The sequence below is a fragment of the Oncorhynchus mykiss genome, chromosome 17 (assembly GCF_057628025.1).
Source record: "Oncorhynchus mykiss isolate SJ-2025 chromosome 17, ASM5762802v1, whole genome shotgun sequence".
NCBI classification, from domain to species: Eukaryota; Metazoa; Chordata; class Actinopteri; order Salmoniformes; family Salmonidae; genus Oncorhynchus; species Oncorhynchus mykiss.
In genome coordinates, this window is record NC_143038.1 from 52,574,267 (window position 1) to 52,862,624 (window position 288,358).

Here is a 288,358-nt window from a genome sequence, read left to right on the forward strand (position 1 = left end):
CTGCTGTCCTACTGCTGCCCTGCTTGCTGCTGCTGTCCTACTGCTGCCCTGCTTGCTGCTGCTGTCCTACTACTGCCCTGCTTGCTGCTGCTGTCCTACTTGCTGCCATGCTTGCTGCTGCCCTGCTTGCTGTCCTACTACTGTCCTGTTTGCTGCTGCTGTCCTGCACCAGTAGCCTTGTTGTGTGCTTCGTGGGGCTTTCTCGCTTTTTCTCTCAAGATTTATGTCATTGTTGATTGCTGAGATTGTGTCACTCCCTGACATCTTTCAGAATTTCAAACTAGATTGTAAAAGCTGATGTATGATGTCTACAGACCCAATGGAAGAAACAACTAAAAATAAAAAAAGAAGGAAAACACTAGTTAGAATGATAAAGGCATATGGATTTGGTTGAATAAGAACTCATTTTAATGAACTCCCTGCAAAGCACAGTTGCCTGTCGTACATTCTAAAACCAAATAACATAACACCAGTAAGCCATTTGGAGGGCAGAGAGAGAGAGAGAGAGAGAGAAACCCAAGGAATGGATGGTTCTTTACTAGATTCACCCAAGCATGGGGATGGCTTCCGGGCCTCTGGGAATTACAGGATTTGCATAACTGTGGCCTTGATGACATGCCGATGTTGTAATTGCTATCAGGAGGGAGACGTGTTGTTAATTAATGCAACCCATTTAATGTGAATGATATACAGTAAACGAGGCTAGAGATGGCTAGAGGTATTCTCCTCCCCTTCCAGGTGTCATACCTCTGTGATTCCTGTGACTGACTCTCTTCGATAACAAATCCTAAGCATCTGTCAAGGATCTAACACATATATCTTAGAGAGGAGAGGTAGGCATAGTACGGTCTGTTATCAAAGAGACTCTTTACAGTTTAGTTTTTTTCCTGGCAAATTATAATAATTCCTCTGATTCCTCTGAATCATTGGATATCAAACGGAGAATGTCAAATTTAGCTGACATGGTTGGTCAGAGCTGTCTGTTGGGCTGAGAGTCAAACTGTGGGTTTCATTTGAATTTCAACCTCATGTAACTGCATGTGATTTCAAGTGCACATTAGAAAGTATAATGTATTTGAACACATCCAATCTTGTTCAGAGAAACAATAATATGAGTCATCATGGTAGTACATTTTCTTCAGATGAGGAAATTATAGAACACTGTAGACTGCAGAGAGAAGCATGCATGCACGTATACGCACACCGACACACATACACGCGTAACAGAGTTCAGAACGTACCGTAAACTCACTCCACAGCTAGCTTGAAATGTCGCAGATGGAACCTTTTTGGGTGGCTCAAACCTTTGGAAGGTTGTCAAGGAGGGCAGTAACGTGTGTTAGCAAAGCAGAGGTCCCGAATTCCAGCCAGGTATGAGTCGAATCAGGGGGAAGTGATACTCGCTAAGCAAGCAACGCAACGTCGGGTACACACACACACACAATGCACCCTATTTTGAGATTACTCTGGTTGCTGTCACACCTTTATACAGTATAGGTCACTATACAACTCAAACAGATTTACATCAGCATCATCTGTGAGTGTTTAATTGAAATATGATCCAACTTCCGTGTTCAGCATTATATTGTGATACATCATTTTTCCATGAATCAGGTAAAAATATACAGCGGTCATTCATGTGGCTGCAGGCAGCGGGCCAGTGGGGAGCATCTCTCATGGCATGACAGGGGGTGCACAGGAATGGCATGATCACCAGGGGCACGAGCTAATGAACACACCACAGGAGCAATAACAATAACAAAAACAATGGGAGGGCACAGCTACAGGACTCTAAACAGGGGAGAATAGGATTATGTATATTTGTGGTGTGTGTATGTGTGTGTGCGCGTGTACATGCGTGTGTGATATGTATATGTATTTGTGCTTCACTGCAAGGGCCGTATTCTGACCTTGACTTATTTCCCTAACAATTCCACCACCTTTACACGTGAGGAAGACATGAATAAGTTCTAGTGAACCTACCAATTCCAAGTGGAAAAAGCATCTACTTAATTTTTTCCGATAGAAATAATACTATTTTCCATGCAATGTAATTTACAACTTGTTAAGAGATATTGATAAGATCTAGGTAAATGAGTAATATGTTTGGCTAAGGGAATTGTAAATATAAAATTACACTTGTTTTAGATCTATTTTACCTTATAATCGCAGGAGACAAATGTGAAACCAGTCATATGGCAGCAAACAGGAGCATATCAACTTTCCAACAGTAAAGTTTATGAAATATTGTGCCTTTAAGCAGATTTTAAATTGTATGGCTTTTTAACTTGCAGGGATGGAATAGTGGACCAAAGCGCAGCGTGATAAGTGTTCATGATTTTATTCATCAAAGAAACACTCAAACAAAAATAACAAAACGAAAAGCGAAACCTGGACCTATAGGGGAGGGTCTGGGTGGGCATTTCTCTGCGGTGGCAGCTCTGGTGAGGGACGTAGCCTGGTGCGTGGGGCTGCCACAGGGCCCACCAGGAGGAGGCCTGGTGCGTGGAGGAGGCACCAGATGAACCGGGCTGTGGGGGAGCACTGGAGCTCTGGTGCGCAGCCTTGGCACCACTCCTCCAGGCTGAATGCCCACTTTAGCCCGGCCCCTCCAGAGTGCAGGCACAGGTCGAACCGGGCTGTGGGGGAGCACTGGAGATCTGGTGCTTACCACTCGCACCTCTCCCTTAAGCTCAATGCCCACTTTCGCCCGGCAAGCATAGGGCGAACTGAACCCTCCCAGCTCTCCGGAGACACAGTACACAGAGCCGGCAGGATACCCTGGGCCGAAACGGCGCACCGGAGACCAAACGCGCTGAGCTGGCACAATCCGCCCTGGCTGGATGCCCACTCTCGCATGGCACTTGCGGGGGACTGGCATGTAGCGCTACGGGCTATGAGCGTGCACTGGAGACACCGTGCGCTTCACCGCATAACACGGTGCCTGACCAGTACCACGCTGCTTCCGGTAAGCACGGGGAGATGGCTCAGGTCTCTCGCCTGACTCCGCCAATCTCCCCGTGTGCCCCCCTCAAAATAAATTGGGGGCTACCTCTCGTGCCTGCTGCGCTGCCTTGCCTCATATCGCCTGTCCGTCCAATATCTCCTCCCGTGTCCAGGAGTCCTGAACCCTCTGCTCCCTGTTACCATGCTGCTTGGTACGTTTGTGGTGGGTAGTTCTGTAACACTCGTCGTCGTAAGGAATAGTGGACCAAAGCACAGCGTGATAAGTGTTCATGATTTTATTCATCAAAGAAACACTCAAATAAAAATAACAAAATGAAAAGCGAACAGTTCCGTCAGGTAACAGAGACTAAACAGAAAATAGCTACCCACAAAACCCATGTGGGAAAAAGCTACCTAAGTATGGTTCCCAATCAGAGACAACAATAGACAGCTGTTCCTGATTGAGAACCATACCCGGCCAAAACAAAGAAATACAAACACATAGAAAAAGGACATAGAATGCCCACCCAAATCACACCCTGACCAAACCAAAATAGAGACATAAAACAGGGCGTGACACTCTGTTTCCTATTTGTATCATTAAATACTAGCAACTAGCATTATCGACCGTCAGTAGGCCTAATAAACAAAAATGTTCAACTGCCAATTTAGTTCCCTTCAGTTTGTATAGCTGACATTATCACTCATTGTTTTGTTCACCTTCATTTGCTTCCTCTGTAAACGGCATTACATCCGTGTGGTTGTTGCTGGGCATCATTAGTGGTTGTTGCTGAGGATCATTAGTGGTTGTTGCTGGGCATCATTAGTGGTTGTTGCTGAGGATCATTAGTGGTTGTTGCTGGGCATCATTAGTGGTTGTTGCTGAGGATCATTAGTGGTTGTTGCTGGGCATCATTAGTGGTTGTTGCTGAGGATCATTAGTGGTTGTTGCTGAGGATCATTAGTGGTTGTTGCTGAGGATCATTAGTGGTTGTTGCTGAGGATCATTAGTGGTTGTTGCTGAGGATCATTAGTGGTTGTTGCTGAGGATCATTAGTGGTTGTTGCTGAGGATCATTAGTGGTTGTTGCTGAGGATCATTAGTGGTTGTTGCTGAGGATCATTAGTGGTTGTTGCTGAGGATCATTAGTGGTTGTTGCTGAGGATCATTAGTGGTTGTTGCTGGGCATCATTAGTAACAGTTGATAACATAAAAAAATATATGTAGGCTAATTAAATCGTTATGGAGCAGAGAGCAGACCAAGCTGTAACAATTTGAACCTGACCCTTGCTGCAATACTTAGCCCTGTCATTACAGTTCCATTGTTAGTGCAGGCAATAGATGAGGGTATAGCCTATTATTGTACACTATTCTCCCTATTATAATTATATGTACACTGTGTGGCAATTTTAAGAATTAATCAAACTACCGTTTTATTTCTTTCGTGCATAAAGGCTATCCAAACTTGTTTTTTTTATGATTCATAAATACTTTCCTAATATATTTAGATGGCTTTCTTTCATTGATCCCTAATATTCTGAAGATGTTCTCTCGATATATTCTAGTGAGACTTGACAAAATTTAAATTAAAGGTACACCCTGTTTAAAGGGATGGCTTAAGATAAATGTACTGAAACTCCTATTGAATGAAAACTCCTTAAGAAAATCTGTTGGCCAGCAAGCGGGAGGGTTTTCGGCAGTTAAATTAAATGTATTCAGCGTTTGCAAGGGAACCACGCATGTAAAGCCCATAACGCACCTGCATAAGGTAAGTCTGAATACCAACTACTGAGAAGTGCGTAGGAAAGCCGTGCGTAGGAAACGTTTACATTTCCTAAGTCTGAACCGGCCCCCTAGTGAATTACTCCCATATTTATTTTTTTCACCAGGTAGGCTAGTTGAGAACAAGTTCTCATTTACAACTGCGACCTGGCCAAGATAAAGCAAAGCAGTTCGACACATACAACAACACAGAGTTACACATGGAATAAACAAACATACAGTCAATAATACAGTAGGAAAAAAGTATGTATATATACAGTGTGTGCAGATGAGGTAAGATAAGGGAGGTAAAGACAATAAAATAGGCCATAGTGGCGAGGTAATTACGATATGGCAATTAAACACTGGAGTGATAGATGCGCAGAAGATGAATGTGCAAGTAGACATACTGGGGTGCAAAGGAGCAAAATAAAGAAATAAATACAGTATGGAGATGAGGTAGTTGGATGGGCTGTTTACAGATGGGCTATGTACAGGTGCAATGATCTGTGAGCTGCTCTGACAGCTGGTGCTTGAAGTTAGTGAGGGAGATAAGAGTCTCCAGCTTCAGCGATTTTTGCAGTTTGTTCTTGTCATTGACAGCAGAGAACTGGAAGGAAAAGCGGCCAAAGGAGGAATTGGCTTTGGGGGTGACCAGTGAAATATACCTGCTGGAGCGCATGCTGCGGGTGGTTGTTGCTACGGTGACCAGTGAACTGAGATAAGGCGGGGCTTTTACCTAGCAAAGACTTAAAGATGACCTGGAGCCAGTGGGTTTGGCGACGAGTATGAAGCGAGGGCCAGCCAACGAGAGCATACAGGTCGCAGTGGTGGGTAGTATATGGAGCTTTGGTGACAAAACGGATGGCACTGTAATAGACTGCATCCAATTTGTTGAGAAGAGTGTTGGAGGCTATTTTGTAAATGACATCGCCGAAGTCGAGGATTGGTAGGAAGGTCAGTTTTACGAGGGTATGTTTGGCAGCATGAGTGAAGGATGCTGTTGCGAAATAGGAAGCCAATCTAGATTTAATTTTGGATTGTAGATGTTTAATGTCGGTCTGGAAGGAGAGTTTACAGTCTAACCAGACACCTAGGTGTTTGTAGTTGTCCACATATTCTAGGTCAGAACCGCCCAAAGAAGTGGACGGGCGGGCGGGTGCGGGCAGCAATCGGTTGAAGAGCATGCATTTAGATTTACTTGCATTTAAGAGCAGTTGGAGGCCACGGAAGGAGAGTTGTATGGCATTGAAGCTCGTCTGGAGGTTAGTTAGCACAGTGTCCAAAGAAGGGCCAGAGGTATACAGAATGGTGTTGTCTGCGTAGAGGTGGATCAGAGAATCACCAGCAGCAGGAGCGACATCATTAATGTATACAGAGAAGAGAGTCGGCCCGAGATTTGAACCCTGTGGCAGCCCAATAGAGACTGCCAGAGGTCCGGACAACAGGCCCTCCGATTTGACACACTGAACTCTATCAGAGAAGTAGTTGGTGAACCAGGCAAATCAGTCATTTGAGAAACCAAGGCTGTTGAGTCTGCCGATAAGAATGTGGTGATTGACAGAGTCGAAAGCCTTGGCCAAGTCGATGAATACGGCTGCATATTATTGTCTCTTATCGATGGCAGTTATTATATTGTTTAGGACCTTGAGCGTGGCTGAGGTGCACCCATGACCAGCTCAGAAGCCAGATTGCATAGCGGAGAAGGTACGGTGGGATTCAAAATGGTCGGTCATCTGTTTGTTAACTTGGCTTTCGAAGACCTTATAAAGGCAGGGTAGGATAGATATACTGTAGGTCTGTAGCAGTTTGGGTCTAGAATGTCTCCCCTTTGAAGAGGGGGATGACCGCGGCAGCTTTCCAATCTTTGGGGATTGAGGTTGAACAGGCTAGTAATAGGGATTGCAACAATTTCGGCAGATCATTTTAGAAAGAGAAGGTCCAGATTGTCTAGCCTGGCTGATTTGTAGGGGTCCAGATTTTGCAGCTCTTTCAGAACATCAGCTGTCTGGATTTGGGTGAAGGAGAAATGGGGAGGCTTGGGTGAGTTGCTGTGGGGGGGTGCAGGGCAATTGACCGGGGTAGGGGTAGCCAGGGGAAAGCATGGCCAGCTGTAGAAAAATGCTTATTGAAATTCTCAATTATCGTAGATGTATTGGCGGTGACAGTGTTTCCTAGCCTCAGTGCAGTGGGCAGCTGGGAGGAGATGCTCTTATTCTCCATGGACTTTACAGTGTCCCAGAACTTTGAGTTTGTGCTACAGGATGCAAATTTCTGTTTGAATAAGCTAGACTTAGCTTTCCTAACTGCTTGTGTATATTGGTTCTTAACTTCCCTGAAAAGTTCCATATCATGGGGGCTATTTGATGCTAATGCAGTACGCCACAGGATGTTTTTGTGCTGGTCAAGGGCAGTCAGGTCTGGAGAGAACCAAGGTCTATATCTGTTCCTGGTTCTAAATGTTTTGAATGGGGCATGCTTATTTAAAATGGTGGGGAAGGCACTTTTAAAGAATAACCAGGCATCCTCTGCTGATGGGATAAGTTCAATATCCTTCCAGGATACCTGAGCCCGGTAGATTAGAAAGGCGTTTGACAGTGATGAGGGGTGGTCGTTTGACCGCAGACCCATTACGGATGCAGGCAATGAGGCAGTGAATACAGCAGAGGTGTATTTGAAGGGCAAGTTGGTTAGGATGATATCTATGAGGGTGCCCGTGTTTACGGATTTGGGATTGTACCTGGTAGGTTCATTGATAATTTGTGTGAGATTGAGGGCATCAAGCTTTAGATTGTAGGATGGCCGGGGTGTTAAGCATGTTCCAGCTTAGATCACCTAGCAGCACGAGCTCTGAAGATAGATGGGGGGCAATTAATTCACCAATGGTGTCCAGGGCACAGCTGAGGGCAGAGGGTGGTCTATATCAACCATAGTACTGTAGGCTACACAGATACAAAGGTGTATCATTGGTCGACCTTGTGTTTATGTAAATACGTCCCAGCTTCAAACACCATGCTGGAAAGTGCATGAGTTTGTAGCTACAATAGAGAAACATGGCAGCTGGAATAGGCTTGCCTCCAATCTACAAATGATCTACACAGTATGTTGGGGGACATGATGCGCAGTGCTACAGATATCAAAACATCCCATGAAAAATGTAAGCCCAAGGACAATTTTCACCATCCCAAATCATGTGGAATATCTCAAGACGGGAGATACAAGGAAGATTCTCTCTCTCTCTCTGGCTGACATTACGATTTGGCAGTAAGGTGGAAATATCATACTTTCTGTAGGTGTTTCAGTGGCCTATGAAGCAAATTTGAGCCCTCTACCTTAACCTTCAGCTGTGTTACCTAGTAAGATCTCAGCTATTGATTAACAGCTAACTCCAGCTCATACAAATCTATCATCATCTCCATTACCTATGTGAGGTTATGTGGAGGATGATATTGACATAGTCCATGCAGTTATGTAGTGGACAAAAGATGATTGAGACCTATGAATACCCAAATATCAAAGGGGATATGCATTAATTGTATCTATAAATTGACCTTTACAGTACAACACACATTTTTTTTAAGTAAATAGGAATGACCCAATGTGTGATTGGGGTTGGGATGAATTTCATGTTGTACAAGGTATGAATAACAAATCCTAGCTGGAGCACTGAGAAGAGGAGGCCGTGCCAACAACCATTAGGCCTGCCTGGAAAAGGAGACAATCTATGGCAGATGCAGCCTGTTAATAGAGGTCAATTGATATTTTCCCTCTCTCTGTGAGCTGCATGCCCCTCTTCTCTCCACACACCAATCAATAACAGCATAGGCCTATCGGCATCCCATTTGCATTTAATGCCAAACGTGCCTTTGAGCTAGTTAATCTTATACATGTTAGGAAACCCTTTGTGCTTTATGTAACTGTGTGTGTGTGTGTGGGGGGGGGGGGTCAGCCTCAGTGTTTGAGATGGCTGACATGCGGCCATACCGTGGAGGATGGGTCTATCTCAGTGTGAGATGAGACCATGTACCCTGAGTGTACAAAACACCTGCTCTTTCTATGACATAGACTGACCGGGTGAATCCAGGTGAAAGCTAGGATCCCTTATTGATGGCACTTGTTAAATCCACTTCAGTCAGCGTAGATGATTTGAGACATATATTGTGTATATGTGCTATTCAGAGGGTGAATGGGCAAGACAAAGTATTTAAGTGCTTTTGAATGGGGTATGCTGCTTGCTTGGTGGTGCCCCTTGCTTAGTGATGTTGCAGACTCAGTTGAAGTCAGAAGTTTACATACACCTTAGCCAAATACATTTACTCAGTTTTTCACAATTCCTGACATTTAATCCCAGTAAAAATTCCCTGTTTTAGCTCAATTAGGATCACCACTTTATTTTAAGAATGTGAAATGTCAGAATAATAGTAGAGAGAATGATTTATTTCAGCTTTTATTTGTTCCATCACATTCCCAGTGGGAATTAGGATTTGGTAGCATTGCCTTTAAATTGATTAACTTGGTTCAAATGTTTTGGGTAGCCTTCCACAAGCTTCCCACAATAAGTTGGGTTGAATTTTGGTCCATTCCTCCTGACAGATCTGGTGTAACTGAGTCAGGCTTGTAGGCCTCCTTGCCCACACATGCTTTTTCAGTTCTGCCCACAGATTTTCTATTGGATTGAGGTCAGGGCTTTGTGACGGCCACTCCAATACCTTGACTTTGTTGTCCTGAAGCCATTGTGCCACAACTTTGGAAGTATGCTTAAGTCATTGTCCATTTGGAAGACCTATTTGGGACCAAGCTTTAACTTCCTGACTGATGTATTGAGATGTTGCTTCAATATATCCACATAATTTTCCATCCTCATGATGCCATCTATTTTGTGAAGTGCACCAGTCCCTCCTGCAGCAAAGCACCCCCACAACATGATGCTGCCACCCCCGTGCTTCACGGTTGGGATGGTGTTCTTCGGCTTGCAAGCCTCCCCCTTTTTCCTCCAAATATAACGATGGTCATTATGGCCAAACAGTTCTATTTTTGTTTGATCAGACCAAAGGACATTTCTCCAAAAAGTACAATCTTTGTCCCCATGTGCAGTTTGCAAACCGTAGTCTGGCTTTTTTATGGCGGTTTTGGAGCAGTGGCTTCTTCCTTGCTGAGCGGCCTTTCAGGTTATGTCGATATAGGACTCGTTTTACTGTGGATAGAGATACTTTTGTGCCTGTTTCCTCCAGCATCTTCACAAGGTCCTTTGCTGTTGTTCTGGGATTGACTTGCACTTTTCGCACCAAAGTGCGTTCATCTCTAGGAGACAGAGCGCGTCTCCTTCATGAGCGGTATGACAGCTGCGTGGTCCCATTGTAACGGGATTCTTCTGTTGAAGGAGAGGCGGACCAAAACGCAGCGTGGTTATTGTGATACATCTTTAATAAAGATGAAAATAGAACAATATACAAAAACGTCAAAAACCGAAAACAGCCCAACTGGTGTAACAAACAAAGACAGGAACAATCACCCACAAACCCCAACACCAAACAGGCTACCTAAATATGGTTCCCAATCAGAGACAATGACTAACACCTGCCTCTGATTGAGAACCATATCAGGCCAAACACAGAAACAGACAAACTAGACACACAACATAGAATGCCCACTCAGATCACACCCTGACCAAACAAAACATAGAAACATACAAAGCAAACTATGGTCAGGGTGTGAAACCCATGGTGTTTATACTTGCGTACTATTGTTTGTACAGATGAGCGTGGTACCTTCAGGCATTTGGAAATTGCTCCCAAGGATGAACCAGACTTGTGGAGGTCTACAATTTGTTTTCTGAGGTCTTGGCTGATTTATTTTTGATTTTCCCATGATGTCAAGCAAAGAGGCACTGAGTTTGAAGGTAGGCCTTGAAATACATCCACAGGTACACCTCCAATTGACTCAAATGATGTCAATTAGCCTATCAGAAGCTTCTAAAGCCATGACATAATTTTCTGGAATTTTCCAAGCTGTTTAAAGGCACAGTCAACTTAGTCTATGTAAACGTCTGACCCACTGGAATTGTGATACAGTGAATTACAAACAATTTTTGGAAAAATTACTTGTGTCATGCACACAGTAGATGTCCTAACTGACTTGCCAAAACTATAGTTTGTTAACAAGAAATTTGTAGAGTGGTTGAAAAATGAGTTTTAATGACTCCAACCTGCGTGTATGTAAACTTCTGACTTCAACTGTATATATATATACTGAGATCATGTGACAGATCATGTGACACTTAGATTGCACACAGGTGGATTTTATTGAACTAATTATGTGACTTCTGAAGGTAATTGGTTGCACCAGATCTTATTTTGGGGTGAATACATACGCACGCACGCATCAATTTTCCATTTTATATTTTTTCAATTTTTTGAAACAAGTCATTGTTTTCATTTCACTTCACCAATATGGACTATTTTGTGTATGTCCATTACATTAAATCCAAATAAAAATCTATTTAAATTACAGGTTGTAATGCAACAAAATAGGAAAAACGCCAAGGGGGATGAATACTTTGCAAAGCACTGTATCAGATAAAAAGGTGCACTGAACGTTTCAAATCCAGTCCCAATCGTATGGTCAGTGAATTCATCGGTTAGATAGGGGTCATTCAGAGTATACTGGCTTGTGTGGTCCCCATGAGAGAGAGAGAGAGAGAGAGAGAGAGAGAGACAGAGAGACAGGAAAGGGGGGGGGGGGGGGGGGGGGGGGCAGCAGCCCGGGGAGAGAGCTGGTCTTGGGGGGAGAGAATTTGGGTTCAATTGTCCTGGGATCAGACTATCTCTGACCTTGTGATCTTCAAAGTTTCCTTTGACGCAGGGAGAACCACCTCATCTGGCCACTTACCCAGACATACACACTCACTGATGCAAATTCACGCTCACACACACATGCGTACGCACACACGTCTACAATTTAATAGAAAGATACATTTTTGTTTCCCTGGCAACAGAATGGTGGCATTTATAAATCAGTAAGGCATCCTCTCCTACAAAGCTTATAAAATATTATACAAGGCGTATGTCTAATTTTGGATTTGATTGGTTAAAACTGCATTCCAGCCGGAGTCTATTCCACAAGTTACCACCGGCTAAATCTATGATGGTTAGATGAAATGCCTATTCACTCTGTTCCAGCTGACTGCGCAATCCACTGCCTCATCAGCCCAGCCAGGCAAATCAATTATTAGAAAAGTAGAAGGCGTTTAGAGCATCTGCAGTCATTGAGTACAATCTGAAATGAATTGTTGTGAAAATAAGACACCCAGCTAATTGACGTTTTCCTGTATGCTTGTTTTATTGAGTCAAACATCCAACCACACATCTTACAAAAGAAAATAAAACCATCAGGAGATTGACACCATGGCACACTGTTTTACAGAAGATCATTCTGTTAGAGGTTTATTTTCACCCAACATACAAACATGCGCTTTTACAAAAATTAAATGCATACTGTTTACTAAAATGTGTAGAAAATAAAAACAACACTAATAAATTAGGCATCTAATAAATAGTATATATCTTTCAATGGTTCATGTACAAAGCTGAAGTAAGATTGTGTTAATAGTTATCTCATACGATATTTCTTCAGACAGGAAATCAGACAAAATAAAGGCAGGTGTGTAGATGCACAACTACCGAAACTAGTCATATTCCTCTATAAGTAGTAACATATTTTATACATTTGGGTCCTTTACTATTTGTTGTATTTACATTATAAGTATTGTGGCCTTTTTAGACAATTATTCTTCGCAGTGATGGATTTCTACAACTCTTTTATGCATATATTCTGTGTTAATAAATGTGTTTATAAAATGCCCAAATATAATTGTCAAACTATACACACAAAGTATACTGCATTTGATTTCAGTCCGTAAGTGCATCTTTTGCTCTCCATCACAAGGTTGGAGTTCAATCAGGCATATCTAAAGGACAGTCAAGTCTTGGTGCCTACATTGATCCTGCCATTTGATGACTTAGGGAGACTTACAGTCAATGAGTTTGCGGTGTCTTAACCGACACATTGTTGGTGGAGAAGAGAAAGAGTCCCATATAATTTAAAAGACACAAACTATATATTTGCATGGATTTGAACACACAAACTCAGCATGGAATGACTACAATGGATATTGCTTGTGGAGTTCTGTTCGGGTCAAGGTGCATTACTAAAACTATTTAGACCACTTCAAAAACGTATTCAACTGGCCAGATTAGCTTATATTTGATTATAAAACATATTCTACCAACCTTATGACCTCAAATAACATAGATCTGTGAATGTAGAGATGTACTAGTTAAACAACAACAATGATATCATGTAATCCAACAGTAGCTCTTCAGTTTCTTATCAGTAACATAAGGTTCCATATTTGGTAAAAACATTTTGAGCCAAGCTCCAACTACAATTACGGAAGATTTTCAGTAACAAAACAGCCAATATTGGGATGATAAAGTGCTGCTAAAAAGAAAACTTTCCTCAAAAATGTTTTATTAGAGAATAGAAAACTTCTTACAGTGGCACAGCAGTCAAAGACAGGAGCCGCCTACATCAATAGATGCTGTTGGCTATATCAGCTGACTATACAGGATTGTCAGCTATGCGTCACAAAACTAAGTTGAACAAGGAAGCAGCAGTGCTGAACTATGCCAAAGGCATTGTGGAGTTACAATAATGAAAAGCACCCAAAAAGAAAGTCACCACTTTTCAAGGAACATGGAGCATTAGCTGGGAGTTTGACCCCGAAGGGTCTAAAAGCACTTTCAGGATGAAGCAGACCTTGGTAAGGCTGGAAGCCACATTACATTTGGTTACTGTTTGAAAGGCAGCCTCCTTTTCTGTCAAAGGCACAAGATCAGAGAACAACGTACAGTCTTGTGAACTGCTAGAAGGCTCTACTGGGAGTGTATTCCTTGTATGATTTTGGACCAGGCGTTTAAACTCAAAGTTGTGAGGGACTTCAGTTACGTTTTAGAGGTGGGGGGGTTGTAAGTCAGATTTGGGTATATTTTACATCTATATTAGTCTGCAGTGAAATGGGCTGATGTTGCTTTTCAACTGAGTATAGTTTGCTATACAAAAAAGAGTAGAAATGTCTCAAATAGTCCCATGATTTCATAGTGTAAAATTCATGCTCATGGGTATTGCTTGGGAATTAAATATAAAATGTATGCATACAGTAACTTATAACAGCTGGCTCATTTGTAACTGTGTCTTTTAACTAAGACATAAACATACAAAATTATCTTTATGATTTTATTTATTTTTCCTTAAGAAATCCATTTGTAAAAAATAATTAAAAGCCTATCCGGACAGAGATTAAAAGTGAGTTGGTAAAAACATATTTCCATGGCATGCAATTTCTTGAGGGTATTCAATGAAAATAATTGAGACCTGCATAAGAGGCAGAAGCATGGATATCAAAACCGACAAAATTAGAAAGATAACAGACAAAGGAAGAAAAATAAAGTAAAAGTAACACAGGATTTTACTGTTTTCTGATATAAAATTTGAAGTTAATTGAAAAGACCACCTTTTCCTTCTATCTACCATGCCAACCCACCCCCTTACACCCAGGTTCCTGCCCCCACCAAGTTTTTGTTGTGATGAGAAGAGAAGGAGCGCTTGAAACTTTGAGACAGAGGATCGAGCAAGAGGTGAGGGGCATCTGTTCTCTGTTTGGTGAACATACCTGAAATGTGATGGCAGCCAGTGTGTCAGTTTAGTAGTCAGTTTGCACACATCAGTGAGTGGGCTACTCTGGTCCCCTCATGTTGGGGTGGTGAAGGAGGGTTCATAGCCAGGCCTCAGCAGGGGGTGTGGGACGAGAGGAGAGGGGAGGGACAGGTGCTTAGAGCTGAGAGTCAGCCCCCAGGCTGTTGAGCTCCTCCGGTGAGTGCTTCTCTCCCCCAGTGCCAGCTGACTGGCGGAACCCGGCAGAGATCTCATCAAACGTCCGGCCCTTGGTCTCAGGCACCTTGAAGTAGGTGAAGATGAAGAAGCTGAGCAGCAGTATGGTGAATATGACAAAGACATAAGGGCCACACAACTCCTGTAGGGCGAGACGGAGAAAAGAAGGAGAGAGAACATTGAAGATCATGTTCATTAAGCAGTGGGCTCCAAACAAACACGTCTTCAAACTAACAGTTCACATACAGTACATCAAGATTAGGGTTGCAAAGAGTGGGTATATTACTGGAAACTTTCTAAGTTTACCAGTAAACTACTAGAATGTTGGTATCTTTCAAGGATTTTATGTAATCTATCACAAGACATCTAGCGGCCCTTTTGGGCACTTTAGATTTTTACAGGTGTCTGTAATTATCCCTGGCCCTTGGTGCGACCTTATCATATGTAAATATGTATGAAATAATTCAATAAGATGATTTTAAAATAAACATTAGAATGACAAAGCTGTAAAACATGATCCTAAATTATCTTCAACTTAGTGAATACCATTGATGTTTAATATGAGGGTTTCAGCAAATATCCTTTATTAATTCTTAACACACTTCTATTTATTTTACTAAGTCAACATTTATTAGTTTTCAGTGTTTTGGCATCAAACTGGTGGCAGCTGTGAACAGAATAAATGTTTGGAAGAGTTGCAGAGTTAATGGAAAATAATGCCAATGTTGATTAGATGCTTTTTTCCTTAATTAGGTTATGTTCTCTTGAACCATATGGTTTATGGACAATATGGACACAGATATAACAAATTCATACTATATAGGATTTTTAAATATTTTATTATTAAAGTATAAATTACTAAATGTACGATATATTGCCATACATTTTCTGTTAATTACCAAAATTAATGAAGATTCCAGTAACTTTCGTAAAATACCAGTAGCTTTGCAACCCTAATCGAGATGAGTATGCAGACAACATCTACCATGATGAGCATCAGTGACTAACAAGGCTGTGCTCAGTGCTTACCTCTACATACTGGAAGGCCATGCCCACTATGAAGTTGGCGGTCCAGTTAGAGAAGCCAGCCACAGCGAAGGCCGAGGGCCGGGGTCCTTGGGAGAACAGCTCAGCCACGATGAACCAGGGGATGGGACCCGGGCCAATCTCAAAGAATGCCACAAAGGCAAAGATGGCCACGATGCTCACGTAGGACATCCACGGCAGCTGTTCCTGATGGAGGACAAACAGACAGCAGGGGGTTAAACTACTGGTATTCATTCAACATATTATATTTACAAGGACGTGTATCAATAAACCAAGTGTCATTCCGTATGAGAGCTGCTAGCCTTATGTGAAGTGTGCTGTAGTTAGTCTACGTACCAGCAGAGCCAGAGCGACGGTCATCAGAACGGCAGCGCCTGCCATTCCTATCAGCCCCAGCAAGTGGAGAGACCTGCGTCCGGCGCGCTCCACCACAAACAACTGAGAGGAGAGAGGGTTGAGTTACACTGTCCAACCCCTAATGTGGTACACCATGTGCACCATAAATGACACATACACATCTGCCACAGTTACTCACCGACACCACAGTGAAGGCTGTGTTGACCACACCGGCACCAATTGTAGCATAAACAGGCTGAGCAACTCCGGCCTTCTCAAAGATACGGGTAGAGTAGTAGAAAACCTGCAGGACACCAACAGCACAGTTTAGAATTGCAAAATAGGTAGTATACTGTATGTCAGGGATCATCAACTAGATTCAGCCGAGGGCCATTTCTTCTTGAGCAGATGGTCGGTGGGCTGGAACAAAATTACAAATAATTTGTAGACTACAAATTGACTTTTTTAAAACATTTTTTTATTTATCCGTTATTTTACCAGGTAAGTTGACTGAGAACACGTTCTCATTTGCAGCAATGACCTGGGGAATAGTTACAGGGGAGAGGAGGGGGATGAATGAGCCAATTGTAAACTGGGGATTATTAGGTGACCGTGATGGTTTGAGGGTCAGATTGGGAATTTAGCCAGGACACCGGGGTTAACACCCCTACTCTTACGATAAGTGCCATGGGATCTTTAATGACCTCAGAGAGTCAGGACACCCGTTTGACGTCCCATCCGAGAGACGGCACCCTACACAGGGCAGTGTCTCCAATCACTGCCCTGGGGCATTGGGATATTTTTTAGACCAGTGGAAAGAGTGCCTCCTACTGGCCCTCCAACACCACTTCCAGCAGCATCTGGTCTCCCATCCAAGGACTGACCAGGACCAACCCTGCTTAGCTTCAGAAGCAAGCCAGCAGTGGTACACAGGGTGGTATGCTGCTGGCAAGAAGACCAAACAGATATAATATTTGACAAAAACATAATCACTTCAAACCAGTTGTATACGATCACGTGTCTCTCTATTATTCGCGGGAATACTTGGGAACAAACTTGGAGCTGATTTCCTGGTGTTATTGTAGTCTTCTATGTTGAACAATAACAAATAAAAAACCTGGGGGGCTAAATAAAACCACCAAATCAGGGGAACCCTGCTGTATGTGTTTGGGGTGAGAAGTGTGTATGAGAGGTGACTCACAGCGTTGATGCCAGACAGCTGCTGGGAGAGCTGAAGCATGATAGCGATGAAGATGGGCTGGCGGTAGAGTGGCGAACGGAACAGCTCTAGGATGGTCACCTTCTTCTCCCTCATCATCTGCCTGGCCTCCTCCTTCATCTCCTGCATGTCTGCACTCACGTCTGTGGTCCCACGCAGCTTCTTCAGGACTGACAGAAACAGAGCGAGAATGGAGGTTACATTACAGTCTGCTAGGGCTGGGTCACTCCATACCAGATCAATTCAGGCAATTCGAGGGATACATTTAAATTAAACACATTTATTGAAACATGGCCCTTATTTTAGATAATTTTCAACTCATTCAAACTGACAGAACTGACATTGGCTGAACTGATGACATCAAGTGTATGAATGTGTGTTTGTGTATAAATGTACTCTGCTCACCAGTCTTGGCCTTGTTCTCCTCGTTACGGTTGATGAGGAGGAAGCGGGGGCTCTCGGGGCAGAAGGGCAGCAGTGCACACTGCACTAGGGCTGGGATGAAAGTGAAGCCCAGCAGGAAGGGCCACAGAGATGCGTTCCCCATTAAGGCCTCCATGCCAAACACCTGAACCACAACACATAGTTAGACCACCATCAGAATATCATATAGAACAGCTCTCAAAGAGATTCCTTTGGAAAAGCATACAACTCATCCATTATTCACCATCCAAAATATCCCTGTGCCCATTGGCACTGACCTGTGCCATCAGGATGCCTGTGACGATGCCTAGCTGGTGGAGGGTGCCCAGGGCTCCTCGGAGGGCAGTGGGGGCCACCTCACCCACGTACATCGGCACAAAGCCAGTGGAGAGGCCGGAGTAGAGGCCCACCACGAAGCGCCCGATGATCAGCATCTCCCAGGAGCCACCCATCTTAGAGAAGCCCATGAGAGCAGCGGAGACAAAGGCCAGCACGTTGGCCATGAGCATGGAGTTCCTCCTGTAGACACCACAGAAATAGTCATGTCAATTATAGTCCACTTACTTACAGACATTTACATATCACACATGTAATATCATCTCACATAACACAGTTGTAAATAAACATTGTGAAGTGTCGTATTTACCTGCCAAAGCGGTTAACGAACAGGCCCACGGAGAAGGAGCCGAAGATGCCGCCGACAGAGAAGATGGCGACGGAGATGGACCACAGGGTGGTGAGGGAGGTCTTGGTGATGGGCTCCTGGTACCGGTGTGACCATGTTTCGTTGAGGAACCTCTCAATAACCTAGCAGAGCAGGAGAGAAAACAACACAAGCTCACAACACTGCCATAGACAGAAATCCCAGTCAAATGTACCATAGACATACAGTAATGTAAGAGACAGTAAAAAAAGGTGTTTCCTTGTCCTCATTGCCATTGGCCAGGTGGCTGCTGTTTGATGTATGGCCAGTAGATGGAGGTAGAGGATTGTATTTCAGGTTTTCCAGCAACAAGGTCGTTTGTAGGAGAGCGAGGTTTCAGGTTTCAGCCCCTTCCCCACAGTGACTCAGTGTTGATAAACATACATATGTCTGATCAGCTTGTGCTGGAAGTTAAGTGGTACAGGCTGGGAGGAATGTCCCCCTCCCCCCATGTCTCTGCCGTGGCACACTGACAACTGTCATATGTCTAGGACTCCCTCTACCTCTATCTAGCACTTCTAGTACTCAGCACTGAGCCCTGCCCCCTCCTGTCCTCCTCTCCCAAATATCACTGCTGGCTCCTGTCATGTGCTTTACTGATAGATTATACAATATACCCTTTACCAATACTTATATAATGCTGAGTGATTGATATAGAACTGTTAATGTATTTTATAGGGCAGGAGAGGTAAGCTGGGTATGCTCTTCAAGATATGGTATAGCCCAACACTGTCAATATAGTTCCATAAAATAAACATTCTTACAGATAGAGAATGGCAAGTCTACCTTATTATTATTTCTTATTCTTGATTTCTCTGAATAGGCTTGTGTCTGACTCAAAACCTAGCACGCACCTGGCCACAATGAAAAAAGCTGTCCATTCATGACCGGTGACCCTGTACTGATTAAAGCATTACTGTCTCTGTGGACTCCTGGCCTGGCAATGCGGAGGCATTCAGGTCTGTCTGTCTATGCTACAAGGGGCCCAATTTGGAGCCGGCAGGCAGGGTGGAGAAGCAAACCAGGGCACTTGAGAGACACCTAATCTAATCAGTGCTACAGTCTTTAGAGCGGAAGGGCTGCATCACATCGGAGAGAGAGATGGAGATTTGGGCTGGGGGTTATTAAGGGTCTCCATATACACGGAGTGTACAAAACATTAGGAACACCTGCTCTTTCCATGACATAGACTAAACAGGTGAATCCAAGTGAAAGCTATGATCCCTTATTCAGTCAGTCTAGATCAGTGGTCACCAACCTTTTCTGAGTCAAGATCACTTTCGCAGTCAAAAAGCAAGCTGAGATCTACTGCTCAGATTTTTTTTTTTTTATACATTAACCTCACACAAACAGTTTTGTAGGAATGATGTTTGGGAAGTAGGCCTAACACATTATCACAGCATATTGGCTATATCATTGGCCTGCCAATATTATTAATCAGACCATATCATATTTTAAAACTCAAGCTTTGATAACAAAATAGATCAGTTGGTTTAGCACTTGTGAGGCACTGTGGAGCATGAATTGAAATAATTCGCTTTTTTATTTTACTGGACTGATGGTCAACGAGGTCAAATTACGACATCAGGGATCTTCAGGTCGAAAAGTCAGAGCTCTAGAAAGATGCCCGAGTTTCCAACTGACTTGGAATTCCGAGTTGGATGACCGTTCAAAACTATTTTTCCCAACCACCTCTCACGGTCCCTGCTCTCTCATTCCTTTCTTCTATTGAGACTGACCAGAGAGAGGGGACACCGTCTTCCATCTGATCGCGAAACTCGAGTCGCACCGCATCTGCCTCATGCACAAATTCATGCTGTTCCTATGACCAGAGAAAGTTAAATATTCCTTCAAATTAAAATTGACACGACAAGCTGCTAATAATAATAAAACGCAGGGCTATCAATACTTGGCTACTCATTCATTGCAGCTGCAGCCCGAGCGGAAGTACGGAGAAGCGCGTTTTGTAATAGTGTAGAATAGTGACATCAGCTGTCAGAGCAGCTTACTGATCATTGCACCTGTACACAGCCCATCTATAAATAGCCCACCCAACTACCTCATCCCCATATTGTTTTTTTTTCTTTTTCTCCTTTGCACTCCAGTATCTCTACTTGCATCATCTTCTGCACATCTATTACCCCAGTGTTAATGCTAAATTGTAATTATTTCACCACTATGGCCTATTTGTTGCCTTACCTCCCTAATCTTACTACATTTGCACACACTGTATATAGATTTTTATATTGTGTTATTGACTGTATGTTTGTTTATCCCATGTGTAACTCTGTGTTGTTGTTTGTGTCGCACTGCTTTGCTTTATCTTGGCCAGGTCGCAGTTGTAAATGAGAACTTGTTCTCAACTGGCCTACCTGGTTAAATAAAAGGTCAAATAAAAAAACAGTGACAGTGCTGAATATAAACTTAAACATGAACTCACTCATAAAAACAGCATCTCTTTGCCGTATTCGTTGACAGTCTCTCTGTGGTCATGGTTTTAAAAATGATTAAATCTAAAGTAGGCTAGCAGCCTATTAAACTTGGCTGTGGCCAGGGTCATGGAAGCTCTGTAGCCACGGTGATTTGAGCTATCCGATTGGGCAGTGCAGTAGGTGCACTCGATTTAGTAACAGATTTGCCAGTCCGCCGGGTAGTCGGAGTTTGTCTCATGGGAACACTTTGCTTACCCAGTGCGGCAACAGCTCAACATGACTTTAAAAAAGGAGTGCAAGCCTTTATTGTTCGTTGGCTTTTCTACAGAAATATTTGGTGATCGACTAGGAATGCCTTGAAGATCGACAATTGGCGACCACTGGTCTAGATGAAGAGGAGGCAGGTTAAAGAAGGATTTTTAAGCCTTAAGACACTTGAAACATGGATTGTGTATGTGTGCCATTCAGAGGGTAAATGGGCAAGACAAAATATTTAAGGGCCTTTGAAAAGTGTATGGTAGCAGTGTGTCTAGAACTGCAACGCTGCTGGGTTGTTCACGCTCAACAGTTTCCCGTGTGTACCAAGAATGGTCCACCACCCAAAGGACATTCAGCCAACTTGACACAACTGTGGGAAGCATTGGAGTCAACACTTTTGACACCTTGTAGAGTCCATGCCCTGACGAATTGAGGCTGTTCTGAGGGCAAAAGGGGGTGCAACTCAATATTAGGAAGGTGTTCCTAATGTTTTATACACTCAGTAATTAGTCATGCTGTATCATATTTATCATGGATCTCAAATCAAATGAAAGTTTATTGGTCATGTGCACAGGATACAGGGTGTAAATGGTACAGTGAAATGTTCTGGGTGTGTCTCTATGTTCAGCAATACTACTATTTCTGTGAATACTTCCCTGCACTCTGTATGTTGATTCTAAACAGCTGTGGCATTGTGTGGTATTACTGAGCATGTGTCAGTGTGCTTATGTGTGTGTATATACGTAACTGGGACCTCAGCTGAGACTGAGGAGGGGAAAGGAGGGCAGGTTTACACTGGCCCAGTGTCTGAATGACAGCAAACCTCTACATATCCATGTCCTCTACATGTATGTTTGTTTTACTCCATGTGTTGTTGTATGTGTCGAACTGCTTTGCTTTATCTTGGCCAGGTCGCAATTGTAAATGAGAACTTGTTCTCAACTTGCCTACCTGGTTAAATAAAGGTGAAATAAAAATCTAATAAATAAAAATATCCACTCCCTTCTCACTACTGCCCCCCTTGACCACTCTTACAGGAGGGCACCCCACCTCTACACCTCAGCTAGGCTTATACTTAGAACTAGATCATCTGGTCCTACAATCACATTTGAATTATTCACCGCTGGGGGGTTTAACCAATCAGAATGTCTACCGGTCTGTAATAAACAGGTATCAAAGTATTATTTTCTTCCCTATTGTGTACAGATGTAGGATCTTAATTTGATCACTCTTTTGTTGCTGAGAATTTTCCTGAACATCAGGAATTGCACACTTTTTTAAAATTTTGAGTTTTAAAAAGGCTTCTAAAGTTTGTCTTTGTCACCTTGAAATTTCAGACTTGATTTGCCTTAACAAAAAATATATAAATTCCTACAAAAATGTCCATTATAATCCACATAATAATTCACATTTCCTGTTACTGTAGGATTATTTTTCTGCTGTAGCAAACTTGGCTCAAATTAAGATCCTACATCTGTAGCCTACTATTCTATTCACAAAACAGTGCTGGCTCCCAAACATCAATTGAAGCACTTGGTAGGTATGACAGGTAGGTACTGACAACCAAATGAGTGTGTGTGATGGAGCAATAAGTGGTCTCCTGAGAAAGGAACATCAGGACAGGAGACAGCTGGGACTGTAGATCACACAGAGCCCCTCATATATCAAAAGTAATGGAGAGGGCAGGTGTCCCATGTATTCAGGCAACAAAGCACCTGGAACTATGAGCCCAGCTGCCAAAAGGCTTGTTCAGACAAAGACCAATACTGTGTGGATTAGCCCTTTCACCTAAATAACAAATAACACTGAAGCATGCATGAGAGCACCAGCTGTACCGGAAGACTGTGTGATCACGCTCTCCGCAGCTGATGTAAGATCTTTAGACAGGTCAACATTCACAAGGCCGCAGATGGATTACCAGGACGTGTGCTGCGAGCATGCGCTGACCAACTAGCAAGTGTCTTCACTGACATTCTCAACCTCTCCCTGTCCGAGTCTGTAATACCAACATGTTTTAAGCAGACCACCATAGTGCCTGTGCCAAAGAACAGTAAGGTAACCTGCCTAAATGACTACCGACCCGTAGCACTCACGTCTGTAGCCAGGAAGTGCTTTGAAAGGCTGGTCATGGCTCACATCAACACCATTATCCCAGAAACCCTAGACCCACTCCAATTTGCATAATGCCCGAACAGATCCACAGACGATGGAATTTCTTTTGCACTCCACACTGCCTTTTTCCAACACAGGGGCCCCTCAGGGGTGCATGTTCAGCCCCCTCCTGTACCTCCTGTTCACTCATGACTGCACAGCCAGGCACGACTCCAACACCATCATTCAATTTGCAGATGATACAACAGTGGTAGGCCTGATCACCGACAACAACAAGACAGCCTATAGGGAGGAGGTCAGAGACCTGGCCGTGTGGTGCCAGGACAACAACCTCTCCCTCAGCGTGATCAAGACAAAGGAGATGATTGTGGACTACAGGAAAAAGAGGACCGAGCACGCCCCCATCTCATCGACGGGGCTGCAGTGGAGCAGGTTGAGAGCTTCAAGTTCCTTGGTGTCCACATCCCCAACAAACTAACATGGTCCAAGCACACCATGACAGTTGTGAAGCGGGCACAACAAAATCTATTCCCCCTCAAGAGACTGAAAAGATTTGGCATGGGTCCTCAGATCCTCAAAAGGTTCTACAGCTGCACCATCGAGAGCATTGGTTGCATCACTGCCTGGTATGGCAACTGCTCGGCCTCTGACCGCAAGGCACTACAGAGGGTAGTGAAAACGGCCCTGTACATCACTAAGGCCAAGCTTTCTGTCATCCAGGACCTCTATACCAGGCAGTGTCAGAGGAAGCCCCCCCCCCCCCCCCCCCCCCCACCACCACCACTCTCTGTTGTCATCTACGCATAGTAACTTTAATTAACTCTATCTACATGTACATATTACCTCAACTAACCGGTGCCCCCGCACATTGACTCTGTACCAGCACCCACCTGTAGATATTGTTATTTTTTACTGCTGCTCTTTAATTACTTGTTACTTTTATCTCTTATTCTTATCCGTATTTTTTGAAACTGCACTGTCGGTTAGGGGCTGGTAAGTAAGCATTTCACTGCAAGGTCTACTACACCTGTTGTATTCGGCGCATGTGACTAATCAAATTGTATTTTATTTGAAACTGAAAGATTATTATGACCCACAAGACCTAATATCCCCTGGATATTGTGAGCTTTCAGTAAACAAAACCATTTTGTAGATTTAGCAGCTACAGTACAAAACTGTTCACGGGATCCAATTTAACGAGAAATGTGAAGGAGTAGGGTCAAAGAAACACATTTTGTTTAAGTAAATGGAAAATAACTTATTTCCATTTTTGGAGACACGTCTCACTGAGAGCTCCTAAATGATGTTCCCTTTAGCGGAGTGAGTAGCGCTCTCCTGGCTGTCACCTCACTTACAATCTGAGCCCCTTCGGGGCATGAAAACAGTGCTTTGCACATCACAGAGGCCCTTTAATGGAGAGTGCCTTGGACGAGATACTTGAGATATTATTAGCTCCCCTTTTTTCACGTGTTGCAGGGAACATCTTGACTGGCCAAGGCAGACACAGCGGCAGTCTCATCTGGGAAAAGGTGTTGGGGAAGATTCGAGCACGGTGTCACTTGGATAAATATAGATAAGCCTTTCCCATCCAATTCCCATAAGACACATCAGCCCCACCTCCCCACCCAATCTCGTTCCCGTGGACTCACCTTCTGAGGGGCGTTGATGACACCCGTGTTGTAACCAAACTGCAGCGAGCCAATCACTGCTGTTCCCACCGTCAGCATCAACTGGAAGGTCACTTGCTGCATATAGACAGGAGAGAAAGTCTGTTAGAAATCCCCTCTCTCCAAATGTCTGTACTGTATCAGAGCATGAAAAGAGCAGCTTGGAGGTACTTGGAGTTGATAGACTTATTGTCTTAAGAATACAAATCTCTAGGCTAAGCTATCCTGTTGCTGCCATTCCATATAGCCTAGGCCTAGGCTAGACAGGCCTTAAGGCATATTTTGGTGAGAACCTCCTTGGCACACTGTACTGTAAAGGTTAATCAATTTAGTTGTACAATATCCATTGACTTTATCTTGTTCAACTCGTTTGACAAGTAACCACTATCAACACCCTGAAGACGGCATACAAAACATATTGATTGTCCCGTCATGACTCATGTCATTTGTGTGGATCTCCTGTGTTGTTGATTAACTACAAACCAATCTAAGGATTTTGGGCCTGGTAATGCTTTAGTTTCTACATTTTTTTTTTCCTCCCCCGAAATGTAAAAGAACTTGCCTAACTTGAGCTGCAGTTTCTATAGAACGGGCTAGTGTCCTACATTGCGCAATAGGTGATTGTACTGCCCCAAATGTGTGTGGTAGTGACATAACTTGCAAGAAGGCAACCTAGCCTCAGGCCAAGCACAGAGAATGGGGAATTCATCCTAAATCTGTCCACCTCAGGTGGTTGATTGTAGGCCTAAATATTTGTGCATTAGGACCACGTGTCCACACCCAGCCCTCTCAGGAGAGGGGGGATCTAGCCTCAGTCATTGTCTGTGTTCCTGTTATTTCTAAAATGGTTTGATTGGCATAATCCCAGTGGAGCCACAAGGAAGGCAGATATTTTCCTCTTGCCATCAAGTTAACACACTAGGCGAGCCATTATGCAGTGTGTCTGTGGCGTATTGTCTGTATTGTAGGCATATTGGGATTTCGTTTTTTGTTGGTTACAATTGTGTGGAGAAGAGGTATGTGGGCTACTGGTACTGGGCGTTTTCCTCTGTTTAGGAGTTGTCTGTATCTGTGGTGATGTTTTGATAGTGACATGGCTGTTCTGACATAAGATTTAGCCTTAATGCTTTACACCAGTTGCTATGGAAGCTGAGATCCTCTTTCGTACTCATGTTGTGACTGATTCTAATCTTAAAGCCAGTGTAGTTATGACAAGGTCCTAAATGTCTGTAAAATGTGAGGGAAAATGAACCATCCCAAAATGCATTTCTGCAAGGGTAAATATACAGTAGGCTCTGACACATTGTCACAAAAAGCACTCAACTAGATAAACTTGCATGATAGCCTATATGTGCTTCCTATTCATGAGATAAACTAGGCCCCCCAGGAAGATCAAATCAAATCAAAGTTTATTTGTCACGTGCGCTGAATACAACCTTACAGTGAAATGCTTACTTACAGGCTCTAACCAATAGTCCACCCCAAAAAGGCTATATACAGACACCTGTTAGTCAGGCTTATAGAGGTAGTATGTACATGTAGGTATCGTTAAAGTGACTGTGCATATATGATGAACAGAGAGTAGCAGAAGCGTAAAAGACTATCTACATTTTAGTACTTCAGCAGACGCTCTTATGCAGAGCAACTTAAGTTAGGCTCCCGAGTGGCGCACTGCATCTCAGTGCTAGAAGTGTCATTACAGACCCTGGTTTGATCGCAGTATCACAACCGGCCGTGATCGGGAGTCCCATAAGGTGGCTCACAATTGGCCCAGCGTCGTCCAGGTTGGGGGAGGGTTTGGCTGGGGTAGGCCGTCATTGTAAAAAATGAATTTGTTCTTAACTGACTTGCCAGGTTAAATAAAATAGTGAGCATACATTTTCATACTTTTTTCATACTGGTCCCTCGTGGGAATCAAACCCACAACACTGCAAGAGCCATGCTCTACTGTACCAACTGAGTTACACAGCCATATCTGACATGGGATTATCTGACAGGGAAATTGTATTTATTTAAGGATCCTCTTTTTTAAAAATGCTGCTTTAAAGGGCACTAATGAACTAGGCCTACCTCACCTAAAATATCTGTTGAGAACAAGTGCTCAAGGCTATTCTAAACAAAAGGGAAGGCATTCCATTTCTGTTCATTCTGAGATTCTTGAAGAGGGTGGGAGCTACAAAGTGGGCTGTGTTTGGAAACACTCACTACACAGTAAGCTTAGTATAGCTCAGTAATAGAGACCTAAACAAGGGCAGGTCTGAAAGTGAGGTGGGGTAAGTGTAAGTCTGAAAAAGTAGCAGCTTAACCAATAAAGTTCCACACAAGCAATGAGTCGCAGGGGTTCAACAACTCCATGGCTGGGTTGTTATAACCAGCCCTAGCACAGGATGTAAACACACGCCATCAGGGTAGATCTTGTGTTGTATGGTTTGCTATCAGAAAACGATGAAGTCACGCCCTCCAGCTCTGAGATGGTTATCACAGCCTTAAAGACTACACTGGCCCTTTAAACAAACACCATTGTTATAAAACAGCTGCTGCCACCAGCCAAGTTTACATTCCTCCCAAAGATAAACTTCCATGCAAATCAATCTCCTCCTTCTCAGGAGTGAGTCTGTAAATTTTAGCCCAGTCACAGTGAGTGGGCTGTAGTATTGGTGACGGTTGCTTTAGGCCTAGTTAGCGCAAAGGGGCTTATTTCTCACTATTTAAATTAGTACTAACACAAAAAGATAAATGTCTCAAATGTAGCCTATAATTTTAGTCACATCTACCTCGGATCAATAAAAATGTAATATTCAGATGTAAAATGGAACAAAAAAACAACAACAATCTCTCTCCAAATATATGATTATAGTGAATTTTTACGTTTCAGACCTGCCTCATCTAGCTAAATGCATTAACAGTAAAATCTCTTTACATTGATGTATGAGATAGTCTGGGCTTGAGCAAACATCTAATGTGATCATAAGGCCTGTTCCTTGAGCAACAGTTTACTCAACACAGTTCATGGGTTATATTGGAGGCCGTTAGGTCAATTAAAATCGACTTTATGTGATCAACAAGCAGTCCAACAAGGAAACATGGTATACTGCCCTGACGAATGACGATGGTGAGCAGGGATGGGCCAGAGTTGTATAACAGAGGTATGTGGAATTGTGAGAGTCAATTCCAAGTAGGTACAATGTAAGACGGAACCCTTTTTCACATCATATCAGCACTTTGTCAGGTGACCAAAGCCTTAAAACTGACCTCACTGGTTTTGGGAGGATGTCTGATGAAACATAATTACTTCCTGCTGTGAAATGTTTACAGCCACATCTTCCCTGTAAGTGACACCTATAGTATAATGCATTAGTCATCCAGTTCCAGTGTACTGTATAACCTTTCTCTAGTCCCCCTCTTCAAACACCTCAGCCTCTGCTAAAAGTACCGCTGGGAAACACTGTATCATATTGATTAGCAAGGCCATGCTACAGTGACAGTCTGTAAGTGACAACAGTACATATAGATGTAATGTGAATCACCCTCAGGTGCTGTAAGGTTAAGGGCCTTCTCTAATCTAAACATCTGAGGTTTACGATAGGCCTAGTTCTGTTCAGAAAGCAGAAGCCATGGCTGGCTGTGCCACAGCTCCCAGTTCCCCACATACTCACCTCGCCTATGGCTCTCAATGATGGCTATGCCGCCAGCCTCACGTCCCTGCAAACGTCACCTCCTTGACAGCCTCGGGTTTCACAGGGGAACCTAATATCACTCCCTCATCCTCCTCCCTAACCTGACTCACAGCACAGGACAGCACAGAGCCCCTCCTGTGTATCCTGACTGCCTCCCTTAGTCATTCACTGAGTGAAGAGTTCACAGGAACAAGTCTATGGTCCATAACATGGTCTAAAACAAAGAGGTCAATGGATCGACTGCAGTTGAAAATTAGGGGGATGGCAAAAACTGGCACATTTACAGTAATGTGGATGAATTAATATGCACTGTACCTGTCAAACTAAATGTAATAAAGTAAAGACTGTCAGATACAAACAAAACGTTTCCATACATGTGTATTTCTGATCCGTCGAATTTCCCACTGATATCTGGTGCAAGTGTTTGTTCAAACCTGACACAATCTCAGATACAGTATAGCTTTATGGAGAACAAGCGAATGAGCCTGTACAGTACACTACAGCTTTACAGATTTAACCAAACTATCCTTCACATGAAAAGCGATTAGCAGAGGTCAGTACAGTGTGCACAATGCCTTCCACTTTTTCTGAGGAAATGAATTAGGCCCTACGTTTCTGCCTGTTTCAATTACAGCATTCACAGATCTCTTAATCCCATCTTTTATATAAAAAGTATTTAGGCCTCATTAGAACACACTGACACTTATATTGAAAGGGCATACTGAAGGGGCAGTCATGCAGAGGGAAATAAAGTGAGTGGAGGAAGCCAGTGGATTGAGTGGAATTAAGTTTTTAGAAGGAAGGAACTGAATGCCGGCTTTGGGTTTAATCAAAAGCCAGAACTGTCCACTCAGTTAAAAATCTAATTTCTTCTTAGAGTTATTCCACCCACCACAGACCAGGTCAACTGTACGCTTGCCCCAATTACCTTGTTTCTTACCCAAGAGAAAAAGAGGCTTCCACTGAACTAAAACAAAGCATTTTGTTCAGTCGAGCTTTAAAGGGACTTACAACTTGTGCCCAAACTGCCCATAAATCGGAAGGCTTTGTGTCAGAGGGAAATGCTTGTTATCCAGTCTATAATAGGACCTAAGAGGTTAGAAAGTATTTTGTTTTGGAGAGAGGTTGGGAGAAGTTATTTAGCAACGGTGCTGGTCCCAGATTTGTGACAACATAGTCTTAACCGGTATATTTTCGACCTAGCTTTTACTTTTTGCTTTTACTTCCTGCTTTTCTACCATGGTTACACTCACGATGGCCACCAGCCAACTCATTATGCCATCATTGATTTGAATGAGGATTCCTGTTCTTCTATTCAAATATTTTTTTTATGGCAGCACATGTAGTCAGGAGTGGAGGAAAGGAGAAAATGTGCTATTTGAATGGTTATTACGGAGACCACGGTCATTTGGTTGGCCAAATACAGTCATCCAAAATTCCATGAACGTCACAGCCATATGTAAAATGCAATACAATGATTTCCTTGGAAAGCTCTAGACTGGCAATGAGGACATTTATCCTAGAGCCAAAACGTAGCCTGCTTTACCTTGCAGACATACAGTATGAACCAGAATATAATTGACAAATGCTTATTACAATGTTATGCACACAGGACTGAACCATGGCTGGGGACAGCTCATTGGTATTTTGGCTTTTGACATATAGCCAGATACCCGCCACACCCTATGTCACCAACCCCTGGTTCTACCCACACGCTGACTGCCCCCTCCCTGTCCAGCTGTGCTGCACACACTCAGGGATCATAAGCACAAGCCAGAGTGCGATGCCCAACCACGAGATGCTGATTATAAACCAGTAGACATGCTCAGTGCGGTGTTAGCCTGGACACATGCTCAAAGCTCAAGCTGTCTGACAAAAGCTAAACACTGGCCTAATGGGAATGAATGGAAAGGGGTAATTTTAATTGTGTTCCAGCTGAGCGCCAGGAAATCAAACGTCTATGCCTAACCATAAAAGGGGTTACAGACAAATAACAATAAACATGTTTACCATTTCAACCAGAAGTAAACTCTAAGTGAGGGCTGGGGGAAGTGACTTTAAAGTTGTCAGGGGGGTAGCTAACCACACAGCATCAGCAGTCAGTGGTAAGTCAGCCATATCAGAGACCAGATGAGTCACGTCTCACTCTCTTCCTTTTACTATTGTAAAACAACAATAAGCAAATGTTACATCAAATGCAATGTGAAAATGAACAAAAATGATGTGAAGACCTCATATGCTGTGATAAAACAGATAATATTTAATCATCTTTAGACTTTAATGTGCTGCATTCCTGTGAGTAATGCCATCATGCTCTTCATTGAGCTAATTTTAATCCCACTACTTTATAAATGGATTACTACACCAGATACAGTCATGTTGTCAACAGAGGGGATAGGGTTTACAATTGGCCAAGACGCAGGTAGTTTGTAATGTATGGAGGGGGATTATGAATAGCCAATTAGCGGCCATGAACGTAGTAGGTCTACCCCACGACCTGACTTGCGATCGCGCGTGTGCTGCATTTTCCCCAGCAGCCGCATATCCGACTGCGTCCAAAGACAATGGTGAGCAGCACAGCACACACGTTTTACGTTTCAATTGAATAAAACAATTACATGATGGGCTAGCTAGTGTAACTTCTTTAAAAAATACTTAGTATTCGGAATCCATTGACATTAACACAGCTAGGCAGTTTGAGAGTCTCAAGCTAACCTAATCAGTTTTCAATATTACTGGGAAGCTAGCTTCCCTCTATCTCTCTTAGCCTCTCTCTATCTCTCTCTTTCTCTCAGAGAGACACAAACACATACACAGTTTTGTATATTGGTTTCTACGAATACTGCCAACTAGTCGTTAGCCTCACTCATACAATTAGCCTACCTTGCTGCCTGAATCCATTGCCGCAGTATGGCTTGTCGATATTATTGCTGGCAATCTTGAAATGTCGAGAATATAGTTTGGGTAACTTCCGCGGCAATTTTTTTTACTCAGACGAGGTGTCTCATTTTTAAGATGATAATGATACAATATGTCATAAACAATAGTATCTTCTTTGTTCTTCTTCTTTATTTTCAGCGTAATTATTTGATTCCAAATTATCCTCAGTTTATCGTGTTTATTCCACTAGTGTAATTTCTGTCATGAGCTCAAAACTTCAGATTCATCATGCCTCAAAGTTTTCTTGGGTTGTTGAAGTAGTTCGTTCTTCGAGTACAGACTGTCTACTCTTTGGGGAAATAAACCGGTGAATATATTTCCTACAGCCCGTCTAGAGTGATTGGCTGACGCAAGAGTTTAGTTCGGCCTCAATGTGAGTTGAGTTCAGCCTCAATTTGTAAGGAGGAGGCCCGTTTCTATCTCTGAGCTTCTATTGGTTTATACTTGCACCCCTATGACGACGTTAAGACATGTAACTCTGAAAAGTGTCACTTCGTTTTGTTGAAGTACTAGGTCGGATAGTTATGTGTTAAGCACATCGTCCTCGATGTATTTAATTGAAATGATACATTTTGATTACAATTTGGTGGAGGCGTGAGCAAAGTATTATATTGTAATAACATGGTTATATAGCCTACTGATCAGACGCTTGCAGCAGGGGGCGCTAATGTACTCACCATTGCTAATAGTTTGAGGTCATGGCAGGAAATGACACTGGCATGCACCACCTTTTCATCCCACTTGCAACCCCCACGTAGGCTATAAGTAAGCAATAACGTGACCTTGCCTACCACGGGTAGAATTTCTATACTTCATAGGTCTACTTGCTCCTAGTACTTTATCCCAACAATACTAAAAGAGAAGAGGTAGTAGTAGCCTAGTAATACATTTGAATGATCCATGACAACACTCATTTTTAGGCACACACAAAAAAACATCCAGTCTAGAGGTCGACCGATTAATTAGGGCTGATTTAAAGTTTTCATAACAATCAGTAATCAGACTTTTTATTTCAAACTAAATAGATTTTATTTATGTATTATATGAAGTTAAAATAAATGGGTTCATTGTTCATTCAGTATTGTTGTATTGTTCATTCAGTATTGTCATTATTACAAATATATGTAATAATCGGCTGATTAATCAGTATCTACTTTTTTTGGTCCTCCAATAATCAGTATCGGCGTTAAAAAAATCATAATCGGTCGACCTCTAATCCAGTCAGTCATCCTTTATTTCTCAGCACCTTACTGTATCCATGCGTGCTCAGTCCTTCATAAACAATGTTTCAAACATCCAACATCTGTGATCTTTGACCAAAGCTGGTAATGTGACATTGGTACCCTCTATTCAAAACCATAAATTGTGATGGAGATGTTTGTTATTAAAGGTGTGTAAAAACAAATATTTTAATGTAAATTAATGAAACTGCGTAATACCTTTTGTTTGAGATGGCGGGGAAGGGTCCGGTCAGAGTGCATGCAAAAAAATTAGGAAAATAATCATTACTACAGAAAGGAAAATGTGTGTGTTTATACAGTGCAAATGAAAGAGTCGGGAACAGGAGAACAAACATATAAAAATTGAAGAAATGTGTTCCCTTTTTATATAATCTATTCCCTTTGAAACCATGGGAAAACAATAACAGGCAAATACTGAGACAAAGGCCGGTGAGTGTGCCATATGTACTGACCTGGCCTAAAGCAACAGGCTGAGGAACAGAGGTAGAGGAAGACCAACATGGTATTTCACATTGTCTGTGGGTTTGTCATGTCTGAATAATCATGAGGCAATGTAAGGTTTATTTGTAAGATTGAAAATTGTCACTCAAAACTAGTTCAACTGGTTACACAAAAAATGGACTAGTTCTTTGCTGACAAACACTTTGTGATGTAAACATCAGTAGTTACCAAGCAATGTTGTAGGAATGACTGATGAATGAAAAAATCATCAAAGCTTGTCAAAAGGTGTGATACACTTTCAGGGGTTATAATGCAGTTCTAGAACACCTGACTGTTGCTTGTTGCTGTTGAATGTCTTTGCATAGTCTTACCTATGATTGATTGACCTGGCTGACCATGTGTTCTCAGTCAACTTACTATGTAAAAGAAATACATTAAAGAAAAATGTATATTCTTGAATCCAACAGACAATGCCATGTCTAGTTACGCTTGCCAGATTCATGGCTCTCCACAGCGGTTGTGGGAGGAGACTATGTAATGTCTTATTTATGAGGCTTGCAATAATTTCTGACCTAAAAAGTAATGCCTTTAGTATGCTAGTGTTCAGGTCATGTTAGACTATAGTTGACCTTGTAAACAAGCATTGAGACATCAAAGTGTCTTCCCTCTGTTATTCTCTGAGCCTCATGGTCCACAGCACCCAGATACAGGATGAGGGGAGGAGGGAAAACGTGTAGAGTCACTTCATTACAACATACACGATGCACCTATATCTTTTGTTAGAGATGGCGGGGCACATTTAAATTAGAAAGAAAATAGAGCAGACGGGAAAAGGAAGGGAGACTGGGAAGGACTGACACATTTTAGGAACTGTGTTCTTTTCTGTCCTTTATGAAATTCCTTTGAAATCTAATGAAAACAATAACAAACAAAGAGGGGGTGTATACTCTGAGCGGGCCTGTATTGTGCACTAAATCAAAAGTAGAACATTACGGCATGGGATACATTATAATAACATGGTAAGAGTATGCTAACACATTCCAATATTACTTTCCCAGGTATCCTTTATTGAATTGTTGCTATTTCATTTTTGATCATGGTACCTGCAGTAACAATGTGTGAAACTCCTGACCTGATGCATAGCTTATTGGGTGAAATAAATCAATACAGTTACATATCGGGATATTATTTTTGATGATATATCATATTGTATAGTTTTGACAATATTTCAATATTATTTTTGCAGTAGTTAGCTGTACCTGCACCAAAACAGTATTTTTCCTTCATAGCTTGTTCCCTACATAGGGAGCCAATTTGTTCTCAGCACTTTTATATCCATAATTGATCAAAACTAATTTTCTCATGTCTCTTTCTTGTCCCTCTGCTGTAGACATAACGTGAGCAATGTTTGGAACATCAAATCGTATTACATATAGAATCGTAAGACTCGCAATGCATATCGTATCGGCACCTAACTATCATGATAATATTGTGAGGTCACTGGCAATTCCCAGCCCGAATAGCTTAGCTTGCCCCTACCTCATCCATAGGTTATCACAGCTTATAGCTTTGCGTTTCCCCAGAACACAAATCTGGAGGGATAATTTACAGATGAGCCAAATCCAATTACTCCATTTACTACTAGGCCATAAAATACCGGGCCTGTGGGCTCATGCATGTACTTCTGAGCCTCATTCATCAGCTTCTTTGTCTCAGTAATGCTTTGGTCCTTGCTATTTGGAATCCTTGGGATGTCCAACACAGACGTCACCCCATTGAAGTTGACATTTAAAATGGTTAAGGTAACGGTTAAGGTTACGGTTAGGTAAGGGTTATGGTGAAGGTTATGGTAAGGGTAAAGGTAAAGGTAAGGGTTAGGGTTTGGGGTAGGAAAGTCCCAAGAACCTGGATTGCACTAACCCTAATGATTTGATCAATAGTTGCTCTCATCAAAGATTATTTCATTGAGTGTTCTTTAAATGGCCTTCTCGTCATTGAGCAATGCTCTTAAGCTCAATCCTATTCCATCACTATTTTCTTAAAAACGAGGACGCCTAGAATTGTGGTTACATTTTGCATAAATTCCCAGCACATTTTGGACCTAATCCAAGGAAAGACCTGGAAGGCGAATCATGGTCATCCATCCCCATGCACATGAGCACTGGATAAGAAGTAGCCTATTAGTTACCTGAAGCAGGCTGTCAAAAATGAAGGCCACACAATGTCTAGAACCTTTGAGTGTTTGTTCGCCCTTTCTTTCCATGTCTAGTCCATGTCCTATTAAAAGGCCCATCTACAGTTGTTGTAACATCTCACCTTTATTCATTGACTGGAATGGAATATTTTTATGTTACAATTCAAATGGAGCTCATTCAGATGATTCACTGTTTTCCTCAGGGAGAAGGAGGGCTACTGAGAGCTAGTTTTGATTCGAGAATTTGTATCAGCGGAAATATGACAATAGAAAGCATCTTACGCCTTCAATCCATGACAGACAAAGAAGCGCACCTTGCATCTTTGCTGGGTCTTTTCCTCCAACTGAGCAGGCAGACGCTGTCTGGAGACATGCATGAGCTTGGGCTTGGGCCTGGGGAACACAAACACTTCAAACGGCCTCTTTCTTTATGGAGCCACAATGCTCTACGTCAGTGGCACCTTCATTTCCGTCCACTGCCTGGGTGTCTGTCTGCACATACTGTCAGACCCTGAGCCGCCCTCAAGATCTGCACCCATTGGCCCTGTTTTCTTTCTGTCCAGGAGAGCCTTCACATATTTTTCCTGTGTGACTGCAAATTCTGAATGCAACCATGGATGTCCTTTTCTCAAAAGGGGCGTGACTCTGTGGCTTCTCGAAGTGTATGCAACGTTTGGCTTGGCTTTCTTTTATATTTTCATCTAAACAACATTTTAAAATGTGTACATGATACTGCAAAGCATTTCCCCCAAGGGGACAATAAAGTCAGTAAACTAATGCTTGGAAGTCTGCTGCAAGTTAACAAATTGGTTGGCAGGAGTGAGAGAAGAGAGACCCAAAACTTGAGCGTGAGACTGTAGTAGAGGACACAGACCCTTTTAGAAGATTACTGACCTTCTATTAGACATTGGTTTATGTCACTGGTGGGATAGTAACATACCTGTTCTGTAGTTGAATGGGCTCATTTGGCTCAGTAACACAATGTTTGGTGTGCCAAGGCCACTCACTGAACTGCCATCCATCTTTTTAGTCACTTAGATGGTACTTGGCCAGCTGGCACCCTCGCCAAAGCCCGCCAATGATCATCCACTTCATTGCACATTACTGTCTGGTCACAGTCTTTTTGGAAACGTCTATCACTCAAGCCAGTATCATGTGGGCCACCCTCACTGCCCAGAACTGACTTGTCATCTCTTTAGGCTCCCTCGCCACACCATTTCTTTCCCAATCAATGGGACTGTACTGGTCAGCTGGTGCCCTTTGCTAAGCATTGCCCGCATGTTACTCTGAAACAACCCACTGGGCACAGACGTCAGTTCAACATCTAGTTTTTATTGACATTCGGTTGAGTTGTCAACTAATGTGAATTCAACGTGAAATATACAAAACATGTCACCATGTAATTGGATTTAGGTTAAAAGTTGGGTGATTTAAAAAAAAAAAAACATATCTTACAGTGATTACTTTTTTCAAATCTAATCAGTTTTCCACGTTGATTCAAAGTCTTTACATTTTATCTTTTGGTTGAAATGAAGTGGAAACAACGTTAATTCAACCAGTGTTTGCCCAGTGGGATATCTTTTCCATTCACTCACTTTTTCTTTGTAAACTCCTCATTTGCAAGAAACTGATGAAGGCCCATAATAACTCCCATTCTGTCTGCTGAATCTGGGCCCCCACTATTATCTTTGCTAAATTTCACAACCTCCTATGCACGACAGCAGTGACAAAGATAGCGATGTCCTCTAGACAGAAGAGCTTGAGCATCTCATTATGCAGACTGCTTTATTGGGCCACTAACCTTTCTTAGCAAGGAATGTGTCAAAGGTGTTTCTGAAAACCAGACAGGACCGCTCCTGCTTAGAAACCTATCCTACAATCTGGCATCAATATTCAAGCCTTCTATAGAGAAAGATTACCTAACTCAGAAGTTGTACTTCACTGAGAGAGTTTGGTTCACAAAATCTGTGTAGCAACATTTGTCATGTAAAGAGAAAATAGAGAATGTTCAATTGACCAAGGAAGTGGCCAAACAATTAACGGCCTGTTGTTGTAGAAGAGAGTATCTACGATGGATCAAATAGGTTAGTACAGTATGTATCAATTTAATCAATAGTTATTCACCATTTGCCCAGTGACCCCTTGAACCCTGCCTTAGCTGACAATGTTTTCATGTTTTCACAGCTTTTAGCATACACTGTATAAATTAAAACACACCTCCCCAATGGCTTTGCTAGCCTTAAGTATCTGGTCTTCTCAGCAGCACCATACAATTGGGCCTCTGTTATTAAGGCTAAAGCCGTGGCATGTTAATCTAGTGCCATGGAGATTGTTGGCCCTCCAATACTTAGAACTGTGGCCCACTTCCAACAATTATTTCCCAGCTAATGAGCTAATGCTGGATAGCATTGTAAATTCCCAATTAGGGGATAGGGGGATACCTAGCCAGTTGTACAACTGAATGCCTTCAACTGAAATGTGTCTTCTGCATTTAACCAAGCCCCTCTGAATCAGAGAGGTGTGGGGGGCTGCCTTAATTGACATCTACGTCTTCGGCGCCCGGGAACAGTGGGTTAACTGTTATGGCTTCTATGAATGGTGGGTGGAGGAGTCAAGCGCAGAGAGCAGGTTAGTTCCGTACGTGGATCTTTATTCCAATGACAGCGAAAAACGGACATGCAAAACACAAGGGCGCATGAAACAACCTGTCCAAACAAACAGGACTAAAACTGTCCGGAAAAATAGAGACCACAAATTAAACCAACATCATAAAACAGAGAACAAGCCCGCACAAGAGCCAGCGGGCCTAGTGCCCTTAAATAGCCTACAAACAAAACTAAACTCAAAACAGGTGTAACCAATTAGACCAAACTAACAGAAACAAAAGGAAAGGGAATCGATGGCAGCTAGTAGGCCGGCGACGACGACCGCCGAGCGCCGCCCGAACAGCAAGAGGCACCATCTTCGGCAGGATTTGTGACATTAACTGCCTTGCTTGGGGGCAGAACAACAGATTTTTACTTTGTCAGCTAGGGGATTTGACCCAGCAACCTTTCTGTTACTGGCCCAATGGTCTAACCACTAGGCTTATTAGCTCAATGGTTGCATGTTTGAGTTATTTTAGAATGATGAGGAATTATTCAATTGTTATCCTCCTCTGTATGATGAAACTGGTCTGTAAGGACATCCCTTTGTTAAGATGGTAACACACCACCAGCTTTAAGGGGAACTATACTGAAGGAATCTCCACTCTTCATTGGTAGGTAATGGACATTGCAAACTCGTTTAGGCTAATTGGTTTTCGTGACTACTTACATCTAAGTCCTATGTTAGCCCTGTGTTGGCAACTTCCCAAGATAGTGAATCTGACCTACAAAAAAGTATGACTGTATTTGTAATTGAAGTAATGCAGTGCAGTCTATGAGAAGAGATCAGGGAGAAAGCTTGTGCATTATAAAACACCATGAAATTTTTTTCACTTTGATCATTAGTGCCAAGGCAATGGGTTATGACGTAATAGACCTGATCCTGTTCCTTGTCAACACTCTCTCATTTGAGACGGGAAATGCAATGTCTTCCTCATGGTACTCTGTTAGGATCAAAGGTGTGCACTTGATTGTTTGCTGAACAACGTGATGTTAAGTGATATTTTCACAGAAGAAGGAAATTATGCAGACAACTGCAATAAAAGGAGGAGGGTGTGCATTTTTTATGAGTGCCTTTTGCGTCCTTAATAATAAAAGTATACATTTTATTTTGGGAATTTTTCTGGTGTTTTGTGGTGGAAAACTGAACAGTCATTTTAATTTAACCTCTTCAGATTGGAAAACATATTTTTAAATATGTGCTCTTTATGACAGAATGTTACATTTTTTACCAAATGACACTTCTAAAAAGGTGCAGACTTGGTGAAACAACCTATTTGGGAGTTCACTGGAAGTTAATCTTATTGTGTAGATACTGTACAGTTAATCACCAGTGCCATGGGCTCTGGCACAACCTAGGCTAATGTCTGTTTGCATCAATTAATATATTATTACCTTATAAAGCAGTGAAAGAGGTCCAAGAATGCAGGACTATCATGCTAAAATATTTACTCAACTATGACAATATACAGCTGACCTTCCATTACCACCAATCTAATGACGTAGTTACTACAGAACAAAAGAAAGCTGGACACTAACACTAACTAAAATACTGAAGGCTAGTAAGAACATTATACACAACACTAACCCAGTGGCGTTGCTCAATTTGACACATTCTGATGTTTTATTGCTAATCTCATGCTGTTTTACACATTTTGCCATGAGACGGAGAGAAAATGTTGCTGTTACACATTTTGCCATGAGACGGAGAGAAAATGTTGCTCTTACACATTTTGCCATGAGACGGAGAGAAAATGTTGCTCTTACACATTTTGCCATGGGGTAGAGAGAAATATGTAGTTGTATAGTTAATCTCATTCTATTCTACACGTTTTGCCACGAGACGGAGAGAAAATGTTGCTGTTACACATTTTGCCATGAGACGGAGAGAAAATGTTGCTCTTACACATTTTGCCATGAGACGGAGAGAAAATGTTGCTGTTACACATTTTGCCATGAGACGGAGAGAAAATGTTGCTCTTACACATTTTGCCATGAGACGGAGAGAAAATGTTGCTCTTACACATTTTGCCATGAGACGGAGAGAAAATGTTGCTGTTACACATTTTGCCATGGGGTAGAGAGAAATATGTAGTTGTATAGTTAATCTCATTCTATTCTACACGTTTTGCCACGAGACGGAGAGAAAATGTTGCTGTTACACATTTGTCCATGGGGTAGAGAGAAATATGTAGTTGTATAGTTAATCTCATTCTATTCTACACGTTTTGCCATGAGACTGAGAGAAAATGTTGCATTTTTAAGATAATTTCCTGCTATTCTACACATTTTTCCATGATGTGAGAGAATCTAATTTCACATAATTTGGAGAAAAAAAATGTCCATACAACTGCATATGATGCTATCTGGGGAATGGGGGGGCCAACAACCAACGCAGAGTAATTGGCTCAGGTAAAAGAACATTGCATAGATAATCTGCCGATGAATTGTGCCATTTTCCTTCACGCTGAAAAAGTTCTGCTGGTGCGCGATGATTGACAGTGAACATGATTTGAACTGCTTGACACTGTGTTCTTCACTGTGTTTTTTTTCGATGGTCTGGGGGTCAAAGTATCAATGGAATATCAATGAAAATCGATCTACCTAAAAATAGTATTATTTATTAGGGAACATGTTGGTGCTCGTTTTAAAGGCCAACGTCTTGGCTGCATCCAAAGGTTTGAATCATGCTACCCAACTACATAATGGATTTTAGTCAATGGAGTAAGATAAAGGTTTCTCTCTGATAGATGTGTCTATTAATGTCATGGGTGTGTAGTGAATGAATAAAGCAGTTGTATCTGGGTCGATGTCTGCTACAGTAATCTGAGCTCATGCCAGCTCCATCACAGCGGTTATAGAAGGGGAACTGTAGCCTTCAGTGACCCTTACAAATGGCCATTCTTTCTGAGGGTTTAATAAGCAGCTTAGCAACCTTAGGACTTGTCTAAAAATGTGTAGAGGGACAAATGCTATTATCCTGTGACTGATATGTAGGTTATAAAGAATGGTGCACAGTTTCACTTTACATAATCTTATATTGTTTTTCTGTGTTCTCTTATAGACCTTAAGGGCTTACTAAACTTGGTGCCAGTCAGGTTATATGAATAAGGACAAAGGATTTGTTGGTCCACTCTTGTTCCTGGCACTTCGAGTTTGAGCTGGTGTGGACCAGAGAGGACCAGTAACTGACTGGTGTAAGCATGGTATAAGGACCAATCCCCTCAGGACTTACCCACTGTCACCTTCTCACTCCACTATCTTCTTTCCTTCTCTCACTTCTCCCTCCCCTATCCCTATCTCAGTTCCTTTCTGCCCATTTAGCTGGCACTGCCACTATGACCATTTATGTGGGTGGCCATGAGACAGCCATAGCTCTCCCTCCCAAAGTGCTGACATTCTGCTTTCCTTTCTCCGCAGGGCCTCTGGTCTCTGTGCCCTTAGTGCCACAGTGCCCCTAAACCCATTAAGGTGCCCGACCTGTGTGGAGGGGGAAGGGATTTGGGGAGCACTAAATGTGTTTAATCCCACAGTAATTAAACAGTAAGAAACAGAGGTTGAAAAATATGGGGGTTTATTGTAAATGTTCACCAGCATAACTTTCCCAGGCCCACCTCCTGCCATTTTTAGAAATAGCCTCCTACTTATCTTGCTATAGTAGTCTGTGGTCGATGACATTCTTTCCCTCCATTCTGTACGTGTTGGTCACTGTTTCTAGGCTTGGTATCGGTGCAGTTAGTATAGAATACTTTATCAGTGCCTGGAAACAAAGACACTTTGCAGAGCCCCTTTAATTACATTTTTTTTTAATATCAAAAGGAATGGTGTCAGTTTAATGTATGGGGTCAGTACTATAGTGTGCACTTACGCATGCAGGTTTCCATGGAGTTTTGTGGGGCTCGGTGTATACAAACCCATTAAAAAAAAATACCCTGAATACTGAAAGCAGCAAAAAATATATATATTTTCTCAGATTGTTCTGGCAATTCTCACATACAGTGTATTCAGAAAGTATTCATGCCCCTTGACTTATTCCACAGTTTGTTGTGTTACATCCTTAATTCAAAATTGATTAAATATATTTATTTCTCACCCATCTACACACAATATCCCATAATGTCAAAGTGGAAGCATGTTTTTTGACATTTTAGAATTTAAAAATAAAATAAAATACAGAAATATCAAATTTACATAAGTATTCACACCCCTGAGTCAATACATGTTAGATTCACCTTTGGGAGCTGTGAGTCTGTGTAAGTCTCTAAGAGCTTTGCAGAAGTTTACATACAAGTCAGAAGTTTACATACACCTTAGCCAAATACATTTAAACTCAGTTCACAACTCCTGACATTTAATCCTAATAAAAATTCCCTGTTTTAGGTCAGTTAGGATCACCACTTTATTTTAAGAATGTGAAATGTCAGAATAATAGTAGAGAGAATTATTTATTTTTGCTTTTATTTCTTTGATCACATTCCCAGTGGGTCAGAAGTTTAAATACACTCAATTGGTATTTCGTAGCATTGCCTTTAAGTTGTTTAACTTGGGTCAAACGTTTTGGGTAGCCTTCCACAACCTTTTCACAGTAAGTTGGGTGAATTTTGGCCCATTCCTCCTGACAGAGCTGGTGTAGCTGAATCAGGTTTGTAGGCCTCCTTGCTTGCACGCGCTTTTTCAGTTCTGCCCCAAATTGTTCTATAGGATTGAGGTCAGAGCTTTGTGATGGCCACTCGAAATCCTTGACTTTGTTGTCCTTAAGCCATTTTTCCACAACTTTGGAAGTATGCTTGGGGTCATTGTCCATTTGGAAGACCCATTTGCGACCAAGCTTTAACTTCCTGACTGATGTCTTGAGATTTTGCTTCAATATATCCACATAATTTTCCTATCTCATGATGCCATCTATTTTATGAAGTGCACCAGTCCCTCCTGCAGCAAAGCACACGCACAACATGGTGCTGTCACCCCCGTGCTTCACGGTTGGGAGGGTGTTCTTCGGCTTGCAAGCCTCCCCCTTTTTCCTCCAAACATAACAATGGTCATTAAGGCCAAACAGTTCGATTTTTGTTTCATCAGATTCCAAAAAGTACGATCTTTGTCCCCATGTGCAGTGGCTTTTTATGGCGGTTTTGGAGCAGTGGCTTCTTCCTTGCTGAATGGCCTTTCAGGTTATGTCGATATAGGACTTATTTTACTGTGGATATAGATACTTTCGTACCTGTTTCCTCCTGCATCTTCACAAGGTCCTTTGCTGTTGTCCTGGGAATTATTTGCACTTTTCGCACCAAAGTACGTTCATCTCTAGGAGACAGAACGCGTACCCTTCTTGAGCGGTATGATGTCTGTGTGGTCCCATGGTGTTTATTCTTGCGTACTATTGTTTGTAGATATGAAAGTGGTACCTTCAGGCGTTTGGAAATTGCTCCAAAGGTTGAACCAGACTTGTGGTCTACAATTTTTTTTCTGAGGTCTTGGCTAATTTCTTTTGATTTTCCCATGATGTCAAGCAAAGAGGCACTGAGTTTGAAGGCAGGCCTTTAAATACATCCACAGGTACACCTCCAATTGACTCAAATGATGTCAATTAGCCTATCAGAAGCTTCAAAAGCCATGACATCATTTTCTGGAATTTTCCAAGCTGTTTAAAGGCACAGTCAACTTAGTTTATGTAAACTTCTGACCCACTGGAATTGTGATACAGTGAATTATAAGTGAAATAATCTGTCTGTAAACAATTGTTAGAAAAATTTCATGCACAACGTAGATATCCTAACCGACTTGCCAAAACTATAGTTTGTTAACAAGACATTTGTGGAGTAGTTGAAAAACGAGTTTTAATGACTCCAAACTAAGTGTATGTAAATTTCCGACTTCAACTGTAAATTGTAAAATATTTGCACATTTTTATTTTTTTAAATTCTTCAAGCTCAGTAAAGTTGGTTGTTGATCATTGCTAGACAGTCATTTTCAAGTCTTACCATAGATGTATGTCTTGGTAAGCAACTCCAGTGTACACTGAGCATATCAAACATTAGGAATACCTTTCTAGAATTTAGTTACAACCCATCCACAGTGGCCCATGTTGACTGCAATGCTTCCCACAGTTATGTAAACCTGGCTGGATATCTTTTGGGTGGTGGCCCATTCTTGATACACACAGGAAACTGTTGTGCCTGAAAAACCCAGAAGCGTTGCAGTTCTTGACACAAACCAATGTGTCCTGGCACCTACTACCATACCCTTTTTAAATTAATTTAAATATGGTGTCTTTCCCATTCACCCTCTGAATGGCACACATATACAATCATCTCTCAATTGTAAAATTCCTTCTTGAACCTGTCTCCTCTCCTTCATCTACAATGATTAAAGTGGATTTAACAAGTGACTAGGTGTATTGATACACCATCCAAAGTGGAATTAATATGCTAAATGGGATATTCAATATCTGCTATTTTTTTTTGACTGAGGGACCTTACAGATAATTGACATTACGTTCTTACTTAATCATCTTTGTGCCTTGAGGCGCATAAGGCATACACAAGAGAGCATCACTGCTTCCGGATACGGTTGGGCGGTTTCTGTTACGCCCTGATATGTTTCACCTGACTCCACCCCCTCCAGGTGTCGCTTATTTTCCCCGGTGTATTTACCCCTGTGTTTCCTGCCTCTCTTTGCCTGTCCGTCTTGTATGTTCAAGTCAACCAGCGTGTTTTCCCCGTGCGCCTTCTTTTTCTATTCTCTTTTTGCTAGTCCTCCAGGTTTTGACCCTTTCCTGTTTCTGGACTCTGTACCTGTCTGCCTGACCATTCTGCCTGCCTTGACCTCAAGCCTGTCTGCCACTCTGTACCTCCTGGTCTCTGAACTGGTTTTGACCTTTTGCCTGTCCACGACCATTCTCTTGCCTTGATTATAATAAATATCAACGACTCAAGCCATCTGCCTCCCGTGTCTGCATCTGGGTCTCGCCTTGTGCCTTTATAGGCTTCTAGATTTTCATATCGTCATACTGGCCTTCTCTCATCCCGGGATTTCCGATATTATAGTTTTAGTACACAGGGGGGTGCTAAAAATGCAAAAAAAAAGACAGCTGGACACGAGCTCCCGCTTTCTCCCATTGTGCTATTTACAAAACAAATACATGACTGGCTCAACTGTTCTGGGGAACTACATAAAGCTTCATAATGTAAAATAATGTGACAGGTGAAATGAAGAACGCAATCTGCTTATATTTCACAAGTTGACTGTAGGAATTAACTTAAAAAGTAACTAAAATATTCAAATTTATTGAACATTTATATACAAAAATTGTTTGGACGGTATTGACGGTATTGAAAAACCATCCTATGGCAATTTCCAAATACCCCATGCATTATATATGGTATAACCTGGCCAAACCTTCTTGGCTGAGGTGCGTCCATGACCAGCTCGGAAGCCAGATTGCATAGTGGTTGAAGGTACGGTAGGATTCGAAATGGTCGGTAATCTGTTTGTTAACTTGGCTTTCAGAGTGTCTCCACCTTTGAAGAGGGAGATGACCTGCAGCTATTTCAGAACATCAGCTGTCTGAATTTGGGCGAAGGAGAAGCAAGGGGGGGGATTGGGCAAGTTTCTGCGGGGGGTGTAGAGCTGTTGGCCGGGGTAGGGGTAGCCAGGTGGAAAGCATGGCCAGCCGTAGAGAAATGCTTATTGAAATTACCGTTTAACGTAGATTTATCCGCGGTGACAGTGTTTCCTAGCCTCAGTGCAGTGGACAGTTGGGAGGAGGTGCTCTTATTCTCCATGAACTTTACAGTGTCTCATTACTTTTTGGAATGAGTGCTACAGGATTCACATTTCTGTTTGAAAAAGCTAGCCTTAGCTTTCCGAACTGACTGTGTATATTGGTTCCTGACTTCCCTGAAAAGTTGCATATCGCAGGGGCTATTCGATGCTAATGCAGTACGCCACAGGATGTTTTTGTGCTGGTCAAGGGCAGTCAAGTCTGGGATGAACTGAGCGCTATATCTGTTCTTAGTTCTAAATCTTTTGAATGGGGCATGCTTATTTAAGACGGTGAGGAAAGCACTTTTAAAGTGCAACCAGTCGTCTTCTGCTGACGGGATGAGGTCAATATCCTTCCAGGATACCCTGGCCAGGTCGATTAGAAAGGCCTGCTCGCTGAAGTGTTTAAGGGAGCATTTGACATCGATGAGGGGTGGTCTTTGACCGCAGACTCATTACAGACGCAGACAATGAGGCAGTGATCGCTGAGATCCTTGTTGAAGACAGCAGAGGGCAAGTTGGTCAGGATGATATCTATGAGGGTGCCCATGGTTTTGGATTTAGGGTTGTTCCTGGTAGGTTCCTTGACAATTTGTATGAGATTGAGGGCATCTAGCTTAGATTGTAGGACGGCCAGGGTTTTAAGCATATCCCAGTTTAGGTCACCTAACCGTACGAACTCTGAAGATAGATGGGGGGCAATCAATTCACATATGGTGTCCAGGGCACAGCTGGGGGCTGGGGGGTCTATAACAAGCAGCAACGGTGAGATAATCACTTCTGGAAAGGTGGATTTTTAAAAGTAGAATCTTGAATTGTTTGGGCACAGACCTAGGTAGTATGACAGAACTCTGCAGGTTATTGCTGCAGTACATTGCATCTCCGCCCTCTATGGCAGTTCTATCCTTTCGGGAAAATGTTGTAGTTGGGGATGGTAATTTCAGAATTTTTGGTGACCTTCCTAAGCCAGGATTCAGACACGGCTTGGACATCCGGGTTGGTGGAGTGTGTTAAAGTAGTGAATAAAACAAACTTCTGAGGCTTCTGATGTTAAAATGCATTAAGCCAAGACTTTTACGGTTGCAGAAGTCAACAAATGAGAGCACTTTAGAAATAGATGTGGTTCTGGGGGCTACAGAGCCTGGGTTAACCTCTACATCACCAGAGGAACAGATGAGGATTAGGAGGAGGGTACTGCTAAAGGCTATAAGAACTGGTCGTCTAGTACGTCGGGGACAGAGAATAAAAGGAGCAGATTTCTGGGTGGGGTAGAATAGATTCAGGGCATAATGTACAGACAAGTGTATGGTAGGATGTGAGTACAGTGGAGGTAAACCTAGGCATTGAGTGACTATGAGAGCGGTTCTGTCTCTGGAGGCACCAGTTTTAAGCCAGATGAGGTCTCCGCATGTTTGGAGGGTGCGACAAAAGAGCTGGGGGCTCTATAGTCACGCCCTGACCTGAGATATCTCTGTTTTCTTTATATTTTGGTTAGGTCAGGGTGTGACTAGGGTGGGTACGCTAGTTTTTTTATTGTCTAGTGTTTTTTGTATTGTCTAGGGTTTTTGTAGGTCTAGCTGATTTGTATGTCTATGGTGGCCTAATATGGTTCCCAATCAGAGGCAGCTGTTTATCGTTGTCTCTGATTGGGGATCATATTTAGGTAGACATTTTCCCTTTGTTGTTTGTGGGATCTTGTTCTATGTTTAGTTGCCTGTCTGCACTATTCGTATAGCTTCACGTTTCGTTTTGTTATTTTGTTGGTTTATTCGGTGTTCATTCTTTAAATAAAAAAGAATGTACGCATACACGCTGCGCCTTGGTCCTATCTTTATGACGAACGTGACAAAAGTCAAAATCCAATTGTCATACTTGAGTAAAAGTAAAAAAATAAATAAAAAAGCGTAATAGAAAATGACTCAAGTAAAAGTGAAAGTCACCCAGTAAAATACTACTTGAGTAAAAGTCTAAAAGTATTTGCTTTTAAATTTACTTAAGGTTCAAAAGTAAATGAAATTGCTAAAATATACTTAAGTATAAAAACTAAAAGTAAAATGTATTACATTAAGCAAACCAGACTGGGGCACGCTCCAACTCTCAGACATTCAGAAGCATGTTCAGGGATGTTCTCTTGTATGTTAATTACACCATTTTCCTGTCCTGCTAAGCATTCAAAATGTAACAAGTACTTTTGGACACCAGGGAAAATGTATGGAGTAAAAAGTACATAATTTTCTTTAGGAATGTAGTGTAAGTAAAAGTAGTCAAAAATATAATATTAAAGTACAGATACCCCCAAAAAACTACTTAAGTAGTACTTACAAGTATTTTTACTTAAGTACTTTACACCATTGATATTGTCATGTCATGAGGTATCGAAGTAGTTTTAAAAGATGCCCTTGCCTTAAAGTTGAACCTCGGGTAGATCTTTAGTATACCAAAGCTGATTAAATCGGAGTCATGTGAATAATGATAAGGATGATAATGGTACAGCCTAACCCTTTAATCATAGGCCATTGTTACTTTGTGTCTCCAAAATCACAACGCTTACATTACTGTAGTCATCTTTTTTAATTGAAACGTTGAAGTGTCTACCCTTTACCAGAATTTTTTTGGCATGGAATGTTCTATTTTCATAACTGATCAAAATTATAGATGATATTCTGGCCATATGAACACATTTATTTTAGGCCATATAAAGAACAGCTAGCTATTCAATGAAAAGCCATAAATTAATAAAAAAAACTCAGGCAAAAGGCTATGAAGCTGGCTTCACAGTTTCCCAGCCAAATAGCCCGCCTACAAGGAAAATCGACATATCTCAACAACGTTGAGTGTGCAAGAGTGTCTGTGAGCTGTGTTGTACCTTCCACAAAGTTTTTCTCTTCAAAAAGACATGTAAGCAGTCAGGCCACACCCCATGTTCTTTTCAAACGTCGTTCTCCATATCTCTTTTGGGAAACCTGGCTTTCTCTTGCCGTCTAGTGTCCAGCGTAGAGCAATCGTAGGGTGTTGATCTGATGGTAATTTGCATACATGTCCCAGCCATCCTTCGGAGTGCTTTATTTTGAAATGTTTTCAGTTTGTGTGCTATTGCTGCAAGGATTTTTTGAAGATGTGGATTTTGAGTGATTGGCAGATGTTCTTGGCTGTCCATACTGGTCTTAACATGGCAAAGGCCTGGTTCCCTTTAGTGAACCTGGTGTTCACATCGCTCATGGAATCGCCAACCTTGGTCATCTTGCTCCCAAGATAAATATACAAATTCACCCCTTCCAAAGCAGTGTTGTTGATGTTGATTCTTGTGTTGATTTTTGTGTTAATCCTGATGGATTTTGTCTTTTGAATGTTGATGTCGAGGCCTGCCATTTGTGAGATATTTACTATCTTTGGAGTTTTTCCCAGCATGTCCTGATGTCGACTTGCAAAAAGAGTTAGATCGCCTGCGGAGGCCAGGGCACCGTTGCATAAAACACTAAGTTCATTTTCCCTTCAAGTTTCCAGATCTTTAAGTAATTTGCACAAAACATTTTAAGTGGAATTTCCCCCTTAAATTAAGTGAAAAAGTTAAGGGTGCCCCTGAGGTCCCTTAACAACTGCTTCATTCAGTTTGGATATCAACATACTGCAAACAGCATTTGTGGAGGTTAATGTTGCTTTCATCTGCTCTGGTTACAAAAGGAAAACATCAACCAGCTAACGTAAACTCACTCACTTTTGTCCATCGCCTTGGTCCGTACAATTTACCTTATTTTAGCACCCCAAAAGCGTAATACTTCCAGATCAACTGTAATGTCAATACCATTGTAAAGCACAATTTCTCCCCTTTCCAACAGAATCAGTTACATGAGCTCCACTCTGCCCGTTTCTGCATGATTCAAGAAGGCAATGAGCTTCGTTTGGTCTTTTTAAAAATGGTGGGTGGGGAAGCGAAACTAATGCGTGATAGTGAGAAAGAGAGATGTCATGTGGGAAAACTGCTTTTTTTTCACTCGATCTGACCAACTTATCACCTTATCGCCTCTAAAATGTAAATAAAACACTATAATGAGTTTATATAATGTGTCTTTACATACCTATTTGAAGGTTTGTGTCGAATTTGAATCGGGTTTTTAGGACGGTGCTAAAGTGATCTTCAGAAGTAAACACTGTATACTGGCCCTTCTTTGGACACTGTATTAACTAGCCTCCAGACGAGCTTCAATGCCATGCGACTCTCCTTCCTTGGCCTCCAACTGCTCTTAAACACAAATAAAACTAAATGCATGCTATTCAACCGATCATTGCACGCACCTGCCCACCCATCCAGCATCACTACTCTGGACGGCTCTGACTTAGAATACGTGGATAACTACAAATACCTAGGCGTCTGGTTAGACTGTAAACTCTCCTTCCAGACTCACATTAAGCATCTCCAATCAAAAATTAAATCTAGAATTTCCTATTTCGCAACAAAGCATCCTTCACTCATGTTGCTAAACATACCCTCGTAAAACTGACCATCCTTGACTTCGGCGATGTCATCTATAAAATAGCCTCCAACACTCTACTCAGCAAACTGGATGTAGTCTATCACAGTGCCATCCGTTTTGTCACCAAAGCCCCATATACTACCCACCACTGCGACCTGTACGCTCTCGTTGGCTGGCCCTCGCTTCATACTCGTCGCCAAACCCACTGGCTACAGGTTATCTACAAGTCTCTGCTAGGTAAAGCCCCGCCCTATCTCAGCTCGCTGGTCACCATAGCAGCACCCACCCGTAGCACACGCTCCAGCAGGTATATCTCACTGGTCACCCCCAAAGCCAATTCCTCCTTTGGTCACCTTTCCTTCCAGTTCTCTGCTGCCACTGACAGGAACGAACTGCAAAAATCACTGAAGCTGGAGATTCCCATCTCCCTCACTAGCTTTAAGAACCAGCTGTCAGAGCAGCTCACTGATCACTGCACCTGTTCATAGCCCATCTGTATACAGCCCATCTATCTACCTCATTCCCATACTGTATTTATTTATTTTGCTTCTTTTGCACCACAGTATCTCCACTTGCACATCCATCTTTTGCACATCTACCATTCCAGTGTTTAATTGCCATATTGTAATTACTTCACCACCATGGCCTATTTATTGCCTTAACTCCCTTATTTGACCTATTTTGCACTCACTGTATATAAACTTTTTAAAATTGTATTTCTACTGTATTATTGACTGTATGTTTTGTTCATTCCATGTGTAACTCTGTGTTGTATGTGTCGAACTGCTATGCTTTATCTTGGCCAGGTCGCAGTTGCAAATGAGAACTTGTTCTCAACTAGCTTAACTGGTTAAATAAAGGTGGTGATGACGCAAAAAATGACTAGGTATCCCACCTTACCCCCGTCACTGTCCATTTCTTGTACACCTGGTGGAGAGAGATTGTAAGACAGAAATAGTTGCTTTATGCGTGCTGTACGTTACGACATGACACGTCACGATGTAACGGAGGGTCAGTTTTTTCAACTTTTCTCCAATACTATAGAGCCATTGCCATCTCGACCCATGCTTGAATAGAAACGTAGTTCACACCCCAGATTTTGAAGTCAACACAGTCGCTACAGTCCCATTAGTTTTCTTTGCAACCTCGTTTGAATGTCGTGATTGCGCACATTTGTACGGAATGGGGTAAGTTTACGTTAGCTACTTAGCTAAACAATGAAAGGTGCACAATCCATGGGTACAAGCTAGCTGGATAGTTAGCTATGGCTAGTTAGCTAGCTTGACGTACTAGAAGGTAACAAACAAGTTCTGAAGCAATTTGGTTATCCTGTCATGATTGTAGAAGTTCTATTTTGCTATCTCACATAAATGAAAGCGATCTCTTTGACGAGATGTTCAGTCAGTGAATCAGGCCTTCTCCATGGTAACCAGATACTCTTTCTACCATACATGCCTTCAAACTACTGTAAAACCCCTTAAGTATGCACTTAAATATTTGAGAGGCTCTATGCAATGCAATCACATTAAGTAAAGGGAAAATTATTCCTTAAAGGAAACACTTAAGATGTTTTATGTAACAGAGCCAAGATCCTCAAGCACTGAGTCAAATGATCTCATGTTTTCCATCTTTTGTAGTTTCCTCCATCAGCCAGTTAACTGCCAGGACAATATGGTGACCATATGCATCCCAGTCTGTCTCCTGTGTTAACTGTAAAGCTGTTTGTGAGGTGGTTGTTACAGATGACCTTGCATTCAACATCAAAATAGAGAGCCTTAGTGATGTTGACAATCTTGTTTGGGAGGCCATAAAGCCACAGGATTTTCCAGAGTAATTCTCTATGAAGACTGTCAAAGGCATTCTCAAAGTCAACGTAGAGTGGCAAGAAAAAGTATGTGAACCCTTTGGAATTACCTGGATTTCTGCATAAATTGGTCATCAAATTTGATCTGATCTTCATCTAAATCACAACAATAGACAAACATAGTGTGCTTAAACTAATAACACCCAAATTATTGTATTTTTCTTTTCTATATTGGAATACATAATTTAAACATTGACAGTGCAGGTTGGAAAAAGTATGTGAACCCCTAGGCTAATGACTTCTCCAAAAGCTAATTGGAGTCAGGAGTAAGCTAACCTGGAGTCTAAACAATGAGACGAGATTGGAGATGTTGTTTTGAGCTGCCTTCCCTATAAATAACACTCACAAAATTTGAGTTTGCTATTCACAAGAAGCATTGCCTGATGTGAACAATGCCTCGAACAAAAGAGATCTCAGAAGACCTAAGATTAAGAATTGTTGACTTGCATAAATCTGGAAAGGGTTACAGAAGTATCTCTAAAAGGCCTATAAGGCCTTGGAGAAAGTTCAGCCCTGTGGCTACTCTCCCTACGAGTGGCCATCCTGCAAGGATGACTGCTAGAGCACAGCGCAGAATGCTCAATGAGGTTAAGAAGAATCCTAGAGTGTCAGCTAAAGACTAAAGACTTGGAACATGCTAACATCTCTGTTGACGAGTCTACGATACGTAAAACACTAAACAAGAATGGTGTTCATGGGAGGACACCACGGAAGAAGGCACTGCTATCCCCCCAAAAGATTTCTGCACGTCTGAAGTTTGCAAAGGTGCACCAGGATATTCCGGAGCACTACTGGCAACATATTATGTGAACAGATGAAACTACAGTTGAGTTGTTTGGAAGGAATACACAACACTGTGTGTGGAGGAAAAAGGCACAGCACACCAACATCAAAACATCATCCCAACTGTAAAGCATAGTGGAGGGAGCATCATGGTTTGGGGCAGCTTGCTATCATCAACGGAAAAATGAATTCTCAAGTTTATCAAGACATTTTGGAGGAGAATGTTAGGCTATCTGTCCGCCAATTGAAGCTTAACAGAAGTTGGGTGATGCTACAGGACAATGACCCAGAACACAGAAGTAAATCAACAACAAAATGGCTTCTACAGAAGAAAATACGCCTTCTGGAGTGGCCCAGTCAGAGTCCTGACCTCAACCTGATTGAGATGCTATGGCATGACCTCAAGAGAGCAGTTCACAGCAGACATCCCAAGAATATTGCTGAACTGAAACAGTTTTGTAAAGTGGAATGGTCCAGAATTTCTCCTGACCGTTGTGCTGGTCTGATCCGCAACTACAGGAAAACATTTGGTTGAAGTTATTGCTGCCAAAGGAGGGTCAACCACTTATTAAATCCAAGGGTTCACATACTTTTCCCACACTGCACTGTGAATGTTTACACAGTGTGTTCAATAAAGACATGAAAACGTATACAGTTGACGTTGGAAGTTGACATACACCTTAGCTAAATACATTTAAACTCAGTTTTTCACAATTCCTGACATTTAATCCCAGTCAAAATTCCCAGTCTTAGCTCAGTTAGGATCACCACTTTATTTTAAGAATGTGAAATGTCAGAATAATAGCAGAGAGAATGATTTCTTTCAGCTTTTATTTCTTTCATCACATTCCCAGTGGGTCAGATGATTACATACACTCAATTAGTATTTGGTAGCATTGCCTTTAAATTGTTTAACTTGGTTCAAATGTTTTGGGTAGCCTTCCACATGCTTCCCACAATAAGTTGGGTTGAATTTTGGCCCATTCCTCCTGACAGAGCTGGTGTAACTGAGTCAGGTTTGTAGGCCTCCTTGCTAGAACACACTTTTTCAGTTATGCCCACCAATTTTCTATGGGATTGAGGTCAGGGCTTTGTGATTGCCACTCCAATACCTTGACTTTGTTGTCCTTAAGCCATTTTGCTACAACTTTGGAAGTATGCTTGGGGTCATTGTCCATTTGGAAGACCCATTTGCGACCAAGCTTTAACTTCCTGACTGATGTCTTGAGATGTTGCTTCAATATATCCACGTAATTTTCCTTTCTCATGATGCCATCTATTTTGTGAAGTGCACCAGTCCCTCCTGCAGAAAAGCATCCCCACAACATGATGCTGCCACCCTTATGCTTCACGGTTGGGACTGTGTTCTTCGGCTTGCAAGCCTCATCCCTTTTTCCTCCAAACATAACGATGGTCATTATGACCAAACAGTTATTTTTGTTTCAACCAGACCAGAGAACATTTCTCCTAAAAGTACGATCTTTGTCCCCATGTGCAGTTGCAAACCGTAGTCTGGCTTTGGAGCAGTGGCTTCTTCCTTGCTGAGCGGCCTTTCAGGTTATGTCGATATAGGATTTGTTTTACTGTGGATATAGATACTTTAAATATTAATATTTATATATTGCCGTGGAATATTTCTGATTCAAAGGAAAGAGATTTCTTCAAACATTGATCTTTATTTAATATTGATTAATTATTGCAACAATGAAGCTGGTCGATCCCACACTCTGAAATGTGATGCAGAGAGCTCCACTAGCAGAACCGAGCCACATTATTTTATAGTTAAGACACATCCTCCTGAATACATGACAAATAACAGATGTCTGGAATAGGTTAAAAAAAAGTTAGGATTTGTATGTGAGAAAGGAGTATCCCCATGCCAGATAGCATTTACTGTGAAGACTGTTCCAATTCTATAGAAACCAGGATTTGGCCCCTAAGACAATGTTCCCCCATCAGCCGGCCACACCAGAGACATCTACTCCCTGGTACCTCACAGTATTCAAACACCAACTCATTCTATGGAATGCAGGCTGTAGATTTTTATCACCAATCCATCATAAATCAATTGCTAGCGCCAAGGCCCAGATGTCCAACTCAGTCCCACAGACACAGATGAGAGTACTCATCAAACCTTGTTTGATGCATAAACAGTATTATAACATAATCTTGTAATTTTTCTACCATATTCTCCTGGTACTTACCACTTTTCTGGGCTCCTATTGCATATTCACTTCTGAGATCGTTATAGGCCCAAGGTAGATGTCAAGGTCTTCTTCAGATTCAGGGATATCAGCTGTGGTTGTTTGGTCAGAATGCTTTGAAAGTGTTCCTTCCACCAAATATTTTGTATTTTTCGTCTGTAATAAGACTCCCATATCTGTTTTTCAGTGGGACATCCTGGCTGGCCTTTTCGTCTCCTGTGCGTTTCACCAGATTGTGGTCGCTGCCACTGTCTGCCTGTCCTTTGACTCGTATATCATGCAGAGATCTTCTCCACTTTTTGTTCCAAGATGGCGTAGCAGTCGAACGTCTTGTCGTGTCGTGTCCCATTTTTTTCTAAAGTACTTATATTTACTTCGGATCCGGATCCCCTCAACTGAAGCTAGCCAGCTAACTACCAGGGATCAGTCAGCAAACCATTGCAAGCGGTCTTCAGCTAACCGGTCATCAGCTAACCTTTAGCTCGGAAAGCTCTCGCCAGTTCGAACAACGCGACTCTAACCAGAGCATAACGGACCTATATTTTTTTATCCCCGGATTCCCACCGTAAACGGAACATCTTCAGCTGGATCTTCACAACTAGCTAACTAGCTAACCGCAACCCCGGATGATTACTCCTGGCTAGCGTTTCCACCCACTTAGCTTGAAGCTAGCCCGGCCAGAGCTCCTGTGCTACCACCGAAGCATACTCCTGGGCTACAATATCCGGACCCACGACCGGTCTATCGATGTCACCGCATGAAGAGGCATAAATAGACTCACCCCATCGCGACGCCCCCCAAAGGCTAACTTTCTAGCCTTTGCTATCTCCTTGCTTGCTAACTGCTAGCTTGTTTAGCCCCGGTCCGCTAACTGCTACCTTGTTTAGCCCCGGCCTACTAACTGTTAGCTTGTTAGCACAGGCCTACTAACTGTTAGCTTGTTAGCACAGGCCTGCTAACCGTCTGAATCGCCGCGTCCCAAACACTCACTGGATCCATATTTACTTTCAATCTCTTTTCGATTTTTAATTTGTTTATACCTTCCGGTAACCTGCCTCACCCAATGTGATACGGAATCGCTATTATTTTTTATTTTTAGTACACACTCAAGAACCTCCAGAAGCTAACCAGCTAACTAGCTACAAGCTATTTAGTCATTGTTAGCCACTGCTAGCGGCTTTTACCTTACCTGGATAATACTCGCCAGTCCAGCTTCCCTGCCCCATCCACCGCTGCCCCCTGGACACTGATCACTTGGCTACATAGCTGATGCATGCTGGACTGTCCATTAATCACGGTACTCCATTCTGCTTGTTTATGTTTTATCTGTCGGCCCCAGCTGCACTCAGGCTCTAGGCACTCGGGTGTGTAGTTAATCCGACGCCCCCTGCATAGTCAACGCCATTTTACCTGCTGTTGTTGTGCTAGCTGATTAGCTGTTGTTGTCTCACCTACTGTTTTAGCTACTGTTTTAGCTAGCTCTCCCAATTCAACACCTGTGACTACTGTATGCCTTGCTGTATGTCTCTCTCAAATGTCAATATGCCTTGTATACTGTTGTTCAGGTTAGTTATCATTGTCTTAGTTTACAATGGAGCACCTAGTTCCACTCTTCATACCCCTGATACCTCCTTTGTCCCACCTCCCACACATGTGGTGACCTCACCCATTACAACCAGCATGTCCAGAGATACAACCTCTCTCATCATCACCCAGTGCCTGGGCTTACCTCCGCTGTACCCGCACCCCACCATATCACTGTCGGCGCATTATGCCCTGAATATATTCTACCATGCCCAGAAATCTGGTCCTTTTATTCTCTGTCCCCAACGCTCTAGGCGACCAGTTTTGATAGCCTTTAGCCGCACCCTCATTCTACTCCTCCTCTGCTCCGCGGGTGATGTGGAGGTAAACCCAGGCCCTGCATGTCCCCAGGCACCCACATTTGTTGACTTCTGTGATCGAAAAAGCCTTGGTTTCATGCATGTCAACATCATGTCTTTTATCGATGGCGGTTATGATATCGTTTAGTACCTTGAGCGTGGCTGAGGTGCACCCGTGACCGGCTCGGAAACCAGATTGCACAGCGGAGAAGGTACGGTGGGATTCGAGATGGTCAGTGACCTGTTTGTTGACTTGGCTTTCGAAGACCTTAGATAGGCAGGAAGCCTCCTCCCTAAGTTTGTTTTACTCACTGCTTTAGGACACTCTGCTAACCCTGATGTTCTCGCCGTGTCTGAATCCTGGCTCAGGAAGGCCACCAAAAATTCTGAGATTTCCATACCCAACTATAAAATTTTCCGTCAAGATAGAACTGCCAAAGGGGGAGGAGTTGCAGTTTACTGCAGAGATAGCCTGCAAAGTAATGTCATTCTTTCCAGGTCCATACCCAAACAGTTCGAACTACTAATTTTGAAAATTACTCTCTCCAGAAATAAGTCTCTCACTGTTGCCGCCTGCTACCGACCCCCCTCAGCTCCCAGCTGTGCCCTGGACACCATTTGTGAATTGATCGCCCCCCATCTAGCTTCAGAGTTTGTTCTGTTAGGTGACCTAAACTGGGATATGCTTAACACCTCGGCAGTCCTACAATCTAAGCTAGATGCCCTCAATCTCACACAAATCATCAAGGAACCCACCAGGTACAACCTTACATCTGTAAACAAGGGCACCCTCATAGACGTCATCCTGACCAACTGGCCCTCCAAATACACCTCCGCTGTCTTCAACCAGGATCTCAGCGATCACTGCCTCATTGCCTGTATCCGCTACGGATCCGCGGTCAAACGACCACCCCTCATCACTGTCAAACGCTCCCTAAAACTTAAACACTTCTGTGAGCAGGCCTTTCTAATCGACCTGGCCCGGGTATCCTGGAAGGACATTGACCTCATCCCGTCAGTTGAGGATGCCTGGTCATTCTTTAAAAGTAACTTCCTCACCATTTTAGATAAGCATGCTCCGTTCAAAAAATGCAGAACTAAGAACAGATACAGCCCTTGGTTCACTCCAGACCTGACTGCCCTCGACCAGCACAAAAATATCCTGTGGCGGACTGCAATAGCATCGAATAGTCCCCGCGATATGCAACTGTTCAGGGAAGTCAGGAACCAATACACGCAGTCAGTCAGGAAAGCTAAGGCCAGCTTCTTCAGGCAGAAGTTTGCATCCTGTAGCTCCAACTCCAAAAAGTTCTGGGACACTGTGAAGTCCATGGAGAACAAGAGCACCTCGTCCCAGCTGCCCACTGCACTGAGGCTAAGTAACACGGTCACCGCCGATAAATCCATGATTATCGAAAACTTCAACAAGCATTTCTCAACAGCTGGCCATGCCTTCCGCCTGGCTACTCCAACCTAAGCCAACAGCTCCGCCCCCCGCAGCTACTCGCCCAAGCCTCTCCAGGTTCTCCTTTACCCAAATCCAGATAGCAGATGTTCTGAAAGAGCTGCAAAACCTGGACCCGTACAAATCAGCTGTGCTTGACAATCTGGACCCTCTATTTCTGAAACTATCCGCCGCCATTGTCGCAACCCCTATTACCAGCCTGTTCAACCTCTCTTTCATATCGTCTGAGATCCCCAAGGATTGGAAAGCTGCCGCAGTCATCCCCCTCTTCAAAGGGGGAGACACCCTGGACCCTCGGTTTTTCGGATGACTGCCTTGCCTGGTTCACCAATTACTTTGCAGACAGAGTTCAGTGTGTCAAATCGGAGGGCATGCTGTCCGGTCCTCTGGCATTCTCTATGGGGGTACCACAGGGTTCAATCCTCGGGCCGACTCTTTTCTCTGTATATATCAATGATGTTGCTCTTGCTGCGGGCGATTCCCTGATCCACCTCTACGCAGACGACACCATTCTATATACTTCCGGCCCGTCCTTGGACACTGTGCTATCTAACCTCCAAACGAGCTTCAATGCCATACAACACTCCTTCCGTGGCCTCCAACTGCTCTTAAACGCTAGTAAAACCAAATGTATTCTTTTCAACCGTTCGCTGCCTGCACCCGCACGCCTGACCAGCATCACCACCCTGGATGGTTCCGACCTTGAATATGTGGACATCTATAAGTACCTAGGTGTCTGGCTAGACAAACATCAATCGAAAATCAAATCAAGAATCGGCTTTCTATTCCGCAACAAAGCCTCCTTCACTCACGCCGCCAAACTTACCCTAGTAAAACTGACTATCCTACCGATCCTCGACTTCGGCGATGTCATCTACAAAATTGCTTCCAACACTCTACTCAGCAAACTAGATGCAGTTTATCACAGTGCCATCCGTTTTGTCACTAAAGCACCTTATACCACCCACCACTGCAACTTGTATGCCAGACCCACTGGCTCCAGGTCATGTATAAGTCCATGCTAGGTAAAGCTCCGCCTTATCTCGGTTCACTGGTCACGATGGCAACACCCATCCGTAGCACGCGCCCAGCAGGTGTATCTCACTGATCATCCCTAAAGCCAACACCTCATTCGGCCGCCTTTCGTTCCAGTTCTCTGCTGCCTGTGACTGGAACGAATTGCAAAAATCGCTGAAGTTGGAGACTTTTATCTCCCTCACCAACTTCAAACATCTGCTATCTGAGCAGTTAACCGATCGCTGCAGCTGTACATAGTCTATCGGTAAATAGCCCACCCATTTTTACCTACCTCATCCCCATACTGTTTTTATTTATTTACTTTTCTGCTCTTTTGCACACCAATATCTCTACCTGTACATGACCATCTGATCATTTATCACTCCAGTGTTATTAACCTGTTGATCCTACTTGAGACGCAGACGTCTCAAGTAGGCACCTGGAAATGCAAATGCGCTACGCTAAATGCTAAATGTACTCGTTAAAACTCAAACGTTCATTAAAACACACATAAGATACTAAATTAAAGCTACACTCGTTGTGAATCTAGCCAACAAGTCAGATTCTTAAAATGCTTTTCAGCGAAAGCATGAGAAGCTATTATCTGATAGCATGCAACACCCCAAAATGCCTGAAGGCGACGTAAACAAAATAATTAGCGTAGCCGGTGCTACACAAATAGCAGAAATAAAATATAAAACATTCATTACCTTTGATGAGCTTCTTTCTTGGCACTCCTATATGCCCCATAAACATCACTATTGGGTCTTTTTTTCGATTAAATCGGTCCATATATACCCAAAATAGCCATCTATGGAAACTGTGTAATTCAGAAAAAAACATAGTTTCAAAACGCTGCGTCATTTTTTTAAATTAAAAAAGTCAACGATAAACTTTCACAAAACACTTCGAAATACTTTTGTAATCCAACTTTAGGTATTAGTAAACGTTTATAATCTATCAAAATGATCACGGGGCGATGTGTATTCAATAATTCCACGTCTTCAAATCATGGTCGAAAATCTCTCCTCCAAAACATCCTGTCGGAGACCGGAAGAAATGGAATGTCTTTCCTTTGTTTGACTAAGAAATAACTCTCAGGAAAATGACGACAATGGCGACATCGTGTGGAATCTGTAGGAATTGCATCCGAGGCCCTATTTCATTTGGTGTCCTTTAAACAATACATGCAAGTGGCGCATGGATATTATTTTCAGCTTTCAGTGACCAGTTTTTCTTGCGCTTTTCGATGAAACACACGCTCTGTTATAGTCACAGCCGTGATTTAACCAGTTTTAGAAACTTCAGAGTGTTTTCTATCCAAATGAGAACTTGTTCTCAACTAGCCTACCTGGTTAAATAAAGGTGAAATAAAAAAAATACAAAAATAAAAAAACTTGCTGATAAATCAGAATGTGGTCAATCTGAGTGTCTGTCTTGCCATCTGGTGATTTCCATGCAAGGTTTTGGATCCTTTCATGCTTAAACAGCGTGCCACCTATGACCAAGTTGTTTTCCTTCTCACAAACTGCACAGACGTTCACCATTTTCATTTCTCCTTCCTCGTGCATTATTGTCTTCTCCAACTCTTGCGTTGAGCTCTCCTATTATGAGTAGGACATCATGCTTGGGTACTGGTTCTATTTGAAATGAAACAGGCATGGTGCAAGCTCTTATTCATTGATTTTGAATCCCTTTTCCCATTCTCTGTGTTGTTGGTGCTCCTAACATGTATCATGCCGTCAAAATTAGCAGAGTGCCCACTCTGGATTTCCGTATTTCACACTATTTTTTAAATGTTTTATTTCACCTTTATTTAACCAGGTAGGCTAGTTCTCATTTGTAACTGCGACCTGGCCAAGATAAAGCATAGCAATTCAACACATACAACAACACAGAGTTACACATGGAATAACAAAACATACAGTCAATAACACATTAGAAAAAAGAAAACAAAAAGTATATATACAGTGAGTGCAAATCAGGTAAGGTAAGGGAGTTAAGTCAATAAATAGGCCATGGTATAGCAATTATAGCAATATCGCAATTAAACACTGGAATGGTAGATGTGCAGAATATGAATGTGCAAGTAGAGATACTGGGGTGCAAAGGAGCAAGATAAATAAACAGTATGGGGATGAGGTAGATTGGATGGGCTGTTTACAGATGGGCTATGTACAGGTGCAGTGATCTGTGAGCTGCTCTGACAGCTGGTGCTTAAAGCTAGTGAGGGAGATATGAGTCTCCGGCTTCAGTGATTTTTGCAGTTCGTTCCAGTCATTGGCAGCAGAGAACTGGAAGGAAAGGCGACCAAAGGGGGAATTGGCTTTGGGGGTGACCAGTGAGATATACCTGCTGGAACGCGTGCTACGAGTGGGTGCTGCTATGGTGACCAGTGAGCTGAGATAAGGCAGGGCTTTACCTAGCAGAGACTTGTAGATAACCTGTAGCCAGTAGGTTTGGCAATGAGTATGAAGCGAGGGCCAACCAACAAGAGCGTACAGGTCACAAGGGTGGGTAGTGTATGGGGCTTTGGTGACAAAACGGATGGCACTGTGATAAACTGCATCCAATTTGTTGAGTAGAGTGTTGGAGGCTATTTTATAGATGACATCGCCGAAGTTCGGTAGGATGGTCAGTTTTACGAGGGTATGTTTGGCAACATGAGTGAAGGATGCTTTGTTGCGATATAGGAAGCCGATTCTAGATTTAATTTTGGATTGGTGATGCTTAATGTGAGTCTGGAAGGAGAGTTTACAGTCTAGCCAGACACCTAGGTATTTGTAGTTGTCCACGTATTCTAAGTCAGAGCCGTCCAGAGTAGTGATGCTGGGCGGGCAGGTGCGTTCAGGGATCGATTGAATAGCATGCATTTAGTTTTACTTGCATTTAAGAGCAGTTGGAGGCCACGGAAGGAGAGTTGTATGACATTGAAGCTCGTCTGGAGGTTTGTTAACACAGTGTCCAAAGAGGGGCCAGAAGTATACAGAATGGTGTCGTCTGCGTAGAGGTGGATCAGAGAATCACCAGCAGCAAGAGCGACATCATTGTTGTATACAGAGAAGAGAGTCGGCCCGACAATTGAACCCTGTAGCACCCCCATAGAGAATGCCAGAGGTCCGGAGAACAGGCCCTCCGATTTGACACACTGAACTCTATCAGAAAAGTAGTTGGTGAACCAGGCGAGGCAATCATTTGAGAAACCAAGGCTGTCGAGTCTGCCAATAAGAATGTGGTGATTGACAGAGTCGAAAGCCTTGGCCAGGTCGATGAATACAGCTGCACAGTATTGTCTCATCGATGGCGGTTATGATATCGTTTAGGACCTTGAGTGTGTCTGAGGTGCACCCATGACCAGCTCGGAAGCCAAATTGCATAGCGGAGAAGGTACGGTGGGATTCAAAATGGTCGGTAATCTGTTTATTAACTTGGCTTTCAAAGACCTTAGAAAGACAGGGTAGGATAGATATATGTCTATAGCAGTTTGGGTCTAGAGTGTCACCCCCTTTGAAGAGGGGGATGACCGCGGCAGCTTTCCATTCTTTGGGAATCTCAGTCGATACGAAAAAGAGGTTGAACAGGCTAGTAATATGGATTGCATCAATTTCAGCAGATCATTTTAGAAAGAGAGGGTCCAGATTTTCAGCCCTTTCAGAACATCAGCTGTCTGGATTTGGGTGAAGGAGAAATGGTGGGGGCTCCGGGTGGGCGCCTGTCCACGGTGGCGGCTCCGGCGCGGGACGTGGACCCAACTCCAACAGTCTTAGTCCGCTTACATCGCGTCCTTAGATTGGCGACCCTCGCCGCCGACCCTCGCTGCCGACCATGGCCTAGTAACCCTAACCAAGGGCCCCACTGGACTGAGGGGCAGCTCCGGACTGAGGGACAGCTCGGGACTGACGGGTAGCTCGGGACTGACGGGTAGCTCAGGACTGAGAGGAAGCTCAGGACTGAGAGGAAGCTCAGGCAGGTTGATGGCTCTGGCAGATCCTGGCTGAATGGCGGATCCTGGCTGACTGGCGGCTCTGGCGGATCCTGGCAGACTGGCGGATCCTGGCTGACTGGCTGTCCATGCTGACTGGCGGGTCTGGCTGCTCCATGCTGACTGGCGGCTCTGGCTGCTCCATGCTGACTGGCGGCTCCTTGCAGACTGGCGGCTCTGGCGGCTCCTTGCAGACTGGCGGCTCCTTGCAGACTGGCAGCTCTGGCGGCTCCTTGCAGACTGGCAGCTCTGGCGGCTCCTTGCAGCTCTGGCGGCTCCTTGCAGACTGGCAGCTCTGGCGGTTCCTTGCAGACTTGCAGCTCTGGCGACTCCTTGCAGACTGGCAGCTCTGGTGGCTCCTTGCAGACTGGGAGCTCTAATAAATAAACACCTGCCATCAACCAGAGACAGGAAACAATCACTCACGAAACACTCAAAGAATATGGCTGCCTAAATATGGTTCCCAATCAGAGACAACGGTAAACACCTGCCTCTGATTGAGAACCACTCCAGGCAACCATAGACTTTTCTAGACACTCACCACAATCCCATAACCTACAAAAAAACCCTAGACAAAACCAACACATAATTCACCCATGTCAACCATTGGCCTGACCAAAATAATAAAGACAACACAAAATACTAAGACCAGGGCGTGACAGCAGTTGACCAGGGTAGGGGTAGCCAGGTGGAAAGCATGGCCAGCCGTAGAGAAATGCTTATTGAAATTCTCAAAAATTGTATGGATTTATTGGTGGTGACAGTGTTTCCTAGCCTCAGAGCAGTGGGCAGCTGGGAGGAGGTGCCCAGAACTTTTTTGAGTTTGTGCTACAGGATGCAAATTTCTGTTTGAAAAAGCTAGCCTTAGCTTTCCTAACTGCCTGTGTATATTTGTTCCTAACTTTCCTGAAAAGTTGCATGTCACAGGGTATTGTGACACCAAGATATTGTCTGTATCACGTTTGGTTCACAGATCATAGGGTCTTACAGGATTCATGTTTAGGTCTAAAAAGGGCCTAAAGTGGCCCCTTTCATCATGGTTTTCATAAAAAGGGTTTGTAATGCAAACGTAAAAAGAATATCAGTCATTCCTCCCAATAAAGATTCTATGTGAGAACGTCCTGGACACGTTTTACATTCACTCAAATGTCCACACTCTCATATATATAGATTTGGATGGACACATTCTTTCCTTACCCAAACGAATGCCTGCAATCCTGACTTGAAGTGGAGTCTGATTAGACATAAAGAGGAAGGGGCAAACATTTACACACACCGGCCCACAATCATGCATGGCAACAGTTTTGAATAAAGACCATAGGAGCTGAACTTGCCAGGCCAGTCAGTGTCCACACTCTAATGTAGACTATATGAACTTGGTTGGACACATTCTTTCCTTATTCAAACTAATGCCTGTAATCCTAACTTGAAGTGGAGTCTGAGAGACCTAGAATTTAGATGTTTTAAAAACGGATTGTGAACTCTTTATGAACACAGTAAGTGTGTTATGATGGGGTTAACATGTAAACCCTTGTCCTCCAAAAAGAGAAATGTCAGCACATTATAAGCTCAGACACACATCAGCCATTTGGACACAAGCCTCCCTCTCCCTCATTCATTATGTCCAATTAGAAAAACTTCACTCGGCAGTTCCACTTGGAACAGTGCAAAATAGAAAAACAGACTGTCACCCAGGATTAGAGGCGAGCCCTCTGTTTTTAAAAGGCACTGGAGCATCGCTGAGCCTTGGTGACCCAGCCAACACAGGCTATGGTCTGGCTGCAGTGACCAGAGTTAGGCCAGGCTCCTCTTCACAAGGCCCAGTCAGCTACTATACTGTACTCTACTTTACTGTACTGTACTGCCTGTTGGCTGACCTTACACATACCTATTGCACAGCCTCTACCACTAATCAGAACACTATAGTTAGTTAACTAGTTTATTAGCTTTCAATTTGACACATTTTTCATTAAAACTACATGTTCCAATAATTTTACAGTAGTCTATTTCATATCAAGTCATCTTTCCCCCCACCATGTGATAAATGTTTCATATGATATCTATTGCTCTGTGTGGTTATCCGATGAGGAAGTTGGTGACAAGCCTGTAGCTACCAGTTTACATTTACACAGTGGCAGTAAAGCGAAAGTGAGCCAAGCTATCACACACTGTGTCCCCTTGCCTACATGGAGGATAATGATTCATTATTAAAGCATTACTAGTGTGAGGCAGTGTGTGCCGGCCAGTACAATCAGGATCTCGCTGGTTTGGGCTCACAGACAGGCTGAGCTGTCAGAGGCTGGGTCACCGTGCTGTTGCACACATCTCTCTCTACCTCTCTCTCTTACTCTCTCTAGGCTCTCTCTCCCTCTCGCAGTCACGGCAGACGTGCGCATTCCCTCATACATCCTCTCTCATTCTCTCGCTTCCTCTCTCGCTCTTATCTCTTTCTCTCCCCACCTCAGATTTGCACATAGCCTCATACCTCCCCTCTCTCTCTCTCTCTCTCTCTCTCTCTCTCTCTCTCTCAATTTCAATTCAATTTGCTTTATTGGCATGACGTAACAATGTACATATTGCCAAAGCTTACTTTTGATATTTACAATATGATATAAATAATAAGAATCAAAATTGTCAACGGGACAACAGTAACAACAATAACCAAGGGTCAATATAACCATACATTGAACAATAACAATAAGCATGGTGGAGGACATGTGCAGGTTGATTGGTCTGTCAGACACAGCAATGTAGTGCGCTGCCAACCCACAGCTCTCTGCGTCCTCCCCCAACAGGACGGGTAGCCTACTCTCATTAGAGAGGTCTTTGAAACCTTGAATAAGGGTTTCAAATTTGGGGAAATTACAGTCCCTAATTGTTTTATATTTTTTACATTTTGTCAGGAAATGCAGCTCTGTCTCAGGTTCTCCTGCTGTGCAGTGGTTGCACAGCCTTTCCTCTATAGGGAGCCAGGTTTTCCTGTGTCTACCCTTCTCAATGGCAAGGCTGTGCTGACTGAGCCTGTACTTTGTCAAGGTTTTTCTAAGGTTTTGATCAGTAACCGTGGTCAAATAGTTTGCCATGGTGTACTGTTGATTTAAAGCCAGATAGCACTGAATTTTGCTTTGTGCTTGGGTTCCCCAATAAGCAATGCAGTTTTGTTTTGATTGTGTTGTAATTTGTTTTATTCTGATTGATTGGATGTCCTGGTCCTGGGGCTTCAGTGTGTTAGTGGAACAGGTTTGTGAACTCAGCCCCAGGACCAGCTGAACCACATACCATGAGCACTGTAATGGCCATAAGGACAGACCAATATAGTCATTTTTCTTGCTCTCTCTCTTTCTCTCTCTCTCTCTCTCTCTCTCTCTCTCTCAGTCATGGCAGATGTGGGCATTGCCTCATATGTCCTCTCTCTTTCTCTCTTTCTCTCTTGGACTCTCTCTAGGCTCTCTCTCTCTCTCTCTCTTTGACTCTCTCTAGGCTCTCTCTCTCTCTCTCTCTCTTTGACTCTCTCTAGGCTCTCTCTCTCCCCCTCTCTTTCTCGCTCAGTCATGGCAGACGTGCGCATTGCCTCATACGTCCTCGCTCTTCCTCTCTCTCTCTCTCTCTCTCTCTCTCTGTCTCTCTTTGACTCTCTAGGCTCTCTCTCTCTGTGTCTCTCTTTGACTCTCTAGGCTCTCTCTCCCCCTCTCTTTCTCGCTCAGTCATGGCAGACGTGCGCATTGCCTCATACGTCCTCTCTCATTCTCTCTTCCTCTGAGTCATGCAGTAGTGGGGATCTGGGCAGCCTCTGTCTCTCTCTCTCTCCCCCTCTCTTTCTCGCTCAGTCATGGCAGACGTGCTCTTCCTCTCTCTCTCTCTCTCTCTCTCTCTCTCTCTCTGTCTCTCTTTGACTCTCTCTAGGCTCTCTCTCTCTCTGTCTCTCTTTGACTCTCTAGGCTCTCTCTCCCCCTCTCTTTCTCGCTCAGTCATGGCAGACGTGCTCTTCCTCTCTCTCTCTCTCTCTCTCTCTCTCTGTCTCTCTTTGACTCTCTCTAGGCTCTCTCTCTCTCTGTCTCTCTTTGACTCTCTAGGCTCTCTCTCCCCCTCTCTTTCTCGCTCAGTCATGGCAGACGTGCGCATTGCCTCATACGTCCTCTCTCATTCTCTCTTCCTCTGAGTCATGCAGTAGTAGGGATCTGGGCAGCCTCTGTCTCACTCTCTCTAAACCTGTCTAGCTACAGTGGTGTAACACTCTCAATGGCATACTGTAGCGGGAACAGATGATGTGTGCGTGACTACAAGCATGTTACATGCAGTCAGTAGAAAGATAACTCACCACAACACTAAACTGGACCATTAAAAGCTTGTAGATAGATGTAAGTTAAGTAAATGTTTCAGAGCAGCTGGTAAATCTTCCCTTACACCAAAATGGATGATGTAAAAATCACAAAAATGACATTATATGCCTAGATCGGTGGGGTGAAAAATCTTCAGACTGGCGTCATGTAACAAATGCCATGTTAACTCATTCTTTTGAGGTGCCTCAGGTCTCTCTACTGTCTGCATGTGAATGGGGCAAACCACTACATCATACCAGACATAGCAGCACTGCCACTAGCCTAGTGCTCAGCTTGGCCGTTCATGTTCACTCACCTCAGGTGAACCCATCGCTTGCATTCACAACGTTACATCAAAACACTCCTTACAATCAACTGAACCAGATGGAGCAGTGTTGCACATTTCCATTTGTATTTCAATATGAACATTGATGCATGTGTGTCCCTAATAATAAGATACAGTGTATATGGTTTCTCACCATAATATTTGATGACACGCTAAATATCTGGCTCGATTGCCATCCAGGACAACCATCAAAGCCATAGACCATTCTCTCTGCTTCCGCATGGTAAGTGGTACGGTGGCGGCAGGTAGCCTGGCGGGTAGGAGCGTTTGGCCAGTAACCGAAAAGTTTCTGGATCAAATCCCGAGCTGACAAGGTAAAAATGTGTCGTTCTGCCCCTGAGCAAGGCAGTTAACCCACTGTTCCCCGGATGCCGTGGATGTCAATTAAGGCAGCCCTCCGCACTTTTCTGATTCAGAGGGGTTGGGTTAAATGCAGAAGACACATTTCAGTTGAATGTATTCAGTTGTACAACTGACTAGGTATCTCCCTTCCTTTTCAGTGCATCAAGTCTGACGCCAACAGGCTCCTGAACAGTTTCTATTCCCATGCCATAAGACTGCTAAATAGCGAACAAAATGGCTACACAGACTATCTGAGTTGACCTTTGGCTGTGCTGACTGAGCCTGTACTTTGTCAAGGTTTTTCTAAGGTTTTGATCAGTAACCGTGGTCAAATAGTTTGCCATGGTGTACTGTTGATTTAAAGCCAGATAGCACTGAATTTTGCTTTGTGCTTGGGTTCCCCAATAAGCAATGCAGTTTTGTTTTGATTGTGTTGTAATTTGTTTTATTCTGATTGATTGGATGTCCTGGTCCTGGGGCTTCAGTGTGTTAGTGGAACAGGTTTGTGAACTCAGCCCCAGGACCAGCTGAACCACATACCATGAGCACTGTAATGGCCATAAGGGCAGACCAATATAGTCATTTTTCTTGCTCTCTCTCTTTCTCTCTCTCTCTCTCTCTCTCTCTCTCTCTCTCAGTCATGGCAGATGTGGGCATTGCCTCATATGTCCTCTCTCTTTCTCTCTTTCTCTCTTGGACTCTCTCTAGGCTCTCTCTCTCTCTCTCTCTTTGACTCTCTCTAGGCTCTCTCTCTCTCTCTCTCTCTTTGACTCTCTCTAGGCTCTCTCTCTCCCCCTCTCTTTCTCGCTCAGTCATGGCAGACGTGCGCATTGCCTCATACGTCCTCGCTCTTCCTCTCTCTCTCTCTCTCTCTGTCTCTCTTTGACTCTCTAGGCTCTCTCTCTCTGTGTCTCTCTTTGACTCTCTAGGCTCTCTCTCCCCCTCTCTTTCTCGCTCAGTCATGGCAGACGTGCGCATTGCCTCATACGTCCTCTCTCATTCTCTCTTCCTCTGAGTCATGCAGTAGTGGGGATCTGGGCAGCCTCTGTCTCTCTCTCTCTCCCCCTCTCTTTCTCGCTCAGTCATGGCAGACGTGCTCTTCCTCTCTCTCTCTCTCTCTCTCTCTCTCTCTCTCTCTCTGTCTCTCTTTGACTCTCTCTAGGCTCTCTCTCTCTCTGTCTCTCTTTGACTCTCTAGGCTCTCTCTCCCCCTCTCTTTCTCGCTCAGTCATGGCAGACGTGCGCATTGCCTCATACGTCCTCTCTCATTCTCTCTTCCCCTGAGTCATGCAGTAGTAGGGATCTGGGCAGCCTCTGTCTCTCTCTCTCTCCCCCTCTCTTTCTCGCTCAGTCATGGCAGACGTGCTCTTCCTCTCTCTCTCTCTCTCTCTCTCTCTCTCTCTCTCTCTCTCTCTCTCTCTCTGTCTCTATTTGACTCTCTCTAGGCTCTCTCTCTCTCTGTCTCTCTTTGACTCTCTAGGCTCTCTCTCTCTCCCCCTCTCTTTCTCGCTCAGTCATGGCAGACGTGCGCATTGCCTCATACGTCCTCTCTCATTCTCTCTTCCTCTGAGTCATGCAGTAGTGGGGATCTGGGCAGCCTCTGTCTCACTCTCTCTAAACCTGTCTAGCTACAGTGGTGTAACACTCTCAATGGCATACTGTAGCGGGAACAGATGATGTGTGCGTGACTACAAGCATGTTACATGCAGTCAGTAGAAAGATAACTCACCACAACACTAAACTGGACCATTAAAAGCTTGTAAGTTAAATAAATGTTTCAGAGGAGCTAGTAAACCTTCCCTGACACCACATTCCATCCCAGAGATTTCCACCTGCTCAAACAAGGACCTAAGGCTGCCAAGGAGGTAACTACTTGTCGATTATATAGGAATAGTTATTCATCCATTTAAAGGAAGCAGAAACATTGACAGGGTCAATCACACTGAGATTGAGTTCTATGTTTTGAACAATAATGATTTAGATGAGTTTATTAGTCACATGCACAGGGTCTCACATGTAACTGCAGTGACATTCTTCAGCTTCGTGCTCCAACAGTGCAGATCAAAAAGAGATATTGGAGGTCCGGGGAGCAGGAGGGAGACGGGGTAGAAGCTATTGGTCATTCTGACAGTTTTTGCCAGCGTCTGAGTGATGGATGCGGGGAGAACAGGGCGTGGCTCAGGAGACTGAGGTCATAGATGACTGCCATTTAATGAGTCAGACCAACATATGAGGGGCACTCAAACTGTTAAGTAATTTATGCACACAAATATCATTTTCAATATGCTTTTCTCAGAAAAACAAGAAAAAGAAAAGCATGTCGTAATCCACATAATTAGATAATAATTGTATTTTGATTGTATTTAAATGAATTGCGGTAATTAATGTGTGCACTGTGTAAGGTCCCTCAAGCGTACCTCTGAGACGACAGAGACACCTTCACCTCCTAAGCTGTTATTTGCAAACCTGCCCAATGGGAAAAATAATACTTAAAGTATAGTTAAATATACTACAAATTCATAAAGTGTATTTTAATTCGCTGTTTTTCAGTCTTTAAGTCCAAAATTATTGGCACCCTTGATAAAGATGAGCAAAAAAGACTATAAAATAAATATTACAAATACTGAGCTATATTGTATGCTTCAAAAGATAGGGGTCAAAATTATTGGCACCCCTGTTTTCAATACTCAAGCACCCTTCCCTTGTGATGATAACAACACTGAGACCTTTTCTAAAATGTTTTTTGAGATATGGACTGCCCTCTTCATTTCAAACCACAGGTTTTCAATGGGGTTCATGTCCGGAGACTGAGATGGCAGTGTTTTTTGTGCAGTAGCTTGGTGGTAGTTAAACTAAATTCAAATCTTGGTAGTGTTTTCAGTATTTAATTACTATTTTTGCCATGTTGCGGTGTAGCTAAGTACTGGAACTACACACTACGTTTTTGCAAAAAGAAAAGAAAATATGTGTGAAGTAGGCAAGAATTCCTGTATTTTTTCAGCATCAGACCTGCATAATTCTCACTTCAAACATCGTTTTTGGGTTTAATAGGTTAAATTACCCATTCTGTTAACATCTGACTCCTCAGTGAACTGTTCTTGCCATTTATACTGAACAAAAATGCAACATGCAACAACTTTGAAGATTAACTGAGTTACAGTTCATATAAGGAAATCAGTCAATTGAAATAAATTCCGTAAACCCTTAACTATGGATTTCACATGACTGGGCATGTGCAGCCATGGGTGGGCCTGGGAGGGCATAAGCCCACCCGCTGGGGAGCCAAGCCCAGCCAATCAGAATGGATTTTTCCCCTCAGACGATCCCGCAGGTGAAGAAGCCGGATATGGAGGTCCTGGGTAAGCGTGGTTACACATGGTGTCCGGTTGTGAGGCCAGTTAGACACACTGCCAAATTCTCTAAAATGATGTTGGATGCAGTTTATGGTAGAGAAATTGACATTAAATGATCTGGCAACAGCTCTGGTGGACAGTCGTGGCAGGAGGCATGCCAATTGCATGCTCCCTCAAAACTTGAGACATTTGTAGCATTGTGTTGTGTGACAAAACTGCACATTTTAAAGTGGCCTTTTAACTGTAATGATCGTGCTGTTTAATCAGCTTCTTGATATGCCACACCTGTCAGGTGAATAGATTATCTTGGCAAAGGAGAAATGCTCACTAATAGGGATGTAAACAAATTTGTGCACAAAATTTGAGTGAAATAAGCTTTTTCTGGGATTTTTTATTTCAGTTCATGAAACATGGGACCAACACTTTGCATGTTGCGTTTATATTTTTGTTCAGTGTAGAAATGATAATTTATCACTAACAAGTTGGGATTTAGTGAACCACTTTTTCAAAGTAACTTTAATTAAGTAAACTAAGTTTTTCTTAAGGCTAGATTTAGTGTAGCTTAACTTCTTCCAATGTGAAGTAGTTGATTTTGTGGAAATGAACCATTTCTTTGGGGATTTTGATTAGTGCTTGGGGTTATTGACTTGCATTAAGATCCACTTGGAGCCATTCAATCGATTTACAATTGTTCCAATTTAGATAATTTAAAATATACAAAAGTAGATTTATCCTGGACATACAGTACTTCTATATACTTAAATGTATTAATGAATACTTTTTTTTCAGATTGGGAGAGGATGGACAGGATAAACAATTTGGGAACAATTACTTATCTGGGGCCTACATCTGACAACAAAGTGCTCTTTTACACATCAACTATAATATACTTTTTTTTTCAAACCATAAGATTACAGTGAACATATTTTTCAAGCTTTGCAATGCCCTGACTTGTTGGGGACGGGATGGCAGGGCCGAATTAGACTAAATATCCTTCCTCACAACACAGCTGATATCCCTATGAATACAACTATTCAGGAGAACCCATTGACGAAGTATGCTACAATGAAGAACAAACTTAAGATATCCAGCACAAACACGGAAACTTGGATCTGAGTGGCAGCTCCAAAGCCAGTCCCAAGCCCTTTCATTCAGGAACATTCAGAAAGGCATCATGAGAGTCACTTTGAAGCATGAAAAAAACATTTGAGGATCAACCAGAAAGACTGTCTATTCAGGAAACAACCCCATAGAGCTTGTTACTTCAGGAATAACAATTAGCTATGTCCTCCCTACACTCTATTTTTGAACCTTTGAGGAAATCCAGACTGAATAACAGAAATGACTGCCTCACCCAGGAGAGAGGAACATCTTTAGTGCAGATTTTGGTCACTATGGTATGGAGTCACAGTTGAATTATTGCATTTATGTTTTTCAGCTGGCCAGACAAGCATGCAAAGCTGTTTGAATCTTATTAATGTGATCCAAAAGATTAATGAAGTTTGTGGATTTGCTCACACAAAAGCCACACATGATCTGAGAGGACTGCGGGGGACTGAAGCACAGTGGTGTTATCAACATGCTCTTTGTACTAAATTGCTTTCCTTTGTACTTTTTTTGCTTTCTAAAAGGTCATTCTTATTTTGATCTTTTGAGTTTCATGAAGTAGGACCATAGTAAAAAAAAAAAAAGTCAAAATCCAGTGTTTACTGTTTTAAGTCGATTCAGGTGTTGACCTTTTTTATGATTAATCCTTGTGGTGAATCCATCAGTCGCTGAAAGATTCATTCTGAGAATGATAACTCAGTGTGCCCAACAAAACGTGCCCTCTTTGGCAGTATGACCAAAGTTAGGAAAATACTGATGAAATCTGTGGTCAAGCTGTTTGTAACATATTGGCTCCCCCTTGTGGATCAAAACACAAGTCCAAGGTACATTACCACAGTATACTGTAGACACAGCAACAGACAGACATTATCTGTTCAAACCAAAGATGTTTTGCTCAAAATCATGAATGTTTTTTTCTTCCTATAATAATAGTAATATAGTAATAGTAATAGTCACATCTGGACATGGTAACCTCTGGGTTCTCCTGGACTGTGAAGGAAAGTATTGTGTAGGGAAAGGGAAAGGGGGATACCTAGTCAGTTGTACAACTGAATGCATTCAGCTGAAATGTGTCTTCCGAATTTAACCTAACCCCTCTGAGTCAGAGAGGTGTGGGGGGCTGCCATAATCGATATCCACGTCTTCGGCGCCTGGGGAACAGTGGGTTAACTGCCTTGCTCAGGGGCAGAATGACAAATGTTTACCTTGTCAGCTCTGGGATTCAATCCAGTAACCGAAACTCTAACCACTCTAACCACTCACCTGCCACATAGTGTAGTATAGTGTAGTGCAGGTATTCCCAAACGCACAATGCTGTCGAGGGTACGCCAAATAAAAATGTGATTCACATTTTTAAATAATAAAAAATAAAACATATATATATATATATATACACTACCGTTCAAAAGTTTGGGGTCACTTAGTAATGTCCTTGTTTTTGAAAGAAAAGCACATTTTTTGTCCATTACAATAACATCAAATTGATCAGAAATACAGGGTAGACATTGTTAATGTTGTAAATGACTATTGTAGCTGGAAACAGCTGATTTTTAATGAATATCTACACAGGCGCACAGGGGCCCATTATCAGCAACCATCACTCCTGTGTTCCAATGGCACAATGTGTTAGCTAATCCAAGTGTATCATTTTAAAAGGCTAATTGTTCATTAGAACTGCCGTTTCCAGCTACAATAGTAATTTACAATATTATCAATGTCCACACTGTATTTCTGATCAATTTGATGTTGTTTTAATGGACAAAAAAATTGCTTTTCTTTCAAAACAAGGACATTTCTAAGTGACCCCAAACTTTTGATCTGTGGTGTAAATATTTAACATTTTTCTTCACATTTTCAAACAGTTCATTTATATTTTCCAACGGGGCTATACATTTGGGTGAGGTTTTTTTCTCACCTGAGTAGCCTTGTTTCACTGCCAAAAATATTCAACCATCTAGTGTTCAACGACATAACAACACAGTGTCAAATAAAGGTAGCCTAGTCAAAGAATTAACATCCAATCACATTAACCTTACTCTCTCGCTGGAATTCCACTAACGGTCCGTATGTGTCACGTTCTGACCTTAGTTCTTTTGTTATGTCTTTGTTTTAGTATGGTCAGGGCGTGAGTTGGGTGGGTTGTCTATGTTAGTTTTTCTATGATTTGCTATTTCTGTGTTTGGCCTGGTATGGTTCTCAATCAGAGGCAGCTGTCAATCGTTGTCCCTGATTGAGAACCATATTTAGGTAGCCTGTTTTCTATTGTGTTTCGTGGGTGATTATTTTCTGTTTTCTGTTGTGTGTCTGCGCTAGCCAGAACTGTTTTTGGTCGTTCTCTTTGTTAGTTTTGTTATTTCCGTGTTCATTTAATAAATATGGACACATACCACGCTGCACCTTGGTCCTCACCTTCTTCCTCCAACAATGGCCGTTACAGTATGTAGCCAAACATAGCTGCTGCTCATTTGCTCAAAAATGGATAAATGGTTAAAAGAAAAGTAAGGCCCGCGTAGAGACACATAATAGGACAACAAGAGGATATTTGTAAAGTACTGGACAGCTTTGTGACATCAAATGGACTTCGGTGGTCAAGATGGCGCAAAAGCCATGACAGGTAGACATAGTGGAGTGGTAACGTGCGTGCAAGCAGTTGCTCCCGATGCTACTTGGGTACACTGCAGCATCCACGAGAGGCTCTTGCTGGCAAGGGAATGCCTGACAGCTTGAAAGACGCTTTGGTCACTACAGTGAAAATGGTTAACATTTTTAAAGCAAGGCCCCTGAACTCTCGTGTATTTTCTGCACCATGCAATGATATGGGCAGCGACCATGTAATGCTTTTACAACATACTGGTTATCAAAAAGCAAAGTATTGACAGGTTTTTTAAAATTGAGAGACAAGCTTGTCTGACCGCTTGCATGATGCTGAGTTTCTCACAAGACTTACCTATCTAGGTGATGTTTTTTCTCGCCTCAATGATCTGAATCTAGGATTACAGGTAGTCACCCCAACTATATTCGATGTGCGGGACAAAATTGAGACTATGATTAAGAAGTTGGATTTCTTCTCTGTTTGCATTAACAAGGACAACACACAGGTCTTTCCATCATTATATGATTTTGTGTGTGCAAATGAACTCAAGCTTACGGACAACGTCAAATGTGATACAGCGAAGCACCTGAGTGAGTTGAGTGCACAATTACACAGGTACTTTCCCGAAACGGAAGACACAAACAACTGGATTCATTATCCCTTTCTTGCCCTGCCTCCAGTCCACTTACCGATTTCTGAACAAGAGAGCCTCATCGAAATTGCAACAAGCAGTTCTGTGAAAATTGAATTTAATCAGAAGCCACTGAGAGATTTCTGGATTGGGCTGTGCTCAGAGTATCCTGCCTTGGCAAATCGCGCTGTTAAGACACTGATGACCTTTGCAACCACGTACCTATGTGAGAGTGGATTCTCAGCCCTCACTATCATAAAACCTAAATACAAGCACAGACTGTGTGGAAAATTATTTAAGAATGAGACTCTCTCCGATACAACCCAACATTGCAGAGTTATGTGCATCCTTTCAAGCACGCCCTTCTCATTAATCTGTGGTGAGTTACACAATTTTCAATCAACACAAGGTTTTATATGTAAGATGGTTAAATAAAGAGCAAAATGATTGATTATTATTATATTATTATTTGTGCCCTGGTCCTATAAGAGCTCTTTGTCACTTCCCATGAACCGGGTTGTGACAAAAACTCACACTCATTCTTATGTTTAATAAATGTATCATATAGTGTGTGTGTGTGGCAGACTTACAATGATGGCAAAAAACAACATTTGAGAGTGCGCTGACCCTGGTGCTAGAGGGGGTACGCAGCTGGAGTGCGCTGACCCCAATGTTTGAAGGGGTATGACACTATAAAAAGTTTGGGAACCACTGGTGTAGTGTAATAGTCTAGTGTAGTAGTATCTTTTTTTCCTCTCAGACTTACCCAAGTACTGCTGCTGGCATTTCACACACTTTGCCAAGCATCTCACAGACAGTACTGCCAGACGACCTCACACCCAACTTTCACCACCTTCCAGTCATTGTGCAGATGCTCGCAGATACAGTCATTGTGCAGATGTACACTAGTTACACTAGTTAGCATTGGCTCGCAAGTTTACCTCTACCTTCCTTCGTACTGGACACAGAGACATACAAATGTATTCCTTTAAGATTAATTACTTTAAGTCGCTCTGGATAAGCACATCTGATAAATGACAAAAATGTCCAATGTAGATGTTTTACATCCAGATCTGATATTACAATTTTTTTCAAATATTGATGTCACATTTTTTACATTTGACTGTTTAAAATGTAGTTATTTGTTACATTTGACTGTGTAAAACCTAGCAGTACTACTTATTTCTCTGAGAGACATTTTGCAAGAAAACATGATTATTTGTCACTCTGAAATGAAACCAAGTAAGTGATAGATTTTAAACAAATATGTCTGTCATTGAACAACCCAATGATATGATTAGATAGTGAAAAAACACACCAATTTCTTTCACAATTCCTTCAAACAATAAAAGTTCATTTACCAACATTTCTGAAAATGATATACTGTATAGCGTTTTGGAATATATGTAATAGTAATTTAGTGATTGTGTTTTATAGCATAGTCATGGAGTTCAGCAGTTTTGATATATGAATGAAATAAGATATTAAGTTGATAGGTCTATTTCTATGAAGGTCAACTTACAAATGGTGTACATTTACAGGCTCTGTGACCTGACCATGCAGCTGGTCATTCAGTAGCAGCCTTGAATCTCCATGCCAGACAAGATTACTGTCTGCAACACATTGGCAGGAAAGAGCAGGAGTTTACTCTGGGGCAACCAACAGAGCCAAAATAAATCTGCTCTGAGGAAAGTTCTGCCCTCTGATATGAGACCCCCTTTAGTTTTATGGGTGATGCACAGTAACCAGCAGATACAGTTCAAACTGACTGGTACGTCAGTGGAATTGTGACTGGCAGAACTCTTATGCATGAGTCACAGTAAGTTTAGGCCAAATGTTTCCACGCCCATATCAGCTTTTGTTACAGTTGTATCCTATACTAACCAGTCAACTATGTCCGGTATGTACACTACATGCATTATTTCAGCTTTAATACCAAACAATTATCTAATTACACAGGAATGCAAGCCTTGTCCCTCATCATTGACTCTCTTCTATCAACACAGTGTAGGTGTTGTTTTCCGGATCCTGACGGTACCACAGAAATATTGTGTAATGAATTTCTTCAGCTTACCTGTTGTCACATTGATTTATTTGACACTCATTCAATAAAGCATACATTACTTATGCACCCTTTAGCTACTGCACTATAATAGAAGGGATTGCAAGATCTAAGTTGAAAGATATTCACTGTAAAGTAACCAGGTCCAATAATCAAACACGTTCATCAAAGTATATCTACCCCACATTGTAAAATGAGTACCCTACATTGACAAAAGTATAAGTATAAATGGTAATGGCCTACCATTGCACAATGAAATCAACAGGTGCTTACCTTTGTATCATAAGGTCCCTTCACCAAGGCTGTTTTTTCTGTGGAGATGATCTGCATCTGTTTAACCCCATTGATAACAGTCATCCTCAAGTCTCTGTTATCACAACAATGTAGTTAATAGAAAGACCATCTGAAAAGGGAGAGTACAGCGTCAGTCTTCTGAATCTATGATCCTAGAGAGAAAAAAGAGATGAAGAGAGTAAAAATAAAGTCAGTCTCAGCCTCCCACTGATGATTCACTTGTCTTCAACAGTCCCTCTCTCTCCTCTCCTTTCATCACCTGATGCACTAATGCTATGAAACCATTAGCTTCTCAGGGAGACCATCAGCCCATCATGGGGTTTCAGACGGTTTTTTTTCCTCTTCACTTTATACAAGGCCATTCAGTGAACTTGTGGCAGTATCTCAGATTTCTTAATTGAATTCACAACTAGGCCACCTCTCAAAATAGTGTTCCTCAGAGAGATGGTGTGCCTCAGAGAGATGGTATCTTACAACTTTATAGCTCTGAGCAAATTGTGGGCCCTTTTTTGTATTATGTAGATTGTTATGTTCTCCTTTTGTTTGGTTATGGGTTTCATGTGGATTTAATTGAATCATTGTAAAGATAGGGTAGCACATCCTGAGTAATGCAGCTTATTTTTCCACCAGCAGGTGGCTGTGTTATTTTGTGATCCTTGCTGCTCATTTCAGGAGGTTGATAAGCTACACACCATTTCAATATTGTCCACTTGGTGACTGTGAATGTGCTCCGTGCTTAACTAACTGGGTGATTCATATGCAATAAGCCCATTCTCTAATAACTCCTCACATCTGGTCTACAACAGCACCACAACAGAGAATCTGGTGTTATAAGAAAGCCAAACTGCACTGGATTGTAAAACAATTATTCTAACTCTTCTACTCACAACAGTTTATTGTAGACACATCCATGTCGGTTTCTGTTTAGTTTCAGATCTAGGACTATATTCTGTTTCTATATTGATTTGTGAGTTTGCATGCTCAGCTAATGATGTTGCTGTTGAAAGCATTGGTGCATATGAGAAAAATGGATTGGCTCATAGACAACAGGCTAATGTTTTTAGTCAACCAGGGGATCAACTAAGCTGAGGTAGCCATCATTAATATTTCATTAAGATTCTCATGAACAATACACACATTTGCTTCATATGGCAGAATGGTGTATTGAACACACCTCGTCATAGTTGATTTGAGGTATTGCATACCATTGCATTATCCTGCTGTCTGCCTTTTCAGCTCATAATAACGGGTCTTTTGGGAATAACCAAGTTACTGAAACCTCACATCTATGAAGGTTCTGGGAGGTAGGTATCAAGGGGGCTGTGAAAGAGCAGATAATTAACTCATGGTCCAACCAAATATGTAGTATTCTGATAAATTATTCAGCATTTGCACTCCATTTGCACTTCCTGCTCATGTTACAGGAAACACACCCTGAAACATTAGCAATTCATCTATTCTATCTTCATATTATTACCATTGGTCAAAATTCGAGCCTCAGCCTTATGATTCAAAGTTGATGTATAAGGCTTTGAAGAATTACAAAAAAATGTAGAAAAGTACATCATCTTTCAGAATTTTTTGGAGAAAGAGCCTGTCCATCCCTTGTCATCATTTCAAACTACAACACTTGCTGTTCTGAATCTGCCTCTGTTCAATCATACATGTTACTTTTAACAGTAGCTTACATGCAGTGAACAGAAAATTAAATTTTCTCTCATTGGTTTAATGAGAGAAAAATTATGGAAATCTCACTAAGGCTTCAAAGGGGTGGCTGGCTGATGGCGCACAACCCCCTGAGGTCAAGGATACGGTTCCGTGCCCCACACATGCCTCATAATGAGGTTTCCCAAATGACATGGGATTGTATGGCCACCAGAGGAGGCTGGTGTGATGAGCTATAGGGAGATGGGCTCATTGTAATGGCTGGAATGGAGTCAAATGTGGTTTCCAAATATTTGCTGTGTTTGATACCGTTCCATAAATTCCATTCCAGCCATTACAATGAGCCCATCCTACAGCTCCTCCCATCAGCCTCTTCTGATGACATCTATGCCCTATTACATCTTTGACCAATCAGCATTGCCACAGAGCCTATTGTGTTATCATGCACTGCATTTGTGATAGCACTTACACCCTGACATTTGAATACATTTGCCTGCATTGTAACCCCTACCCTCTGACATAATACAACGGGTTCCTTCCCCCAGCTCTGAATTGTACTCTGGACAATATTACCATAATTTAGGGGAAGATGACATAGAATTGTAGTTCTATATGATCATTTTGAAAATGCCAATTTTTACAATTTTCTTATCCAGAATTGATGCTGACCTCATTATCGAATAATATATTTCACAATGCAACATTCACTCTTCTATTTCGCTCGCTCTCTCTTTTTGCTCATACGTTATTTTCAAACACTGCGCTGTCTACGTAACAATTTAAGGGCATGAGCCAATAAAATCCCGGCAAGGGTTAAATCCCTCTGTGTTGCTATGGAGACCATGACAGTCTCAGTAGTACGGTCACCACTAGATAGCACAGTCACAAAGTAAAAATTCGTACAAATGTGCTTTTCGGTCTTAATTTAAGGTTGGGGAGAAGGTTATTCGTGTCGTCAAGGCTAGGGTTAATGTTAGGGTTAAGTTACAATCGGATTTTAAGAAGATAAATTGTAGAAATATGCGGGGTTAATTACTTTGTGACTGTGGTAACTAGTGACGACCATGTAGTCTGAACGTTCTGCCCATTGGGTGAATGTATGTCACATGTTATATTCTGGAACGCTAATTCATAGATTTTTTCCTCCCACCCCTGCTCCTACACTTGTGCTGGTTTATTCCGACTGTATCAGAAAAAAAACAAGATTCAGAGATGGTGTAGAGTAACAGGAAAGGAACACGAGAGTATTTCCAAGCAGGGAAATACAAGGCATTTTGGGGAAGGTATGGCAACAACATTTTATTTTGTTATGAAAGTTCGTTATCGGCCTCGGTCCTCTAGTTGTACTTCTGCGGTTAATGACCGTGTTTGTCTGAGCGTGTACATGCTAGCCGGGAGGGACCTTTATTGAGCAGACAACCTTCCGTGTCTGACTGGCAGAGCCCTGACAGAGCTGGCTGACGTTAGCAGTTAGCTAGCTAAACAATAGGAACTTCATTGCATTTGTGCATTACACAGGAACACACCAATGAGCAGGCATAAACGGAACTATTTAGTGTATTTAAAAACAAAAGTGCTCGAATCAGCTAGGTGGTGTTCGTGCCTTTGCATGGGTTGTACATTCTCGAACACCCAGCACTACCTTGGAGGGGGGAGGTTGGTGCCTTTTGAGACTGTGTCCCTTGGGTAACGACCCCTAGGGCGTGGGGGTGGAGGGGGTTACTTATTTTGACAAGTGCAGTAACGTTAACGTTATGGCTGAACGCTCATTGTAGTAACGGGCAAGTTGTAGTGCCCTTGGCTCTCTGTGACCCAAATTACACAAATATATAAATATAGGCTACATGAGTACCCCACACCTCTGTTCAATGTGTGTCTGGGTATATTACATGCATATTACATACCTAGCAATCGTCACTATGTAAGCTGTTAACCTGGATAATAAAACAATTGGTTACTACTATTACAGTGAGGCTCCTGTAATTTCCTCAAGGCTTTTGAGGTTAATTGTACTGGGACTCCCATTTAGTGCTCAGTATGACAGGAAAGTATTATGGGATAGACATAGTATCTTCCCTTGGATGCCAGGTCACAGTGCTCTGGGATAATTATTTTGAGTAGTGTGTAGGTTACTATTTGAGCATGCACAATTTACAGTCATCCCCTGTGTGTGTGTGTGTGTGGGGGGGGAGTTCTTAACTCACTCATTTGACCCAACCTAATCGGATATTTAGATTTCCGAATATATGACAACAACTTGCTGCTGGCCAAGGCACTCATTCCATTGTATTCAATACTTCTGAAGACTCAAGAAATATGCAAATCTCTGCTGTTGGGATAAAGTGGCATTATTTTTATGGTTGATAGTCTACTCTGTAAATAAGCAAGATGGTGGAACTGCCCTTACTGCTAGTCTTGCCCCTATCCCACCCATGATGCATCAAAGTTGTTATTAATTTACTTCTTCATGGAGAGCTAATCCTTTACCTCTGCAGAGATCATCCCCCACAGGGAGACCTCCTGGTCACAGTGGGATTAGTGTCTGCAGACTTCAGCTGCATGAGCCCACCAGCCCAGGCCTCTTCTCTTCTACCAGGGGGATATCAGTTAAGTCTGGGCCTCCACTGCATCCCAGGGAAAGAGGGCTAATTGAAGACAGTGTCACCCTTGTGGTAGTCTGGGCTTCTCTGAGGATGATTGGAGTGGATGGATGCTTGGCTTTAGTTTGCTCTAGGAGTGTCTGCTGGCTTGTAACTGCAAAGTCATATTTTCTCATCCACAACTAAACAGCATGAGTTGCTGTTTTCCTTTTATTAACTGAAACTAGACATCGTTCAGAGTAAGCAGTGAGACAGCTCATGTCTAAGGGTAGGCTAGCTTTATTCAAGCAATAATGCCAGAGTAGGTGTGTATTTAAGCAATAAGGCCTGACCCACTTGGCGCACATTGGTTGAATCAACGTTGTTTCCAAGTAATTTCAAATTACGTTGAACCAATGTTGAATAGACGTTGAATTGACATCTGTGGGGATGGGGTGTGGTATATTAATAATAATGTATACTTTTTCTATGGCGCTTTTTATTACAATCTAAAAATGCTTTAAAGCTGCAATATGTAACTTTTTGGGGCAACCCAACCAAATTTCCATAGAAATGTTAGTTATAGATCTGTAATTCTCATTGACAGCTGGTCTAAGAAACGGTAGATATATCCTGCATATACTTTCTATGTTTCCCGTTCTGATGTTTTTTTAGTCTTTTAACTTTCAGTTTTTTACACCACCTGGAAACACAATATTTGGGGTTATTGAAAATATATTTCACAGCAGTTTAGATGGTACAATGATTCTATACACTATGCATTGCTTGTTTTGTCACTAACTTAAATTAGGTTAACTATTTAGATTTTTAGCAACCAGGAAATGGCGCAGCAATTTCTGCATATTGCACCAATAAGCAAAAAAATAAATAAAAAATGACATTGGCCTTATACCACAACCCACCGAAGTGTCTTTTTGCTACTGTAAACTGGTTGCCAACATAAATGGAACAGTAAACAAATATTTTTGTGTCTAATATACACGGCTGAAATGCTGTTTCAGCCAATTGGCATCCAGGACCCAAACTACCCATTATGACACTGAGGAATCACACAGCACATTGTGTTCCAAAGCAAGCATTTCTCAAGAAAACATTGATAATGATATCAGAGGGAGCAGAACATCCAGCCAAGGATTTTGGGAGACCTTGGGAGACCCTGACTATCATGACAAAAAACAAGGGCATAGCAGGCCAGTCACCCAGCTGCATTGAAAGTACAGTAGTTGACTGCTAAGAAAGCAAGTCAACCACCATCCCCAGGGTGGTTTTGTCATGCTCTCAGTTATGTCCAACCAGGGACAGGCTGGCCCACAGCTGGCAGAGTCTTGCTAAATGTCTTCTGATGAGCCCAGTGCTTTCAATCCTCTGTGCTCACTAGTCACTACCATTGCTCATGCCTGACCTATTTTTCCCTTTGTTGTTTAGTCCCACATAGGGGAACGATTCCTTTGAGATTGAGTCATAGAATAGTGTCTGGTTTGAACCATGCTGATAATCTGTGGCTTCGGGGGTGCTGTTTGATAGAGGTATTTATAGACTGGAGTAAGCGAGGAATGTTCAGTATGAAATTAGTTATGTGGTTTTGTTATTGAGGTTTACTGGGGGAGTCAGTAGGGTTTTAGCACCTAACAGCTGGGTGTAGTATTGTTCTGATTGAAGATGCAGAGAAAGAGCAGGCAGGTCCTCTGGGCTACATTTGGTGTGGGCGATTTTTTTTGTTTGTTGTTGTTGTAGCATGCTGCCACATAAGGCTGAACAGTATGGGCCCAAAAATCGAATAACGATAAAAATACTAGGGATGCACGATATATATAGGTGAACATATCGGAATTGAACAATATTAGCTAAAAATGCCAACATCGGTATTGGCCCGATATCTAGTTTAACGTCAATGTTATAAACCGATGTCAACAGGACGTAATCACGCTACATAACATTTTGCGCTACACGTGCAACACAGCATTCCTAACCTAGCCCACAATGTCTGATGTGTGGATCAAGCAGTCAACAAGTCGAGCAGTCATTTGAAAGAGTAAGAACATTTCAGAGAGACAACTCAAATGCGAAATACATTAACGCCAAGATAATGGAATTCATTGCCCTTAATTAACAATTAGCCGTTCTCTGTCATGGGTGATGTTGGCTTTCGCCGATTGGTCGAGCACCGGTACACACTACAAAGTGCGCTATTTTCCAGGTGTTGCTCCACTGGAACTACACAGTAATAGCATCACTGCTATTAGCTTCACAACATGCATACTATGGAACACCGTTGGGTCATTGCATGTCAAAAAAGATACAGTAGCACTGTCAAAGCTGTACAAAAAAGTCTGCAAACAAGTAAACACTTGCCACGAACTATGTGTTTACAGTATTTGACGTGTATCTTTTTTGACACGCTTAGACCCAAACGCCATTCCATAGAAATCCGGGTTGAGAATGAAACGACTGAACAAATGAACAAGAAACAGCACAGCAAGTAAGTGAAAGAAATAGGTTTTGATTATGTTTTACTGGTAATGGGGACATACGTAAATGCCAACAAAATAACGTTTTGGTGTGTGTGTGTGTGTGTAACCTTTTATTTAACTAGGCAAGTCAGTTAAGAACAAATTCTTATTTACAATGACAGCCTGGATTCGAACCAGGAACTGTAGTGACGCCTCTTGCACCGAGATGCAGTGCCTTAGACCGCTGTGTCCATGTGTGTGTGTTAACTATTTAACTGTACTAGAATGCTTAAAAGGGCGCTAAAATTGTAAATATCGGGTATCGGGGTTTTTTGCAAGGAAAATATTGGGTATCGGCCAAAAATGTCATATCGGTGCATCACTAAAAAAAATACATTTTAAAAAGATTGCGATTTGACTTGGGATTTAGATCAAAACACTTGGGTGAACTGTTGCAATTGGAAATAAAATTAATATTCTAGTTCTATAGTTGGAATTACAATGGGCACTTTGAATGTGTTTGACATGTTAACGAATTAAAAAGCCAGGGAGGAATTCTTGTGACATTGTAGGAACCTGTTGGCCAATGTTTTCTAGGGGACCCTAAGGTGTTACATTTTTCTCTTGATTCATGTAACATATTCATGTGTTGCCTATTCTTCTTTTATTTAGAACATACCGTAGCACAAACAACTACATCAGAACTTAATTAATTAACATTAGTGGGTAGCACAATTGTTTTTATGCCACAACTTTGTAAGAAAATACAAACTAACTAGCTATTTGCAGAGAGTAAGATACACAAACAAATAGTGTAAATATAGAACTCATATGGATTGTTGCATCTGTTGCATTGACCATGCACAGTGAACTTGGAACGGCAAGTGGTGGTGTTCGAGCAACTGCACTCCTTGATTGACAGGGGCGGGGCCTGGTGTGTGTGGGAAGCGGGAGAGAGATGACTCAAGTAGCAAATGGAGTAAACTATTAAAACGGACATTACATGCGGCAGAGTGGCGTTTCAAAATATTGCAGATTCACAGCCTCTTGCAATATGGATATTGAATTTTCTATCTAAATTTGATTAATTGTGCAGCCTTACTGCCACACATCCTTAGTGAATGGGCCACGTGTGGCTAATTGTCAATACACACACACGCATCCACACTTACGAAGGCACACACTGCCACGAGTCGTAGACACACACACCTGGAAGGGGGCCAGACTCTCTTTGTAATGGCCTACTCAGCTGTGTAATAAAAGTCCATCCGAGTCAGACAGCTCAATTACACCCCAGATCGATTCGGCCTCTGGATCAAGGGAGACTTTCTCTCTCTTGTTACTATGGGGGATATACCATTTATACTGTTTCCTGGGGTATTGTTTTTTTTTTTTGGGGGGGGGGGGGGGGGGGGTTGAGGGCATCCCTACATTGTGGGGGTGCGTGCTACGCCACTGCTTCTAATCTAAGATGTGTCAAATAAATGATATCCAGCTCAGGGCTCCACCAATGCATTTGGTTTGCTAACATGCTAGCTAAGTGGCTAGATGTCAAGCTCAAGCTTCTTGGTTACAGCAGAGACATTCAGTCCCCTCCTGTATCAAAGATCCCTGTTGCTTAAATAGTTTTGTATGTCAAATATAGCGCCCCTTGTGTGCACTTCTGGTTATACCGTATAGCCGGTATGGTACAGAAACAGTAAGATTGTATGAAAATCTGGATTTTAAAAAAACTTTTATTTCACCATATTTTTTTAAAAGTTAAAACTTCTTGATACTACCCATCCCGCATGCGGGAGCGTAATCATAGCCTCAAACTAATTACCATAACGCAGCGGACATAAATCTTCCTAGAAAATGTTCCTATTCATGAAAATCACAAATTAAATATATTGAGACACAGATTAGCCTTTTGTTAATCACACTGTCATCTCAGATTTTCAAAATATGCTTTACAGCCAACGCTAGGCAAGCATTTGTGTAAGTTTATCATGGCATAATGCTATGCTAGGCTCTGCTTGCATCAGGCAACATTTTCACAAAAATAAGAAAAGCAATCAAATTAAATAATTTACCTTTGAAGAACTTCAGATGTTTTCACTCAGGAGACTCCCAGTTAGATAGCAAATGTTCCTTTTTTCCAAAAATATGATTTTTGTAGGCGAAATAGCTCCGTTTGTTCTTCACGTTTTGCAGAGAAATCGACCGGAAAATGCAGTCACTACAACGCCAAACTTTTTTCCAAATTAGCTCCATAATATCGACAGAAACATAGCAAACGTTGTTTAGAATCCATCCTCAAGGTGTTTTTCATATATCTATTCAATAAAATATCCACCGGGACAATTGGTTTCTCATAAGAAGTGATTGGAAAAATGGCTACATGTGTACTTTACGCAAGGTTTTCTGCAGGAGCCATCATGTGACCACTTGCTAAATGTGGTCCCTTACCATTCTTCAACATAAATGCGTGAAAAGACTTCACAATGCTGTAGACACCTTGGGGAATACGTAGATAACGTAAGCTCATTCGTAGCTCATTCACAGCCATATAAGGAGTCATTGGCATTAGGCGGTTTCAAAAAATGCGGCACTTCCTGATTGGATTTTTATCTGGGTTTCGCCTGTAACATCAGTTCTTTTCCACTCACAGACAATATCTTTGCAGTTTTGGAAACGTCAGAGTTTTTTCTATCCAAAGCTGTCAATTATATGCATAGTCGAGCATCTTGTCGTGACAAAATATCCTGTTTAAAACGGGAATGTTTTTTATCCAAAAATGAAAATACTGCCCCCTAGTTATAAAAGGTTTTAACCAGGTAGGCCAGTTGACAGCAAGTTCTCATTTACAACTGCGACCTGGCCATAATAAATCAAAGCAGTGCGACACAAACAACACAGTTACACATGGGATAAAGAAACATACAGTCAATAACACAATAGAAAAATCTATATACAGTGTGTGCAAATGTAGTAAGATTAGGGAGGTAAGGCAATAAATAGGCCATAGTGGCAAAATAATTACAATTTAGCAATTAAACACTGGAGTGATAGATGTGCAGAAGATGAATGTGCAAGTAGAGATACTGGGATGCAAAGGAGCAAAAAATAAATAATATGGGGATGAGGTAGTTGGGTGGGCTATTTACAGATTCAATGATCGGTAAGCTGCTCTGACAGCTGATGCTTAAAAGTTACTGAGAGAGATATGACTCTCCAGCTTCAGTGATTTTTGCAATTTGTTCCAGTCATTGGCAGCAGAGAACTGGAAGGAAAGGAGGCCAAAGTAGGAGTTGGCTTTGGCCAGTGAGATATACCTGCTGGAGCGTGTGCTACGGGTGGGTGCTGCTATGGTGACCAGTGAACTGAGATAAGGCGTGGCTTTACCTAGCAAAGACTTATAGATGACCTGGAGCCAGTGGGTTTGGCAACGAATATGAAGTGAGGGCCAGCCAATGAGAGCATACAGGTCGCAGTGGTGGGTAGTATATGGGGTTTTGGTGACAGTGTTTCCTAGTCTCAGTGCAGTGGGCAGCAGTAAGGAGGCGCTCTTATTATCCATGGACTTTATAGTGTCCCGGAACTTTTTGGAGTTTGTTTTCGAAATGATAGTTTTCAGATTCGACCATATTAATGACCTACTTGTGTGTGTTATTTGTGTGTGTTATTATGTTATAATTAAGTCTATGATTTGATAGAGCAGTCTGACTGAGCGATCGTAGGCACCAGCAGGCTCGTAGACATTCATTCAAACAGCACTTTCGTGTGTTTTGCCAGCAGCTCTTCGCAATGCTTCAAGCATTGCGCTGTTTATGACTTCAAGCCTATCAACTCCCGAGATTAGGCTGGTGTAACCGATGTGAAATGGCTAGCTTGTTAGCGGGGTGAGCGCTAATAACGTTTCAAACGTCACTCGCTCTGAGACATGGAGTAGTTGTTCACCTTGCTCTGCATGGGTAATGCTGCTTCGAAAGGTGGCTGTTATCGATGTGTTCCTGGTTCAAGCCCAGGTAGCGGCGAGGAGAGGGATGGAAGCTATACTGTTACACTGGCAATACTAAAGTGCCTATAAGAACATCCAATAGTCAAAGGTATATGAAATACAAATCATATAGAGAGAAATAGTCCTATAATAACTACAACCTAAAACTTCTTACCTGTGAATATTGAAGACTCATGTTAAAAGGAATCACCAGCTTTCATATGTTCTCATGTTCTGAGCAAGGAACTGAAACGTTAGCTTTCTTACATGGCACATATTGCACTTTTACTTTCTTCTCCAACACTTTGTTTTTGCATTATTTAAACCAAATTGAACATGTTTCATTATTTATTTGAGGCGAAATTGATTTTATTGATGTATTATATTAAGTTAGAATAAGTGTTCATTCAGTATTGTTGTAATTGTCATTATTACAACAAAAAGAAAAAAAATAGTCAGATTAATCGGTATTGCCTTCTTTTGGTCCTCCAATAATCGGTATCGGCGTTGAAAAATCATAATCAGTTGACCTCTAGTCTGAACAGCTTCTTCTCTTTTCTATAACCTATACGGAACACTATGTTCTATACTTGCGATATGGGGAAAGGGGAATGGGCATGGTATATGCAAATTTGCTAAAAGTGTATTGTTTTTGTGGACACTACTGTAGTATTTACTACAGTATTTACACATTTTTGTGGATTCTACAGTACACTACAACATCCCCTGAGCAAGGCAGTTAACCCACTGTTACCCGGCTCCGATGACGTGGATGTCGATTAAGGCAGCCCCCCGCACCTCTCTGATTCAGAGGGGTTGGGTTAAATGCGGAAGACATATTTCAGTTGTACATCTGACTAGGTGCCCCCCTTTCACTTGTCTATAGTAATACACATGATGGAGCGATTCTGCAGTGTGAAGTATAGTATACTACAGTTTATTATACTGTCCTACAAAGCCAAAACTCAGTAACTACACTTTTGGTCAAAATTGAGTTAAGACTGAAATCAGGCTTTGTAGTATCTGTTATCTTGTGACAATGTCCTGGTTCAATTATGTTGATGAAAAGGTGCCCATTGTAAACGGCCAGCTCCTCAGTCTCAGTTGCTAATATATGCATATTAGTAATAGTATTGGATAGAAAACACTCTAAAGTTTCCAAAACTGTCAAAATATTGTCTGTGAGTATAACAGAACTGATATTGCAGGCGAAACCCTGAGGAAAATCAAAACAGGAAGTGGCTACTATTTTGAAAACTCCATGTTCCATAGCCTCCCGTTGCTGGATTTAAAGGGATATGAACCAGATTCCTTTTCCTATCGCTTCATCAAGGTGTCAACAGTCTTCAGACATAGTTTCAGGCTTTTATTTTGTAAAATGAGCCGGAACGATAACATCGCGTCAAGTGTTCACATGAGTTTTGCTCGCGCAACAGAGTTTGGATAGGTATTTATTTTCCCTCTCCTACTGTGAAAGACATTTGCGGTTGATATATTATCGATTTATATATTTTAAAAACAACCTGAGGATTGATTATAAAAAAAAAACATTTTACATGTTTCTGTGGACATTATGGAAACTATTTGGAAATTTCGTCTTTGTTGTCGTGACCGCTCTTTCCTGTGGATTTTTAAACAACGCGCCAAACAAACGGAGGTATTTTGGATATAAAAATAATCTTTATGGAACAAAAGGAACATTTGTTGTGTAACTGGGAGTCTCGTGAGTGAAAACATCCGAAGATCATCAAAGGTAAAAGATTAATTTGATTGCTTTTCTGATTTTCGTGACCAAGCTACCTGATGCTAAGTGTACTAAATGTTTTGTCGTGTGATCGATAAACTTACACAAACGCTTGGATTGCTTTCGCTGTAAAGCATAATTTCCAAATCTGACATGACAGGTGGATTAACAAAAGGCTAAGCTGTGTTTTCCTATATTGCACTTGTGATTTCATGAATATAAATATTTTTAGTAATATTTATTAAATGTAACGCTATGCTATTCAGCGGTTGTTGATGACACTTATCCCGTTAGTGGGATTGCAGCCATAATAAGTTAAGAACACATTCTTATTTTCAATGACGGCCTAGGAACGGTGGGTTAACTGCCTCGTTCAGGGGCAGAACGACAGGTTTTCACCTTGTCAGCTCGGGGGATCCAATCTTGCAACCTTACAGTTAACTAGTCCAACGCAATAACGACCTGCCTCTCTCTCGTTGCACTCCGCAAGGAGACTGCCTGTTACGCGAATGCAGTAAGCCAAGGTAAGTTGCTAGCTAGCATTAAACTTATCTTTATAAAAAACAATCAATCAATCATCGTTCACTAGTTAACTACACATGGTTGATGATATTACTAGATATTATCTAGCGTGTCCTGCGTTGCATATAATCTGACTAAGCATGCAAGTATCTGATAGGCAGAAGCAGCACTTCTGCGTTTTGCCAGCAGCTCTTCGTTGTGCGTCAAGCATTGCGCTGTTTATGACTTCAAGCCTATCAACTCCCGAGATGAGGCTGGTGTAACCAAAGTGAAATGGCTAGCTAGTTAGCGCGTTTCAAACGTCACTCGCTCTGAGCCTTCTAGTAGTTGTTCCCCTTGCTCCGCATGGGTAACGCTGCTTCGATGGTGGCTGTTGTCGTTGTGTTGCTGGTTCGAGCCCAGCGAGGAGAGGGACGGAAGCTATACTGTTACACTGGCAATACTAAAGTGCCTATAAGAACATCTAATGGTCAAAGGTTAATTAAATACAAATGGTATAGAGGGAAATAGTCCTATAATTCCTATAACTACAACCTAAAACTTCTTACCTGAGAATTTTGAAGACTTGTGTTAAAAGGAACCACCAGCTTTCATATGTTCTCATGTTCTGAACAAGGAACTGAAACGTTAGCTTTCTTACATAGCACATATTGCACTTTTTCTTTCTTCTCCAACACTTTGTTTTTGCATTATTTAAACCACGTTTCATTATTTACTTGAGGCTAAATTGATTTTATTGATGTATTATATTAAGTTAAAATAAGTGTTCATTCAGTATTGTTGTAATTGTCATTATTACAAATAAATAAATAAAAAATCGGCCAATTTAATCGGTATTTGCTTTTTTTGTCCTCCAATAATCGGTATCGGCGTTGAAAAATCATATTCGGTCGACCTCTACTCTGATCCAGTGAAATAGGTTCCTGTACTTATTTGGGGTGCTGGTACTGTTTTTATATTTAGGTGCAGGAGCCCCACAGTACTTTTGAGCTAACATTCTTTAAGAGGAACAGGAGCTCAAGCAGTAGGAAATGTGAGGTGCCTGTACTCTGCTATGGTGAGCGGAGTACCGAATGTTATACATTGAGCACAATCTTCGGGCCGGACCCAAGTTTATATATATATATATATATATCTTTTTTACCCCTTTTTTCTCCCCAATTTCGTGGTATCCAATTGGTAGTAGTTACAGTCTTGTCTCATCGCTGCAACTCCCGTACGGACTTGGGAGAGGCGAAGGTCGAGAGCCATGTGTCCTCCGAAACACAAACCAACCAAGCCACACTGCTTCTTGACACAATGCACATCCAACCCGGAAGCCAACCCGGAAGCCAGCCCTAGTGCGCGATGAGACAAGGATATCCCTGCCAGCCAAACCCTCCCTAACCCGGACGACGCTGTGCCAATTGTGCGCCGCCACATGGGCTTCCCGGTCGCGGCCGGCTGCGACAGAGCCTGGGTTCAAACCCAGAATCTCTGGTGGCACAGCTAGCTTTAGACCACTGCGCCACCCGGGAGGCCTCGGACCCAAGTTAATAGTTGATACAATGTTTCAAGCTCGTTCGAGACAGGCCATGTGTAGCCAATGTGATTTATAGGATATTTATTTTTATCAAGATATTTTCTACCTGCAGGCTGCAATGTTTTTATTTGTTGGAATTATGTAGGCTATTTTACAGCCTTGGCAGTGGCAATGGAAGTAATTTTTTAGGTGAATTATTTTCATTTATATTTTGATAGAATTTTGATTAACTACATGACAATGATTTTGAGAGATGAAGATGTTATTATAAATTCAATGAAACTGTTTTAATGAAAATGTGCATATGAAAACCATAACTGGTTTGCAGATCGGTAAAAATGGTAAGATAAATTGGCATTCAACATGAGAAAGGTTGCCGACTCCTCGTGTAGCGTATTATCGGAAACTTCAGAATCTGAGAAAGCCAGCAGGAGCGGGAGGAAAATAGTTGGGTCAGGCTAAGTTTTTCTTTTCTTCTGGTTATCTGATATCTGGCGCCCTCTTGAGGTGTTTGTCTTATTTCATCAAACCGTAAGCTTAATGCATCAGACAAGTGTAACGTTCTGGGTGTAGTGGGTGAGAAATCAGGCGCAGGAAGCAGAGAGTTCAGGGTAGTGCTAATTTAATGCACAAAACGGCGAACATAAGCCAACCCCACGAAAACAACAAAACAAACGCCCCAAACAGGGGGAGGAAAGAATCAGTGGCAGCTAGTAGGCCGGTGACGACGACCGCCGAGCGCCACCCGAACGGGAAGGGCCACCTTCGGTAGGAGTCGTGACAACAAGCTCAGTGCATATAGTGGCTTTTATTAAAACACATAGGGTGTGTCTATATGTGGAGAAATACATGTTTAAAAATGTAGACTAATCAACCAAATTTTTGTCGGGGACAGCCCTAATGAGTCTGGAGTTGCTACCGCAACGGGCCTACCTGCTCTGCTCGGAGAAGATGGGGGAGGAGCAGATGTGCCGAGAACGGTGAGGAGAAAAAATTAAAGGAAAATAATAGCAGTGGCAGCTGTACAGAACTCATCCAAAGGGCTTTGACTTCTCAAACACGGCAGAAAGCTAACGCAATATGATGCCCCGTCACCTTATTAATTCAGCCACTTACTTAACTAGCAAGTAGTGATGCCCCGATATGACATTTTTGGCCAATACCGATATCCGATATTTTCCTTGCCAAAGAAAAAACCCAATACCAATAAATAATAAAAAATGTGCAGCCTTTTAAGCATTCAAGTACAGTTAAATAGTTAACACACACACATGGACGCAGCGGTCTAAAGCACTGCATCTCAGTGCAAGAGGCGTCACTACAGTCCCTGGTAAGAATCCAGGCTGTATCACATCTGGCCGTGATTGTGAGTTCCAAAGGGCGGGGCAAAATTGGCCCAGCGTCGTCCGGGTGGGGCCGGGGTAGGCCATCATTGTAAATAAGAATTTGTTCTTAACTGACTTCCCTAGTTAAATAAAGATTACACACACCACCATCACACACCACACTGACCAAAAAGTAATTTTGTTGGCATTTACGTATGTCCCCATTACCAGTAAAACATCATCAAAACCTATTTCTTTCACTTGCTGTGCTGTTTTGTTGTTCATTTGTTCAGTTGTTTCATTCTCAACCAGGATTTCATCATACATGTCAAGCAGTGAAGTTTCAGCTCTGTCTGTCCGTGGCCTCTCTTCCTTGGTGCGCACTGTCACTGTGTCCGTTTCCATCTTGTCCAGCTGTGTATGTAACATTTCACGTAAACCCTGTTTTTTTGTCTGCATCGAAGTAGCGGGCCTTGTACATAGCATTGAGCATGGTGACGACACAGTAAAGAGAGAATGCCAGCAGGCGTTTCAATGTCATGACAGAGGATAGCACGTCTGCTGCAGGTGCACTTGATGAGGTTATTTCTCGAGTCAGTTGTTCGAATGGAGCTAGCAAGTGTGTTCATGTTTCCAAGTTTCAAACATGTTCTCAAATGCCATTAAAATAGCAGCAGCGGTATGACAACCAGCATATTCTTGAGCATGCAATACGACTTTCCTCAGTACGGAATCCTCAACGACCCACTGTGCTGTCAGACTCAGCATGCTCATGGGGCTGATATCGTTGGTCCAAATGTCAGTCGTGAAGCTAATAGCAGTGACGCTATTACTGTGTAACTCTGGTAGGGCAACATCTGAAAAATTGCGCACTTGGTAGTGTGTACTGGTGCTCAACCAGTCGGTGAAAGCTAACATCACCCACGACAGAGAACAGTTGATTGTCAAGGGCAATGAATTCCATTGTCTTGGCGTTAATGTATTTCGCCTTGGAGTTGTCGCACTGAAATGTTCTTACTCTTTCAAATGACTGCTTGACTTGTTGCAGACATTGTGGGCTAGGTAAGGAATGCTTTGTTGCACGTCTAGCTCTAAATGTTACGCAGCGCCATTACTAGGGTTGCACATTTTGGGGAATATTCAGAGGTGGAAACTTTCCGTGAGAATTAACGGAAATATATGGGAATTAACGGAAATATATGCAAATTAATATTAATACCGTTTAAATGTAATGTTTTTAGCATTGGATATATTTAACATATTATATGGAGACAGAAACATAATAATTGTACCTTATCCTAAGTAGACATAATGGCAAATTATTAAATCCTTCCAATAGAAAAAAAATAATAATTTAGTTTTGAATTTTACTTTACTTAAATGAGTTGACTCTTCACTTGGGATGATTTCACTGAACATCAAAAGAAAGGGAATATTGAAAGATCCCCAATGATCCATCGCATCTCCCAAAAACTTTTTCAACATGCAGTTGAAATCGTTAGTTTACATACATACACTTAGGTTGGAGTCATTAAAACTTGTTTTTCACACCACAAATTTCTTGTTAACAAACTATAGTTTTGGCAAGTCAGTTAGGACATCTACTTTGTGCATGACACAAGTAATTTTTCCAACAATTGTTTACAGACAGATTATTTCACTTATAATTCACTGTATCACAATTCCAGTGGGTCAGAAGTTTACATACACTAAGTTGACTGTTCCTTTAAACAGCTTGGAAAATTCCAGGAAATTATGTCATGGCTTTAGAAGCTTCTGATAGGCTAATTGACATCATTTGAGTCAATTGTAGGTGTACCTGTGGATGTATTTCAAGGCCTACCTTCAAACTCAGTGCCTTTTTACATCATGGGAAAATCAAAAGAAATCAGCCAAGACCTAAAACAAAATTGTAGACCTCCACAAGTCTGGTTCATCCTTGGTAGCAATTTCCAAACGCCAAATTATCAAATAAATTGGCATTCCACATGAGAAAGGTTGCTGACTCCTCGTGTAGCTTATTACCGGAAGAATCTGAGTCACTGCAGAGTCTACGAAATGATTATTTCACTGAGATTGGCTCAACTCAGACAGGTGTCTCATGTGCCATAAAAATATATATAAACAACTGAGACATTAACTGAACATGTTCCACAGCCATGTGACTAACATAAATGGAATAATGTGTCCCTGAACAAAGATGGGGTTAAAATCAAAAGTAACAGTCAGTATCTGGTGTGGCCACCAGCTGCATGAAGTACTGCAGTGCATCTCCTCCTCATGGACTGCACCAGATTTGCCAGTTCTTGCTGTGAGATGTTACCCCACTCTTCCACCAAGGCACCTGCAAGTTCCCGGACTGGGGGGGGGGGGATGGCCCTACCCCTCACCCTCCAATCCAATAGGTCCCAGACGTGCTCAATGGGAATGAGATCCGGGCTCTTCGCTGGCCATGGCAGAACACTGACATTCCTGTCTTGCAGGAAACTAAACACAGAACGAGCAGTATGGCTGGTGGCATTGTCATGCTGTACTACATGAGGGAGGAGGATGTCTTCCCTGTAACGTACTGCGTTGAGATTGCCTGCATTGACAACAAGCTCAGTCCGATGATGCTGTGACACACCGCCCCAGATCATGACGGACCCTCCACCTGCAAATCGATCCCGCTCCAGAGTACAGGCCTCTGTGTAACGCTCATTCCTTCGACAATAAACGCAAATCCGACCATCACGCCTGGTGAGACAAAACCGCGACTCGTCAGTGAAGAGCACTTTTTGCCTACAAGCCCTCAGTCCAGCCTCTCTCGACCTATTGTGGACAGTCTGAGCACTGATGGAGGGATTGTGCGTTCCTGGTGTAACTCGGGCAGTTGTTGTTGCCATTCTGTACCTGTCCCGCAGGTGTGATGTTCGGATGTACCGATCCTGTGCAGGTGTTGTTACACGTGGTCTGCCACTGCAAGGAAGATCAGCTGTCCGTCCTTTCTCCCTGTAGCGCTGCCTTAGGCGTCTCACAGTACGGACATTGCAATTTATTGCCCTGGCAACATCTGCAGCCCTCATGCCTCCTTGTAGCATGCCTAAGGCACATTCACTCAGATGAGCAGGGACCCTGGGCATCTTTCTTTTGGTGTTTTTTTAGAGTCAGTAGAAAGGCCTCTTTAGTATACTAAGTTTTTACAACTGTGACCTTAATTACCTACCGTCTGTCTTAACGACTGTTCCACTGGTGCATGTTCATTAATTGTTTATGGTTCATTGAACAAGCATTGGAAACAGTGTTTAAACCCTTTACAATGAAGATCTGTGAATTATTTGGATTTTTATGAATTATATTTGAAAGACAGGGTCCAGAAAAAGGGACGTTACTCTTTTTGCTGAGTTTATTTATTTGCTACTGCTCAACAAAAAAAAAATCTTGGTCGACCAAACAATCGACCTGTCGAGAAATTGGGGTCAGCCCTAGTTGCACGTCCCTGATCACTCTTATTGAAGCAAAGAAAACACTGACTTTCAATATAAAACGCAACCCCTGTCAATACACAGCTGGACTGACCTGGTCCTGCTTTCTCCCGTTGTGCTATTTACAAACAAATACGTGACTGGCTCAACTATTCTGGGGAACTACAGTAAGCTTCATAATGTAAAATAATGTGTCAGGTGAAATGTAGAACGCAATCTGATTTATCTCTTAAACTTCTTAGGGCTGAGATCCCGTTAACGGGATCGATATGACAACAGCTAGTGAAAGTGCCGGGCGCCAAATTCAAAACAACATAAATCTCATAATTAAAATTTCTCAAACATACAAGTATCTTATACCATTTTAAATGTAATCTTGTTGTTAATCCCACCACAGTGTCCGATTTCAAATAGATTTACAGCGAAGCACCACAAACGATTATGTTAGGTCAGAGCCAAGTCACAGAAAAACACAGAGTGGAGTCAGCCAAAGAGTGGAGTTACAAAAATCAGAAATAGAGAATTAATCACTAACCTTTGATCTTCATCAGATAACACTCATAGGACTTCATGTTGCACAATACAGGTATGTTTTGTTCAATAAAGTTCATATTTATATAAAAAAATCCCAGTATACATTGGCGCGTTATGTTCAGTAGTTCCAAAAACATCCAGTGATTTTGCAGAGAGCCACATCAATTTACAGAAATACTCATTATAAATGTTGATGAAAATACAAGTGTTATACATGGAAATATAGTTTAACTTCTCAACTTTTTTGGGATAGGGGGCTGCATTTTCACTTTTGGATGAATAGCGTGCCCAGAGTGAACTGCCTCCTACTCTGTCCCAGATGCTAATATATGCATATTATTAGTAGTATTGGATAGAAAACACTCTGAAGTTTCTAAAACTGTTTGAATGAACTCATATGGCAGGTGAAAACCTGAGAAAAATCCAACCAGGAAGTGGGACATCTGAGGTTTGTTGTTTTTCAAAGCTTGGCCTACCGAATACACATTGAGATATGGATAAAGTTGCACTTCCTACGGCTTCCACTAGATGTCAACCGTCTTTTTAAACTTGCATGAGGATTCTACGATAAAGGAGGGGCTCATGAGACCTCTTTGAGTCAGTGGTCTGGCAGAGAGCGCTCCCGACAGAGTTACCTCGCGTTCCAGTCCTTTTCTGAAGACCAAAGGAATTCTCCGGTTGGAACATTATTTATGTTTTATGTTAAAAACATCCTAAAGATTGATTCCATACATCGTTTGACATGTTTCTAAAGGACTGTAACGGAACTTTTCGAGTTTTTGTCTGGATGAAGTGCCTGCACCTCATGAAGATGGATTGCTGGGCTGAACACGCTAACAACAAGTGGCTATTTGGACATAAATGATGGAACTTTATGGAACAAATCAGTAATTTATTGTCGAACTGGGATTCCTGGGTGTGCCTTCTGATGAAGATCATCAAAGGTAAGTGAATATTTATGGTGTTGTTTTTAACTTTGTTGATTCCAAAGTGGTGGATATTCCTCTGGCTGTTTTGGGTTCTGAGGGCCGTTCTCAGATTATGCTTTTTCCGTAAAGTTTTTTTGAAATCTGACACAGCGGTTGCATTAAGGAGAAGTCTATCTTTAATTCTGTGAATAACACTAGTATCTTTTATAAATGTTTATTATGAGTATTTCTGCAAAATCACTGGATGTTTTGGAATCAAAACATTACTGCACGTAAGGCACCAATGTAAACTAAGATTTTTGGAAATAAATATGCACATTATCGAACAAAATATACATGTATTGTGTAATATGATGTCCTATGAGTGTCATCTGATGAAGATCATCAAAGGTTAGTGATTAATTTGATCTATATTTCTGCTTTTTGTGACTCTGTTTGGCTGGAAAAATTGCTGTGTTTTTTCAACTTGGCTATGACCTAACATAATCACATGTTGTGCTTTAGCTGTGAAGCATTTTTGAAATCGGACACGATGGGTAGATTAACAAGATGTTTATCTTTAATTTGCTGTATTGGACTTGATAATGTGTGAAAGTTACATATTTCTAAAAATATATATTTTTGAATTTCGCACGCTGCCTTTTCAGTGGAATGTTGTTGAGGGGTTCCGCTAGCGCGTTCACTAGTTGCAGACAAAATGAGAAAAAGCTCTGTTAAAGTCCGTAGAAACATGTCAAACGATGTATAGAATCAATCTTTAGGATGCTTTAGCTGTAAAGCATGACACAAGTAATTTTTCCAACAATTGTTTACAGACAGATTATTTCATTTATAATTCACTGTATCACAATTCCAGTGGGTCAGAAGTTTACATACACTTAAGTTGACTGTGCCTTTAAACAGCTCGGAAATTTCAAGGCCTACCTTCACTCAGTGCCTCTTTGCTTGACATCAGGTGAAAATCAAAAGAAATCAGCCAAGACCTCAAACAGAATTGTTGACCTCCACAAGTCTGGTTCATCCTTGGAAGAAATTTCCAAACTCCTGAAGGTACCACGTTCATCTGTACAAACAATAGTACACAAGTATAAACACCATGGGACCACGCAGCTGTCATACTGCTCAGGAAGGAGACGCATTCTGTCTCCTAGAGATGAACGTACCTTGGTGCGAAAAGTGCAAGTCAATCCCAGAACAACAGCAAAGGACCTTGTGAAGATGCTGGAGGAAACGGGTACAAAAGTATCTATATCCACAGTAAAACGAGTCCTATATCGACATAACCTGAAAGGCCGCTCAGCAAGGAGGAAACCACTGTTCCAAGACCGCCATAAAAAAACCAGACTATGGTTTGCAACTGCAAATGGGGACAAAAATCGGTCTTTTTGGAGAAATGTCCTCTGGACAAAAATATTAAACTGTATTAAACTAAAAAAAAATCTAAATCTGAGACGACAGGGTGATTAACAAAAGGCTAAGCTGTGTTTCGCTATATTTCACTTGTGATTTCATGAATATGAATATTTTCTAGTAAGATTATTTGACCGTTGTGCTATGCTAATTAGTGTAGTTGCTGACAATTCTCCCGGATCCGGGATGGGTAGTTCCAAGAGGTTTTAAATGTATATGGCTAAGGTGTATGTCAACTGTACATGAGTATTCAGACCCTTTACTCAGCACTTTGTTGAAGTTTCTTTGGCAACGATTACAGACTCGAGGCTTCTTGGGTATGACGCTACAAGCTTGGCACACCTGTATTTGGGGAGTTTCTACCAATTCCTCTCAGCAGATCCTCGCAAGCTCTGTCAGGTTGGATTGGGAGTGTTGCTGCACAGCTATTTTCAGGTCTCTCCAGAGATGTTCGATCCAGTCTCTGGCTAGGCCACTCAAGGACATTCAGACTTGTCCTGAAGCCACTCCTGCGTTGTCTTAGCTGTGTGCGTAGGGTCGTTGTACTGTGTGAAGGTGAACCTTCACCCCAGCTGAGGTCCTGAGCACTCTGGAGCAGGTTTTCATCAAGGATCTCTCTGTACTTTGCTCTGTTCATCTTTGCCTGACTAGTCTCTCAGTCCCTGCCTGTGGAAAAACATCCACACAGCATGATGCAGACACCACCATGCTTCACCGTAGGGATGGTGCCAGGTTTCCTCCAGACGTGACACTTGGCATTCAGGCCAAAGAGTTCAATCTTGGTTTCATTAGATCAACGAATCTTGTTTCTCATTGTCTGAGTCTTTAGGTGCCTTTTTGGCAAACTCCAAGCAGGCGTTTTTTGAGGAGTGGCTTCCGTCTGGGCACTCTACCATAAAGGCCTGATTGGTGGAGTGCTGCAGAGATGGTTGTCCTTCTGAAAGATTCTCCTCCACAGAGGAACTCTAGAGCTCTGTCAGTGACTATCGGGTTCTTGGTCACCTCCCTGACCAAGGCCCTTCTCCCCGATTGCCCAGTTTGGCCGGGCGGCCAGCCCTAGGAAGAGTCTTGGTGGTTCCAAACTTCTTCAATTTAAGATTGATGGAGGCCACTGTGTTTTGGGGACCTTCAATGCTGCAGAAATATTTTTGGTACCCTTCCCCAGATCTGTGCTTCGACACGATCCTGTCTCGGTGCTCTACGGACAATTCCTTCGACCTCATGGCTTGGTTTTTGCTCTGACATGCACTGTGGGACCTTACATAGACAGGTGTGTGCCTTTCCAAATCCAGTCCAATTAATTGAATTTACCACAGGTGGAGTCCAATCAAGTTGTAGAAACATCTCAAGGATGATCAATGGAAACAGGATGCACATGAGCTCAATTTCGAGTCTCATAGCAAAGGGTCTGAATACTTATGTAAAGGTATTTCTGTTTTAAAAACCTGTTTTCGCTTTGTCATTATGGGGTGTTATGTGTAAATTATGAAGAAAAAATATATTTAATACATTTTATAATAAGGCTGAAACGTAACAAAATATGGAAAAAGTCGAGGGGTCTGAATACTTTCCGAAGGCATTGTATATGACCCTATCCTGAATGTTCATGTGTAGACTACAATGTATGCTTATAGACTGATATGTTATAGCCTAACTAAAGTCCTAATGCAATAATAACAGATTGAATAACATTTTCTCTAAAATAAATAGATAGCTCTATACATTTACAGATTTAGTTTTGTGCTTATCCAATATGATTTTGGTGATGGTTTGGCTATTATATGGCCGAGGCTTCATGCTACCATATTCAGTATTCTGGCAGGGGGAGGGTAGAGGGTGAAATCATTATCACCATCTTCATTAGAGAGGGTCCTTCTGACCAATCAGCATACTGCACTGCACTGGGATTCCATAGGCACCCAGTTGACTGTCGCTAGGATACCTCATAATCAGGAGGAAGGCCTGGTTGGCAGGCTGTGTCTGTGTTGATGTTGGGATGGGGAGCAGAGTGTTAGTAGGGGATAGAGAGAGAGAGAGAGGCTAATGTTTGAATCCACCACACAGACATAGGCAGACAAAGAGGAGCAGCATCCTACAGGACCAGGGTCCCGGGGGATGGGGCATCACACTCCCGCAACACGCTGGGGGGCCCAGAGGAGGTAGGAGCATTGGGGGCGTTGTCTCTGCAGCACCCCTTAAAGCCTTTCTAAAAGCCATTGATGTACATTAGCTGTGCTCTTTTACTATATTGATCCTGATAATTTGACTAATGCATTTTGTGGTGTGTGTGTGTGTGTGTGTGTATATATATAAATATAAATAATTTGTGTCAACACAAACCGTCCTGGTCCTCGATAAGTGATGGGGGCTACTGCTCTTACTGCACTCTTAGCTCTGTAGAGACAAATGCAAATTGACACCAGACTCTCATTTTGGTCTGGAATGACAAGAGCAAGCCTATGAATCCAATAGCATATTTGTTATATCTCTGTGTCTAGAGACTTGGTGTGCGATACAGCCCACTCCTAGTTTAGCCCTGTGCTCTCACCAATGCGACCCAGTACAGGATTCCTGCTGCCTGCCAGTTGTGGGGGAGTAGGGTTCCATGACTGATGGATGAGTGATTCCTCTTGGAGAGACAGGGGCAGCAGGTTTGCCAGAAAAGGCAATAAGTCCGAGGCTGTTCCCTACACCATGATGAAGAGAACAATGCTTTGTTCGATCCAAAATCCCTGTGTAACCAGACTAGATGTCAGGCATAACTCTCTCTCTGGAGCAGCCTTAATTATAGGGGGTACATCCAGATGTGAAATAATGCTCTCAATGATTGGAATTTTTGGCAGCATAATGCTTTTGTATTGTATAGCCATGGGTAACCAGTAACTGTATGATGCTGTGTGTTGGAGTTCGTCTGGTTGTGCATGAGGTTGTAATACACAGTACCAGACCTTATGGTGGAACAAGGCGAGGTTTGCCATCACTCAATGTTTCTTAACCTACAGTGCACTGTATGCTACAGCTATGCCTGAACCACTGAAAGTAGAATTAAAAGGAGGGGAGAGAAAATAGCTTAGGAATTGCAGCATCGATGTTAAAGATCTTATTAAATTATTTCCATCACAACCCTCCCCCAACCACTCACACAGTCAAAATCCACAATACATTCCAAAAACTCAATCTCATCCCTAGGTTCTCTCTTTCCCAGTCCACCTTCCTCCCAGCGTTCTTAACCCCGTCAGCTGTTCTGCTCTCTCAGCCCATCCATCTCATCTGCTCAGTCTACTGAACCTCACTTCCTCTGCTAATGGGGCAGCAGAGCACTAGGGTGACGTCAATCACTGGGATGCTCTAGAGTCAACTACTAATCTGTTCATTCTCACATGTTGAAGATTGAAGACAGAAAGGGTTCAGCAGCCAAAAGTCTAATAAAAGAGTGATTGGAGTAGATACAGTATAGGTGTACTTTAACTGTCATTTAAGTCCTTATGTTGTCAGTCAAGCTGTGATTAGATACACCCTTTTTTCACTTAAATATGTCACTGGAATTCATTATCTTTCAGAACTTGCATTTTTCTGCCACTACCAAATTGGATTTAATGCTCACCATTAGACATGTTGAATTAAGTGGGCTATTGTTGTGGTAATCTGAGAATGGCGTGGGGTTAGTTTATTTTTAAAAGGCCCTTGAAACTCAGTTCCTCTTCTCTGTTATGAATTTCAATACAAAAACAAAACGGCCTTCATTCACCAGAGAGCTCACGCATGGTGTGATAGTTACGGGCATTTGTATTGATGAAAACCTACACGTCCCCTGTCTGATTAAGTTGCCTATTGTCCATGGGGTTGGTTCTTATATAGGTCGGAATTTGAGATAGAATATCCAAAGGAACATAATAATAAACCAACTTTCCAAACGTGGGTCTGCTGCACTCTCTTCCTCTGTCAAAGTAAAAGTCCCCCACAAATTATCGCTTGCTTGCGCACATAAGGAGCACGTGCATTACTTTTATTTTGACATGTGTTGAAGCAGAGAGTAGGTGATATGCAATGCACCTGCTGCAAACCCACGTTTATTTAAGTTCCTTTGGTTATTTTGTCAAATTCCACCCTATATAAGAACCAACCGCATGGCAATCGGCGGAATAAGTTCAAGTGGAATTGTATTCAACATTCGTGACACAGTGGACGTGAAGCTAGCTTTCCTGTTTTGACAATAGCTTTTTGCGTGCTGATGTCCAAGAGATAGCATCGGTGCATCACGCCTGAGTGTGATGGGGCCTGTAACGATGTGGACTGCAGCCAGCTAGTTATCTAGTTTCCTAACTTACTCATTCTCCTCTATTCCCCATTCATGGACCTGAATATGACCTGCTCATTTTTTATTTAGCTAGCTAGTGTTCTTGATACTGTGTAACACCATGTTAATGTGTAAAATCGCTATGCAGGCCAAGTATGCATATCATCACCCTTGCAAGATGCTTTTAGCAACGCTGGTATATTGACACTAGCGTTGTTGGGAATTGGGTTGCAAAAAAACCTTAACAGACGGCAGGAAGCCAGAAGTTATATAAAATTCAATTTCAACTTACTCTGCCGGTGGTCTGGATGGTTGGTCCTTATAACCGGGGAATTGGAGACAAAATATCTAAAGGAACATATTAATAAAAATACTTTCCAAACGTGTGTCTGTTGGATTATTGTGGGTCTGTTTTATTTTGACATGAGGTAAACAGAAGAAGTGGGTCAACAACAGATCCACTTTTGGAAAGTCTTTAATAATACGTTCCCTTTAGACATTTTGTGTCAAATTCTGCTTGGCCTTCATAGCGACATTAGACATTAACAACGATGTTACACAGTATAAAGAACATTAGCTAGCTAAATAAAAATATGGGCAGGTCATATTCAGGCAGTTATGTTTATTGAATGTGTATTGGTAAATATGAATACTGAAGGTCTAAATATTAGCTCTACATTGAGATATTTCCTGTTTACAATTTAATGTTTATAATTAAAATTGAGATACTTGAAGCTCACCTGTTTTGAAGTCTGAGTTTAATTTACCCCTTTTATTGGACCAAGAGGCATTGTTCAGGGAAGGGATAGGCAATTGAATTGTTTTCAGTCTGCTGAGGTTGTGAAACAAAGAGGGGCTATATTCCTAATGAACAATGTCATTGTAAGCTGTGCCATGTCGCTTATGCATTTGTATTTAGCCATCTAGGGATCTTAAAGTTAATTCATCAAAAACATATTTGTAACTCAATTTCCTTTTTGTTTTGTGTACATAGTTTGGTATTTTCGTCATTCACTAATGTTATATGGACATCCTGCATTCCTGCACCTGTAAATAACCCATTCTGTCTCATTTTAGCACATACTGAAATAAGACAAGTATGTATACACAATGATACATTGTATATCGCCTTAGGAGCGTAATGTCATTCTTATACATGCTTATAGGCTTTAGGGATGCTTTCTTAAGTTATACTGAGTGGGCTTACATAGTGACTGTCATGAACATGGCCCAATATGTCTGAGCACTATGGCTTCATTTTAACGTCCCTGTTTCCTGTCTTGTAGGTTCAGGAGAGCTTGTCCAAAGGGCAGCAGGGGAAGGGCCAAACGAGGAGAGGGCACCATGGACATTGAGCAGGGGCCTCCAGCCTCTAGTGCCAGCAGCACTGGAGCCACTGCCACCAGTACCAGTACGACCAGTAGCAGCACTACCACCAGCAGCAACAGCACAGGAAGACAGGCTGTGCCTCAGATCTCTGTGTACAGCGGGATTCCTGACAGGCAGACGGTTCAGGTAAACTTCAGGGTAAAAAAAAAACATGCCAGTCCAGTGTGACACACACCCACATACACATGTTTTGCATAAACCGTTTTCACCATTTGCGTTCCCTGCAATAATGAAATTGTCATTGCCCTACTGCCATCTGCTGGTTAAACCATGCATGCACTGTACATCGGCCAGTATTGTACTAAGCTCACTATGGAATTTACTACAATGCTTATAATAAACAAGAAAACTATTATTACATTTAGACAAAGGTGCAATTTAATAATGTTTTCGCATTGTTATTTGATGTAGTACACTGGCATCATGTAATCTATCATTACTGACGACAGCAGATCAGGGTTTCTATGGTTCCAGGCTCTGTCCTCTGCTATTTGACCATTGACCAATGTGAAACCCAGCTTGGATTAGGCTCTCAGTTTAACCTCCTCTTAAAGGGTGACTGACAGATCTTAGGTCTCTTCTATCCTTTCTTTCTAATGCATGCGCTCATCTGCCCGTAGGGAACTAGCAGCATTGTCACTACCGGCCTACTTAACAGTGCAAGGCTTGTCATTTGGGCTCAATAAGAGAGAAGTGAATGGATGTTCATCACAATCTCCGCCCTCTTTTCTGCAGCGCCAGCTGTGCCATCAGAGTCCCTGGGTTCGCGCCCAGGCTCTGTTGTAACCGGCCGCGACCGGGAGGTCCGTGGGGCAACGCACAATTGGCCTAGCGTCGTCCGGGTTAGGGAGGGCTTGGTCGGTAGGGATGTCCTTGTCTCATCGCGCACCAGCGACTCCTGTGGCGGGCCGGGCGCAGTGCGCGCTAACCAAGGTTGCCAGGTGCACGGTGTAGCCTCCGACACATTGGTGCGGCTGGCTTCCGGGTTGGAGGCGCGCTGTGTTAAGAAGCAGTGCGGCTGGTTGGGTTGTGTATCGGAGGACGCATGACTTTCAACCTTCGTCTCTCCCGAGCACGTACGGGAGTTGTAGCGATGAGACAAGATAGTAGCTTGGATTGGATACCACGAAATTGGGGAGGAAAAGGGGTAAAAAATTTAAAAAAATGTATCATGAAGATTGAAGAAAATATGTGCTCAAGGCCATAGGGGTGAGCATAGGATGCAAATAAGTCCATTACAATGTGCAGGAGTGAGGCTGTTCTCCCTACATGAGAAGCACATTTTGCAACGGGGACCAATATACCTTAGGAATCTCCCATACCTGCTTTTCAATGGCTCAGTAAAAACAGTGCAATTGGGACTTATTTTTTTCAGAGCATTACTCCAACCCAGTAAAAGTCCTTTTTAGAGCCTGTTGTTGAGAATGTTACCCCAACCTGTCTCTTTCTCCATGTGTACTTAAGGTGATCCAGCAGGCACTGCACCGGCAGCCCAACACGGCTGCGCAGTACCTGCAGCAGATGTACGCAGCGCAGCAGCAGCACCTCATGCTGCAGACAGCAGCCCTCCAGCAGCAGCACCTGAGCAATGCACAGCTCCAGAGCCTAGCCGCCGTACAGCAGGTGAGCACTGGAGACACAAGAGACTGTTAAACTGGCGAATTAAACAGGCCGCCAACAAGCTGTGTTAGGATTTTAACAAAGACGTGAGATAAGGTCAGTGCTGGGGTTAGGGTTCTGAAGTTATCTTCAGATTAAGAGAAATATACTGTAAGTGTTGATCCCCTAACTGTTCTCACCTGTCATGCCACAGGCCAGTATTGCGGCAGGAAGGCAGAGCTCCACCCAAAATGGCACTTCATCCCAGCAAACAGGATCATCCCAGGCCACAGTGAGTGCAGTGAGTCATGTCTAGTAACTTAGGGGCCGGGTTCATAGATGTGTAATGTTTTTGTTGTTGGTGATGTTCTGTAATCCTTTCTGTCTTCTCTGTCCTTTCCCCAGATTAACCTGACCACGTCCCCGGCTGCAGCCCAGCTGATCAGCCGAACCCAGAGTGTTAGCTCCGCCCCAGCCGGCAGCATCTCCCAGCAGGCCGTGCTCCTGGGCAGCACGTCCAGCCCCACCACCCTCACTGCCAGTCAGGCTCATATGTACCTGCGTGCCCAGATGGTAAATCCCCAGGAGCATGCCCACTTGCACACACTAGCTGGCTTAGCCAAACCTCTGGAGGCTTAGTGTGATGGAAGTGTTTGTGTGTGCTGTTTGTGTCACCACTGTTGGAAGGAGTGTAGTAGGAAGGTTGTCCTGCATCTCAAACTGAATCAATTCAGTCTGATTACTTCACATTTTTTAAAGAGTTTTGGACAGATGATGCATGGGGAGAGTGAGTGTGAAAGAAAGTGACAGAGAAAAACCAGCTGCTTACAGTATTATTTTCTGTGCCCAAACCCATGGAGGAATTGTCTACATATACAGTACCAGTCAAAAGTTTGGACACCTCCTCATTCAAAGGTTTTTCTTTATTTTTACTATTTTCTACGTTGTAGAATAATAGTGAAGACATCAAAACTAGAAAATAACACATGGAATTGTGTAATAACCCCCCAAAATTTAAACAAATCAAAATATATTTGAGATTCTTTAAAGTAGACACCTTTTGCCTTGATGACAGTTTTGCACACTGTTGGCATTCTCTCAACCAGCTTCATGAGGAATGCTTTTCCAACAGTCTTGAAGGAGTTCCCACATATGCTGTGCAGTTGTTGGCTGCTTTTCCTTCACTCTGCGGTCCAACTCATCCCAAACCATCTCAGTTGGGTTGAGGTCGGGTGATTGTGGAGGCCAGGTCATCTGATGCAGCACTCCATTCCTCTCTTTCTTGGTCAAATTGCCATTACACAGACTGGAAGTGTTTTATGGGTCATTGTCCTGTGAAAAAAAAATGATGGGATGGTGTATCGCTGCATAATGCTGTGGTAGCCATGCTGGTTAAGTGTGTCTTAAATTCTAAATAAATCACACAGTGTCACCAGCAAAGCACCCCCACCACACCTCCTCCTCCATGCTCCATGGTGGGAACCATCATCTGTTCATCTAGTCTGCTTCTCACAAAGACACGGTGGTTGGAACCAAAAATCTCACATTTGGACAGATTTCCACTGGTCTAATGTCCATTGCTTGTGTTTCTTGACCCAAGCAAGTCGCTTCTTATTATTGGTGTCCTTTAGTAGTGGTTTCTTTGCAGCAATTCGACCTTGAATGCCTGATTCACGCAGTCTCCTATGAACAGTTGATGTTGAATTGTCTGTTACTTGAACTCTGTGATGCATTTATTTGGGCTGCAATCTGAGGTGCAGTTAACCTATCCTCTGCAGCAGAGGTAACTCTGTGTCTTCCTGTCATGAGAGCCAGTTTCATCATAGCGCTTGATGGTTTTTGCGACTGCACTTGAAGAAACTTTCAAGGTTCTTGAAATGTTCCGCATTGACTAACCTTCATGTCTTAAAGTAATGATAGACTGTCGTTTCCCTTTGCTTATTTGAACTGTTCTTGACATACTTTGGACTTCGTCTTTTAACAAATAGGGCCATCTTCTGTATACCACCCCTACCTTGTCACAACACAACTGATTGTCTCAAATTCATTAAGAAGGATAGAAAATCAACAATCAACTTTTAACAGTGCACACATGTTAATTGAAATGCATTCCAGGTGACTACCTCATGAAGCTGGTTGAGAGAATGCCAAGAGTGCAAAGCTGTCATCAAGGCGGTGGTTACTTTGAAGAATCTCAAATTTGTTTAACACTTTTTTGGTTACTACATGATTTCATAGTTTTGATGTCTTTGCTATTATTCTGCAGTGTAGAAAATAGTAAAAGTAAAGAACATCCCAATGAGTAGGTGTGTCCAAACTTTTTACTGGTACTGTATGTTGGTGTGTGATTTTCAGGCACAGCAAAGCAACCTTGTGCAAGTAGCTAGGAGCCTAGGCCGTGCTGTTCCTTTGTCCCCCCAGCTCATCTTCACACCTACGGCCACAGTGACTGCAGTCCAGTCTGAGAGCTCCACGCAGTCCTCTGGACAACAGTCTGCCCCCTCACAGGTACCCTATTATTATCTCAACTATAGGCTAATACCATACACACAGAGTTGCTGTAGTAACTGCACTAGATGGCATGTAATATCAGCACAGTGAACTATAATTCATACAGGTGGATAGCAGATGCATTATGTTTACAGTTATGCTGTGATAACTAATTCAGTCTAAAAAAGTGCATTTCTCACTAATTCTGGAGACACTTGACTGTGGGGCACCCCACCTCTCTTGCCCCAGGCCATGTGTCATTGCCTCCAGCACCTGACCTCTGTGTCTTTTCAGGTCCAGAACCTGGCTATCCGTAGCCAGCAGGGGGCGTCCATGTCCTCCTTTCAAACACACAACCTCCAGGCCCTCAGCCTAAAGCAGACCCCTGTCGCCATCCAGCCCTCTCCCCTGCTCAAAAACCCCAGCCAGGGGAGCCGGGGCTCTGGGGGGAAGGGCAGCTCATCCGACGTCCCCTTAGATGGGAGCAAGAAGGGGGAGAGCATTGTGACGGAGGTGTGCGCTATAAACATGAGTCGCAGCATCACAGCTTTGAGTGGCCAGCCTCTCAGCACTCCAGGTATGTATCAACTCAACATTCACTAGCTTCTACAGACACTGGCTTTCATATTATTTCATGAAGTTGACCCATTCCCCGCTTGGAGATTTAGGCAGGTTTGCTGAAATTATGTATTGTTTTTTTGTCCAGCATCACTAAATCCACTGGCTGTTGTGAGAAGGCATCATTTTGCTGAGCTCCTTGATGACACTGAATACACTGCCCCTGTGACTGTTTGTAGTAAGCTAGCTAGATGTCAAGTGGCTAGATGTCAAGATAAAGCTTATTCGTTACGGCAGAGACATTCAATCCCCCCCTGGATCGAGCTCCCTGTTGCCTAAATTGTTTTGTGTGTAAAAAAAAGAAATAACGCCCCTTGTGTGCACTCCCGGTAATACCATATACGGTACAGAAATTGTATGAAAATCTGGATACCGCCCAACACCTACTCTGTGCCACAGATGCATCTTTTTAGACCACTTATTGTGTGACTGAAAGTCAGCAGCTGGGTGGTTTTGTCACAGAGAATGGCTGTGTATATGCCAGCAGTTGAACAGATTATGTGTGTGAGAGAGTGCGTGTGCTAAGCACTGCATGGGTTAATTTTGTGTGTTGTGCCGTACGCCAGACTGGATGGATTAGCTGAGCGTGCGACTGCACAACTGTGTCTTTGTCTCGCTTTGTTTAAGTAATGGATTCTGATTAAACTAAAGGAAGGATGAATCTGGCTACATACACTTATAAAATTAACATGGGTTGCCATGGCAGTGGCCATGGGGAACAGACAGGTGTGCCCTGGGGATGTGAGAAGTATTCTGTCAGTTCACAGTGGATGAGACAAGAGGGAGATGGGGTAGCAGCAGTGGTGCCTGCCCGGTGGACTGGGGTTTAGGGTTGGATAAGAAGCTTCAATTTATACAGCTGGGTGACAAAAATCCATAGCCTGAGTTGATGTGATAAATAGAACAATAAGTTTATAACATTAATGTGCACCACATTTGTTTTAAATGATCCTTTAAACTAATATTACAAGTTTGATGGTTGTAGCCATCAATTGTCCCATTAACGATCACCTATATTAGCAAACTTCACATTTCTCTAGTATGGGCTACTTATTGGAATGAAGGATACCCCTGCGATAAGTCCCTGCTCTACCATCTTATTCTATATGCACTGGCATCAACTGGGTCATTCATTATATATGTTGGTTCTTCAATGGACTCTAAGGTATCTGCATGCCTCAGTTCGGCTAGCCGAAGTCGGCTAGTCGAACCGAACGAGTGTGATCACATACCCCCTTAAAAAATCCTTTGCTTGAAAAATGAGGGGAAAAGTGTCAATAGTACTTTTTGTCCCTTTTGAGACACCGTAGCCAGTATACACTTCCCTCTGAATTAATCTATGATAACGCAAGAAATCTGTCATGAATTTACGTTTTTGCCGAGGAGATCTTAGTCCCACAATTTTACATCTAACTTAAGATGCTTGGTGCAGTATTTCTCTATAAAAAATGTGCATGAAAACAAGTGGTCTCTTTGTTGAATGACAACAAAGACGATTGAAGAATCCCTACTGTTGACCAATCACCGACGACGGGGCTTAGATTTCGGCTCCGAATTTCGGCTTGCCTCCAGAAAGATGTGTGTGCCTGAACAGCCGAAGGAAAAAGACCAAAACGTCACAAAATGTTGTCGTAACATGCACAAACTTTTCCAAACTATTTCGGTTCTGAAGCATGCGGATGCCTTTATTCTGTTAGGCAACAGAATTTTGTAATTTTGAAGATGGAAATACTTCAATGAAACACAAGTCCAATCTACCCCTCAATAATAATAATAATAATAATAATAGGCTACATAACAAATGTCGAAAGCAGTTTTACTTTCAACATGCTGTGAGAGAACACAGCATAGGAATAGGCCTAGTTTGTGTTGCCGTCTATTTTAGGACCGAGTAGTAATTGAGCCATCGGAGAGAAGAAGAGAGCAGATCTTGTGGGAGCAGCAGTGTGTCTGCTATTCCTACCACAGACAGGAGCTCGTTTTCCCTTGAATAGGGATTGGCTGGAAGCAGCTGTTCTGTTCATTGTGTACTTTAGTCTTTTCATCACCTCCTCCTTGGCAGACAAGTCTTCCCAGCACCCTACTACACCCACAGAACAGCACCGCATCAAACCCCACAAAGACTACCTTCCAGACTAACAGTCTAGTTCTATGCCCCTGCTAACTGCACTGTGGTTTTCATTTTTTTCAACAAAGAAATCTGGCCCTGGTGTCAAGTCTTCTCTTCAGTTGTCTTTGTGATTTGAAGCATAGCTTTAAGTTGGTTTTTAGCTAAGCATCTGTTTATGTGTTTGGACTGAGTGTAGTACACCTGAAAGGATCTCCCCATTCTCTGTTAATTCACCAAGCCCTTGAGTGCTTCCATGTACCCATACATAGAATCTCCATTACAAGCACTTAAAACACAATTAGTATAGATATGTTTGACATGTACACAGTTTATTAGGTACCTCACCCTGTTCATAAAAATGGTTTCGGTCCTACAGACAGTGAATCATGTGGCCGTGGTTTGCTATATAAAGTAGGCAGACAAGCATCGAGGCATTCAGTTACTGTTCGATTGAACGTTAGAATGGGGAAAACTGACCTAAGCGACTGAGCGTGGTATGATCTTCGGTGCTAGGCGCGCCGGTTACAGTATCTCAGAAAGGTCTGGCCTCCTGGGCTTTTCGAGCATGATGGTGTCTAGGGTTTCCCAAGAATAGTGCGACAAATAAAAAAAACATCCAATCAGCTGCAGTCCTGTGGGCGAAAACAGCTCGTCAAAGGAGAATGGCAAGAATTGTGCAAGCAAACAGGCAGGCCACAAACAGGCAAATTACAACAGCGGTGTGCAGAATGGCATCTCGAAGCGCACAACTCGTCGGTCCTAGTCACGGATGGGCTATTGCAGCAGACGACCACACCTGTTTCCACTTCTATCAGCTAAAAACAAGAAGAAGCAAGAGATCACTAACACTGGACAATTGAGGAGTGGAAAAACATTGCCTGGGCCGACAAATCCAGGTTCCTGTTGTGTCATGCTGATGGCAGTCAGGATTCGGCATAAGCACCATGAGTCCATGGCCCCATCCTGCCTGGTGTCAACGGTGGTGGTGTAATGGTGTTGGGAATGTTTTCCTGGCACACGTTAGGTCTCTTGATACCAATTGAGCAACGCCACAGCATTTCTGAACATTGTTGCTGACCAGGTGCATCCCTTCATGGCAACAGGTTGGTCCGACACGGTACTAGACAGGTGTACCTAATAAGCTGGCCAATGAGTAGTTTTTCTCAAGTTGTGTTAAGATGTGTGTAAAGTGATTTACACTGATGTGTGGGTGAGGTTTCTAAACTAAAGCAGCAGCAGTCGATTGCAGAAACTCAGGGATTTTCCAAGATCTGCTGTTGAAACATTTCCTCTAGACATCCTGAAACAACACACAGGCATGGGGGAGTGGTAGCGTAGTGGGGCCATAGAGGGGGGTCTGGACTGAGTCATTCCACTCCTTAATCCCAAGGCCTTGAGGGAGAAAGGCATTTCAATGAATCCCCCTTTCTCTCCTTCCAAGACATTTCTCTGTTACTCATTAAAATGCTTGAAAAAGCTGTCAAGCAGGACTCTGATTCCTGTTTCTTGTATCCGGTGAGCACCGGTTGGGAAATCCACTCATCTGTTCACACAAGGGCTAGCTAGGTCTATTTGCTGAATTGATAGTCATTATTATACAACCTCTGTTTTCTATTTATCCTTAATGAGGGCTGGGTGGTAGGTGTTATCATGTAATGTAACACTTTACTGTGTTATCATGTAATGTAACACTTTACTGTGTTATCATGTAATGTAACACTTTACTGTGTTATCATGTAATTGAGAGTATCCGTCCAGGGCTTTTATCATAATACTTTCTGGAAGATGTCGGTCTTTACCCTGTACTTAGTGAAACCATAGCTAACCACATGCTGTGGTTTACATAGAGTTTTGCCGTGTGAAAATCAAACACTTTCCAGCAGATCCTGTGGTATAAATAACTAATGACATGCAATTCTGCCGGATGGAAAGGTCTCTATTTTCACAGCAGGGTAGAGACTGTGGTTACAGAGAAACATTCAGACCAGATGGAGCCTATCCCACACAAAATATACAGATAAGGGGTGGGACCCTTATATATTTGGCATCAATCCATAATCAAAAGAGATCCACAAAGGTTAATGTTAGACACCTTTAGTTTACTAAAATCATAAAGCTACTGTAAGACCATAGGGCTTACTCCTGAGACAAACAGCTTAACAGCTCCTAGGAGAGATGATGCATTTACAACCCTTTCTCTATATTTCAGTAATGATGAGGGCCAGATCCAACCTCATTGTTTCCTAGGGAAAATTGCTTGGGAAACTGAAGGTTTGGGGGATTGATTCACAGATGACTACATACAGCATGTCATAGATTATTGGCTTCTTATTACCCTCTTGCTTTCTTCCTGCATCTGTCTGGCCCGGGGTGGCAGGTAGCCTAGCAGTTAAGAGCGTTGAGCCTGTAACCGAAAGGTCACTGGTTTGAATCCCGGAGCCGGAAAAAAAAAAATGTCTATGTGCCCTTGGCAAGGCACTTAACCCTAATTGTTCCTTTAAATCGCTCTGGATAAGAGCGTCTGCTAAACATTTTTTATTTTATTATATTGCACTCTTTCTTTCCTCCTGCACATGTCTGGCCTGGGGCTACTCTGTTGGTGTGTAGAGCACTTTTCACTAAATGACAGTATTTGATTGGTTCTGGGAAGATATGGGTCCTGGTTGTAATTTTGTCAGCAAAAACCCTGTCAGGTGATGATAGACCCTTTGGAGACATTAGTGAGTAATGTCTAGTCAAAACCTTGACAACGGTTTAGGGCAAGTCTGTCTTGTGCTCTTTGATGTTACATTTTGCCAACAGTAGGTCTACTAATGGCAAAGGAGAGTAAAGAAACAAAACATTATTCCACTCTTCAATTGTTTTTTGAGTTAGGTAGAGTCCATTTTCCTTTTGTGTACAGACTTAACTGTCAGATTTTTTATGTATCCTATTTCTCGATTTCTGTTCCAGCATACACCCAGATACACCCTTCCCACTCCCTGGTCCATCAGCATAAGCAACAGCAGTTTGTGATCCAGCAGACCCATGCTTCCCAGAGGACCCAGGGACAGCTACTGCAGACTGCCTCCATCCAACCCCACCTGCAGACTCCCTCCCTGGTCACCCAGTCCCCCAGCCAGGCAGGCCCTGTCCCTGTGCTGCCCAAGCCTGCCTCTCACCACCAGCCCTCTACACCCAGCCAGCAGGCAACCATCTTCCACTCCACCATCAGCCCACATGCTCTCCACTCCAGCCTGAGCCAGACCAAAGCCCAGCCAGTGCAACTCACAGCCATCAACCTCCAGATACAACCAGCACTCTCACAGGTGAGTACACAGCAGTAACAACAAGAAGTATGGAAATGGAAGAGGATCACTCTCTCACAATATACAATGAATCAGTAAACAAAATACATTATATCATTAATTTCTAATCAATAGTCAAATATTGTGTTTCACTAAACTCTTTCTCCCTTCTCTCCTCTATTCTATTACGGGCTCCCAGGCTTCCCGATTGGTTCAGGACAGTAAAGGACAGGAGAAGCCAAAGTCATTGGTGGTCAGGGAGCTCTGCCCAACTCCCAGTGTAGAGCAGCAGCCCACCCCATTTACCCCCTCTGCCCCGTCTCCACCACAAGCCACCAAGCCAGCAGAGCAGCCCAAGACTGACCCAGTTATGCCCATCAGCCAACCACAAGGTAACAGGACTTTTGGTTTTAATAAGTTAACAAGTTTTTATCACCCACTTTCTTAGTTATGTTGCCTAGAGGCAGAACTGTAACTAGGGGTCTATTGTTGTCATATCATATTTGCAACCAATTACAACCTTGGAGAACCAGACCAAAGATCAGTCGCTCTGCTATGTACTGCTCTCCAGGTGTGGAGGCAGATCTGTTGTCTTATTATTTATTGTAAGCTGTGCTCGTCGTTTTGAGTCAGGGTGAAGAATTTTGTCTGATCATCCCCAATGGGACCATTGAGGAGAAGTGAACAGTGTTCCAGTCAAGGAAAGTTAAATGATAGATGTGTCAAATTATCGTGGTCAGGAAAATGTGTGTATCTATCCATCTATCTTTCACTCAAATGGAAAATAATCTGTGTTTTATGATGGTAGTCTTACACTCGCACACTAAGGCCCATTCAAAATGCTGAACATGCAGATTATATTAAGAGCTTTCATTTTTATTGCTACTTGTCTTATAAAAATGAAAAATGTAAACCCACAAGGCTCTTTTTTTATGCTTGGGTGTGAATGCATAGTTGAGGTGCTCCACTTGTTCAAAATAAACATACAGTTATCTTTGATGTCTAAAAATAGAGCGGTAAGGCCTGCAAGACCACTGGCTGTCTGCTTGGAACAGATTGCAACACATTCAGAGCCTGCTGAGTGGTTGAACATATCCCAAAGTTACAGAATAGCCAACTGCTCCTGGTTTTAATGGAGTCCATGGTATTTATTGTGCATCTTTCGACAGACATACCAAGAAATGTGCAGTATAGTATGTTGCCATATAAAGAGAAATGGTTTGCAAGAATTGTCTGCAACATTGGGCCACAAGACCTACATTTGTATAGTGGTTCCTGTATGCCAGCAGTTATTCAGATAGATTTGAGACCTATGAATTTTCAGGGCTAAGATTATAGATGTGAGAAGAACCAGAAATGTATATGTCAACATTAAGTGAAGTGTTTCTATTTTAATGTGTGGAAATTGAATAGTAAACTCAAGAAAAGAAAAAAAGAAACGTCCTCTCACTGTCAACTGCATTTATTTTCAGCAAACTTAACATGTGTAAATATTTGTATGAACATAACAAAATTCAACAACTGAGACATATACTGAACAAGTTCCACAGACATGTGACTAACAGAAATGGAATAATGTGTCCCTGAACAAAGAGGGGGTCAAAAGTAACAGTTAGTATCTGATGTGGCCACCAGCGGCATTAAGTACTGCAGTGCATCTCCTCCTCATGGACTGCACCAGATTTCCCCGTTCTTGCTGTGAGATGTTACCCCACTCTTCCACCAAGGCTCCTGCAAGTTCCCAGAAATTTCTGGGGGGAATGACCCCAGCCCTCACCCTCCGATCCAACAAGTCCCAGACATGCTCAGGGCTCTTCGCTGGCCATGGCGGAACACTGACATTCCTGTCTTGCAGGAATTTAAACACAGAACGAGCAGTATGGCTGGTGGCATTGTCATGCTGGAGGGTCATGTCAGGATGAGCCTGCAGGAAGGGTACCACAAGTGGGAGGTGGATGTCTTCCCTATAACGTACTGCGTTGAGATTGCCTGCAACGACAACAAGCTCAGTCCGATGATGCTGTGACACACCGCCCCAGACCATGACGGACCCTCCACCTCCAAATCGATCCCGCTCCAGAGTACAGGCCTCGGTGTAACGCTCATTTCTTCGACGATAAACGCGAATCCGACCATCACGCCTGGTGAGACAAAACCGCGACTCGTCAGTGAAGAGCACTTTTTGCCAGTCTGTCTGGTCCAGCGACGCTGGGTTTGTGCCCATAGGCGACGTTGTTGCCGGTGATGTCTAGTGAGGACCTGCCTTACAACAGGCCTACAAGCCCTCAGTTCAGCCTCTCTCGACCTATTGTGGACAGTCTGAGCACTGATGGAGGGATTGTGCGTTCCTGGTGTAACTCGGGCAGTTGTTGTTGCCATTCTGTAACTGTCCCGCAGGTGTGATGTTCGGATGTACCGATCCTGTGCAGGTGTTGTTACACGTGGTCTGCCACTACGAGGACGATCAGCTGTCCGTCCTGTCTCCCTGTAGCTCTGTCTTAGGCGTTTCACAGTACAGACATTGAAATGTATTGCCCTGGCCACATCTGCAGTCCTCATGCATCCTTGCAGGATGCCTAAGCCACCTTCACACAGATGAGCAGGGGCCCTGGGCATCTTTCTTTTGGTGTTTTTTTGAGTCAGTAGAAATGCCTCTTCAGTGTACTAAGTTTTTATAACTGTGACCTTAATTGCCTAATTTAGTGTCTTAAGAACCATTCCACAGGTGCATGTTCATTAATTGTTTATGGTTCATTGAACAAGCAAGGGAAACAGTGTTTAAACCCTTTACAGTTAAGATCTGTGAAGTTATTTGGATTTTTACAAATTATCTCTGAAAGACAGGGTCCTGAAAAAGGGTCGTTTCTTTTTATTTTTTTTTGCTGAGTATATATGAGCAGAGTACCTGTCTATGGAGAGAGAAAAAAAGGGCGGTACCTTATTCAAGTATTTCATTCTTCAGCTCTGCCTGCCTCTCACAATTCGAGCAGGGCTGGGTCGAGCGAGCGTCTCCGCTCTGTCTTGCCTGCTTTGTACAGTTGACTGGATTCTCGCTTTCAATGAGAGAGGCAGGCGACAGCGCGTTTTTGTATTGAATCGGATTAAAGCGCAAGTGAAGCGGGCAGGAATACGTTTGGTGAGCGAGTTCTTGTTATTTCACTTTTGATATGGGACAGTTTAACTTTTGCAGTACTTTGAAAATGTTTATCATTGTTGCAAGTAGCTACCGAATCGTCTGCTGTTTTCATTCATAGCTAACTACTAACGTTACTCGTTTACCGTAGCCATACGTGTTTTTGCTTTGAAAATTGCAAACTAGTGGTCGACCGGTCAAAAATGAGCGATGTTTTGGACTCGAATTACTTTTGACAGCCGTTTGTTTTCTCTTCATATTTTGATATCGTAATCAATTTACATTAGTAACTATAATACGCGTCTAGTGAGTGATATTACAAACACTTGATATTCGAAGTGGACCCCTTTGCACATGATTTGGCAGGTGGATGATAGATACAGTATATGATGCAAATTTGCTTGAGTACTAAAACGACTGTACAGCAGAGAACGTTAACTACATAATCTGAATAAATATTTGAGCATAATTAAAGTGAAATCAAATTAATCTACTATAAAAAATTGAGTACACACTTTGGCCACATAATTGAAAATTATGCAATGTGTTAACTACTGCTTTGTTTTGTCATTGGCAGGAGTCCCTACTACCAAGAGGTTGAATGCTGCACCTGAGACACCACCCCCAGCCATGACATCAGGAAATGAGAACGAGGCACCCACTGTGACCGGCAGCACCCCCCAGAATGGAGAGAACAAGCCACCCCAGGCCATCGTCAAGCCCCAGGTCCTCACCCACGTCATTGAGGGCTTTGTCATCCAGGAGGGTGCTGAACCCTTCCCTGTAAGTGCCCTCTCCCATGGTACTCCTTAGCAGCTACCAGTAAGCAACATGTCACCATTTCGAGTGCATTCCCACAGGGGCATGTCCCTATTGGCAATAAAAACAAACAATCATACAACTGCACTTACCGTGCTAAGCAATGATAAAGGGTAATGCCTTTCTATTGGTTAACTTAGTAATGAATTCTAGTAGCCTACTGTAGTTCCAAAGCAGTGTATACAGAGATGTCTGTGAAAGAAGGCGCACAAATGTTAAGACCACCTTCCCAGTATTATCATTCTGAGCAAAATGTTGATACACACACTTAAGTGACTCTTTTGGTGCCTGTTTTACTTATCGATTAAAGATGGCATCCTAGTGGATGTTTGCTGCATGTCTTTTCTCAGGCTTTATTATAGCTTATGGACACTGCATGGTAAGTTTGCCATTGTAGTATTACTGTCATAGCTTGGAAAGAGTAGCATTCATGTGTCACCCTCTGTCTTAACCAGATTGAGCGGTTGCCTGTAATGATGGACAGCCCAAAGAAGCTGCATGAACAGCTCTCCTCTGACCCAGACAAGACCCCTGTTAGTAACCCCACCAACACCACAGACTCTGAGACAGAGGAGCTGACCCCTCAAGGTAAGGGAGATCATGGCTGGAGTGATTAAAGGCATGTTATTTGACTATAAACCCCATAATGGACTTTCTAAATAATAACAATTCAGCTGTAAGAGATGTTGTTGATCGACTATTTTGATTTGCACACAGAATTAAAAGACCAAGAGGATTCAGATGCCCCCAAACTGAGATGTGAATTCTGTGGCTGGGTGGACTTTGCCTACAAATTCAAGGGGTCAAAACGGTTCTGTTCCATGGTGTGTGCGAAAAGGTAAGTCACATTTGATGGGCCATTTTTCTATGCTTTGACTGGGTTATATCCCTCGGTCAGAGCTTCTCAGTAGTGTTGTCTTGGGATGGTAGTGGCCATAACAGCTATTATCGTTGTTGTGGTGGAATAGGTATAATGTTGGGTGCACTAAGCGGATAGGCCTCTTCCGTCCAGAGAGGAGCAAAGCATCCAACCGCTGGCGCAGAAGGTCACACAACAGCTGCCGCCAGAGTGTCGAACCTAAGAAGCAGGTAGGATCCTCTCCTACTTCTCCACTGACAGGACAGCTCTCCTGTGAATTAACATGCTCCCCTCAGTGACACCAGGGCTGACTCATGGGTTTTATGTTACAGAAGCTTTCCCCTACACCTCAGCAGACTCAGGGAGGTTCAGTGTCCTCCCCACTCCCCTCCCAACCCAGCCAGGAGGAGTCCAGCCCCTGCTCAGACATGTCCAGCTATGAGGAGCCTCCGTCACCCCTGTCAGGAGCCAGCTCAGGTCCCACAGCACCCCAGGCGTTGTCACACCAGGCAGGGAGAGGCTCAGACCAAGAGGCCCCCCGAGCCAGAGAGCTGCCACTCCTCACTCAGCACTTCCTGCCCAACGACTCCACCAAGTGGAATGTAGAAGAAGTCTACGAGTTTATCCACTCCCTTCCAGGTCAGTCTCATACAAACACTACATGACCAAAAGTATTTGGACACCTGCTTGTTGAACATCATTCTAAAATCACTAGGACTAGTGAGCCATGAGCATTAATGAGGTTGGGCAATTAGGCTTGGCTTGCAGTCAGCTTTCCAATTCATCCCAAAGGTGTTCGATGGGGTTGAGGTCAGGGCTCTGTGCAGGCCAGTCAAGTTCTTCCACACCTATCTCGACCAACCATTTCTGTATGGACCTTGCTTTGTGCACGGAGGCGTTGTCATGCTGAAACAGGAAAGGGCATTCCCCGAACTGTTGCCACAGTTGAAGCACAGAATCATCTAGATTGTCATTGTATGCTGTAGCATTATTTCACTTCATTGGAACTAAGGGGCCTAGCCCGAATCATGAAAAACGTCCCTAAACCATTACTCCAACTCCACCAAACTTTACAGTTGGCACTATGCATTGGGGCAGGTAACATTCTCCTGGCATCCGCCTAACCCAGATTGTGAAGCATGATTCATCACTCCATAGAATGCGTTTCCACTGCTCCAGTCCAGTGGTTGCGAGCGTTACACTACTCCAGCCGACACTTGGCATTGCGCATGGTGATCTTAGGCTTGTGTGCGGCTGCTCGGCCATGGAAACCCATTTTATGAAACTCCCGATGAACAGTTCTTCTGCTGATGTTGCTTTGAGGCAGTTTGAAACTCTTTAGTGAGTGTTGCTACGTGCTTCATCACTCAGCGGTCCCGTTCTGTGAGCTTATGTGGCCTACCACTTTGTGGTAGCCATCGTTGCTTCAAGACGTTTCTACTTTACAATATCAACACTTACAGTTGACCGGTGCGGCTCTAGCAGGGCAGAAATGTGATAAACTGACTTGTTGCAAAGGTGGAATCCTAAGTCATTGATCTCTTCAGTAAGGCCAATTTGTCTATGGCAGTGTTTCTCAATCCTGGTCCTTGGGATCCAAAGGGGTGCACATTTTTGTTTTTGCCCTAGCACTACACACCTGACTCAAGACTCATCAAAAGCTGACTTTGATGACTATCATTTGATTCAGCTGTGTAGTGCTAAAAAGAAAAAAAAATGTGCAGCCCTTTGGATCCACAGAGCCGGGGTTGAGAACCAGTGGTCTATGGAGATTGCATGGCTGTGTACTCGATTTTATACACCTGTCAGCAATGGGTGTGGCTGAAATAGCCAAATCCACTAATTTGAAGGGGTGTCTACATATACACCCACACACACAAGTGTGTATATACACTGCTCAAAAAAATAAAGGGAACACTTAAACACAATGTAACTCCAAGTCAATCACACTTCTGTGAAATCAAACTGTCCACTTAGGAAGCAACACTGATGGACAATAAATTGCACATGCTGTTGTGCAAATGGAATAGACAACAGATGGAAATGATAGGCAATTAGCAAGACACCCCCAATAAAGCAGTGGTTCTGCAGGTGGTGACCACAGACCACTTCTCAGTTCCTATGCTTCCTGGCTGATGTTTTGGTCACTTTTGAATGCTGGCGGTGCTTTCACTCTAGTGGTAGCATGTGATGGAGTCTACAACCCACACAAGTGGCTCAGGTAGTGCAGCTCATCCAGGATGGAACGGCAATGCGAGCTGTGGCAAGAAGGTTTGCTGTGTCTGTCAGCGTAGTGTTCAGAGCATGGAGGCGCTACCAGGAGACAGGCCAGTACATCAGGAGACGTGGAGGAGGCCGTAGGAGGGCAACAACCCAGTAGCAGGACCGCTACCTCCGCCTTTGTGCAAGGAGGAGCAGGAGGAGCACTGCCAGAGCCCTGCAAAATGACCTCCAGCAGGCCACAAATGTGCATGTGTCTGCTCAAACGGTCAGAAACAGACTCCATGAGGGTGGTATGAGGGCCCGACGTCCACAGGTGGGGGTTGTGCTTACAGCCCAACAACGTGCAGGATGTTTGGCATTTGCCAGAGAACACCAAGATTGTCAAATTTGCCACTGGTGCCCTGTGCTCTTCACAGATGAAAGCAGGTTCACACTGAGCACATGTGACAGACGTGACAGAGTCTGGAGACACCGTGGAGAACGTTCTGCTGCCTGCAACATCCTCCAGCATGACCGGTTTGGCGGCGGGTCAGTCATGGTGTGGGGTGGCATTTCTTTGGGGGGCCGCACAGCCCTCCATGTGCTCGCCAGAGGTAGCCTGACTGTCATTAGGTACCGAGATGAGATCGTCAGACCCCTTGTGAGACCATATGCTGGTGCGGTTGGCCCTGGGTTCCTCCTAATGCAAGACAATGCTAAACCTCATGTTGCTGGAGTGTGTCAGCCGTTCCTGCAAGAGGAAGGCATTGATGCTATGGACTGGCCCGCCCGTTCCCCAGACCTGAATCCAATTGAGCACATCTGGGACATCGTGTCTCGCTCCATCCACCAACGCCACGTTGCACCACAGACTGTCCAGGAGTTGGCAAATGCTTTAGTCCAGGTCTGGGAGGAGATCCCTCAGGAGACCATCAGGAGCATGCCCAGGCGTTGTAGGGAGATTCATACAGGCACGTGGAGGCCACACACACTACTGAGCCTCATTTTGACTTGTTTTAAGGACATTACATCAAAGTTGGATCAGCCTGTAGTGTGGTTTTCCACTTTAATTTTGAGTGTGACTCCAAATCCAGACCTCCATGGGTTGATACATTTGATTTCCATTGATCATTTTTGTGTGAGTTTGTTGTCAGCACATTCAACTATGTAAAGAAAAAATTATTTAATAAGAATATTTCATTCATTCAGATCTAGGATGTGTTATTTAGTGTTCCCTTTATTTTTTTGAGCAGTGTATATTTGTGCATTTAGTTAGGCCTACACCATTACTACATTCTTCTGAAGGTATGTTGTAGTAGTGATAGTATGCTTATTTCCCCCCTGGGGATGAAAAAAGTTTATTCATTAATCTGTGGATTGTCTAATGTAGACAGTGCTCATGAATTGTCTTTGAAATTAGTCACATGCGCCAAATACAACAGGTGTAGACCTCAGGGGCTTGTAAATAAGCATTACACTAACCAACAATGCAGTTTTAAAAAATATGAATAAGAAATAAAAGTAACAAGTAATTAAAGAGCCTAATAAAATAACAATAACGAGACTCTATACCGGAGGGGTACCGGTACAGAGTCAATGTGCGGGGGCACCAGTTTGAGGTAATATGTGCATGTAGGTAGAGTTATTAAAGTGACTGCATAGATAACACAGAGTAGCAGCATTATTTAACTGGTTCACTGTGGCTTGTTCTTCCTAGGCTGCCAGGAGATAGCAGATGAGTTCCGCTCGCAGGAGATAGATGGACAAGCCATGCTCCTACTGAAAGAGGACCACCTTATGAGTGCCATGAATATTAAACTGGGACCTGCACTTAAGATCTACGCACACATCAACATGCTCAAAGACTCTTAGCCATGATGGGTCGATATAGTGCTGGTTTGTTGTATGTCTGTGTTTGGTGTGCATATGTCTGTGTTTGGTGTGCATATGTCTGTGTTTGGTGTCTGTGTTTGGTGGGAAGGAGTCACACTCTGGGACAAGACAAAACATGTCGCCATCGCACTGATGACTACCTGACCTCTGCACTACCATCTTTCATCCCACCTTTGGATTGGCTACTTCACGGTACGTTTAGCCATGACCTGCAAACAGACAACTGATCATCCCTTTGGCTGTCAAAAAGAACAGTTTACAGTAAATTTAATGGACTGACTGCCTTAGAATAATGGCACTAATAGTGCTAAAAGCACTGCAAGGATACATTTGAGTCTGTTTGAAAAGAGATGAGGGTATATCTGAAATACTTCCTCCTGAGATATAATTGTGAATTGAATTATCATTGACTGCATATGTAGTATGTTTCTTTTGGTGCTGATCTGATGTTATTGACAGCCATACATGTACTTTGTGTGTCCTGGGACAAATGAAAGCCGTCGCCAGTCTAAGTCTTATCCAACAGATGCTAAGCTCTATTTTGTAATGATCACCAACTATACACATACATACACTGCATGGCCTTTGACTTTGCTCAGAGCAGTTTGCGCTATGCTTTGTGACATTGATTTTTGTTTGTGATTTTGGTTTCATGTACAAAATTGTTATTTCCCTGTATATTGTATTGGTTTAGACACACAACCTTTTTTCAAAATGTGATTTACCAAGACATCATGCCATACCTTATTTATTACTGGGTCAGACTTCACATCCTGTGAGATCTTCTATGACAGTATGTGTTGACCCTACCCTAGTGGTGAAAAGACCACTAGGAACTTACTTTTGATATTCACCATCATACCTCTTACTCCACTAGCACTTCAAATTATTGGTTCTGTTCTCTTTAGTTTTAATTAATACAACCAAAATTACTTGATTGGGTCTGAAATTAATAAATGAGGTTTGTTTTGAGTTGGGCTATTTTGCTCCTGAGAAAGACTTAGTTCTGTATGAGTCTAAAGCTGCCTGTATTTTTGCTTTTAAGTTATCCATAATTGTTATGAAAATCAAGTATTTAGAAATATGCAAACATGTAAATATCATGGATTGAGGGAAGTGTCTTTTTTAGTGTTTTTATAAAAATCTTGTTTACTTGTGCTTGTCATGTAATGAATGGTTGATTGTGTTTTTAATGTTTTGTTTGAGAATACTCTGTCAAATGCCTGTATTTATCAAATAAATGATTTTGTTATGCAACATTTTTCAATGATAAATAATCTGAAACAAGTTATTTGTCTTTTTGTGTAAAAAGCTATGTTCTAGAGTTTGATACTATGGCAAGTTCAGTACAGTAGCAAGATCCTTTATGATTTGCAATTCTTAACAGAACTCTGAAAGATCCTTCTTCCTTCCTGTATCTTAACATGAGTATGTATTACATTAGTTAAGTGCACATTGTAACATATACCGAAGAAAAATATAAACGCAACAATTTAAAAGATTTTACTGAGTTACAGTTCATATAAGGAAATCCAGTTAATTGAAAAATGCATTAGGCCCTAATCTATGGATTTCACATGACTGGGAAACAGATATGCATCTGTTGGTCACAACTTTTTAAAAAGATAGGTGAGTGGATCAGAAACAAGTCAGTATCTGGTGTGACTGCCATTTGCCTCATGCAGCGCGACATCTCCTTCGCTTAGAGTTGATCAAGCTGTTTATTGTGGCCTGTGGAATTTTTGTCCCACTTCTCTTCAATGGCTGTACGAAGTCACTGAATATTGACAGGAACTGGAACATGCTGTTGCACACGTTGATCCAGAGCGTCCCAAACATGCTCAATGAGTGACATGTCTGGTGAGTATGGAGGCCATGAACAACTGGGACATTTTCAGCTTCCAGGAACTGGGTACAGAACCTTGTGACATGGCGCAGTGCATTGTCATGCTCAAACATGAGGTGATGGAGGCAGATGAATGGCACAACAATGGGCCTCAGGATCTCATCGCGGTATCGCTGTGCATTCAAATTGCCGTTGATAAATTGCAATTGTGTTCGTTGTCTAGTTTCTGGCTCCTGCCCATACCATAACCCCACCACCACCATTGGGCATTGTTGAGAGCAAACCGCTTGCCCACACGATGGCATACACCTGGTCTGCACTTGTGAGGCCAGTTGGGCTTACTGCCAAATAATCTAAAACGAGTTTGCTTATGTTAAAGAAATTAACGTTAAATTCTCTGGCAACAGCTCTGGTGGACATTCCTGCAGTCATGTGGCCTTTTATTGTCCCTATCACAAGGTCCACCTGTTTAATGATCATGCTGTTTAATCAGCTTCTTGATATGCCATACCTGTTTTGGTTAGTGATTATTGTCTTATTTCACTGTAGAGCCTCCAGCCCTGCTCTATATGCCTCAGCTAACCCTCTTGTCCCACCTCCCACACATAAGGTGACCTCACCTGGTTTAATTAATGTCTGTAGAGACAATACCTATCTCATTGTCACTCAATGCCTAGGTTTACCTCAACTATGTTCACATCCATACCTTTGTCTGTACATTATGCATTCAATCTATTCTACCGCTCCCAGAAACCTGCTTCTTTTACTCTCTGTTCCGAACGTACTAGACGACCAGTTCTTATAGCCCTTAGCCGTACCCTTATCCTACTCCTCCTCTGGTGATGTAGAGGTTAATCCAGGCCCTGGAGTGCCTTGCTCCACTCTCATTCCCCCAGGCCCTCTCATTTGTTGACTTCTGTAACCGTAAAAGCCTTGGTTTCAAGCATGTTAACATTAGAAGCCTCCTCCCTATGTTTGTTTTATTCACTGCTTTAGCACACTCTGCCAACCCGGATGTCCTAGCTGTGTCTGAATCCTGGTTTAGGAAGGCCACCAAAAACCCTGAAATGTCCATTTCAAAATTAACTTTTTCCGACAAGATAGAACTGCCAAAGGGGGCAGAGCTGCAATCTACTGCTTGCTGTTTGGGGTTTAAGGCTGGGTTTCTGTACAGCACTTTGAGATATCAGTTGATGTAAGAAGGGCTATATAAATAAATTTGATTTTGATTTGAGATAGCCTGCAGAGTTCTGTCATACTATCCAGGTCTGTTCCCAAACAATTTGAGCTTCTACTTTTAAAAATCCACCTTTCCAGAAACAAGTCTCTCACCTTTGACGCTTGCTATAGAACACCTTCTGCCCCCAGCTGTGCCCGGGAATTGTGAATTGATCGCCCCCCCATCTATCTTCAGAGCTTGTGCTGTTAGGTGACCTAAACTGGGACATGCTTAACACTGCAGTCATCCTACAATCTAAACTTGATGCCCTCAATCTCACACAAATGATCAATGAACCTACCAGGTACAACCCCAAATCTGTAAACACAGGCACCCTCTTAGATATCATCCTAACCATCCTGCCCTCCAAATACACCTCTGCTGTCTTCAACCAGGATCTCAGCGATCACTGCTGCATTGCTTGCTTCCATAATGGGATTGCGTTTAAACGACCACCCCTCATCACTGTCAAATGCTCCCTAAAACACTTCAGCGAGTAGGCCTTTCCAATCGACCTGGCCCGGGTATCCTGGAAGGACATTGACTTCATTCCTTCAGTAGAAGATGCCTGGTTATTCTTTAAAAGTGCTTTCCTCCTAATCTTAAATAAGCATGCCCCATTCAGAAAATGTAGAAACAGGAACAGATATAGCCCTTGGTTCACTCCAGACCTGACTGTCCTTGGCCAGCACAAAAACATCCTGTGATGTACGGCATTAGCATCAAATATCCCCCGCGATATGCAACTTTTCAGGGAAGTTAGGAACCAATATACACAGGCAGTTAGGAAAGCAAAGGCTAGCTTTTTCAAACAGAAATTTGCATCCTGCAGCACAAACTCACAAACAAAAGTTCTGGGACACTGTAAAGTCCATGGAGAATAAGAGCACCTCCTCCCAGCTGCCCACTGCACTGAGGCTAGGAAACACTGTCACCACCGATAAATCCACAATAATTGAACATTTCAAGAAGCATTTCTCTACGGCTGGCCTTGCTTTCCACCTGGCCACCCCTACCCTGGTCAACAGCCCTGCACCCCCCACAGCAACTTGCCCAAGCCTCCCCATTTCTCCTTCACCCAAATCCAGATAGCTGATGTTCTGAAAGAGCTGCTAAATCTGGACGCCTATAAATCAGCTGGGCTAGACTATCTGGACCCTCTCTTTCTAAAATGATCAGCCGAAATTATTGCAACTCCTATTACTAGCCTGTTCAACCTCTCTTTCGTATTGTCTAAGATCCCCAAAGATTGGAAAGCTGCCGCGGTCATCCCCTTCTTCAAAGGGGGAGACACTCTAGACCCAAACTGCTACAGACCTATATCTATCCTACCCTGTCTTTCTAAGTTAACAAACAGATCACCGAACATTTCGAATCCCACCATACCTTCTCCGCTATGCAATCTGGTTTCCGTGCTGGTCATGGTTGCCCGTCAGCCACGCTCAAGGTCCTAAACGATATCGTAACCGCCATCGATAAGAGACAATACTGTGCAGCTGTATTCATCAACCTGGCCAAGGCTTTCGACTCTGTCAATCATCACATTCTTATCGGCAGACTCGACAGCCTTCGTTTCTCAAATGACTGCCTTGCCTGGCTCACCAACTACTTCTCAGACAGAGTTCAGTTTGTCAAATCGGAGAGCCTGTCGTCCGGACATCTGGCAGTCTCTATGCGGGTGCCACAGGGTTCAATTCTCGGGCCGACTCTTTTCTCTGTATATATCAATGATGTCACTCTTGCTGCTGGTGATACTCTGATCCACCTCTACGCAGACAACACCATTCTGTACACCTCTGGCCCTTCTTTGGACACTGTGTTAACTAACCTCCAGACGAGCTTCAATGCCATTACAACTCTCCTTCCGTGGCCTCCAACTGCTCTTAAATGCAAGTAAAGCTAAATGCATGTTCTTCAACCGATCGGTGCCCGCACCTGCCCGCCCGTCCAGCATCACTACTCTGGACGGTTCTGAATATGTGGACAACTTCAAATACCTAGGTGTCTGGTTAGACTGTAAACTCTCCTTCCAGGCTCACATTAGGCATCTCCAATTAAAAATGTAATCTAGAATTGGCTTCCTATTACGCAACAAAGCACCCTTCACTCATGCTGCCAAACATACCCTCGGAAAACTGACTATCCTGCCGATCCTTGACTTCGGCGATGTCATTTACAAAATAGCCTTCAACACTCTACTTAGCAAATTGGATGCCCCATATACTACCCACCACTGCGACCTGTATGCTCTCGTTGGCTGGCCTCGCTTCATATTTGTCGCCAAACCCACTGGCTCCAGGTCATCTATAAGTCTTTGCTAGGTAAAGCCCTGCCCTATCTCAGCTCACTGGTCACCATAGCAGCACCCACCTGTAGCACACGCTCCAGAAGGTATATTTCAACGGTCACCCCCAAAGCCAATTCCTCTTTTGGCCGCCTTTCCTTCCAGTTCTCTGCTGCCAATGACTGGAACGAATTGCAAAAATCACTGAAGCTGGAGATCCATATCTTCCTCACTAACTTTAAGCACCAGCTGTCAGAGCAGCTCACAGATCATTGCACCTGTACATAGCCCATCTGTAAATAGCCCATCCAACTACCTCATCCCCATACTGTTATTTATTTTTTGGCTCCTTTGCGCACTAGTATCTCTACTTGCACATTCATCTTCTGCACATCTATCACTCCAGTGTTTAATTGCTAAATTGAAATTATTTTCGCCACTATGGCCTATTCATTGCTTTACCTCCCATATCTTACCTCATCTGCACACACTGTCTATATACTTTTTTCTCTATTATGTTATTGACTGTATGTTTGTTTATTCCATGTGTAACTCTGTGTTGTCGTTTGTGTCGCACTGCTTTGCTTTATCTTGGCGAGAACGCAGTTGTAAATGAGAACTTGTTCTCAACTAGCCTACCTGGTTAAATAAAGATTAAATAATAAAAAATAAAAAAAATACCTGTCAAGTGAATGGATTATCTTGGCAAAGGTGAAATGCTCACTTACAGGGATGTAAATACATTTGTACACACATTTTGAGAAATAAGCTTTTTATGCATATGGAACTTTTCTGGGATATTTTATTTCAGCTCATGAAACATTGGACCAACACTGCGTGTTGCGTTTATCTTTTTGTTTAAGTGTAAAACTAGATTATTTTGTCACACGTATCCTGTCCTCTAGTGGTGCTTAGAGGGTGGTGCTTGTACAACAGTTGAAGAATAGTTCAGTCAATGTAAAGTGGGTTTGAATCAAATAGGTTGGGGAACTGAATAGTTGGTCGAGTGGGTGCTCAATCACGTCAAGTGCGTGTTTAAGTGCAAAGTCCCTCTTTCAATAATGTATACAATTGAATAGGATGTGTGACAGACAAATTATGTGGCATGATTTTTATGTTGTTGTTTAGAAATGCAGTATATGAACCTGGGGGGGTAATAGTTCTAGAGATTACTTGATTCCTTCCTTACAACTAAAGAATGTATGACCTCTGTGGCTTTGTTTTAGATTAGGACTACCCATATGCCACTCACAGCAAGTTGCCATGGTACATTCACACCTCTGGTATGCTTTCGTAACAAATTCAAAAAACTGACTAATATGGACATTTCCGGTTGTTTTACGGTTTCCATCTATTTCACTTTAGAGAGAACTTTAAAACTGCACGTGCTTACTTTATTGTTTATTAACTCGTAGCATTATACATAAAAGCGAACTTTGAACCACTCCTACTTGTCAAAACATTGCAGTTGAATTGCAAGGACAATCTCCGTGCTGTACTAGAAAAATACGGCAGGGCACGCCCCTCTGTTTTGATTCAACCATGGAGCAAACCATCTGTCTGTGTATTATATTGACTTTGAAACTAAAACATAAACCGAAAGGGCAATTTTTAAGGGTATGTTAAATTTATAAACATATTTACATCTCAAATATCTAGAGCATATCATTTTGTAGTAGGCCTATGCCTACTACATATGGAAACTTCAGGCATAATTAATATCCCAACCTTACGTAATGGTTTGGTCTGCTTTTAAACTTCAGAGCGCTGATCTTTAACTGTAGCAGACAGATGCTTCCCTGTTGTATTCATGTACTACACAGTTACATTTTATCGTGTGAATATAATTTGAAACTTCACACTGATTTGGAAACGTTGTCTGAAGACTCAGCACAATTGCTGGTGAGTTTGGTTCTCTCTTTGATAGTTCAATAAGCTAACCAAAATGCAGTAGGACTCTTTTTTCATACCTTGTTTTGTTGATGGTGAATATGTATTACCTGTATCGACAGACCAAATAATATTATGAGACCATGATTACTTTATTTTCATGGTCCAGGCATGCAGAATGCGAACCCAATAGAGGAGGTGGGAGGCGACACATCCTGTGATGTGCCCTGTCTCCAGAAACTTGACTCCCCAACAGGTAACAAGCACTCCTCATGAACAGCTATTGGTATGGATTCATATTTTGAATTATGTGGTTTTGTTGGTATTCGGTGTGTAATAAAGGTATTTTACTTATATCTCTCTCCTCTCTCTGTCTGTATGTGTGTCTGTATGTGTGTCTGTATGTATGTATGTATGTATGTATGTATGTATGTATGTATGTATGTATGTATGTATGTATGTATGTATGTGTGTGTGTGTCTGTCTTCATCTTCCAGGGAGCCCTCCTAAACAAGCCTCTCTTGCCGATATGATTGAGTTTGAGAATTGTGTTTCCAATCTCAGCCTTGCACATGAGATAGTGATGAACAGAGACTTCAGCTTCACACAGAACAGCCCACCCAAAGACAGGCAAGAATAGCTATGAAACACACACCATTTCTGTCTAATGATAGTCAATAATCACTGTATGATCATAATTTCAGTCACTTTAAAGTCACAGATTTTTAATAATGATTTATCTTTTAGCTTGCAAGGCAGAATATCTGACATAGTTCACAGTGCTTTCTGGGACTGTCTTCGTGAGCAGCTTTCATGCAGCCCTCCAGACTATGTCCATGCTGTCATTCTGCTCCAAGAGGTGAAAACTGTGAGTATGGTCATGTACCTTTACTAGCTCACTCCTTCCCCCAGTTTCTCAGCATAGTATAGCAAACAAAGAAAGGCTAAGTGACCCACTATGTGGTTGTCCCCTCTGTGGTCAGACCGTGCTGTCCCTGCTCCTGCCTGGCCACGTGCGTCTGAAGGCCCAGGTGGAGGAGGTTCTGGACCTGGAGCTGATCCAGCAGCAGGCAGATCACGGGGCCCTGGACCTGCAAAGATTGTCAGGCTACATCATCAATACCATGGCCTCCCTGTGTGCCCCTGTACGGGACCCAGAGATCAAGACACTACGGGATCTTTCGGACCCAGTGGAGCTCTTCAGGTGAGGAACCTGCTCAAGTAACTCATTTTATGGTAAAAAAAAAAGAAGGAATTATGTAGCATAATATCAGATATGAAAATGTAATGACATTACCCTTGGAAAGACAAAATCTCAAAAAAACAAAAACTCTGGGAAGCTCCTTCGTAGACTATTCCACTACTCATTCATAGTTACTTTGGGTATGGTTCACACATGTCCAGTAATGAACCAAGGCCTACTTTTGGTTAATGCTAAGAAATATGTTCCTTTCCTTACTAACAGGGAGATCTTCAGAGTCCTTGGCCTGATGAAGACAGACATGGTCAACTTCACTGTACAGAGCCTCAGACCTAATCTTCTTCAGCAGGCGGTCCAATACGAGCAGGCCAAGTTCCAGGAGATCCTGGAGAAGCAGCCTGGTAAGTGAGACAATGTTCTAAGAGACTATCTACACAAATCTACAGTTCTACCAAATCTGATGTAACGGATGTGAAACAGCTAGCTTAGTTAGCAGTGGTGCGCGCTAAATAGCGTTTCAATCGGTGAAGTCACTTGCTCTGAGACCTTGAAGTAGTTGTTCCCCTTGCTCTGCAAGGGCTGCGGCTTTTGTGGAGCGATGGGTAACGATGCTTCGTGGATGACTGTTGTTGATGTGTGCAGAGGGTCCCTGGTTCGCGCCCGGGTATGGGCGAGGGGACGGTCTAAAGTTATACTGTTACACTGACATGCTCCTAAAATCCAGAAGGAAGAACTTGTGCTTCTACATCTGCATTGTCTGCTCTTTGGGGTTTTAGGCTGGGTTTCTGTATAAGCACTTTGTGACATCTGCTGATATAAAAAAGCTTTATAAATATATTTATTTAATTGATTGTTTGATTGAACTCGGTTGGATAATCCCTTTAATTACATTTACACTTTCCATCAAATAAATGTCAGGAACTTCAAAACAGATATTGTTTGTCTAATGATGGCTTCCATATGTTTTTGTTGCTTTTCTAACCATCCTTCTCAAGAGTTCCTGGACAAGACCACCGTTTGGCTTCAGGTGGCAGCACGAGAGGAGGCATTGGTCAGTGCTCAGTCTGACCTTGACACTGGGACTCCCAAGCCACGTGGTCCATTAAGTCCGACTGCCGTCCTGAACAGGGCTTACCTGCAACTGCTGAGCTGGGACCCCCATGACCAGAACTACCCTGAGGTAATCAAACGAGGACCCTGATTGGTTCTGTTTTCCCAGTGGCATAACAAGAATGGAGACAGTTCAAATCAAATTTTATTAGTCACATGCGCCGAATACAACAGGTGTAAACCTTACAGTGAAATCCTTACTTACAAGCCCCTAACCAACAGTGCAGTTTAAAAAAAATATGGATAAGAATAAGAGATAAAAGTAACAAGTAAATAAAGAGCAACAGTAAAAAAAATAACAATATCTACAGGTGGGTGCCGGTACAGAGTCAATGTGCAGGGAAACCGGTTAGTTGAGGTAGTATGTACATATAGGTAGAGTGAATTAAAGTGACTATGCATAGATGACAACAGAGAGTGTGGGGGTGGGGGGGTCAATACGAGTAGTCTGGGTAGCCATTTGGCTAGATGTTCAGGAGTCTTATGGCTTGGGGAAGAAGCTGTTTAGAAGCCTCTTGGACCTAGACTTGGTGCTCCGGTACCGCTTGCCATGTGGTAGCAAAGAGAACAGTCTATGACTAGGGTGGCTGGAGTCTTTGACAATTTTTAGGGCCTTCCTCTGACACCTCCTGGTATAGAGGTTCTGGATGGCAGGAAGCTTGGCCCCAGTGATGTACTGGGCCGTTCGTACTACCCTCTGTAGTGCCTTGCGGTCGGAGGCTGAGCAGTTTCCATACCAGGCAGTGATGCAACCAGTTCATGCTCTCGATGGTGCAGCTGTAGAACCTTTTTGAGGTTCTGAGGACCCATGCCAAATCTTTTCAGTCTCTTGAGGGGAAATAGGTTTTGTCGTGCCCGCTTCACAACTGTCTTGGTGTACTTGGACCATGTTAGTTTGTTGGTGATGTGGACACCAAGGAACTTGAATCTCTCAACCTGCTCCACTGCAGCCCCGTCAATGAGAATGGGGGCGTGCTCGGTCCTCTTTTTCCTGGAGTCCACAATCATCTCCTTTGTCTTGATCACATTGAGGGAGAGGTGGTTGTCCTGGCACCTCACCGCCAGGCATCTGACCTCCTCCCTGTAGGCTGTCTTGTTGTTGTTGGTGATCAGGCCTACCACTGTTGTGTAATCTGCAAATTTAATGATGGTGTTGAAGTTGTGCCTGGTCGTGCAGTCATGAGTGAACCGGGAGTACAGGAGGGGCTGAGCACGCACCCCAGAGAGGCCCCTGTGTTGAGGATCAACGTGGCGGATGTGTTTTTACCTTTTCATTTCCTTTTTTGTTCACCTTTATTTAACCAGGTAGGCCAGTTCAGAACAAGTTCTCATTTACAACTGCGACCTGGCCAAGATAAAGCAAACCTTACCACCTAGGGGCGGCCCGTCAGGAAGTCCAGGATCCAGTTGCAAAGGGAGGTGTTTAGTCCCAGTGTCTGCTTATTGATGAGCTTTGAGGGCACTATGGTGTTGAACTCTGAGCTGTAGTCCATATGAATAGCATTCTCACATAGGTGTTCCTTTTGTCCAGGTGGGAAAGGGCAGTGTGGAGGGCAATGGAGATTGCATCATCTGTGGATCTGTTGGGGCGGTATGCAAATTGGAGTGGGTCTAGGGTTTCTGGGATGATGGTGTTGATGTGAGCCATGACCAGCCTTTCAAAGCACTTCATGGCTACAGACGTGAGTGCTACGGGTCGGTAGTCATTTAGGCAGGTTACCTTAGTGTTCTTGAGCACAGGCTCTATGGTGGTCTGCTTAAAACATGTTGGTGTTACAGACTTGGACAGGGAGAGGCTGAAAATGTCAGTGAAGACACTTGCCAGTTGGTCAGCGCTCACAGTACACGTCCTGGTAATCTGTCTGGCCCTGCTGCCTTGTGAATGTTGACCTGTCTGAAGGTCTTACTCACATCGGCTGCGGAGAGCGTGATCACACAGTCTTCTGGTACAGCTGGTGCTCTCAAGCATGTTTCAGTGTTATTTGCCTCGAAGCGAGCATTGAAGTAGTTTAGCTCGTTTAGTAGGCTCGAGTCACTGGGCAGCTCTCGGCTGTGCTTCCCTTTGTGGTCTGAAATGGTTTGCGAACCCAGCCACATCCGACCGACGAGCATCAGAGCCGGTGTAGTACGACTCGATCTTAGTCCTGTATTGACGCTTTGCCTGTTTGATAGTTGTTTAGTGGAGAATACAATTCAGGAAGAAGGTGGTTGATGCCATTTTCAACAAGGAAATTACATCAGGGAATTATCAATGAATGGATGAATCACCTATTGTTCCAATAAATTAATAGATTGAGTTTAAATAATAATAATTCCCTGTGGTTTCACCCACGCATAATCTACTCACCCCCACTTATCTACTGGAAAACATTTTATAGTAGCTCATGTCCAAATTTCTCCTCTCCCTCCACAGACAGTTCTGATGGACAGAGCCCGCATAGATGCACTGGGGCAGAGGCTGAGTCTGCTGGTTCTTGAGGCATCAGTTCTGCTGTTGACTAGCACACAGTGTGGGGCCGCTGTTTTCTCTCTACAGGGGTTTGTAGGTAAACTCAAGCAGACCATCACTGCCCTGCTGGAGGGCAGTCACAATAGGTAAGAGATGGGGGGGGGGGGGGGGGGTGTAATGTATAACAGGTAATGTATAACAGAAAAAAAGTAACTTGACAAAAGAGCCCAGCTGCCACACTTCAAATGTCTGCAACAAACCCTGGCTTCTTCAGGCTCAAAATATAGCTCAAGTTAATAAACATTTAAAATAAAAAATGTTTATACATGATTTCATGAAGCTATTCATGCTCTACTCTAAAGTACAATCAAATGTATTATTGAGAGTTCAATAAATCCTTATCCTGCAGTTGTTCTGAATGGATGTTTGACACCAGTCTCTCTGGTGCGTTCAGGGACTTTGACCTGCAGGGGGCGTTGCTGGGGCTGAGGGAGCAGGTGCTGGTGCAGGTGAAGGAGGCTCTGATCACCCAGGAAGGACCAGCACTGCCTCAGGACAGTGAAGATTTGCTTAAGGGACAGATCTCAGACCTGGCCAAGGACAACAACCCCATCCACACTCTCATAGGTCAGTCACCACCAGTGAGGGGCAACCCAAACCGACCTCCCAAGTTCAACATTCCAGAGTAACTACTTGCATGAGTTCCATGTTAGTCCTGAGATATGTGGAGGTCAATTTAACTATTACTGATACAATTATGAGTCCGATACAATTGTACAGTTTAGCAAGATATGTTCTGTGTCTGCAAAGGTTCTTTTAAGTCAGATTGGCAGTGCAGCAGGCTGATTTCTCTCTTTTTGCATACCACACATGTTGTAGGAGAAAGAGTGCAAGGCTACCTCCAGGCCATGCTAGAGGGAGGCCCCACTAAAAAGAGTCCGTCCATGCCCCCTGCCCTGAGGCTGCTGAGTGCTGAGGTGGCAGAACTGGGAATGGCCTTTGGGCGAATAGTCCATTTCAACCGCTCAGTTTTCGGCCCCTTCTACGTCCCCATCCTAAGGAAGAAGCTGTTTCCGTCGGGAGAGGCCGAGATGGGAGAGGACTCCCGCTAGTCCCCCGAACACCTCCGGTCCCCTGCATAAGCTGCCATTCAACATTTACACAATGTAGAGCAGGGTTCCCAAACTGGTGACCCGCGGGCCAAATCTGGCACGCCAACAATATTATTTGGCTCACCCAAAGACCCCCAAATTCAATTTAAATATGTGTATATATATATATAAAAATTAAAAAAATGTATACAAATCTCAAAACCCCCCAAATGCAATGTCCCAAGAAGGAAGTTACCCTACCTAAGTAATGCAAAAGTTAAGTTAACTTCATTCATGAGGAGAGAGAATGCAGGAGACAGTCAACTAATAAAGCTGGCAACGGACCATTTTGTGGTGCTGAAACCTAAAGCTGCAACCACAGCAAAATCAATAGGAGGTGAACAGCAGCTGGTGCTGAAAATATAGATAACCTGTTATACAAGTGTTGCACAGCGACAGATGGAGAAAACCTACACCAGTCGAGTAATTCATTTCAACAATAATCTTCGTTTTAATTTGACTTTACAAACAAGAAGAGGGCTTAATTGTCTTCTGAGCCTAGGCCTACATAAAATAACAGCTGGCTGTGGTATGCCATAAGGCTTAACAGTATCTTTCACAAGAAAAAATATATGGCCTAATAGAAGTGGGATTTTTTTTAAAAAAATTTACAAGGTCTCCTTACAATTGCAACTGGCCAAAAATGGAGCATCCTAGATTAAACAATAATTTAAAGGAAAAAAGGTGAATGTCTATCAGGACAGCCTGCTCCTATAACGACAGAACAAACAGATAATACTGTCAGCTTGAGACCTAAATATCCCTGGATAAGCACACAATAATGTTAGTATTTACTAAGTACAGTCATATAGGCCACTAAGTTACTCACTCAATGGGAAATGTTGCATTTCCCCTCGATCTTATGGATGTCACATGAGATGGATGTGATTTTGATGCGCAGGCAGTCAACAATTGTCTTGTGTGAAAGCCGGTTCCTGTCCTGAGTCTATATTGCGTTCATAGAGGAAAATGAGGACTCGCAGGATTAAGTCGATCCAAACATTGTTAGCACATGAAATGCACGTTTCTTTATTCGCTGTATTCATGCCACCCAAAACGCACACAAGGACTCGGTACCCCTGAGCGCATCCCTGATTTGGCTTGATGTCTGTAATTCAATCAGCTCAGTTTGAATTGCGGCCTAATTTTTAAAATTTTAACTTTATTTAACTAGGCAAGTCAGTTAAGAACAAATTCTTATTTACAATGATGGCCTACCCATACCAAACCCGGACGACGCTGGGCCAATTGTGCGCCACCCTATGGGGCTTCTAATCACGGCCGGATGTGATTCAGCCTGGATTCGAACCAGGGACTGTAGACGCCTCTTGCACTGAGATGCAGTGCCTTAGACTGCAGCTCCACTCGGGAGCCCAATCCAGCGAGGGTATCGTTTTCTTAGCAAGGGAGGAGTGTTCTCCACCTGGGCAGACTGTGAGAGGAGCACGTACAAACGCAATGATATCCATGGGCATTCTGTAGTCTTCAAATCTGGTGGAGGAGTTGTCAGCCAAAGAAGCAGTTTATGTAGCTTGCAGTTAACGCTTAAATGTTTCTGCGTAGGGCCTCTGTCTCAGGCGGGAAGACCACCTTGAAAGTTCCATGCTTAGATTCATAATAACGTATGAGATTAAATGATTTGCAAACAGCAACATTTTAATTTAAAATAAGACACACTGGCTTGGCATTGGGAAAATATGGTAAGATGAATGCAATCTCTTTGTACATTTTCCCTGATACTTATTGAGAGCGACATTTTCTCTTGCTATCAAGCCAATTGTTCAGAACGAATGTTGATGTTAAAAAGTATTAGTTAGTGTAGGCTACAGTAAACCTGTTTTTCCCCACCAATCAACACACAGTGAAATAGACAAAAATAATAACTGAATAGAGACATGGTGATTTTGTGAACGTAATCAGATCAAAATTATTGTTATTGTCACAGAATGTATTATGTAGTGATCAGATGTGTTAAAAATGTTGTTCAATTTGTAGTGTAGGCCAATTAATTGTGCTATTATTATATACTAATTTGGTTCTGGCCCGCTGACTATTAGCTCAGAGACAAATTGGGCCAAGGGCCAAACTTAGTTGACGAACCCTGATGTAGAGTGTTTATACTGTATATTTAGATTTTAGAATATACACTGCTCAAAAAAATAAAGGGAACACTTAAACAACACAATGTAACTCCAAGTCAGTCACACTTCTGTGAAATCAAACTGTCCACTTAGGAAGCAACACTGATTGACAATACATTTCACATGCTGTTGTGCAAATGGAATAGACAACAGGTGGAAATGATAGGCAATTAGCAATACACCCCCAATAAAGGAATGGTTCTGCAGGTGGTGACCACAGACCACTTCTCAGTTCCTATGCTTCCTGGCTGATGTTTTGGTCACTTTTGAATGCTGGCGGTGCTTTCACTCTAGTGGTAGCATGAGACGGAGTCTACAACCCACACAAGTGGCTCAGGTAGTGCAGCTCATCCAGGATGGCACATCAATGCGAGCTGTGGCAAGAAGGTTTGCTGTGTCTGTCAGCGTAGTGTCCAGAGCATGGAGGCGCTACCAGGAGACAGGCCAGTACATCAGGAGACGTGGAGGAGGCCGTAGGAGGGCAACAACCCAGCAGCAGGACCGCTACCTCCGCCTTTGTGCAAGGAGGAGCACTGCCAGAGCCCTGCAAAATGACCTCCAGCAGGCCACAAATGTGCATGTGTCTGCTCAAACGGTCAGAAACAGACTCCATGAGGGTGGTATGAGGGCCCGAGATGAGATCCTCAGACCCCATGTGAGACCATATGCTGATGCGGTTGGCCCTGGGTTCCTCCTAATGCAAGACAATGCTAGACCTCATGTGGCTGGAGTGTGTCAGCAGTTCCTGCAAGAGGAAGGCATTGATGCTATGGACTGGCCCGCCCGTTCCCCAGACCTGAATCCAATTGAGCACATCTGGGACATCGTGTCTCGCTCCATCCACCAACGCCACGTTGCACCACAGACTGTCCAGGAGTTGGCGGATGCTTTAGTCCAGGTCTGGGAGGAGATCCCTCAGGAGACCATCCGCCACCTCATCAGGAGCATGCCCAGTCGTTGTAGGGAGGTCATACAGGCACGTGGAGGCCACACACACTACTGAGCCTCATTTTGACTTGTTTTAAGGACATTACATCAAAGTTGGATCAGCCTGTAGTGTGGTTTTCCACTTTAATTTTGAGTGTGACTCCAAATTCAGACCTCCATGGGTTGATCAATTTGATTTCCATTGATCATTGTTGTGTGATTTTGTTGTCAGCACATTCAACTATGTAAAGAAAAAATTATTTAATAAGAATATTTCATTCATTCAGATCTAGGATGTGTTATTTTAGTGTTCCCTTTATTTTTTTGAGCAGTGTATATACATTAGTAACGTTTGTTAAACCAAAAACAGGCCATCAGATAAGTAGAATATATGAAGATCATATAAAGATTAATCATACTAGAATATATTTTCCTCAGGACACATATAATATTTGTTGTCGCAACCATTGTGATAATAATTTTACTAATATCTAGAGTTTGCATGTATGTCAGCTTGAATTGATTATTTGTGCATTAGCTAGAGATTGTTGTGTACAGTAGGTTTATTGAATGGTATGTACTGTATAATTTAAAGCACTTACCAAAGATATGTATGCACTTTTTAACTATTTAAAATACATCTATATTTTAATATTTTGGAACTGTACATTAAATAATGTGTGAAATTTGTTGGGGGATTATTGATTGACATTTTTTATGCATTCTGACCAACTGTTGGTCCCATGTTTCATGAGCTGAAATGAAAGATCCCAGACGTTTTCCATATGCACAAGAAGCTTTTTTTTGTGGGCACAAATTTGTTTACATCCCTGTTAGTGAGCATTTCTCCTTTGCCGAGATAATCTATCCACCTGATAGGTTGGGCATATCAAGAAGCTGATTAAACAGCATGATCATTACACAGGTGTATCTTGTGCTGGGGACAATAAAAGGCCATTCTAAAATGTGCAGTTTTGTCACACAACTCAATGCCACAGATGTCTCAAATTTGGAGGGAGTGTGTAATTGGCATGCTGGTTGCAGGAATGTCCACCAGAACTGTTGCCAGAGAGTTTCATGTTCATTTCTCTACCATAAGCCGCCTCTAACGTCGTTTTAGAGAATTTGGCAGTACGTCCAACTGGCCTCACAACTGCGGACAACGTACGTGTATGGCGTTATGTGGGCAAGCGCTTTGCTGATGTCAATCAACGCTGTGAACAGAGTGCCCCATGGTGACAGTAGTATGGACAGGCATAAGCTACAGACATCAAACATGATTATATTTTATAAATGGCAATTTTGAATGCACAGAGATACCGTGATGAGATCCTGAGGCCCATTGTCGTGCCATTCATCCACCGCCATCACCTCATGTTTCAGAATGATAATGCACCGCAAGGATCTGACCACAATTCCTGGAAGCTGAAAATGTCACAGTTCTTCTATGGTCTGCATACTCACCATACATGACACCCATTGAGCATGTTTGGGATGCTCCGCCAATATCCAGCAACTTCGCACAGCCATTCACAACATTCCATAGGCCACAATCAACAGCCTAATCAACTCTATGTGAAGGAGATGTACTGTGCTGCACGAGGCAAATGGTGGTTACACCAGATACAGATTTTTTTTTTTAACAATGCCCCTTCATTTTTTTTAAAGGTATCTGTAACCAACAGATGCAATTCTGTATTCCCAGTCATGTGAAATCCATAGATTAGGGCCTAATGAGTTTATTTTAATTGACTGATTTCTTTATATGATCTGTAAAATCTTTTAAATTGTTGCATTAATATTTTTGTTCAGTATATGAAAAAAAATGTATGACTTTTTTTTCCTCCATTGTTTCGATATGATTTTTATTTCAAACAAGTTCATGAAGAGGAGACCAAATTCAGTTATCATTTTAATTGTTTGGTTTTAGAGTAATGAGAAAAACATGTTCTAAAAGAAAGACTAAGGATTGTGGAGTTTGTTTTTCTTAGTAAGTGAAAGGAAAAGGGGTACCTAAAGGGGTAAGTAACCCTAAGCACAATATACTACTCACAACATAAATGACAAATCGATATACCTACAGTACCAGTCAAACGTTTGGACACCCCTACTCATTTTTACTATTTTCTACATTGTAGAATAATAGTGAAGACATCAATACTAAGAAATAACACACATGGAATCATGTAGTAACCCCAAAAAAACAAATAAAAAAAAACGAATTAAAATATATTTTATATTTGAGATTCTTCAAAGTAGCCACCCTTTGCCTTGAAAGCTTTGCACACTTGGCATTCTCTCAAACAGCTTCATGAGTTAGTCACCTGGAATGCATTTCAATTAACACGTGTGCCTTGTTAAAAGTTCATTTGTGGAATTTATCCTTCTTAATGCATTTGAGCCAATCAGTTGTGTTGCGACAAGGTAGGGGTGGTTTACAGAAGATAGCCCTATTTGGTAAAAGACGAAGTCCATATTATGGCAAGAACAGCTAAAATATGCAAAAAAACGATAGTCCATTATTACTTTAAGACATGAAGGTCAGTCAATGCGGGAAATTTCAAGATCTTTGAAATTTCGCAAAAACCATCAAGCAATATGATGAAACTGGCTCTCATGAAAGGAAGACCCAGATTTACAGTGGGGCAAAAAAAGTATTTAGTCAGCCACCAATTGTGCAAGTTCTCCCACTTAAAAAGATGAGAGAGGCCTTTAATTTTTTTGTTTCTGGTGTCCTTTGACAGCTCTTTGGTCTTGGCCATAGTGGAGTTTGGAGTGTGACTGTTTGAGGTTGTGGACAGGTGTCTTTTATACTGATAAGTTCAAACAGGTGCCATTAACACAGGCAACGAGTGGAGGACAGAGGAGCCTCTTAAAGATGAAGTTACAGGTCTGTGAGAGACAGAAATCTTGCTTGTTTGTAGGTGACCAAATACTTATTTTCCACCATAATTTGCAAATAAATTCATTAAAAATCCTACAATGAGATTTTCTGGATTTGTTTTCTCATTTTGTCTGTCATAGTTGAAGTGTACCTATGATGTAAATTACAGGCCTCTCTCATCTTTTTAAGTGGGAGAACTTGCACAATTGGTGGCTGACTAAATACTTTTTTGCCCCACTGTACCTCTGCTGCAGAGGATAAGTTCATTAGAGAGTTACCAACCTCAGAAATTGCAGCCCAAATAAATGCTTCACAGAGTTCAAGTAACAGACACATCTCAACATCAACTGTTCAGAGGAGACTGGGTGAATCAGGCCTTCGTGGTCGATTTGCTACAAAGAAACCACTACTAAAGGACACCAATAAAAATATGTGACTTGCTTGGGCCAAGAAACACAAACCATGGACATTGGCCCAGTGGAAATATGTCCTTTGATCTGATGAGTCCAAATTTGAGATTTTTGGTTCCAACCGCCATGTCTTTGTGAGACGCAGAGTAGGTGAATGGATGATCTCAACTTGTGTGGTTCCCACCGTGAAGCATGGAGGAGGTGTGATGGTGTGGGCGAGGTTTGCCGGTGACACTGTCAGTGATTTATTTAGAATTCAAGGCACACTTAACCAGCATAGCTACCACAGCATTCTTCAGCGATACGCCATCCCATCTGGTTTGCTCTTAGTGGGACTATCATTTTTTTTCCACAGGACAATGACCCAACACACGTCCAAGCTGTGTAAAGGCAATTTGACCAAGATGGAGTGCTGCATCAGATGACCTGGCCTCCACAATCACCTGACCTCCACCCAATTGAGATGGGTTGGGATGAGTTGGACTGCAAAGTGAAGGAAAAGCAGCCAACAAGTGCTCAGCATATTTGGGAACTCCTTCAAGACTGTTGGAAAAGCATTCCAAGTGAAGCTGGTTGAGAGAATGCCAAGAGTGTGCAAAGTTTCTACATGATTCATTTTCTGTTATTTCATAGTTTTGATGTCTTCACTATTATTCTACAATGTGGAAAATAGTACAAATAAAGAAAAACCTTTGAATGAGGATGTGTGTCCAAACTTTTGACGGGTACTGTATACATAAACCATTATACACTGTACATACACTTGTCTTATAAAGGACTTCTGAAGTATAAAAGTGTGAGTATAAGGCCATATGATCTTGGTCAATAATATTCTGTAATAATTTCTAGGATAAATTATTAGGCTATTACTGCCCTTAACAAATAATTGAGGTGCCACCCAACCTGATGGAATTCAGCATGCCATCTCATTACAGAGTTAAACATTATTATATTATAACCACACTTTATCATTGGAGGTCTTAGCCTAACGCAGGGATGGGCAACTTGTAGCCCAGGGGAGTCATGCACTCCCAAAATCTAAGGGGGCACAAAGTATGTGGGGATCGCTGGGAGGTGAAGACTAAGTTGACACCTGAAACAGCTTTTTCCTGCAATCTAGAGCCATAAACATTATGCTTAATTCTATGCAAAAAAATATATGTATATATTTTTTCTGCATAGCTAAGCATACCTCTTGAGCTGTCTGTATCCTGCTGACAGGTGGTTCTTACATTTAAAAAAATATATATATTCTTCCCTGCATCTCTGCTCAAATCTGGGTAAAGGATTGAAAATAAATCTTAGTCAGTACATTTAGGCCTAGATTCAATCAGATCAAGCATTAACCGGCAATAGCAGACGCCCCATAGCGGACGCTTTGGAGTTGTAATTGCGTTGGAGTCATTAAATCGTAGACAGCTGCGCTTGTGATCATTGTCACAAAGGCTCACCCGCCCCCACTCGCATTAGACGTAAATGACACTCAAATTGAAAATTAGGATTTATATAAATCTAATCAAGGTGTAGATTACATCTCACATTCCAGTTTTCGAACTTGGAAACATGGCTGCATGGGATTGCTGGCTGCTGGATTTCTCTTAATGCGACTCTGTGTAGCCAATGGCAATGACCGCTTTAGGTATAATGACAGTTCCAACACCGCCAAAACAACCGCTATGCAGATGTTGGCTAAAGCGGATCTGATTGAATAGAGCTCTTCGTTATTGCTTGCTTTTCTAAAATCGACCAACTTTTCCAGCAGACATTCCAGCTAAGATAGACAAGCCAGCAGCTCTACCTTGATTAATAGCCTTAAATGGCTTTTTGGTAACTAGTTATGAGGTTGGGAGATTAGGCTAGCCAAAGCCAACTTCATGAAGTTGCTAATTGGCTAGTAGTATTACAGAAAAAAAATACTTATTATTTTAAATAATGTTTTTAACAAGACACATCTTAAAGGGCACATGCCCCTGTACTCCCTATGGGCATGATACCTCTGTTGTGACCCCCACCCCAACAAAGTTGCCCATCCCTGGCCTAGTGCATCAACCGTTCTGAAATTCACTCCATGCTGTGGTATGTCAGTCTTTGAGGATCATAGCATCTGCTGGTGTTCATCCCTTTCTATACTATGTACTTACTGGTAAGTGATTTAAACCTACAATACCATATTAAGATCTCACACTAAATACAGATACTGCAGCCTGTAGAAGCTACATGTGTAGAAGCTTCCAGTTTTTACAAGGGTAAAGAGTTTGTAAGTTGCATTTTCTTCCTAATTTTAAATAGTCCCTCCATTGAATAATATATTTCATCCTCTTACTACATCAGTTAGCCATTGAAAAATAGTGTATTTTAAAAATGCATCAGTTTATTTCCATCACATGTTTTGTTCCAAATGTCTTTGCTAGTGAGGGAGTATGACTTCTGCATGCATACATCTATCTCCTCTGCCAGTCCCTGGGCTTGTCTTAGTGACAAAGAGATGCAATTAGCTCTCATAGAATATATTGTCTGACAGCTCCTTCAAACTCCCATGCAAGTAAGATGCCCTAAGACACAATCAAATACCTTAAGAATGAGATGTTCCATTGTACTATTTAATTTCAGGTATATATTGCTTTACATTTTTAAACATTATCATTGACAAACTATACTTTGCCCAAACTATACATGGGCATAGCATTATTATGCTGGTACGGTAGTTCTAAATTTGATTCACGTACTCTTGTTCTCTCTTCTTGATCCTGGTAGTAACAACATGTTAATCTCAAATATACCTGAATCAATAACAATTGTCATTAATGGCCCATCATTAATTGTCTATATTCTGTATATTATTGTACCTACAGGAAGTCAGATGTGGAGGTAAAGACAGTCAGTGTGAGGCCAGGGAGGATATTTGACCTTTCAGACTGACCTTCTCACCCAGTGGACAGACAGCTAGTGTAAGGTTCTAATTTCTCTGTTACTTGGTATTCAGGAGATGTGGTAGAAGGCAGCAGACCTTATCAAACAGTCCCTCATAGACCCGCTGAATGTATCCCTGTTGGTCTCTCTGGCTCTAGTCTACACACACGCAGACGCTCACATTGGCTGCTCCACTTCAACTCATAGCTTGGTGTCCGGAAACTTGAACGCTGGAGTGAGCTACACAAGGAAAACACTGACGTTAAAAAACAGAAGCATGCACAGCCAAATCATGCCACCACAATTGTGTCTGCTTGAAATAGCCTCTGCTCTTTAAATACTTAAGGCTTTTATATGGACCCAAACCAAAACAGGTTGAATGTATTTTCATGATTTCAACACATAACAGGGAGGAACATACGTAGTGCAAGAGAAATGACAATGCTGGACAATGTAAATGAGATGAGGTGCTATCTTTGTGAAACGAAGAAAAAAGTAAAACAAAACAGCAAATTATAAGATAAAACAAAACAGACACTGCTGTTACAGACACCTCAATGGGCCATCAGAGGACCAAACACAAATACTGCCACATGCATCAGTACTGTAACAGTCAGAACAGATTGACGATGAGACACAGCTACAGTACCGCACAGAGACTAGCATGTCTTAACAGTCATTCTCCAGTCAGCCATCCTGTATTAACCAGGTGTCGTTTGGAGAGAGGCGAAACATAACATCTCCTGCAGCAGGAGACACAGAATGAGGACAGCAGCTAGAGACAGAACAACCCATCTTCCCACAAGGACACAAACACAAGGCTACACAGCACACAGAATAGGTTGAGCAAAACACAAACAGATAGAGCCAACAGACACACTACATGACCAAACGTATGTGGACACCTTGTTGAACATCTCTTTCCAAAATCATGGGTATTAATATGGATTTGGTTTCCTCGTTTCTGCTATAACAGCCCCCACTCTTCTGGGAAACATTTCCACTAAATGTTAGAACATTGCTGTGGGGACCATTCAGCCACAAGAGCATTAGTGAGGTTGGACACTGATTTTGGCCGATTAGGCCTGGCTCGCAGTCGCCGTTCCAATTCACCCCAAAGGTGTTCGATGGGGTTGAGGTCAGGACTCTGTGCAGGCCAGTCAAGTTCTTCCGCACCGACAAACCATTTGTGTATGGACCTCGCTTTGTGAACGGGGGTATTGTCATGCTGAAGCAGGAAGGGGCCGTCCCCAAACTGTTGCCACAAAGTTGGAAGCACAGAATTGTCTAGAATGTCACTGTAGCGTTAAGATTTCCCTTCACTGGAACTTGTAGCTCGAAATATGAAAAACAGCCCCAGACCATTATTCCTCCTCCACCAAACTTGACAATTGGCACGGTGCATTCGGGCAGGTAGCGTTCTCCTAGCATCCACCAAACCCAGATTAGTTTGTCGGACTGCCAGATGGTGAAGCGTGATTCATCCCTCCAGAGAAAGCGTTTCCACTGCTCCAGAGTCCAATGGCGACAAACTTTACACCACTCCAGCCAACGCTTGGCATTGCGCATGGTGATCTTAGGCTTCTGTGCAGCTGCTCGGCCATGGAAACCCATTTTGTGAAGCTCCTGACGAACAGTTATTGTGCTGATGTTGCTTCCAGAGGCAGTTTGGAAGTCGGTAGTGAGTGTTGCAACTGAGGACAGATGATTTTTACATGCTACGCGTTTCAGTACTCGGCGGTCCCGTTCTGTGGGCTTGTGTGGCCTACCACCTCACGGCTGAGCCGTTGTTGCTCCTAGACGTTTCCACTTCACAATAACAACACTTACAGTTGACCGGGGAAGCTCTAGCAGGGCAGAAATTTGAAGAACTGACTTGTTGGAAAGATGGCATCCTACAGTATGATGGTGCCACATTGAAAGTCACTGACCTCTTTAGTAAGGCCATTCTACTGCCAATGTTTGTCTATGGAGAGTGCGTGGCTGTATGCTCAATTTTACACCTGTTAGCAACGTGTGTGGCTGAAATAGCCGAATCCACTAATTATAAGGGGTGTCCACATATTTTGTATATATAGTGTAGATAACTAGACCTGCGGTATAAATCCCTGTGAAAGGAAAAACAAGAATGCAGTTTCACAGATATTTTCAACCAAAAACTATTTGCACAATGAAAGCATATCTAATTACATTTTGATCCCTCAAATGTAAAGTTCCATGAGTAAGCCTGAATCTTTGGCACTGTCGCTAATGTTTTTGTGACTAATTTGTTTAAACACACTGTACCTCATGCTGAACCTATGTGCCATGGCATGGATTACAACCCACGTAATCTTGATAAGATGCAACATAAGGAGTCCAGCAACACAAATGTGCCTTGCCTCATAAATTGTCTAAAATTAAAACAATGTTATTAGGAATATATTGTATCCTTCACCATGAATTGGCAAATTCAATTATTGCCCTCAAATTCCTTGGACATACCCAAATGTGACCTTCATGACCATGGTGTTTTGGTAATTTCTCATACATTTGCACTTAAATTATTTACTACGCCGATATTATTGTGGTCTTGCTTCCCTTGGTTTCTTTCACTAAATATATTCCAGGAAGCCCTGGTCTTAAAAGCATATCTTATTAAAGAAACCAACCATATCCATTTTAAAACAATATATTTTTTTAAGGGATAGTGCCATGTTTTAACACAGTGTTCTCTGATGAGCCAAACAGTCTCTGTTGATTGTCTCTCTTAATAATAAAATGACTGGTGAGGCACCATGCACACTGTGAAGCTACAGAGCATTATAGACAGTATTATCTGGACAAACCTGTACCATTACAACAACTTCATTGCAGCTCAGCCAAAGTGTTCATGTGTTGTCAACTCAAAAGTACTGTTAGTCTTTTCAACCATGGAAGACGCATGTAGCAGTCAGCAGGTGTGGAGAGTGTGTGATGGTGGCAAGGGATGCTCAATTGATTACATTTAGATAAACTGATAGATGCCCAGATTGAAGTAATTAAGGCTACTGATCTTGGCAGATTGATGACGAAGTTGTCCTCCCATTTGTGTACAAGAAGAGCACACAGGAATTTGAGGTTCAGTTCTTGATCCATTTTGAATGGAAAGGGAAGATTCCTTGATGATCCATCAATGTATGATAAAATAAATGCGTAGAAAAAATAGTTTTTTTTTGTCTTTCATGCATCTCAGGTGATGTGTCTCCTCACAGCACCTCACAGTGGTAGATGTCTGGCAAGACAGGACAAGCTTCAGATAGGGAAAGAAAAATATTGAACTTGCCTTTAGCGGAAAACAAGTGAAATACAAAAATAAACATGGTATTAAAAAGACAAAATTGTTAATCCTTTTGGGAAGGGGGTAAACTATTGTTTATGGCTGAGGAGGTTGTTTGGGACATGATAATGTTCTTTGTTCCACTCTATGTGGGACCAAAACGGTAAGTTGATAATATCACAAGAATAGTACTCCTTTGGCGTTAGATAAAAAGAGGTACTTGTGAAGGTTTGTTCTTTTCTTGTTCACATTGGCAGTGCAGCCAATGCTTATCATGTTACTATCAGGTAAAAATGCAACAGGTAGCTGAACAGAAAAAAAGTCATGCTTGTTTTGACCGAAGGGAGTCACTTGGAAAATAATGGCATGACAGGAAGAGAACAAAAACCACAATGTCTTCAATGATGATAAACCTAATAGGGGGTGGATGCAAATGCAAGTAGTTGGGAGGAGGAGGCAGATCGGTTGAGAGAGCAGGGCCATTGTAGGTTCAGTTCAGGTCCATCCACAAGTCAAGGGGCTCCATCAGTGGCTGCAGGAGGAGCAGGGTCTGCCAAGGGGTGAGGAACAGGAGAGAGCTGCAGGGATGTGTGATGTCAGAGCAGGGTGAGGTTTGTGTAGGGCAGGGCAAAGGAGAGGGGGCAGCCCTGAGGGATGCTACCATCACAGTGAGAAGGCACAGGGCTCGTGAGAGAGAGAGAGGGCGGTAGAGGTCAGGGGTCAAACTGGGTGCTAGTGCGAGGTGAGGATGGGGCAGGCGATCCAGTCTCAGAATATGGTGGTCTCGTACTTGGTGCTGACAGGGCGCTTGTTGGAGTCTCTCTGGTTGAAGAGCCAGGTGGTGCTGCCCAGGGACTGCATGTCTGTGTCCATCTCCAGAGGGTCAATCTGCCGGGGGAGGGGAGGGGGGATGAGAGTTGCACACTCAAGTCCTCAGCACATGTGCAAGTGGAATAAAGGCACAGTCCAGTGATGCTAGAATCACAGACACCAGGGCTCAATCCACAACATATAGATAGATGTCTGATAACAAAACAGGCTGCTGGAGACCTAACAGACCACACACACTCCCATCTGTCTCTTAGTCTGGGCTTCAAATTAAGTGAAAATGTGAAAACACCGTAAGGATTCAAACATGCGCTCTTAAACAATAGGTTCACCAAGAAAAAAAAGTGCCTCTGTTAACACATGAACAGCCAGAAATCAACACTGATCACTACCAGGATAAACATCATATGTTATAGCTTTTCCTTATAAAAAATGTACTTTAATTAGTAGTCCTGTATGTCTGATTACACTAAACACCACTGATAAACCCCAAATAAAGTACATTGTGGCAATGCAAAACTGAAATATACTACTGTCTACATATTCAGTACCAGTCAAAAGTTTAGACAAACCTACTCATTCAAGGGTTTTTCTTTATTTGTACTATTCTACATTATAGAACAATAGTGAATACATCCAAACTATGAAATAGCACATATGGAATCATGTAGTAGCTAAAAAAGTGTTAAATCAAAATATATTTTATGTATGAGATTCTTCAAAGTAGCCACCCTTTGCACACTCTTGGCATTTTCTCAACCAGCTTCATGAGGTAGTCACCTGGAATGCATTTCAGTTAACAGGTGTGCCTTGTTAAAAGTTCATTTATGGAATTGATTTCCTTCTTAATGTGTTTGAGACTATTAGTTGTGTTGTGACAAGGTAGGGGTGGTATACAGAAGATAGCCCTATTTGGTAAAAGACCAAGTCCATATTATGGCAAGAACAGCTCAAGGTAGCGAAGAGAAACGACAGTCTATCATGAATTTAAGACATGAAGGTCAGTCAATCTGGGAAATTTCAAGAACTTTGAAATATTCTTCAAGTGCAGTCGCAAAAACCATCAAGCACTATGATGAAACTGGCTCCCATGAGGACCGCCACAGGAAAGGAAGACCCAGAGTTACCTCTGCTGCAGATGATAAATTCATTAGAGTTAACTGCACCTCAGATTGCAGTCCAAATAAATGCTTCACACAGTTCAAGTAACAGACACATCTCAACATCCACTGTTAGAGACTGCGTGAATCAGGCTTTCATTGTTGAATTGCTGCAAAGAAACCACTACTAAAGGACACCAATAAGAAGAAGAAACTTTCTTTGGCCAAGAAACACTAGCAATGGACATTAGACCAGTGGAAATCTGAGATTTTTGGTTCCAAATTTGAGATTTTTGGTTCCAACCGCCGTGTCTTTGCGAGACAAGGAGTAGGTGAACGGATGATCTCCGCATGTGTGGTTTGCACCGTGAAGCATGGAGGAGGAGGTGTGATGGTATGGGGATGCTTTGCTGATGACACACTTAACCAGCATGGCTACCACAGCATTCTGCAGCAATACGCCATCCCATCTGGTTTGCGCTTAGTGGGACTATCATTTGTTTTTCAGCAGGACAATGATCCAACACACCTCCAGGCTGTGTAAGTGCTATTTGACCAAGAAGGAGAGTGATGGAGTGCTGCATCAGATGACCTGGCCTCCATAATCACCCGACCTCAACCCAATTGAGATGGTTTGGGATGAGTTGGACTGCAGAGTGAAGAAAAAACAGCCAACGAGTGCTCAGCATATGTGGGAACTCCTTCAAAACTGTTGGAAAAGCATTCCAGGTGAATCTGGTTGAGAGAAAGCCAAGAGTGTGCAAAGCTGTCATCAAGGCAACGGGTGGCTACTTTGAAGAATTAAAAAAAATATACAGTGGGGCAAAAAAGTATTTAGTCAGCCACCAATTGTGCAAGTTCTCAGAAAAAGATGAGAGAGGCATGTAATTTTCACCATAGGTACACTTCAACTATGACAGACAAAATGAGGGAAAAAAATCCAGAAAATCACATTGTAGGATTTTCAATGAATTTATTTGCAAATTATGGTGGAAAATAAGTATTTGGTCAATAACAAAAGTTTATCTCAATACTTTGTTATATACCCTTTGTTGGCAATGACAGAGGTCAAACATTTTCTGTAAGTCTTCACAAGGTTTTCACACACTGTTGCTGGTATTTTGGCCCATTCCTCCATGCAGATCTCCTCTAGAGCAGTGATGTTTTGGGGCTGTTGCTGGGCAACACAGACTTTCAACTCCCTCCAAAGATTTTCTATGGGGTTGAGATCTGGAGACTGGCTAGGCCACTCCAGGACCTTGAAATGCTTCTTACGAAGCCACTCCTTCGTTGCCCGGGCGGTGTGTTTGGGATCATTGTCATGCTGAAAGACCCAGCCACGTTTCATCTTCAATGCCCTTGCTGATGGAAGGAGGTTTTCATTCAAAATCTCACGATACATGGCCCCATTCATTCTTTCCTTTATACGGATCAGTCGTCCTGGTCCCTTTGCAGAAAAACAGCCCCAAAGCATGATGTTTCCACCACCGTGCTTCACAGTAGGTATGGTGTTCTGTGGATGCAACTCAGCATTCTTTGTCCTCCAAACACGACGAGTTGAGTTTTTACCAAAAAGTTATATTTTGGTTTCATCTGACAATATGACATTCTCCCAATCTTCTTCTGGATCATCCAAATGCTCTCTAGCAAACTTCAGACGGGCCTGGACATGTACTGGCTTAAGCAGGGGGACATGTCTGGCACTGCAGGATTTGAGTCCCTGGCGGCGTAGTGTGTTACTGATGGTAGGCTTTGTTACTTTGGTCCCAGCTCTCTGCAGGTCATTCACTAGGTCCCCCCGTGTGGTTGTGGGATTTTTGCTCACCGTTCTTGTGATCATTTTGACCCCACGGGGTGAGATCTTGCGTGGAGTCCCAGATCGAGGGAGATTATCAGTGGTCTTGTATGTCTTCCCTTTCCTAATAATTGCTCCCACAGTTGATTTCTTCAAACCAAGCTGCTTACCTATTGCAGATTCAGTCTTCCCAGCCTGATGCAGGTCTACAATTTTGTTTCTGGTGTCCTTTGACAGCTCTTTGGTCTTGGCCATAGTGGAGTTTGGAGTTTGACTGTTTGAGGTTGTGGACAGGTGTCTTTTATACTGATAACAAGTTCAAACAGGTGCCATTAATACAAGTAACGAGTGGAGGACAGAGGAGCCTCTTAAAGAAGAAGTTACAGGTCTGTGAGAGCCAGAAATCTTGCTTGTTTGTAGGTGACCAAATACTTATTTTCCACCATAATTTGCAAATAAATTCATTAAAAATCCTACAATGTGATTTTCTGGATTTCTTTTCTCATTTTGTCTGTCATAGTTGAAGTGTACCTATGATGAAAATTACAGGCCTCTCTCATCTTTTTAAGTGGGAGAACTTGCACAATTGGTGGCTGACTAAATACTTTTTTGCCCCACTGTATATATTTTTATTTGTTTAACACTTTTGGGGTTACTACATGATTCCATATGTATTATTTGATTGTTCTGATGTCTTCACTATTATTCTCCAATGTAGAAAACAGTAAAACATTATGAAAAACCCTTTAAAGAGTAGGTTTGTCCAAACTTTTGGCTGATACTGTATATAAATTATAGCTGTCCAATACCAGATTAATCTGAATCCAAAAGCTGAGTAATATTGCAGGATTAAGACTAAATAGGCCACCTCAAGCATCTTCCTATTTGTACTTATCACACCGCTATGCAATTAAAACACTAGATCATTAGCAGCACAACTGTTAAGCCATAAATCATTTGTAGCTGGTTAAGTCAAATCTAAGCTATAGCCTAATTATCCTCAGGAAACAATTCATGAGAAAGAACTGCTTATCTTAAAAAAGCTCAAATGGAATGACTATGAGAAAATAGAGAATGTGACAGAAATTCAGTGTAGGCTAAGTCAAATCAAAAGGGCAAATATTCTGTAGCTACATGAAGTGCCTGGAAAAAAACTAAAGATGGGCATGGAATGACAAGAGAGAGAGAGAGTTAGAGGTATGTCAGGTAGGTTAGCAGATGGATGATGAAGGATAGCGGAAAGGAGGAGAGAGCAGGACCTGGACTCCAGGGCTAACAGAGTGCAACGGGAGGAAGGAGGGGCGGTGGGTAGTACACGTGTGACAGTAACAGCAGCGGCATTCTAGTGGAGGGGCACCCTGGGAAACAAGAGGATCAAGAAGAGAAGAGCAAAGAAATGTTAAACAGGGAAATAGAAGAACAGAGCATGTATAGTGGCACTGAACTGACCATAGCAGTGCAAGATATCCTGTAAAGAGTGAATCATCTAGGTTGTTTATCACATCCTATTTGGTGTAGACAAATAATGTTGTTAAGATTGAACTCTGAAACATTGTTTTATACTAGACAGCAGCTGGCATAGCAGGGCTTTATCTCATCTGCCAACTAGACTGGACTGTACTAGCCAGGTTCCCTTCAGTGTCTAGGCACAGCCAGTACAGTACAGGGTACACAGTGCAGTGTTTAGGAGTAGTGAACTACATATAGTTCAACTAGTAATTTAACCCCACTTTGCAGTAGATTGGTGGTAGTTAAACAAAATTCTAATATTGGTAGTGTTTCAGTAGTTAATTACATTTTTGTCATGTAGGGGTGTAGCTAACTACTGGAACTACTCACTACTTTTCTTGCTAAAATAACAGTTTCTCACTTAAAATACAATATTCTTATTTGAAACAGTTTTTGTGTTTAATATGCTAAATTACACATTCTGTTAACATCTGAGCTGTTCTTGTAATTTGTAGTCTATGACATTTCAGATGTAGATATGATAATGTATCACAAAGCAGTTTGGATGTCGTCAACTACTGTTTCAAAGTTACTTTAGTTAAGTAAACTAATTAGCTTTAGTGCAGCTCAACTTTTTCCAATGTGAAGTAATTGGTCGCAAGGTAAATTATATTTTCAGAGTAGCTTCCCCAACTCTGACAGTGTTCAGCTGCACAGTGATTTATGCCATAATGGACATGGGACAAAAAGAGTGCACACCTGGCAAGAATGAAATCACTTCGGAAAAAAGGAAAGGTCATCTCACAATTGTGAAATCATTGTCAACATTAACAGCTGCAAATTTAGTTCCCGTGTGTAGATGTTCCTAAAATTCCACTGCCTAAAACTCGATCATAAATACCACCAACTTGTGCATTATGCTGCTTACTGATTACCTTATATATTATACCTAATGTATTATACCTCAAATGTTCTACCTAATATATTATATCTCATATATTATACCTCATATATTATACCTAATATTTTATATCTCATCTATTATACCTAATATTTTATACCTCATATATTATACCTGACATATTATACCTCATATATTATACCAGGGGTGCAACTTTGGTTTTAGAAGTGGGGGGGACATAATGTTGTTGTTTTTTAGTTCGTTTTTTATCCAGTCGGATAAACACTCTAAGCACCCTACCCAAACACCTGGAAGCATCCGTATTGTCCTAAAACACACCGTTGCCTCGTTTTGTATCACATTCCAATGGTAAAACTGGGGGGGGACAAAAATGCAATTTCATAATGTAGGGGGTACATTTCTCCCCCGTCCCCAGTGAAAGTTGCACCTCTGATTATACCTTATATCTTATACCTCATATATTATACCTCATATATTGTACCTCATAATATATTCTGTTTGTAGTAGATAATAAAGTACAGTGATTTGTATGGACGCATAAACATGTTGAGCCGTGTGCATACATGGTCCAGATGGTGCAGCTTTATCAGGTGACAGTGATCACTGAGTGTTCATTATTCTGGGGCCTGAAAGGTTAATACATCCATACAGGGCCTGAGGCATATGTAAACATTTACGTAACACTCTCAATCAATATACATGGAAACAGAGGAGGGGCCTGGCGACCAGCAGAGAGACACAGCTCTCCTTCTCTCTCTTTACTCCCACAGGAAATTATATCCTGCCTGTAAGCAAAAAAAAATAAGACTATTCATTCATCATGGTTCTTATATTGTATGGCTGCAGGAAAATCTACTCCGATCTGAGTGACTCAGAGTCGGGGAGATGAGATTGGTAGCAAAATAATGACTCATCACTTTCATCGCTCTTCAAGTCTTCCTTTGTGTGTAACAGGGTGATCAGTGGTTTAAACTCCGAAGGAACACTCTGTGAGTCATCTGGTTGTGCATATTTCTGCATACACACATACACATCTACACATACATACTGAATATACAGAAACACAGTATGTATATATCACATAATGCACGTGCAGAAACACACATGTTGTGCTACGAGTGAGATTTGTGTTTATGCTCAGTGTGTGGTACTCACTGTTGATCTCCTCATGCTGCTCCATTGCTGTGATGTGGGCCGGCTGGATTTGGTCTCAATGACCTCTGACCCCAGAGATGGTGGGGGGACTGGGACATACTGCCTGGCTTTGGTCTGGAGAGCCAGCTGATAGGCCACCTCAAAGGCCTGACCCAGCGTCAGGATGATCTCATAGGTCTGGGTCTGTACCGAGGGAGGGAGTAAAGAATGAACAGACGGTTGCAGTAGTGACTGACAGCTACTTTGAATGAGGCACTCTGAATGAGGTACTAATTACAATAAATCAGCATTTTTGTCATTGAGATGCCATTCATAGCAGGAGCACTATGTTAATCAAGGATGCAATTAGACAATCGAGATGTAGCTTTGTATCGTGTGCCAGGCCTTTTTGAAACATGGCTTTAAAAGAGACTAATCAAGATATGAAGTTATTTGCATGACAGCAGGTGCATTACTTTAATCAATACATTAAGGCAATTTAATTAATCAAGATGTGAAGTTGCATGCAGTTTTGTCAGCAGGTTGCCAAACTCCAATAAACCTTTTCCTATCAAACTTTTCATGATATTACTGTATATGGCATTTATAGTTAAATTAATAATAGTCAGAGTACTTTAGAAAGATTTTAAGGTGGGAAATGGGTGATTGTATTTTGGCATACATATGTAGAATCTTAATTTGAGCCAGTTTGCTACAGTAGGAAAATAATCCTGCAGCAACAGAAAATGTTAATTATTATGTGGATTATAATGAATGGAATTTTTTTGTAGGGGTTGATACATTTTACATTAGGGCAACTCAAGCATTTTAAAACCATTCCTGCTGTGCAGGACAATTCTCAGCAACAAAAAAGTGATCAAATTAAGATCCTACATCTGTAGTCTTATGGAGTGATAATAATGTATGGAGTGATTGAAGGGTTTGGGGTTGTGTCATCATCCTGTTCCTCACCACTTCCACAGTGCTGAAGACATGGCAGAAGTGGTGGCCACTTTTATTGTCCTTGGTGATGTAGGCGAAGGTACAGAGTTCCTCAGGGTCCTGGGCCGCACAGGAGATGTTCCTGATCTCATGTTCGGCTACTATGGTCTGGTGAGAGGACAGAAGAACAGAATGGAACTGAGGAGCAACAGGAACAACAACATTGACCAGAAACAACAGACTTCATCGGCACCAACAGTGCTATCTTTATTTAGGGGAATCAGTATGAGAGAGCGAAGTAGGGAAATGATGCTGCTGACATCATCATGCATCTCTCATTGCCTGCAGGCTCCCAGTACCTTAGTGGCTGCGTCAATAAACTTGACCCCTTTATAGGTGATGGAAAGGATGACAACAGGACCCTTTCTTGAATGGTCCTTCGACTTCTAGAAGTAGAAAGAAAATGGCAAGGGGTTATATATCAATATGGAGTGCTAGAAAAGAGTGATTGAATATTGATGACATCACGTACCCTAATTTTGGCACAGGCTTCTTGAGTTGACTCAATCCCCCGTAGATCCCTGATAATCATTGATCCTAAATACTGGAAAAGAAGCAACAAAAAAGGTTATCATCTCTGAATTATCAATTTCTGATACATCAAGCAATGATCAATATTGGATAGCTGGTGACTATATGTAGAATCTTAATTTGAGCCAGTTTGCTACAGTAGGAAAATAATCCTGCAGCAACAGAAAATGTTAATTATTATGTGGATTGTAATGAATGGAATTTTTTTGTTGGTGACTTCTCTTCAGGGGGCATAATGACTGTAGACATGACTTACACTGGCCTCATACCCACAGGACTCTAAGATGAGTTTCTCAGGCTGGTGATGCCAAGTGGACACTGTAGCGTATGTGGCAGACTGGCTAGGCGGCCGAAGGGTCAAACTGGGTTCCCTATGTCTGTCACTCTGTCTGTCCTAGAAAGACACATACAGTAGAGACGGATTGATTCTGTAGTGTACAGGGATGCTTATGGCATACAATTTTGTCACAAAATATTACTGGATAATAAAACTACAAAGATGCTGTAACACTTGACTGATCAATATATATTTAATACAAGCATAGAATGACCCAATAATTTGTTAAACACATAACAGCTTTGGTTTCAGATCACCTCAGCAGCAGCTTCCTCTCTTTATGACATGATTATCCCAAGCATACCACAGAGACACATATTTCCATCACTTTATGAGCTACAGGTAAAGACAGCGTTTTGGCAGGAGAACTAACATGAGAGCGTGGTCTCTCGCTGTAGGAGCGCAGGGACACACTGCAGTCCTGGTCCATGGCTCTCCTCCTCCTGCCTGCCTCTCCCAGGGGCAGGAGCATGTCCATGGAGCGACTGGTGGACGGGTCCATCTGACTCAGAGCAGAGGTCCCTGTCTGGGACAACAAGTCCTGAAACTGACACATACAGATTGATTGATGATGTGGGCGTGGAAGATTTCAAACAAAATAGTAACTCAATACATATTTCAATTAGGTATTAGAATGTTATGTAGTGTCATACAGGTGAAATTATTGTTAAAATGTGACAAGGCTCTAACTAACCCTGATCTGTGAGAGACGGTGAGAGATCTGTGATTTGGTCGGGGCCTCCTCATAGGGCCGCTCTGCCAGAGACGCTATGATCCTCTTCCTGTGGCCCAGAACGCCGATTTTCAACACCTACAGAGACCGGCACAGATGGGACACAATGGTGACTAGACTGTACTAAGGCCTGTGTGCATATGAACACTAATACTGACAAAAACAAATATGAATGGAAATACACCACAGGTGGTTGGTGACGCCTTAATTGGGGAGGACGGGCTCGTGGTAATGGCTGGAGTGGAATTAGTGGAATGGTATCAAATACATGGTTTCCGTGTGTTTAATGCCATTCCATTTACGTTCCAGCCATTATCATGAGCCATCCTCCCCTCAGCAGCCTCCAATGAAATACATAGTTGGACACCCATGCCGGCACACAACAGGCAGACAGAACGGACTCCTCAATTATTCAGCTCAAATCTGTTTTCCTTAAGCTCAGTACAGCACTGTCTCCTCCCTGAGGCACTCTATAATTCACTAACAAAACATTGGCCTCACATTGACAATCTCCAACTCCCATAGGTTCTTCACACAGTCCAAGGTACGGTAGCCGCTAGACAGGAAGTTAGGCAGGTACTCCTGCAGACCTAGCACATCCAACCAGGTGGAGAGAGAGGTGCTGCCATCACAGCCCAGGGCCTTCACCTATAGACAGGGGCAGAAAATAGATCAAAATACATTAAAATAAAAGCAGGATTTCACAATTCCCTTCAGGATATTCCAACCATAACCAATGTCAAAGGGCTTTGTCATGGGATCTCTTTTGCCATAGCTACAGGCAAGATCCAAGCTACTTTACAATACCGGTCATCCTGTCATGATTGATAATACTATGCACAAACGTAGATAAATCCAATGCACACTCATTGACACCTTGATGTTCTTAGATGAATGCTCATCCAGGTAAAAGGTTGCAGGTGGTGCCCTAGACTGATGATAACTACCTTGGGCAAGCTGCGTGCTGCGTGGAGGATCTTCTTTCTGTGTCCAGGGTCAGTGATTCCCATATCTCTAAGGTCCAAGTCCTCCATCACGTTACTGCCCTACACATGCACCAACGCACGCAGTACACACACGCACACACACAAGTTAATCACACAAACTGCAGACACTTATGCATAAACACATATAATCACTTAAGCTAACTATTAACATAGACATTACAACATATCCTACACTCTAGGTCTATATGCGTGGCCAAGCATGACTCTAACACCATCATTAAGTTTGCTGACGACACAACAGTGGTAGGCCTGATCACCGACAACGATGAGACAGCCTCTAGGGAGGAGGTCAGAGACTTAGCAGGGTGGTGCCAGGACAACAACCTCTCCCTCAATGTGATCAAGACAAAGTTGCTGATCGTGGACTGCAGGAAAAGGGGGGCCGAACATGCCCCCATTCACATCGACGGAGCTGTAGTGGAGCGGGTTGAGAGTTTAACTTCCTTGGTGTCCACATCACCAACAAACTATCATGGTCCAAACACACCAAGACAGACGTGAAGAGGGGACAACAACGGCTTTTCCCACTCAGGAGACTGAAAAGATTTAGCATGGGTCTCCAGATGCTCAAAAAGTTCTACACCATCGAGAGCATCCTGACCGGTTGCATCACTGCCTGCTATGGAAACTGCTCTGCATTTGACCATAAGGTGCTGCAGAGGGTAGTATGTATGGCCCAGTACATCACTATATAATAGGTGGTGTCAGAGGAAGGCCCAAAAAATCTTCAAAGACTCCAGTCACCCAAGTCATAGACTGTTTTCTCTGCTACCACATGGCAAGCGGTACCTGAGAGCCAAGTCTATGTCCAAAAGGCTCCTTAACAGCTTCTACCCCCTAGCCATAAGACTGCTGAACAATTAATCAAATGGCCACCCGCACTATTACACTGCGGCTGCTATCTGTTAGTAACTTTTTTATTTCATACATTTTTTTATTTAACCTTTATTTAACTAGGGAAGTCAGTTATTTACAATGACGGCCTACCAAAAGGCAAAAGGTCTCCTGCGGGGACGTGGGCTGGGTTTAAAAATAAACATTTATTAAATATAAAGATAGGAGAAAACACACATCATGACAAGAGAGACAACACAACACTACATAAAGAGAAACCTAAGACAACAACATAGCATGGCAGCAGCATATAACAACACATCATGGTAGCAACACAACATGGCAGCAGCACAACATGGTAGCAGCACAAAACAGGGTACAAACATTATTGGGCACAGACAACAGCACAAAATTCAAGAAGGTAGAGAAAACAATACATTGCACACTTTACCCCCACCTACATGTACAAATTACCTTGACAACCTATACCCCCGCACTTTGACCAGTAACCGGTACCTCCTGTATATAGCTTCGTTATAGTTATTTTATTGTGTTACTTTTTATTTTATATTTTAATTTACAAAATATTTTCACAACTCTATTTCTTGAACTTATTTTTTTTCTTTCTATTGTGTTATTGACTGTACTGACTGTTTGTTTATTGTGTAACTCTGTGTTGTTGTTTGTGTCGCACTGCTTTGTTTTATCTTGGCCAGGTCGCAGTTGTAAATGAGAACTTGTTCTCAACTGGCCTACCTGGTTAAATAAAGGTGATATAATAAATAAAAATAAAAACTGCATTGTTGGTTAAGGGCTAGTAAGCATTTCATGGTAAGGTCTACTACACCTGTTGTAGTTGGCGCATGTGACAAATATAACTTGATTTGATTTTGATTTATATGCACTCAATAATGCACACACACACACACACACACACACACACACACACACACACACACACACACACACACACACACACACACACACAGAGAGAGACACAGACCGGCACACACACACACACTGAGACACAGACATAAACACACACACGCGCATGCGCTTATTTATGTCCTCAGACAAACAGGAATGTTGCGGTGAGAGGACATTGGAGTCAAATAAATTGTGCATGCCAAAGGTAATCAATCTATTCTAATGCAACACCACCAAGGGAAAAGCAATCAAAACTGCAGGAGCTTTTACTTCTGAGCTACAGTGTTGCATTGAGACAAATTACATTGGGCATGAGAATTATGTATCTGTGTGTTTGTATATGTGTGTGTGTAAAGTCATCTAAACATTTCCTATTTTCCTTTTACACTAATGATTGACAACAATAGATGTTCACCATTTGTTTTACATAACTTTCCATAAGTGGCACATGCTTCGTCATCTAAATCAGCTTTATAGGGAGAAATAAAGATACAAGGAGATCCTTAAAAATGTGGAGCTCAGCATTTTCCCAGTGGACTGCTGCGGATAGATTTTTCCTGGCCAAGAATGTTAAAATGTAGCTAGTCTTTTCTAAATCTAGCCTCACTGCTCGTTTCTGGAGCACAATGCAGCAGTTACAGTAACACACTGATGATCACTAGAACAAGGATCCAAATAATGCAGTGTCTGACGTCAGGAATCGCCCAAAATAGATATTTCCAATAAATTGTTGGACGTTCCAGAAGGTCCCACTCTAGCTTGTCATTTATACTTAATCAGGAATATATGATGAAGTAATGAATAGCTATTTTTGTTGTTATTTATAAGTACCTATTACATAACTGTGACACATACAATCCCTCATCACAAAGGGGGAAGGTTCCATGAAATGAGGAGGCACCAGAAAACCCATAAGGGCAGACCGAAGGTCTGAAGGGTAGACTAACTCTAACTATCTCTGTTTTGAAAAATTTGATCTATGACGCTCTTGCCTTTGGGATCAGCAGGGAAAACGGGCACTCAGATTTCTCAACTGGGCTATACTCTAAAAGAGTGTATTTTATTTAATGAAGATGACAGCTTTGTCATCGCAGCTTTCAGGCCCGATGTTCACCGACTAATGTGCGTCTCCAGCACAGTCACCATTACCTTTGCTCCTCTGGGCTTCATGACAATGTATTTATATGTGATTTGATTTAATCTACATTCATTTGATGATGGGGTTGAACAGTGTCTCACAGAGCCATCTCAACCACTCAATAAAAGTTATACCTGGCAAAACCCAGTATACCACTTCCCCTGATCTAGAGTCGGCCCACAAAGCAAATCAACAAATAAACAGAGCAACACTGCAGTGATAACTCGATGAATCTGGCAGAAAGTTCAATGGGACACCATTCAACCTTTACAACATCTCTCTGACTGCTCTGACCTATTCAGACAGCAACCTCCAAGTCCTTGTAAGTATCGGAGGGGAATTTGTCCTGCAGAGAGCTAATCAATTACCTGGTTGGTACTTCTACTCCTCAGACATTAATGCAGAGATGAACATTAGCATCACAATGCTAATGACCCATGATCTTCATCCTATTATAACCGTATTAACACGAACACCATTGGTACAATACTGGTTGGTACAATACACTCTACATCACTATGCTGACTATTCCCGGTTGAAACACAGTATATCAGACTTCTCCCATTGGTTATGTAACCTCTCCAACAGGTGCAGTCCGTTGCCCCTGGCCAAGCTCTCATCTGTGGCAAACTCATGTAAACAACAGTACTGAAGCAGCTGTGTCATCAGATTAGTTTGTGTTTGCTTTAAATACCATGTTATTCACCATTTACAACATATTTTTCAAAGTTACCTAATCAGTGGAAATATCAGTGTTGTTTTGAACATTCATTGGCAAATGTTGTAACACAACATCCGTGTGTTGTAACTTAAAAGGAACATGATTGCCTCTTAGTTTGACACAAAATTCACAGTCATTTTAGCTGCAGCTAATCCATTTCATTAATACAGAATTCCAGAGGCACAGCCTATTGAATCTGCCAATGCTTTCCAGAAACTAGAGACATACAAGACTCAAGGGATGTCATAATGATGTTATTTTGTGGCTGAAGTGGCATAAGATAACCAGAAAAAAACATCAGTATACAACTTGACCATGACATCACAAAATATGTATGAAGTCTCTACAGCAAAAAAAAAACATTAATGCCCTTTAAAAAAAAAAACGTTACTTTGCCACAAAATATCTTATAGAATTGCCAGAAAGTTAAATCCATACTGTGACCTCAACAGAGTGGTTTGTTGTATCTGCTGATGATTGGGTGAGCTATACTGTGTATGTTTTCTGGCCGAGCCAGCATGGAGGTCAAGGCTATAGAACATAAATCAGCCTGACAAGATAGGAGGGATGGTGGTGACTATGGGAATTTATTGTAAATGAGATGGAATGATTGGGGATGAAGGAAAAAAGTGAATAGGTTTTGTTGGGATTCGTCTTACTATTGGTGACCTCTTCTACGCTTCAAAGGGATTTACAGTAAGCACATACAGTAAATCTATATAGGGTCATCTACTGTATAGCAAGGAGAGGTGAAGAGCAGCTATGGAAGAAAGAGAGAAACTGGGGGAGACAGAATAAGGAACAGAAACTGAAATAGAAGAAGGGGAGATGGAAAGGAGGGAGAAAGGGAGATGGAAAAGGAGGGAGAAAATGAGATGGGAAAAGGAGGGCGAAAAGGAGATGGAATGAGATGAATAGTTAAAAGATCTTAGAAACGTTGACTCACCATGTAGCGTAGGTCGTCAAAGCCATTAAGCAGCAGCTTGCTCTCATACTGCGGCAGCCCCACATGCTCCAGCCACTCTCCCACAGGCTGGTCCAGGGCTTTGCTGCAGGCCCCATCTGCCGAGAGAGGGAAGCGCTTCAGCAGGGAGAAGCCGTTCAGCCGGTAGCAGCGGCACTCCGAGGACGAGACATGACATTGCCACATCATCCTCGGCCAGCACAGCCGAGTGCAGGAGCACCAGCAGGGCAGAGGAGACAGGGTCCAGGTTGGGGGAGGGCGGCTCCCACAGGGCAGGAGGGGGCCCGGCTATTCTTACCCTGGAGATATAGTGGTGGAACCTGCCCACCGTGGTATACTGTACACCCACTGTTGTTACAGTGAGTGTCAATGTCAGGCAAGGATGGAGGTAGAGGTGGATATGTAGATCTTTTTAATACTGATCACCACTTTCAATTAATTGAGCCAATCTGGCATCTTCTATCAAAATGTTTAGCTAATTACTGACATGGAAATTGCCAATGCCTCAAAATGTTTCATTTCCAGCACACTGTAATACGGAGCACTAAACCAAATAATTTTCCGGACCACACAAAGATGATACAGTATTACTGGATATCATATTCCACATGCTGTCTTTAAACCTGGTTAAACCAGCATCAGCATCATCCTTTTTGAGATAATATTCCACAAGGGTATGGTAAACCACAGTAAGTTACAGCTCCTCTTTGTAGCATTTGGTCACCTCTGTCTCTGTCCCATGGCTTTAATGGACAACCTGTCTGAGAGCTCTGACGGTAGAACCGTGATAAAGTAAGGCTATTCGTGTAATCTGGATTATGGGATTCTCTCTAGGATTTTGGTTTTACTCCACAAACAGAATGAGAGTCCAATCTCATACACCAACATTCAGGTTTCTCCTTTGGCTTCCGACTGTTGATGAATCAGAATCCAATCACTAGCCACTTGATAAAGCTCCAGCCGCCGGCATGCCTGCTAGCCCGAGGCTCTATGTCCTTGGTGTTCCCAGTGATCCTGGTGGAAAACCTGATGCTTCCCAACATATAGACTCCCCTCTGGAGGCTGGCTCATTCAGAGAACGTTCTAATCATATCTCACACCAGTAAATCCAAGCTCAGCTCTAACAGAGCGCAGGTGAGCCTCTTGACTCTCGGCTGAGATCTCCACAGGACCACCTTGGTTCAGCCAGCCTCTTCCCTGTGCGATAAGCCCCCTCCACCCCACCTGGTTCTCCCCCACTGTGGGTACAGCTAGCTCCTGTGCTCAGGGCAGAGGTTTGCTGCATCCCCTGTCTGATGCATGCACTGTCACAAAGCAGCTGCTCTCGGCTCACACGCTCCCCTCACCGCTTCCCTCACAGGACATAACGTCCTGATGCTGGATACTCACGAGTCCAGAAAGCAGCCTCAACCGCGTCCTTCCCGCATCCACAACAGGCAGTCTTGATGCTCATCCCCCTTCCCATTCAGACAAATCCCTCAAGCTTTCTCTCTCTTCTGCTCTCTTTCTGGCTCTTTACCTCATTCCCTTATTCACATAGTCTCTAAGTCCACTGCAGGGCTGCCGTATGCTGCCTGATGGAGAAGGGTACTGCTCCACGTATCAGCTCTTCGTTCCTCCCCCTATCTCTCTCTGCCTCACACTCTTACTATATAAATCCCCCTCCCTTTCCCTCTACCTCATAGCCTCTCTCTCACTCCCTCTACCTCAGTCTCTCTCTCTCTCTCCCTCTCCTCCAGTCTCTCTCTCCCTCTACCCCAGTCTCTCTCTCCCTCTACCCCAGTCTCTCTCTCCCTCTACCTCACAGTCTCTCTCTCTCTTCCCACCATCTGCACTGATTAGAATTGCACAGAGGCACTCTGATCTTGCTAGTGCTGAAAAGACACCACCGTCAGAGGCAGGGAACAAGCACTAGGAGCCTTAAAATCACAGACCTCTCTGTATGGGATGACTAGAATATAAAAAAATATGTATGTTTCTCCCCTTCTACATGGGCAGTGATTTCAAAGCTCGGCTTCCCATTGCTTTACAAGGGACATTAAAATAAAGAAAATGTTCAAGCTTATTCACAGCTGTCCTTAATTCATTTACATCTCGCTGTGATGATTGTGCGAGTGGGGCAGCACTGACTCAAGTCAGTGCAAATCTCTCTCACGCACACGCACACACACACGCAAACAAGCACACACGCACACACACACACACAGTGTTTAATGGACTGTCTCTCATAACGACTCTCAAGTCCCTTTCATTGGATACCCCCCGTGCTACAAGATGACAGGAGAAACATTACACTCTTAGAAAAAAAGGTACTATCTAGAACCATGGGTTCATGAGGGTTCATCTGCTGGTTCCAGGTAGAACCCTTTTGGTTCCATGTAGAACATTTTCTTATGGGGACAGCTGAAGAACTCTTTGGGAACCCTTTTTTTCTAAGAGTGTAACTCCTTTTGTTACGTCAGCACATATCACAAACTATTTTAGAATACAACAGTTGATGCGTGAAGCTTACAGATAACTGCAGGAATCAAATGTGTGAAATGCAACAGGATAATACAAATGGGCACACAGACTTCTATTGAAATAAAACCAAATAGGCATTTGCACCCACCTATGCAGGACTGCTTACTGCGTCCATCACTGGTGATATCTGGATACAGCTACAGGCACAGAGTAATTATGCAGGCTTTCAGTCTGCCTGTGAACGCCTCACTCATCCCATCCCCAGCCAGCTGGCCAGAGGAGGAGAAGTCATGGTTACAGAGGCAAAGTGAGGAGAGATCGATTTGAGCTCCTGCCGTAATTGGCCGGCTGTAACGAAGTTGCTCTACCTTAATGAAGGTAAAGGTCAGGTCTTTGTGACCACGCATCCGAGATAAGCTCAAGAGCTAACACTCATAATTCATAATCAAGAACAGACAGCCCTTCTATTAGACATGCTTTGGGATAGAGAGAGAAAGGATGAATGCACTCACTACTGTAAGTCGCTCTGGATAAGAACGTCTGCTAAATGACAAAAAATAATAATAATGTGAAAAGGAAAAGGAAGACAAATGAAGCAGACAGATAAGAGATGCACATAAAAAGATGAATAGTGAAGATGATGACATGTGCATGTGGGGGAGATAAGATGGTAATATAGAAATGGGAAAGATTGGAGCAGACTCATTACGTTTCACTCAGACTCCTCCCTCTTCCCCCAGAGCTTTACCGATGGCAGCTTCTTTAATATATCACTCAAACAAAGCCTGTTAAAGATACCAGCCCTCCCCACCCAATTACAGCCATTAATTTAGGACGACATCAGCTCCCAGGGACCAGCAGGGCCTAATTACTGAGTGATTGTTACTGTTAGGGGGAACTGGGTTACTACCTCAGCCCACTAAATGAGTCTTCACGTCCAGTTTGGGCTAGTGAGCTTCCGAAGGGACCGACAGAGGTACCTAGGTCTAAACTTGGCTCGGGGAAATATTTACGGAGAGTTAATGGCTCTGCTAGCTAGATAAAGCACTGCCTCTTTATCAATGTGAGAGTAGCGCTAGCTCTGTCAACACATCCACAATGGCAACACTACCGAAAGGAACCGCAAAGCTAAATTAATTCACAGGAACGGAAGACGGACACTATATCTTTGAACGTCAGAGGAGTGGCAAACACATACTGAGCTGCAGGATGCCTCCTGTGTGTTGTTAAGAGAGCTCCCTCTCCCTCCCTGCTCGCTGTTTAAGTTAATTTACTCAATGCTCCTGTAACAGACAATTGAAGCACTTTCAAACCACAATTGCAAACAGCACATCGTTTAAGCATTCAATAGGCAGGGATGTTTCAAGAGGCAAAATGGCACAGCAGTCACAAACAAATATTATAGTTTAGGTTTAATTAGCACAGGTCATCCCTAGGAAATAGTATCTATGGAGAAACTGGGATGAGAGGAATAGGAGGGAGAGAGAGGGATGAAAGGGTTGGGGGATAATATAGCTCCTTTATAATGGTGGAATAATGTAGGGGAGAATAGTGACAATTTGACTTCCCTCTCCCACACTCACTCTCTTTCCCTCTCTTGATATCTTCATCCGAAAGGACACTTTCATTTTGTATCATTTCATTTTGTAGGAGAATACAATACCCTCATTATGCCTTTACCAAGAGGGCAAGTCAGTCAACGCATTTTGGCTAAACGTAGGGCAGCAGGTAGCCTAGCGGTTTGAGCATTGGGAAAGTAACCGAAAAGGTCGCTGGTTCAAATACCCGAGCTGACAAGGTGAAAGATCTGTCGATGTGCTCTTGAGCATGGCACTTAACCCTACTTTGCTCCAGAGGTGCCGTACTACTACAGCTGACCCTGTAAAACAACACCTTTCACTGCACCTATTTGGTTTATGTGACAATAAAACATATTTTGTTGAAAAACATTTTTTAATCTCCTCTCCATGTCAAATGACAGAGTAACAAGCAATCAGGTACAATCAGGTGATAAAATCAGCACAGCTATGAATCAGCTGAATCTGGGAGAGGCTCCTGCTGAGTCCTCTTTATGAAAAACTCAAAGTACTGAAATAGTATAGAAGCACCGTCTACATCAACAAACACATCAATTACCATACTTTCCAGCCACATTACGTAGAGTACAATAACATCAGCTATAAAAAGAATAGTAAATGAGTGGTAGATGAAATTGGAATAAGAAAAATATATACTTTCAGCTGAAGGAGAGGAAACCACAGTGAGTTTCATTAGTGAGTTTCATGACAGTGGTTATGACTAATCATAATATTCAATTATGCATCAAGGACCATATGTGGACGTTATGACGGTGGCTTGTTCAGTGTAATGGACACACATTGTCAGAGGCTGTATGATGTCATGATGAAAAAGACCCTAGCACAGTCAGCCTGCAGTGTGGAACTATTACTGTAAATTAATAATACGTATAAATAATACACATTACAACATTAAGCCAAAAGAGTGTCATTATTAATATGAGGTTGACCAAAAATCCTCATTGCACAATGACCATAATCCACTGAGGTAAATAGCTTTGTGGAATCACATTATAGAAAAGTTTCTAAGGGAGATTTAGAGATCCAGTGTACCAAGTTGAGAATGTAATCTAAATAAACTGAGCATTTGTTAGTTGGCTTCTCACTGAGAGCCACCTGAAGGATAGACTCGATGAATCAGAGAATAGATTCAGCCTCTATTGAGACACAGCACAGGAAAAATGATAGTCACGTGAAGTTTGAATTTGATTTCTCTTAAAGTGGAAATACACTTCACACCACAAAACCCCATACAGATGACACAAGTTTCACACAAAACAAATTACATCTTGAATTGTTATGATTTACGGGAAAAACAAATCTTCATATCTTTTATGTCTTATAATATGGTTGTTGGCTTCTAATGAGCCTGTACAGCATAGAAACAGTCTGCCTCTAACAAATCTGGTTAACCCTTTACCAGTGGTGTAAATTACTTAATTAAAAATACTTTAACGAAACTACTTAAGTAGTTTTTGGGGATATTTGTACTTTACTTTGCTATACATATTTTTGACAACTTTTACTTCACTACATTCCTAAAGAAAATAATGTACTTTTTACTCCATACATTTTCCCTGAACACCAAAAATATAGGTTACATTTTGAATGCTTGGCAGGTCAGGAAAATTATCCAACTCACTCACTTATCAAGAGAATATCACTGGTCATCCCTACTGCCTCTGATCTGGTGGAATCACTAAACACATGCTTAATTTGTAAATGATGTATGCGTGTTGTAGTGTGCCCCTGGTTATAAATAAAAATAAAAGAAAATTGTGCCATCTGGTTGGATTAATATAAGCAATTTTAAAAGATGTTTTTGATACTTAAGTATATTTTTGCGATTACACTTAATTTTGATACATGTGGTATATTTAAAATCAAATAGTATTTTACTGGGTGACTTTCACTTTTACTTGGGTCATTTTCTATTAAGGTATCTTTACTTTTACTCAAGGATAACAATTGGGTACTATTTCCACCACTGCCCTTTACTTTAACGCTCTGTCATAAGGCCTACATAGAGCTGTCATAAGATGGCTTACTGTTTGTATGCAACCTTTACCTACATGTAGGTATTTACCTGTGGTGCGCTGCTGGTCATTGGATGACTCGATGCCTGCTCCAATCAGGTTCATGAGCTTCTCAATCTGTGGAAGAGGAGTGAAACATTAGGACAAACCAGATATGGTTACGCCCAGGTAATGATCATCAACATGTGCTCCTAAATCTTGTTTCTGTGTGTTTACAAACAGTAGACAGGGATGCTGACTAAGGAGGAGTGATGAAGAGTAAAACAACAACGTGGTGGGTAGTGTTTTATTGGTCCTTCACACAGGGTGTCAGGGTGAATTGCAATTTAAAGCGATTGAACCTTCAGTGCGCAGGGACAACCTGTAGGCCAAATTGCTTTAGATCTCTGCAAAATGACCTTTATAAGATTCAATAAGGCTCTCTGCCCCATCTCTGAACAGAAAGTGAAAACATGCAGTATACAGAGTAAAACAACAAGCCTGCGTGGAGGTTAATACAAAACAATCCAAGCACATCATGGGCCTAAAACATATGGCTTTAGAAAATAACTAATAAACATTTATCTTATGAAAGCAAAGTCAAGAAAATATTGCAGTAATATTGAACAGTTCAGCTCTGTCTGTTTGTGTGAGAACTGGTGTTGTGACATTCTCCAGTACCCTCTCCTCTTGGCAGACTGAGATTCTGGGAGGAGAGCTTCTCAGAGCAATGGAGGGAGCTTACTGTACTGTTCAGGAGGTAGCTAATGCCATAATACAGTGCTATCCAGTGATTTAGCCAGCATATTCTACTATTCTACTATTATAAAAGCCTGCAAAGCTGAATCCGCTTTCACAAGTGACACTGGAGACATAGAAAGGGTTATTTGACATACGATTTAGTGTTTGAGAAGCCCTATGCACTTTGCTAGTGGCATCAACACTCAGAAAAAGCCTTGATTCATTTAGAAGCCAGACACGTGGGAAGCATGGCAGCTCCCTCCAGCAATACAGAACTCACATATTCCACATTGAATTAACCCAGTTACATTCTATATCACACACGTACCATCAACACATTGCCCATATGCTATAGTGCACCTTATCTCGTCCCAAAAGCAGTTGTTTGAGGAATTCCATCTCATTACAATTAAAGAGCTAGAACATGCTGGGACTCTTGCAGCCTGAGAGTAATACAATTAAGGCTACACAACTGTTCCACATCATCACTCTTGCCAGATGTACAGGACATCAGGCAGGAACAAATCTGTGGAAAATCTGTACAAAAATCTAGTCAGTGTAGCTATCATAACGCATCACATAATATATGATTTTACAAAGTGAATTTGTGACCCCTTAAGGGGTCTGATATAGACTTTCCAGTAAGCTCTTGAGTGGCAAGCCTTTGATTAGTGCAAAAATGGATTGGAATAATCAGATATAGAGACCACAAAGAAATAAATGATAACACAGTTATGAAGTGAAGGGCCTGTTGGTGGACTCTGTTAAATCAATTGTGTTCCTCTTAAAGTGATCACGCTGCAATCAGTTGGGATCTATATGCTAATCCTCTTAGTGGGCCATTCAATATCTGCTGATGATGCCATGCTGCTGTCAAACTGCTCTGTTACCACCAAGGAGCCAGGGAGAAGACCTATGGAAGCTGCTTAAATGTAAATGTGTTAGTTATACACCCATCTATGTAGATCATGATGAATCACTGTCAGCTATATGCTTTGTGTGGGATCAACGTGGTCTCAGGGAAATTCGTATTATCCTGTGACGTTTATAGATTGCGTTATGAATGGAACAGCATATGTTGTCACGCCCTGACCATAGAGAGCCATTGTTTCTCTATGGTATAGTAGGTCAGGGTGTGAATAGGGGGTGATCTAGTATTTCTATGTTTATGTTGTGTTCTAGTTTATTTTCTATGTTGGTGTTTTGTATGATTCCCAATTAAAGGCAGCTGGTAATTGTTGTCTCTAATTGGGGATCATATTTAAGTTGTTATTTTTCTCACCTGTGTTTGTAGGATCTTGTTTATGCTTTGTTGCCTGTTAGCACTTCATTGACTTCACTTTTCATTCTTTATGTTTTGGTGCGTTTCACTAAATAAATATGTGGAAACCATATCACGCTTCACCTTGATCTGATGATTCTAACAACGAACGTACATTATATGTACATTATCATACGGATTATAGGACGTATTGTATCATACTTATTACACTGTATGTCCCCCAGATGCGCATACATTTTGCTGTATGTTGTTTTTGCCAGATGTCTAGTCCGCATAGGCTTGCAGCATGGGGAAGGTTGTTTTCGCTGTCTCTGGGTTCCCTACCTTGTTTGACCAAAGCGCCAGTTGCTACCAGGACCTCCATGTTAAACATGGAGGTCAAACTGGCGAGAGCTTTCCGAGCTAGAGGTTAGCTGATGACCGTTAGCTGGCTAGTTAGCTGGCTAGTTAGCTGGCTAGTTTATGTTGGAGAGATTCCAGTAATAGAGGCAGAGAAAAATACTTTAGAGAAAATGCAGATCCACACCACATTGGGTGAGGCGGGTTGCAGGAGAGTATTTTGAAGTGAGGGTTTAGAAAAATATAAAAAGATATGCGAAGAAAAATATATAAAAATATATATATACCTGGGACACGACAAGACGAGGACAAATACGTCTGACTGCTACGCCATCTTGGAACTTCACCATGTCTGAGATGTCAGAGGTGGGCTAATTTGTATGGATGCTTGTTTCACCTGGTTCAATGCTGAACTACCCGTTGGCTCTATCGGCTAGATGATGAGTACAGAATTTAAATCAATAGATTTTTTATGTTTAACCAAGCAGGTTTGCTCACATTCCCGGACCATAATGACAGCCTGCTCTGTGTCAATTTGATGCAGTGGGCGGGATGGGGACATCAGGCGGAAAAGCGACATGGCCTTCGTGTTTCGCTGGGTGAGATATTTTTTGTCAAAATAGATCTTATAAATAGATGTTCTCTCTGCCCTAGCTAGCCACATAAATTATGAACTGAGTTAAACCAGCATATGTGCTGAACATGTTAGTCCTCTTTCCCAGCTAAAATGATTTTCAGCCAGGGCCCCAATAGACTGCAGCAATGTTAACACGATGAGAGAAATGGACGAGAGCATGCCACAACAGTCTCCGACACACACACATACACACACACCACCCACTACAACCACAATCATCTCTCCAATATAAAAAAGGGTCATTTGAAGTGCGCTCACTAAAGAAAGGAGATATTCAAAGCATCTCTAATGGCTAGAGGTATCAATGTATGCATCTGTAACATGTCTGGTTTAGACAGATGTGTCTTTCGAGAATTTAACAGATGTAAAGCTGTAAAGCGGTTGATCAGTTGTCATCATACATGTCATTAGCATACTGTATGCCAAAATGTCCTCACTATAACGCTTATATCAAATCAAATCAATGGGACAAGCATAATCAGGGTGAGATAATAACAAGAATTTACAACTATAAATTACTTCAGACAATTGTGGACAGAAATAAATGCCCAGCTGAGAATTTCAAGCTCTAACTGCTGGACATGCTGTAGTCTAAATCTGAGTGTGTCTAAGTGCTGAGAGCAAACCAATCTCAACAGGAATATGGTCTCCTCTGCAATTACTCCAACATATTGCAGTATGCAGTGTGTGTGTGTGTGTGTCACACCTGGCTTCCTCTCCTCCTAAGTGTATATAATGTAGACACTAGCTCTGGACTGTCCGAGAGGGACGGAACATTGTTGATCTCCTTATGAGTAAGTCTGAGTAAGTCTTTGCCCTTGCATCCCCTCCCCCCACCCTGCCCCAAATGACACTAGAAAAGAAACAGACACATGGGGGCAGCTGCAAAACAGGATGCCCTTAAGAACAGAACAGGACACCCCTCCCAGCGTGGCCTGAGTAAACAGTCCTGTCAGAGAGCAGAGAGAAGAGAAGAGGGGAGAGCAGAGAGGGGGCCAGGGCACCAGACAGTCCTGTCAAAGAGGGGAGAGCAGAGAGGGGGCCAGGGCACCAGACAATCCTGTCAAAGAGAGTAGAGAGGGGGCCAGGGCACCAGACAATCCTGTCAAAGAGAGTAGAGAGGGGGCCAGGGCACCAGACAATCCTGTCAAAGAGAGTAGAGAGGGGGCCAGGGCACCAGACAATCCTGTCAAAGAGAGTAGAGAGGGGGCCAGGGCACCAGACAATCCTGTCAAAGAGAGTAGAGAGGGGGCCAGGGCACCAGAATCCTGTCAAAGAGAGTAGAGAGGGGGCCAGGGCACCAGACAATCCGGTCAAAGAGGGGAGAGCAGAGAGGGGGCCAGGGCACCAGACAATCCGGTCAAAGAGGGGAGAGCAGAGAGGGGGCCAGGGCACCAGACAATCCGGTCAAAGAGGGGAGAGCAGAGAGGGGGCCAGGGCACCAGACAATCCGGTCAAAGAGGGGAGAGTAGAGAGGGGGCCAGGGCACCAGACAATCCGGTCAAAGAGGGGAGAGTAGAGAGGGGGCCAGGGCACCAGAATCCTGTCAAAGGGGGGAGAGCAGAGAGGGGGCCAGGGCACCAGGCAGTCCTGTCAAAGAGGGGAGAGCAGAGAGGAGGCCAGGCCCACACAGTCCTGTCAGAGAGCAGATGGGGGAGCAGAGAGGGGGCCAGGGAACCACATAGTCCTGTCAGAGAGCAGGATGGGATGAACCAGAAAATGCAATAATTTCTACCTAGACTAGAGTTCAAAACAGTACAGCGTCAGACCAGGATTGAAGTAAGTTTTGAGGCTGGGGTTGTGGCATGCATTAGCCTACTGGAAAGCAGGGGAAACGGGGGAACAGAAGAGACGTCAAGCCATGCGCGGGTTGACCCATAGTAAGCAGTCTGACTGTATTAGGAGTGACAGCCCAAGCCCAATTAGCCTTGTGTGCCAGGGCTGCTATGGGGTATTGGTGGGAGTGATCAGGCCACTCATGCATTCAGCACTTGCCTGCAGGCATTCTGCAGCGACTGTATGGGTAAAAGTCAACGCCACTACTGCCCCTTACCTCCTGTCTATTACTGTTCTTCCTTCCTCTCTTTATCACTCTTTATCACTCATTACAACTCCCCCTCCTCTCCCATCTGCCCCTAAAGGAATTAAAAGCTTTATTTGAAGCCTGACTATGCATTAACTCTCCCAGTGCCAATCCCTGCCTATCACCCCACCAAGAGAACCCAGAGAATTACCTCATCCCACTCGGAGGCGAAGGAGGGCGATCTCTCCATCTGTTTGTTCCCAGAACTGCAGTTAGCCACAGACTCACAGCAGCTGTTCAGACCCCCATCCTCCTCACCCAGGGGAGACACCAACAGGTCTGAGTCCGACTTGGAGAGGCTCCGGGTCAACTTTAGGTCCCCCGGAGGCTTCAGCCTGACTGGAGGGACAGCCACAGCCCCTGTCGACTCCCTGTCCTCAGCCTTGGCAGTGTGGACCACCGTGGCATAGATGGGATCAGCGTCCAGGAGGGAGGCTGACATTACTGTGGAGCTGCTTGTGTGGCAGTGTTAGGATCCTAGCCTCCCTGTACCCAGGCCTCAGGCAGCAGTCTCTCTTCTTGTACCAATGGTCAGTGCAGAGAGGGCTGTAAAACACTGGAGGATCCAGCAGTCTCAGTCTGTACAGAGCTTCCTGTTGAATTCTGAGGAAAAGCCAGAGAGAAGGGGTGATGTAAGAAACAGTGAGGCAGGAAATATCTCTGTCGTGACACTGATAAGAATCCGCCTACTAAATAATTTATGTTTAAAACATATTAAATCTATTCCATTTGGTGAAACGGAGCGTGTAAGAGAGAGGATTGCTGCGTGTGTCCATAGCTCAGATACAATCATCAGGGTCCACCCACTAGTTGTATCCGGCTGCCCTCCCCTTAGTGACTGCTGCCTCCGAGTTTTTTATGCTTTCCTTCCCCTCTCTTCACTTCTCTCTCTTGCTTTTTCTCGCTCTCGCTCTCTTCCTCCTCTTTCTCTTTCAGCCTTCGCTTTTATTCTTGAGCAACATTCTATATTTCAAATGGTTGAATTTCAAACAAGACTGCCTAGATAGAAAGACTATTCCCAACTAGATGAAGGAATGAAACAGACACCAGTGTAGTCAAAAGGAAAATTAAGAAATGAATGTGATACACAACACACACAAACATACACACGCAAACTATCCCAATAAGGCACAATAATAGAATCAGATTCTGAATATTTCAAAGGAGTCTAGCTGCTTTATACAGTTTTAAAAATAATGCCCTGTGCTTGCTTTTCAAAAATGAATCTAACACAGCAACAGTTAGTTGCAACAGCTGCTTTCAGGAACTGTAATAGCCTTAACAACGTCATGTGAAATCCCCATTGATCAGTTTTACCATACCTGCACACTTTGTCTTTGTCTGTCTGTGTTCGGAGAAGAGCTGCCGTCCTGTTCCTCATCTGTCCTCTGACTCCCTATCGGAGGACCAAGTTTGTCCCGTCCCGTGGTGGGGATCTGAGGCCTGGCCTTATTAAGACTGACAGCTAGGGTAATCAGGTTACTGACGCAGTGGGTGCCTGCCTATTCAGAGGGAGGGCTGCCTGCGAGGATTCCTCCACCACGCTCTGTGTGCTGTACCACTGGGTCTTGGATAAGCCCCTGAATGAATTCAAGTATATTTTCTGGTCAAGATATTTGCTCCATTAGGCATTTGAAGTTGACTGCCAGGCATTTCAATGGTTAAAATGGGTGAAGAGACTTGATGGCTTGACGAGAATGCAGAATGGATCCCACACACTCTCATATACTGAGCAGTCTATTCATCAGGGGTTGATTCTGACAAAAGGCTCTCTTGTAAGGCATCCTTAACCTTCCGCAGCACCCGCTGTCATGCACTGTGTACCCCTTCCCTGTAGTGCCCTTAGTCAGCCAAGTCCCTGGCCCGCCCACCTCTTCCCTTTGGGTAGTACTGGTATGTACAAGACACAAGGGATAACATCATGGCCAGGGCGAGAGAGAGAGTGAGACAGAGAGAGAGAGAGAGAGAGAGAGAGAGAGAGAGAGAGAGAGAGAGAGAGAGAGAGAGAGAGAGAGAGAGAGAGAGAGAGAGCGCACTGCTCAGAAATGAAGACAAAAAACTGAGGTGAAATAACCAAATTATTCATAACTATTTAGTTCATTTTGAAAGGTTCTGGGCGTTGAATAAATGTTTACAGAGATGTAATGATGCCTTAATGGTATATTAGAGAAACTAAAAGAAGAAGGAAATATGTATGCTCCTTCATCTGGCTGCAGAGCTCCAGGGCAGAGAGAATGACTCATGAACGCGGTCCTCCAACCAACCAAGCGAAGCACAGCCAGCAAACACAGCAGCACAGTGTAGTAAACACACGCAACACAAGCACCTCTCTGTGTTTCAGGGTGTTGTATGCTCTCTGACTCACAACTACATTTGAGATTTTAGGGTTCTTAGGCATTTGGTCTATGAGGTACTTTGCACCCATGTATCCCAAGGCCCTCAATTGACATTTTCATAACACTGCAGGATTCCAGAAACACTCTGTTGTTCCATTACTTCTCTCCTGCTTGAAATCATTACTTATCTTTGCAAACCTGGTGCTTTACATCATCTCGACAAGCCCCAGATGACCTGCATTCATTCTATGAAGTGAAAGGGGGCCCATTGTGTTATAAAGATAATCAGCCATAGATGTTATTGCCTTCTGTGAAGCAAGCTGTTTAGCTCCAATCTACAAATCTTAGAACCAAGCGAACTCATACTAGTGAAAATGGGGAAAACTAGGAAAAACACTGCCTAAGGCCTACCTCTCAGAGACACCTTGTATAAAATGAAACCACACTTTCTCTGTGTCTGATGATTGTTTTAACCCCATTTCATTGCAGTATATTAGAGGGTTATTATGCCTGTATACTAAGGATGAGAAGTCCATCCTTTAGAATCACGAGAGAACTCCATTAGCTAAGTCTTACTAGGGATTTGGAGAATTTGCCTGGGCCATGACACTGACTCTCAGCCTCTTAGAACTTAGAAGCTCTTACAAAGTCAACCTGTCACATGTACTGTATCTCAGCACTCTCGTTTATAGCCCGGAATGTGGTGCAATTGAAAAGACATGTTGGACTGTGAACCAGTAATTAAATTACAATCTGTGAGAGTTATGTAGGCTTTAAGTTACTGTTTGAACTGAAACACACATTTTCAATAATGTTAAATTATTTATACCAGTTAAATGTAAGTAAATGTAATCGAAAATGTAGTCTACGTAATCCCCAAAAGTATGTATTTATCACGAGAGGGCCATGAACAATAGCTAGTAATTATGTATACTCCAAGAAAGGTTAAATCTCAACTTTATGGTAGAAATAGTTATAAATTGCTGAGGTGTAGTCACTTTTGAGCTCAAGTACACAGTACAAATATGAAAATATGAAATATTTTCTATGATGTATATCCTATTCAACAAAACTGTATGAATGAGGCTTTAAATAATGTATATGCATTCTAAATATAGTATAATCAAATTATAAAATGACTAACTATAAGATTTCACCTGCCTTTTAACTGTAAAATGCATACGGTGTCCACAGATCGATTTATAAGTGAAAATGTTGGTCGGAACCGGTACCAGAACCATGCAGGGACTTTACATCTAAGAGGCTTAACAGTGTAAGGAAAAGAGTAAGCCTATCGTCCATCTGTAAAAAATATCAAATTAGCCTAATCTACAACAACTCAGACATCCACAAAACATAAAAGATCATGGTAGTCTGCGGTCAGCACAGATACAAAACAAAAGACATCAACCAGCTCAGAGAGCTCATTCAAGATGGAAAGGCAGTCCTGTAAGAGGCTTATAACTGTCACAGTGGAGCTGACCTCACAGCAGAGGAATATGAAGGAGAGCACGCATGGCTGAGTGAAAACCCAGCACTGAATATCTATTAGTGTACTTTCATCCCAGAGGAGAGACGAGAGACGACAACCTAACAGACCGAGACTGTAGTGTACACCATGCCACCAATGTTTTTCCTCAATCAACAGGGGCTTGGTCATCTCTGGATAACGTGAATATGTTCAAAAACAAACAAGATGAACTGTGGAAGAGACATACAGTACTAGAGGAAATGACATCCAATGCAAATGTAGATACACATCTTGACTATTGGTTTATTTCCCCTTCCAGTCTTAAGAACTTGATAGAGATACTTTTTTTAAGTGGCTTAGCTGGACAGGTATTGGAAGCAATGTCTTTCATTCAAATGGTACAGTAAAGCAAGATGGCCCATCACACTGGCATGTCTGGAAACTACACTAAATACTGTATTATCCCAGTAGACAATAAGAGTCATAGCAATTACAGTATATAGTCACACTAGCTACTTAGATTTTTATACAACTTGGGATCATATACACCAGTTATTGCTTCTGGCCAAATGTCGATGTAGAGTTAGCAAGCAGCTCCTAAAGTAACTATCAAAGCACACCATGGCACCATACCATAATTTGGTTGCAAAAAGGGAATGAGAAGAGGAAATATGCTATGTGAATACATGACTGTGACTGTGTTTGTATGCATGTATGTATGTATGTATGTATGTATGTATGTGTGTGTGTGTGTGTGTGTGTGTGTGTGTGTGTGTGTGTGTGTGTGTGTGTGTGTGTGTGTGTGTGTGTGTGTGTGTGTGTGTGTGTGTGTGTGTGTGTGTGTGTGTGTGTGTAAGAGCCAGCAAAGAAGAGGGTTTCCTGTGCAAGTTAATGCTTGATTTGGTGAAAACAACACTCGGCACAGTTCCATGTTTGTGGATTTCCAATTAGGAGCCAGTGATGACAATGACCAGTAAGACATTAAACATATTCACATTTTTATTGCCCTTGGCACAGATTTTGAAGAACAACACCAAAAAAAGTAATCATGCAAACAGTAAAAAGTATTCTCTTTGTTGTTCTGTCAAATGCTCATGCTCTGATCTTTAAAAAAAAACGTACCCATTTGAAACTACCTATTTCTCAGCCCCAGAAACTAGAATATGCATATGATCATCAGATTAGGATAGAAAACACTCTAAAGTTTCCAAAACTGTAAAAATATTGTCTGTGAGTATAACAGAACTAATATTGCAGGCAAAAACCTGAGGAAAATCCAATCAGGAAGTGCCTCTTATTTTGAAACCTTTCTATTCCTATGCATGCCTATCCTCCATTTAAAGGGATATCAACCAGATTCCTTTTTCTATGGCTTCCCTAAGGTGTCAACAGTCTTTAGACATAGTTTCAGGCTTTTATTTTGAAAAATTAGCTTGAAAGATCACATTGCGTAAGTGGATAGGTGGGGGCTCTCAGAATGAGTTTTGTGCTACAGAGTAAAGCGGCCATTGTTTCTCCCGGTGTTGTTGAAAAACCTACACACCCGGTTGATATATTATCTAATATAGATTTTATAAACAACCTGAGGATTGATTATAAAAAAAGTTTGACATGTTTCTGTGGACATTATGGATATTATTTGGAATTTTCATCTGCGTTGTGGTGACCACTCTTTCCTGTGGATTTCTGAACATAGCGCGACAAACAAATGGAGGTATTTTGGGTATAAAAATAATCTTTATGGAACAAAAGGAACATTTGTTGTGTAACTGGGAGTCTCGTGAGTGAAAACATTCGAAGATCATCAAAGGTAAACGATTAATTTGATTGCTTTTCTGATTTTCGTGACCTTGCTTAATGCTTAGTGTACATGTTTTGTTATGCTATCGACAAATTTACACAAACGCTTGGATTGCTTTCTCTGTAAAGCATAATTTCAAAATCTGAGATGACAGGTGGATTAACAAAAGGCTAAGCTGTGTTTTGCAATATTGCACTTTCATGAATATTAATGTTTTTTAGTAATATTATTTGACTGTGGCGCTATGCTATTCAGCGGTTGCTGAATGGGTAGCGTCAAGAAGTTAAGCATGTCCCAGTTTAGATCACCTAACAGTACTAACTCTGAAGATAGATGGGGGGCGATCAATTCACATATGGTGTCCAGGGCACAGCGGGGGGATGAAGGGGGTCTATAACAAGCGGCAACGGTGAGAGACTTGTTTCTGGAAAAGTGGATTTTTAAAGGAATAAACTCGAATGGTTTGGGCACAGACCTGGATAGTGTGACAGAACTCTGCAGGCTATCTCTGCAGTAGATTGCAACTCCGCCCCCTTTGGCAGTTCTGTCTTGTCGGAAAATGTTGTAGTTGGGTATGGAAATTTCAGGATTTTTGGTGGCCTTCCTAAGCCAGGATTCAGACACGGCTATGACATCCGGGTTAGCGGAGTGTGCTAAAGCAGTGAATAAAACAAACTTAGAGAGGCGGCTTCTAATGTTAACATGCATGAAACCAAGCCTTTTACAGTTACAGAAGTCAACAAATGATAGCGACTGGGAATGGGAGTGATGCTGGGGGCTGCAGGGCCTGGGTTAACCTCTACATTTTCAGAGGAACAGAGGAGGAGTAGGATAAGGGTACGGCTAAAGGCTATAAGAACTGGTTGTCTAGTGCGTTTGGAACAGAGAGTAAAAAGAGCAGATTTCTGGGCGGGGAAGAATAGATTCAAGGCATAATGAACAGACAATGGTATGGTAGGATGTCAGTACAGTGGAGGTAAACCTAGGCATTGAGTGACGATGAGCGAGGTTTTGTCTCTAGAGGCACCATTTAAGCCAGGTGAGGTCACTGCATGTGTGTGGGGTGGAACAAAAGGGCTAAGGCATATTGAGCAGGGAGGAGGCTCTACAGTGAAATAAGACAAACATCAGTAACCAAGATAGCAATATACCTAGCATATTGACATTATGGAGAGGAATGTATATCCGAGTGATCATAGGGTCCAGTGAGTAGCTAGGCGAGCTGGAGACACAGTGATTCAGACCATCTTAATACCATCTTTTATTTTTATTGGCCAGTCTGAGATGTGGCCTTTTCTTTGCAACTCTGCCTAGAAGGCCAGCATCCCATAGTCACCTCTTCACTGTTGACGTTGAGACTGGTGTTTTGCGGGTACTATTTAATGAAGCTGCCAGTTGAGGACCTGTGAGGCATCTGTTTCTCAAACTAGATACTCTAATGTACTGTCCTCTTCCTCAGTTGTGCACCAGGACCTCCCACTCCTCTTTCTATTCTGGTTAGAGACAGTTTGCATTGTTCTTTGAAAGGAGTAGTACACAGCGGTGTACGAGATCTTCAGATTTTTGGCAATTTCTCACATGGAATAGCCTTCATATCTCAGAACAAGAATAGACTGACGAGTTTCAGAAGAAAGTACTTTGTTTCTGGCCATTTTGAGCCTGTAATCAAACCAACAAATGCTGACGCTCCAGATACGCAACTAGTCTAAAGAAGGCCAGTTTTATTGCTTATTTAATCAGGACAACAGTTTTCAGCTGTGCTAACATAACTGCAAACGGGTTTTCTTTTAAAATGATAAACTTGGATTCGATAACATAACGTGTCATTGGAACATTGGAACACAGGAATGATGGTTGCTAATAATGGGCCTCTGTTCGCCTATGTAGATATTCCATCAAAAAATCTGCCGTTTCCAGCTACAATAGTCATTTACAACATTAACAATGTCTACACTGTATTTTTGATCAATTCGATGTAATTTTAATGGACAAAAAAAAATTGCTTTTCTTTCAAAAACAAGGACATTTCCAGGGGTCTGAATACTTTCCGAATGCACTGTATTTGTTGTAATATTTGATCTGTTTTTTTCAGGAGGATGAACTGCTTGTTTTAGAAAAGGCAATACTTTGTACAAGGTTTCAATTTCAATTAACAAAAATGAGAGGTTGTAATCTTGATAAAAGAAAAGTTTGAGGTGCAAAAGCGTTAAACCTCTCACTAAAAGCTTCAGAGGGTGAGCTATTCTTACTAATCAACTGGATAATCAGTTTGGGTTTACGTACAGCTTTTGTATGACTGAAGCTTTTAGTGAGAGGTTTTATGCTTTTGCCCCTCAAACTTGTATTAGTTATATAAATTAGCAAGTTTAATTTTGTCTGGCTTACCGTTCCAAATAAAGTGAAACATGTTTTGCTCATATAATTATAAAAACACGTTTTCTGAAGTAGGTAGCAACTTTAATAAATATGTAAACGGTGATATGACTAAATAATTAATCGGTGTAATTTTATCATAAATAGACAGATTTGTACCTCTCCATGGTTGCAAGAGCTTGTCTATTTTTGCTAACTTTGTATTAAAATTTGTTGTTGTGAGTTCATTTATTTCTTTAGGGATATGAATACCAGGTATGCATACTTCATCATCAAACCATTTTATTGGTAAACTACAGGGTAATGTAAATGTTGTGTAATTTAACGATCCAATATGTAATACAATACACTTATCATAGTCCAGAGAGCCTAGAGGTGATCTTCAATGAGATTGTGCAGGGGTCCAGATTGTGGATTTAAGAGAAAACTAGAATCATTGGCACTTTTGTTTTTAAGCACTGGATTTCTAACCCCTTGATATTATTGTTAGATCGGATTTGAATAGCTTTTTTTCAATGGCCATAACAAATATATATATGGAGAAGGTGGACAACCTTTGTTTAACTCCTCTTGACAGTTCAATACTTTCTGATAAGTAGATTATTTACTATTTTACATATGGGGGGGTTCTATACATAACTTCAACCCATTGTATAAGACATTCACCAAAATGAAAATAGTCCAGGCATTTATCTATCAATTATATATTATAATCCATAATCATCATGGATTAGATAGCTCTTTTATAAAAACTATTACTGAACAATTTAGAAAAGTTCAAGGTTTGGGCAGGAGTGTTCATTCATAAAGGACCTGTCTGTCCAAGGCTCCTCATCAATATCTGTCTCAAAGCTTTTGTCAAAAGGAAGGAAGGAAATCAATGAAATGATACAGACACTGGTGTGACATCCTCTCTCTTGCAAAGCTCTATAAAAGTAGTTTCACACATTTCGGTGAGCAAATCGCTGGTATTAAACACAATTATTCCTATGTTCAGAGGGAGATAGTTACAGATGATGAGTTTTCAATTTCACTCCAGATGGGTATGGATTGACAGAGAGTAAGAAATGTATATGCACTACAGAACAGATGATAAATGTCGCTTAACTTAGAATAAGAATCAGTCATCTAATGGACAGGGAAACTCAGGCAATAACTGTGTCAACGATAGTGTGTTTTTCTTGTCTTTTGATGTGGTCAATGGTAATATGACAGGGTTGTAATTTCTTAACCACTGACAACCATCATAATGAAAACTGTACCATCAAGAGATGATGTGAAGTCCTCCTGAGTGGGGCAGTCGGTTTAAGGCACTGCATTGCAGTGCTAGAGGCGTTACTACAGACCCGGATTAATTTCCAGGCTGTGCCACAACCAACTGTGGCCGGGAGTCCCATAGGACCTAGGACAATTGGCCAAGCGTCATCCAGGTCAGGGGAGGGTTTGGCTGGTAGGGCTTTACTTGGCTAATCGCGCTCTAGCGACTCCTTGTGGTGGGTCGGGTGCCTGCGGGCTGACCCCGGTCGCCAGATGAACGGTGTTTCCTCCTACACATTGGTGCGGCTGGCATCCGGATTAAGCTGGCGGGTGTTAAGGAACGCGGTTAGGCTGGTTATGTTTCGGAGGACACATGACTCCACCTTCGCCTCTCCCGAGCCCTTTGGGGAGTTGCAGCGATGAGACAAGATCGAAAGTTGGGGAGAAAAAGGGGGTAAAATACAATTTAAAAAATGTAATAAAAAAAGAGATGATGTGAAGGTACCTCTGTTGATTCATGCATGAGTCAAAAAGGTAGGGCTAACCAGATCCTCTACTGATTCTGAAGAGAGAACCTAGGAGGCAAGTAAGTTAAGAACAAATTCTTATTTTCAATGATGGCCTAGGAACAGTGGATTAACTGCCTTGTTCAGGGGCAGAATGACATATTTTTACCTTTTCAGCTCAGGGATTTGATCTTGCAACCTTCTGGCTACCTGTCGCCCCCCAGTCCCAGGCACTGTGGGCTAGGCTATATAACGGTGCATGTGTGTACGTCAATTGGATTGTGTGCTTGTTGTTGTGGCCATTTCATTGCATTTCCCCTGAGGAAAACCCAAATGTGAAGTCAGAAAAAGATTTTAAATACAGGCCAAGTTCAAAAAGAAAGAATGGTTCAAATAGATGGGGTAGAGAGCACGGGAGAGGAAGGACAGGGGTAGAGAGCACGGGAGAGGAAGGACAGGGGTAGAGAGCACGGGAGAGGAAGGACAGGGGTAGAGAGCACGGGAGAGGAAGGACAGGGGTAGAGAGCACGGGAGAGGAAGGATAGGGGTAGAGAGCACGGGAGAGGAAGAACAGGGGTAGAGAGCACGGGAGAGGAAGGACAGGGGTAGAGAGCACGGGACAGGAAGGACAGGGGTAGAGAGCATGGGACAGGAAGGACAGGGGTAGAGAGCACGGGACAGGAAGGACAGGGGTAGAGAGCACGGGACAGGAAGGGCAGGGGGGAAAACTTGAAAACGGCCATTTCCTAAATTGATTTGCTGGTAGGAATTTGATGAGTGAAAAGGAAGTATCTGCGTGATGGCACAGGCTGGACATTTTGCAAGGCAGGGATTCACTTACAGGATGGAACTTGTCATAGCCACTTGGAAACAAAGAGTACTAAAAACATATGGCACGATGTGAAAAGGACGTTGATAAAAAATTCAGGTCCCTCCATATGACATGAGTTTATATGAAAATATAATTCAGTTACATTGTTCCAAAATTACACTGACAATTTTGAATTGGGGACAGCAAAACACTTACAAAGCACTTACAGTTGTATGAGAAGTCAATTACTCTACAATACATTTTCCTTTCAGATGCCCATTGGCTGTTTATAGCAATCAAAAATCCTCACACACTATACTGTTAAGGATTACAGATTCGATTCGAAAAATCCAAAGCATAAATCATCATCATAACAACAAATTATTTTTTACTGTGTTTATACCAACATAATATGTCGGCAAAAAAATCCCCTCCACATCCACACCAACCACAAAAATGGTTCGATAATCTTAAAGCTGACCTATCAGGCACAACCCATTTATACCTCTTTGAAGAGATACAGTAGTTAAATACTAGAGCTATAAAAGCAAACTGTTTACCTGTCCCTTTGACTTTTCACAGGGTTGTGAAGTAGAAAACACTTTTCATGCAAATGTTGACTCTGAATGTTTAATGAGCACATCTATAATACATGGAGATGCACAAGGCAGAGGAGCAGGTGTAGGAGAATCACTGTTCCTTATAACGCTGCACTGGCCACTCTGGTGCAAAACACTGTTCAAGAGGAATGTAAATATTTCCTGTAGGTTGGATCATGTTGTTTTGCAGGTTGTATGGTTTCACATTCCTAATGTTGTATTGATTGCTGTTGCTTTCTTGGGCAGGTTTCCCTTGCAAAAGAGAATATGTGTCTCAATGGGCTTTTTAAATGTAAAAAAAATGAATTGGGTGGCATTGATCGTTTCCCATTTGGTGATCAGACACGGTTTAAGCATTCTGATTCTGATTCTGAAGGAATGAGGGTGCTAGTATGTGGCATTCAAACATGTAATTATAAACCCATTGTAAATCAACTCCAGACTACTTCATGGCACGCCCATGTTTGTTTAATCCAGTAACACACACGAGAGGTCACACAACACCGAGTACATGAGCGTCTGATGTAAGCTCTGTGTTCTCCTCTCATGCTCTGGTATGCAACATCTGTGTAGCCCTGCTGGCTCAGAGAAGACAGATGCCGCCAGCTCATTGGCTGCTAATCCTGCCACCGTGAGAGAACGGCAAATCAAGAGGCCATCCCCAAGGCCCAGGAAAATGGATATTGATCCCGAGCCATGCCTAAATGGATTAAATTACAGAGTACTGTTGCTAGCAGCAGGGATGTTGAGGGAGGGCTTGAGAAGGAGGGAGAGAGGCAGGGAAAGGGTTGGGGGGGGGGGGGGGGGGTTGGAGGGTAACTCTACCAAGGCTATGGCCACCCATGCCTGGCACTGGTAGACAGCTCACGCCCTCTTCTCCCCATAATAAATACTATTATCAATCATTCCCTCTGTCTACCTCCTGCATGAAAGAGGTCTCTAGAACACTCTCAGTCTCTATAACACGCCAGTCTTCTTGGTCAAATCAAATCAAATCAAAGTTTATTTGTCATGTGCCCCGAATACAACAGGAATACAACCTTACAGTGAAATGCTTACTTACAGGCTCAAACCAATAGTGCAAAAAAGGTATTAGGTGAACAACAGGTAGGGTAAAGAAATAAAAACAACAGTAAATATACAGTGAAAAATAACAGTAGCGAGGCTATATACAGTAGCGAGGCTATATACAGTAGCGAGGTTACATACAGACACCGGTTAGTCAGGCTGATTGAGGTAGTATGTACATGTAGATAATGGTAATGGTCAATTTTATTCAGACTGAATGTGAAACTGTGAGGAAGGTATCGACTACATATTGGAGGGAGAAGATGCATCACAGACACAGGGGGGACTTGACTAACACCGTGTCAACATTAGTGGGCAAAACTGGGTGGGAGGAGTCATTCACTAACCTGAAGTCATTAGTCTTCTTGTATGAGCAGTGATCCAGAGTCTTCACTCTTTCTCATTCACACCCTTTTTGTTCATGACCTGAAGAGAAGAGGGGGATACGGGTCTGAGTCTGGAGAGGATATCTAACAGAGTGCTTCCCCTGCATGTTCTGAGCTTTAATATTCTGCATAGAAATGTGTCCAATGGCATGACAGGAATATCGAAGAGGAGAGTGTGAACTAACGGATAGTAATAGCAACATCAAAGGATGGCTGTGCTTTCTCACTATCATCCATATCTGGATTCATAATAGCCATGAACAATTGGAAGATATTAAAAGATTTCAGTGTCTTTTTGAGTCCTGGTATTCTTCAGTAGTCATTTTCACTTGCAATCCTTTTTGATTTTAAGAAGTCCTTTCTTTGTGTTCAGCTTTGATACCTTTGTACCTCAAGGGCAACTCTATCATACTGTTGGGCCCATAGACTTATGGATGGGCCCCTATCTTTTAGGACAAGTTTCCCAGACCAAGATTAGGCCTAGTCCTGGATTAAAAATCATTCTCAATGGAAATTCTCCATTGAAATCACTTTTTAGTCCAGTTCTAGGCTTAATCTATTTGTGTCTGGGAAACCAGCCCATAGATCTTCAGTCACAAACATTCTTCCCCACTCCACTTCATCCCCTTCGGGCAGTGCTCCACTTCATGGCACAATTGAATAATCATAAAGAACCCATTAGATTCCAGATGACACACGGACAACAGCACATGCTCGACATATGTAAATGTAAATAAAAATGATGTCCATTTCAGTGCAGTGATGTTCCAATCCCTATGACATTATGAAGAGAATGCATCATGGGTCTTTAATGGGTCCCTGTGTCCATTAGATTGACAGTCAAGGATGTCCCACCAACAGTAATACTTAAAAAAAAAACAAGTTTTGAGAATGACACAAATATACATTTTCACAAAGTTTGCTGCTTCAGTATCTTTAGATATTTTTGTCTGATGTTACTATGGAATACTGAGGTATAATTACAAACATTTCATGAGTGTCAAAGGCTTTTATTGACAATTACATGAAGTTGATGCAAAGAGTCAATATTTGCGGTGTTTTTTCTTTTTCTTTCAAGACCTCTGCAATCCGCCCTGGCATGCTGTCAATTAACTTCTGGGCCACATCCTGACTGACGGCAGCCCATTCTTGCATAATCAATGCTTGGAGTTTGTCGGTATTTGTGGGTTTTTGTTTGTCCACCTGCCTCTTGAGGATTGACCACAAGTTCTCAATGGGATTAAGGTCTGGGGGGTTTCCTGGCCATGGACCCCAAATATTGATGTTTTGTTCCCCGATCCACTAAGTTATTACTTTTGCCTTATGTCAAGGTGTCCCATTATGCTGGAAAAGGCATTGTTCGTCACCAAACTGTTCCTGGATGGTTGGGAGAAGTTGCTCTCGGAGGATGTGTTGGTACCATTCTTTATTCATGGCTGTGTTCTTAGGCAAAATTGTGAGTGAGCCCACTCCCTTGGCTGAGAAGCAACCCCACACATGAATGGTCTCAGGATGCTTTTCTGTTGGCGTGACACAGGACTGATGGTAGCGCTCACCTTGTCTTCTCCAGACAAGCTTTTTTTCCTGATGCCCCAAACAATCGGAAAGGGAACTCATCAGAGAAAATTACTTTACCCCAGTCCTCAGCAGTCCAATCACTGTACCTTTTGCAGAATATCAGTCTATCCCTGATGTTTTTCCTGGAGAGAAGTGGCTTCTTTGCTGCCCTTCTTGACACCAGGCCATCCTCCAAAAGTCTTCGCCTCAATGTGTGTGCAGATGCACTCACACCTGCCTGCTGCCATTCCTCAGCAAGCTCTGTACTGGTGGTGCCCCGATCCCGGAGCTGAATCAACTTTAGGAGACGGTTCTGGCTCTTGCTGGACTTTCTTGGGCGCCCTGAAGCCTTCTTCACAACAATTGAACTGCTCTCGTTGAAGTTCTTGATGATCCGATAAATGGTTGATTTAGGTGCAATCTTACTGGCAGCAATATCCTTGCCTTTGAAGCCCTTTTTGTGCAAAGCAATGATGACGGCACATGTTTTCTTGCAGGTAACCATGGATGACAGAGGAAGAATAATGATTCCAAGCACCACCCTCCTTTTGAAGCTTCCAGTCTGTTATTCGAACTCAATCAGCATGACGGAATGATCTCCAGACTTGTCCTCGTCAACACTCACACCTGTGTTAACAAGAGAATCACTGACATGATGTCAGCTGGTCCTTTTGTGGCAGAGCTGAAATGCAGTGGAAATGTTTTTGGGGGATTCAGTTCATTTGCATGGCAAAGAGGGACTTTGCAATTAATTTCAATTCATCTGATCACTCTTCATAACATTCTGGAGTATATGCATATTGCCATCATACAAACTGAGGCAGCAGACTGTGAAAATTAATATTTGTGTCATTCTCAAAACTTTTGGCCACGACTGTATATTGCTTCCCTTGATACAAGAAAATAATTGATCATTTTCAGGGAATACTGCATGCTAATTCTACATAATTCCATAAAATATCGGCTACATAATACAGATTGCTCACCAGCACCGATAGGCCAAGATCTGTGGACTAAAGTGAAAAGGAATTTCAGGAACTTTCAGGATCGGGGGAGCGTGGAACTTGATAAAAATGCTTCTTGGTTGAAAACCAGACTACTTTCTCTTTTTTACAGAAAGCGAAAGTAATTAGGGATTATTACATTTAAAAATGGCCTCCTATGGGTTTGGGACCAATCACAATGCTAATGCAACACAAAGCATGATGTAATTGGTAAATTAGTTGCAAAAATCTGACCAATCGGATTTGTATAGCTATTTTACAGCACTGTCAGACTGCATGAAATTTCAATATGGAGTAGCTGCGGACCCGACTTTTCTGGACCTCTATTTCGGAAGACTAAAGGTCCCAAAGCTTGTGTGGGATTCTTTACTTTACGGACAGTCTCTGGAGTAATAAATGGGGTGACATTGAGTGTAGAGGTGGATCAGATGAGAAATAATATTTCTGGTGTTTGTGACACGGACACGGTGGAAATAGTGTACCTTGTCTGTATTGTTGAACTTTGATACAGTTTCAGGTTGGGTTACATCAGCTATTCTGTGAAGGCCTTTGTTCCGAACCTGTTGCGGTGCTTTAGTTGCGAAGGATTCGGACATGTTGCAGCAGTGTGTAGGAAAGAGATCCCAAGATGCGAGAAGTGTGCAGGAGGGTATAGTCACAGGGATTGGGAAGTTGGGGTAGAGAAAGCACAGTAAGTCAACTCTGGGGGCACCCATGCAGCTGGGGATCTGAAGTGCCCACAAGTGCTCACAAGTGAGTAGGCCTGAAGAGAGAGAGCGCGTTTTAGTAAAGTACGACTTCTTGCGTTTATTGCAATGGTTAGGAATTGTACTGCACTGTAGGAACTTAAATCCAATGAAATAGATGTGGTAGTGGCACCTACCTAAATTAAGTCAAAGTGAGTCAAATACTGCTTTGGCGCCATCTGCTGGGCACAGCTGCAGATGAGCAAAGATGACCAAACCGGAAGCGGAAACGTAAAGGCTAGCTGGTGGTTCCACGTGCAGCAGAATTTTAGTCACAGTGCCAGAACCACAGTCCTGCAATGAAGCGCCCAGGTATGTGTAGCTGAAGTCTTTACATTTGGATTGTACAGTCGTTTATCTTTATTAATCACAAATAATATTATCTTCAGTTGAATATATGTGTACATTGCCAGTTAGACTGCTAACACTTAACTAATGACCCATGCTGGCTAGCATTAGCTTGCTAGCAAGCCAGCCCGAGACTTTCATGCGTGTTTCATGTTTTTCCAGGGTTAAAGAAAGCAAGTAAACGTGTGTCTTGCTCCAAACGTTACAAAATACAGAAAAAGGTATTGGTGAATTGTATTATTTGTCAATACCTAATTATATTTAGGCTACTCCTAACGGTAGCAGTTGCTGTCATGAAGTAGCTAAGTTTGCTAGCTCGGTGGTTTTAAAACTTCTCCTGCAGGGACCTCCATACGTTTCACAATTGTGTTGTAGTCCTGAACTAGCTCACATAATTAACCTATTCAGGGGCATGATGAATAGTTGAATCAGGTATGCTAGCTAGCTCAGTATATTATTCTAATAAGCTATGTACTGTTAATTATAGATATACTCTGCGCAAATAAAGTCTTGTCATGATTTATGTCATTTCATTTTAGGTCCGGGAACACAACAGAAAACTAAAAAAAGATGCAAAAAAGAAAGGAGTAGGCAAAAAAATGAAAAAGGATATTGGAGTTCCCAACAAAGCACCCTTCAAAGAGGATATTCTGAGGGAAGCAGAACAGAGGAGGTTAAAGGTGAGTCCATGAACTGTTTTGTGGTCCCCTCTCATTTTAGGTGGCAAAATAATTAACATGCACTCATCTCTTTCCAACCCAGCTTGAAGAAGAAAAAGAGAAAAAAAAGTTGGCCAAGCAACAACAACGGGCTCAGAAGAGGAAGAAGGAAAACGCTGCCAGTAGTGATAGAGACACCAAAGTGAAGAAAGCCAGAAAGGTATAGGAAAATGTGAAGGGCATCAAAACATCATGCACTCATGTAGCTTGACAATATTTTAACTCCACATTTTAACTCCACAGGAGTTACCGTCACAGGAGGACCTTGTCAAACAGATGGTGAAACAAAGTGACCCAAGGAATTCAAAGAAGCACTTTTGTTCAGAATTAAATAAGGTAGATTTAATCATCTTAGCTACATGTCTCAATTGGTATTAGGTGCCCAGGCAAGGACCGAAGCTGTAATAAAGACATGCCCTACCTGCTTGTCCCTATGGATTGATATTCAGTCTATATTTTCTTCAGGTGATCGATGCCTCTGACGTTATAATTGAAGTCCTAGACGCCAGAGATCCCCTTGGCTGCAGGTGTCCACAGCTAGAGGAAGCTGTACTGAAGAGGGGTGGAAACAAGAAGCTACTATTCCTGTTGAACAAAATAGGTAATAATCTTATGGATAAGTCTTTAATTAATGTCAATTATATTGAGATATAGTGTTATCTTTATTCAAAAGGTAATTCAACATAACCATACAATTAATTTTCCAAATCCTGCAGATCTTGTTCCTAAAGAGAATGTGGAGAAGTGGCTGCAGTGTCTTCAGCTTGAGTTCCCAGCTGTGGCGTTCAAGGCGTCCACACAACTACAGGATAAAACGGTGGTATGGACTATGTACATGCAGCGCCTAAGATTGTAATGGAATTAATTTCACTGACTACTTGGGGAATCCATATTGATGACCAGGTTCGATCACAGAATGTAGAAAATTGGTCATTACTGTGTAGACTATTTGAATATTGATCATAAATGCTTGTACATGTTTTTTTGTTAACCAGCAAGAGAAGAAGGCTAGGTTTGCAACTCTTAATGGAGTAGTAGACCAGACCAAAGGAGTGGCGTGTTATGGCGGCGGCTGTCTTCTCCAGCTCCTGGGAGACTTTGCAAATGGGACAGGGAGAGGGGGCTCAGTAAAAGTGGGCTTAGTCGGTAAGGAAGCTACTCCCCTCGCCATTATTTAGACATAAACTGCATCTCCTCTTGTAATTACTATGGCTCTCGAGTGGTGGTATTAAAGTGTTGTGCTTACAAAATTATGATGATTTGTGTGAACTACTGATGTCTGTGACGACTACTACAACGCTGATCTCATCCATAGCGATCGCAGTGTCCTGTTGTGTACCCTATGTCATATTTTGTCTGATCTGTCTTGTTCGTTCAGTTTATTTTATCCAATTATATTATCGTACTGTATGCACACATTAGCCTGTCTTATCTGTTATATGACAACAAGATTATTAATCTTTAAGGGTTTATCCTGAACAGTATAAATGCACGTTGTCTATTACTTGAAGCACTTATGCCCTCCGCTGTCCCCTCAGGGTTCCCCAACGTGGGGAAGAGCAGTCTGATCAACAGCCTAAAAGGGATGAGGGCCTGTAATGCAGGAGTCCAGAGAGGGATCACCAGGTGAGTGATAGAGTCCATTCTATTTGCAGATGGTGAGGAATTGTATGAAGCATGATGACGTTGAAGATCTGACAAAACAATGAAGTCTATATTCAATCCAACACTGAGCTTCATACACCTCATCGAGGTCTTACCAATTGGGGCTGAACAGTCCCAAAACCCTTGGTCATGTCTGTTCACCTGAATTTGCTCAAATGCCACTTGTAGCTTAACATCTAACATACCTCATGTCTGACTCATGCAGGTGCTTCCAAGATGTCCACATCTCTAAAAATGTCAAGATGGTTGACAGCCCAGGGATAGTGGCGGCCCAGTCTAACCCAAAAGCTGCCATGGCGCTGAGGAGTCTCCAGGTGGAGGACAAGCAGGAGACTGTTCTAGAGGCCGTCAGGACCCTGCTCAAACAGTGCAACAAGCAACAGGTGAAACTGAGATCACTGGTGTGCGGAAATGTTTACTGCCAAGTTTGAGATCAAGCCCTGTGTCTGCTGAGCCTACTAATAGTTAATCCTGGACTTTGTTTCAGGTAATGCTTCAGTACAATGTTCCGGACTTCAGAAACTCGTTGGAGTTTTTATCCTTTTTTGCCAAGAAACGTGGATTTCTGCAGAAGGGTGGATTCCCTAACACAGAGCTGGCTGCCTCTACCTTCCTCAGTGATTGGACAGGGTGAGTGTTGTCATCGTCATGATTTGTCACCAATCAAATTTAAAGTAGGGTGAGGCTAGCATGGAAATGAGGATAATTAACGCAATTCTTGAGTTAAAGTGAAGACTTCTAATCCAACTCTGATCCCTCTGCTGAGCCAGACTGAGCACTTTGCCTGGAAACTAGAATGAAAGGTATTTTTGTGTAAATACTTAAAATGTTTATCTTTTCAGGGCAAAGCTGAGTTATCACTGCAAAGCCCCTGAAAAGCCAAGCCTTCCCCCATACCTCTCTGAAGACATTGTAACAGAGATGCAGAAGGGCTGGGACTTGGACAAGCTGAGGAAGAGCAACGAGGAGACTCTAAGAAGTGTGTTAATTTAGTATTTTCTCTAATAGAAGAATTTTCTCGTTTTACATTTGTCATTTAGCAGACGCTCTTATTGATCTTGATCTAGTCGGCTCAGGGATTTGAACCAGCGACCTTTCGGTTAGTGGCCCAACACTCAACTGCCAGGTTAGCTTCTGCCCAGTAATGAGTTTGTTGATGTACACCAGTGTTTCCCAACTCCCATCCTCGAGTACCCCCACCAGCATACCGTTTGTTGTAGCCCCTGACAAAAACACCTTATTCTATTTGTCACAGGCTTGATGGTTAGTTGCTATGTAGAATCAGGTGGGCTTGTCCAGGGCCACAACAAAAAGGGCCACCAGGTGTACTACAAAACATTACAAACGCCTGCTCTTTCAATGACAGACTGATCAGGTGAAAGCTATGATCTGTTATTGATGTCACTTGTTAAATCCACTTCAATCGGTGTAGATGAAGGGAAGGCGACAAGCTAAATAATGATGTTTACACGTTGAGACATGGTTTGCCATTCAGAGGGTGAATGGGCAAGACAAAATATTTAAATGCTTTTGAACGGGGTATGATAGGTGCCAGGTGCCCTGGTTTGAGTGTCAAATGCAAAGCTGCTGGGTTTGTCAAGTTTCCTGTGTGTATCAAGAATGGTCCACCAGCCGACTTGACACAGTGGTGGGAAGCATTGGGAGTCAACATGGGCTAGCATCCCTTTGGATAGCTTTCAACAACTTGTAGAGTCCATGCCCTGACAAATTGAGGCTGTTCTGGGTGGAAATGGGTGCAACTCAATATTAGGAAGGTGTTCCTAATGTTTTGTACAGTAAGTGTATGTGATGACTGACCTACTCTCCTAGGTGTGAAGTTCCCAAACCAGGCCAGCAGCATCATCCTCCTGTCTAAAGGTCCCACTGCAGGAGTGCTGAGTGACAGTGATGTGGTTGAGGACAAACCTGCTCAAGGGCCCACTGAGGAAGAGGAGATGGAGGGTAGCTGTGCGAACCAAGAGGTAGAAAATCTTTACACTTATTTCTCACCTGATAAATCAAATTAAAGTAGGATCAGTCTGTTCTAGCATGGAAATTAAGACAAATAACGCAAGTCTTGAGTTAATGAAGACATCTAATCCAACTGATCCCACTGCTGAGCCGATTTATTGTAAATTCCAGACAAGGCAATGTATAAAATGTCTAAACTAATCCTTTCAGGGCTAATCTGAGCTATTACTGCAAAGAAATAAAGGCCTTTGTAATGGAATATCTTAATTTCAGGATGATGGGGTTGAAGCGGTGTCTGATGCAGATGAAATGGATGAACCACAGATAAAGACACCAGTCACAAGTAAATCAATATTAGAGACCAGTTTCATTCATGTTATGTTCCTTATTAATATAGGATCGGTCTGTGGAAATGAGGACAATAAAGCAAGTCTGACTTTAAGTGAAGACTTCTAATCCAACGCTGATCCCACTGCTGAGCCAGACTGAGAACCTTGCTTGTAATCTAGAATGAAATGGATGTTTAATTTTTCCCTCGGGGAATAGCTTAATTCCTGTTACATTCCCAATCAAGTCTGTCAATATCACTTAACTAATGATTTCTCCTCTTTACAGAAGAACCAGCCAAAGTGAGGTTCCAGGTTCCTGTCCCAGTCAACATTCTCTCCTCAGTCCAGACAGATGATGCCTATGACTTCAACACCGATTTTAAATGAACATCTATGACCTTCTGGCTACGTTTGACAGGCAGCCCAATTCTGATTTGTTTTTTCACTATTTGGTCTTTAACCCAATCAGATCAGCTCTGAGAAAAATTTGGTGTGATCGGTCAAAATAATGTGTAAACGCATCCTTTGTTTCTCAACTCTCTCATATCTTAACCTTACTAGCTGTACTGGCACCATCTGAAGTTACTGTTTGAAGTCCTGTGTGTGTGGATGTAACCTGCAAAATGAGTTGGTAACAATGTTTTGCCTTGTAAGTAAAGGTCCAGTGGTAAATTGTTTAAGATCTGTCAATGTTCATTGTGAATTATTGTATATAGCCTGAACACAAATAAATTGATCCATATTTTGGCTCAAGTTGTGCTTTCTCATTAGAGTTAAAATGGTGATGAATACAATTGCTCAACCCCACATATGATCAATTTTAGTTTGCATGGTGTTGTTAGGTTGACTTATCGGGACCAAGACTCAAGGTGGTTGAATGTTTTATTAAGCTTCTTTTACAAAAGGATGACCATTTGAAAATGTACATTGGTTAGGTTAATCCTTTTGTACAAAGTAAAGAAATGGTGTAACTTAACACCATGTTTAATATTGTGTAAATAAGTGACTTGCAATTATCATATTCATAACCATTTCAGCTGTTGCACATGTATTGACACTAGTGGTATGGGTGTATGACATCCGTACTTAGCACAAAGGCATGTCACTGCAAAATGCAATCAAGATAAAAGGATAGTAGGCTTGTGTAAAGTGTTGTGTGGTAGTGATCCTGATATACAAATTACTTTTATTTTTTATTTAAACGGGTAGGCAGGTTGAGAACAAGTTCTCATTTACAACTGCGACCTGGCCACGATAAAGCAAAGCAGTGTGACACAAACACAGTTACACATGGAATAAGCAAACGTATAGTCAACACAATAGAAAAGTCTATATACAGTGTGTACAAATGAAGTAAGATTATCGAGGTAAGACAACAAATAGGCCGTAGTGGCTAAATAATTACAGTTTAGCAAATAAACATGATGTGCAGAAGATGAATGTGCAAGTAGAGATAGGTAGTTGGATGGGCTATGTACAGGTGCAATGTTCTGTACGCTGCTCTGATTGCTGATGCGTAAATTTAGTGAGGTAGATATGACTCCAGCTTCAGTGATTTTTGCAATTTGTTCCAGTCATTGGCAACAGAACTGGAAGGCGGCGAAAGGAGAAGTTGGCTTTGGGGATGACCAGTGAAATATACCTGCTGGAGTGCGTGCTACGGGTGGATGCTGCTATGGTGACCAGTGAGCTGAGATAAGGCTGGGTTTTACCTAGCAAAGACTTAAAGATGACCTGGGGCCAGTGGGTTTGGCAACGAACATGAAGCAAGGGCCAGCCAACGAGAACATACAGGTAGGTCACAGTGGTGGGTAGTATATGGGGCTTTGGTGACGAAACAGATGGCACTGTGATAGACTGCATCCAATTTGCTGAGTGGAGTGTTTTGTAAATGACATAACCTAATTCAAGGATTGGTAGGATAGTCAGTTTTACGAGAGTATGTTTGGCAGCATGAGTGAAGGATGCTTTGTTGCGAAATAGGAAGCCAATTCTAGATTTCATTTTGGATTGGAGATGCTTAATATGAGTCTGAAAGGAGAGTTTACAGTCTAACCAGACACCTATGTATTTGTAGTTGTCCACATATTCTAAGTCAGAACCGTCCAGAGTAGAGATGCTAGGCGGGCGGGCAGGTGCGGGCAGCGATTGGTTGAAGAGCATGCATTTAGTTTTACTTGCATTTAAGAGCAGTTGGAGGCCACGGAAGGAGAGTTGAATGGCATTGAAGTTCATCTGGAGGTTAGTTAACACAGTGTCCAAAGAAGGGCCAGAAGTATACAGAATGGTGTCATCTGCACACATAGGCACACAATGTATTCAGTATGGCACTACTTCATGTTATAGATATACATTATCTTGTCTCATGTGAAGCTAAGCAACGAACCATGGGTGCATCTCAACAGTCTTAAGTAGCTGCATCTGCATTGATGTGAAAATACTGTATAAGACAGAAGGTTACTAGACTAGTGAGATGTAGTCCAATGGACTAAAGGAGTTTAGTAATCCTTACAGTCCAAGGACCTTACATGTTCTGTTTAGAGGGCAGATTGGCTTGGCAGCCAGAACAATCAAATACTCCATCTAAACGTAAATATATTGCGGTACAGTTCTAGAAACATTATGCCCTCTACTTTCAGATCACATCAAACTAATTTCATAAATGCAGAATATACACACACTGTTTAACCGGTTTTAACACAGTTGCTGGCGACAGTATCTTTCTGTGACAGTGTTAACACCTTTGTGGCATCCGACACAGATAGTTAGTTAGCACAGGTAAATGTTAGGAATTTTAGGAATAATGACTAAACAATATCTACATTTTAAATATAACTATAACTAATTAAACTCTACTCTGTTTTATTATATCTGATTAATAATGTTAATTCATAAGGAAGGGATCGTGTAGCATGAAACAGGGGGTAATTAAACATAATAAATACCATTCCAGCTAGGTTGGGGAGGAAATGGATTGTGGGTTTTAAGTATGCAGAAAGGATCGTTAACCTATGGTTGAACCGACTCAACTTAGCTCTGGGATGTTTAGATAAGGCAGCAAGTGTTTTCCTGGGTTTTCCATTATCTGGAACTGTCTTCTAAATAGTGATGGATGAAGGTGAAGATTCCAGAAGTTAATCTTGATAAGTGTGTGTCTGGAGTGAGCGAGCTAGGGGGTTGGAATAAACTTTTTAACCTGCTTTGTCCTGGTCGATAGGAGGAAGGACATTTTATAACCTATGACGTCATATTTTGTATATAAACTATTGTTCGTGGTTTCATGGCAGCGAGCTCCGAGAATAAATACTATTATCTAATTTTGATAAGACTGGTCTCTGTCTATTTTATGCAAATAAGAATCTTACAAATTCTTAAAAACAGACAGAGTGTATTTAATTAATGAACACATATAGGAATTATGAAATTCCTGTGACAGTAAGTAGTCGAATCTGTCTTCAGTCTGTTTCCGTAAACAAGCGCTGTAACATGGATATGGCCGTGTGGGAACGCTAAGCCTATAAAGGTGTGTAGTAATTTAACCTTTTGTTGATATGCATCATATGGAACATGCCCCGTCTCTGCCTGAGATAAACAACACCACCGTACAGTAAACAGACATCACTCTGTTTGGAATTGTCTTGTATCACGTTAGGTGTATGTTAGGGTTCCTGAGAAGTCACTGGAGGACGGGCAGATGAGCTGTTGTCTGGTCACATCACTGCTTTAGTCTACTTGTCCCCTGTATGTTTCTGAACTGGGTGGAATTTACCCGTGGGATCCTGAATATACCACTTGTCCCAGACTTCTGTGAATGAAGAGGTCCTGAACCATGGTTTGTAATGTTCGTTCCAATGAGGAGTTTGGCAGCTTTCACAAACCTGGGAGAGTAGCAGTTTCCAGCACCAGTAGCCCCAGAAAATAGAGCAATACTGAATATTTCTACGCAAACAAAGACCAACAGCTTGCTAGTTTAGAGGAGAATAAACTGTACAGGGCAATGATGATACTCTAACTATAACCTTTATTTTTACCTTTCCATACAACATTACACCACTAAGTGTGCCAGGGCTGTCTGCAGCTCATCGTTAGGGAAACATGGACAGACAGACCATAGTAGTACAGTTCTTACCTGATGTGCCACATGGGGTCGATGCTAGAGTGGTGTTTCTAGAAGACAATGAGCAGGGGAGGTGTGGTGATACTCTGCCAGAGTCTTACTGTACAAGTCTTCCCTGACAATTCTTTTTATACAATTAAAGCAAATGAAAACTCAAAGGGAATGCTTTTCAATTGTCTACAATGAATGTCTATTTGGATTGATTTAATTGATATACAGTGTAGATATTTTATTTCATAATAATCTCTGGAGTGCTGAGGGAATTCTGCCCCTGAGGCTGTCTGGCTCTGCTGGTGACTTACTGTGCATTGAGCTCCATCCAGTGTTCCAGTTGGCTGGTGATGTTGTGATGCTTCCACTCCGTCAGGTTGGCCACAATCACCCCAGGATTAAAGGAACACGTGTTGGCACTCATGCCCAGCTTCTCGATGGCCTTCTTTTTTAAAGCCAATATAGTTGTTCTAAAGGAATGCATACTTAAGATAATTAAAATGTTGACATTATTTGATATGGTACCAAGTACAAATATGAAGGGGGAAAAAATGCTTTCATACCATTATGTAAAATAAGACCCATTCTGTTCATTCATTTATTATATGGAGGTTTTATTTCCTTTGTGTGTCATTGTAGTCTTCAGCTTGTGTTGTGTACTTGGTTCCCAGCTCCTCGAACTATGTCCTTTGTGGATGCAGAATCACTGTCATCTGACAACGCAGCTGCATGCCCTGACTTTAGGCTTGTGTCAAAAAGCCCTTGGATGTCCCCTGCAAATATATCATATTCATATGTCTAGCATTCATTCGAATCAAATGTTTATTGGTTGCATACACAGATTTTCAGGTGCAGAGAAATGCTTATGTTTCTAGCACCAACAGTGCAGTAGTATGTCACTCAAATATAATAGAAATACCTGGAGACCAAGGGATGGCCCCCACTGTGTGTCTCCAGGTTTATGAAGGTGGTTCGTCGCCTGCGTCCAGCTAGGACCCGCTCAATGGCGAGCTGGGATTCGAACCGTTGGGAGTCTGCCTCCCCGAAACACCTCTCTATGAAGGTGGTTTTCATAGTAGTGATTACTTCCATGAAGAGGGTGGGTGCTAAGTTCTGAGTGCTACCGGATGGACACCGGTGGGAGAAGTATATCTCTCCGCCCCAACCCTTCATTCCTCCAGAAGGTTTTGTCAGACAGGCATGTGAACATCCCTTTTATCCTGTCTGCTTACAACCCCCCGGCAGTGGCGGGGGCATCTGGGCCTCCCTCCAGCATGCTGTGTCCTGTGCGGGCACTGGCCACCTATTTGGAGGTGACACGGTCAGTGAGAACAACAGACCGGATTTCTGGCTGCTATGGTTTGAGAGTCCTGGGGGGATGGGCTATCAAGCAGAGGCTCTCTCACTGGATCGTGGACACGAATACGACAGCATACCGCCAGGCTGGCAGGCCAGTGCTGGGATCTGTGGTGGCAATTCAACATGAGGTGTGGCTGCATCCTGGGCTCTACTGAGAGGAGTGCCCATCGCTGATATCTGTGCTACGGCCCGCTGGACTTCCTCTTGCACCTTTGCTAGGTACTATCGGGTAATGTGGCACCTCCCTCTGCGGTTGGTTGGCTGGCCAGGCTGGATGGCCGGCCAGGCCCCTCTAGCACCGACTAAATCTGGTACGGGTATACCAATATATTGGAGTGATCCAATATAGTGAAATATAACGAAGGTAACGAAACACACTCCAATCCTCTACGGTGCTAGAGGCGCCTCAACAATGATGTAGAGAACATGTGTCGTGGCCATGGGGTCTATATATAGGGGTGTAACCCAGCCTGTGACACAGGTGTACACGGGAGTGAATCTGTAAATCCTCACTTTGGATGTGGAGTGATACCAATATATTGGGGTGATCATATAGCTCACATTACCGTGGTTACATATGTAACCTTCACTCTCCTTTGTTATCCTGTACAGAATGTACAAATGAAGCAAAATGTTATAATGATCCATACAGAAAACGAAGTACTTTGATTTATATAGTGATTTAAACACCCTCCCACAAATAAGCACAATAACAAACCCGATGGTTACGCTATGATTTCTAAACCAAGTCAAATCGTTTCTTATTAAAACAACATAGCCATACAATCTGGGGTAAAGGAAAGCGTGAGTATATGTTCTGTTACTCCAACTCAGTATCAACAGGTATGTCGCCTGTTAACTTGAATGGCCATAGTTGCTTACATATTTGCCTGTATTTAAATCGCAAAGTCTACTGTAGGATAATCATAAATTACAATGGAGTTCACTAGCACAACATCACTTTAAATTGTATAAGTATTTAGATATTTTTATGTCGTTGAAGGGGTAGGTTAACTTAATTAGAGGACGAGAAGTAGTAACGTTGTAGCCTCGCGCAGTTCTGATGCGCTTGCCTGCATCAACAGTCTGGGGTCCTTCGAAATACTACGTATGCTTTTTGAAACCGGAAGCCTAACCAGACAAATTAAATACTTTTTCTTCTTTCATCTGATTATCTAACATAGCAAGATGTTGTCAATATTCAACTCCATTCCAACACACATGGTAAGAGTTTGAATTATTTGTGAACTCGGCGACTGTTACAAATAGCTACCAATTTAAAAACGTTAGCCTGCTGCTACAAATATCAAGGTAACGTAGTGGTAATGTGGCAATTGGCAACTAGCTAGCGAGCTACACAAGTTAGTTAGACCGATTCAGTAATCATATTGAACATGGTTAAGACTAACGTTATGATTATTAGTTAGCTCTTCATCACAACCATAAATCCATTTCATATTTATTGTTTGGATGCTAGCACGTCAATGAACCTGTCGTAACCAAATGTAGAAATGCATCCTCAATAACAAAGCTTAGCTATAATATTCACAACCCTCTTTAAGTCACCACTTCGGATGAACCTTCCTGATTTGTTTTGATTATTGACACGTCAGATATTAGTTTTCCAGTTGTGATCAACCATCTACCAGTCCTTCCTCAAAAATAAAACTTGTGATGTTATAGGATTATAAAGGACAGAAACTGGCAGAGCAGATCTTCCAAGGAATCATACTTGTCTCAGCGGTGAGTGGCCTGTCAAACATACCTAATAAAATTGACTTTTCATATGTGTTGTTTTTACACTAGGCTAACTAACCCCTTGTATTACCCTCCAGGTGATTGGATTTGTTTACGGCCTCATCATTGAACAGTTTGGGTGGACTGTATACATAGTGTTAGGAGGTTTCGCTGTGTCTTGTTTGGTGAGTTAAGTTTCATTCCATCCTCCCTGTATGTTTATTTGAAATGTTTTCAGTTGTGCCAAGCAGAAAATAATGTTGCACTTGTGCAAATAGTGCACCCACAGACCCACGTTGACTCCAATCTGCATTTACGGGACCCAAACGAACTCTTCTGATTTACATCGCTGCCTGCGTCCAGCATCACTACTCTGGTCGGTTCTGACTTAGAATATGTGGACAACTACAAATACCTAGGTGTCTGGTTAGACAGTAAACTCTCCTTCCAGACTCGCATCAAACATCTCCAATCCAAAGTTAAATCTAGAATTGGCTTCCTATTTCGCAAACAAAGCATCCTTCACTCATGCTGCCAAACATACCCTCGTAAAACTGACCATCCTAGCGATCCTCGACTACGGCGATGTCATTTACAAAATAGCCTCCAATACCCTACTCAATAAATTGGATGCAGTCTATCACAGTGCCATCCGTTTTGTCACCAAAGCCCCAAACACTACCTACCACTGTGACCTGTACGCTCTCGTTGGCTGGCCCTCGCTTCATACTCGTCGCCAAACCCACTGGCTCCAGGTCATCTACAAGACCCTGCTAAGTAAAGTCCCCCTGTATCTCAGCTCGCTGTTCACCATAGCGTAGCACGCACTCCAGCAGGTATATCTCTCTGGTCACCCCCAAAGCCAATTCCTCCTTTGGCCGCCAAAGGAGGAATCTCTCCTTCCAGTTCTCTGCTGCCAATGACTGGAACTAACTACAAAAATCTCTGAAACTGGAAACACTTATCTCCCTCACTAGCTTTAAGCACCAGCTGTCAGAGCAGCTCACAGATTACTGCACCTGTACATAGCCCATCTATAATTTAGCCCAAACAACTACCTCTATTGTATTTACCTTGCCCCCCATGGCCTTTTTTGCCTTTACCTCTCTTATCTCACCTAATTTGCTCACATTGTATATAGACTTATTTTTCTACCGTATTATTGACTGTATGTTTATTTTACTCCATGTGCAACTGAGTTGTTTGTGTCGAACTGTTTTGCTTTATCTTGGCCAGGTCGCAATTGTAAATGAGAACTTGTTCTCAACTTGCCTACCTGGTTAAATAAAAAAACAAATAAACATCTCAATCTCTCCCTCACCACCACCTTCTGTCTCAGCTGACCCTGCCCCCCTGGCCCATGTACAGACAGAACCCCCTCTCCTGGCAGCCAGCCCTACCAGAGACTACGGGAGAAACCCAGCAAAAGCCTCAGGAGAATCTGAAGAAGAAGAAGCACAAGTAGCTCATGAATGTTTGTACCAGTTTGCCCAAGACACGTTTTGTAACTGAAAGCAACCATCATTGTTTGTCTGTACAATAAATACTTGTTTGAAGGACAAAAGGAAGGAAGTTTAAAGGAAGCCTTTATTAACAGTGACTGTTCAATCAGTGGTGGAATGTCTCAAGTCAAACTAATTTCTGCTACTGTGGCTACTTTGTCGATTTCACACATGTTGATGTTGTCCCAACTGTTTAATCATGTGGATAAATCAAAACAAACAATTTTCAAAGTCAGAGGGGTTGGAAATATCTACACTACTTCTACATCCTGCAACTTATATTATACAATCAGCAAATTAAGGATTTCCTATGTAGTATTTATAGGTACATCTCGTTTCACTAGTTTGCATTCTAAATATTAACTAATTTTATTAGTATTTTGCTACAATAATCTACCTATCTGACAGGTAGACACAGTAACAGAAGACTCAAATTCATTGCATATTGTAACCTGTATGGAAAATTAGAAAACACAGCTGTGTGTGAAGAAAGAAAACATTACAACCATGTCCAGCTAAAAAGGACTACCATGGATGCCATGTATTTTCTAAATTTGCTTTTAAAGTGAGGTATAAAAATAGTCTACATGTACATAGAAATGGAGATATGATTGTCTATACAAAGTATTACATTGCTTGTGTGTAAATGCATTTTTCATTAGCTGATCCTAACCCTTGAAAGAAACGTCTTCAAAGAATTTTAGCTGCCGCACCATCAAAGCATACGACTGGTACTTGTCATCTCCCATCTGCTTCCGAAGACACAGCTGTGTGCGAAGAAAGAAAAGAAATTACAACCATGCCTGGCTAAAAAGGACTGTATCATGGATGCCATTTTCCATCCTAACCTCTCGTTTGTCCTCGTCATCGTCCTCCATTATGTCCAGGACTCTGTCCAACAGCTTCACGCCAAGTCCCTTCACCACATCTGTTTTCAGGTGCTCAATGGCTCTGCGGATCTTTGCCGGTCCAGATGTGGTGCCTTGTAAGAGGTGGGTTGAATACAAGAAACATAAGTTTCACAGAAAACCATTTCTCACTGATAAGCCAGATCATGTCGACAGAGCAATTTTTGCATTGAAACACGCAAGTATGTAGACACCAGATAGAATCTACTAGGGCAGAGTTTCCCAAACTCGGTCCTGGGCCTCCCCCTGGGTGTACTTTTTTCTCCAAAAGCACTACACAGCCGATTTCAATAACCAACTCATCATCAAGCTTTGACTATTTGAATTAGCTGTGTAGTGCTAGGGCAAAAACCTAAATGTGCATCCAAGGAGGCCGCAGGACTGAGTTTGGGCAACCCTGTGCTAGGGAAGCTCAGAGAGACTGTTTTGGCTGAGACTTACCGGTGGGTAATTCACTGAAGTGGAACTCCTGCTCCTCTCTAGCTTTCCCATGCAGCATCAGGGTGTCCCTATACTTCCTGTTCAGCTTAAACTCAGCTAGTGGAGTAGATCTAACACCATCCAGCTCACTAACAGTATCTCTGCCATCCATTCGCAATGTATGGGTCATCATCTGAACCAGGTCCTGCATATCACTGGATTCACTCTTTCTGCAATGTAAAAATAAGAAAATAACAATGTGTCAGATTTAAATGTGAACATTACCAGCAACACAAAGGGGGTAATGTGCTTCTATGGGTGTGGTGTGGCACTGCTCCCAAAGAGCCACAAATTGCTTTTACCCCTCTTTGCAGTCCCCCTCGGAGTGATCTGTTGAGCTGGTGGAGGAGCTGCATTCGTCTTCGTCTGATGGGCGCCCCAAAAACCTGTCCTGCTACAGGAACACACACCACTGTTATAGACTGAAGCCATATTTTGAACTTGTAGCTTACTGAAACAGTAAGACAATGGAGATGAACCTATATAAACCAAACCTGGTTGGTTTCCTTTCCCATTTCAGGTACAGAGCGAGTGACAGTGGAGTTCTGGGACTCTGGCTGCTTATTATGTAAAGAGGCAACATCATAAGACGCCCTTCTTTCTGCATTGACAACTGTGGGAAAGAAGAATACTACAGTTAGCAATAGTAAGCAGAGCTGCCACTTTATTGTTCAAATAGGCAGACTATACTAGACAAAATGTCCTTTGCTAATTCCTTCTGGTCCCATGGTCATATGAAATATTGACAACAGAGGTTGGAGGAGTAGCCTGGCGGTTAGGAGCATTAGGCCAGTAAACGGAAGGTTGCTGAATTCAAACCCCGAGCCAACAAGGTACAAATATGTCGTTCTGCCCTTGAGCAAGGCAATTAACCCTAATTGCTCAAGGATCAATATCAATAATGGCTGATCCCATGGCTGTGACCACACTCTGAAGGTGTTTCAGGGGAGTAGGATGTGCAAAATAAATAAATAATAATAATTCACACTTGTACATACAGTGAAACAGGACTATATAAGTGCCCCCTAATTATTATTATTTACTTGGTTGGCTGGGGTTCTGCTGGGACTGCCTCAGTCTTCTCCTCTCCCTGGCAGTCAGAGGACGCTCCTGCTAGCAGTAGAGATGTTATTAACGTTACCTGCCTATGTAACTACTGTGTAAATACATAGTATTAGGGGCACTTGTGAGTGGGACCAACACAACACACTTCTTTACAACATACATGCCAGACCTCAAGACAGTTTTTTTGTGTGCAGTAACACAAATCTACCTTGTTAATTGTTTAATCGATTTAGCCCACCTGTGGCAGTGGAGTGTTGCCGTTCTTGGAGGAGCTAATGGTTGTGACGGAAGTTGTTGTGGTGGCCCTCTTCTTATCTGTGTTTGTCCTGCTTCTCTTCTTCACCTCCAATACCAGTGCATTAATAGGAGGAGGTGGTAGAGGTCTAGGAGCTGCTACTTTATTCCACTGTAGAAGAACAAGCAAGGGATGTGGAGCCTTTTGTTATAAAGTACAGTTTGATAGCCCAAAGCCATGATAAAAATGTCCTGACACTGTCCTCACCATGTCCTGATCACTCTGTATCCGCCCCCTGTCCCTTTGTCTACGTTGGCAGGAGACAGAGGGTTCAGAGGAGGAGGGGGTACACAGAGGGGGTGTGTCCTGCTCTGGGACTGGGGGGAGGGGCTCCAAATGACAGGGTGCCTACATACACCGATAAAACATAAACCAGTGTCAATGACCTCTAAAATATTGTGATATCTCAATAATGTCTGGAGTCTGGTAGAGTAGACTATGCATGATCAAACACAGGTAAAATCATGTTCTTACCACAGGAGGAAGGGGCTCTAACAGCTTTTCTGTGGATACCAAGCTCTCCTTTAAAGACAATAACACAGAGGCTTACTCTCATTCACCAAATTTATGCCGTATGTCCACTGCATGCAGCACATGATAGTATCCTTCCCCATCCACAAACCAGGCACTTACTTTGACAACGGCAGTATGTTTGTGTGCAGGAATCTCCTTGAGAAGATTCCTGGTGTCATCCTTGTTCTCTATATTTACTTCAAACGTCTGTCCAGTGGATTCCACTTTGAGTTGTCCTGCAGACCTTAACTCAGAAAAACTGGTAGAAACACCCAGACATATACTATGTCCAGTAGCTGGGCTCTCAATGACCACATCCTTGAGTAGCTCCATTGTGTCATCTTTATCGTCCGTGTTCACAGTTTTCTCTACAGAGGTTCTGACTCGGTCTCTGGTCTTTGGGGCGCCCTGCATTACAGGTCCATTGGTGGTCTTGCTCTCCTCTTCCCTGGTACTGACACTTGATAGCAGCCTGGGCGGATGAGGCAGGGAGGGGGGGGGATCCGGATTCCCTCCCATCTGCTCCTCCACAGAGCTCTGACAAAGAGCGTCATTATCTGCCCTGGCGTTGGACACGGTCTGGGGAGGATCCCCTCTCTGGGCATTTGTCTCTTCCTGTGTCTGGAGATCAATGTCAATTTTACTGATGGTTGCCAAAGACACACCAGTGGTGTTGAGAATGTCTTGTGTAGGGGATTTGGTTGTTAGATGTGTCTGGGGTGGGGTGTCCTGTGTGATTCCATTGCGTCCTTTGTGCTCCTGTGTGTTGATCTCTTCCTTCTATGAATTATAACAAAAAAACAGAACAAACACACCGCAATTAAAAAAATCAAGACACTTGTGGGACTTGATGAGCATCATTTTACTTCATGGCCGCTCTCTCTAAAAAAATATATATATGGATATACAGTGCCTTGCGAAAGTATTCGGCCCCCTTGAACTTTGCGACCTTTTGCCATACTTCAGGCTTCAAACATAAAGATATAAAACTGTATTTTTTTGTGAAGAATCAACAAGTGGGACACAATCATGAAGTGGAACGACATTTATTGGATATTTCAAACTTTTTTAACAAATCAAAAACTGAAAAATTGGGCGTGCAAAATTATTCAGCCCCTTCACTTTCAGTGCAGCAAACTCTCTCCAGAAGTTCAGTGAGGATCTCTGAATGATCCAATGTTGACCTAAATGACTAATGATGATAAATACAATCCACCTGTGTGTAATCAAGTCTCCGTATAAATGCACCTGCACTGTGATAGTCTCAGAGGTCCGTTAAAAGCGCAGAGAGCATCATGAAGAACAAGGAACACACCAGGCAGGTCCGAGATACTGTTGTGAAGAAGTTTAAAGCCGGATTTGGATACAAAAAGATTTCCCAAGCTTTAAACATCCCAAGGAGCACTGTGCAAGCGATAATATTGAAATGGAAGGAGTATCAGACCACTGCAAATCTACCAAGACCTGGCCGTCCCTCTAAACTTTCAGCTCATACAAGGAGAAGACTGATCAGAGATGCAGCCAAGAGGCCCATGATCACTCTGGATAAACTGCAGAGATCTACAGCTGAGGTGGGAGACTCTGTCCATAGGACAACAATCAGTCAGTCGTATATTGCACAAATCTGGCCTTTATGGAAGAGTGGCAAGAAGAAAGACATTTCTTAAAGATATCCATAAAAAGTGTTGTTTAAAGTTTGCCACAAGCCACCTGGGAGACACACCAAACATGTGGAAGAAGGTGCTCTGGTCAGATGAAACCAAAATTGAACGTTTTGGCAACAATGCAAAACGTTATGTTTGGCGTAAAAGCAACACAGCTGAACACACCATCCCCACTGTCAAACATGGTGGTGGCAGCATCATGGTTTGGGCCTGCTTTTCTTCAGCAGGGACAGGGAAGATGGTTAAAATTGATGGGAAGATGGATGGAGCCAAATACAGGACCATTCTGGAAGAAAACCTGATAGAGTCTGCAAAAGACCTGAGACTGGGACGGAGATTTGTCTTCCAACAAGACAATGATCCAAAACATAAAGCAAAATCTACAATGGAATGGTTCAAAAATAAACATATCCAGGTGTTAGAATGGCCAAGTCAAAGTCCAGACCTGAATCCAATCGAGAATCTGTGGAAAGAACTGAAAACTGCTGTTCACAAATGCTCTCCATCCAACCTCACTGAGCTCGAGCTGTTTTGCAAGGAGGAATGGGAAAACATTTCAGTCTCTCGATGTGCAAAACTGATAGAGACATACCCCAAGCGACTTACAGCTGTAAGCGCAGCATAAGGTGGCGCTACAAAGTATTAACTTTAGGGGGCTGAATAATTTTGCACGCCCAATTTTTCAGTTTTTGATTTGTTAAAAAAGTTTGAAATATCCAATAAATGTCGTTCCACTTCATGATTGTGTCCCACTTGTTGTTGATTCTTCACAAAAAAATACAGTTTTATATCTTTATGTTTGAAGCCTGAAATGTGGCAAAAGGTCGCAAAGTTCAAGGGGGCCGAATACTTTCGCAAGGCACTGTATGTTATCCACTGTATTTTAGTGCTGTTCTGTTAGCTGTTAACTCACCCTTTTCCCTCTGGTGTTTGGGTCTGGCTGGGGACATTGAGGGGGGCGCTCAGGCCCTGGCTGAGACGAAACCACAGATGCTGCACTATTGGGTCTGCGACTGCCACCAACCGCTTTCTTTCTGGACTTGGCAGTTTTCCTGGAGTGAATCAAACAAACAAGGCATCCAAGATAAGATCAATCCAACACACTTAATTTATTAACTCTTGGTTCAACATACATAGACGAGAGAGAGAGTACTAGCCAGGTACTACAACTGATGATGCCACCTACTCTTTGGTGGCCTCTAAAAACATGGTGATTTGTCGTTTGATGTAGGGCTGACGTAGGATGAGTTTGACATCAGGTCTGTCCTCTGGTCTCTTACACAGCATGCCCTTTATCAGAGCGCCCAGCTGAGGGTCATACTTACTCGGCATCTGAGGCAGCTGGAAAGACATAGATCAATGAATCTAGTAGCAGACAAATAATCTGTCATCATGACTAATAATTTGGGCAAGATGTAAGGGACTGACCTTTCCCTCTACAATGCGGTAAACGAGTGAGTTCATGTCCTTGGCATTGAAGGCATGTTTCAGGGTGGACATCTCGTACACACAGCAGCCCAGCGCCCACACGTCAGACTGGGAATAAAAGGAGGGTTGAGTTAGCCTAGTGCACACAACCTCCTCAGATTCCTTCTGGCTCAACATAACTGGGGCTTCAACAGTGATGATCTCAAGCATGGATCTACTGTATACACACAGTACCTTGTGGTTGTAGGGTTTGTTGGAAAACAGCTCCGGGCTCATGTAGTACGGTGTTCCTATTAGAGTGCTGGCCATGTCGTTCTGATTCTCCAGAACCCGGGCGATGCCAAGGTCTCCTACTTTAATGATGTTAGTCTTGGTGAGGAAGATATTCTGGGTCTTTAGGTCCCGGTGCAAGATATTCTCCTCATGTAGATACTACAATTCAACAGAGAACATGGTGTTGTCACTGTAACTCTCCTGTAAGTAAGCCTCGGCCTACGCCAAAGGTAATGGCTGGGGGCAGAGCAGATGTTGCAGCATATCAATCGATCTGTATATAATATCTCAGCTATGATTTGATTAAATGCACTTTAATGTACCTGGAGGGCCATAGCTATCTGGACGAACCACTCCACCACCTGCCTTTCAGGTAGGAGTTCCCCCTTCTGTTGCTTGAGTCTATGGTAGAGGTCGCCTCCCTCGCAGAAGCACATGGCGATGTAGAGTTGGCAGTCTTCTCCTTCCCACGACTCCCTGTAAGTCACGATGTTTGGGTGTCGTAGTCGCGAGAGAAGCTGAGCCTCCTGTTCCGCGGCTCGCCGCTCACGTTTCGAGGACGTGGTCAAGTTCAACTTCTTTATGACATACTAAAAAAAATAGAAGAAACGAGTTCGACACGTGCTGCACTCTGCGAACATTCTGTCTAGATGCATTGGTGGCGAACATTCTGTCTAGACAGTTTTGTCACAAATGCGTCTAGACAGGATGTTCACCACAAATGCCGCAGTTATTTATTTCTAAATAGTAAACATTATTTGTAGATCCCTTGGTATTGGCACTATCAACGTTGGTTGGTTAGCTTAGCTAGCTACTTGCTAACTTGATTCATGAAAGGGAAGAAATGTATCAGAGTCGACCAAACAAAGCTATTATAACATTATTGAAACCCTGTTTTGAAGTGGATTGTTGTATTACCTGTTTACGGTCTGTTTTGTGTTTCACCAGATTCACCTCTCCATAACTCCCCTTTCCAACAACTCTGATAAACATGTAATTATTCATGACTTCAAATCGTCCAATCTTTGTAAATATTACCCCGAATTCAAAGGGTATAATCTAACTACTTAATTGAAGAAAACCTGCAAATATCTCCCATTTTCTGAACATAATAAATCCAGATATCTAACTTAGTTGGCGAAGGCTAATGTACCAACAGGACGATTTTCAAAACAGGAAATCATCAGTAGCTTTTTCGTCACTAGGCAACTGGTACATCAACGTCGACGTTTGTTTGACGGGTGTACCACAGATAGAACAATGATACAGATATTTCACTGGATGTATAAATATGAAGCATCCGTTTGGCGTTTCCATTCACTACCAAATATGGTAGTGAAAGGAAGTCCACTGGCGGGTAGTGGGAGAAGATGGAACGAGATGGATTTTGGCCTACATTCTGCAAATTTTCTCATCGATGAAACATTTGATCTCAATACACTTTTCTACTCCCAAAACTAGACTATGTTATGAACTGAGTGGACTACGTTTTGTAGACTTTAGCCTTTACCAACGTTTTTACAAATCGTGTTGTTTAGAAGGAGTGCAAAGTCGAAATAAGGTATTGCACATGCGCATATCACAGAGTAGGCGTTCCCTAACGGAAATATGCAGATGTGTGCTTAGAACGGACCAATGGGATCTCGCTAGCTCGAGCTTGGCTTCCCACCTTGCTTGTTCTGCCCACTATGACTCTTCTGTTCCCATTGGAAATGACAGACTGCGGTCTATCTTGGTTTAGTTGGTTTAGTTATAAAAAATCCTAGGGTCGAAAATGTGGTGGCAGTTGTTGTATGGAAGGGTTCCCCGAATATTGCACAACGTTTTTTTTGTGTGCATCTACCTTTCACACATTCTTTTATAGCTAAATGCTGTCTGCCTTTCACACATCACTGATTTATATTGCAATTGCATTGATATTCAGAAAATGCTTAATTACAAATAGTATTGTTTATAGTCATGCCCCCAACGTGTATTCAATAGCCTATATTGAGTCCCTATAATGTCATGCATAAAGTCTCATGAATGAATGGGGATTTCTATTTGAGATGGATGGAAAATAATGAGTCATCTATGAGGTAACGCAACTATATCATATCATCCACTAGAGGGCAGTTGATTCTAATAAAGTTGGTGGTGCAGTTTGTTTGATTTTAATTTTGCTTTAGTCATTGATAACTTATGTTGTCTATTCTTCTCACCCTGACATTGTGTATAGCCTATGGCGACAATACAGATAGGCATATTGAATACAATTCCAGTGGGAATGGATGTAGCCTACTTCTACGACATGTCATCATTGTAACACATGTCCCATCTAATGAAATATTAATTTGTTGGATGTCTTTAGTAGGCTTTATATAGCCTGTCTATCTATAGCCTAACGATTTATCTAATCATCTGGGACAATTTACAAGTCCAGATAGCCTTTTTGATTGCTACGTTCACCATTCTATTTAAATTAACATAATAACAAAAAATTGAATGGTGAAAGTAAAGATGTGTCCTTGGACCGTTCATGACGGAATGCCAAGCAAATAAAATAAACCAATTATGAAGCAGCTTGCTTACCTGTGTGCCACAAACAGGTTATTGATTGGTTGATTAACAAGAATGTTCGGCCCCTTGTGTGTTGGCCACTCCCTCCGCTCTTTGCCTGACGTCAGGAGAGTGCTGATGGGGGGGTGTCGAATCCAGTTTTTCGGCGAACGCCGCGAGTCTAATTTGGAGAAGCAGTGAAGAAAGAATCGACCTTTGAGATCGTGCAATTTACAGGTATGAGTCTCTGTCATGTTGATTGTAACATTGTCTGGACAAAAGGAAAATTATTAACATAATCGAGATGTATTCGCTATATGGAAACATGCCCCAAACGCGAGAATAGTTGACATTTCTGGTCTGTTTGAAATGTTAAACGTTAGCCTAAATAGTTTATTAAGTTTATAAATATAGTTTCTTAATAGTTGAAATTAATAATGTATGGAAAGTAATAGTTTAACGGAGCTGGTTGACATCACAGAATGAAACCAGGTTATGACTCTGCCGGAGAGACGGACAGTGCCCCGTCATATGGAATGTTCATTCATAATATGCATGCTAATGTATTACATTAATATTAATAATGCCCAGATACTGAAGGGCATATTTGTTAATGGCACTCTGTGTATTTCTCAGTGGATATCAGAGGGACTGATGGAGTGTGTGCAAACCAATAGAACAAAGATAAACTGAAAGCAGTGTTTAATTTCCCATGAAAGTTATTATTCACATTCGAGAGTGTGTTATACTTATTGTACTTTTTGTACATACGTGTTTAGTGCCTTACTGAACTGGAATGCTTGAGGTATTTTGTATTTTCCTCTCTCTCTCTCTCTCTCTCTCTCTCTCTCTCTCTCTCTCTCTCTCTCCCTTTCTCTCCCTCTCTCTCTCTCTCTCTCTCTCAAATTTGTGTTCATAATTTTTTTAGAGTCAATGGTCAAGGATATTCACACACATACATGCACACACACGCACGCACACACGCACGCACACACTTATACACACACAGACACGACACGCACACACACACCATCGCTTTCTTTCCACATGCCAGCTCGAAGGAGAAGGCGGCTTATCAATTAATAAGCTCATTTTGAAAGGGATTTGCTTAGTGTCCTGGACACCGGTGCCCCAGATGAGCTTGTGGTTCAGATCAGGATGTTATCATGACAAGAAGAATGTGATATCTGTGTATGGACAGTGAGATGTTACTGTAACACAGAGACACTCATGTGGCAGCTCTCAATGTGGATTTATCAGTAAGGATAGCCAACGTGTTCTTGACTTCTTGTCATAGGGGGTAAAGTTATGTCAATAGGCCAAACATATAAAGGTGTGTTATCTACAGTGGATTAAATCGACTGGGGACACAGCATGTATTTGCTCAAGGCTTGTCTGGAATGACTGTTAGGCTAGAGCAATTTTGAAAACTTATAGCATAATGAGCGGAGCGGCAGGGTAGCCTAGTGGTTAGAGCGTTGGACTAGTAACCAGAAGGTTGCAAGTTCAAACCCACGAGCTGACAAGGTACACATCTGTTGTTCTACCCCTGAACAGGCAGTTACCCCACTGTTCTAGGCTGTCATTGAAAATAAGAATTTGTTCTTAACTGACTTGCCTAGTAAAATAAAAAATTAAATGATTGCCATAAATATTGACCATGTTTTTAACCTGATTTGTTTTCTTTTTGTTATGTCATACTTAGTTTCATTGTTCATATGCACACCTCTGTCCCTGTTCTCTGTTGGGGGCCAATATCATGCACAAACTCACACACATAAACATACACATACACACACATCCCTGCTGCCCTTTGGCATTCTCTGCCATGCTCATATGACAGCTATGCTGCTAGGATAGTCCAGTCTAACTAGCTGTGTGTGATCAGGAAATTATCTCTATCACTAAGTGAATGATGACATTATACAATAAAGATAGATAAGCTGGAGGATCTTTATAGACAGATTGTACTCAATATGAGTTTCAGAGAAATGGCCAGGATGTTTTTAATTTTCCATTGCATGTTACTGAGGCCTTATGAAGCAAGAGGGCTTGCCAATGGGTCTCCCCACTTCCTTTGTGTCTGTGTGTGTACGTGTGACTGTGTGTGGATGTGCATGCGTGTGGCTGTCACTATGTTTGTGTCTGTGTGTGTACGTGTGACTCTGTGTGTATGTGTGGTTGGAGCACATCTAAAAAGGGACTCCTTATCTCTTTTGCTGCAAGCCTGTGAGGTCACAGGTTTCAGAAACTCCCAGTTTGTCAAACTGCCTTCTCATATATGTCAGCACTTTTCTGTATGTGTGTTTCTTCTGTCCACTGCGCAGCAATGGGAAACCAGTGAGTACAGTGCTTCTCTCAATAAGCTTAACAAGGGCGAATGCTGCATGTCAAATAGCTCTTAGGAATGTGGTTATGGTTATATCTTTTTATCCAAAAAGCCTGCACAATCCTGTTGCCTCCCGGATATGTCGCTGGGCGTCTTGACGTTTCCTGATGAATGCAAACGATCTAATCAAACAGAAAAGCTTGTTTCTCTCAGAACATTGTTGGGAGCTCTACCTGCATGTGGTCCTCTTCAACTTCCCTTTATAACTTCTCCTATCTGCTCATGTCCGCTTATGCAAGTCTCAAGCCCTACTGTTTTTATATAAAATAATCCTTGTTTGTTTTAAGACACTTATCCCTTGCTCTTTTGGAACTCTTTCTATTGTTTTTGTCCCTTTTGAGAGCTCAACTTCAGCTCTATAAGCCTGAATAGGTTAATGTACATGTACATAATGTACAGGTTATGTACATTGTATTGTATTGTGGGTCTTGGATAAATCTACAATTGTCTGTGTTCATTGGCCTGTCCTCTGTCCTGTTCAACTGAGTTGCAGAAGTGTCTCAAGCATTTTGGAGCATATGCTTATATGCATATGCTGATACTCGATACCATAGCTGAGGGAAGTAGGGGTGCTGTAGGTGCTGCAGCACCTCCTGATAAAATGAAATTATGTTTTCTAAATTATATAATTACTCCTGACTGAATTTGGGCAGCACACGCTCCAAATAACGAACAACTTGCTACCATAGAAATATAATCCATAGAACCCAGCTAGCACATAATGTTCTGAGAGCCATATAATTATTAGAACTGGGTGAGAGCGTGGTTGTCCTTTGAGTATTTTGCATACATCCTTCCCATAACGTTTTATACAGGTTTCCTCATGGTTTTATTTAAAGTAATGTTCTCAAACTGTTCAGATAACGTTAGGAAACAACGTTCTTCTGTGGGAATTTCAGTACAGCATAACGTTTCTTCGTGGTTCTATTTAAAGTCATGTTCTCAGAACATTGAGAAACAACGTTCTTCCGTGGGAATTTCAGTACTTCAGCATAACGTTTTCTACAGGTTTCCTCATGGTTCAATATAAAGTCCTGTTCTCAGAACATTAACAAAACTTTCCATAAAAAACATAAGAAAACATTATTAACGTTCTTGAATGTTATTTAAAAACATATACATTCCGTTCTCAGCATCAACAAAACTCTATCATCTATCTTGTTAAGTGTGTTCAGGTGTGTTGGCGTCCACAAATTGGCCAAACCTGATCTTAATGAGTGCTTGTTTCCTTTGAAATTAGGGTCTGTTTGAACAGACAAAAATGAACAGCTTGGTATGGGTTAAAAAAACAACTTTGCATGCTAGCTCCATCCTGGTGGCGCAGTGGCCTAATTCCATGGATAAAGAGCAGAAGATCATAGGTTTGAATATCACTGATGCCATGCCACAATAAAAATGCATTATAAATGCTTAAACAAAGCAATTTCTAATTTCTAATGTGTTCTATCTGTGTTCAAAACAGTTAACCCAAACTAGCTAGCAGTGTTATTAAAAGTCTTATTTTAACATGTTCTCAGAATGTTATTTAATTACCTTCAAATAACCTATTATTTTTGTTATCAGAATGTTAATTAAATCTCATAGGAAAACTTTCAGGGAACCATAGAAAAACATTCTCAGAACCCTCCCTGCAACCTAAAAATGTACATTCCCAAAACAGACAACATTTTCACTTCTGTTCTCAGAACGTAAAAAAAAGTTCAGTTTTAAAGGTCAGGAATTGTATAGCTTCGTTCCAAGAATCAATGGGAAACCAAAAATGTACATTCCCACAATTTCCAAGGAACCAAATATGCTAGCTGGGAAGGGTTTTGGAACCTCACCCTGGTAATATAACTGGTAAATGGGTATGCTCCAAATGGCTGTTAATCCTGACTTGAATGGGTTCTATGGATTCAATTTCTCTTTGCACTGTCAGTGAATAGCTAAAGTCCTTTTGCAAATGTCATAATACCATAGCGGAAAATACCTTTGTAAAGCAAATGGCTACTGCTAAAACGAGAACACTAATTTGTCAGTAGAAGCTACCATTTATTTTGTCAACACCTCGGACGAACAGCACTTTTTTTTCAAAGTCGCTCAGGCCTATGTTGAGACCATCACCAGTACGGTGAGAGGCCTAGGCTACCCGTATTCATGCTATCTTCATCATTGGGTGAGTCAATGCCACTGGAAAGTTGATTTAGTAGCTTACTCTTGCCTATAATATTTATATATTTACTCCTATTATTGTACAATCTGTGCGTCTCTTCTTTTTTTAATTAAAAAAATATATATATTTATACCCCTTTTTTCTCCGTAACTGTATGCCACTAGGCAAATGAAATAGATAGAATGTGTTATTATAACAGGAAAAAAAACCTGCACTTCCAACTCAAAACATCTTCCTGCGGCTAAGCTGTATATTGTACTGTATAAAACACATCTATTTAGCCAGTACAGTGGATAAACATATTATAATACATCACATCGACACACTTAGAGTGACAAAGTTGCGTTAGGAGGTAGGTGAAGGAGTCCACCAAATGCAGGTATGGCACAATCCAAAAGTCAAACGCCCTCGACAACAGAGACACCCGTTACTCACGCAAAGAGGAACAAACAAGCTCCTAAATAACACACTCTTATTAAATGCGTGAAACAAAAAATCGGGCACAACCTCACCAAGCAACATCACAAAATAAAACAATCCAGCACAAACCTAGGCAGGCAACAGGGTAAATATATACACACAGAAATTAAGGCAAATGAAACCAGGTGTGGAAGAACCAAATACAAAACAAACAGAAAAGGAAAAAAGGATCGGTGATGGCTAGTAGGCCGACCGCCGAGCGCCGCCTGAACAGGGAGAGGAACTACCTTCGTTAGAAATTGTGACACTTAGACTTTAACAGTTGTTAAGGTAGAGAGAGGTACAGTATAAGAAGACACCCTTTAATAGAGAAATTATAATCCATGCCATTGACAACTTTAGCAGCTTTGATCTTTCTGAACAACATTGCTCTTGGCCAGTATCTCTTTGCAGTGCACCTGTGTCAACTAAGGGCCCATAACACAGACACTCAGAGAGCATATAGGCTAGGGCTGCGTCAATACTTTCCTCTCTGCTTACTTTCCTTCAACTGCTCTGATCTATAATAAATGGACAGGTTTTAAGCGAAAATACCCGTGTACATTTCCACCATGTTACTCTCAGCGATCCCGTCTTCTCAGCTCAGTGCAGACCAGGAAGAGGAGAGCAGAGGAAGCCACTAGACTATTGAGATGCTGCACATGCTACCAGACCAGAAATGCCCAGAAGACTTGTGTTACTAATGAGAGTAACTGACAGGGCTCTCTCTTTCTCTGTCACACATTTGACTAGACTTCCTCTTACTGCTTCCCCAAGCAGATTGCTTTCCATACTGGTCTATGATGTCTACTTCTAATTTCAGTTCCTTTTATTTGTATAGCTTTCAGTATCCAAGTTTTTTCCATCAACAACATTTATGCGAGTATAGTAACACCATATCAAAATCACAACAGCTGTGATAGAAACAGGATGTTTCTGTACAATTTTATAGATGATAATTTGTTCATTCGACATGGTGGGATCTTTTTGTGTTGCAAAAATTTATTATTCATGAAATATTGATGTAAAAACCATCCTATCGAAGCAAACTTTCAGTCACACGATGATATGGTGTGTGGTCCTCCCACGATGACTCGGGAAATCATGCAATTTATTAGGCTATAGATGAAATAATTTATGATGAATTTACCAGGGTGGTGAAAGTGCAAGGTTATCTTGATGCTCCTTTCCAATAAATATTCAGGGTCTTATTCTGGTGACATGACGATTGATGCTTAACTGCTGGTTGACAAATACAAATATTATCCATAATAATCTCATCACATAGACTAGCCTACCCGTACAGCCTACCCGTACTGTATCTCCGAGTTGTTGGCTAGAGATCACGTGCCAAGACCAGAGTAGACAATGTTTAATATTTAATGCAACAGTTTTTATGACAAAACTATCGGTAGAGTTAAAAATGTGATGGAAAAACATTGAACTTTTAATTTTGATTACAGTGTTTTAGCTAAGTGCTTAATGCATTCTTGGCAATAAATCTCTTCCATTCGCACAGACCTGGTGGCGTAGCAGGACATTCAAGTCACTGGCAACCAAGAGGTGGTGAGCTCAAATCCCAGTGTCCCAAGTGTGCTCATAGTGAAGAATTTAACCCAAAAAATACTTTGACTAAAAGTATCAAGTTCACTCAACAAGTCATTAAATCCAAATGTGTCAGTTTCACTTACTAAATTGAAGTACCTTTAGATTAACTTAACTCAACATTAGATCTAGATTGTTTCCCTGCTGTGTTAAAATTCAAACTTTTTAAAGTTGACACAACCATTCTTTTTTTACAATGCTGAAAGATTGTGTCTGTGAGGACTAATTGTAGTAACACAGAAATTGTATAATGTTTGACCTAGTTGTGGTTGTTTTATTGGTTGAATCATAACTGCATCTACTATCCACATTGTTTCGGTTTAAAAGTCTAGTCTCTGATAATTCTCTTTGGTGTTCGGACTGGTAAGAATAGCAACGCGAGATGTTGAAGGGAAGCTTAAGTTTAGTTGATTCAGGATGCTACGAGCTTAAGTTTAGTTGATTCAGGATGCTAAGAGCTTAAGTTTAGTTGAGGTTAAGGAAGAATAGGACTGACAACCCATGTCACCTGAAGCAGTTTGTAAAAGTGTGTCTCTTCTGTGTGAAATATTTATGGTTTTATGTGCCTGATTCACCTTATGAAACTTAGTGTCCAGGTAATTCTAACACATTTGTGTGTCAAACAAAAAAATTCCAAAATATGTCCAGTCCAGTGACTTTTTCAGTCATCCCTTATCACTTTGTCTTTAAATCCTTTTCAGTGTGACCCTGTAAAACAACACATTTCACTGCACCTATCTGGTGTATGTGGCAATAAAGCATATATTTTAAATTTTATTCTCTATCTTATCCTCAAACACAAAGAACTCTAATCGTTTAAATTTCAACTCATACCTAGACAAATATTTGGGTCTGCAACTATCCAGAAAGAGTGTGTCTTGTCTTAACAGTTTTTTCCCGTTGTCTAAACAATCAGTTTCTCTCCTCTTCTCCAGTATTGTAGCCGACCGACAGAAAAGAAAGATGCCTTTGGGTGACGATGGACATTCCTGGAAGAAGAAAACATCAGATGTGAAAGAAAACTACGACTTCAAGGAGATCCTGGGGACGTAAGTGCTGAAATCATATCTAATTTTGTTGTTGACAATACGATTCAAGAGTGTCTGAGCCTTTTACTATCCCTCTACTCATGATGAGAACACCCTGAAGAGTGCACCAGTGTTATTCAGATGCAGGCTACAGAACTATAACCATAACTACAGAGGGACATTTGCAAGTGTTTTCTGTACCTGTACTTATTGAATTTGTATGTTTGACATGGACTGACTTGACTACCTCTTTAGGTATAACGGTCTTGTTTAATGCAGGCCACAGTGGACAGTGTGTGGGTAGAAAGTGATTGGGGGATATCGTCTTCACGTAAAGCCCTTAGATCAGGAATCTAGCTTGGTGATATGCCAATTGGTGGTCATTATTAATGCTGAGGTCTACTAGCCTATTGGGAAAATTGGCCATGGTTTTAGATTACATTGTTTAGTTGTGTGTGCAAGTGCGTTTGTGTGCTTGCGTGCCTGTGTTCGTGTGTGGGTACGTGTGTACATGCTTGCTTGCACATGCGTGTGAACGTGTGTGTGTATTTGTGTCTGTCTAGGCTCTCATGTCTCTTTTGTACGTGTATGTCTGGTCCAGTTGATAATGTATTCTAACAGCAGCTCTGGGGTGTATATACTGTATGATATAACTTGCCTTGCTCCGAGCAGAGCTTTGGCGCGTCACACGTATATTCACTGAATTATAAACGGCCCGGGGGATTTTACACTTTTGCTTTTAATATTTAGCTTTTTATGCAGTTTCCAGAGTGTGTTGTGTTTCATGTCTTTATGTGATTATAGTGGAAATTACGGCAATGGTGTGCTAGATATTCTGTATCACATTAAGTATGAAAGTGCAAGCTAAAATATAGATTTTTTTTTACAGAGCTGACATCAGCTGTTCTATTTTGACATACATCAGAAAGTATTCACACCCCTTGACTTTTTCCACATTTAGTTATGTTACATCCTGAATTTAAAATAGATTAAACTGAGATTTTGTGTCACTGGCCTAAACATAATACCCCATAATGTCAAAGTGTAATTATGTTTTTAGAAATGAATACAAAAATAAAAAGTTGAAATGTGTTGAGTCAATGAATATTCAACCCCTTTGTTATGGCAAGCCTAAATAAGTTCAGGAGTGAAAATGTGCTTAACAAGTTACATAATAACATATAACATAATAACTAAATATTTAACTTCCATACATTCACAAGTGCAATACACCAAATTAAAGCTTAACTTCTTGTTAATCTATAAATCGTGTCTGATCTCAAAAAGGCTTTACAGCGAAAGCACACCATATGATTATGTTAGGTCAGAGCCTAGTCACAAAAAAACATACAGCGATTTTCCAGCCAAAGAGAGGAGTCACAAAAAGCAGAAATAGAGATAAAATTAATCACTAACCTTTGATGATCTTCATCAGATGGCACTCATAGGACATCATGTTACACAATACATGTATGTTTTGTTCGATAAAGTTCATATTTATATCCAAAAATCTAATTTGGATTAGTTATGTTCAGTAATGTTGTGCCTCGAAAACATCCGGCGAATTTGCAGAGAGCCACATCAATTTACAGAAATACTCATAATAAACTTTAATAAAAGATACAAGTGTTATGCACAGAATTAAAGATATACTTCTCCTTAATGCAACCTCTGTGTCAGATTTCAAAAAAGCTTTATGGAAAAAGCACGCCATACAATAATCTGAGTACAGCGCTCAGATACAAAAACAAGCCATACGGATACCCGCCATGTTGTGGAATCAGTAAAAGTCAGAAATAGCGTTATAAATATTCACTTACCTTTGATGATCTTCATCAGAATGCACTCCCAGGAATCCCAGTTCCACAATAAATGTTTGTTTTGTTCGATAAAGTCCATAATTTATGTCCAAATACCACCTTTTTGTTAGCGTGTCCAGGCAAAAGTTCAGACGAAAAGTCCAAAAAGTTATATTACAGTTCGTAGGAACATGTCAAACGATGTATAGAATCAATCTTTAGGATGTTTTTATCATAAATCTTCAATAATGTTTCAACTGGACAATTCCTTTGTCTTTAGAAATGCAATGGAATGCAGGTCGCTCTCACGGCCACGTGCGTGGCCTTCTGCCAGACACCTGGTTGAAACAGCTCTTATTCTCTCCCCTTTCACAGTAGAAGCCTGAAACAGGCTTCTAAAGACTGTTGACATCTAGTGGAAGCCTTAGAAAGTGCAATATGACCCCATTTATACTGTATTAGAACGAACAATGAGTTGAAAAACTACACACCTCAGATTTACCACTTCCTGGTTGGATATTTCTCAGGTTTTCGCCTGCCATATGAGTTCTGTTATACTCACAGACATCATTCAAACAGTTTTAGAAACTTTGGAGTGTTTTCTATCCAAATAATAATATGCATATATTAGCTTCTGGGCCTGAGTAGCAGGCAGTTTACTCTGGGCACGCTTTTCATCCAAACATGAAAATGCTGCCCCCTATCCCAAACAGCTTAACATGATTTTTGAATGGCTACCTTATGTCTGTACCCCACACATAAAATTACCTGTAAGGTGTCTCAGTCAAGCAATGAATTTCAACCGCCAATTCAACCTCAAAGACCAGGGAGGTTTTCCAAACCCTCACAATGAAGGGCACCCATTGGTAGATGGGTACAAAAAAATTGAGACATTGAATAAACCTTTGAGCATGGTGAAGTTGTTAACCTCTCTCGTGTAGGGGGCAGCATTCTGAATTTTTAGATGAAAAGCATGCCCAAATTAAACGGCCTGCTACGCGGGCCCAGACGATATGATATGCATATAACTGGTAGATTTGGATAGAAAACACTCTAAAGTTTCCAAAACTGTTAAAATAGTGTCTGTGAGTATAACGGAACTGATTTAGCAGGTGAAAACCTGAGAAAAATCCATTCAGAAAGTAGTTTTTTTTTGTTTTGTAGTTTTCTATTCAATGCCATTACAGTATCCATTGACTTAGGACTCAATTTGAAGTTCCTATGCCTTCCACTAGATGTCAACAGTCTTTAGAAATAGTTTCAGGCTTGTATTCTTATAAATGAGGGAGTAAGACCAGTCTGAACGAGTGGACCCTAACGTGATGCCAAGTTTTTTCAGGCGCATGTTCATTTCTTGTATACCTTTTATATTGACGCCGTTATTGTCCGGTTGAAATATTATAGACCATTTAGGCTAAAAAACAACCTGAGGATTGAATATAAACATCGTTTGACATGTTTCTATGAACTTTACGGATACAATTTGGATTTTTTTTGTCTGATTGTTTTGACTGAGTTTGAGCCTGTGGATTACTGAAGAAAACACGCTAACAAAGCGGAGGCTTTTGGATATAAAGAGACTTCATCAAACAAAAGGAACATTTATTGAAAATGTCTTCTGATTGCCACCATATGAAGATCATCAAAGGTAAGGGATTAATTGTATCTCTATTTCTGAGTTTTGTAACGCTTCTGCTTGGCTGGTTACTGTTTGTAATAATTTGTCAACTGGGCTATGTTCTGGGCTAGGTATGCTTTCGCCGAAAAGCATTTTCTAAATATGACACTGTGGTTGGTTTAACAAGAAGTTAATCTTTAAACCTATGTAAAATATGTTTTGTTTTCTGAATTTATATAATGAGCATTTCTGTAATTGAATTTGGCGCTCTGCAACCTCACTGGATGTTGGCCAGATGGGACGCTAGCGTCCCACATATCCTAGAGAGGTTAATTACACTTTGGATGGTGCGTCATTACAAAGATACAGGCCTCCCTCCTAACTCAGTTGCCGGAGAGGAAGGAAACCGTCCCCACAGTGACCGTACTTACATATCCCAACCAGAAGCCATGGATTACAGGCAAAATCTGCACCGAGCTAAAGGCTAGAGCTGCTGCTTTTAAAGAGCGGGACACTAATTCGGACGCTTATAAGAAATCCCACTATGCCCTCAGACTAACCATCAAACAGGCAAAGCGTCAATACGGGACTAAGATTGAATCCTACTACACCGGCTCTGATGCTTGTCGGATGTGGTAGGGCTTGAACATTATTACGGACTACAAAGGAAAACCCAGCCGCGAGCTGGCCAGTGACGCGACACTACCAGACGAGCTAAATGCCTTTTATGCTTCCTTCGAGGCAAGCAACACTGAAGCATGCATGAGAGTGTGTGATCACGCTCTCCGTAGCTAATGTGAGCAAGACCTTTAAACAGGTCAACATTCACAAAGCTGCAGGGCCAAATGGATTACCAGGACGTGTACTCAAAGCATGCGTGGACCAACTGGCAAGTGTCTTCACTGACATGTTCAAGCTCTCCCGGACCTAGTCTGTAATACCTACATGTTTCAAACAGACCACCATAGTCCCTGTGCCCAAGAAAGCGAAGGTAACCTGCCTAAATGATTACCGCCCCGTAGCACTCACGTCAGTAGCCATGAAGTGCTTTGAAAGGCTGGTAATGGCTCACATCAACACCATCATGAAGGAAACCCTAAACCCACTCCAATTTGCATACCGCCCCAACAGATCCACAGATGATCTCAATTGCACTCCACACTGCCCTTTCCCTCCTGGATAAAAGGAACACCTATGTAGGAATGCTGTTCATTGACTACAGCTCAGCATTGGACACCATAGTACCTACAAATCTCATAACTAAGCTATGGACCCTAGGACAAAACACCTCCCTCTGCAACTGGATCCTGGACTCCCTGATGGGCCGCCTCCAGGTGGTAAGGGTAGTCAACAACACTTCTGCCACGCTGATCCTCAACACTGGTGTCTCTCAGGGGTGCGTGCTTAGTCTCCTCCTGTACTCCCGTACACCCACGACTGAGTGGCCAGGCACGACTCCAACACTATCATTAAGTTTGCTGACGACACAACAGTGGTAGGCCTGATCAACGACAACGATGAGACAGCCTATAGGTAGGAGGTCAGAGACCTGGCAGTGTGGTGCTAGGACAAAAACCTCTCCCTCAATGTGAGCAAGACAAAGGAGCTGATCGTGAACTATACGAAAAGGAAGTCCGAACAAGCCCCCATTAACATCAACAGGGCTGAAGTGGAGCGGGTCGAGAGTTTCATGTTCCTTGGTGTCCAAATCACCAAAAAACTGTCATGGTCCAAACACACCTAGACAGTCGTGAAGAGGGCACGACAAAACCTGTTCCTCCTCAGGAGACTGAAAAGATTTGTCATGGGTCCCCAGATCCTCAAAAAGTTCTATAGCTGCACAATCGAGAACATCCTGACCGGTTGCATCTCCTCCTGATATGGCAACTGCTTGGCATCTGACCGTAAGGCGCTACAGAGGGTAGTGTGTACGGCCCAGTACATCACTGCTGCCAAGCTTCCTGACATCCAGGACCTATATACTAGGCAGTGTCAGAGGAAGGCCCAAAAAATGGTAAAAGACTGCAGTCACCCAAGTCTTAACTCTATTTTTTTAACTGCATTGTTGGTTAAGGGCTTGTAAGTAAACATTTCACGTTAAGGTCTATCTACACCTGTTGTAATTGGCGCATGTGACAAATAAAATTTGATTTGATTTGAAACCGCTCAGGGATTTCAACATGAGGTGATTTTACCATGTGTGTAGAATTTTTTTAAAATTCAGGCTGTAACATAACAAAATGGGGAATAAGTCAAGGGGTATGAATACTTTCTGAAGGCGCTGTAGTCCCTGGTGGAGGGTAACATTTATCCTAATAATTGTAATAATAATAATAATAATAATAATAATAATAATAATTTAATTTATTTGTATTTATTTGTATTCTTCAGTGATGTTGTTTGCCTGCTCAGTGTGTCGACGTGTCCACTGACCCCTGACCCAGGAAGTAGTTAACAGAGGGGCCCTGGTGCCCTTTCCCTGAGAGCATGGAAGAGAGAGACCGGCAGGAACCAGAAGTTACAGGAGAGACAAACTATATTCATGCAGGAGCCAGTTCTAGTGAGGAACTTTACATTAAGAAGGCCTTGCAGTACAGTGTCAAGTAAGATACAATTATGAATATTATATCCATATCTTCGCTTAGGTCAGGTCATTGGTAAAGAGGAATGAAAGGTTGAAAGAGACTAAATGTCTAGCATGTACAAGAAGCAAACAGAGAGAAGAGCCAGGAGTTTGCATGAGATACATGCAGGAGGCCAGCTGTAGCTCCATCAGAGTAGTGCCTGTGTCAGTGCCAGTTGTAGCTTCATGAAGCCATTCCTTTCAACCACTTTGTGTTTAGGTTCGAGGGGTCTGCCTTCTACACCAAAGCGTTGACTAATCCAGTCGACAGGGCCTTTCAACAGGGTCTACTCTCTTCATTTAGCACTGAGTGGTGGATAGATAGGTGGCTCTGTTCCCCCTCACAATACCAATGATGAGAATATTGTTCCCTGTGTGTGTGTGTGTGTGTGTGTGTGTGTGTGTGTGTGTGTGTGTGTGTGTGTGTGTGTGTGTGTGTGTGTGTGTGTGTGTGTGTCTGATGTAAGGCTTTTTTTTTTTTACAATGTTTTTTTATTTTTTATTGACATAAATGAGTGGTTAACAGATACACACCCTAATGGTCAGAGTGCGCTGGTTATTTCTTTAACATTTAGGTCAGAGGATTTCACGCTCAATTCCCCAGTAGTAGGCGTTGTAAGGAACTTTATTGTGATTCTTTAGACTGCTGACTACTCTGTTCTGATCTCTTCCTGGTGCCTGGATAATGGAATCAGGCTAAACCTATTGTTCAGTGGAGGTGTTTAAAAGGCTTTTGTGGACCAAACAGTGCTATTCTCTTACCAACTATTCCCCAAACCCTTAGGGAGGCTCTCAAACTAACGCCTGTCTTTGCGTGCATTTGAAGTGAATTTACCTGGGATTATGTTGTCTCTATGCTGCTTGTCTCTTGACATTTTTTTTTATTACTTTACATTCATAGCTTCTGTCAGTTCTGGCTTGAGCCTACTCTATTTTGTGCAAAGAGTAAAACATTTAATTTTATTTTAAATGTAACCTTTATTTAACTAGCCAAGTCAGTTAAGAACAAAATCTTATTTACAGTAACACTTAACAATGAACTCTTTAGATGATACAGGATGTTTATCTAAGGTGCACTTACATTAGACACACATACATTATATGAAGTGCCTATTAAGTACACACATGGATTATTCTTAGTGAGGATTTAAACATCATCCATAACACGCTTTACATAATGTAGCCCAATGATACCTTACCAGGCTCCTGTGTTGGTGTATGTATAAGCCAGTCTGTATTTGATTGGGATAAACCTACCACAGTGCTTGTCTCATTCCTATCATCGTGATGTTTGTCAAACATTTTGGGTAAACACCATTTACATGGTAAACCACCTTTTCTCTCGGATCCCTTTGTTAGGAATGTGTTCGATATGTTTTCTTTCCCCCATATCCCATGGTCTGCCAGTTGTTGTCCACACCTGTTTATGGAAAGATCACCGGCTCACCAGATCGCTCAGCTGCAAGTTCACCGTTGGCTGGTTGTCTTGGCAACTGGAAGAGACACTTTCCATATGGACTCTAACAGTCACTATGGAAACAACGTCTTTATCTGCTATTAATAATCCTGGCCTGTGAATGTGTGAGCATTGTGAGGGGCGATTAAGTCCCCTCATTGTATACACTGTTGAAGGTGGGAGCAGAGCTAAATTCCTGGAGCCTCCCTCTGACATTCTGTCACGAATAGCCCTTATGAGGGAAGAATCTGTGTGTGTGTGTCTGTTCATGTGTGGAGTTCACCATGTAGTCCTCTGTCCACACGACTCCCATCCCACCCTCCACCCACTCATGCCATCTCTTCGTAGCAGACGTTCTCTGATCACGGCCTAAGCTTGTGTCCTCGCCTGTGTTTTCATCTTATTCAGCTCTACTCCACAGCACAATAGCTGACAGATCAATCTGCCTCTAACAAGTACAATGAATTTATGTATCCACTATTTTCTCATTCATAGTAATGAAGCACTCTAATGACAAACCATTTAATTAATTGACATTCGAATTTAGGGCCTCGTCTACCCTATGGTGTATTCTGTCACACAGAGAGAGGCTGAGTCATCTTGGGGAGAACCTTTTTTCTACTCACTATCTTCTCCTGTACTGACACAGGGCTGATGTGCCTCTATTTGTTAAGGAGTCTCTATAAGTAAATATTTTTGGACAGACTCCTGGTTAATGAATGTGAGACTTCATGTAGTGACTTTTTGAAGGTGACTTTTTCAGAGACACATTGAAGAAGACCTTTTTTGGGCTATGAGCCCTATGATAAACATCCCAGACTGTTGCTATCATTGTGTGTGTGTGTGTGTGTGTGTGTGTGTGTGTGTGTGTGTGTGTGTGTGTGTGTGTCCTGCTGCTGCATGTGTGTCTGTAATTAAAACAGATCTGGATTAATGATGCACACACAGTCAACATCACTGCCACTGCAATCAACTCAAATCCTCTCCCCCTCACTATGTTCATCTCTCTCTTTTCCTTTCTTCCGTGCTCCTTATCTTAATTGTTCTCTTTGCTGTTGTTTCTTTATCTGTCCTTCCATCTATGTCCTCAGCTTTTATCTCTCTTTCACCTTCCCCAAACACAGCTTTATTTTAGCTCATATCCCTAGCTGCCTCTGAACCATCCTATTTGAAATCCAGCTCCATTTTGACTCTCTTCTCCCCAAGTGCCTCATAATCAGTAGCAGTTTTCACACTGGGGTTTCTATGCCACTGGGCCCTGGAGTGTGTTGTGAAGCTGAAATGGGAGCTCCACTGTGCAGGCTGATGGGGGCAGCGAAACATTAAAACACATATTGATCATTTCCATAGCTGACAGACAGACTGTATGTAGGGTGAAATAGACAAGTATGATAGGCAAGGGTTCAATGGAAATAGAAGCACACTAACACACATACATAAACGTGCACACACAAAATAACTGTGAATGTTTAGAGCCCACGCCTTGAGCAAATTTGATTAGTTAATCGTCATTTGAATTTGTTGGCAGAATGTCTTGGTTGATTATGTTTTTGGCATGTGTTGATATTTTAATAGCTGTGTATCTTTCATTGTTGCTATTGTTTTACTATTTATCAGTCTATTGCTCACACTGGGCCCACTGACTACATAGCACTTCCTAACCAGCATCACTCTCCTTGCTTAGATTGTACTGTGTAGTAGTGGTTCTCTTTTAAAAGTCCATAGTTGTTCATAATGTACAATCGCCTTTGCCAGTGCTATTTTGACTTCTAAATGGCCTAGTAATACATTGCAAGGACAGTCCGGGCCCCGACAGTAAGCACAGGGCTCTGGAGGAAAATACTTTACAGCCCTTCAATACAGTTATTATGTGCAATCCCAGAATGCCTTGCAAAGCAGGGAAATGGGGTGTGGGATGAGGAGAGGGGAAAGAGGAGAGGAGAGGGGGAGTTGGGGAAAGCACTGGAATAATCTAAAATCAATAGGGCTAATGGATCAACGTTCCCCAGTGTTGACATTTAATGGTGGCCCAGTGTGCTCTGTCTCTCACTGGCTGCTATTTCTGGGATTGTTTCTGTGTGTCTGTGTCGTCTTTGTCTGTGTGTGTGTGTGTGAGAGAGAGAGAGTAAGGCTCTGAGAAAAGCCTGTAGGCTCTGAGAAATGCCTGAAAAGCCTGAGAACACCAGCTCAGCATATTGTGCCTGTTATGGACACGGACAGACATGGGGACATTGTTTCCTCAATACCTTCATAATATTGGCTGCATATTAAATCAATAACATGCGTTTATTGTTTTGTTGCAGTATTTGGTTGTAGTGGAATTAAGTCCATAGCTATTTTTCATTTCCTAGTCAGGGCCAGTGATCTGCCTGTTCTCTTGGACACAGGGCAGTTGTCCCACTGGACAAGCAGGCCGCTTCAGAGGTCGCAGACCTCAGAATGATGCATCAACCACCTCTTTGAAGTAGGGAAACTCTGGGCTCCGCTCCTCCTCCTGTCTTTCTGAGATGTCCTACATTGTTCTTATCGCTTCATCTTCGGAAAACATAACGAGATGTGTTGTAAAGTATCCTAGCCTTTTTCCAGCGGAATTTTTTTTTAAATCCATTGGATTTACTATAGGATTGGATTTACTATACTCATTTTGTCCAATGAGAGAGAGAGACCTTTTGTCTTTCTTTACTGAAACCTTCTCATTTCAGATTAATTTAACCCCCCCCCCCCCCCCCCCCCCACACACACACACTTAAAAATATGCTGTACTGCATTCATGTACCATACTCACCTTTCCATTCTGCCACCACATGATACACACCAACGTCACAATACCCAAAACAATACCCACTTCTACAACCGTATATCCAAAACATCTTCCTCAGCTATACAGACAGCCCCCCAACACACCATATCTCCTGAAACATCTCCACACTTTTTATCATTCTATAGTACTCAAAGTCAACACTAAGGAGCGCAGAGACCATCCCATTAAACAATTAGTAAAGGGTCTGTTATCCCCCCACCTTTGACCCTGTTCCTCCTTGTTAGCCAAATAGCCAACTTCGAATACCTGTATCCCATTATAAACATCCCAACAGTAAAAACCATCCCCAACCTCTCACACAGACATTCCAACAGAGACATTGATGACATTAACCTGGTGCACACAGAAAACACATGAATCACAGTTTCTTTCATTACACAGAAAGGACACCCCTATCCGATTCCCGGTTCAACCCGTGCCAACCAGCTGTTAGTGGCCAGGGCTCCATGAAGAACCCTCCACTGGAGGTCCCCTGACCTCTTTGGTATTGGGGGTTTGTAGAGCCCCCTCCATCTAAAACCCACCATACTCTCCGCCCCACATGCTTCCGGCCACTGACGTGCCTTCACTCCTGTTAGGCTCCTAATGTTCCTAACCTTAACACAGAGGTTGTAGAGGGCTTTACATCCCACCCCTTCAAACTCCCCCAGGCTCGGAGTGTTAAAATCTATCAAGTCCTCCCCTTGCCAGTCTCCAGTCTCTGCCGTCACCTGTAGTGGCGGAAACATTGGTGGCCCCTCCCCCTTTGGCCGCTCAAACACCACCCTTGTCTCTGACAGTGCCTCCTGGACCTCCTCCAGGAATCTCTCCAGCATCCTAACAGATTCCTGTTTGTTGTGCCAAGACTTCCAGAGTTTTCCACCCCTCCTCTCCCAGCAGTCTCAGGTCACCCAGCCTTTGTAAACCCGCCGCCATCAGTTGCCTCTGCTGGGTGGCCGACTGAACCCGATCAAAAAGGGATGGCTGGGTTGTTGAAGATCGGCTCTTCCCACAGCCCAGGCTCCACACCCCCTTCTCGTGTGGGCCTTAGCAGCTTCCAGGCACTCAGCACTGCAGAGTAAAAATCTGAGAGACCTGCTGTACTCAGCCTCTCCAGCTTCATGAGGAACAGCTGCCGATCCAACCCTAATCCGCCAGCTCTCCTCAGCAGCGCGCATGCTGGTTCCCTCCAGCCAACATCAGTATGGTACAGCAGTCTCTGCACCGCCTTTAGTCGGAAAGCAGCCATCCTGCTCTCCAGTTCCACCAGGCCCTGTCCTCCTTAGTGGACGGTCATGTACAACACTGCAGCCCTCAACTAGTGATGGCCCAGCCAGAAAAAGTCCACCAGCTTGCTTTGCAGGTGGGGGGGTTGAGGACAGCCAGTTTATGCCACAGGGAAGATGCCACCAGGTTGTTGATTATCAGCACCCTTCCTCTATATGACACTTGGGACAGGAGCCACCTCCACATGGCCAGTCTTGACACCACTGCCTGTGACAGCCCCTCCCAGTTCTTCCTGACCCACTTCTCCGAGCCCAGGTACACCCCCAACACTTTAAGCCCTTCACAACCCCACTGCAAACCCCCTGGAAGCAGAGGGGCCCTATCCCCCCATGCCCCACATAACATAGCTTTGCTCTTGCCCCAGTTCAACTTAGCTGAATAAGCTCCCTAGTACACCTTCAGACTAGTCTCTAGTGCCTGCATATCCTAACCATCCCTGACCATCACAGAAACATAATCTGCATATGCTGACACTGCTATGCCTGTCACCACATCCATGCCTGTCCAGCACACTCCCTGCAGTCTCCTGCGTAGCAGTCCCAAAAAAGGCTCAATGGCTAGTGTGTATAACTACCCAGATAGAGGGCATCCTTGTCTAATGCCCCGTCTCACCCAGACAGGCCTACTGAGCCCCCCTCCCACCTTGACCATACGTGACGCCCCAGCATAAACAGCTTCACACAGGTCAAAAAACTCTTCCCAAACCCAAACATCACATTAAACAGATACTCATGGTCCACTCTATCTCTTGATCTAAAGAGACCAATCCAAAGTTCACATTAGAACCTCTCGACATTTCCAACATGTCCCTAATTAAGAACAAGTTGTCCGTGATTGAGTGTCCCGGTACACAATATGTTTGGTCCTTATGTACTATCGAGTCCAAATGGGACTTCAGTCTGTAAGAGAGGACCTTGGCAAATATCTTGTAGTCCGCACAGAGTAATGCCACAGGCCTCCAGTTCTTAAGTTCACTTTTTTGGGCAGGAGAGTTAGAGCCGCCCGACGCAGCTCATCGGCAACTCTCCTACCCCGACACATTCACGCAACACGCAAAATAAATCCTGTCCAATTATGCCCCAGAATATTTTATAAAACTCCACTGCGAGTCCATCGACCCCTGGTGCACAACCGGGGGACATCTGGGTTACGGCCTCTGCCAGTTCATGGGACAACAGAGGAATGTCCATTTCATCCCTCTGTGCCAGAGAGAGCTTAGAGAGTTCTGTGAACAAGACCTGAGCACACATAGGATCACACACTTCTGCCCTATACAACTCAGTATAAAACTCCACAGTCCGCTCCCACATCTACCCCACCACAGAGGTCACCCGCCCATCAGACAGCCGTAGACAATGCATACCCTTAGCTTCACCGCTCTGTCTTTCCAAACCAAAGAAGAAGGAGCGGGGAGCATCCACCTGCTTGAGCATGGAGAACCTAGCTCTTACAAGTGCTCCCTTTGCTTTAACCAGGAAAAACTACCCAGGTCCCTACGTAATTCAGCTAAATTAGCCTGGAGGCCTACATTGCCTTGCCCCACCATCTCTACCTCCATCTCATTAATACAATGCTCTAGTTCCCCCAATACTCTCCTAGCCTCTGAGGATGAGAGAGCTGTGTACTGTTGACAGAAAAGCAGAATTATGACTTTCCCCACATCCCACCATTGACTCAGAGACTCATACTCCTCTCTTCGCTGCCCCCACCTTTCCCAAAAGGTCTGGAAACCTGAGCAAAAAGTGGCATCTTGTAAGAGCTTTACATTGAACTTCCAATAGGATGCCTGCCGGGGCCCTGGTAAAATAGACAGCCGAGCCATGGTTATGTGGTGATCTGAAAACCCCACCGGAGAATGGTAGCGCCCAACTGCTTATTGCTCCGATTCCTAGACATGTAAAACCGATCAAGTCGGGCTGCACTCACCCTAGCCCCAAAAATCTTCACCCATGTATACTGTCTTGTGTTCTAGGTCGAACTGATTAATGATGTCCCTTAACACTCCCACTGACACTGAATGAGGCTCTTCCCCATTTCTGTCTTTTGTAAAATCCATTGTATAGTTCCAGTCCCCTCCGACCACCAGCGTCTCCTCAGGCGCTACCTGTGAGAGTTCCTGTCTAAGTTACCTGTCTAAGTTACCTAAGTTACCAGTGAGAGTTCCTGTCCTCCCAGATAGAACCCCCCTCTCTCCCTGTATTAGGCACGTACACACTTATAAAGACAAAACCCATGTTGTTAATTTCTGCTTTTACAACAAGGAGCAAATTTCAGATCCGGTACAAAAAGGACTGCCACCCCTGCAATCAAATTTGTCCCATGGCTCAACACACCTGCCCCTTTCCACCAGAGCCCCCAATCGACTTCATTTAACACATCATTATGTGTCTCCTGCAGAAACAACACCTGAACTTTTTTTTGTTTTACATATTCACCCAACACACTCTTCTTTCCCGCATCTCTGGTGCCATTTACAGTGTCTTGCGAAAGTATTCGGCCCCCTTGAATTTTGCGACCTTTTGCCACATTTCAAGCCTCAAACATAAAGATATAAAACTGTATTTTTTTGTGAAGAATCAACAACAAGTGGGACACAATCATGAAGTGGAACGACATTTATTGGATATTTCAAACTTTTTTAACAAATCTAAAACTGAAAAAATGGGCGTGCAAAATTATTCAGCCCCTTTACTTTCAGTGCAGCAAACTCTCTCCAGAAGTTCAGTGAGGATCTCTGAATGATCCAATGTTGACCTAAATGACTAATGATGATAAATACAATCCACCTGTGTGTAATCAAGTCTCCGTATAAATGCACCTGCACTGTGATAGTCTCAGAGGTCTGTTAAAAGCGCAGAGAGCATCATGAAGAACAAGAAACACACCAGGCAGGTCCGAGATACTGTTGTGAAGAAGTTTAAAGCCGGATTTGGATACAAAAAGATTTCCCAAGCTTTAAACATCCCAAGGAGCACTGTGCAAGCGATAATATTGAAATGGAAGGAGTATCAGACCACTGCAAATCTACCAAGACCTGGCCGTCCCTCTAAACTTTCAGCTCATACAAGGAGAAGACTGATCAGAGATGCAGCCAAGAGGCCCATGATCACTCTGGATGAACTGCAGAGATCTACAGCTGAGGTGGGAGACTCTGTCCATAGGACAACAATCAGTCGTATATTGCACAAATCTGGCCTTTATGGAAGAGTGGCAAGAAGAAAGACATTTCTTAAAGATATCCATAAAAAGTGTCGTTTAAAGTTTGCCACAAGCCACCTGGGAGACACACCAAAAAATGTGGAAGAAGGTGCTCTGGTCAGATGAAACCAAAAGTGAACTTTTTGGCAACAATGCAAAATGTTATGTTTGGCGTAAAAGCAACACAGCTCATCACCCTGAACACACCATCTCCACTGTCAAACATGGTGGTGGCAGCATCATGGTTTGGGCCTGCTTTTCTTCAGCAGGGACAGAGAAGATGGTTAAAATTGATGGGAAGATGGATGGAGCCAAATACAGGACCATTCTGGAAGAAAACCTGATGCAGTCTGCAAAAGACCTGAGACTGGGACGGAGATTTGTCTTCCAACAAGACAATGATCCAAAACATAAAGCAAAATCTACAATGGAATGGTTCAAAAATAAACATATCCAGGTGTTAGAATGGCCAAGTCAAAGTCCAGACCTGAATCCAATCGAGAATCTGTGGAAAGAACTGAAAACTGCTGTTCACAAATGCTCTCCATCCAACCTCACTGAGCTCGAGCTGTTTTGCAAGGAGGAATGGGAAAAAATGTCAGTCTCTCGATGTGCAAAACTGATAGAGACATACCCCAAGCGACTTACAGCTGTAATCGCAGCACAAGGTGGCGCTACAAAGTATTAACTTAAGGGGGCTGAATAATTTTGCACGCCCAATTTTTCAGTTTTTGATTCGTTAAAAAAGTTTGAAATATCCAATAAATGTCATTCCACTTCATGATTGTGTCCCACTTGTTGATTCTTCACAAAAAAATACAGTTTTATATCTTTATGTTTGAAGCCTGAAATGTGGCAAAAGGTCGCAAAGTTCAAGGGGGCCGACTACTTTCGCAAGGCACTGTATATTGAGCGATAAGTGGGAGAAAAGCCAGCAAAGAAAGAGACCAATAGCGAAGCTCAAAAAGCCCCAGTGTCAGAAAGAAAATATACATCTAAACAATGTCTGAAGGTAAACCTTTATGCACTGTTGTGACCCACTTTCTCAACCTAAACCATTTCCTGGGTGAGAGGACACCATGCTCCTCATTTTTCATAGCATGTTGTACTGATTTTACAAACTTTCTCGGATCAGAAAAAAAGCCTCAAGATGAACTTTTTTCTCGTTAGTCTCATTCAGGAACCTTGTCAGTTCTCTCAATGTGTACTTTGACCCCTCCGCTTGACTGGCTGTCAGCTCCGGGCCCATTGAAGACTGGCTGTCAGCTCCGGGCCCATTAACTCCTCATCCTCTTCCTCACACACTTTCCTCCTCATCTCTATCTCCCATTCTGACCACCTGCCCTTCCTCCCTGGTCAGGGCATTGCCCACAGCAACAGGCAAAGTTTCCATTGTGCCTTTGACCACACCCTTTTTCCTTTTCTGCCTGACACCCTCCTCCTCCCCCTAGTCTCTTACACTTCCCCACTATACTCTCCTCATCCACTAGCATAACCTGACTAGACCCATCCTCATCTACACCACCCTCCATAGCATGACTAGGCACCGCATCATCTACACAACCATCCATAGCATAACTAGGCCCAGCCTCAGCTACCCCACCATCTCTAGCCTGACTAGACCCAGCCTCCGCTACCCCACCATCTCTAGCCTGACTAGACCCAGCCTCCGCTACCCCACCATCTCTAGCCTGACTAGACCCAGCCTCCGCTACCCCACCATCTCTAGCCTGACTAGACCCAGCCTCCGCTACCCCACCATCTCTAGCCTGACTAGACCCAGCCTCCACTACCACACCATCTCTAGCCTGACTAGACCCAGCGTCAGCTAACCCACCATCCATAGCATGACTAGACCCAGCTTCATCTACACCACCATCTCTTGCATGACTAGGCCCAGCCTCATTTACACCACCATCCCTGGCATGACTAGGCCCAGCCTCTGCTGTCTGCATCTCATTGGCCCCTGCACGTTGACCTCGGTTTCCCCCACTGGCGCTTGTACCCTTGCCCTGTCTACGGCCTTTAAACAGCTGTGCCTTTAAACAGCTTGGGACATTCCAGAAAATGATTATTTGGAGGTGTATCTGGGGATGTATTTCAAGGCCTACCTTCAAACTCAGTGCCTCTGAGTGTCCTCTGGTCTGATGTTTGCAAGCCAAAGAACACCATCCCAACCGTGAAGCACAAGGGTGGCAGAATCATGTTGTGGGGGTGCTTTGCTGCAGGAGGGACTGGTGCACTTCACAAAATAGATGGCTTCATGAGGAAGGAAAAGTTTGTGGATATATTGAAGCAACATCTCAATACATCAGTCAGGAAGTTAAAGCTTGGTCGCAAATGGGTCTTCCAAATGGACAATGACCCCAAGCATACTTCCAAAGTTGTGGCAAAATGGCTTAGGGCAGTGGTTCTTAACCTTGTTGGAAGTACTGAACCCCACCAGTTTCATATGCGCATTCACCGAACCCTTCTTAATTGAAAAAAAAAATCTAATTCAAAACATAGGTATATATTTGACTGGTGCACAAAATGAACCGTGCATCAACATCACTGTGTTCAAAGAACAAAATCATCAAAACATTTTCACACAGATGATCATTTTCACACAAAAACAAAAACATAATAATGAATATTTACTGCAAATCAGTGTGACTTCTGCTGTTGCCTTTCAGAGACCAGTTCAGAAATGCGCAGCTTCACCTTGGCAAGTGCCACTCTCATGTCATTTTCGCAACAAAGTCTGTTCCTTTTCTTCGTTTTTATGTCCAGCATCCTCGAAAAGGATTGCTCGCAAAGATATGTTGTAACAAACGGTATGAAAATCTCCAGAGCTTTCTTAGCAATAACAGGGTACGTTACCATTTGTTGACACCAAAACGTTGAAAGCGTTGTTGTTCTGAAGAGTTGCTGTTGAACCTGGCTCTGCTGAATTTCAATGATTTCACGGAGGTATTCATCATTGACATCTGTTGTCTCAACACTAAACGTGAACGGCTGTCTCACCCATGCTGGATATGACTCTCTTGTAAGGAAGTATCCGTCGAGAGGATTTGCAAGCTCATCTAAGTGCGTGGCAATTGCTTGCTTCAGTTCAGCGGGTACAGAAATGTCTCCGATTCCAGATACATCTTCGATCTTACTTACACAGTCGTCCAGCAGGGGAAAGTTTGCGAAGTTATTGTTCTCTGTTCGTCGTTTCCATAATGGTAGCTTTTTTTGAAAAGCCTTCAGGTTTTCCTCCGCTTCGATGATGTTGACTCCACCGCCCTGCATCTTTTGATTGAGATGATTGAGAGCTGCGAAGATATCGGCCATGTACGCTAAAATGAGAATGAACTCTTGAATTTTTGAAGCAATCTGCATGACAATGTTGGTGCTCTTGCAAAAACAGGGCTAATTCCACACGCACGGCAAAAACACGATTCAGCACCTGTCCCCGGGATAACCACCTAACGTTAGAATGGTACAGAAGTACCTCGAATTCAGAGCCCATTTCTTTACACAGCTCACTGAAGATGCGATGCCGCAGAGCACTAGTTTGCACATAGTTCACGCATTCCACTACAATTTTTAATACTTCTGCCAGTTTTGGAGGCAAGGTTTTTGTTGCCAACGCATGCCTGTGCAGAATACAATGCGTAACAATGATGGGTGGTGCATCGGCTTTCACTAGCGCACCAAAACCAGACTTTCTTCCCAGTATGACTGGAGCTCCGTCCGAACAAACTGCAGAAACCATATCCCACGAAAGATTGTTGTCTTTGAAGAAGTCATCCACAAGTTTCTTCACATCGGCTGCCATAGTTGTTGTTGTAAGAGGCTTACAAAATAAAAATTATTCCTTTATCACGTCGTCTTTCACATAGCGCACGAATACAGCAAGCTGGCTTAGATTGGAAACGTCTGTGGTCTCGTCGAGTTGAAGGCTGAATTTTGCCGGGCTTGAAATCAGATCAGCAACTACTTGAGCCAAGATGTCTTTGCTCATGTCCTCTATTCTGTCGCTGATGGTGTCATTTGAAAGAGGAATTTGGGATAACTTAACTTCAGCCTCTTTTCCCAGCATGATATTCGCCATCTTCAACGCAGCTGGTTTTATGAGTGTTTCACCAATGGTGTGTGGTTTGCTCTGCTTTGCGATCAGGTAAGCAACTTCGTACGATGCTGTGAGGATCGGTTTGTTGATGGGTACAAAGCCGAGAACAGGCAGAGTAGCCTTTTCATCGAATCTGGCTCTCTTCACCTTGAATTCAGCGAGCGTTGTGTTCTTGTATTTTCCATCTCCACGCAGCTTAAGGAAGTGTTCTCTTAGTTTTGCCGGTGCTAGACTAGAATTGCTCAACTTGGCATTGCAAATCATGCAGTTAGGACGCTGACTCCCATCACGTTTGGTTATATGTGTAAATCCATATTGTACATATTCGTCCGACCACTTTCTTTTTTTGCTTGACATAGTAAGTATGAAGGGATTAAAATATTAAGAAATAAATCACAAGACGTACCATCACGACAGTCACAAGTCGACTACTGAGCACACCAAATTCCCTGCAGCACAGATAGGCCAAGCGATGTAGCGTGATCACCTGCAGCCAATGATGGCCAAGCGGAGCGTGTCATCACGAATCATATGAATCGGATGTGTGTCTTGACCTCCGCCGAACCCCTGAGACTGTTCGATCGAACCCAGGTTAAGAACCACTGGCTTAGGGACAACAAAGTCAAGCTATTGGAGTGGCCATCACAAAGCCTTGACCTCAATCCTACAGAAAATTTGTGCGAGCAAGGAGGCCTACAAACCTGACTCAGTTACACCAGCTTTGTTAGGAGTAATGGGCCAAAATTCACCCAACTTATTGTGGGAAGCTTGTGGAAGGCTACCTGAAACGTTTGACCCAAGTTAAATAATTTAAAGGCAATGCTACCAAATACTAATTGAGTGTATGAAAAATGACCCACTGGGAATGTGATGAAAAAAATAAAAGCTGAAATAAATCATTCTCCCAACTATTATTCTGACATTTCACATTCCTAAAATAAAGTGACAATCCTAACTGACTTAAGACAGGGGATTTTTACTAGGATTAAATGTGAAATTGTGAAAAACTGAGTTTAAATGTATTTGGCTGAGGTGTAAGTAAACTTCCGACTTCAACTGTATCAGACTGCAATTAGCACTGAGGTGTGGATTGGGAGATGTCAAAGCCCTTGAGCCCAACAATGGCAGGAGAGTTTCACAGCCAGGAGAGTTTCACAGCCTAACTGGATGTAAAAAATGATAAGGCAAACACCTGAGAAGAGTACAAATTAACCTCCTTATGGAAAATCAAGGGATACTTTTTGCTGTCTATTATAAAAATGGAACTTAATCTTCCACGCAGACCATCCCCTGGCATGGCGCAGTGCTATATTTATACACTACCAATCTGTTAAGAGGGGGGTGTTAGCGATGGAAACTCAGGATATTAGACAACGATGACTCTTAGTCAGCCAATGTTAACCTGTACAATTCTGAAACAGTAATGGTACAGGGCAACCACATTGTGGACTTTCACATAATCAAAGAGAGCTCAGCAGGATAAGCTCTCTCTTGAGATAGATAACCCCACCTCGAGCGTGTCAGACCAGACCTCTTCATTATCCAATCCCACAGACGAGCAACCCCAAGCGGAAAGTCAACCTCCCAGCATAGAGTAGTACTACTCCCTCATTGAAATGAAGGATAAATTCAACCAGACCCGGAGAGCTGGAGGTGGAGAGAGACATATCTGCACTCTGGTATGTGGTGAGACAACATCAACAGGAGAAAGAGCAGAGGCAGGAGAGGAACAGAGCATTAGAGGAAAGGATCAGACTGATGGGGGTGAGGGTGATGGTATTAGACAGAGAACCACCAATTAGAGAGCTGACCACCCCCGCAGAGAAGCCAGCAGAACAGCCCACCTCAGCCACTGACCATAGCCTCGACATCACAACAGGACAGATAAATGAAGAACCCCAAGCCCAGGGGATCCTACCCCCTCTGAACCCTCCGTCAGCCACCCTGATAGTCCTCCTGACAACCCCCCCCCCCCCCACACCCACTGAGGACATACACAAGCCATAGATTGTACTCCTTATGGACACAAACGGGAAATATATACAAGAAAATAAACGTTTTCCCAAATACAGTGTCTAATCTCTGGTGTCCAAACACCCAGCTTGCCCTAGCCCTTCTGTCTGAGAACCAACTAGGGTCACCCAGCCACATAATAATACACACAGGCACTAAAGACCTGAGAGCACAGCAGGAAAGGGTGGCCACAGCACTCAAGGGACTGATTGATTGAAAAACCTTCTACTTTCCCCAACGGTTATCTCCACCCTGCTACCACAACAATACTTCCACCCTACTACCATACAGCAGGTAAAAGTATTTCCTATGACTATGCCTCAAAACCAAATGTTTACCATGCCCACCACTCCACCCTAGACTTGAACAGCCTTTATGACGAGGTTGACCTATACAAGGCAGCAGTGCCCACCTTCGCAAGGACATTACTCTCAATCGCAGCCACAACACCTCACACAAGAGCAACAGATCCCACACCCCATTTAGACCCCTCAGATCAGACCTATACCCTTCCTGCCCACCCCATGCCCCCCACTCCCGCAAAGAGGGCCTCAACATGAAAGTCACACATATGCCTAGGCCGGGAGAAGGCAAACAGGCCCAACCCCCACTCTTATACTAGCCTAAGCCATTGGCATGTACCAGATGCTCAACAGGCTCTGCTCACACTTACTGGTCTGAGGCCAAACTAAATGACTAATAACATTGGACACTTTATGGAACACAACGACTTCACTATGTCATTCTGGAATATCCAAGGCCTGAAGTCATCTGTCTTTGGCCTAAAGAGCTAGAATCTGGACTTCACCAATGAAATCAGAAATACATTGTCATCCTACAAGAAACATAGTATAGAGGAGATGGACACAAACTATCCACCAAACTACCAGGTGTGAAACAGGGAAGGGACTTGGGGGATATGCTAATGTGGTATAGAGCAGACCTAACTCCTTGTATTAAATTAATCAAAACAGGTAAATTTTAGATTTGTCTAGAAATTCAAAAGGAAATGATCTCAACAGAGAAAAATCTCCTCCTGTGTGCTACCTACTGTATATCCCCCATCCCCATACTTTAATGAAGACAGCTTATCCATCCTGGAGGGGGAGATCAATCATTTTCAGGTCTAGGTACATGTACTAGTCTGTGGCGACATAAATGCCAGAACTGGACAAGAACCTGACACCCTCAGCACATGGACACAAACACCTACCTGGAGGTGACAGCATTCCCTCCCCCAAATGCCCCCCCCTAGGCACAACTACAACAACATAACCTACAAAAATAGGTCACAACTCCTGCAGCTCTGTCACATGCTTGGTATTTACATAGTAAATGGTAGGCTTTGAGGGGACTCTTATGGTAGGTACACTTGTAGCTCATCTCTTGGCAGTAGTACTGTAGACTGCTTCATCACTGACTTCAACCCAGAGTCTCTCAGAGCGTTCACAGTCAGCCCACTGACACCCCTATCAGATCACAGCAAAATCACAATCTACTTGAACAGAGCAATGCTCAATCATGAGGCATCAAAGCCAAATGAACGGAATAATATTAAGACATTCTATAGATGGAAGGAAAGTAGTGTGGAAACCTACCAAAAAACAATTAGGCAACAACAAATTAAATTCCTTTTAGAAAATGCCCACTGTAATAGTGGAGGTGTAAACTTGCCAGTAGAAAATCTTAACAATATATTTGCCCTCTCAGCTTCCCTATCAAATATAAAAATCTCAAACATAAAAACGAAGAAAATTAACAACAATGACGAATAGTTTGATGAAGAATGCAAAACCTAAGAAAAAAATGTAGAAACCTATCCAACCAAAAACATAGAGACCAAGAAAACCTGAGGCTATGCCGTCACTATAGTGAATCACTAAGACAATACAGAAATACACTACGGAAATTGAAGGAACAGCATGTCAGAAATCAGCTCAGTGTAATTGAAGAATCCATGGAATACACTAAATAAACAACAACAAGAAGAGCTATCTATCCAAAACAGAGATGTATGGGTAAACCACTTCTACAATCTTTTGGGACCTATTTTTTTATTTTTACCTTTATTTAACTAGGCAAGTCAGTTAAGAAAAAAATCGTATTTTCAATGACGGCCTAGGAACAGTGGGTTAACTGCCTGTTCAGGGGCAGAACAACAGATTTGTACCTTGTCAGCTTGGGGATTTGAACTTGCAGCCTTTCGGTTATTAGTCCAACGCTCTAACCACTAGGCTACGCTGCAAAAAACAAACAGCAAAAACATATACTTGATCAAATACAAATCTTAGAATAAACTATTAAAGACTACCAGAACCCACTGGATTCTCCAATTTACATTGAAGGAACTACAGGACAAAATACAAACCCTCCAACCCAAATAGGCCCGTGGTGTTGATGGTATCCTCAATGAAATTATAAAGTATACAGACCACAAATTCCAATTGACTATACTTAAACTCTTTAACATCATCCTTGGCTCTGGCATCTTCCCCAACATTTGGAACCAAGGACCCGAATCCATAAAAGTGGGGACAAATTTGACCCCAATATCTTGTGTCAACAGCAACCTTGGGAAAATCATCTGCATTATCATTAACAGCAGACTCGTACATTTCCTCAGTGAAAAAAATGTACTGAGAAAATGTCAAATTGGCTTTTTACCAAATTACCGTACAATAGACCACATATTCACCCTGCACACAAACAAACCAAAACAAAGGCAGTCTTCTCATGCTTTGTTGATTTAAAAAAAGCTTTCATCTCAATTTGGCATTAGGGTCTGCTATACAAATTGATGGAAAGTGGGGTTGGGGGAAAACATACGACATCATAAAATCCATGTACACAAACAACAAGTGTGCAGTTTAAAATGGGCAAAAAACACATTTCTTTCAACAGGGCCGTGGGGTGAGACAGGGATGCAGCTTTAGCCCCACCCTCTTCAACATATATATCAATGAATTGGTGAGGGCACTAGAACAGCCTGCAGCACCCGGCCTCACCCTACTAGAATTTGAAATCAAATGTCTATTGTTTGCTGATGATCTGGTGCTTCTGTCCCCAACCAAGGAGGGCCTACAGCAGCACCTAGATCTTCTGCACAATATTCTGTCAGACCTAGGCCCTGACAGTAAATCTCAGTAAGACAAAAATAATGGTGTTCCAAAAAACGTCCAGTTGCCAGGACCACAAATACAAATTCCATCTAGACACCGTAGCCCTAGAGCACACAAAAAACTATACATGCCTCGGCCTAAACATCAGCGCCACAGGTAACTTCCACAAAGCTGTGAACGAGCTGAAAGACAAGACAAGAAGGAACATAAAATTTGACATACCAATTAGGATCTGGCAAAAAATACTTGAATCAGTTATAGAATCTATTGCCCTTTATGGTTGTGAGGTCTGGGATCCGCTCACCAACCAAGAATTCTGTATGCAGAATCCTGCGAATCCTGCGAAAAAATCCTCGGTGTGCAACGTAAAACACCAAATAATGCATGCAGAGCAGAATTAGGCCGATACCCGCTAATGATCAAAATCTAGAAAAGAGCCGTTAAATTCTACAACCACCTAAAAGGAAGCGATTCCCAAACCTTCCATAAAAAGCCATCACCTACAAAGAGATGAACCTGGAGAAGAATCCCCTAAGAAAGCTGGTCCTGGGGCTCTGTTCACAAACACAAACAGGCCCCACAGAGCCCCAGGACATCAACACAATTAGACCCAAACAAATCATGAGAAAACAAAAAGATAATTACTTGACACATTGGAAATAATTAGCAAAGAAACAGAGCAGACTAAATGCTATTTGGCCCTAATCAGAGAGTACACAGTGGCAGAATACCCGACCACTGGGACTGACACCGTATATTGTGATAATGTTTACTGTTAATTTGTATTGTTGGAGAGAGAGGGAGAGATGCCCTTTTAGTGTAAGAGCTGTTTGAAAAGACTGCCTGAAATTTCAGCCTGTTTTGATCTTCCATGGTGACATCACTATGTAGTAAATTAGTTAGTAGACCAATAAGAGTGTTCCAAATCATCTCTCCCAACAACAGCAACTTTTCAGTTTTACCCTCCCCACTAAACAACTCCCAGACAGTCCTAGCACAATTCTTGTTTGTGAAATTGCTCTTTGCTAATTTTTGCAATTTTTTCAACAATTTTAATTGAAATCAATCAAATCAAGTTACTTATTGTTACCCATAAATTGTTATCCAGATAAAAATGTTTGCATTGGACCTTTAATAGTAAGTCAACATACTTTTTAAACCTCAAAACTATCCTAGCCTTCCTTTCATAGGTACAGCAGTTGTAGTCTTTCTCCCTGGAGGTAGTCTAGGCAAGTCTGGAGAGGCAAGGGAGCAGCTGTCTCTCCCAGCATGGGGAAAACACAGGGAGGTGTCTCACTCCATCAATTATTCATCCTCCCCCTCGCTCCCCTCTAACCGCCATACTCACTCCCTTAGCCTCCCTCCATAGATCACCCCTCCATACCCCTCCATACTGAACCCCACATTTCCCCCACCCACATATTTCCATCTCTGCTTGGGAAAAAGTTCAGTTCCCCACAATGAAAGTAACAGTACACTGACCCTCTTTTGAGTGCGCCAATGTAGGCCCATACCCATCTGTAGGTCTGTACACATTCTTTGTGAACAAATGAGTCTTTCCCCTCTCCAGAGACACTCTCCAGAGGACAAACACAGACAAGCATGAGAGTCCATCTCCCTGTTCATGGCACCATGTCTTTAGCCCTCCCTCTGTTCCACCACTCCACTGTCCCTCAGCTCTGCTCCATACATTTCTTCCATCTGTCCAGCTCTTTATCCCACCAGCTCCCCCATCTGTCTGACTCTCTGTTCTACAACATCCTGACTTATCTATCATCCCTCCATCCCATAGGTCTGCACGACAGTTCCCTCTGTCCTCTACAGCTCAGGCTGTGGGTTCAGTGTGCTGACACAGCTCTCTGTGTTGCATGTCTGAGTTACTGACCCAGCCAGGAGAACATAACCCCTATCTATCCTGAGCCAGCTCAGACAGCACTGTGAATTACTGTACTGGACCCTATAGAGAGCTATCATCTCTCACTCTCTCTTTTTCTCATTCCTCTAATCTTGTCTCTTCTCTCTCTTCTGCTCACTTAAACACACGCACCCACATACGCATTCACACACACATGCAGGCATTCACATGCATGCACTGGTTACATCACTGCCTGGTATGGCCTCCGACCGCAAGGCACTACAGAAAGTAGTGCGTATGGCCCAAGCTTCCTGCCATCCAGGACCTCTATACCAGGCGGTGTTAGAGGAAGGCCCCAAAAATGGTCAAAGTCTCCAGCCACACTAGTCATAGACTGTTCTCTCTGCTACCGCACGTCAAGCGGTACCGGAACGCCACGTCTAGGTCCAAGAGGCTTCTAAACAGCTTCTAACCCAAACCACAAGACTACTGAAATCTAATCAAATGGCTACCCAGACTACTTGCATTTCCCCCCCTCCCCATTTTACGCTGCCGCTACTCTCTGTTATTATCTATGCATACGTCACTTTAATAACTCTACCCACATGTATATATTACTTCAATTACCTCAACTAACCGGTGCCCCCGCACATTAACTCTGTACCGGTACCCCCTGTATATAGCCTCGCTACTGTTATTTTACTGCTGCTCTTTAATTATTTGTTACTATATTTCTTATTTTTTCAGGTATTTTTCTTAAAACTGCATTGTTGGTATTGTGAGTAAGCATTTCACTGTAAGGTGAAATACCTGTTGTATACCTGTTGTATTCATCTCATGTGACAAATACAATTTGATTTGACACACAAACTTGATATAGTGTATCTTCTCCCTTGTTTCTCCACCACTATTTCAATATTTCCCCGTTTCTTTTTCTCACTTTTCATCTCTCACCTGTTCTTCCTGGTTTTTGTGCATCTCATTATAATTTGCCTAATCATTAGAGAAAATAATGCACATATGCAAAACCACTGCAAGTACTTCAGCTTCGACTCAATCTGTTTGCATTTGCTGTTGACTGCATCACATTTGGTTTACAGATGACTAACATTTGATAGAGAGAAAGGGAAATGGAGTGTGAGAGAACCTGAGGGAGAGAAGCTGAGAAAGGGTGATAGAAATAGTCACTTGTGCACATGAGAGAGGGATGTGCTAGAAAGTAGGAGAGGGTTGGATAAGTGTGAGAGAGAGAAGGAGAAAGGATGAGTGCAGATACCTTGGTTGTTTACTGTGGCCCTAGGCAGCTCCTCCTGTTAGCAACATGTTTTGGTAACAGGAGGATTCTGAGGGAGAAACCTGCACATGCACACTGCAGTGACTGTATGGGCCCTGTTGTTGTGGCTTCCGAGAACTACTAATGACACCATGGCACGCAAGCATTGGGTCATGTTTAGGTTAAATAAAGAAGTCAAGTCAAGCGCTCATCTTTCCTGTGAGAGGAAACCAGTAACCCCTATCTATCCTGAGCCAGCTCAGACGCCACTGTAATTTACTGTACTGGACCCTCCAGACAGATGGCCCAGCTTCTCTAGCCTCTCTCCCTGCGCTCTCCTTTTCTCTTTCTCTTTATCTTGTCTTCTCTCTCTTCTGCTCTCTCTATTAAATGCACACACGCACACACGGTTTGGTAACAGGCGTATTTTGTGGGAGAAACCTGCTGTATGGGGTCTGAAAATGTATCAATAAACCAATTAGGCACTTTTGGGCAGACATGAGACAACATTTTGAACAGAAATGCAATGGATCATTGGATCAGTCTAAAACTTTGCACATACGCTGCTGCTATCTACTGGTAAAAATCGAAATTGCGATAAACCTGGAATAATACATTGTGAACTTTCTCTTGCATTTCAAAGATTGTTTTTTTTTATCTGTATTATGTTTCACCAGATCTAATGTGTTATATTTTCCTAAATTCATTTCACATTTCCACAAACTTCAAAGTGTTTCCTTTAAAATGGTATCAAGAATATGCATGTCCTTGCTTCAGGCCCTGAGCTACAGGCAGCTAGATTTGGGTATGTCATTTTAGGTGAAAACAAAAGGGCTCGATCCTTAACTTAATTCACCAATACATTTCTTGTTCGTCCAAAAAATATTGCTATCAGCTGGCCTGGTACATTGTTTGCTACTGCCACCCATTCAGGGTGCACGGTTTCAGTTTCAATGACTCAATATTTTGAACAAAAACAGATGACTTTAACTAAGACTGTGAAAGTCAATACAATCAAACTAGCATGGGCACTTATCACAAGTCAGTCATAACGTGGCTAATAGGCTAGCTCATTTGTGTTAAACACAAGGCGCGTGGGCCGAATCAGACACACATGCAAGTATAAATGCGTCAACAGTTGAGTCATCTACTGAAATTACAGCCTGATGTGCATGCATCGGTGAATTCAACTTCAATTTCACTGCTTTCTTGTGCTCCTTTTACAGCAGGCAGCAGAGAGAAAGTGTACAGACACATGCCACAGTCCTAGCTAGGCTACTAAAATGTTGCTGTCTGGCTTTGGTTTTTAAAGCTTGACAATGAATAACCAAAAAACTAAACCTGCAACAAAACATCATGCAAAAGAGAAACATGTAGGTCTATTACAGCAACATTTGCAGGCAAGTTCCAATTCAATTGTCAAGCCGTGGGTTAGGACAAGCATGCATTGGTAGGCAAGCTGCAGAAGGATGAGTAGGCTACTTTTCCCCATCTTTTATCAGTGCAATTTTGACAGCCTACTAGCTGAAAAAGTTTGAGAGGGTTTATCTAATGTCCCCTCCTTAGATTTTAGCTCATCTTGCTCTGGCTAGCATTAGTTGTTGATCTGGTTGTTGTTGATGTGCATAGGCAATTGAGGGAGAGATGTAAGAGGTATTTACATATTTGCAGAAATCCAGTCAGGTGTATTTTGTGGCTTTAGGCGAAAGCTTTCTAATGATCTAAGGTCATTCTGTTGCAACTGCCTGTAGACACACAGTCCAGTTCAAAGTGCATGATGGCAAGTCCATTTGGCAAATGGCTTATTTGTATATAGGCCTACTGTAGCTCTGATTGGCTATGGTACACTGGTCTGCGTAGATGCCGGTCCTGGACTGAACAGATGGTTTTTATTTGGTTGTATTTATTGCAGTGTCTATAAATTGTCCGAACGCGTGTCCTCTTTCCGACTCTATAGAATTTTCCAAAAAGCCTTACTATACGTAATTTCCAAACATACTATGTATTTATGAAAACTTGAACATGGCAATATCTAGGTGCTCGCTTGTCAGAAAATGTCAAATCTTTATATGAACAGATTTGAATACGATTTAATTTAGCTAAAATGCTGTCAGTTCCACTTTAAGCCTTGAGACAATTGAGACATGGATTGTGTATGTGTGCCATTCATAGCGTGAATGAGCAAGACAAAATATTTAAGTGCCTTTGAAAGAGGTATAGTAGTAGGTGCCAGGCACACCGGTTTGTGTCAAGAACTGCAACACTGCTGGGTTTTTCACACTCAACAGTTTCCTGTGTATATCAAGAATGGTCCACCACTCTAAGGACATCCAGGCAACTTGACTGTGGGAAGCATTGGAGTCAACATTGGCTAGCATCCCTGTGGAATGCTCTTGTAGAGTCCATGCCCTGACAAATTGAGGCTGTTCTGAGGGCAAAAGGAGGAAAGGGGTGCAACTCCATATAAGGAAGGTGCTCCTAATGTTTGGTATACTCAGTGTAAGTCTTGAAACCTCACTATCGATTTTATCCCAATAGCCAGAAGGGGGAGACAAGTGAAGCTCAATGTCAATCTGTCTCATTTATTGATTTAAGTATTATGTTTTCATGTAATTTCAATGTGCCTGGAGAATTCCATTCACAGTGTCTTTTAAGCCTTTTAACTTGATTATCTGACACTGGTCCCCTAACTCCATGCTAACAACTCCCAGGATGTAATCTTTCTGTGGGCACATCAGTCACTAATGGGCCGACCACCACCACCATAGATCTCTCTTTACTTTGATGTCCACCAGCGAAAGCATGTGAAGGATCAGTCAGGAGAGCAGTGTTTTGAGGAATGCTTTGTGAGTTCTGACTAACTGCCCCCTGATACTTTCATGCTAGCGGGAGGAAAGGGCTTTTTGGTATCAATTTACTCACAGGTTGTATGTCACTATTTCCAAGAACAGTGGTAAGCATGAATACTGTAACATGCAAAGCTTTTACAGATATCAGTTTTTGAATGTATCAGTTTGGACATCAGTGTACTTCAAGTCTATGAAGGTTTTAATAAAAGCTGTAAAGTGCAACCCAAAGTAGAATGTCTCTGTGTTTTTTGTGTCAGGAGAACAAATGGCTCACTAGAGACATGGACAGAAGTTCAGCAGCGTACATTAACCACCGGCAGCTCTGTCCTGACCCACTTCTATTAGTATCAACCCTGCATAATAGCAGCACAGCACAGGATAGCCTGCAGTGTCTGGGCCACACACACCTGGTGTTTGTCCCTCTTACATAAGACCATCTGCTTTCAACCACTACTGAGACAGGGGTTCATGACTGATGGCCAAATATGCCAGACACTCAGTAACACACAAGGCACTTTGGACAGCTACTATAGGAAAGATGCTAACTGAGTGTTTATCAAATAGTCTGTTTAGGTAACCTTCTGTATGTTGAACCTTTTGGTGCCTTGGTGGTAGTCTGGGACATGCACTGTTCTATTAGGTTCTTACTCTTTCAGTGATACGGCTCCCTGGCTTTCAGTTGGGTCATGATGGTACTTTGCTTTTTCTCCAGATTAGGATGACTCATGCTAAATAAATGGACATGAGGATGGTTTTATCACTTGCCAAATAGGAAAAAAGTAATCCCTCTGTATTTAGCTCAGTAAGAGTTAGTGAAAGTCTGCTTTATCACTTATCAGCACATGAGTTCCTTTGGCTGAACCTTTCTGTTCCAGTAGCTTCCACACTATATGTGACTACTTCTCACAGCTGTGTTTTGTGTGCTTGTCAGATCGTAACAGATTCTTCTTCACAGAGCTTTTGAGGAAAAGTATCCTGCTTCTGAAGAAGGCTCATGCCTAAACTTGGTCAGCCTTTTCTCTAATAACACGTCTTTATTTTTAGCCCAGTTTCCTGTACGCAACCACTCAACGCTGGCACAAATGTGAGCATTTCTGTCAGCCTGGGTTTACTTTCATCTTTGTTAAAGTGTTAAATAGTCAAGCACATAAAATGTGAGTTTCCCATTCCTCTCCATTCCTCTGCCACCCTAAGTGTCCGCCCCTCTTATTATTTTGTCCCACTCTCTCCTCTGTCTCAGAGAACTAGTGGTGACTCCATCACAGAATAGGCCACAAAGCCTCAGCCAATCATACACAAGATGCACTGGGAATTGTGAGAAACAAGCAGAACAAATGTCCCTTTGACATCATGAATTCCATGGACGTTCCAGTTAAGTGTGCTTATTGGCCTTTATTGTCCTCATATTACCGTGTGCACTACGTAGTGTGTCCTGAGAGGAATATGAGAGAAGTAATAGTAGGAAAGAGAGGACAGAGTGGACATGGAAACACTATCGTAAGGGGATAGGGAGTAAAAATGGAGAATGAGGGGTGGAGGGTGATTCAGAGAAAAGGAGAGTGAGGGATATGAGGGGTTGTCCTCCCTCTTCTGGCCAGGCCTGCTGTTGTCACAGTAATACCAGTCTGTAATCAGTTATCATAGATGATGCTGGCCCAATGGAGAAAAGGAGGAGGATAGGAAGGAGGGATGAAAAAACATAGAAAATAAATGTGAGAGCGAAAGAGATGGAAGAAAGAGATCAGGAGAGGGAAAGAAGATAGAGATGTCAAGGGGAGAGAGCGTGTGAGAGAGCAGGGAGGAGATGTCGCTCCTTTGATCAGTCTTGCAGAGCGGTGGAGGATAGGATCGAGGGATGAGAGGATTGGAGAGAGGAGAGAAAGAAGGGGAATGAGAGTTGTCTCTTTAATGAGCTCACCGGGACCATTGTTTCCATCAGGCAGGTTTGCATGTTATCAAAGGTGCTGAGGGAAGTTTGGAATGTCCACATCAGTAGGGCTATAGCAGGGGTCATCACTGGCTTATGCAAGAACAGACTGGCTCCCCGGGCTAGCTGAGTGCCATCTGAGTGACCCTCAGGGGGATTAGCAATACACAGAGAACTGTCATTCACACTATATGCTGTTACTCATACTGTTAGACACAGCTCTATCAGGGTTCTCTTAAAGAAGCGTTTGTAGTCACGGCTGTCATTTTACACGCAAATGGTCCAACATTTTGCCAGTGTGCTCTTTGAGTTGTTTTTTGACACGCGCTATCAATGGCTTTTAGGCAAGATCTCAAACTGTCATATCATAGTGTTGAAAAGAGGAATGAAGGATTTCATCACTCGTTTTTTTTATTCAAAGTAGAGAGAGCTGACCTTTCCTTCGCCTTGCTTCATTTGGCTCATACAGTATGTTCTTGTTTCCTACCTGCTTGACCAAGTCTAAGTGGTACAGATGGCTCAGTTGTTGCATGGTCCAGAAAACACCAGGCCCATGTTCAGCAGGCAGGAAATAAGAGCAAAGGTCCAAGATGGTGTATTCCTATCTCAGTTTGCCTCACTATGGGGGAGCTCTGTGTTTGCTTCCCAGAATCTTACACACCAGCAGAGACTGCTTTCATTTTAGCCTGGTACTGCTTTATATGACCTTTATTTCTTCCACACGGCAACACTCTAATGAGTGTGTGTGGATGGGTGTTTGCCTGTGTGTGTGTTTGTGTATGTGTTTTGTATGAGTGTGTACACCTTTTTTGTGTGCTTTTGTGTGGGAGAGTGTGTTAAGCTTTGAATTCCTTTGATGCACAGCAAAGTCATTAAAATATGAGGCAGAGAGAGAACGAACCACACTCACAGGGGGTTGCTATTAGCAATGGAATCTAAGCAACACCAAGTCTTTATTTTAAGCGCTATTTGCAGATGGGGAAAATGTTCTAACAATCTTCTACTGCCAGAGATTTAATGGCTCGATTATTCCAATGTTTGTTTTTTGTTTCATATAGAGCAGATACCCTTTGCTAGTCAGCGTTAATGTGTCGTAAGATCAGATAGGACAAGTGTTTTAACTTCCCCTGTTTGGCAATAGCAAAGCTCTGTGCACTTTCTGGCCAGTGCATAGTGTTTTAGTGTATGTCTGCTTGATTCACCTTGTTTTATTGGTGCATATTAAAGTTGCATTGGTGCATAATACAGTTTTATTGGTAGATAATAAGGTCTTGTATGACATCATGACTGTGTGATGACTTGTGAACAACATACTCTGCAACTCTCTGATAACACTAGTCAGTCCTCCTGAACCTGTAGTTTGCATACAGACTATAGCCTTTACAAACAGTATGCTATAGTTTACATGTAGCTTATATACAGTTTGCATAAGGAGTGTGAAGCAATGAATTATACATGCACTGTATCATGGCTGTATATCGTAGCATACACTGTGTGCATTAGAGCTGGTAGTGTGTATGTGGTGTAGACCTATGTGTGGATAGGCGCTAGCTCCATGCATTACAGTATGTGTGGTGTACGAGAGGACTGGTGCTAGCTCAATGCGTACAGCAGGATGAGTGTCAGTGTCCTGTGGCTACACTCGTCCAGGCCTGCCAGCCTGGTGCAGATGGAGAGCTGATTGGATTTCTACTGTAATTGTGTCTCAGAAGTGCCTGAGCAGTGAGGCCTGAAGCCTGAGGCAGCAGTATGGTCACTGTGGCTGCAGCTAGCCTACATGCTGTTCTCTAGAAGTCATATCCTGGGTGCTGCCTGCCTGGGACTAGTGTATATAGTAAATACTCTTTAGTACACTTAGATTTATAGAAAAAAGCTTGAACTTTGTCCTCTGTGTCTACAAGACAAAGATGATCAACCTGTATTGAGTCAACTTGTTTTAGAGGAAATCCAATTGTAAAAGTTATTTGTAGTCCAATTGTAAAAGTTTCAGAGGACAATCATACACACTTTTCACTGGCCCTAAGTGTATTTTTAACTCTCTCCCTTAGGGACACTGCCTGGCCACAGAATTAATTTGGCATTGCTTATCAAAGCCTTTGATTCAAGCAGTGAGGATCTTAAGGCTCCATTGGGACACTAGACTGTCAGCATAGTGACAGACTTTCTTAAGAAGCTCTGAAGCAAAATGTTGATTTAAGAGATGGACTAATAAGGGACAGTTGGCTGTTAAAATAACTTTCTGCTAGGATGCTTGACTATGTGAACAATTGGCTGTTTTAACTGTTGATTGACTTAAATACTAAACCTTTTGGAATTATTATCAGTATAGTTGACTGTTTGGACTGTTTTACTACACTCTTAGAAAAAATGGTTCCAAAAGGGTTATTTGGCTATCCTCATACGAGAACTGTTTCTGGTTCCAGGTATAATTTTTTGGGGTTCCAGGTAGAATTATTTTGAGTTCCATGTAGAACCCTCTGTGGAAAGGGTTTTACATGGAACCCAGAAGGGTTCTACCTGGAACCAAAAACGGTTCTTCAAGAGTGAAGTATGATAGTCTGTATAGAAGAGCACAAAGCTGTGTACGGTTGCGATAGGAGGGTGTTTGGATAGTGTCTAAGCTGTGTACTGTTGCGATAGGTGTGTGTTTGGATAGTGTCTAAGTTGTGTACTGTTGCGATAGGTGTGTGTTTGGATAGTGTCTATGTGAGTGTATCTTGGAGGAGGCTCTGTCTACTGGTATTAGTAGTATGTTGGGACTGTTTGGTGTTGGATAGTGTCAGGGCCAGGCGTCTTCCCCGACCTGTGTCTCTTGGTGATGATAGGAACATCCTGTTAGGATCAGCTCAGTAAACACCCACCCCCCGGCTCTGCTCCATCCCAGTCAAAACCCACAGCACAGCACAGCACGTCACTGAACCAAAACCACTCACCCTGTTCCTAATAAATATTAAGAAGACTGCATAGTATATTTTCTTAACATCCCTCAAGATGTCAAGGGGATTTTTTCAGCATTAGTCAGAAGGATCTATGTTGTTTGTTCTGAAAAAAAAACTGGAGGTGATTTAAAGCCTCCAAGATGTTTTATAAGGCATCATTATCAGTCAAACATCTATATGTACTGTAGAGCATGTTTACTGTCTGATATCACATATCTTTTGTGTAAATACAGCGGGTCTGTGAAAACAGGACACATTGGCACGTGAGAGGATGTGGTACTGTCATGTTTGATTATACCCTGACAATAGAGCAAGCTAATCCTGAAACAGACCTGCAAGCTTATGAGATCACCATTATCACCATCATCATCCATCATTGTTATTATCATGGGTCTTTTTTGGGAGAATGTTTGCATTCTGCCATTGCAATCTCTGCCATTTCTAGTCTGGTCTTTCTGGAGGCAGCTTCAGAGTTCAGAATTGCATTTGCTCCAGATTCTAGAGTGGAATTTGAACTGGTGACCTCCACACCCTCTGCTACAGGGCTGGATTTGGGCCCAGAGTCGCAATGACCAGTATAGAGCCATGTTTCCTAATGGTGAACTGTGGCCAGCAGTGGCGTGTATTCATGGAGGCGAAGGGAAGCTAGGTTTCCCCCAAAAATGTACCAAGATTCTTTTAAAAATATATTTAGTCTCTCTGTGTTTCACAATTTTCCTTTAATTATCAAGAGGCTGAATGTATCTCACCAGAGAAAGCATCCGAGTGAAACAGCGCTCCTCTGTCTCAGGATGTGTAGGCCATCTATCTGATGCTGTCTGGTCAAAAATAGTATGCCATTGTTGCTGCCTGTAGCATTGATTGCAAGGGAAGCCAGCAAACATTTGGCTTCTCTTGATAGAAAAAATAATAATAATAATAGCCAATCGGCTTTGAGCTGAACTGAGTGAGCTCAACTGTGAATGGTCCTGGCGCACCAAAAACAAAAGTGTCAAGGGAAGCCAGTTTGGATTTGGCTTCACACCAATCACAAGCCAAACGTCATTTACAGATTAAAAAAAACTTGAATTGTTGCATCTCATCGTGTCGTTGTCCTACGGTGGCTAGCTATCTAAAATTGGTCCCATTCCTAAATTAGCCATATATGGAGATAGGGATTTTGACTTGAGGTTTTACTTAATTCTATTTACTGGCCAATGATTAAAACAGTGATTCTGATCTAACCATAAATTCATACATTTTGCCCCTGACCTGAGAGGATGGAAGTTCAAAATGTAGCTAGATGTGGTATGATAATGTCTACTAGCTGGCCAGGTGCATCATTGCGCATGAAAGGAAGTTAGGCTAGTGAGCTAGAATTTTAGCCAGGTAGCTTAGGACAACAAAAACTTAAAGCGTGTACTGTATGACAGAGTCATGAAAGAGAGGAGGATGCCATTTCTGGGTGAGACAACTTTTTTTTTTTACTTACACAATTGGTGCTGGAATAATAAATGCAGCTCCTGTTTTCTTTGCGACTTGTGGGAACTCTCCGTCTGAAAATGTTGAAAACATTAACTTGCTTGACCATGCTGTAGGTCAGGCTTACCCAACTGATGACCAAATTTGGCCCGTGGGGGGTCTCATTTGGACCCCGAAGTTTTCTGACCAACCCCCCCCCAAAAAATATATTTTTATTTCATTGTAGGACATAAAAGGCTGTAAAAACACCAGGAAACCAGCTCCAAGTGATTTAATTTAAGAAATCTATTTCCAAGGATTCCCACGCATAATGGAGAGTCACATGATCGTATACAAATGTAAGCAAGGTTTGAAATTATTATGTTTTAGTCAAGCATTATACCTGTTTGGGATTTTACGGTCAATTTGCAGTCTAGAAATGATTTATAATTATGTTCCCGGCCCCCTGACCATCCACTCAACAAAAAATCGTAACGCGACTGAATCTATATAGTTGATGATCCCTGCTGTAGGTCATGTAACTGGTTGTTTTGTGGACTTCACCGGACAGATGTTGCTCTCTAGTTTTGTGATGAAACAAAGGTGCGGTTGAATTTATTCTGCCACTGTCTTCTTATTGTCTCGGCCTTAGGCCTATATATGACGGTGGCAAGGCATATGAACTAACAGGTTATATAGCAAACAACGCAATTATCACAACACATAGGTTGTAATCTGGCTTTCTTTTCTGGCTTGGCTTCTTCAGTGATTTTACCCAGACACCGCTACTGGTGGCCAGTCCCCTTGGGTCGTAGCTGGGTTGAGACAAGAAACATTTCTATTTAGTGAGTCACAAGAATACTAAAACGTTCCGTTTCCACAGTGAATTAGATGAGATAATATGTTTACACTTTGTCTTAGCAAGAGCAGGAAGAACATTCAACAACAATAACCATATACTAAATTTAAGACTTTGCACGACATTGAGGAATTACCATTGAAAACCCGGTTTCGGCAAATTGACAATTTATAGAAGATTTGTCTCTTTTGTTTTCCTGCTTGTTGTTGGTGTGAAATAACCCGGCGAGCACAATCATTCCCATTGTGGTTTAAGGTCAGTGATTGGCTTGACTCCTGAATGTTAAGCGTTTGATGCTGTTTTGCAGGGTTATAAATAGCATGCAAACGTTTTTCTTTCTTTCTGTCCTTTCAAATGAATGAACCAGTCCTGAGGGTCAAAACACAAATCAAACACATCCTTTGTTGTGTGCCCATGTGTACCAAACACACAAACAATAACACGTGTTGTCCAACAGCCATTATGTCCTACTTTAATTCCAGGAAGTTAGAATCAGATGGAGCAGGTTGACCACAATAACTCCTCAGTTCCTTCTCAGGTGTGCCTGAGAGCATGCGTCATCATTATCCAAAGCCAAACATATGGCTGGCCTTTGGGATTTGATCACCTGTATTGGAAAAGTCAAATTTCATGTCATTTTAGTAAAATATTTTTATTCTCTGACTGTGTATTTCACCTACGGCTTGCCATTAGTGAAGAAGAGGCTTCCACCATTTTGTTACACAGCGTCTTCTCTGAGACCCTGGCATGGTGCCATCGTGCCATGCCTTGTCTTACTGTAGATTATGTTTGTATAAAACCTGCCCTCTGGGGCTTAAGGCTCAGCAATGTCCATGTCCTGCACACAGCTACCAGCAACCTAGAGAGAGATAAGACTGAGTGAGGCTGGGGAGTGTTACCACTGCATAACACACACATATGTACATAAACCACGCACATGCACACATACGTCCTCAGACATGTACGCAAGTTACAACACTTGAGGAAATAAGCCAACCCATATGCTCCCAGTCCAAAGTCCAGTTTCCTCAGTATTCGTTTAGAGGATAAATAAATAAAAGTGAAACTTGTTTGATGTAGGCCACTTCATAAAATCTAGAATGTTCCAAAATTAAGTGAGCTACCCCTGTAGAGTTGCTTCTGGTTCATAAACTTTAATAAGGAGTTTTTCCTTGCCATTGTTACAGTACCTCTGCTTGCTCTTTTGGAGTGTTTGTCCTGGGTTACTAATAAAAATGATTGCAGATGAAAATACATGTGATTGGCAGTCTGTGTTGTCTTTGGCTGACCTGTCTTGTTTTTGTTTCAGGGGGGCTTTCTCCGAGGTGGTCCTAGCAGAAGAGAAAAGGACCCAGAAACTGGTGGCCATCAAATGCATCCCTAAGAAAGCCCTGGAGGGCAAAGAAAACAGCATTGAGAACGAGATTGCTGTCCTACACAAGTGAGTGACACGCACACACACGCCGCCTACATGTTGCTCATCAATTTTAGGGGGGGAGGAGATTTAACTCTGAGTCAGATAGTGACTAGAATTGCGGTAATGACAGTCTGGTTAAAATACCTCACTTTAAAACAGGGGAATTACGTACCAAGCCGGAAACAAGGAACTAGAGGGGCCTAAGCTATTTATAGTGCTCTTGTTGCCTGGGTTACAGGAGACACATAGGCCTAGTGAATATACAGGGATCCTTCTAGAGGTGAGGATTGGGGTTCGATAGGGAGAGAGTGAGACATAAAGAGAGAAAGACAGAAAGAGAAAGAAAGAGACATACATAGACCATAGATGAAACTACTAAAAGTAAAAATAAGCCAACATTTCTTTGAGTACTGTTAGAGGATGTTACTACAGCCCCCAGGACAGAGCTGCTTAGTCACCGAAAGTGTCATCAGATAGCAAGGAGGTAGTTAGAAGACAACATCAGTGATCAAGATTGTGGATGTAGTTAACATCATTGTAGAAGTCAGCGGGTAGTTACTACACTACTAGTGTGAAGGGTTGTGGATACAGTTATCTGTTGAGAGAGAGAGAGTAAACCCTTTATAGAGGGGCTGTGCCACTAATCTTCCTTACTGTATTGTACTGAGAGAGAGATCATAGCTTTCACCTGGTCAGTCTGTCATGGAAAGAGCAGGTGTTCATAATGTTTTGTGAAAATGATTATAATGCCCTTTTAGTGTAAGAGCTGTAGCCTAATATAGTGTACTGTACTGTATCCCCCAGAGTACTGCATGAAACCATTAGTCAGCCCCTGTATGGAGCAATTCATTACCTCCGCTCACTCTCTCCACTCAATAAAACATACTTTACTGAGACCATAATGAAATCAAAGGGCTTTTATAATCTCCCTCTTGTCTCAGTTGGATCACTGCCAATGACAAAGTGTTGTGTTTTCCCCCAGACAACAGTGTTTCAGAAAGGGCATAGTTACACACGTGATAAAAAAAACCCATTAGGAATCAGTGTAGATGAAGGGGAGGAGGCATGTTAAAGAAAGATTTTTAAGCCTTGAGACATGGATTGTGTATGTGTTTCATTCAAAGGGTGAATGGGCAAGACAAAATATTTAAGTGCCTTTGAACAGGGTATGGTAGTGCATACCAGATTCACCGGTTTGTGTCAAGAACTGCTACGCTGCTGGGTTTATCACACTCCCTTGTGTGTCAAAAATGGTCCACCACCCAAAGTACATCCAGCCAACTTGACATAATTGTGGGAATCATTGGAGTCAACATGGGCCAGTAGTTACCCGTCTGCCTAAATTCCAAGGGAAGAATGACTAATGTTGGCTCTCCCTGTAAGTGTCAGTTGCTGCTATACTGAAGACTTAGGACATTTTTTAAAATGTATTTAACCTTTATTTAACGAGGCAGGTCAGTTAAGAACAAATTCCTATTTACAATGACGTCCTACCCCGGCCAAACCGGGAAGATGCTGGGCCAATTGTGCGCCGCCCTATGGGCCAGATGTGATGCATCCTGGATTCGAACCAGGGACTGCAGTGACGCCTCTTGCACTGAGATGCAGTGCCTTCACGTAATATCATTCTTTATGGGCAGGTCTTCTCAAAATGTAGTGACACAGATGGATGAATTATCGGTAGTTTAAGGGGAAAGCAATGTATTCTACCTGTGCTGTGCCATGCTACTTTGGTGTAGAGAGACCTAGAGATAGAGTAGGAGCTACTCTTGCAGTCATAGGAGGACTCAGCCTTGTGTCAGAGCATTGTTAGCTTTCTACCCCATGAATGGTTCTGCACTCCTGCAGAGCTAATACCAAAGATAGAAAAATGGCAGTGAAGAAGATGTGTCAGTGTTCTGTAAGGTGAGGAGTGTCTATGAGAGATTGAGAGATTGTGTGTGTTTGTAGGCGAGAAAGGGGCTGATGGTAGAAAACTGCCTCCAGAGCAGTGAATCACCAGTGTTCTGTCACCATGCCAACGACTCTCAGGGCCAACGGAATACACTGCTCAACCAATTAGAGAGCTGTGTGCCACCACACAGTCTGACCACTCGTGATAAAACTCTACCTCCAGATAACTAATATTACCTTTTTAATATATATTTTTTATTTTTCTTATAGTGCTCCCTATGAAGTTAATTTATGTACAAAAATGATCTAAATGATCTGAGAGAAAATTGAAATGCTATTTTTAACAATCACACTGTGTCATGGTAATGTAGACTGAGTATAGAAATATTAGGAACAGCTTCCTAATATTGAGTTGCACCACCCACTTTTGCACTCAGAACAGCCTCAATTCGTCGGGCATGGACTCTACAAGGTGTCGAAAGGGTTCCACAGGTCCATGTCGATTCCAATTCATCCCACAGTTTTGTCAAGTTGGTTGGATGTCCTTTGGGTGGTGGACCTAGGCCTGTTGTGGTGACCCTATTACCGCCACGAGTCATAAAGGCAGTCAAATTCCCCGTGACCGTTTAGTCACGGTAATTAGGCTTCTCCAAGCTCTGATGTTGCTGCTGGTCATTAGTAGCCTACCAAACTTGCTAACTGCCTGGTACTCAGCACTCTATTGCCCCTCTAATCACTCTGACATAAATGCAAATGTTATCGAAAATCTAATCAAATACTTCATGAGAGCCCATGAGCTCATGTTGGGCAACATTTCTATAGGCTATGCATGGCCTCTACTAAAAAAAAGGAGGTTCCCATCAGCTTTCTATAGACTAGGCCAACTATTTTACTTCTCAACTTTCCTAATATTAAGCACATTGTATACCTTTACAACAGGACTATCTGGCTGGCATGAAAATGAACCACAGGAAAGAATCCTCTAAATTCGCTATTTAAGTGCATAGATGACATGTATTTTTTCCCAGTGCCCCTGTTTCGAGACAGCTCCATCATAATGGTACAATCTAAATCAAAACAAATTTCACACATGTATTATTTAGTATATGTAAAGAAAAGATTAAATCAAGAATAGTCTGATGGGTGTCAATATTATCCTAGCACTTGTGAATTATATATTGTCACTTGTGAATGATGCCCAGCATAAGAAACGTTCATTTTTTTGGGCGACTTTTTCGAATCATAGTTACACATCTCATGTAGCCTAACCCACAGGCCTAAGTGTTTTTATATGGTTTGTATCACATTTTTATATGGTTTGCATCACAACTGAAGTGGCCAAATAACTTCTTGAAATGAAGCACATTAATACGCTTTACAAGGGGTTTAGAGCGTAACTGGCATACATAAGCAGCACGTGAGTTTCAAGTTTGGGGAACATCAAAAGTGACTGCAAAATCACATTTGTGGTCACTTTTGATAGTGGTGTTTTCCCGTTAATGGCAAATTTGCGCTTATAGCCTACTGCCATGTGCGCATTGCAGCGCTTCTAATGTGAAGAAATAGCCTAATAGTTTTTCAACATTTTAAGCTAAACATTCTGATCTCTTGCGTCAGCCACATTGCGTATAAAAATATTTTTTGATGCTAGGGGTTGTATTGATTTGGGATCTATTGCACCCCACAACTGTCCCAGACTATGTTTGGAATATTTATTTCTTGCACAGAATAGAATAGGTCAACTGTTGTACTATGGGAGATAGTAGATTGCTGTTCGTTAGGCCTATTCATCTGGTTGACTGATGAAAAGTATATTTGGACAGTTCTTCCAATATCTTCAATATGCACCTCGGAATTGGATAAGGACACTCGCAGTTGCATCCCTGATATGTCTGTCTTCACTTGTAGCCTGTGAGAAAGACCTGATCACGTGATGAAGAGCCATGTGAGTGAGAGGCGCTTCAGATTGCGCAGCAATCAGGAAGAAGGGAACAACGCTGCACTCCAGACCGCAAAAGGCATGGATTCTTTTTAGGGAGCATTCGAGGCATTATCAAGTGCTTGCTAAATTGTGATTGAGAGACTATTGAAGTGTGTACAGCCTGCAAAAAAATAAAGCAGAGCTCATACCTTTCAAGCAACCTTTTTCAAATCATAATTTGTCTCATCATGCAGTCTCATCATGCCTTACAATGTATAAAAAATCTAAACATATAGCCCAATGTTTGTACAACACCTAAAGTTACTTTAAAACTCTAAATTCAGTATATAGGACTACCTACTTATTTGTTAACCGCTCAACACAGAATAGTCACATGTGCGCACTCCCTCAAATCGTTTGGAGAAAATATTTACAGTTTATTCAGCTTTGATCAGTTGTATTCTTCATACTCTAAAATAATGGCACGGAATTCAAAGCAAATCTTGTCTGCTAAATGGACTAGTGCAGCCCACAGCCATTTGGCATAGCCACATCAGGACCTAACATAAGGACAACTCAGAGTATGCTGTTCTTTTCTTCTGAAATAGACTACATTTTCTTCATATCATGCTTCTTCAGACCTGTCTAAATTAAATAATGGATTTATTGTGATGGTGAGCTATATTATATGGATTTATTAGACTTTTTTAAATGTAGATGTTCCCAAGGTCTGTATCAGTGGCTTGTATGCTATGTGTGGATGCCAGGAGATGCTAAATGTGTTTATGTTAATTAACGCTCAATTACCATGAGACCGACAGTTATTTGCTTGACAATCACCGGCTGACAAAATTTTGGGACCGCCACAACCCTAGGTGGACCATTCTTGAGATGCACAGGAAACTATTGAGCATGAAAACCGGTATTCTTGACACAAACCGGTACTTACTACTATACCCCATTCAAATGCACTTAAATCATTTGTCTTGCCCATTCACCCTCTGAATGGCACACGTACACAATCCATGTCTCAAGGCTTAAAAATCATTATTTAACCTGTCTCCTCTCCTTCATCTTCACTGATTTGAAGTGACATCAATAAGGGATCATAGCTTTCACCTGGATTCACCTGGTCAGTCTAGGTCATGGTAAGAGCAGGTGTTCATAATGTTTTGTGTTTGTGACTATGACTCTAAAGTTCTCTCCCTCTCTCTAGGTTAAAACATGCCAACATTGTTTCCCTGGAGGACATATTTGAGAGTAAAACCCACCTCTACTTGATTATGCAGCTGTGAGTGACCATCCTGCTGTCTTTATTTTGTCCTTCTTTCTGCTATCTCTCTCTGTTCTCCAATTCTACCCACGTCAAACACTTTCTGTCCCTAAATCAACTCACTCTCTGCAGCCTTCAGTTTAAAAACTTTCAGGATTATGCCTCTGCAATGTGTGTTTGCGTGTGTGTTTCAGGCTCCCTGCCTGTGCTGTCTCCCACGCACAGTGTCATTCACCATTAATTACTCTCTGAGCTCAGGGGCCTTTCTGTTCACTGATCTCAAGAGAAGCCCCCCTCCCACACACATACAGACATACACTCGCAGCATCGTGCCTGCTGACAACCACTGGGGAATATGCCCTCACACAGTAACTTTGCTCTCTCCCACCCATCTCTCTTCCTGAAATGTCAGAAGGTGTGGAGCAAGTTAGAGACAGAGAGAAAGGAGGAGAGAGAGAGTTTTTTTGCTGTAGAAAACAGTGGGTGGTGTGATGACAGAGGGATGTTGTGTTCACTTTAGCAACACTGCCGTAAGGGCAGTCAGATTTAACCAAAGAACAGTTGTGGGTTTGCACACATAAAAATCCCCTCTCTCTTACTCTTTCTCTCACTCTTCCTCTTTTTCTCTCCCCCTCTCTTTGGGAGGCAGCTTGACAAGGCTTTAGCTTGTTGTTAGTGCTGAATCATAGAGACCAGTGGTGGATACATCTAGGAAGAAGTGATGCCTCCACCTAGTGGTGATGTAGGTTGAAGATAGATAAAGCAGGTTTAAATTAGACAACATATAATCAAATCAAATTGTATTGGTCACATACACATAGTAAGCAGATGTTATTGCGAGAGTTTCGAAATGCTTATGCTTCTATCCGACAGTGCAGCAGTGTCTAACAGGTAATATCTAACAATTCCACAACAAAACCTAATATCTAACGAATTCCACAACGAAACGTAATACACACAATCTAGTAAAGGGATGGGATAAGAATATATAAGTATACAATATATGGATGAGCAGTGACCGAGCCGCTAAGATCCAATAGATCATAAAGAATAGATAGTGAAGGATACAGTATACATTATATACATATGAGATGAGTAATGCAAGATATGTAAACATTCTTGAAGTGGCATTATTAAAGTGACTAATTTTGTTAAAGTGACCAATGATGTCAAGTCTGTAGGTAGGCAGCCGCCTCCCTGTAGCAGTTAGACAGCAATATATAGCAGTTTGTTGGCCATATGTAGCAGTTAGATGGTCATATGTATATCAAAATCGTTCCTCTTCTCTATCCAGGGTGTCTGGTGGGGAGCTGTTTGATAGGATTGTGGAGAAGGGATTTTACACAGAGAAAGATGCCAGCAAGCTCATTCAGCAGATCCTGGATGCTGTCAAATACCTCCATGACATGGGCATCGTACACCGCGACCTGAAGGTGAGCCTGAGTCAAGGGTCAGGTGGTGAGGACAATATTTAGGTGGGCATTTAGGGGCTCCAGAGTGGCGCAGCGGTCTAAGGCACTGCATCTCAGTGCTAGAGGCATCACTACAGACCCAGGTTCGATTCCAGGCTGTATCACAACTGGCCGTGATTGGGAGTAAGGGAAGGACAAAGGGCATGAAAGACAAGATTTCAGAGTCTTTAACAATGGAGTCCTTTACCTTCTCGTTTCTGTCCAATGACTGAATAGTCATAAGACTGGATGAGTGATAGGTATCCCCACTATGAAAACGGCAATGTTGAATTTTCACCATTTTACCTTTTAGTGATTAGTGTATTACTAATTACGAGAGGTTAAAGGGTGACCTTGTAGTATAGAAATGTTTTGTTTCCTATGCTAGTGTTTTGCCCCAAGCATTCTGCAGGGCCTGCAAATTAGATGAATTAACTATAATTTGTTTACAGGCAGTTCAGCAGAGTGTAAACTGATTGATCATTAGTTTGGATAACTAATTATTTCCCCAGTGTGTGCATGTGTGTGTTAAATGTTTGTGACAATAAAGTTGATTGATTTCTCTGTCTTTCCCAGCCGGAGAACCTTCTGTACGACAGTATGGAGGAGGACTCTAAGATCATGATCAGTGACTTTGGCCTGTCCAAGATCGAGGGATCTGGAAGTGTCATGTCCACAGCCTGCGGAACACCAGGATACGTGGGTAAGGAGGACTGGCACTGATCAGTGCATGCCTGTGTGTGTGTGTGTCTTTATCTATGTGTCAAGAGCATGTGTTTTGTATGATTTTAGTCTGTTTGAGAGCAAGCACACACACAGTGATCATGTCAGACTACATGTGTAATGATGCTGATGAAAACACTGCTCTGATGTCTTGCAGCCCCTGAAGTGTTGGCCCAGAAACCCTACAGCAAGGCGGTGGACTGCTGGTCTATCGGGGTCATCGCCTACATCCTGTGAGTTATGGGCTTGGACTGACTCTTTAACTTTAGTCTTTATCCTACCAGTCTTAAAACATAATTTATGTGTTACATTTCTTTCCACTACATTGTTTTCAACAATCAACTCATACCAGATCAATGACAACTTCATGGATGAATTTTGAAGTGTGAAAGCACTACAACAGGTCTCTTAACTCTCCTGTGATGCCTTTACTCTCTTATTCTGACACAGTTTGTGTGGATACCCTCCGTTCTATGATGAGAATGACGCCAAGCTCTTTGAGCAGATCCTGAAGGCTGACTATGAGTTTGACTCTCCGTACTGGGACGATATCTCTGACTCAGGTACAGTAATGCTCTCCTTTCTTTGCTCCCTGGAGAGAGAAACAAAACCTGGACACTACAGCATAGTGCAATACAGTATGTATAACATTATGTTGCCATTATTAGTTCCCCTTGTCAGCAGTTTCATATTAATGGAAATTACTCCCTAGCTCTAGGGTTTGTTATGCTTTGAGTGTCTGCCAAGCTGTCAGTGTGTATGAGATTAACCATAAGACACTCACTGGCCATAGAACGAGCACTGAGGCCCTGTGAGATCACAATTTCGTAGTCCTGTAGGGAGTTTCTGAAGTCAGGTCAAAGGCATGTGGACAGTTTTTATTTTTACTGTCAGTCTGGACAGTGTTTCTGATGCAGTGAAGCTTCTTGTACTATAGTAACCTGGGAGCTAGTCTATTTCTACTTTAGCTACTTTTTTTGTCATCTGTAAGTAGCATTATTAGTTACTGTATATCTCATGTAAATTAAGAAAAAAGGCATTGTTTTTGGGTGAAATATGTGAGTTGTAAATGTGTGTCTGTTCACGTGTTGTTTTCAGCCAAAGACTTCATAGTTCACTTGATGGAGAAGGACCCCAGGATACGCTACACATGTGACCAGGCTTTGCAGCACCCCTGGTAGTGTACACCATATTCTCATTCACACACACACAGGCATGCACATAACACAACTTCATCATAATCTATTACATTTGTGCTTTTGTCTAGTTTTCACCTGTTCTTGTGACAACCAGCTAAACTTGTCCCCTCATGTCTTTCTCTGTTCCTCAGGATCGCTGGTGACACAGCTCTAGATAAGAACATCCATGAGTCTGTCAGTGCCCAGATCAAGAAGAACTTTGCCAAGAGCAAGTGGAGGGTGAGTTACTTTTTCTGTGCACCTGGCCTTCTTCAAAATGCAAAGACATTTTTGCTTTGTTTAGTACAGTGCCTTGCGAAAGTATTCGGCCCCCTTGAACTTTGCGACCTTTTGCCACATTTCAGGCTTCAAACATAAAGATATAAAACTGTATTTTTTTGTGAAGAATCAACAACAAGTGGGACACAATCATGAAGTGGAACGACATTTATTGGATATTTCAAACTTTTTTAACAAATCAAAAACTGAAGAATTGGGCGTGCAAAATTATTCAGCCCCCTTAAGTTAATACTTTGTAGCGCCACCTTTTGCTGCGATTACAGCTGTAAGTCGCTTGGGGTATGTCTCTATCAGTTTTGCACATCGAGAGACTGACATTTTTTCCCATTCCTCCTTGCAAAACAGCTCGAGCTCAGTGAGGTTGGATGGAGAGCATTTGTGAACAGCAGTTTTCAGTTCTTTCCACAGATTCTCGATTGGATTCAGGTCTGGACTTTGACTTGGCCATTCTAACACCTGGATATGTTTATTTTTGAACCATTCCATTGTAGATTTGTATCCAAATCCGGCTTTAAACTTCTTCACAACAGTATCTCGGACCTGCCTGGTGTGTTCCTTGTTCTTCATGATGCTCTCTGCGCTTTTAACGGACCTCTGAGTCTATCACAGTGCAGGTGCATTTATACGGAGACTTGATTTCACACAGGTGGATTGTATTTATCATCATTAGTCATTTAGGTCAACATTGGATCATTCAGAGATCCTCACTGAACTTCTGGAGAGAGTTTGCTGCACTGAAAGTAAAGGGGCTGAATAATTTTGCACGCCCAATTTTTCAGTTTTTGATTTGTTAAAAAAGTTTGAAATATCCAATAAATGTCGTTCCACTTCATGATTGTGTCCCACTTGTTGTTGATTCTTCACAAAAAAATACAGTTTTATATCTTTATGTTTGAAGCCTGAAATGTGGCAAAAGGTCGCAAAGTTCAAGGGGGCCAAATTCCTTCGCAAGGCACTGTATATAAGTAGAATCCTGCAGCATTCAGCTGTCTGTCATTGTCAGTACAGTTTTCTATGGCAGTTATTATGTATCACTTTTAAACATTTTGATTTGAATGTGCTCCCTCCCGCAGCAAGCGTTTAACGCCACGGCAGTGGTGCGTCACATGAGGCGTCTGCAGCTGGGCACCAGTCAGGAGGGCCCCAGCCAGACCACCCTGCCCAGCACCCTCCGAGACCACCTACTGCTGCCCGAGGCCACAGAGACAGAGCACACCACCGGTCAGTGGGGTAAACCTCCATCACACAACACAAGTGTAGCAAAACATAATTGAATAACTGGAGACACGACATAACCCCCCCCAAAAGGCTTAATTTAGCTGTTCTGTTTTGTTCATCCCCAGTATGTCTTGTTGCTATGTACAGTATGTTGTTAGTGAATAACCAGTCCCTTTCACAGTGTATTAGGCTCAGGCTTACGTACTTCTCAAACACAATCAGTTACACTGTCTCACTCATTAACACTTTGATATGTAAATCCTTGTCTAATGCCCAATACGGTACTGTTTGAAATAAGCTAATAAGAGGTAGATTTATAGTGTAGATAGAAGCGTCCTGAGTTTTCAGATTTTGTGTGGTGATCATCCACTCTCACTCTGTTTTCCAGAGTCTCCTTGCGAGGGATGCTGCTCCCAGAGTGCTGATGGGGGGGCTGAGCGCGACCCCCTCTCCAACTGCACCTACCGCTGCCATCCAACCAGTCTGGTCTGATCCCCGCCCAGCAATGGCTTTCCCATGTATTTACCTCTGGACACCAGCGAACTCCCCAGGAGTACAGAGTTGTTCCAGTGCCCTGCCAACAGGGGGGGCAGGCGGGTTATGAATTCAGGTTGGGGAGGAGGGACTTGATGCCAACAAGAGGAGGTAATTTGAACGGATTGGGGGAGATGAGGAGAACAAAGAGGAGGAGAGGTGTGGTGCCCAGAGTAATCCTGGGTATTATTTTTTGAGGTGCGGGACAAACTGTTTACTCGTCCTTTTAAAATGTGTGTCTGCTTTTTACATTTCTGCATTTATGTACATGTTGTTTTCTATCTTAATTATCCTTCCCCTTTGACAACTTCTAGAAAGAGAATCCACTAATGATATCTGCATGGTCAGAAGACAGATCCCTATTGGAAACATGGGTATTATAGCATGAAAGGTCTATTGCACAATCATGTATGGTGGTAACCATTGTGTTATAGTTCCTGTACTGCAGATACACATCTTTATGACGATAATAAGTCTAGCCCCCCAGAATTATAATTGTATGGCTTTGTTGTATTTTATATTTGTATAAATGTAGCCTTACAATACACAGATGCATTCACCTAATACCACTGCTGGAGAATCCATGTGGGAATACTCCATCTATTGGACTATATATTTTCTTTTTTTTCTCAGCATGTTTGTGCTTCACCACTGTAAGTTTGTGGTTGTGCTCCCCAGGCTTGTAACAGAACAAGGCTTTCTGATTTGAACTAATTCAGCACAGGGACTTCCTCTCTATGCCTTTAGGACAACGTCAAAGGTTTCTTTTCTCGTAGCTTTTACAAATTTGAAGATACACCTATATCTCTGTACAGTTAATGCAGCATTAGAGGCAATTTTCATTTCTATCATTGTATTGTTGTATATATTTCATTGTGGTAATGGAATCAGTAAAATACAGACTTTTCTCTTCTGTCTAGATCTCTTTCCCACTTGAGAAGTGTAATACCTCAAGGGAGATAGACTTACATACACAGCCATTCCTCTTAGTACTAAGAATAGGCCTCCGTTAACCCACAGTTTTTACTCCTTGATGTTTCTTAAAAGCCACACTCTTCCCTATGGGGGGAATATGATCCCGTTGATAAAGCTGCTCAAGACTTAATCCATTATAGATATTACTGTAAGACCATGTAGAATGAAATGAGGTCCAGCCTTTCCTCAACCCAAAGCAGGGTGTGGATGTTTTTAACTAAAGACACATTTGTAAGTGTAGATACTTATCTGACCATGTAGATACTACTAACGTTCCCACTTTGACTACTCTTCCATGGATCTTACCTCCATTCATATGTTGGTTGTTTTCCGAGCCAATGTATCTGTACAGAGAGAATTTTAATTAAAGAATGTAAATATACATCTCATTGTCTCACCTCATCATTTCTTCTATCTCACTCATCGTAAGGTTATTTAGATCTAAAAGAGAAAGCAGGATTTTTTTATTAGAGGACTTTACTCTACAATTTTTTCCCCCACAGTTCAGTTCATGATCTTTCCATCATCTTCATACATTTACTGTACACAGCACTAGCTGACAATAGAACAGATGTGCCATATTATACTCGCACTTTGATTAATGAACACATGCTCACTTGATTTAATTATCTGATGAGAAGGGCACAATGTGTTACCATCACCAGTCCAGTGGGTTGTTGCTCCTACTGTAAGTACGCTTTAGGGCTTTCTAACTTTCATTCCAATAGCCAAGTGAACAAGACTTGGAAGTGAGGCAACGCGAGACTAGAGGGGAGAGGGACGTGATCCTGTCTCAGAAGAGGCTGGTGGGAGGAGCTATAGGAGGACGGGCTCATTGTACTGGCTAGAATGGAATAAATGGAATGGTATGAAACATGGAAACACGTTTGACTGCAATCCATTAATTTCATTCCAGCCCTTACAATGAGCCCGTGTTCCTATAGCTCCTCCCACCAGCCTCCTATGTGTCCTTACTCCCTCTAGCTAGTCCCACGCACAGGCATTGACTCTACAGACCTTCTTGCCATAGCCTGCATTGCATTTAAAGCTAATTGATTGACATATTTGCCTTGGCATTTCCTGTTTCAGTGACTTTTGTGTACCGTGCTGGTCTAAATGTTGATCATTTACTGTGCTGTTCCCCTTATTGATATTGAGCTGTGATTGATTGTTTCTTACAGTCAAAATATAGACATTTTGATTAAGTGTTTCTGTCAATGTTGTGTACTCGGCAGTCTACTCTACACAATTCCCCATCGGTTATCTTTCAAAGAGCCATTCATTAAACTGAGAGTAGAACTATTTTGATAACCAAGGAATGACTTCAAATAAAATTAGCACGGTGTTAGCAACTTATCACTAAAAAGGAGGCAACATTTTATTTCCTGAGCTGAGATTATCAACTAGAGGTGAACCAGGACAGGGACTAATGACTGTGTCTCTTTCTGCTCAGTGATGTTATTATATAGTGTGTGAGAATTAAAAGAGGCTAACTCTTCTACAACCCTGGCTTTCCCCTTGAATGAGTCTTTTGATTATATTGTACATTTTTGTTTACTTTGTTAAACTAAAGTAATAGTGAGTGGCATTTGTTAAAGACATTTAACATGATTAAGTGTAGCCTGTCCAGTGATTGCATGGTGTGATTCAAAATGTGAGGGAGAGGATAAAACATGTATTGTATAAACACAGCACTAATTGTAAGCTACACACATAAAATAGCCACCTTTATTCTGTAATCTTCACACCAACAGTTTTATTTTAGGTAAATTATATTCACCAAATCAGACAGTTGACATGTGGACGGGGACAAGGGCAGTGCAAGTTGTCATTTCTGTTCAAGTCTGAGTAACAGTAACAATTGATGATTGGCTTTATCTTCTATTTGAAATCGACACATCTGTTTGCATAGTGAAGTAGTTTGTGATGCAGTAAAAATTTCCCTAGAGTGTGTGAGCGAGCGCTAGTGGTCTTTTAGAGAGGATTCTATCTACACATGACAAGAAGACATTCTATCCTTACCTAAAGTGGAAAACATTCTATATGCAAAATGTATGAGAAGGGCTTACACTGTATCTGAAAAGCTGATGATTGTTTGATAGCTGATGGTTGGTTATTCAATGAGATTACAGTGCCTTGCAAAAGTATTCACCCCCTTGGTGTTTTTACTAGTTTGTTGCATTACAACATGTAATTTAAATTGATTTAATTTGGATTTCATGTAAAGGACATGCACAGAAAGGACATGTTTCAAAAAAACATATGGAAGAAGATACTCTGGTCAGATGAGACTAAAATGTTGCTTTTTGGCCATCAAGGAAAATGTTTGGCGCAAATCCAACACCTCTCATCACCCCTAGAACACCATTCCCACAGTGAAGCAGGGTGGTGGCAGCATCATGCTGTGGGGATGAAACTGGTCAGAATTGAAGGAATGATGAATGGTGCTAAATACAGGGCAATTCTTGAGGGAAACCTGTTTCAGTCTTCCAAAGATTTGAGACTGGGACGGAGGGGTACCTTCCAGCAGGACAATGACCCTTAGCATACTGCTAAAGCAACACTCGAGTGGTTTAAGGGGTAACATTTAAATGTCTTGGAATGGCCTAGTCAAAGCCCAGACCTCAATCCAATTGAGAATCTGTGGTATGACTTAAAGATTGCTGTACACCAGCAGAACCCATCAGATTTGAAGGAGCCGGAGCAGTTTTGCCTTGAAGAATGGGCAAAAATCGCAGTGGCTAGATGTGCCAAGCTTACAGAGACATACCCCAAGAAACTTGCAGCTGTAATTGCTGCGAAAGGTGGCTCTACAAAGTATTGAATTTTGGGGGGTGAATAGTTATGCACGCTCAAGTTCTCTGTTTTTTTTGTTTTATTTTTTGTTTTTTTCACAGGAAAAATATTTAGCATCTTCAAAGTGGTAGGCATATTGTGTAAATCAAATGATACAAACCCCCCAAAATCAATTTTCATTCCAGGTTGTAAGGCAACAAAATAGGAAAAATGCCAAGGGGGGTGAATACTTCCACAAGCCGCTGTACACATTGACATTTGCTTACTCCAATTTAACAATCTGAACAAATCCTTTGATAAGAAAAGTATGTTAAGTTGTATTATCTGTTCTTTACATTTTTTTCGAAGTAAATTGAAAAATGTATATTTGTATGCATATACAGTTGAAGTCTGAAGTTTACATACACTTAGGTTGGAGTCATTAAAACTTGTTTTTCAGCCACTCCACAAATTTCCTGTTAACAAACTAGAGTTTTGGCAAGTCGGTTAGGCCATCTACTTTGCGCATGACACAAGTAATTTTTCCAACAATTGTTTACAGACAGATTATTTCACTTATCATTCACTATCACAATTCCAGTGGGTCAGAAGTTTACCTTGCCTGTGCCTTTAAACAGCTTGGAAAATTCCAGAAAACGATGTCATGGCTTTAGAAGCTTCTGATAGGCTAATTGACATAATTGGAGTCAATTGGAGGTGTACCTGTGGATTTATTTCAAGGCCTACCTTCAAACCCAGTGCCTCTTCGCTTGACATCACGGGAAACTCAAAATAAATCAGCCAAGACCTCAGAAAAAAATTGTAGATCTCCACAAGTCTGGTTTATCCTTGGGAGTAATTTTCAAATGCCTGAAGGTACCACATTCATCTGGACAAACAATACTATGCAGTACCGCTCAGGAAGGAGACGCGTTCTGTCTCCTAGAGTTGAACGTACTTTGGTGCGAAAAGGGCAAATCAATCCCAGAACAACAGCAAAGGACCTTGTGAAGATGCTGGAGGAAACAAGTACAAAAGTATATTTTATCCACAGTAAAACGAGTCCTATATTGACATAACCTGAAAGGCAGCTCAGCAAGGAAGAAGCCACTGCTCCAAAACCGCCATAAAAAAGCCAGACTACTGTTTGCAACTGCACATGGGGACAAAGATCGTACTTTTTGGAGAAATGTCCTCTGGTCTGATAAAACAAATATAGAACTATTTGGCCATAATGACCATAGTTATGTTTGGAGGAAAAAGGGGGAGGCTTGCAAGCCGAAGAACACCATCCCAGCCGTGAAGCACGAGGGTGGCAGCATCGTGTTGTAGGGGTGCATTGCTGCAGGAGGGACTGGTGCACTTCAAAAAATAAATGGCATCATGAAGAAGGAAACGTATGTGGATACATTGAATCAACATCTCAAGACATCAGTCAGGATGTTAAAGCTTAGTCACAAATGGGTCTTCCAAATGTACAATGACCCCAAGCATACTTCTGAAATGGTGGCAAAATGGCTTAAGGACAACAAAGTCAAGGTATTGGAGTGGCCATCACGAAGCTCTGGCCTCAATCCTATAGAAAATGTGTATGTGAGCAAGGAGGCCTACAAACCTGGCTCAGCTACACCAGCTCTTTCAGGAGTAATGGACCAAAATTCACCCAACCTCCTGTTGTAAGTTTGTGGAAGGCAACCTAAAACGTTTGACCCAATTTAAACAATTTCAAGGCAAAGCTACCAAATACTAACTTCTGACCCACTGGGAATGTGATGAAAGAAATACTGTATAAGCTGAAATAAATAATTCTCTCTACTATTATTCTGACATTTCACATTCTTAAAATAAAGTGGTGATCCTATCTGACCTAAAACAGGGATTTTTACTGAGATTAAATGTCAGGAATTGTGAAAAACCGAGTTTAAATCTATTTGGCCGAGGTGTATGTAAACTTCCGACTTCAATTGTACCTAATATTGTGTTTTGCAAAAGCTACAGTACTAATGTATGGATGCAATGCATCGTGAGTTATTGAGTATTAACTATGGAGTATTGTTAAGTATCAAAGCCAATGATTTGTTTTTTTGAACACATTTGCAAATGGATGGTATATTAAAACTTCTCTGTCTATGCATTATGCGTCTGACTGTCCTGCCTTATAGCCTCTTGAGCCCTTGAAGCCCAGCTTGATACTCACGCTGTGTCCTAAGTCTGATATGATGCTTTCGTTGCAGATAAACTGCACCAGGATACTGAATTTAAACATGAAAACATGAAAAGTTCCACTCACTCTGGTGATGAGTAGGGGCTTAGTGGTTTGGATGTCTGGATTTCCTGCATAACCAGCCATGTAACTTTCCCTAAGATGTTAGTGGTTTATACCCCACTAACCCCAGCCTTCTGAAAGTAATCTCTCCTCCCTTTAGAAGGGATGGAGAGACTTGGTGGCTTGGATGAAAACCATAGATAAATGTCAGCAATGTGATAAGTGTCTGCGGCCGGGCTGGGAAGCTGAATCAGAAGGAAGGAGGAAGGAAAGTGAGAGCGAGTGGGGTGTGGTTACTCTCAGCAAAATCAAATGACCATTCAACAAATCAATTCAATTTCAGATAATGTAAAGTGCTCAATGGCAGCCTGGCAAAGACAAATATTGGATAGAACCAAAGAGTGGTACCCATCCATTTCTGACCCATCCACTTTCTTTGTGGTCTCACCCTAAACATCCAGCTCTGCCTACTCTCATTCCCTCTCTGCATCTTTCCACTCTCTCCTTCATCATCCACATAGTCCCTCTCTATATTTTCAATCAGTCTAATTTTCCTGTTAATACCACATAATTCCTACCCTGTGTGTTCTCTCCTGAGTGAGACCACTAGACTCCTACTTTCTATTTGCAGTAGTCTCCCCCTGCCTTAGTTTACCACAGCCTAATTTACCCAGCATTCCTCTTGTCTGGGGGAGAGAGATTGACAATGAGAGAGACTGAGAGGTAGAGAGAAAATAGAGGCCACTTCACCCAGTAGTATCCAGCTACAGCCCTGCAACTACCTGTGACTATAACTAGCCTGTCACTAAAACCAATACTATCGCCATCTACTGGCTGTGGTGAATCCTACCACATACACTTGAACTCCTTTTCTTTCCCCGATTCCTTTCTTTGCTTCCCTTCCTTTCCTCCTTTCCTAGCGTCCTTTACTTTCCTCCTTTCTTAGAACCCTTTCTTAGCTTTCCTTTCCGCTCAACTAGCCATGGTTCTTTCCCTACCACATACATGTGAACTCTTCCTTTTCTTTCCTAGATTCCATTCCTCTCCCCCGTTCCTTTCCTCCTTTCTTAGATCCCTTTCTTTTCCTTCTTTCCTAGCTTCCTTCCCTCTTTCCTAGATAATTCCCTCCTTTCATAGCTCCATTTTTCTAGCTTCCTTTCCTTAAACATTTCCTTTCCTCATTGTATTTCCTATATTCCTTTCCTCCTTTCCTCACTCCCTTTTGTTTTCTCCTTTCCTCCTCTCCCAGAACATTCTTTGCTTCCCCCGCTTCCTTTCCTCCTTTCCTTGCTTCTTGTCCTTCTTCCTTTCATTTCCTCCTTTTCTTTCCATAAAATCCTTTCCTTCTTTCCTCACTCCATTTTCTTACATTATTTCCTAGTTACATTTCTTTTTCAACTTTCTTGGCTCACTTTACTTTTTTAGCCTACTTTCCTCCTTTCCTAGATTATTTTCCTTCCATGCCTCCCTTTCCTAGCCTCAAACCCTATTTTCCTTTCCTTATTTCCTTTTCTTTCCTATCTAATTTCCTAGCTCCCTTTCCTTATTCATTTAATTTCCTGTTTTATTTTTTAGATTCCTTTCCTCCTTTTTTCACTGCCTTTCTTTCCACCTTTCCTAATTTCCTTTCCTATCCTCCTTTCCTAGAATTCACAATGGCCAGTAGAGAGGAAAGGAAAGGAGATAAGGAAAGGGAGAAAGGGAAGGGAGCTAGGGAAGAATGAGAGGAGCTGGGAATGGAAAGAAGATAAAGAAAGGGAGATAAGGAAAGGGAGTTAGGGAAGGGAAGGAAAGGAAAGGAAGCTAGAAAAGGAGGAATGGAAGCTAGGGAGGGAGGAAAAGAAAGGGAGCTAGGACATAAGAAAAGGAAAGGGAGTGAGGAAAGGAGGAAAGGAATCCAGGAAAGAAAAGGATGAAAGGAAAAAAATAAGGAAAGTAAGCTAAGGAGCAGAGGAAAGGGTGGTAAGGAAGGAAAGGAAGGAATTTAAGAAAGGAGGAAATTAAGCTGGTAAAGGAGGAAAAGAAGCTCTGAAAAGAGGAATGGAATCTAGGAAAGTAAAGGAGAAGTTCACATGTATGTGGCAGGGATGAACCACAGCCAGTAGAGAGGAAAGGAAGTTAGGAAAGGAGGAAAGGAAGCTATGAAAGAAGGAAAGGAAAGGGAACTAGGAAAGGAGGAAATGAAAGCGAGCAAGGATAGTAGGAAAGGAATCTAGGAAAGAAAAGGAGGTTCACATGTATATGGTAAGGATTCACCACAGCCAGTAGAGAGGATAGGAAAGGAAGAAGGAAGAGAAGTTAGAAAAGGATGAATGGAAGATAGGAAATGAGTAAAGGAAAGGGAGCTACAAAAGTAGGAAAGGAATATAGGAAAGAAAAGGAGAAGTTCACATGTGCAGTAAATCAAATCAAATCAAATTTATTTATATAGCCCTTCGTACATCAGCTGATATCTCAAAGTGCTGTACAGAAACCCAGCCTAAAACCCCAAACAGCAAGCAATGCAGGTGTAGAAGCACGGTGGCTAGGAAAAACTCCCTAGAAAGGCCAAAACCTAGGAAGAAACCTAGAGAGGAACCAGGCTATGTGGGGTGGCCAGTCCTCTTCTGGCTGTGCCGGGTGGAGATTATAACAAAACATGGTCAAGATGTTCAAATGTTCATAAATGACCAGCATGGTCGAATAATAATAAGGCAGAATAGTTGAAACTGGAGCAGCAGCACAGTCAGGTGGACTGGGGACAGCAAGGAGTCATCATGTCAGGTATTCCTGGGGCATAGTCCTAGGGCTCAGGTCCTCCGAGAGAGAGAAAGAAAGAGAGAATTAGAGAGAGCATATGTGGGATGGCCAGTCCTCTTCTGGCTGTGCCGGGTGGAGATTATAACAGAACATGGCCAAGATGTTCAAATGTTCATAAATGACCAGCATGGTCGAATAATAATAAGGCAGAACAGTTGAAACTGGAGCAGCAGCACAGCCAGGTGGACTGGGGACATTTGATTTGATTTGATTTGATGTGCAGTATGTGGTAGGAATTAACCACGGTCAGTAGATGGTGGTAGTATTGGTTTTAGTGACAGGCTAGTTTAAGTCACAGGCTGCTGCGTGGCTACAGCTGGATGCATCTCACTTCACCATCTCAAGTCTCCAGTCACCCAGTAGGGACAACAAAATTAAAGCTCCCATCCAAGCCCCTACTTGGGGCCCAATTCAACTGTCTATTATATTGACAAGATAGACAACAGGCCATAGAGATACAGATACAGCACTCATCTTTGTATCTGTGCAAGTATAGCGTCTGTGTCACGTCCTGATCTGTTTCACCTGTCTTGTGCTTGTCTCCACCCCCCACCAGGTGTCTCCCATTTGTCTTCATTATGTCCTGTGTATTTATACCAGTGTTTTCTGTTTGTCTGTTGCCAGTTCATCTTGTCCCGTCCAGTGTTACCAGCGTGTTTTTTCCGTTTTCCAGTCTGTCTAGTGTCTGTTTTAGTCTTCTCGGTTCTGACCGCCGTTTTGTATCTCTTTGACTCTGCATTGGATTACTCTCCTCTGCCTGCCCTCGACCTGCCCTGGCCAGTCCCCTTGTATAATAAATATTATGAGAACTGTACCATCCACCACCTGTGTCTTCATCTGGGTCATCCTGAGTCGTGATAGAATGAACTGGCCATGACTGACCCAACAGACTCGGACTAGCTCTGCAACACTGTCTCAACACAAGGAGCCACCATTGAAAGACCAAAGGAGTTGCTACAAAACCTTATGGAAGGATTCCACACCGTGGCAGTACGCCATGACTAAAACCCTCCACACCTTACTGGAGCAATTCTGCGGGCTTTCTAATAGGCAGCCAGCCACAACGGTACCCACCCAGACTCTCAGTAACCCCGCTACTAGCGGTTCTTCTCCCCTTCCTACCCCGGCTCTCCGAGAACCCCACTTACCTCCTCCGGAGCGCTACGCTGGGGATCCTGAAACATGCCGGGCATTTCTCTTCCAGTGCTCCCTCATCTTCGAGCCGCAGCCCTCTTTGTTTCTTTTGGATCGCTTGAAGATAGCGTATCTTATAACGCTGATGTCTGGGAGGGCGCTCGTCTGGGCTACGGTGGTGTGGGAGCAACAAACATCAGTGCGCCATAATCTGGAGGCATTCGTGGTGGAGGTAAGGAAGATGTTAGATTCTCCGATGTCCGGGAGAGAAGCGGCTCAGAAGCTACTGCAACTGAATCAGGATTCCCGTAGTGTAGCTGACTACGTGGTAGACTTTCGCACGTTGGCCGTCGAGAATGCCTGGAATCCGGTGTCCCTTTTCGACACCTTCCTTCATGGATTATCGGAGAGGATTAAAGACGAGCTCGCAGCCCGGGAGCTACCCATGGACCTCGACTCCCTCAAAGTCCTGACCATAAAGATTGATGGGTGATTACGAAAATGCAGGAGGGAGAGGAAGTCTGTTCCCGGCCACCCTCGCTTGTCCTCTGTTTTTCCCTCGCCTCCAAAAAATCCTGGAAGTCCCCGACTCCTACACTCCCGAAAGTATCTGAAGTTACCCGAGCTCCATCTGGAATCATCGAGGACTGTCAACTCGTCTCCTCTGGCGCCCATGCAACTGGGCAAGGCTAGATTATCCCCTGAGGAATGTTCAAGCAGACTGAGCTCTAATAGCTGTCAGTATTGTGATATTTCGGGACATTACATTTCCACCTGTCTAATAAAAAGCCCAGGCACAGGTACGCTGGTGGGCCATACAGGGAGTCTCCCATCTCCCTTTACTCGTACTTCTCTCCATGCTATCCTGTTGTGGGGTGACCGGTCTAAATCTCTCCGGGTGCTCCTGGACACTGTCCTAGTGTCGGAGCTGGGGATCTCCAAACAACCTCCCTCCGTTCCCATGGACGCCAGAGTATTGAAGGGTGCTCTATTGACAGGATAAATCATAGCACTATTCCTATCAACCTAAGAGTGTCAGGGAATCACAGTGAGTCCATGCAGTTCCTGCTCATTGAATCTCCTCATGCACCTGTGGTTTTGGGATTGTCATGGCTCCAGAGGCACAACCCCCTGATCGACTGGGCAACGGGTTCTAATCCTGTTGTGTAACCCATTCTGCCACGCACATTGCCTCAAGGCGGCGCAGCTTAGCCCTGGATGTCCTCCCGTGGGCCTGGGTAAGGCCTTTGATCTCTCCACCATCCTCGTGGAGTATCAGGACCTCCGGGAGGTTTTCAACAAGACCCGCATTCTGATAATTCTGCCTGCCCTGACCCCGAGCCTGCCTGCTGTTCAGTACCTCCTTGACACTGCCCTGGATTACTGACCTCTTCCTTCCCTCATCCTGCCCTGGCCTGTCTCCTTGTGTAATAAATATTATGAGAACTTTACTACCCGCCTCCTGTGTCTGCATCTGGGTCATATCCTGATACGTGAAAGTCTGTGACAGCATTGGCAGTGCCATTGAGGCTATAACCATTTTAAAGTAGACTAATTTCTTAATTTTCATTGGCTGATCATGACTAATAGGAATACATACCCAGTTACTTTAAAATGGTGGAAGCCCTTAATGGCAATATCCATGCTTAAATGGGTTATATACATGTTGAGCCACTATCTATGTCTATGACAGACACAACTACGATATAAAGTAATTTTTTCAAAGTTGCAGAAATACCATGTTTACATACACCTTAGCCAAATTAATTTAAACTCAGTTTTTCACAATTCCTGACATTTAATCTAGGGTCACCACTTTATTTTAAGAATGCCGAATAGTCAGAATAACAGTAGAGAATGATTTCTTTCAGCTTATATTTCTTTCATCACATTCCCAGTGGGTCAGAAGTTTACATGCTACCAAATACTAATTGAGTGTATTGCCATTAAATTGTTTAACTGGGGTCAAACGTTTCAGGTAGCCTTCCACAAGCTTCCCACAATAAATTGGGTGAATTTTGGCCCATTCCTCCAGACAGTGCTGGTGTAACTAAGTCAGGTTTGTAGGCCTCCTTGCTCGCACACACTTTTCCAGTTCTGCCCACACATTGTCTATAGGATTGAGGCCAGAGCTTTGTGATGGCCACTCCAATACCTTGACTTTGTTGTCCTTAGGCCATTTTGCCACAACTTTGGAAGAATGCTTGGGGTCATTGTACATTTGGAAGACCCATTTGCGACCAAGCTTTAACTTCCTGACTGATGTATTGAGATGTTGCTTCAATATATCCACATACTTTTCCATCCTCATGATGCCATTTATTTTGTGAAGTGCACCAGTCCCTCCTGCAGCAATGCACCCCCACAACATGATGCTGCCACCCCTGTGCTTCACGGTTGGGATGGTGTTCTTCGGCTTGCAAGCATCCCGCTTTTCCCTCCAAACATAAAAATGGTAATTATGGCCAAACAGTTCTATTTTTGTTAAATCAGACCAGAGGACATTTCTCAAAAAAGTACGATCTTTGTCCCCATGTGCAGTTGCAAACCATAGTCTGTTTTTTTGTTGCTGTAGTCTGTTGCTGAGCGGCCTTTCAGGTCAATATAGGACTTGTTTTACTGTGGATAAAATACACTTTTCCTCCAGCATCTTCACAAGGTCCTTTGCTGTTGTTCTGGGATTTATTTGCACTTTTCGCACCAAAGTACGGTTATCTCTATGAGACAGAACGCGTCTCCTTCCTGAGCGGTATGACGGCTGCGTGATCCCATGGTGTTTATACTTGCACAATATTGTTTGTACAGATGAACATGGTACCTTCAGTCATTTGGAAATTGCTCCCAAGGATGAACCAGACTTTATTTTTTTTTGTTCTAAAGTCTTGTCTAATTTCTTTAGATTTTCCCATGATGTCAAGCAAAGAGGCACTGAGTTTGAAGGTAGGCCTTGAAATACTTCCACAGGTACACCTCCAATTGACTCAAATTATGTCAATTAGCCTAACAGAAGCTTCTACAGCCATGACATCATTTTCTGGAATTTTCCAAGCTGTTTATAGGCACAGTCAACTTAGTGTATGTAAACTTCTGACCCACTGGAATTGTGATACAGTGAATTATAAGGGAAATAATCTGCCTGTAAACTATTGTTGGAAAAATTACTTGTGTCATGCACAAAGTAGATGTCCTAACCGACTTGCCAAAACTTTTGTGGAGTGGTTGAAAAACAAGTTTTAATGACTCCAAACTAAGTGTATGTAAACTTCCGACTTCAACTGTATATGCATACAAATATTCATTTATACAATTTACTTTGAAAAAAATGTAAAGAACAGATAATACAACTTAACATACCTTTCTTATCAAAGGATTTGTTCAGATTGTTAAATTGGAGTAAGCAAATGTCAATGTGTACAGCGGCTTGTGGAAGTATTCACCCCCCTTGGCATTTTTCCTATTTTGTTGTCTTACAACCTGGAATGAAAATAGATTTTTGGGGGGTTTGTATCATTTGATATACACAACATAACTAACTACCAGTTTGAAAATGCAAAATATATGAAACAAACAAGAAATAAGACAAAAAAAAAACTGAAAACTTGAGCGTGCATAACTATTCACCCCCCCAAATTCAATACTTTGTAGAGCCACCTTTTGCAGCAATTACAGCTGCAAGTTTCTTGGGGTATGTCTCTATAAGCTTGGCACATCTAGCCACTGGGATTTTTGCCCATTCTTCAAGGCAAAACTGCTCCGGCTCCTTCAAATCTGATGGGTTCTGCTGGTGTACAGCAATCTTTAAGTCATACCACAGATTCTCAATTGGATTGAGGTCTGGGCTTTGACTAGGCCATTCCAAGACATTTAAATGTTTCCCCTTAAACCACTCGAGTGTTGCTTTAGCAGTATGCTAAGGGTCATTGTCCTGCTGGAGGTGACCCTCCGTCCCAGTCTCAAATCTTTGAAAGACTGAAACAGGTTTCCCTCAAGAATTGCCCTGTATTTAGCACCATCCATCATTCCTTCAATTCTGACCAGTTTCATCCCCACAGCATGATGCTGCCACCACCCTGCTTCACTGTGGGGATGGTGTTCTAGGGGTGATGAGAGGTGTTGGGTTTGCACCAGACATAGCATTTTCCTTGATGGCCAAAAAGCATTTCACTTCACCAATTTGTAGTATTTTGTGCATGTCCTTTACATGAAATCCAAATTAAATCCATTTAAATTACAGGTTGTATTGCAACAAAATAGGAAAAACGCCAAGGGGGGTGAATACTTTTGCAAGGCACTGTAAGCTCATTAAATAACCATCAGCTTTCAAACAATCATCAGGTTTTCAGATACAGTGTAAGCCCTTCTCATACATTTTGCATATAGAATGTTTTCCACTTTAGGTAAGGATAGAATGTCTTCTTGTTATGTGTAGATAGAATCCTCTCTAAAAGACCACTAGCGCTCGCTCACACACTCTAGGGAAATTTTTACTGCATCACAAACTACTTCACTATGCAAACAGATGTGTGGATTTCAAATAGAAGATAAAGCCAATCATCAATCGTTACTGTTACTCAGACTTGAACAGAAATGACAACTTGCACTGCCCTTGTCCCCGTCCACATGTCAACTGTCTGATTTGGTGAATATAATTTACCTAAAATAAAACTGTTGGTATGAAGATTACAGAATAAAGGTGGCTATTTTATGTGTGTAGCTTACAATTAGTGCTGTGTTTATACAATACATGTTTTATCCTCTCCCTCACATTTTGAATCACACCATGCAATCACTGGACAGGCTACACTTAATCATGTTAAATGTCTTTAACAAATGCCACTCACTATTACTTTAGTTTAACAAAGTAAACAAAAATTTACAATATAATCAAAAGACTCATTCAAGGGGAAAGCCAGGGTTGTAGAAGAGTTAGCCTCTTTTAATTCTCACACACTATATAATAACATCACTGAGCAGAAAGAGACACAGTCATTAGTCCCTGTCCTGGTTCACCTCCACTTTATCTGGAAGACCTCAACATCTAGTCTATCTCATTGATAATCTCAGCTCAGGAAACCAAATGTTGCCTCCTTTTTAGTGATAAGTACACAACATTGCTGCTGAGTACACCACATTGACAGAAACACTGAATCAAAAGGTCTATATTTTGACTGTAAGAAACAATCAATCACAGCTCAATATCAATAAGGGGAACAGCACAGTCAATGATCAGCATTTAAACCAGCACAGTACACAAAAGTGTATGTAAACTTCCGACTTCAAGTGTAGATCAGTGCATTCACAACAACAT

General features: G+C 42.4%; 8 protein-coding genes, 2 non-coding genes and 1 pseudogene across 28 annotated transcripts; 7 read left to right on the forward strand and 4 right to left on the reverse strand.

The window, feature by feature from the left end:
* Positions 1-12,026: 12,026 nt before the first annotated feature.
* On the reverse strand, positions 12,027-31,963 carry LOC110494474 (solute carrier family 2, facilitated glucose transporter member 1). Its single transcript, XM_021569565.3, has 10 exons — positions 31,413-31,963; positions 24,835-24,930; positions 18,327-18,487; positions 17,959-18,199; positions 17,663-17,825; positions 17,240-17,427; positions 16,238-16,342; positions 16,039-16,140; positions 15,685-15,888; positions 12,027-14,797 (listed from the first exon to the last, which is right to left on the reverse strand). Exons 1-10 carry the CDS (start codon positions 31,428-31,430, stop codon positions 14,597-14,599), a joined length of 1,479 nt encoding a protein of 492 aa, XP_021425240.2. The 5' UTR covers positions 31,431-31,963; the 3' UTR covers positions 12,027-14,596.
* LOC110494475 (polyhomeotic-like protein 2) lies at positions 31,017-126,584 on the forward strand. 12 transcript variants are annotated; one of them, XM_090205944.1, is made up of 16 exons: positions 81,295-81,415; positions 102,679-102,773; positions 106,198-106,426; positions 107,765-107,923; positions 108,114-108,191; positions 108,305-108,472; positions 110,255-110,407; positions 110,684-110,966; positions 116,070-116,425; positions 116,604-116,796; positions 120,115-120,320; positions 120,812-120,944; positions 121,074-121,194; positions 121,325-121,445; positions 121,548-121,854; positions 125,135-126,584. In XM_090205944.1, the coding sequence occupies exons 2-16, from the start codon at positions 102,730-102,732 to the stop codon at positions 125,287-125,289; spliced, it is 2,706 nt and encodes a 901-aa protein (XP_090062070.1). In that variant the 5' UTR covers positions 81,295-81,415; positions 102,679-102,729; the 3' UTR covers positions 125,290-126,584. The 12 variants fall into 12 exon arrangements, with proteins under 12 accessions (XP_090062073.1, XP_090062078.1, XP_021425248.1 ...); XM_090205945.1 differs by having other exon boundaries at positions 81,313-81,415; positions 108,114-108,200; positions 110,321-110,407; XM_090205947.1 differs by lacking the exons at positions 81,295-81,415; positions 102,679-102,773 and adding an exon at positions 31,017-31,096.
* Positions 126,585-132,257: 5,673 nt separating this feature from the next.
* Positions 132,258-142,218, forward strand: LOC110494476 (T-complex protein 11-like protein 2). Its single transcript, XM_021569576.3, has 10 exons — positions 132,258-132,561; positions 132,719-132,805; positions 133,047-133,179; positions 133,297-133,417; positions 133,533-133,753; positions 134,015-134,151; positions 134,746-134,930; positions 137,274-137,455; positions 137,764-137,936; positions 138,189-142,218. The coding sequence occupies exons 2-10, from the start codon at positions 132,721-132,723 to the stop codon at positions 138,419-138,421; spliced, it is 1,470 nt and encodes a 489-aa protein (XP_021425251.3). The 5' UTR covers positions 132,258-132,561; positions 132,719-132,720; the 3' UTR covers positions 138,422-142,218.
* A 4,955-nt stretch (positions 142,219-147,173) lies between these two features.
* anks1ab (ankyrin repeat and sterile alpha motif domain containing 1Ab) lies at positions 147,174-179,441 on the reverse strand. Of its 6 annotated transcripts, XM_021569578.3 has the most exons (15): positions 178,912-179,441; positions 177,741-178,192; positions 172,579-172,645; positions 166,435-166,550; positions 161,809-161,907; positions 161,363-161,509; positions 160,823-160,939; positions 160,502-160,675; positions 160,048-160,185; positions 159,733-159,804; positions 159,560-159,646; positions 159,231-159,368; positions 158,280-158,462; positions 156,013-156,111; positions 147,174-151,918 (listed from the first exon to the last, which is right to left on the reverse strand). In XM_021569578.3, exons 2-15 carry the CDS (start codon positions 178,029-178,031, stop codon positions 151,799-151,801), a joined length of 1,848 nt encoding a protein of 615 aa, XP_021425253.2. In that variant the 5' UTR covers positions 178,032-178,192; positions 178,912-179,441; the 3' UTR covers positions 147,174-151,798. The 6 variants fall into 6 exon arrangements, with proteins under 6 accessions (XP_021425253.2, XP_021425256.2, XP_036806435.2 ...); XM_021569581.3 differs by lacking the exon at positions 156,013-156,111 and having other exon boundaries at positions 147,174-147,972; XM_036950540.2 differs by lacking the exon at positions 156,013-156,111.
* A 14,246-nt stretch (positions 179,442-193,687) lies between these two features.
* LOC110494479 (guanine nucleotide-binding protein-like 3) lies at positions 193,688-199,289 on the forward strand. Its single transcript, XM_021569584.3, has 15 exons — positions 193,688-193,816; positions 194,015-194,073; positions 194,392-194,532; positions 194,615-194,731; positions 194,815-194,907; positions 195,037-195,172; positions 195,288-195,391; positions 195,567-195,717; positions 196,110-196,197; positions 196,442-196,619; positions 196,724-196,866; positions 197,079-197,215; positions 198,067-198,218; positions 198,481-198,550; positions 198,823-199,289. Exons 1-15 carry the CDS (start codon positions 193,804-193,806, stop codon positions 198,921-198,923), a joined length of 1,683 nt encoding a protein of 560 aa, XP_021425259.2. The 5' UTR covers positions 193,688-193,803; the 3' UTR covers positions 198,924-199,289.
* Positions 196,239-196,314, forward strand: LOC118940683 (small nucleolar RNA SNORD69). Its single transcript, XR_005037269.1, has one exon. It is a non-coding gene; the product is annotated as a small nucleolar RNA SNORD69 (small nucleolar RNA).
* LOC118940682 (small nucleolar RNA SNORD19) lies at positions 198,614-198,689 on the forward strand. The gene has a single exon (XR_005037268.1). It is a non-coding gene; the product is annotated as a small nucleolar RNA SNORD19 (small nucleolar RNA).
* Positions 199,290-202,264: 2,975 nt separating the features above from the next.
* On the reverse strand, positions 202,265-203,718 carry LOC110493243 (glycosyltransferase 8 domain-containing protein 1-like; annotated as a pseudogene).
* A 1,359-nt stretch (positions 203,719-205,077) lies between these two features.
* On the forward strand, positions 205,078-207,304 carry LOC110494481 (signal peptidase complex subunit 1). The gene is made up of 4 exons (XM_021569588.3): positions 205,078-205,227; positions 205,687-205,746; positions 205,839-205,925; positions 207,080-207,304. The coding sequence occupies exons 1-4, from the start codon at positions 205,192-205,194 to the stop codon at positions 207,203-207,205; spliced, it is 309 nt and encodes a 102-aa protein (XP_021425263.1). The 5' UTR covers positions 205,078-205,191; the 3' UTR covers positions 207,206-207,304.
* A 5-nt stretch (positions 207,305-207,309) lies between these two features.
* LOC110494480 (serine/threonine-protein kinase Nek4) lies at positions 207,310-215,458 on the reverse strand. Of its 2 annotated transcripts, none has more exons than XM_021569585.3 (16): positions 214,787-215,458; positions 214,192-214,458; positions 213,830-214,027; positions 213,596-213,703; positions 213,354-213,508; positions 213,081-213,219; positions 210,624-211,283; positions 210,465-210,512; positions 210,198-210,338; positions 209,934-210,101; positions 209,674-209,740; positions 209,125-209,243; positions 208,933-209,024; positions 208,592-208,800; positions 208,091-208,224; positions 207,310-208,009 (listed from the first exon to the last, which is right to left on the reverse strand). In XM_021569585.3, exons 1-16 carry the CDS (start codon positions 214,871-214,873, stop codon positions 207,911-207,913), a joined length of 2,691 nt encoding a protein of 896 aa, XP_021425260.2. In that variant the 5' UTR covers positions 214,874-215,458; the 3' UTR covers positions 207,310-207,910. The 2 variants fall into 2 exon arrangements, with proteins under 2 accessions (XP_021425260.2, XP_021425261.2); XM_021569586.3 differs by having other exon boundaries at positions 208,933-209,021; positions 214,787-215,457.
* Positions 215,459-216,519: 1,061 nt separating this feature from the next.
* LOC110494482 (calcium/calmodulin-dependent protein kinase type 1) lies at positions 216,520-274,458 on the forward strand. 2 transcript variants are annotated; one of them, XM_021569590.3, is made up of 12 exons: positions 216,520-216,643; positions 223,947-224,060; positions 262,503-262,634; positions 267,641-267,715; positions 268,992-269,130; positions 269,725-269,851; positions 270,029-270,104; positions 270,322-270,434; positions 270,970-271,048; positions 271,202-271,289; positions 272,423-272,570; positions 272,956-274,458. In XM_021569590.3, the coding sequence occupies exons 2-12, from the start codon at positions 223,975-223,977 to the stop codon at positions 273,057-273,059; spliced, it is 1,167 nt and encodes a 388-aa protein (XP_021425265.2). In that variant the 5' UTR covers positions 216,520-216,643; positions 223,947-223,974; the 3' UTR covers positions 273,060-274,458. The 2 variants fall into 2 exon arrangements, with proteins under 2 accessions (XP_021425265.2, XP_036806436.1); XM_036950541.2 differs by lacking the exon at positions 216,520-216,643 and adding an exon at positions 218,630-218,746.
* Positions 274,459-288,358: the final 13,900 nt, after the last annotated feature.

Coding starts and splice junctions, on each gene's coding strand:
- anks1ab (XM_021569578.3), bottom strand. CDS start 178,031: ATGTCAGCCTCCCTCCTGGACGCTGATCCCATCTATGCCACGGTGGTC. Junction 166,551..172,578: donor TGACCAGCAGCGCACCACAG/GTAAATACCTAC, acceptor CTCTCTCGGCAG/ATGGGGCCTGCAGCAAAGCC. Junction 160,676..160,822: donor ACCGTCTCTCACAGATCAGG/GTTAGTTAGAGC, acceptor TGTATGTGTCAG/TTTCAGGACTTGTTGTCCCA.
- LOC110494481 (XM_021569588.3), top strand. CDS start 205,192: ATGTTGTCAATATTCAACTCCATTCCAACACACATG. Junction 205,747..205,838: donor GAATCATACTTGTCTCAGCG/GTGAGTGGCCTG, acceptor ATTACCCTCCAG/GTGATTGGATTTGTTTACGG. Junction 205,926..207,079: donor GTTTCGCTGTGTCTTGTTTG/GTGAGTTAAGTT, acceptor CTTCTGTCTCAG/CTGACCCTGCCCCCCTGGCC.
- LOC110494476 (XM_021569576.3), top strand. CDS start 132,721: ATGCAGAATGCGAACCCAATAGAGGAGGTGGGAGGCGACACATCCTGT. Junction 132,806..133,046: donor GAAACTTGACTCCCCAACAG/GTAACAAGCACT, acceptor TTCATCTTCCAG/GGAGCCCTCCTAAACAAGCC. Junction 137,937..138,188: donor CCCCATCCACACTCTCATAG/GTCAGTCACCAC, acceptor CACATGTTGTAG/GAGAAAGAGTGCAAGGCTAC.
- LOC110494479 (XM_021569584.3), top strand. Junction 195,392..195,566: donor AACTACAGGATAAAACGGTG/GTATGGACTATG, acceptor TTTGTTAACCAG/CAAGAGAAGAAGGCTAGGTT. Junction 196,867..197,078: donor TTCCTCAGTGATTGGACAGG/GTGAGTGTTGTC, acceptor TTATCTTTTCAG/GGCAAAGCTGAGTTATCACT.
- LOC110494474 (XM_021569565.3), bottom strand. Junction 17,428..17,662: donor GGAGAACAAGGCCAAGACTG/GTGAGCAGAGTA, acceptor TGTTTCTGTCAG/TCCTGAAGAAGCTGCGTGGG. Junction 16,343..17,239: donor AGCTGTCTGGCATCAACGCT/GTGAGTCACCTC, acceptor GGTGTCCTGCAG/GTTTTCTACTACTCTACCCG.
- LOC110494475 (XM_090205944.1), top strand. CDS start 102,730: ATGGGGCATCACACTCCCGCAACACGCTGGGGGGCCCAGAGGAG. Junction 106,427..107,764: donor CTGACAGGCAGACGGTTCAG/GTAAACTTCAGG, acceptor TGTGTACTTAAG/GTGATCCAGCAGGCACTGCA. Junction 110,967..116,069: donor CCAGCCTCTCAGCACTCCAG/GTATGTATCAAC, acceptor TTTCTGTTCCAG/CATACACCCAGATACACCCT.
- LOC110494482 (XM_036950541.2), top strand. CDS start 218,688: ATGTCAGCACTTTTCTGTATGTGTGTTTCTTCTGTCCACTGCGCAGCA. Junction 270,435..270,969: donor GGACGATATCTCTGACTCAG/GTACAGTAATGC, acceptor TGTTGTTTTCAG/CCAAAGACTTCATAGTTCAC. Junction 272,571..272,955: donor AGAGACAGAGCACACCACCG/GTCAGTGGGGTA, acceptor TCTGTTTTCCAG/AGTCTCCTTGCGAGGGATGC.
- LOC110494480 (XM_021569585.3), bottom strand. CDS start 214,873: ATGAATAATTACATGTTTATCAGAGTTGTTGGAAAGGGGAGTTATGGA. Junction 213,704..213,829: donor ACAAACCCTACAACCACAAG/GTACTGTGTGTA, acceptor TTTTATTCCCAG/TCTGACGTGTGGGCGCTGGG. Junction 209,244..209,673: donor GCAGAACCCCAGCCAACCAA/GTAAATAATAAT, acceptor TCTTTCCCACAG/TTGTCAATGCAGAAAGAAGG.